Source organism: Cupressus sempervirens, chromosome 8 (assembly GCF_028749045.1).
Source record: "Cupressus sempervirens isolate cs-2001-9-10 chromosome 8, ASM2874904v1, whole genome shotgun sequence".
NCBI classification, from domain to species: domain Eukaryota; kingdom Viridiplantae; phylum Streptophyta; class Pinopsida; order Cupressales; family Cupressaceae; genus Cupressus; species Cupressus sempervirens.
In genome coordinates this window covers 274,910,023-275,198,380 of record NC_143125.1, presented here as the reverse complement: position 1 = coordinate 275,198,380, position 288,358 = coordinate 274,910,023, and the positions used below count along the sequence as shown (strand labels likewise).

Genomic DNA, 288,358 nt, shown 5'->3' with positions numbered 1-288,358 from the left:
AACTTTGAATAGCTTAGGCCATATGCAATCTTGCACGTTTCTTGATTGTGCTCTTGTTTCTCTTTTATTGATTGTGTTGTCAAAGGTATAGGTATAGTTACATGATTATTTTCCAAGTATAATATGATTGAATCTCTAATTCTAGCAATGTGCAACTTCACTTTTCCATGTAGGGAAGTTCTCCTTGTTCAACTTGGGTATCTCCTTCCTATACATCTTGATCTTTAGCATTAAATCCCTTCAAAAATTTCTTCTACAAGCACCAAATCTCTTATACCAATTGCTATAATAATTTAGAATAGATAAGAGGAGGTGAAACAATTATCCCTAGGTCTAGATATACCAATTAAACTTTTTAACTCATCAAACAACTTAGATCTAATATCTAATCCACTTAGTCTTTATAGAAATATATCAATAACATAAAACTTGCAATCCACTATCCCAATAATAGAAAATTTATAGAATGTAAAACATTAATAGTTAAAAATCTCAAATAACATCCACACGAGTAAGACACTAGAATTTAATGTAGAAAACCAATTTGGAAAAAACCACCAACAATATGTCACTAATTTTCACTCTTCTAAAGTGAGCTCTATTAGAAGCCAACCCTGTTAAAGGTTACAATACATACTATTAGGTGTGACCCTATTAAAAGACTTAATCACCCTTTTAGGAGTGACCTTGTTAGAAAACTTAAGAACATTCCATTAGAATGTCACCTTGATTAAAGAATTTACAAATGACTATTGGATTAACCTTGAAGAAAATGATTTCAAGCTGATACAATGGTTAGAAAATAAAAACCAGTTGATCTAAATAAATACAACTCACTTTGCAAATATAGATCATAATTTGATTCAATAGCTAATTCACTAACTAACCTATGTTAACATCTCCATCACTGATTCACTTCACATCCCTTCAAGCAATCACTCTTCACCTCAACTCCTCATTGTTCAACCTTTTTCTCAAGTTCACCAATCAATAGAATCAACAACTGCTCCAACCTTTTCAAGTCTTCCAACCTCTATAGGTTAATCCTTATGCCTCTTGTAACATCCTACTTAGAAACCCAAATGAAATAAACCTAATATGTTACAAAGTACATAACTTTTTTTTTCTAAATTTTATACAACGTCAAAGTAATAGTGTGGATGTAATATACACAAACATAACACTTACACATGCAATTATAATGTAGATTTCATTCCTCAAGGGATTTTCCTTCATGTTGAGTTACATTTAAGATTTTTTTATTAATTATTTACAATGTCCATATGTACAAAAATATAACATATTAATCTCATAAGAAAATGCATGAATACAACTGATACAATGAAATACATACAATGGATAGCATCTACTACACATGTCACAAGGTATGAGAATAGATACAAGTACATCAAAATACAAGATACATGATAACATATAAATACATCAACTAAATAGAAGTCTCCAAGATAGGGATAAGAATGATAAAGGTATAACTGCATCATCAACCTTCTGACATCTATAAATCTAAGGGGGACCCAAAGGGTAAGAAGTCACTACCACCCACCCTATGGTTACTTAGTCAAGCTTCCACTCCTATCATGCATGGAAGATAATGAATAATCCACATACAACTAATCAAACTATGAGAGAAATCATACACATATGACACCAGATATGATTACTCAAAAACCCTCCAATAAGAAGGTAAAACTAGGGTGGGGATGACACCCACAAATCTTCACTATTTTAGTAATAAAGTATATCTAATGAAGGTTACAATGTTTTGACCATGAAACATGATCTACCTTGTAATAGGTTTGTCCTGTTAAGGGCTTATAAAGACTGTTAGGTCTCACCTTGTTAGAGGATTTCAACACCTTGTTAGAAGTGTTCCTTGATAAAGGACTTTATCTTATAACTAAGTAAGCACCTTGTTAGAGGATTTCATATAGCCTATTAGGACTACTCTGTTAAGATATTTTGACTGAAATTAGTTGTTAGAATGTCTCAGCTTTGATCCTGCAGTTAGCACTTGTTGGCTTGATAACAGCTCACCTCTAAATTGATGTCTTCTTGATCCTTCTTGATCATATGTCTCTTTGTTGTATCCTTTTCCTTTCCTTTGTTCTTTTCTAACTAATTCTACAGTGTTGTTTCACTTCATAATTTCTAAGCCACCATGAATGTTTTGTTTGTTCATGCAAACTTCTCTCTTCGCTCCTTCAATTCCTTACACACTTTCTCATTCTCTCTTTATGAAGAGTTTAGGGTTTGTCCTTTTTAAGAAAACTTAGTGACTTAGCTTTAGGTATGAATCTATGACTGAGATTCATCCATTTTGTTGCTTAATCCTTCCCATTTTCTGATTGGCTTCATGTAATTCTATACGAAATCCAACTAGAGATTCATCCTTATCTCCAAAATATCAAAATTCAATATTAAGTCAACTCAAAAAAGGTTTACATAGTTGTTTGTGCCTGTACAAAAAAATATGTAAAAAACTATCTAATTCAGCATCTGAAGTCTTTGATGCTCAGCATACACTAATCTCTCTACTATGACTCGACACATGTATTGCTCGATATCCATTGTTTACTCAGCTCCTATGCCACTCAACATATACTATCTACTTAGCACTTGAGTGACATGGCACATGACTGGCTTGACACTCACTATGACTCAGCATGGTCTTATATATATATATATATATATATATATATATATATATATATATATATATATATATATATATATATATATATATATATATATATGATGTTCTCACCATGTACTACTAGTTTAGCATGAACTAAGTAAATAACTTGAGTGTGTTGACACTCACTTGTCAAAACTAATCTGAGATCAACAATCTCCCCTTTGACATGAGTGTCAAAAACACTTGAATATACATTAGTATCCTTGATCTTATGAGCATAACATATCTTAACTTGGCTTATATATAAAACTTCAAAATATCAAAATTTTGTAATCACTTAGATTATCAAAATTTGATAACTCCCCTTGAGTTGATATGTCTATTCTGTATCAAAAATTATATGCTCTTGCTAAGTAAATGTGTCTCTACTGATATACTTTGACTTCATGTTATTTTTTTGATGCTCTTTCATCTAATACTTCTAATATTTTTTGATGCTTGCTCTCCCTTAGCTAATTTTGGCACTAATTTGTTCCTCTAATTTCTTACTCTCTTTGTATCTCCCCAAAGTAATATCTCCCCAATTCTTTTATTTCATTCTCCCCTTTCTCTATTTCTCCCCTAAAAGATGTCTCTCCTTATTTCATTTTCCCCTTTCCTCTATTTCTCCCCCAAAAGATGTCTCTCCCTTTATCTTATTCTCCCTCTTTTTGACACTTATGTAAAATGGGCTATACACTTATTGTATTTTGTCCAAAAAAGATTTATGGACATCCAGTATAATCTTAAGAGTTGCATCCTAGTTCTCACATGTTACATCTAGTGACTTGATTTGGATTGCTAGCTCGGTAGCAAGGTGGATTAGACCATCTAAGGTAGCAATGTTTGGGTCTTTCTTCATTAAGGTTTTGGCATAGCCTAGCTCTTTGTACAAAATTTCCATATGGAGGGTGAGAGTTTCTTGGATGCTAGTCAATTTGGCCCTTATGTTGGCCTTATCTATTGTCAATACAACTCAGTAACTCTATGTTTGAAGCAATGTCCTAAAATGCTTCTCACTTAGAGCTAGATTCATTGATAGTTTTGTAGCTGATGCAATAGTTAGGCTCTCTAGACTCAAAATGTGACTTCTGGTCTCTGGGGTGAAGAGTGAGGGATTGCACAATTTAGTGTACAATGAGAATATGTTTTCAAGTTCCTTCTTCACATCCTCAACCTTAGTTGCCAATGCAACTTGTGTTAGTGCTATATCACCTAAAATTTTCTCATTCACTTTGTTTTGGAACTTCTTTTCTAACCATTCTAACAATTTAGCATTAGTATCTAGGTCTTCATTACTAACCTTTTCCACTATATCTTCTAGTTGTTCCATTAGTGACTTGGTCTCATCTAAAGTTGGCAAACTAAATGCATCTAAAAAGATGTCTGTAATATATTGTAGTGCCTACTTTTTCCTGTGCTCCCTTCTAAGCATTTCCTGATGTTTTTTCCTTGCTAGGGCTTGCTATAATATGCCCATTTGTTCTATATTCATGGGATCATAATCATACTTGGGAAAAATGATCTCTTCATCAAGGCTGACACCTCCATATTGAATTACTTCTTCATCCTTTAATGAACTCGGGCTTGACACTGAGACCTATAGTGGTGTAGCATCTATGCTTGTAATGCCCCGCCAAGGGATCCAAAGAATTTCACTAAGTTTTCCAAAACAATTTTTTTTTTTTAAACATGAAAGTAAAATCATTCATAACATTTATACATAGTAACAAAAGCAATAGTAACATCCAACTGAAAGTAAAACATAACATAACATAACAGATTACATTCTTTAAAGATCCCTTAACATTGAAACACATCTAAATTAACTATTCATCTAACATCACATCCTTATGAAATAACCATGATACATCCAATGTTTATAAATTACATTTTAGATTATTCAATCATCCTCTATACATGTCATAGGATATGAAAAGCTTGAAAGAATAAACATCCATATAAATAAAGTGCATCATCATCCAATACTAATCCATGATGCAATTAAAATAAATGAAACCACATATCATACATGATACATCATCACAAAAGATATAAACATAAATAACTAAGTGCACGGTTCCTCCCAATCGTAAATAGCATCATTAGACCATCGTGGATCCTAACCATCCCTCTATGTGTAACATTCCAAAGCACCGAAGAGATCATCGGTATTATCATAGTAGGAATGTCACTCGTAAAACATCCTACTAACATGTAAAGTAAAGCATAGGATACCATCATCTAACATATGAAAATCATCAATATAAGAAACATACCAGTAAATACATCCATCATAAGGTATATCATCTATCATAATGATCCAGGAACAAAATGAAGATAAATACCAACCAAGAATACTCCAACCACGGTGTCTCGGACGGATCTCAAATGATAAGAGTGGAAAAACACTACCACCCAACCGCGTGGAACCTAAGTGGTCCACTCCCACCATGTTGAAGAGATAATCTCAAGTCCCAAACAAGATATCAATTCACAAAGCACAAATCTCTAATAGTCTAGGAATCCTAAAAGTATACTATTTCAAAAGTTTTATCACACAAAATTGACATCTAATTTCCACAGGCACACAATGACATGTAGGAAACCTACTAAGCAAGCGGGAAAGTGTCATCGCATTTATCACATACAAGTTACCCTAGCAGTTAGCTAAACTCCACGGGTCCATATTGATCTCATGCGGCCACTAGTATCCTCTCATACTGATGAGGCATACTACGGAATGTACAGTCGCAACCATGCGTTCTCACTACTCCCATCCTAGCCTGTACAAGCACTCAAGGCATGGGCGAGAATATCAACAATTATCTTTTTAAGTTCATTTAATCCCCCTTTTAGTGTGTAAATGTTATCACTTATTAACAAAACTTACAATGAGTTACCCTGGCAACCACTTAGGGCCCCAGCCCCCATTGCAAGCCACTTCTCGACACTACAAGTAGATTACCTACCCTAAGCTCATGGAATCATAAATCTCAAAATCACAAAAGATAATCCATAATAAAATTATCAAATATGCATAAAAGCATCAAATATCCATAATAAGAATCATCAAATCTCCAAGATAAGAATCATCAAATCTCCATGAGCGTCTGAAAAAGTATCCATAGAAAATCATGACCACAACAGTTCTCTATTGGCAACTAAAGGCATCACTGATAATCATAATAATCATTGATTCTCAATAACCAAAATATATCTCAAAATAGATCACAATATCCATTGGTTCTCAACAAGCGACCAAGAATATCTCAAAATCATACTGATCGAAGATTCCAAAATGGTTGAGTCAAACATGTCACAACATGACATCATCAAGAAATAAATCAATATTTTAGTCCCATCATGGCGACTAGAAAACAAACCAAGGATAATTGATCGATGACTCAAAAATGATTAGCTCAAGTGTCTCATACACATACATCTCAGCTTCACACATGAAGACTGATGAACATAACAATCAGTAAATACAAACATTTCATAGAGCATACGATCACATTACCATGGTTGGGCTTATAAAGATCGAGACCAAATAAGATCAACATGCCATCATATCTCATAACCCCCGAGCCTCTGGTCACAACCTAGGACTGGTCAACACTAGTCAACCCAAAAACTCAAAACAAGAAGCATAGAGAATACACGATGCAAACACATGTTTTGGTTTACTAAATTTCCATAGTTGAATAATGTGTAGAGGTTTTTCAGTTTTTGTTTCAAGTATACTTCAAGTGTCTTAAGTTTCATCATTTGACCTACAAGTCAACCCAATTATTCCCCGATAGCATTATCCTTCCATTATTAAGAATTACATTCTATGAATAACTTAAGGATAAATATTTACTAAACTGATCATCATTGACCTTTAATTAAATTGTCATTTATATTTAACCATGATCCATATTCCAATTGATTAACCTTTCAACTTTTCTAGGATCATTATTCGTTATATTATAAGAGAGCCAATTATCAATCTTCTAATAAGAAGATTATAACTTTATTAAAATGATCAATTTAATCTACCAATTAACATAGGTGCACAATTCCATGATCCATTAACATTTGAATAGTTTAAAACTCAATTAAGTATCTCTAACACTTAAGCCTCTTAATTATAATCATTATTAAATTGTCACTAATAGTCATTAAAATATCTAAGTCATTATTCAAGTTATTAGAATAAGACTTATCAACTTCGATATAGATAATCTACAATCTCATTAAAAGAATTATATCAATTAAATATCTATTACATAACTTAATTATTAATTAAATTTAATTAACTCTAGTTAATTGATTTAATTAATAATTTCACAACCAAACCATCAACCCAATGAGTATTAGTTGACTAACAATAGTTTGTACATCAAAGTCAACTTCAATCCAATACACAAATATTAATATTTTAATAATAATAATATTAACAAGTTATTTTAGAAATCTTATCCATAATAACTACATTCATATTTCTTAATAATTTCGTATTAATGATAATCATTTCAAGTTAAAACTCTATCGCATAATATAATTATATTGACAACTCAATGAACATTAATTGATTAAAATCAATTATAATCGAAATCCAAAAATTATTATCTTCAATTAATGAATAATCTCCACTAGATTATCTCTAATCAAATTTGTTGATAACTATTTAAACCATTCTTTATTAATAGTTTGCTAGTCCTTACAAACATTAATAAATAATAAACTCCTCAAACTATAAATACTCAATCTATAGAATCCTTCCATAAACTCATTAGTTAATATTTGGCTAACTCGATTAAGGTATTCAAACGTATTAACCAATAACATAATAATTCAGTCTTAATCCAATATCATTCAAAGTTTCTAAATTTAAATCAACATAATATAAATTATCATCTTACAATTATTTAATTAAAATCAACCATTAGACTCCATTTTTTAATTGTTCTAATAATATTTTGTCTATATAAACGTTGTTTGAAAAAGATCCCTATCACAAACCAATAAGACTCATTGTAGATTTTAAGATGAATAATCTCCAAATTCTTAACATTATCATCTTCATTAAACAACTCTAAAATTGTTTAATATATATTAAATAGGATTTAATATACAATACAAAAAGTCCACTATATAAACTATATTAAAATCTCTTTTCTTTTAATTTTCTCTCATTTAAAAATTCATTTACTTAAATTGACTAATAATTAATTACACTTCTTCTAATCTTAATTAAATTTGATTTAATTAGATTAAATAATAAACCATATAAAACTAATGCACATTAATAAGATTCTAATAAGGGAAGATTGCAATAATATCTTGAATTCATTCCATGCTTTGATATATATTATTTTTGTAAAGTTTAAGCATAAAGAACTCTTAGTTATGGGAAATGGAAAAATATCTGTCTTTGAATAAAATAGTCTCAGTATGACGGTCATATCTCCCTAATGAACTGTTGGATCAGGCTAAAATTGAAATATGTTGGAGAGGGCCAAGTTGCACCAATTCTGACCGGAGCGATCGAATAAATTTGATCTCGATAGAAAATTATGAATGAATGAGTTCGGGTCTATCCAAGGGGCAGCGACAGGACAATTTGTGATGAATTAAGAATTTCTCCTAAAAAGGTAATTTTTCTCTAAATTTATCCAATAATTTCACTAATGGATTTGGCCATAAATCTTGAAACTATTTTCAAATCTATTTCAATTTGATTGTAATTTGAACCCAAACCCGATTAAGATCTAATTTCTTCCTCAATTGGATCTAGTATTTTCTATTGTTTTCTTCTCAACCAAATAGCATATCTACACTCAATTTCAAATTCTAGATTCAATCATAGAGAGTATTCAGACACATATAACAGACATGATGAAGACAGGAAGAGAAATAGTGCAAAGAGAGTATGTGAGTATCACGAGTGCACCTGGACACTGATGCTAATTTTGCCATGCTTCAGAAGTCTATAGAAAATCTCTTCCTTCTCCATCATTCGCAATTCCTCCAAGATCTAAGCCAATTGAAAACCTCCAAGTGACTAGAAGTGCTAGAAGGAGCATAGAAGCAAGTAAAAACATATGAGCATATGAGCTTCTCCAATGCATGTAAGCTTTAAAGCTTCTATTGTAGCTTGAAGCTTGTAGCTTGTAGCTTGTAGTTTCCACTAAGCTTGTCCAAACACACTAGAAGAGCCTCTATTTAAAGGCCTCTAAGATGCATCTAAAGTGTCTCTAGAAACAACAAAAAGATAAGCATGACAACCAAGCATGAGTCTTCTCCAACCTTCTAGATAAGTCTTAAGGTTGTAGACACCATATGCTTAAATAAAAATGCTAACTTCTAAGTGTAGATAACTAGTGCATTCTTAGAGTGCAAACTCCAGTGTTGTCTACATGACAACTCCCAAGAATTTGCCAACTCCTATGTGAGCAAATATTAAAATAATGCACATTAATTAATATAATATTTGTTTTACTCTTTCCAATTTAATTTATTTGTTTATTAAATCTCATGCACTAACTTTAATATCTCCACTTTTCACTCTTAATATATTTATATTTTAATCACATGAAATCTAGAATCTTTTAATAATTTAAAATATATTTTCCACTTTTAAATTTCATTTTCCAAAACTTAATTGCTAAAATATTTATTAGCTTTAATAATATTATTATTTAGTCATTTATTTAAAAATGAACTCCAATATATTATTAAAATAAATATTGTCACATTCCAAATTTAAACTTTTAACTTTTATTTTCAAATTTAATTATTTTATTTAATTAATTTTCTAATTAATTAAATAAAATAAATATTAAAAATATCCTATTAATTTTCCATTTAATAAAATCGTTAATTAAATATTTTAATTAGGCTTAATTAATAAAAAATACTCCAAAGACTCATAAGGTAAAAATATGAAAACCCATCACAACCAAAATACATACAAAATCAAACCAAGGGTTAATATCACGAATTACGTCATCTGATGCATTTGGAGGGTACTCAACTCGGATACTTGTCCTAATTTTCCAATTAGAACAAATGGCTTAAAGGGTTGGGATTTGGACTTGAGAATTTATCTCCCCTCTCTTATCATTGAGATGATGTGATAAGGTACGCTAATCCTGGCAATTCAGGGAAGTCGATACCCGGTACCTGCAACCTACATAAAAACCATGCATGTACAAGCACAAATATACTAAACTAAACAGGCAATCGCAAGAAGTGATGCATCGTGTAGATCTCGACTAGCAAGTGACTACGACTCCCTTTCTTAACCACATCAGACACGCCATACAAAAGCAAACACGCAAAGCAAACACGCACACCATACACATGCAAGTATGGGGTAAGTATCCATAATAAAATACACATGATAATAAATCATCTTACTAATCATTATTAATAACTGAAAACACTAAAAATAATCATCATAAATAAATGAAATGTAGAGTCTAAGTAATCTCATTGCATAATAAACTGAATCCATAGCATAATATCTGATAATCTCAAAACAATGCTGCTAACCAACAACATAAAATTAGCTCTAAAAGAGTTCAGCAATGATAACAAAATGCGAACTAGGGGCAAGCACTACAATGCTCAACTTTTGAAGAGTATGACTTGATGGAGTGCCAAATATTGGTAAGGTTACCAAGGCTTGGATGTCATTTTTCTCCTTTAGTTGTGGTGTCATCTCACTCTCTTTAGGCTTACCCTATTTTTCTACAATGACTTGACTTGCACCTTGTCCTTTTGTTGTAGGTGCAAAAAAGTCTATCTGACCTATTTCTATAGTAGCAACTTGTGTTCCCATTGTGCTCTTCTCTACAATATCAATCTTAAAAAATTTATCAAACTTGTTAGATGTATCTTTTGGAATTTGGACCACAAGTTGTACATTAGTGACTAGAGGGATGATAGAAGGTGGTTCTTATGGATTTGCCTTTTTTGTTGCAACATCAATCACTAACTTTTGTAGCTCATCCACACTGACCAAAACAAGATTATCACAAAGTTTTGCCTATAGTACAAACTGATCTAATATCTTCTTCAAATCATCTTTAGTAAGGGGATTGATTTTCTTAGCTGATAGATCATAAACATCCTTGATAGTTACTATTTTAGTAGTCTCACTTGTGACATGTGGAGGACTGACACTTAGCAATTTTGTGTCTTGCACACTATGTTCTTCTGGTTTTTCTAGCTTAATTGTTGCCTTTCATCTACTTTCATTTATGTTCCTCCTCCAATAGTGTCAGCTTTTTCACCATCTTCTTCATCATCCTTCACTTCAAGTAGAGCTTGTTCTCCTTCCTTAACCTAACTACATATTTTGGAGGCTTTTTATTTAGAGGTGAACCTAACTACATATTTCTTTATAGCCTTAGCAATATGTGCCTTAGTTACTTCAAGCATCACTTGGGCTAGAGATGTTTCTGTAATTTGTTTCTCCAAGTCTAGACAATAATGCCATTTCTGCTCAACTCTATCATATAGACTCTTTGGCATTGAGTTGGCAATCTCTAGTGGAGTTGTCTTGAATTTTTCCATCATGGCATATATGGCCTCCTCCACTTGATTTTTCTCTATTTTACCCAAATTATCAAAATCTACATGTGTAAATCTTGATAGGTTTGCACTATTCTTAACATTTTCAAATAAATTTTCAAGATCTAATGAAGAATTATGACTCACCACCTTAAATTGGATTTTGTCATCTAACTCTATTTTCTCCTCATCAGAAACTGCTTGTGCAACATACTTTCTTCTTGGCCTTTTCTGCTCATGGGCTCCTTGTTCTAGGTGTTTTGTCTTTTCCTTGGCCTTTTGGGTTGTTGCATGTCTACTAGCTCTCATAGTAGGTGCAGTAATCTTGGGGTAACTCAGCTTAGCTACCTTCTTAGCTTTAGTCACTGGTTGAGCTTTAGCCTTCCTCTTCTTTGGCTTAGCAGGAGTAGGTGCTTCATTGGCTTCTTCTTCCTTAGCACCTTCAATCTCCACCTCTTCTTGGTCTTCTCCCTTACCCTAAGTCAATTCAAGAGGTTCTTGTTCTTTAATTTCTTCTTCCTCTTCATCTTCTTCTTCTTCTTCTTCAGCACCCTCTCCAAACTTAGCTTTCAATTTCTTCTCTATCTTCTCCTTTTTCTTCATGGCAAATGCATTCTTCAATTCCATGGTAATTTTGGACTTCACCATCTCATAATTTCAAAATATCTTTGCAATTTTACCTATCTCTTCTGTCAGTAAAGTTTTTATAGCTGCAAAGGACTCATCCACATTTATTTCATAACCTAAGGGTCTCAACCATCTCACCCTTGGTGTAGCAGCTTGTACAAATGTATAATTAGCATCCACAAGAAAACATACATCATCATAGTGTTTTTCAACTAAGGATACTAGTATTCTCAATCTTTCCTTCATTGACTTCTTGAAGTCTTCAAAATAACTTGTCATCAAATATTCAAAATTCTCTCCTAATTGCTCAATGTACTCACCAACCTGTACTACTACTGATATGATGGTTTTCCATCCTAAAATGTCAAATGAGAGAAATGTGTTTTGTACATAAAAGAATATACAAAATCAATATGGAACCAAATTTACATTGTGCCTTTTTGTCATTTCTCCAAGGTTCTCTGTCAATTGTTACAATTTTAGCTCTGCTAGATCATATGTATGATTTTTCTTTACAATTTTGTATCCCACATCCACAACTATACAGGGCACATTATTCAATCTACTAGACTGGTAAAACCTATGTGAAATCACCCTTATAGAAAATTTTATCAAAATATTAGTAATTATATCAATTTTCATGCCTCTCTTGTTCTAGACAGCTCCAATATTTTTCTCAATCACTTCGAATCACTTCTCAGTGTCTTAGGCTGATCTAGGGCTAGGTAACCAGTAACCTTATAGATTATTCTCTTAGTAATTTTTATAGTCCCATTGTCTAGCCATAATGAACCATCATGAATTTGAATAAGCACTATCCTAATCCAATCTATCTTGAATACATTTGAAAAATCTAGGGCTCATGTTAATCCCTTCCTCTCAACAATTTTGAACTCTTCCTTCAAAACACCATTATCATAGAGTTTTTTGTATGTGTTGAGATATGATTGAAAAGATCGTTATTGAGAGAGATTATTGAAAGAGGGATATTGTTGAGGAAGACTATGTGTTTCAATCATTGTTTTGTCACTAATGTCAAACCTGCTATTTGCTGGAAAGACAACTACTTATAAGATTCAAGTATTATCACTTAGTTGATTGATGAATAGGATTTGATCAATACAATGTAACAAAAGAACCTAGAGGAAAGGTTGAGTTATGATTATGTAATGAAGTACAAGGATCAGATAAGACAATGATGATATGATCTATTGATAATCTATTTAAGGTTATTAATGTTGGCTACACTAAAAAAATTAGAAGAACAAGTTACACAAAGTTTGTTTGCCAAGCTTGACCAAGTGGATAGTAGGTGCCAAGAAAAGTTAGTGTAAACCAAGCAGAAAGTCAGTTTGAGTCGAGTGAAAGAAAATTCTAGCAGATTCCAAACAAGATAGTTGATGCTGAGTAAATTTTAGTTGATGTTGAGCATCAGTAAAATTTAGTTGATGTCGAGTGATTTTACAGTTGATGTTGAGTAATGTAGTATATATTGAGCATCAGAAGGTTGATAATGTCAAGCTGTTGCATTATGTTAAAGATCAAATATTTGCTGAATCTAAGCTAACAAGTTTTTTGTCTTGAAGCTTGTGAACCAAGAGGAAGATAAGGTTGATGAGCTAGTGGCACAAAAATTGATGTAAATCATTTTTTAGGCAAATTCAAATGGATTCTAGGAGAAGTTTCTAGAAGAGGTACAAAATATAGGGTAGATACATTGTATCCTACCTAATTCATCCAAACCCTAATTTTGATGATGGAAAATGAGTAAGAAAATATCTTAATTTCCTATTTATAGTCATGAAGCAAAATTTGTCATGTGCGAGAACCTAAGTAAGAGAAGGAGTTAAGGGTTTTGCTTCATCAAGTGACCTAAGAGGAGAATCTACAATGGCATGTTAAGCAAGAAGGCTTAAGGAGATGAATGTTTGAAGGGTGAACAAGTTGTAAGAGTTGGAAAGTATGAAGGCCAAGTAGAATTCAGGACTAAACAGAGATCTGTAATCTACAAGATGAGTGGTAAGTTGTATCAAATCAAAGCTCTACTGTTACTCTCTAACAATTGTATCAGTTTAGGGTAAATCCTTTGAATTAAGGTTGACCTAATAGTCATTTGTAAATCCTTTAAGCAGGTGGCATTCAAGTCAATGGCCTAATGTCCTCTAACAAGGCTCACTTCTAATAGGGTGATTGAAATTCCTTAACCAAGTCACATTTAACAGTGTGAATTGTAACCTTTAACAGGGTTGGCCTTTCACAGGGCATTACTTCAAAAGAGTGAAAAGGTGTAGCATGTTACTGGTAGTTTTTCCCAAATTGGATTTCCACATAAATCATTGTGTCAAGTGTGTTAATGAATTTATTGTGTTTCATGCTCTACATTTTTACAAGTTGATTTGACAGTAACATACAAGTTTTAGTGATTGCATAATGGATGCATACATGGGTATGAATGTTTTATGGGTTCATTAAGTTGTGAAAAGTTTTATTTAGACATTTGGACCTTGGATAACTAATTCACCCCACCCCCCTCAGTTATTCTAAAGTATTCCAATGGTATGCTTCCCTAATCTCCATATCACCAATGCTTCCTATCTTATAGTTGTAGCATTTTCTTACATCTTGTACCATTATCACATTCAGTGGAATCATCGAAAATGCACTAGAAGGGTCTTGCTTGTATGCAATATTAGGAATAGCTTTGAAAATGGATTATTTGACCTCATTACTCACTAACTAAACATTCAAAACTTATTTCCCTCTACTTCTTTGAACTAGATGCCATAATGTAACACTAGGGTTTACAAAATTTAAACTACATATCTAAGCTCTTGATAAATACCTTGTGAAATTTGACAAACTGGTGTAGAATCATTGCTCAAATCTTCTGCAACTTCTTGGAATGGATTTCCAGATTGCCTTCTACTATGCTCACTCTTTCTCAAATTTGAAATAATGACAAATGAGCTAAAACCAATCAAATACCCTTTGAAAACTTTGCAATTAATGTTGAGTGCTTACATAGCTATATGCTCAACATCAACTAATTTTAGGCTCACTCAGCATCCACTGGCATTTCAATCACTCTACAAACACTATGAGCTCGATAACAACTTGCCAATTTGTAAGCTTGGCATCTTCTACAATTTCACTGAGTACACATAGAAAATATTTCATGCTCGACAACAACTTGAAAAACTTAAAGATTCATCTTGGATTTATAACAACTTTTTTCATCTTTTTTTCATGCTGATGTAATCTTTTTAGTGCTAATTCATTTTGGAACTAATGTATAATATAATCTTTAAGTATCAGTCCCACATACCTCTTGATTGCCTAGTTTGATGAGGTGTGATCACCTAACCCCTTGGGTGAAGTGATCCATTCTCCATTTGATGTGCTTAAAATATCTTTCTTTTTCAAAGTCTTATTCATCTCATCTCTAATGTGTTTAACATCTACCTTGACTTTTCCTTTATCAAATTCACAACTTGGTGCCTTTAACCTAGTTAGACAATACCTACTGATGTGACCAGTCTTCAAATAGCTAAAACATGTGGTTTGGCTCAACCACCTTTGGTAGTTCCCTCTGAAGTGTGTCCTAATATAATTCTCAGGAATATGACCATACTCTTGACAATAATGCTAATTATATCTTGTATTATAATCCTAGTTATAAGAGTTGTCATTATTTCTTACCTTTGTTTGCACATTTGATGACCATATGGACTTGGATCTACATTCAAAGGCTCTAACTCCATACTTTTGCCAATTGTAGAAATATCCTTCAAATCTTTGTGTTTGCATGGTCTTGGTTCTGCATTCATATGCCTGATGACCTTACTTGTTGCACTTATGTCAGTGAACCGTGCTTCTAGGCTTGAAATTTTGATTTATAGTCTTGCTCTTACACACATTAGCATAATGTCCTTTCTTTGCACAATTATTAAAAGTAAATTTGGAGTTCTTACCTTTGTTTTTCTTTTCTTCTACACTTTTGGATGATTCTCCTCCTTTAGTGCTTGTGTATCCCAGTCCAGATGTATCATTATAGGATCTAGGGGATCTTAGTAGTTGCTAAAAGTATTTGATGGCTTCATCAGGCTTGTTGAAACTTTTAGAAAATTTCTTTTCTCTCTTTAGGCCACTCTACAATTATTCATTCTACAACTTCAATGCAGTTATCTCAATGTCCTTGACATTCAATTCATAATTGGCATTTATCATTTGACTTAGAGTATCCAATTACATGTTGGAAATCTTGGTTATTTCTGATGATTTCTATTCCAGTCTGTTACCCAAAATTCTTTTGTCTTCGTCAATCATGGCTTTGTCTTCTATGGCTTTCTTCTTTTGTCCAATCACCTCACATAGCAGTATAGTTTGTGATTCTTTCTCTAACTTGAGATTTATAATTTCCTCAACTTGGGATCTATTCTTTTCCATTAGATCTACAAGTACTGCATCAAATTCATTGGAGTCTCCATCTACAAATATGTTAATAGTGTCTATCTCTTTTTATTATGTTTCATTCTCTACAATAGCAATTTCCTTCCTTCTTTTTAAAGATTTCCTTAGTTCTTCTCTTGCTTCATCTAGTTGATGTAGAATGAGTTGAATTTCAATTCCCTGATTTTCAATAGTCTTTCCCAACTTGTAGACTTCTATTTCAAGATCTTTTCCTCAAAGATGCAAAGCTTCTCTTTCATAGAACAAGACTCTGATACCAATTTTTGGAATTACAATAGGAAAAGTAAACTTCTAAGAGGAGGGTTGAATCAGTATTTTAATCTTAAAATTCACCACACATCCATTTCATACATTCAATGAGTAAACTAAAATAATATGTAAAGCATAAACATCTAAATTATGTAAACACATAAGCAATCATACACATATGACACCAGATATGATTACCTAGAAACCTTCCAATGAGAAGGTAAAACTGGGGTGGGAATGACACCCGCAAACCTTCACTACTGCAATAACAAAGTGTATACAATGAAGGTTACAATGTTATGACCATGAAACGTGATCTACCCTGTGAAAGGTCTACACTATTAAAGGCTTACAAAGATTGTTAAGTCTCACCTTGTTAGAGGATTTCAACACACTATTAGAAGTGTGTCTTGCTAAAGGACTTTAACTTACAACTAAGTAAGCACCTTGTCAGAGGATTTCATACAACCTATTAGGACTACTATGTTAAGAGATTTTAATTGAAATTACCTATTAGAATGTCTCAGCTTTGATCCTATGGTTATCACTTACTTGCCTAATAAGAGATCACCTCTAAACTGATGCCTTCTTGATCCTTCTAGATTAGATGTCTCTTTGTTGTATCCTTTTCCTTTCCTTTGTTCTGCTCTAGCTAATCCTACAATGTTGCTTCACTTTATAACTTCTATGCTTTGTTTGCACATAAAAAATTCTCTCTTCACTCCTTTAATTCCTTATACACTTGCTCATTCTCTCTTTATGAAGATTTTAGGGTTTTTCCTCCTTAAGAAGACTTAGTGACTTAAGGTTAGGTATGAATCTATAGCAAAGATTCATCCATTTTATCGCTTAATCCTTCCCATTTTCTAATTGGCTGCATGTAATTGCATAGGGAATCCAACTAGAGATTTGTCTGTATCTCCAAAATATCAAAATTCAATCTTAAGTCGACTCAAAAATAGTTTACATAGTTGTTTGTGCCTTTACAAAAAAATATGTCAAAAACTATCTTACTCAGTATTGAAGTCTCTAATGCTCAGCATACACTAATCTCTATGTTGTGACTCAGCACCTGTATTGCTTAGCATCCACTATTTACTCAGCTCTTGTGTCACTCAGCATATACTATTTGATAAGCACGTGAGTGACTCAGCACATGAGTGGCTCTACACTCACTATGACTTGGCATGGTCTAATATATATATGTTGTGCTTGGCATGTACTACTAGTTCGGCATGAACTAAATAAATAACTTAAGTGTGTTGACACTCACTTGTCAAAACCAATCTGAGATCAACAAAAAGTTCACAAAAAAGCCATAAATATATATATATATATATATATATATATATATATATATATATATATATATATATATATCACAATAAAATTTCAAAAACCCATCAGAAAAAAAATACCACAAAACCTCAAATAAACACACATCAAATAATACAAGGTTCAATTGAATTATTTGGATTATATTGTTTTCAGAAGTTTTGTTTGATTATATAAAGGTTATAAACGTGTAGATAAATTTAGTATGTTAATTATCTAATAAGCTTAGAATTAATTATTATATTTTAAATCAAGAATATTTAAGAATAAAGATAAAACATTTTCAAAGTTCATAACAATGATTTTTTATGCATTTTCTCTATGTAATTCAGCTGGTAATTTAAATGTCATAATACATAATGGAATGATACTAATCAAAAACTTATATCTATGGAAAGATAATTTCATTTCACATATCTTTCATTATTACCAGTCCTAAAGAAAAATTCATTTGAATGGTGTAAAATATGAATCTTCTTAGTAGCACTATTCAAATTTGAAGATTACCAGTTTAGAAGCAAGAGCATAACTTTTGTTTGAACTATTGGATCTTCATGAAAATCAAGAAACATATTCATGATATACTTATTTACAATCATGTAGAAGATATTTCCATAACTCTATATTTTCCAAAATTTATAAGTGATTTTTTGTGTGTCTCTAATTGAAAAATCAAGCTCAAATAGGCCTAGTTTTATCATGACAGTCAATATTTGACCATGTCTGTACAAAACAATCATATATGATTTTTATATATGTAAATAAAATTGAAATGGGTGTCTAAAAGTATCTTTACATTTTTAATAAAATATATATTAAATAAGAGTTATAGAAAAATCACATGTTTCAAACCCTCAAACTAACACGCAAGTAATTGCAAACATATTTATTCATAATCAAAAAAATATAGAGAATACAATCTTTCCAACAGAAATTGCAAAGAGATTTGAAAGTCCCTACCTTCAAACACCAAGTTGAAAAAGAAGAAGAAGAAGAAAATCCAATTGTAGACTTTACTCCCAAGTTTTGAAAAAAAATATTTTACTTCCAAAATCTAAATGCATAACCTATAACTTACAAAAGAAGGTAACTCAACTAAAATAAAATAATAATTTTTCTTTGTTTTCTTATATTTTTAAATTAAATAAAATTATTTTACTTCTTTCATTAAGAAAATAAATCCATAATTCCATTTTTCCTTTCTTTTAATATTTAATTTTAAAATTTATTTATTTATTTACTCTCGTTTTACAAAATTTATTTATCTTTTTATAATAAAATAAATAAATATCCTTTCTTTCAAATTAAACAACTTATTCCCCACACAAAAATCTTATTTTAATTTATTAATTAATGTGCAATTAAATTGCATAAAATTAGTTTATAATAATTAAAATCCACTAATTATGTGCAACTCTAATTTTTTTATTATTAAATATTCATGATAAATCAATATATAGTCCTTAATATTTTAATTTATCCTTTTTTCAACTTTCGCATTTGAAGTCTTTTAAATAAAAAACAAATATTTAATTTATTTAATTTATCAATTAATTAAATATCTTGATATTACAATTCTTCTTTTTATTTAAGAAATATTTAATAATTCTAATATTATGTGATTGATCTAAATATCATAATTAAACATTTTGCCAAATAAATAACATGGTCAAATCCACACAAGCAAAACCATTCAAAACCAAACTCAAACACACACAAAGATAAACTCACGAGTTTAAAAAGGGGTAGAGAGTCAAGTAAAAGTCCTCCTTGTAGGACAAGTGTTTAGGCTATTGATGGGATTGAACCTGATCATTATCCTCTCATTCTTATCATTGGGTTATCATTATAGGGCATGTTCATCCTGAAAATTCAAGGAAGTCGATGCCTGGTACTTGCAACTTGCATAAAAGACAAGCACGTACATATGTATTTATATAACTAAACTAGACAGGCAATGGCAGAGAGTGGTACATTGTGTAGATCCTAACTATGAATGTAAAATAATCATCACTAAAGACATATCATCTGACATTATTATAAGAGAAATCACATTTACTAACTAAGAATCATTAAAGAAACTTTAACACATAAGTAATCATAATCATTAGACAACACATGAAATATAATCAACTATGTAATCATAAATGATATTTTGAAGTCATGAAATAACATCATACCATATATCTTTGAAATTAACACATGTATTAAATAGGCCTAAAAAGAGTTCAATGTATATAATATAAAGAAAATTGCAAGTGGGCATTACACCTCGTTAAATAGGTATCTTGATCTTTTGCCTCTTAAACACCATCGTTGATCTTAGTGTTCACTTAGATTCATCGAATCCTTCCATCTTTTTGTTTACTCCTTCCTCTTCTAGAAAAATTATCTTTGATTCTATGCATAGAAATGCTCAAAAATGGCTTCCCTTGCATTAAATATTCTAGCTCATCAATCCTTACCTTCAACACACTTTCCATATTCCAAGAATTCAACTATGTCAACCAAAAATCTCAATTCCTTCACAAATTGTAAAATGTCGACACTCGGCCAACACTGTGTTCCTCCACTTCAGTCACCACTGGATAACTTGATCATCACTATCTTTTCTGGATCAACTTATACTATCTTCACTCAATCATGTTTACCGGCACTCAATCCAGCTTCTCTATCACTTTGTCTTATACTAGCGCTCGATCAACACCGAATTTTCTCAGCTTCTATTGTTCACTTGGTCAACACTAGCATAGCCTAGCTTCTATTGGAAATGTATGGTGGGTTAGGTGACTGAGAGGGGAAGGGCTAAATTAGGAACCAATAAAACTTTAACTTTAATTCACCAATTAATCATCTTTAAGCTAATTTGATCTAATTGCATGCACGAAAGATTGAAAGCAAGAAAACATTCATAAGAGTTGACTCAATGTTTGGTAACCCAAAAATCTTCAAAATAGAAAGTAAAACTGGGGTGGGGATGATGCCCAAGATTTAGTACTCCAGTATAAAGTTGGTTGGTTAAGGATTACAAATGATCACTTATGGTGATCTGATTTGTTAGGAGTAATAAGGACTATTAGGTCCACCTTGTAAAAGGATTTATACAATACAATGAAGTATGCACTTGGTTAGGAGATTTAGCATAAGATTGTTAATTCAACCTTGTTAGAGGATTTGAATAATGCACTTTTTAGGATGAACCAATGGTTAATCTCTTCTCTACAACTTAGTTTGTTGATTGAGATTCCTTTGATGTAGAAATGATCACCTTGTTGTGATAGATGAGATTCTTTTTTTCCTTATACTACTTGTAGCCTTTACTCTTCAATTCACATTCATATTTGTTACTCACCCATAAAACTCTCATTTGGATAAGATAAGATATTTTATAAATATACCAATCCAAATAATTACCTTTTGGAGTCTACTACAATACCTAATTCAACAATCTTCACTAAGTTGGCTCAATGTTGTAATTCAGGTTCAGAAGACCACTTGGATGATATTCTGACACTTGACAACATTATCAACTCGACAAGCTCTAGTGCTTAGTTGATATTAGTGCTCAATCCACATTGATCACTTGAGAGTAGGCACAAACTTGGTTAGCACTAATGACTAGGTAAATAGTGGAGAACTCGGTTGACACTAAGAGCTCAGTTGACACTAAAGGTTGGTGAACACTATAGTTTCTCTACATGGCTAGTTTAGTTTATATTAACTTTTTGATCTTCTTAGTTATTACTTACTTTCTACTTGGTTGATACTCCAACAGCTCAATTTACACTGTGAGGCTCAGTTAACACTGCAATAGCTCAAATAACACTATGAAGCTCGGTTGCAGTATGACCAACCAAATGATTAAGTCTTTAGGTACTAATTGACAAATGATTTCACCATAAGTTCATTGGATTCAACCCTAAATTATGTAATCTTCTACTTTGAAGCTCGGTTAAGCCTATGTATTTGTTCCTTAATTGATCAACTCTTCTAGGCTTCAACACAACTATGTTCTCTACTTAGTGTTATACTTAAACAACACATTATCTTGCCAAAGTCCTTTTGATCAGGTGTCCATTGTAATTCCTCATAACTCTAACTTTATACTAGGTCCTCTTTTTATCTCTTCTTCTCAAATAACTTCATCAATCATCTTGATATAGCACTATACTTAGGTAGCTACAGTCTCACCAATAAGGTTTGACATCAATGACAACATAAAAATTATTCAAATTGTAGTTTCCAACAATATTAACATAAAATAATTATCTATAAATACATTACCACAAATATAAATATGTTGATAAAAAAATTAAATTACATAATTAATCATGTGGATTCTTATATTCAAACAAAATTGTTCAAAATTGATTTATCATAGAAATGGACGTTGTCAAATAAGGAATCATTTGCAATGTGTTTGATTAAGTGTTGACAAGAAAATAGTTATTTTATTTCTATGAAACATAAAGGAATAAGCATTCCCTACATAGAAAAAATATTACAAAAAATCTTCTCATATTAGGAGTTCTTTATTTGAAAGTGTGATATACTTAATGGAATATTAGATCACATCAATTCAGTAGATACATTGGCCAACACTATCATGCCCAAATTTAAGGCAGAATACTACTACAATTTTCTTTTAAATATGGCAATCCTTTCTAATTAGTATTTTCCAAAATTACAAATATGTCCTTGTAAACAATTTGTTCATTTTTTTACTAATGCAATGAACTTTTAAAAACATTTCTTATAAAAGTTTAAGCTAGATTTTTATTCCTTCACTATTACAAGATTTTATTTTTCTTAAATACGAATTCATATCTTTTCTAATCTAGATTTTTGAAGTGAACACAAATATACTTTTATCCATTTTCAAGAAATATTTAAATATAAGGAAAAACAATATTTTAAAGAATGCTTCTTTTCATAGAATACAACCTTTCACAATGAAATCAATACTTTGTTCTCATTGAAAATACATTCACAATCTTTATACAATAGCATTACATATCAAACGAAGTTAACGTCATTTATGTTGAAAACTACAATTACAACAATTGTTATGTTGTCATTGATGTCAAACCTATTGGTGAGAAAGATTGCTACCTAATCTAAGTGTCATATCTATTTGATTGATGAAGCGAATTTCAAAAGTTATTCATAACAAAAGCATCTAGAGGATAGGTTGATTTATGAAAAGGAAACTGCAAATAGACACTTCATTAGTTGGAATTTAACAAGAAAAACTAATTTTTTGAATCATGTTATAAGTGGAAAAGACAATAATGGTCAAGTCTTGAAAGTATGAACAAAGATAGATTGAATGCATAGACTTGACTAGGTATTAGAGTAGAAGATAACAAATTTAAAGTATATGCCGAGTGATGCTAGTGTCGACCAAGCGCCAAAATTAGCCAAGAAAAATTAATGTTGATCAAGCATTAGTATCAATTGAGTGATAGTGCATATCTTGATCAAGAAGTTCAATAGTGACCAAGTAACCTAGTGATGACTGAGTGTCAAAACTTAGTGTTGGTCAAAGAAAAACATTTTTAATTTTTATGAGAAATTGTAATTTCCAACCGACTAAATTGATTTCTTGGGATATGGAAAGTGTGTTTAAGGATAAGGATTGATGATTTGGATCATCTAATTCAAGGAGAGGATTTGGTAAGCAATCTAAGGAATGCATCCCAAAGAAATTTCTAGAAAAGAAGACAAAAAATGAAATGGTGATCAAATTCATTGTATGAGACAAATAAAATCATAAACCCTAAGATCTATGGTGGTGTTTAAGTGGAAAAATATAAGATATACCTATTTAAGGAGCTACATGGCCTAAACTATAGTGTGTGCATGTGTGTGTGTGTGTGTGTGTGTGTGTGTGGGGGGGGGGGGGGGGGGGGGGGGGGGGATTATTGTAAGGTTGGAGTAGTGACTAATATTATTGACTAGCAAATCTAAGAAGGAGGTTGAGAAGAGAAGAAGAGTGACTGCTTGAATGGTTGGTAAGTGAATCAGAGAGAGGGATAATAATGGAAGCCAGCTAATGATTCAGTGAAAAGAGTTGAACAGAGATATGTAGATGGAAAAGTGAGTTGTACTTGATAGATCAAAACCTATTATTACTTTCTAACCATTATAAATAGTATTTGAAATCCTTTAATCAAGGTTGACCTAACAATCATATATAAATCCTTTAACAGGGTGACATTCTAATAGAATGTTCTAAAGTCCTCTAACAAGGACACTCCTAACAAGGTGATTAAATCCTTTAACAAGGTCACATTTAACAATTTATTTTGTAACCTTTAATAGGGTTGGCTCCTAACATAGATCACTTTAGAAGAGTGAAAAATTGGTGACATATTGCTAGTGGGTTTTTTTTCGGAATTGGGTTTCCACCTTAAATCTTAGTGTTATATTTGTGTGGATGTTATCATGATGTTTTATTGATTAATGTTTACATTTTACAATGTTGTTATTTTAGGATAGTAGATAGCTAGTTGATGTTATTGAAAGTTAACTATAGAGACAAAGCTATGGAATGATAAGATATAAAGTTGTTTAATTGTTTTTTTAATCAATTTGTACATCTAGACCTTGGATAGTTGATTCACCCCCTCACCCTATTAGTTATTCTAAATATTTTAACAATTGGCATTAGAGCCAGGTTCTTATAGAGAGAAGTTAGAAGATACTCAAAGCTAAAGATCATGATGTAGAAAAAGGAGGTGCCAAAGTTGAATAAATAGAATTTTCCTACATGGAACATGTTAATGAGGCCACATATAGCTAGTATTGGTGATGTTTCATTGGAGCTCCTAGGCAATGCATATGTGAATATCACAATAGTCCCTTTGACTGCTCAACAACTAAAAGAAAAGAAAGAGTACAATCAGGCAAAATTGGAGATTACTTCAGCACTAAGTTATACTGAGTTTGATGACATAAAAGAATGCAAGAATGCAAAGGAAATGTAGGATAAACTAAAGAACGTATATGGAGGAGATTATAATATCTTCAGAGCCAAGTCAGAATGCATAAGAGGAAAATTTGATGAAATGAGATTTTTAAAAGGTGAGAACATAGTTTAGTTTTGTACAAGAATCAAAGATGTTTTCAATTCTATTAGAGGAGCTAATGGAAATATTAAGGATGAAAGAGTAATAAGAAAGGTATTGAGAACTCTACTACCTATTTATGCTATTAGGGTTTTGTCAATACAAGAACTGAGATGTACTCTAGGTAATACCTCTACTTTAGAAGGTGTGATTGGTAGGCTCGTTGCTTTTGAGATTTCTAACTTTGAGAATTACACTCCTACTACTATTGACTCTACTTTTAAATCATAACTAGTTCTTAGAAAGAAAGGAAAAGGTAAACATGTGAAAAGTGACAATGATACTTCTAATGATGAACTTGAGGCACTAATGGCTAGAAGACTTGGAAGAGGCAAAGGAAAATACAAAATTAAACTTCCTGTAATCTAATTTCCATGCAATAAAGTTGGTCAAATTGTTGTAAGGAGTCCTAAAAGAGAAGACAGGGATGAGAGTAAGGAAAGCAAGAAGAGATGACCAATACAACAAGGGAAATAAGGACTACAGGGATAAAGGTAGGAAATCATGCTATATTGTTGAAGAAGAAACTGATTTTGAATATGAAATTAATGATGAAGAATTATTCTATGTTTCTATGAAAGAGGATTCTTGTGAAGATTAGAAAACAACATTAATTTCTTATGCAAAAAAAAGTGATAGATGGATAATTTATAGTGGTTATTCAAATCACATGACTAGTGATAGAAATAAATTTGAAGATATTGGAACATACAAGGGTAGTTATTTTAAATTTGGAAATGGTGTTCAATATCTTTTGAAAGGTAAAGGATCAATACAACAGACTGATAAGATCAAATGTGACAATGTTTATTGGGTTGAAGAACTTAACTATAATATGTTGAGTCTTTCATACTTAAACAAATTAGGATACAAAGTTGAATTCCATCACAGAAAGGCCAAGATATTTTATACTCATGGTAAACTAATTGGAAGTGGTGATCAAACAAGAGGTAATTTGTTTTATCTAGATGTATCTAATAGGACATGTTTGTTTGCACAACATGAAGATATTTGATTATGGCACAAAAGGTTATGTTGTGTAAATTTTGACAATTTGATTTCCATTAGCAAAATAAAAAGAGTAAGAGGTTTTGCAAAACTAAATAAACCTAATAATGTTATGTGTAAACAATGTCAACTAGGAAAAATAACAAGTCTAGTTTCAAAAGCTAGAAATATTCATAAAATTATATTTTGGAATTGGTTCATACTGGTTTATGTTGGCCTATTGGTGTTCAAAGCTATTGTGGAGACAAATATTTCGTTATATTTGTTGATGACTATTCTAGAATGATGACTGTGATATTTATTAAAGAAAAATCTGATGCTTTTCAATTATTTAAGTTGTATTTTTCCAGAGTTTAAAAGGAGATAGGGAAGAATCTAAAATGCTTGAGATCTGATAGAGGTGGTGAATTCATTTTCAATGAGTTCAACATATTCTGCAATGATAGAGGAATCAAAATATAGATGTTTGCACCTAGGACCCCTCCTCATAATGGAATAACTGAAAGAAGAAATAGATCAATCGTGGACTATGCTAGAACATTGATGATGGAGAAAAATGTGTCATGGAAACACTGGAGAGAAAATGTAATTACAGTTGTTCATTCTCTGAATAGAGTGCAAGTCAAGAAATGTACAGCTACTACACCTATTGAATTGTGGTATGGCTATGCACCTAATATAAAGTATTTCAAAGTTTTTTGAAGAAAATGCTACATATTTAAAGATAATAGAAATGAAAAACTTGATGCTAAAAGTGATGAAGGTGTATTGCTAGGATATTCCACTAAGAGCAAAGCTTATTAGTGTTTGAACTCTAACACTAACAAAGTTGTGGAAAGTGAAAATGTGAAAGTTTATGAATCTATAGAGAGGAATGAAGTTGAATGCAAGAAATATTCTAAAGATTATAGTTCATTCATATATGTAAATGATAGTGCCCCAAGCACCCCACTTGATCATGAAAAAAAAGTGGCAGACTACAACAGGCTAGAAATGTTGAGTTACAACAAGTAGTTGTTGAGCAATAGACTGTAGGTGTTGAGAAATAGGTAAATGATGTCAAGTCATAAATAGAGGAAGCCAAATATCAGGGAAATAATGTAGAACATCCAAAGCATAAACCTGAACCTAAACAACAGAGAGATAATGAAATTGAAATTATTCTTCAAGATGAACTTGTTGAATAACAAAGAAGAACCTGTATTAGTGAAATATGTAAGAATACATCATGCACCTGAACGAATAATTGGAGAAAAAAAATCTAGTGTTATGACAAGGAAAAGAATCAGAAGTGATACATGCTTACTTTGTGAGTTTGAACCCAAATCTGTGAAAGATGACTTAAAAATGAGGATTGGTAACAAGCAATGGAGCATACAGAAAAGAATAAAACATTGACCCTAGTACCTAGACTAGGGAAGTACTATACATACTCCATAATTTTACCAAGATTTTGGGCTGACATGTGATTATTAATTATAATGCCAAAATGGTAAAAATACTTGTATAAAAGGGCTTAGGTTAGGGATTTTTTTTTTTGTTGTGATGTGAAAATTGGTTCTTGTGGTGTTATTGTGATGTAAGGGATTACAGAGTGTAATTAGGTTGTAATCACTAGATCGTAATAATATCGCACTTGTTGTTTAGTGGACGTAGCTCAAGGATTGGGTGAACTGCATTAAATCTTGGTGTCTTGTGTTCTTTTTTGTGTGATCTATTATTTTATAATTTTTTTTATATTTTCATGTAATTATTATTTCTATCCGTGGTTTAATCCTAACAAGTGGTATCAAAGCCAGGTTGTTCTTTTAGTTATCCTCTATAAGAAAGTATCACGGTTCAGTGGGAGCAATGGAAAATGAGGGTAAGCTGAGGGTTGACAAGTTTAATGGGTAGAAATTTCAGTTATGGAAGATGTAAATGGAAGACTATCTTTATTAGAAGGATTTATGGAAGTCATTGGAAGGCAAAACCAAGAATCGTGGATCTATGTCAAATGATGACTAAGATCTTTTGGATAGAAAGGAAATTGGAAGCATTCAATTATTCCTAACACCATTGGTGGCATTTAATATTACAAAAGTGAAGACCAAAAAAGAGTTGATGCAAACCCTAGTGAAATTGTATGAAAAGCCCTCCACTTCAAACAAGGTATTTCTCATGAAGCATTTATTTAATATGAAAATGAAAAAAGGTGGATCTATTGTGGACCATTTAAATGAGTTTGATACTATTACTAGTCAGTTATCTTCTTTGGGTATCAATTTTGATGAATAAATTAGGGCTCTCTTGATTTTTTGTTCTTTGCTTGAAAGCTAAAATGGCTTAGTAATGGTTGTGAGTAGTTATGTTCCTAGATCTAGTACCCTAAAATATGATGATGTGATCGATGTTATTTTGAGTGAGGAAACTCATAGGAAAACCTCTGGGGGATCTACATCAGGAAGTGCTTTAAACAAAAAAAGTTGAGGTAGAACAACTGAGAGAGGAAGTAATTCCAAAAATCATGAAAAATTGAGAGGAAAGTCAAAGGGGAGGAGGTCTCAATTGAGAGGACCGAACGACTACTGGTACTATCAAAAACCAAGGCATAAAAAGAAAGATTGTTATACTCAAAAGAAAAATGAAGAAGATAAACCAGATGGAGACAAGGAGGCAAATGTGGTAAATAAAAAATTTGAAGATGATGCTTTGCTTCTGTCTTTAGAAAGTGTTGACAATTCATGGGTTTTAGATTCTAGTGCTTCATTTCATGCTACACCTCATAGAGGTTATTTCATTGATTATGTCCAATGGGATTTTGGACTTGTTTATTTGGGGGATAATGAACCCTGTCATATTGTCGGAAAGGGAAAAGTTAAGATTAAGTTGTAGAATGGGAATCATTGGCTACTACATGAGGCAAGACATGTTCCAAGGCTGAGTAAGAATTTAATTTCAATAGGGCAACTTGGTGATGAGGGTTGTATAGTTAAATTTAATTATAAAAATTGGAAGGTTTCAAAAGGTTCCCTTGTAGTAGCAAAAGGTCTGAAAGTAGGCACCTTATATCTTTGTACAGATCATATTGTTCATTCTACTTTAATTGTTTCAAAGAAAAATGAATGTTTAGGAATAGTTGCTGCAATTGAGCAGGGAGAACAAATAGTTGGTGTAGATTCTGATGCAGCATTGTGGCACAATAAACTTGGGCATATGAGTGAGAAAGGTATGAAAGTACTTCATTCAAAGAAATTTTTACTAGGTCTAAAATGTGTTAATATGGATTTTTGTGAAAGTTGGGTATATAGAAAATAAAAGAGAGTGAATTTTGTGAAGATTGGGAAGGAAAATTAAAAGGAGAAATTAGAGCTTGTGCATACCGATGTATGGGGACTAGCTCAGATATCTTCCCTTGGTGGATCTCATTATTATGCTACATTCATTGATGATGCAACTACAAAAGTATGGGTTTATTTCCCTAGAAAGAAATCTGATGTATTTTAAACTTTTAAGAAATGGAAATGATTGGTTGAAAATGAGACTGGTAAAAAATTAAAATGTCTCAAATCTGATAATGGTGGTGAGTATTGTAGTCATGGATTTGAAGAATATTTCTCCACTAATGGTATTTGTAGACAGAAAACTGTTCCAAGGACTCCATAGGAAAATGGAGTGGCTAAACGCATGAAAAGGACTATAATGGAGCATGCAAGGAGCATGAGGTTGCATGTTGGGTTGCCCTTACACATGTGGGTAGAGGTTGTCAATACTACTATATATTTGATTAATAAAGTCCCTCTACTTCTTTGGGTCTTGGTATTCTAGAGGAAGCATGGATCGGTAAGAAGGTAAGTTATTCTTTTCTCAAAACCTTCAATTGTGAAGCATTTGCTCACATAGATTCTGAAAATAGAACCATGCTCAAAGCTAAGTCAAAGAAATGTGTATTTTTTGGATATGGCATTAGTAAATTTGGTTATAGGCTTTGGGAAAAATCATAAAATTGTAAGAGGTAGGGATGTCATATCCAATGAGAAAGTGTTGTACAAAGATCTGTCGCAGCAACATGAGAAGAAAGAAGATGATTATGTAGTGCTAGATGATACTCCAAAAGATGATGTTCTAGCCATTCCTCATGATGTGCAACAATCGCAACAACAAATACCACACACACCAGTGAATGTTAGAAGGTTAACAAGGCTAATTAGACCTCCAAAAAGATTTTCTCCCGCTTTGTATTCTATTTTACTAAAAAAATGTTGGAGAACTTGAATGTTATGATGAAGTTGTGCATGTGTATACTAAGAATCAGTGGGAGTCTATAGTGAAAGATGAAATGGACTCTTTGATGAAAAATAAGACATGAGATTTATGTAAGTTGCTTGCAAGTAAAAGGGCTTTACAAAATAAGTGGATTTTCAGGTTAAAAGAAGAGGATGGAGGTAAGAAAAGATTTAAAGTCAGGTTAGTTGTAAAAGTATTTTCAAAAAAAAAGGGCATTGATTTTGATGAGATATTTTTTCCTATTGTTAAGATGAATTTTATGCGTACTATTTTAAGTATTGTGGCTACTGAAGATTTGCATTTAGAGCAGCTTGATGTTAAAACAACCTTCCTTCATGGTGATTTGGATGAAGAGATATATATGGCTCGGCCATAGGGATTTGAGGTCAAAGGTAAGGAGAACTTAGTGTGCAAATTGAAGAAAAGTTTATATGGCTTGAAGCAAGCACCTCGGCAATGGTATAATAAATTTGACAGTTTTATGCATGAGCATAGATATAGTAGGTGTCATTCAGATCATTGTGTTTACTTTAAGAGGTTGGATGATGATAGCTACATTATTTTATGTTTATATGTTGATGATATGCTTGTAGCTGGGTCTAACATGAATCAGATTAGGCAGCTAAAATGCTACTTAGCACATGCATTTGCTATGAAGGATTTGGGGGTAGCAAAACAAATGCTTGTATGAAGATTTGCAGAGATATGAAAAATAAGAATTTGATGCTATCTCAGGCTGATTATGTTAAGGTGTTGTAATGTTTCTCTATGGAGAATGCTAAATCTGTCAAAACACCTTTGCCTAGTCATTTGAAGTTGACTAAGGAGATGTGTCCCAAGCCACAAAAAGTGAAGGAGAAGATGTCAAAGGTACCCTATGCTTCAATTGTAGGAAGCTTAATGTATGCTATGGTATGTACAAGGCTAGATATTGCACATGCAATGGGAGTCGTTAGTAGGTATTTGAGTCATCCAAGAATTGAGCATTGGAATGCAATCAAATGGATTCTCTGATATTTGAGAGTAACATCCAATAAGTGTTTAAACTTTTGGGCCTCTATTACTGATTTACAAGGCTATGTTGACTTAGATTTGGTAGGGGTTATTGATACCAGGAAAAGTACTACAAGTTATGTCTTTACTGTTGGTGGGGCAGTCGTGAGCTGGGTTTCTAGGTTACATAAGGTTAATGTTTTATCCACTACAGAGGAAGGGTATGTTGTTGCTATAGAGGCAGAAAAGGAGATGATATGGCTTCAATTCTTCTTGTAAGAATTGGGACACCCTCAAAAGGATAATTATTTGTTTATAGATATGAAGAGTGTCATTCATCTTGCAAAGAATTTAGCTCCACATACAAAGACCAAACACATACAGTTGTTGTACCGTTTCATTTGGTCAGTTTTGGATGATGACAATTAAAGTTGGACAAGATACATATAGATCACAATCCAGTAGATATGTTTACAAAAGTAGTAACTAGGGAGAAGTTGAACTTCTCTTCAACTTTGGTTGGTCTTCTAGACTGAACATGAATAAAAGAACAATAGAGTCCAAGGTGGTTTGATCTAGTGGGAGCCTCATGGAGTAGTGGCATAGCTATAGGATCAGTCTCTAAGTGGGAGATTTTTGTTTAGTGTGGACCCTGATTAGTCCCCAAGTGGGAGATTGTTAGATTGTGGTGACTGATCAGGGAAGTATTGTACATACTCTATAATTTTATTGAGATTTTGGGCTGACATGTAATTATTTATTATAACCCTAAAATGCTAAAAATACATGTATAAAAGGGCTTAGGGTTAGGGATTGTTTCATTGTTGTGATGTAAAAATTGGTTCTTGCGGCGGTATTGAGTTGTAAGGGATTATAGATTGTAATCAAGTTGTAATCATTGGATCCTAATAATATTGCACTTGTTGTTTGGTGGACATAGCCCAAGGATTGGGTGAACCATGTTAAATCTTGGTGTCTTATGTTCTTTTCTATGTAATCTAATTTTTTTTTTTTTTTTTTAATATTTTTATGTCATTGTTATTTATGTCTGTGGTTTAATCCTAACAGTATTCACTACTTCTAATTGGGTAGAAAATGTTGATGGTAGAAAGAGAACAAGTGGTGGTGCATTCTTTCTAGGATTGAGACTAATTTCATGGACAAGCAAGAAGTAGGATTGCATTTCCCAATCAACGATTGAGGCTGAGTATGTGGCAACAGCAGTGAATTGTTCAAATATCATATGAATCAAGCAATTATTGAAAAGAATGAAGGAAAAGATTATAGATCTAGTGCTTATTAATTGTGATAACAAAGATGTTATTACCATGTCAAAGAACCTTGAAATGCACAAAAAGAAAAAAGCATATTTCTATCAAGTATCATTACTTGAGAGAGCTAGTTCAAGAAAAAGAAGTGAAATTGGAGTATGTGAACACAAAAGAGCAAATAGTTGATATATTCAATAAAGCTTTACCTAAAGATGCTCATGAATATCTTAGAGGTAAATTGGGGATGATTCCCCTAGATAAAGATACTTAAGTTAAATTCAAGCATTACACCAAATGTGTTAATTTGAATATCTTACAAATTGATGCAGACAGATCTACTTTAGGAGTTGCCTAAGGTAGTTAGAAAGATAGAATGATGGATCAATCATACAAGATGACAGAAGATGAAATCAAAACTTACATGAAGGTAACTACATGAAAAAATGCAAGAGTTAGAGATGTCTTTAGCATTGTTGTCAAAGAGGCAGATGATGAAATTCAATTACCATGAAGAGGAGAATATTTAAGTAGTTACCTATGTTGTGATAAGAATGAGGGAAAGACTATCAAAGAGATTATCAAGTAGAGGAAGATCACAATGAAAGAGGGAGATAGCGAATGATGGTAGAGATATCTAAGTAAGAAGAAGAAATTACTAAGAGGTAGCCCATAAGAGTAAATTAGGTGTTGCTAGATTTGATACAAAGAGGGAGTTGCTCGTGATAGTAAACATTTTGGATTGTATGGTAACTAGAAGTATTCTAGAGGTTTCTAGAGGTGTTTTCATCAATGCCACATAGGGAGATTGTTGGAAACTCAAATTGGAATAATTGTTATGTTTTCATTAATGTCAAACCTATTGGTAAGACATTTTTCTACCTAATCTAAGTGTCATCTATTTGTTTGATGAAGAGGATTTTAGAATTTATTCATAACAAAAGCGTCTAGAGGAAACTACAAATGCACACTTGATTAGTTGGACTTTGACGAGATAAATTGATTGTTTGAATTGTGTTATAAGTGGAGAAGATAGCAAAGCTCAAGTCTTGAAAGTATGATCAAATATAGACCGAATGCATAGACTTGACTGAGTATCAGAGCAGAAGATTACAAATTTGAAGTATATGTCATCTAATAATAGTGTCAATCAAGCGCTAGAATAAGCTTAGCAGAATTAGTGTTAATCAAGCATCAGTGTCGATTGACTGACAGTGTATATGTTGAGCAAGAAGTTCAATAGCAACCGAGTAACCTAGTGATGTGCGAGTGTCATAGTGTTGTCTAAATAACAACATTTTAACTATTTATGAGAAATCATAATTTTCAGTCAACTAAGTTGATTTCATGGGATATGGAAAGCATGTTGAAGATAAGGATCGATGAGTTGAATCATTTAATTCTAGAAGAGGATTACGTAAACAACCTAAGGAATGGATACCAAGAGAAGTTTCTATAAAAGAAGAGGACAAATGAAATGGCAATCAAATTCATTGTATGGAATGAATTGAATTGTAAACCCTAATATCTATGGTATTGTTTACATAGCAAAATATTAGAATTACCTATTTAAGGAGGTACAAGGCTTATCCTACAATATAACTATGTGTGTGTGTGTATGCAAATGCTTCTAAACTTAGAGCAGTGACTAATATTATTGATTGGCAAATTTAAGCAGAAGGCTGAGAAGAGTTGAGAAGAAGGGTGATTTCTTGAAGGGATGGCAAGAGAATCAGAGATAGAGATGAGAATGGAGGCCAAACAGTGGTTCGATAGAAAGAGTTGAATAGAGCTTTGTGCATGCAAAAGTGAGTTGTACTAGACAAATCAAAACCTATTGTTACTTTCTAACAATTGTAAATAGTATTTGAAATCCTTTAATCAAGGTTGCCCTAACAATCATATTGACCTAATAGCCATATGTAAATCCTTTAATAAAGTGATATTCTAATGGAATGTTCTAAATTCCTCTAACATATTCTAATGGAATGTTCTAAATTCCTCTAACAAGGTCACTCCTAATAGGGTGATTAAATCTTTTAACAAGGTCGCATTTAATAATATGCTTTGTAACCTTTAATGGGGTTAGCTCCTAATAGAGCTCACTTCATAAGAGTGAAAAGTTGGTGACATATTGTTGGTGTTTCTTCCCAAATTGAAATTCCCACATTAAATCCTAGTGTCAAACTCGTGTGGATGTTATTATGATGTTTTACTGATTAATGTTTACATCATGCAAGTCTATTATTTTTGGACAGTAGACAGCTAGTTGATGTTACTGAAAGTTAATGATAGAGACTAAGCTATGGAATTATAAGATCTAAAGTTGTTTATTTATTTGTTGTTCAATTGGTACATCTAGACCTTGGATAATTGATTCGCCCCCCTCTTCGTTATTCTAAATATTCTAACAATTTCTTCCAAGACAATCTTTTCTATAATGAAATATAATAAGAATATACAAAATGGATCATCCATTATAATGAACATTACAACCCATCATTTTCTCTTACTTCTTAATAAGAAAAGCATAGTAAACAATTTCCAAGTTTTTCTAGAAGACTTTAATGCACATAAAAACCTATGAATAAACCAACAATACAACCAAGCTTGGAGAACCAAGACCAAGTGAGTAACGTATAAGCACAATCTCATAATGCAATATTTAAACAAAACAACATTGGACTCTCATTTCGAGCTTAACAACAAGTTACCAATGCAACCCATGAAGAAGGGTGAAGGTGGGCCAGCCAAAGAGGAGATGCCAACATGATAACACATACAATTACTTCCCTTTACAAGGCTCATAATAATCACATTTCTTCCATATATGTCTCTCTCCTTAGCACCCGAAATGATATCAAAATATCAATCAAAAGAAAGGGCTCATAGTCCATGTTTCTTTTCTCTCTTCTCCATCAGAAGAGACTCTACACTACAATAAAGGCGCCAACTGAACCTTTACCCAAGGCCACTTCTTTCCTTCCAAGGGTGAGTAATGTCTTTCACATCCAAGAACAAAACACAAAAAAACAAGAACCAAAATTACTATTCCCATCCCTTCACAAGCACAACAACAACAAATACATGATATGCATACAATACATTATCTAAGTTCATCAACATTCTACAACAAAAATGAAAAGTTCGCTTGGCAAGAGCCACCAACCTTGCTCAAAAGTGATGGAAATGGATAGTTGAAAAAAGTCCCTTTCTTTTTTGCTTGTGTGATTCTCCAAAATAAAAATAAAGTCTTTAAAACTAGAGAGTGGGTGAATAGCCACTCTATTATTAAATTCCCCTAAAATAGGCCTCGAAACTCTCACTTCTCACATCATTTATGAGAGAAGCATCTTTCCTCCACCTATGTCTCCTTTCTTAAATGAAACTTCAACTAAGTGTAGAGAAGATGGGAAGTTGGTTATGACTTCTTCAATTTTCGCAACACTTCATAAATGAGATTTTGAAAGGGTCATTAAAATGATTTAAACATTAGAAAGGTCAAAATTAAAGTCCTAACATGTAGTAATAACATATAGGTAAGTTAATCTCACTAAAAGACACTCTAGGACCCTTATTAAGACCTCTAAAGTCACCCTAAACTTAGAGTTCTAGTTTTCATCTAATTGGAACTTCTGCATGACAATAATATGTAATTGGATTAAACTCGGGCATTGTAATAGGTTTAGACTCAAGTTACGTAGCTCTTGCCAACACCTTAATTTGACATGTCACTATGCACATAAACATTACAAGTGCCAAATGACACCATAAAACATAATTCACATTACGACTGACATATCAATTTCACAAAATATATCTAATCTAAAATAGTCATTTACATTACGTTCAAGAAATTAAATACTTAACAACAAGGTTCAAATCTCTTCATTAGATCAAACCTTAGCATTCACAGTTTGCACATAGGTTTAGCCTTGGTTCTTCAAATTTCACCATGGTTGTTTTCTTGCACACTCAAACTGCATATTAGTAGTCCAAGAAAAAACCACATGCATAAATATATTAAATCAAATCTACATTCATAACTGAATCACAATATTAATTGTTTCTCAATCCAATTTTCAAATAACATTTTCTATTTCAAAATCAATGTGCATATATAATACTTGCAAAATTCAAATTATCATGATATATCCATGTACATCATTTCTTAACCTCATAATTACTACTCATCTAACATTTGCATAAAGTTGTGATTCTATACCCACCAATAGAATAAACAACCCAGTGCATGAATATAAATAATCATCAAGCATCGTAAATAAGTCCTAATCATCATAAAATAAATCACCATATGGTATCAAATAATCCAAGTCACTGTCCAAATAAGTTTATGGTGTAACAAAGTCTCAAAACATAAAGTATCCAAAATGACACTAAACAATTATTCTATGATGGGTCAGGGTGAGGCCTCACATCCTCCCCCTAGGCACGAACGTCCTCCTAAGTTCATCAAAAAGATTAGGGTATTGTGATCTCATGTCAACTACATCCTCCTACAAAGAAGTTGTCATGGTATTTTGAGTCAAACCATCTTGTTTCTCTTCCTTAGAGAGTGTTTGGGTTGGAATGACATGTTGGTTCATGCTTGATATTTTTGGTACTAGATCTAGCTTACCTTCCACAAGTAGATCAGTCTTGACCTAAGCTTTCGCCTGAGGAATCCACTTTAGTCTCTAACACTTATTCCTCTTGGGGGTAGTGGCTATAGTTTCATGGTCAAATAAGGGCTCAACTTGAGAATAGTATAAGTCTCGACTATGTGCATTTTCTCTCCTCATGTGACTTGGCTCATGTGTCCTCTTCCATTTGGTTTGAATAATGATGGGCATCCTTGAAAACCTCCAAAATACCTATGTTTATTTTCTAATAGTTTTTGGATGAGCCCAAGTTCATTCTTGAACCTGGTGATTTAAATTTATATGAGTTGAAATGTTGAAACATAATGGATTTAAAGCTACTACAACTATAATCATTTGTAACATAATACTCATATAATATTAAAGCATAATAATTCACCATTTCATTTACCGATTTAACGCCTATAAGCATCTTATTACATTTATGTGTCTGAAATTTCATATAACATCTTAGGAATACCAATCTCATCTCAAAATATAATTCACGTACAAGTCTCCATTTCACATTAATTCAATCTAAAATATCACAAGAATCTCACGAATAGATATTAACAACTCGTATACAATAACTCTGAGCATTATAAAATGATCACCTAAATGGATAATTATTAACACATGCAAAGGGGTCCAATCCCCAAGGTGCCTCGACCATATAGCATATAATTCATGTTTCCACCTAGTCAATCTAGGCTCAATACAATGCAACACTTAACATCTATCAACACATTTCCCTCCCACAATTACTTACACAATAGTCCATTTAATATCTAGCATTCCCCTATGTAAAGAATAGTCAAAGAAATTCACATTTAAATGAATACATGTGAGGAGGGGTCCTACATCCTCCCCCTCTTACATTTGACTCCCTCCTAGAAGTCACTCAAAATTAAGGCATATTCCTCATGCTAGACCTTGCCTAAACCTATCTCAAAATTTACTCTTATACAAGGAGACCTGATTTAGACTAAACATATATGCTCATAGATGGTAACATGTGTACCTATTATTTTTATGAAGAGAAAGACTCAACCCATTACTCATGGAAAGGGTATGCTTTCCAAGGTCGAACACTTCTATCACATGAAAATCATGTATCATATAGCTTAACATATTAATTTGATATAAGTATCTGTGTAAAGTTTCTCATCAAAACCATAATACCATAAGATGCTCACTATAATTATGCACAAGACAAGACCCATGGAACACAAATTACATATATTTTAGTGTATCCTTTCTTCAACTCTGGCTTTGGAAATCCCATTGTGTTCCATTTCTTGATCAAGACACTAAAACTATTATCGGTATACAAAAGTCCTTGAACTATAATGCATTAGGTTAACTCGTAACCTTGACTAATCTTAGGTGGTGAATCAACCTTGAATTGTAATTGTCAAAGGAGGTAAGTTATTACTACTTATAAAGATATAGGAGAGGGTGGGCATGGATACCTCTACTTAAACTCCATTACCCTAATGCTCTACTTCCCAACTAATTCGTCAAGAATCCATTTCTGGTTTGGTCATTTTCAAGTTACTTTGCCAACATAATCTACAGGAAAATGCCTCATAATTAAATTAAAATTGAAGATAAAATAATCAATTTCGAAGTATAAAATAAAATAAAATTAAGAGTGGCCAAACTAGTAAACATTCAATCAAGAAAATAAGGCATGTCTTGGAAGCAAGACAGGACTATCAACAAGAAATTTGGTTGAGTAGCCCAACATCATATTTTTACATTGTTGTAGAGAAAGAAGAACAAACAAAATACAAAATACAAAAAAAAAAAGTCAAGAAGAAAGAAAAAACAATAAATCACACTGCTGCATAATTTATATCATGATCACAATGTAGTCATACTAGGGTCACTAAGGGAAAGGAGGAATTCAATTGTCTCTCAACTACAATTGCACTTAATAGAGTGCAATATAGTTGATGGAATATTCTATCACACCACTTCAATAGATACATTGACCAACACATGTATTACATGTTACTAAGAGATAATCCCTTAATATGTTAAATAACTTTTTATTGTAAGAACGGGTCAACTAGAGGAAATTATTTTGCTAATGTTACATCTTTTTGTTTGTGCAAATCCTCTGTAGGGTCAACTTCTGTGTACACATATTTTCTAATTAAGAGAACCACTTAAAGAATTTGTTTTCAATACAATTCAATGACATTTTGAAATTACATGTTTATGTAATATGATTGGTAAGAAAGTTGCAGGATAAAGCTAACGTAGACAAGGGATTTCCTATCATTAGAGCTAATGTTGGCAAAAAGGATGCTGAAAAAGGTAAAGTTCTTATTTTGGTTGAATTTGAAAGTTCTATAGATCATGATTTACCCATATTGTAGCCCACTTATGAGGACATCCTATCTTACCCCAAGTAGTAGGGTACTCTTTAGTTATCTTTTGTGGAAAATCTACTCAAAGACTTTAAAATTCTACTCAAAGACTTAGGGTTAAAAATAAGAATTAATTCTAGAAGTTTCATAGAGTGGTAAAGTTGGTTCTTTACATGCATTCTAACTAATGAAGTAGGATTTTCATGAAATCAAAAATTTGAACCTAAAATATTGTGCCCTCTCTATTGCAATGAGGATGTACAAAAGAAACATGATATTCTTGTTACTAGCTCCATTCTAGATGCCCATTTTTGTGTTTTGTGGACCCCAAAGGAGAATACATTACTAACAGACTTTGCAAAACTGAATTAAAAGGCTAAGGAAATGTTATGCTAGAGGAGCCCAGTCAAAAGGGAAACAAAATTGATGTCATTCAAGAAAATCATGCAGGATTCTTACAAAGTCCTTAAGACATTTGTGGAAAACATGAATACTAAGGTGGATAGGTTGAAAAAATTTCATCCAACCAAAATAATAGTTAATGTGGAATCAAATATTTGAGGGTGTTGGAACTATGGAAGACTCAAGGAAGAAACCAAAGGCAATACAAAAAAGAAGACAAACCCAACTCCGATGGAGATTCTAGAACTTAAGGGTGGAGCTCAAAGAGTGAGTCAATTGGAAGCACATGTTTTTTAGACATTAAAATCATTGGGCTAGTTTTATTTAGTTCTTTGCTTTTCTTGTCTTTCATAGTGTTAGCCCCTAACTAGCTTTTTTTCTAGTTTCTTTGGGGGATAGGCTAGGTCTATCTATGTTTTGTCAATTGTTCTTCTAATTTGTTTTATCGTGGGGACTATCATGACTTTCTTTCCTTATCTTATTGTAAAAAATGTTTTCAATCCCTTCAGAAACTATTTTTCCTTAATTCAAAAACATATTAAAAAGAAGTAATTTTTAATTAATATATTCAATGAATTTCACTCATTAACAATTACTTCAAATTATTTAGTTAGTTAGTTTAAGAATATTGTGAAAAGGATAAAAAGGAATATAAGTTTTTACATTTATTGATAATTATCATCAAAGTTACATAATTTCATAAAATTGTTTTATTATGACATGAGTAAATAAGCTTGATTTAAAAATTGCATAGTTAAAGTTTGATAAAAATGTTATATTAGATAACAAGAATACAATTTAACTCACTTCAAAAAAATTCTCCTATTGGTTAATTATTGAAAAAAAATATCACAATTTTATATATCTAATATTCATAAGAACATGGAAAGTCAAAGGTATGTAAACAAATCACAAATGAAGAAAAATAGCAACATCGACGATGGGCAAGATAACTACTCAAGTTGGTATTCAATAGAGATGTTGTACTTTGAAATACATATGCACAAAGACAAACTCTTTGGCCATATAATCCAATTCAATTGTCATTGCCATAGTTAACATCAATGGATTGGTGACCCTTGGTGGAGTAAGAAAGTATTAATGGAAGAAGCCATCATACAACCTGTTTTTTCAGCACAACCTATTTATCAATTATCTTGTATTGATCTCTTCAAAAAAATTAGGGACGAAATTTATAGACTCCTTACGACTTTCCTTTGGCAGGGAAAAGGGGAAAAGAAAAACAAATTCCTTGTTAGCTAGGGACAAGGTATGCAGACCAAAAGATGAGGGAGGTGTAGGGATCAAGGACATCAAAATCCAAGGTAAAGCTATAGGAGCTAAACTAGTATGGAGAATGTACAAAAACTCACACCTCAAGTAGCAAAAGATCATAATAAAGAAATATCTTATCAATATTGATTTGATCAACATATTCAAGGAGAAATCCCTGCCTAAAGAATCAAGAATTTGAAACTACATGACGGACTATAGATCCACCATTTAGGATAGAATAACATGGAACCTGGGGATGGGGGAAGCTCTCTTCTAGCAAGACTCTCGGGGAGGATATGGAGCTTTCAAAAAAGATTGTAAACTTTAAGGTTGACACTTGAAGCAAGATGGAGAAAAAGAGTTAAAGATTATGTGACCTTTGGGGATGGAGGTAAAGGTAGGTAATGGAAGGATTTAAAGGACATGAACATTCCACCTAAGGAATCAAAAGATCTAAAAGAACCTTAGCAAATAGGAAAGTGACTTTCAATTTTGGCAAAGGACAAATTGATGTGGGATGGAAGCAAGAGTGGGGAGTATAACTCAAAGGAGGGGTATAAATTCCTTAGATCTCTCTAGACGAGCACAAAGGGCCCCCTCCCTACAACATTATATTGAAATAAAGCTTGTTTTCCAAAGACAAGATTTTTCACCTCGTTAGTTTTAAATAGGAAGGTACTTACCTTAGAAAGATTTAAGAAAATGAGATACCAAGGCCCAAGTAGATGTCCTTTATGGGAAAATCAGGAAGAATTCATTTACCATCTTTTTTCTGCATTTCCCTTATTTGAGTCAATGTTGGAAATGGCTCTGTGCACAATTGGGGTGGGTATCAACATTTCCAAGAACTATAACAAATATGCTACATGCTTGACCCCTCCTTAGAAAGGATAGTATTTATAACTTTATATGGATCTACACTTTTTATAGTCCTTTGGAAATTATGGAAGGAACGCAATACAAGATTTTTTTTGGATAAGAAAATGAATGTAGAAAAACTAATTAAAATTGAGACTTCTATCATTGAACTTACCAAGAGTCAAGCTTTGAAACAACAAAAGGAGGATGTTACAACGTCTCATTGGGATGAGAAAATGAGAAGAAAATGGATAGATCTAAAATTACTCTCCTTTATAAGAGTAGGGAGGAAACCTCAAAAAGAAATTGAGAGATATGCCAATGGAAATTACCTAAGGAGGAACGGTTTAAACTCAATTTTAACAGAGCTTCATGAAGGAATTCGGGAAAAACAACCATTGGTTGTAGTATACATAACTTAGTAGGGATGGAGACAACAATGTTAGCAAGATATATAGGAATAGAAACTAGTAATTGGGTAGAAATAATAGCTTTAGTTTAAGGATTGAAGTTGTGTAAAACTCTTGGTTTCAAGAATGTAGAGACTGAAGGATATTTTACAATTATAATAAATGCTTTAAGGAAAGTACTCCTCATTACTTGGAGAATGGACTCTATTTTATCTAGACCCCTCTCACTATGTTAGACCTTTAAAAATATCACAATCAATCATATATACCACAAGGGCAATCAAAGATGATTATCCAAATGTGTCTATGTACTTTATGATGTATCAAGGCTTAGGTCATTTATCTATCAAAAAGAAAAGATAAATGAAAAAAGAGAAGAGCACAATTTGTTCCAATTCATTGATAAGTCTATGTAGTTTTCAATTAACCTAATTGGTGCATAGCTGACAAGGGAGGAATTGAATTTGTAAGAAACTATATACAACCTTTACAATCAATCTAATCAAGTGAATACTATAGTGGTGGATAAGCACTCATTGTCAAGAGGCATCCTTCCCCATTGTTTATTGTTCCACATACTACATCAAGAAGAAGACATCACAAACAACAAGAATGTCTAGTAAATAATTGTCCTGGAACTATGGGTGGATGGATGTCAATTTCCCTATTTCAAAAGCCTTTTCATCAAATCTCATTTTGGCAACCCATTTACACCATATCATGCAATATCATTTCCTAACATCGTTTAATCTTTTCCCAACATAAGACCACCAAAAAAATCCAAACAATCCAATGGACATTTTAGGCATAATAACCTATTATCTTATAATAAAAATATAGCATTCGATTATAACCTTTACAAAAGGAAACCAAGTCCCACTAAAAGATGAGTATCAATCTTTTTTAAATCTAGAGTTTATTTGAAATGACATTAATGTCCAAATAATTGAGCTTAATTTATTAAAGCGCTTAATTTCTATTGTGAAAACCCCCTCTCAAATTTCAAAGCAATATTTAATATGTATTTCCAAATTGTGGCTCTTAGTCTTGTAATGTGTAAGGGGTTTTTATACGAGTGGATTTCAAAGTCTTGATCACATATGTAGTGTCTAATGTGGTCACTCAAAAGTTGAAATTAGTATTATAAATGTATGAAAAAAGTATTACTAAGTCTCTCATCTAGGAGGCTTGGCTTTTGAGCCTCGTGTTGATATCAACCCTAGCCCATTCCCAATACAAGACGAGAAAAAAAAATTATATCTATAAAACAAAAATATAAATTTAAAGTTTTACGAAAATTAAAATGATTTAAATTTAAAAGAATTAAAAATAACAATAGATTAAATATATTGATATTTGATAGTTCGAAAATATATTATAAACTATAATCATTTTAATGCTTTTTCAAATTCATATATATTATATTGATCTAGTACTACATTTGCAGCTTGAGAGAAAATTGCAAAACAGTTTGTAAGTCTTTCATAAAAAAAATAAAAAATTACAAATTTGTGAACATATTTTCTACATTCTCTTTGATGATGTTTTTTCTAGACTCAATTATATAGTTTTTTAATCAAATATGTTAACCTATTTTTCATTAGGTAATATTTTTAACAAGCCCATTTTTCATAAACATGAATGATTCATTTAGCACTCATTGTATCTATATAATGCTCACAATTTCTTTTTGGGAAACCACCCATTACTTGAAGTGCAAATTCCAAGTGGGTCATGTTGAGTAACCTCTTGAGAAGTATTCCGACTTTACCTTCTAAACATCTCTTCGATGAAGGCTAAGTGGACCATTTGATGGGTAATCTCCCAAAATGTATGTGTTTTACTTGCAAAAACATTGCCTAGATGCAATAAGTGCTAAATGGATCATTCATGTTCATGAGAAACAGCCATGTGAACCACTACTCGCAAAATAAGATAAACAAATTTGACTTATAAATTCTACATCTGAATCATGACAATATATAGTAAAAATGTATCTCCTACTTGTATTTTAATTATTGTTTTTTGCCAACTACACATCACTTAATGTAATTTATATATCTCATTAAGCCTCTATACGATTACCATTTTTTGTTGGATGATTTTAGGAACATCATAATTTATATATCTTTCTAAGGCTTATTTTAATTATTGTTTTTTGCCAACTACACATCACTTAATGTAATTTATATATCTCATTAAGCCTCTATAAGATTACCATTTTTTGTTGGATGATTTTAGGAACATCATAATTTATATATCTTTCTAAGGCTATATAGATTACCAATTTGTTGGCTAATTTTAGGAAAACTATAAATGTGTAGAGAAAATGGCATATTATGTTTGCAAAAGTTCTTATACCAGACTTCAAGACACATGCATTTCTGGTAAACAAAACAAGTACAAAACACCGAGGTACAAGTCTTCAAGGAACTAGTAATAAAAATATACTTTTTCATTAAATAAGATAATGGAAACCAATAGACTTTTGCAAAAAAGGAAAGACATTCATATAACAAGAAATTATAACTAAATTATAAACCATTTTGAGCATATTAAATGCTAGTACTGTCAGACATGCATTACATAAGAATGGGCTGTAACTGGTCTGAAATCAGTGCCATTTTACTATACGAATACCTTTACAGCTTTCATCAATTATGAATGCATTGGGTGTAATGAAAATGAATATATATGAACAGAAGAGTATAAGAGCCAAACCAGAGTTAAAAATTGGCAAGGTCATTTACATGCCACCATATTGCCCATAAATACAAACATGCATTGGCATCTTCTATTGTTTGTCAACGGATCCAGGATATATAATGTGCTTGGACCTAATTCACCACAAAATTTCCAATTGTGCTAGCAATGGAATGCTTATCTTCCACAGTACAAATCAAAAAGGAAAATCGCTGGAGATTTGGCAAGAAATTCAAGTTATCAGATTAAATGTAGCATATGTAAGAAAAAATTACTCTTGATTAAGAAAAAAAGAATGTCAGTGAACATATTTTGCAGTTGCATTACCATGTTGAAGTTGCCTTTAAACATCAAGGCTATCAAGGCTGAAATTGGATGCAGAGCTTACAATGAGATCTCTCCGAGGCTCTACCTGGAAAAATGAAAACAGATTACCATGACCAACATTTTTCTCTCAAGGTTCGTACAAATGAAGGGCCTTCTGAGTGTGCCAGCAAATATTTAATGTACAATATCTTGGCATACAAGTGCATACATGGTGCAATGCATACTCCCATTTCGAATTTCAATTGCCATTATGATAAAAATGGTCCTTCCTAATCAATTTCATAGTGGTGGGACACAAATTCATGATAAATTACCTGATTTCCCATCAACAGAGAAAAAATCATGCTTGCCTCTGCAGCATCTTCAACTGTTAATTGTTTTAGAATTCTTTTGGCAGGATCCATAGTTGTCTCCCATAGTTGTTGAGGCATCATCTCTCCTAAGCCTGTTCACATCAACGCGAAATAATTTCACAAATTGAACACTGTAAAAAACTGGCGCTACACCAAACCTACTGATTGTGGTATAAGAAAACAAATATATAGCTGATTACATTTGATATCTTACTAATTTACAGACATGTAGAACAAATGGAAATTCATGATTCCAAACATTTAGAATACCTTTAAAACGTTGCATTGTATATGATGCATTTGATGGAAAAGTCTGCCGTAACTTCTTTAAGTCTTCATCATCGAAACAATAATAAGCTCGGTTACCCCTCTCCACCTACAAGTTCCAAAACTACGTATCAGAATTTGTAGTGAGGTATTCCAGACCAAAACTACCAGATAATAAACACAGTCTGGAAGCATGTGGAGTAAAAACCTTGTACAGTGGAGGAACGCCCACATATATGCACCCTTCCTCGAAAAGAGATTTCTACAAGATCAGACTCAGAAAAAACCAAGAATTGTTATTTCTAGCTTTCAAAGTATACTATATAGGCTGAAAAATTAAAATATGAGTCTTATAAAGTTGGTTTATGTTGAACCCAACGTTATTTAGCCAACCTCATTTGGTCCTTCCTCGTAAAAGTTTATTCAATACATACAAAACCACACACACATGCATATTCATGTGAAGATATAAAAGCCCCTGTATATATAGTTACCTGATATCTGAAAAAGAATGTCAAGAGAAGAGTACGAATATGAGCACCATCCACATCTGCATCAGTAAGTATGATAATCTTGTGATAACGCAAAGTTTCCTTCTTGAAATCCTCACCCTAAGTACATGGGACATTAGAAGCATGAGACATGGAAAACAGTCGACAAAAGAAATGCAATTGTGCAAATAATTTCACAGATTCTGATGCATAATAGCTGATAAACCACACCTTTAACCCAAGCCCCAATCCAAGTATAAGATTTTGTATTTCTTGATTCTTATATATAGCTTGCTCATCCTTGCGCTCCACATTTAATATTTTACCACGCAAAGGTAAGATTGCCTGCGGAGAAAAATCCTCTTTTAATTCAAAAATAAAAAGTATTCACCACATGATTTATTTTTCAAAGAACTAAAAACCAAAGCTACATGTCAATCACAACTACTACTATTTACATAAAGAATTATTATAATGATGCCCTCTACCTTCTCCAGTTAGTTGAGGAAAATATATTATAGTATCCTCGCAGAGAAATGTGGGGCTTAAATCTTAGACTAATTTTTAGGTCCTATTGAATGATATAGGTCATTTAAGAACATTAACTTTGGGTATGCTAGTGATTCATATCCATCTACCAGAAAAACTAAGAGTCCTCGTATATCACCAACAAATAAAACAATTATGGCCAGCTATGACAAGTACCACCCTCTTTCTCAAAAGATACAAGACACATTCTTTCACACAATTCTTGAGTATACCAGATGAAGAGAAAGATGACTTGATGTTTTCAAGTCCATATCAGCAGCCAAGAAGGAAATAAATATCAAAAGATAGTAAAGAAGCCATTGTGAAAAGTGGAGAGTTCAATGTGCACCAAGGAAAGGAAGAAGAATCACTTGTTTGTAGCTAACAACGCACAAATGATCACAATGAATGTCATCTAGGAGTTCTAAAGAAGAAATAACTTTGGATCAAGTGGAGATTCATAGCACACTATTGAGTCATCATGTTGTTCATGAAATGGAAGAGATTACAATCATGGAACAGGCCGTTAGAGATGCTGAAAACATGACAGCAAGGTATGACGCCTATCATTATTTTTACAACAGCAGTTTTAATAATGAGTTAGCATCCATTTCACTTGAAGGTAATGATGTTGATGTCTTCCTATGATGGTATTCAAGTTGACAGTGATACATATTAAATATATATTGTGGATTCAAAACCACAGAAGGCCTGATTGTGTTCACCATACTATAGAAAATGTTAAAAGGACACAAGGTTGTGTGATGGGTAGTCACTATGAGTTAAGATGTCCAAATCGGTTGCTGCCCAAGCAAGACAGCACTTGCTAGAGGTCAAGGAAAGATGCAATCGGCTTGATAATGCAAGAAGATAAAGGGAGTCAAACATAAGATCCTTGTTTCATCCTAGGGAAAAATGTGTACATGTTGAGCATACAAGGGAAGAATGTATGCAAGTTAAACAAGCAAAGAGACAAAGGTTGAAATCAGTCTTTGTCTTTAACTTTCAGTTAGGGAACAGTACTAATACACTCCACCTTGCTCATAACATTGTCACTAATAGCTATGAAGAAAGCAATGGTAGTGTTCCTACTATTTGTGGACTACAAGAGGCAAATATGGTACATGACAAGTTTGATGATGTCTCTGGTCTTAGGACTGAGTGTATACATTTTAATACAGCTGATCTAGAAAATGACCAAGTTTTGAATCAAGAATTGTTGGGAAGACCTGAGCAAGTTAATATTGTGACTTAACACGCCAAGCTTCACCTTCAACACATCTATGACATTAACCATTCTTTTGATGATGAGATATATGAGTTACCTAACCCAGAGTTCCCAGATGAGGTAGCTGATCATTCTCATGATGGTGCTAGTGGTTCTGTCAATGTCTCCCTTAGTGGGGCAAGTCACCTTAGAGTCTTCTTTGTCGGGTAGCGATAACATACATACATCATTTTCTATTGTGTTACTCACTTCTCTTGATATGGCAGTAATATCTTTGTTGGTTGTAAACTTCATAGTCATTGATTCCTTACGGACTAGTGGCTGTCCTAGTTGGAATAATATGGCACCTCCTGATTTTACATTGAGTACATTAGTGACTCAGCCTGAGAATGTTGAGGGTTATTTCATTTGGATATTCTTATATTTGCATTGCTTTCACAGCATGTTTGTTATTATCCATGTTTCTGAAAAGGGGTATGACACAAAGACATGGCAGCCGATTTCATTAGTTTATTGGCAAGTGGAAGTTCATTTTCACATTGTCTTAATGTTCTACATGCATGTGTGGTTACTTTACTGTGATTGGTCAAGATACTACTTGTACATGTCATACAAGAAGTTCCATATTTTGATTTCGGATCATAGTATTGTCATGGATGATGTATTGTTTGTTATGGATCTTGATGAATTGCTTCACACCTTCGTGCATAATGTTGTTATTATTAGAATAGTGCAGCAGGTTGGTGGAACAGCATTCCAGAGGCTGATATCAGACCCGGGCATGTGTTTTAGAAACCAAGTGTGAATTGCTTGAGGGCAAGCAATCCTAGGGAGAACTATAATGTCCCTTCCTTAGACAATTCAGACTACAACAGAGGTTGGCTGTAATCAGGAGTTCTAGTAGGTCAGCAGAGTGGTCAAGGGACCCAACCAGGTTTTGGAGCTTAGCAGAGATCTTTACAGGCAATTTTGGACAGTTTGAGACAATCTCCTATTTTTTAGAAGGGATTTGTATATTTTAGGGATTGACTGGGAGCTGATCAGAACACAACATTAGGAGACCTCATAGATCATATTGAAGACTTTGCTTGCAATTCCTACTTTTTGAAGAGGATCAATAATTTTAGAGAGGGAACTATCAGCTTGCCTACTATATTTAGACATAACCAGGATGGCATGTGAATCGTCAGTTTTCAATTTGGGATGGACAGATGATTGGATTTTAATAAAATTTTAATATTAAAGACTTGACTTTAACATTTAATAAAATGAAATAAAGTGATTAATAGTGTCACTTTATAATAGATTAATAAAGTAATAAAATGACCGTGTCCTAGTGAGATAAGGTTGTTTTAAAAGAGGACTGTTGAGGGATGGTAACCCATGAATAGAAAATAAGTTATTGAATGCATTATGAGCCCAATTTCCTAAGTTGCTGGTTCAGATTCGGGTTCAGAGTTGGGTTTGAGATTCCAGTTCAATATTAGCTCAATTTTTTGGGGGAGTGGGATTCAGGTTTGATTTGGGTTTGTCTGTACAATTTTATTTTATTTTAAAGTGTGTACAACAACAAATATTATAAGAATATTGAATAAAAATTTAAAAAAGAAAATCTATAATCAATTTTTGATATAGTAGAGCAATTTAACAAACATTATAATATATAAATTTTTAATTTATAAATATACAAATAATAAATATGTTAAATATTGTATATTAAACATTAATAAATTTAGCATGTTAATGAGCTTGTGAGGGTTAAACCTCTTCAGTTTGGCAATGTGAAGGTAGTTTGATCCCCACTAGAGGAAGGATGGATCAAGATTAACTTTGATTGGCACATTAAAAGGTAATCTGAGACCGTCAAGGACTGGTTTTGTAAAAAAAGATAATAAAGGGAACATCCTAGCGATTGGAGCTAAAAGAATTTCAAATGGGACTAACAATGAAGCAGAATGCTCGTCAGCAATAGGTGCAATTTTGATGGCAAAAAAAAATTGGGAGAGCAAAGACTTAATCTTGAAGCAGATTTGCAACTAGCTGTGAATGGCATTGTAAAATGGGAAATGGACACACAGTACCTCAACAAACACATTTGGAGGATTCACAATCTATTGAAAGAATTTGTTGATTTTCAAGTTTTCCATGTCCTTCAAGAAGCAAATTCAGTGGCAGATAAGCTTTCAAATGTGGGGGTGGTGGGATCATTGGAAGAGAAATTTGAAGTGTACAAAGATTTTTGGGTTTTGTGCAATGAGGACAGGTTTTTGTTAGCCGACTGGATGGTTCCGGCGGTGTTCCTGTAGCCGACGGTCCGGCGGTGTTTCGGTATTCCGTAGCCGACGGTCCGGCGGTGTTTCGGTATTCCATAGCCGACGGTCCGGCGGTGTTTCGGTATTCCGTAGCCGACGGTCCAGCGGTAAATAGTTTGTAACGGATAGAATAATTGTGGCCGACAGACTCCTTCGGGAAGGTTCGGGAGTAGTATTTATATCCCGTTTGGGATCATTGTAAATCATCATTCATCTACTATTGCGAATATTATGCTACTGTTCTGCTGTTACTTCTGTATGTGTTACTTTACTTTACCTGTACGGTAAACATTTGGCGCCGTTGCCTTATGAATCTGGAAGGTGGGAGGCATGAAGATTAATGCCAAATCAGCTTAACAAGGATCGGACTAAGGTGAAGGGAAAAGATGGAATCCGTACTGCGCAAGAGAATTTAATTTTGGCACAGCAAGCCGAACGCCGACGGAGATTCCAAAAGATTACCGACGGAAACCGAAGTGCAGAGGAATTGTTGGAGGAGACTCGACAGCGGGTGGAATTGGTGGAAGAAGCACGGGAGGAGTTCTTGAATTTGTGTTCACCGAGGGAAGAAAATTCAGACGGGAGAGCATCAACTCGCACGGCTCGCGGTGCCGACGGAGCACGAGTGTGGAGTGACCTCTTCGTCCAGGATAGACTTCCGCGGGAAACAATTTCGGAGGATCCTCCGTCTTCACCAAGGGTTGCAGCTGTTGACACCTCCGGTGTGGGAGTGCAGACTGCTGGTGTGGGAGTACAGATTGCCGATGTGGGAGTGCCGACCACTGTAGGAGTGCAGACCTCCAAAGTTATGGCAGGACCCAAAGAAAAATTACCCAAATTTGAAGGCGATGGTACAGCTGACCCTCTCCGACATTGTAAGACATGTGAGACGATCTGGTGGGCAAATGGAATCACACATGCCGACGAATGGGCTAGGCAATTTCCGGCAACCCTACGGGGTGTTGCGATTGATTGGTTTTCGGATATGGATCCGCAGAAGCTGGATACATGGGATAACATTAAAAAGGAGTTTTTGGCGGAATTTAAACTCTTGCGGGATGATAATGAAATCGTAGCAGAAATTTTCAATACCAAGCAAGGGAAGCACGAAACGGTCCGTGTCTATGCCAGGAGATTAAAAGACTTAGTAAACAAAATGGAAAGCAAGCCAACGGACGGATTGCAGAAAAGGTGGTTTGTGGACGGCCTACGCTCGAAACTACGGAGGAAAATGAAAATTGTGCCACCGTCATCATATGCCGATGCTTACAACAGAGCCCTCGACCTTGAGAGTGCACAGAAGACAAAGAAGAAGAAAACCAGCTCCTCTGACTCTGATGATGATGAATCCACTCGGGATGATAGTAGCGACGACGAAGGCAGCAGCAAGAAGGTTCGTGCCCTACAGAAGGATATGGTTCGCATGATGAAGGAATTTAAAAACATGCAAAAGGAGCCAAAAGGCAGTGAACTGTGGTGCACGGAATGTAAGACCGACAGTCATACTAAGGGATCGTGCCCGAAGAACCAATTCTGCGACATCTGTCAGATCATGGGCCATTCGACAAAGGACTGTCCTTTTAACATGAAGACAAGAGGATCTCCGCAGGTGCTTCTTACGCAGCAGGCTTCCCCGTCGGGCAATAACGGAAATGCAAACATTGATGGTGCCACACCCGGAGGGTATAGGAATAATAGCAGAGGGCAAAATACCAACAATGCAAATAATAACAATAATAATGGAGGCCGAAGTCGAACCCAATATGATGCAAACGGACGGCCGATCGTTCAATGTCGAGCGTGTAATTTGTGGGGTCATTTTGCGCGGGATTGTACAGCGGCAAACACACCGAAATTATTATGCAGATGGTGCGGACCCGGCGATCACGAAGATTCCAAGTGTCCAAAGGCTGGAGTAAATTTGATCACTGTCGGCACGGATGTAGAGGAGGTTCTGGCAATTACACGGAGGCAAGCGGAGGACAAGAGAAAAGTGGGGGAAGTGCAGGCGGACATTGCAAAGGCATCGTCGCCGGAAACATCTCAGTTGAAGGACATCACCAGCACCTTGGCAAAGAACTTCGCAGAACAAAGCATTGTACGACAGATCTTACAAACGGAGATACCGGTCAAGATAAGTGACCTCCTTCTCACAATGCCCCAGTTACGGACCGCTATTCTGAATCATACACCGTTTTCAAACGCACCGGAGGAAACAAGAAGGAATAGTAGGGAAGTAATGGCAACAGACCCAATGCTGCTGGCACTCACCTCCGGACGGCATCCGGCGGTCGTCGAGATGGGGATTTTGGGAAATGTTTTGACAGAGACAATTGTTGACGGAGGGTCCGGCGTGAATGTGTTGCCGGAGGATACTTGGAAGAAGTTGGGAAAACCGACGTTGTGGCCACCTGCATTTCAGTTGCTCACGGCAGACCAACATGGAATCAAACCGTTGGGAATTCTGAAAGCGCAACCGGTAACAATTGGTACGCAACCATTTTTATTGGATTTTGTAGTCATTCCATTAAAAAGAAAAGGCTATGATGCTATTCTGGGACGGGATTGGTTGGTGCAAGCAAAAGTACAACATGATTGGAAACGCAATACCCTATCAATGGAGCGCGGAGGCAAAAGATTCATAATTGACCTGCATACGCAAATGGTCGGTGAGGAGGCAGCATTGTCAGATTCTGACAGTGAAGGCGAAAGTGATGACGAAGGACAGAGGAGAATGGAACCGGATGAAGGAGGAGTATTGAGACTTGACGGAGGATCGAATAACGACGACCTGGACTCAGTGAATGGCCTTTACCACTGGCAGATAGAAGACTACGAACTCTTTCCGAGTTGCAATATGCTAAGGGTTGACGAAGATGAGAAAAAGGAGGAAAATGAATGTCCGCAGGAATGCAAGGAAGTGGAAGAAGGAAAAGCTGCTATGGCTGAAGCTGAGGGGAAGAACATACAGTCTCAACACAAAAAAACGAAAGATTCCACTGTCTGGTACATGGTGAATAGACCGCGCGGAAAGAAAAGGTCACACTGCAGCATAAAATTAGTGGAAGGGCACCGACAGCAAGGAAATAATCCAGTTGTGCGACGATCGCAGGCACAGTGGGCCACAGAAGTAGCACAGAATAGACGCAAACTCTGGCATGACAAGCATCTGAGACATAATAGATTCCAGACAGGACAATTAGTACTGAAGTATGATGGCCGTAACGAAATCAAGCCGGGCAAACTCAAAGTGCGATGGATTGGACCATATCAAATCCGAGAAATTGGCGACACGGGGACAATGAAATTAGCAACCTTGGACGGACAAGAGATAACTCAGCCAGTTAACGGATCTAAGTTGAAACCATATCGTGTAAGGAAGTACTCCCCGGTGGTGAATCCTTCCGTGTCGTCAGTACAACATTCTCTGGCGATGACGTCACTCAGAGGTACTGTTGTTGAGTAATGTATTCTGGTTATAAAAAAAAAAAAAAAAAAAAATTTGAAAAAAAAATAAAATAAAATAAAATAAAATTTAAAAAAAAAAAGCCTGACAGCCCCGCGGACCCCGCGGACTTGAAGTCCCGCGGGCCCCGCGTACTAGAAGTCCCGCAGGAAGAAAGTCCCGCGGACTAAGAGTCCCGCGGGCCCCGCGGACTTAAAACCCCGCAGATCCGCAGACGGAAAACTTCCACGGCAGTAGCAAGGTAAAACAACCGCGATTTATCTTCTCTCAGACAGTTTGGGTGGGCATGTTGAAGAATTTAGTGAAGAATTTGACCAGCAGAAGGCCGCGGGTAGGAGAAGAATGGGTCGCGGGAAGAAAAAAAAGGCCGCGGGTAGGAGAAACGAAAGGCCGCAGGGAGAACAGGAAGGCCGCAGGTGATGCAGAAAAAAAAAAAAAAACGACGACAAAATCAAGTTGTTCAGAATGAGTGATGGATGATGCCAAAGGGAAGGGGACACATCCGTGGTTGCCAGAAAGAGTGCAGAATTGGCAGATAATAACAGAAATGGTGTGTTCCGTGCATTTTTGTGTAGGTTTCGAAGTGCCCCAGGACCCCGCGAGGGCGCTGCCCCTCGACCCCGCCGGGGGCGTTGCCCCCTGGACCCCCAGTCGTAGCGGATATCAGTCGTGGGAGTCTGACTAGTTGAGAAGAGTTGAAGTTGCTGCAGGCACGGACTTTCTATGTACCAGAGGTAGTGGGAGAAGGTGTTGGCTGTGAGGCTGTCTAGGTGGATGCGTAGAGAGCTCGGGAGGAGCTGATCATCCGGTTGGAGGCAGTGCAGCGACACTTGGCTTAGGGTACCGAGGAATTGAAAACAGAGAAAGCAGCACAGGTGGCTATCAAGGTCAGCTTGAGGAGACAGTATTGTGTTAACAGAGGCTACAGATGTAACGGGATGAATGTGGAAGTGATGTGATAGAAGCAGATTTCTCTTGTTGTAGTCACTTTGTTAATGTATTTTGTTTGTTAATTTGTCTCAGATATTTTGTCAGTCGTCAGGAGACGACTTTTCTTTTTGGGGGGGATGGTGTTAGCCGACTGGATGGTTCCGGCGGTGTTCCTGTAGCCGACGGTCCGGCGGTGTTTCGGTATTCCGTAGCCGACGGTCCGGCGGTGTTTCGGTATTCCATAGCCGACGGTCCGGCGGTGTTTCGGTATTCCGTAGCCGACGGTCCGGCGGTAAATAGTTTGTAACGGATAGAATAATTGTGGCCATGGTGTTAGCCGACTGGATGGTTCCGGCAGTGTTCCTATAGCCGACGGTCCGACGGTGTTTCGGTATTCCGTAGCCGACGGTCCGGCGGTGTTTCGGTATTCCATAGCCGACGGTCCGGCGGTGTTTCGGTATTCCGTAGCCGACGGTCCGGCGGTAAATAGTTTGTAACGGATAGAATAATTGTGGCCGACAGACTCCTTCGGGAAGGTTCGGGAGTAGTATTTATATCCCGTTTGGGATCATTGTAAATCATCATTCATCTACTATTGCGAATATTATGCTACTGTTCTGCTGTTACTTCTGTATGTGTTACTTTACTTTACCTGTACGGTAAACAGTTTTTGGCAGGAAATGACATTCTTCTCATTACTTGTCAATTAAAAGTTTAAATTGGTAGTGTCATGAAATTGGAGGCTGGAGTAGGACTGATTGGACATTTATGTTGGTTGGAGGTGCGGTCGAGGCTATCATGACAGCAAAAGCTCATTCTTGGGCTCTTTCTGCTCTAGCATGTATCTACTGTGGAGTTGATTTTGTCATCATGACAGATCATGGGTGCACGTTTCGATGCTATAATGGAACTTTAAATGGTAGTGGATACTAGTAGTGGAAGCAATCTTCATAGCATTTATCTTTGGTGGTGTATGGTAGGAGAGGGTGTTCCAATGGAAGCCCAATTTTCTTTGGAGTCCACTGGTCAGTTACCCAAATTCAAGGGTGCGATCTCAACACATTGTTTGAAGAATGTATTCCAACATTATCATGTGGAGATTTAGGAAGCGGTTTGCTTGTTGTTTGGGGAGGAATTTCTGAATGTTGATGTGAAGCCCAAGACAAACCTAGACATATCCTCATTGTTTCTAGGTTTGGCTCTATTCATGGGTTCCTTGAAGGATGAACTGCTAAGGGTTTGTAGAGCTCACCTAGAGCCCAAGTGGGCTAGTGGTTTGAAAAAAGTAGTGTCAACGGCGGAGCTGGGGGTGGATCTACATATGGGTCGTGACCAATATAGGCTCATTGGTGGAGGTGGTGGGAACTTACAGCTACTTGTGATCAAGACATTGTCTAGTCCAATGCACATTCATCTAGTTGATGCAAGAAAAGGGTTGCACAATTTGATGGCCTTTTTGCAAAAACTTGAGGTGGGGAGGAAGGAATTGGCGGAGGAATACAGAGGCAGGTGAAATCTACATCATTTAAATCTACTACTCCACGAGTAGATAGGATTCCAATTCTGCGGCGTTAGGTGCATCCTAAGCGAGTTGTAGGAGGGTGTAACAATCAAGCTAATGGCAATGGAGTTAAGGGTTTTGATGGTCAATTTCACCAAGGAGAAGGCGTCTGGGTGGTTCAATTGATGATTTGGTGTATCTGGTTGTCCTGTAAAATGCTCATATTTGGTATTATGGGTTAAAGGGTGTTGGGTGTGTTTCTATGTGTATATTGGGTTGGGTATGTCAATCATATGCTCTTTCGTAGTGGTGTTTTGGGTTTTGTGGTTGGGAATGAACGGTTCAAATCTGCCAATTTAGTGTTATTGTGATACTTTTTTAAGATTAATAATATTATAAATTATCAATCTCTTACCCAAGTTTCAGTCTATATCCTTTCTTTAGGGTTTTTGAGTCAAGTAAAGTGTCGAAGTAATGAGTCTGACTCTAGATTGCCTATAGGATGATCTTGCTTCTCATCATTCCTTTGAGTTAACTAATGCCGGAATCATATGAACAATGCATCAATCCAAAGCTAGGTGATTAGGTTTTTGGAGTCCAAAGCTAAATGATTAGGGTTTTGGAAGGTTTTTGTTATGCTTTATCTCGATGAGAAGGTCTGGATATTCTATTTATTCATATTTTCTTGTTCCTAATGATGTTGAAGACAAAGATTCATGCTCTGAAGTAGTTCTCCATGGAAGCATTCCTAGAATCTCTAAGAATCCCCAACTCTATGATCAAGTGCTCCATTAAAGACATAACACAAGTAGAATGAAGATATCACAGACATATTCAGAGCAAAAGACGACAGAGAATATGAAGGACTGAGGCTTAAAGACAAAATGCGGATCATGAGAATGAGATACAAGTGAAATCAATTGAATTCGATGCAAAGTAGGCACTCAAAAATGCAAAAATAGTGAAAGAATCACGTCAAAGCTAGCAAAGACCAAAGTTGGAATCAATTCGACAAATCAAACGCATCTAATTATCCAGATCACTAAGTTGAAAAATCAATTAAACGAAGGAACGCATGCTATTGGCTAGTTGAAAGTCAGATGCTTACTTGTCATATTGGGTCCTGTTCAAATATTAAATGCAAGTTAGATGCCTTCAACCATCTACAGAGGTTGTAATGTCACTACATAAAGATGCTCATTTGTTAATTTATGCGGCAAAGCGACATGTCTGGCGGGCCATCACATTTCACGAAGCGCAATCAGAATCTAATCACTAAGTGCCACAAAGGAAAGAAAGTCGACATTAGGTTCTCCAAGCAATGGAATACTGCCAACTGTTCACCATGGTGTGCCTAGTTGGAAAGAGGGACTCGCACCAAAAAACAAAGAGACCTAACATCATTTTGTTATCACCGTTAGATCAAAAAGAGATCCACAGATGTTGCTATCTCGCTATGTGAAGTTGCTAGATCATTATTCTGTGCGATATACCGACGATTCAACACATGGAACTATGGGGCCAAATTCAGTTTGTGAGCCACAAAAGGTAAATGGGTTCATGATTGGCATATTGCGATTGGATAGATTCTCTAACAGTGACAATGGAAGGTCAATTTTGCAAGCGTCGTCAGATCTTAAAAGACCAACACTTCTCGCTATGTCGCTATGGAGAGATGCATAGAAATTAGTCTTAGCAACAAAGCGACAAGAGGGACCCACAGAGGGAGTTATAAAGGAAGTCATAACGTTTTAATCTCGACCATCAATTTGAGACCAACAATGGGAATTTGAATATGTGGTGACCGTTAGAATATGAAATATATGTATTTGGCGCGAAACAACAGAAGATGAAGAATAAACGATTTTCATAGGATTTTCTGAGACCACAGGAAGTTGAAAAGCCATTGGGTGTTTTCAAGAATACCATGGATTCAGAATCGTCAGTAGAAGAGATATCACGTGCTCATATCACGATACAGATTGAATAATTTTATATTTTGTTCTCATTTTATTTTCTATTTGTGACTGTTGCTCTGCCAGAAATTAAGAATGGATAACAACAAACTATAAATGTAATCTCTTTTGACATAACAAACATCAGAAAACTTGATGGTGAATGAGTCTGTAATTCCATTTACTTTCTATTTACTAGTCATGTTTTGTTGCCCTTTCTTAGATTAGTTATGCATAAAGAGTTGAAGGACAATTGTATGTGAACTATGATAATTAGGTGGATTCCATTTCATTTTGATGCTTGCAGTGAAAGTGATTCCATTTACTTTCCTTATATATGATTTTGCTTCCTCTCTTGTTCATTTCATATTATGTTAGAAGCTTTCATTGGGATTTGAAAGACAGATGTGTATCAATCTATTAGTAGCTTCCTGAATTCCATTTCATTAAGTTTGGTAGTCAAAGCAATTCCATTTGCTCTCATGTACATCTCTTTTTCCATTTCTCCTTGCATTTAGATGATTAACACTACATTTAGATTAAAAGTAAGAGTTAGGAATCTTATGATAATCTATTTCAGTCATTCCATTGGGTGTGATAGGTTGTCCAAAACTACTTTGCCTAAATTGCTTGTGCCTACAAACAATTTGGTTATCTTTTACTACTCTCAGGTTAAGAGCTTATCAAGTTAAAACTTCTAATCTCATCAAACATATTCATTGCACATCATTGCAAATCATAGGGAGTTGTACCTAATCAATTCAAAGGCTAGTGGTAGAATACATACACTGACCCATTTGTTAGTGAGCATCCTTTTGTTCCTCACATTTTGGGCATCTAGAGTCAAGGTAAAGCCAAATTAAAAGGAGTGACAAACTGTTAACCAGCACAATCAAAAATTATACATTATTTTTAAGCTCACGCTAGAATTTGGGGAGTTTGGCATCCACCGTGGGTTAATAATATGTTATTATTTACTTAACATTTTTTCAAAATATAATATAATCCATAATTTAATCTTCACAGCTTATAAATTATAACATATAATGGCTTTAAGGTTCTGAAAACTCATCTTTGGAAGACTTTTTTCACAAAGATTTTCAACAAATTGTGGACTTCTCCATTCAGAAGTAGAATAAAAGGTGCTAGAAATGAAAGGTGTCAGAAATGAGACTTACTAAAAAACTACACGATAAATGAAATAATAAGAAGCAGTATAATGGACACTATGGTTGTCATTTCTTTCCACTATTTGGTTGCATAATGTTACCTAGCTTGCAAGTACACCAGGACTAGAAAATCTCGGTGGGAACGTTATAGTGGTATCAAAGTTAGTGATTCTACCAACCTGTGCAAGTGAATGCAAGTTTATACCCAAAGGAGAGGGCAAGATTAACTTGTTGGTACAATGGGGGATCCATAAGATCCTATCACAAAACTCATGAATATTTTAAGAGAGCTCAACAGAAACCAAATGCAAATCAATGAAACCCAAAGGCTTATGAAAAAAAATTACAAAAATTGCTCAAGGAAAAGGCAACGGGAGAACAAAATGGAAATGAGCATAGAGCCAACTCTATTACAAAAAAGACAAATCCTCAACCCTCTTGCTCTGAAGCTTCAGTACTAATATTCCTTGCAAGGACGAAAGCACCACGCAAAGAAAGAGAACCCACTTTTCAAGAAATGAAAGAACAACTTCAAGAAGATTGGAGGAATGCAAATATGGAAGGTGGTATATCCTATGAAGACTAAGTTGATCTAAGAAAAAGATATTCATGCGGGGGAATCGTGGTTATTTTAATGATGATCTTAGAAGAAAGATCGAAAAAGTAAACTTATCACCATTTGATGGATATAGAGCCATCACTACACAAGAATGGGTTATGAAGGAAGACAACTACTTTCAGCTCAACTCGATGCCAAAAGAGGAAGCAATCAAGTTCGCCACGCTCCATCTAGAAGGAGTGGCACAAAAATGGTGGCAACACGGATTGGTCACTCTTGGCCACAACCAAGTGACCTCTTACATTGAATTCACTGAGAGACTCATCAACTGTTTCGATGGGAAGGGTCTTGAACTAAACATCAAAGATCTAGCGCAACTAAGGTAAATGGATACGATAGACAATTACATCATAGAGTTCTAAATGCTATCAATATTGGTCAAAGACATCTCTAAGAGATGTCAAATTGTATTATTCATGGATAGTCTTAGGGAACACTTGAGAGCCTGGGTCAAAGGGTTCAACCCATGCACACTCAACAAAGCTATTAAGAAGATCTGTGACATGGCTACATCTTCCTCCAAAATCCACATAGCTACTCCAACACCTCCCCACAGGAAGACAAGGGCAAGGAGCCAATTTCGAAAAAGCTTTTGTTGGATGAAGACTCTCGACAAGACCTCCAGAGAAGAAAGCTTTGTTTTACTTGCAAGGAGTTGTGGGGACCAGTCACCATTGTCTTGTAAAGGGGAAGATTCATTACTTTGAGGTATTTCCTGATGATGAGGAAGGTCAAGTATCTAGGATAACTGGTGAAGAAACTAACCAGGTACAAAGAATAAATGCACTCATACTAAATGGGGGGTTTCATGGCTACCCTCACTACAACGATTGGAAGTAGTAACTTCAGGGTCTGTGGCACACTTCACAAAAGATGAGTCACAGTCATGATTGATATTGCTGCCACACTCTATTTCATTTATTCATCATTGGTTGCTTGCAAGGCCTTGCACAAAGTAGAGCATGTAGGATTTGAGGTTAAGGTTTCCCAAGGGACCTTGCTACCCTACACTCACGTGATTCCACAGTTCAGCATTTCCATGGGAAACTATCCTTGACAGATGATTTCTTTGTCATAGATCTAGCTGACAATGATATCATATTGGGCATCCAATGGATGGAGACGCTTGATCAGCATGCCGAAAGATTCAAGAGGATGGACTTTTCATTCGAGACGGATGGCAAGAAGATGTTGCTAAGAGGAATGTCAAATAAAGGACCAAGGAGGCCATTTTTTAACAAAATATGATCCCAGAAGCAGTGGCAAGTGAAAAACATCTTTGTCAACAATTTAACCCATTCCTTAGATGATAGGCGGGCCCATTTGTTGGTTGAGTACTCCAAGAACACTTTTGCGTGTCAGCTGATGGATGGCTATATATAAGATGAAAGATTCTATGTGATTGCTGATATCATTTATTGTTGCGCTGACATCAACTTGGTACCTAATTCCAAACTGAAGAAGCTGATTACAGAAGGTTTCCCAAAATCAGATTACAATTGCTTGACAGCATGAAAATTTTGGGACATGAGGGTTGTAATATCCCCATCATTAAATAAAATAAAATAACAACTTTATTTGGGGTCTCGATTAATTTATGTATATCTCAAGCCTATCTTTAATTTTTTGTAGGCGAAGGTGTTTGTTGTGTTAAGTGTCAACACGTTGTTTCTCCTTAGGGATTTTTCATCCAACGAGGTCTATATGTCCATCCGATTAGTTTTAGTAAGTAAGTGATTTAGATTTTTTCTTTGTATTGTGAATTCCTATTGGAGTTCAATATTGTTCACCATTTCAAAAGTGGAAGATCTTCCCTACTTGGCATTTTCCGGTTATGGTAGGATTCAACACTCAACCTACTTTGTTCTTTGTAATACTTTTCTCGGATCTGGCAAGTCGACGTACCATCTTAGTTTGCAAATATAATTATTGTTTGGTGATAAATTGCATGTATTGGTGATTGATCTCTCTTGTGTGGCAAAGCGTCTGTGCAATTGATGTTTGATTTATCATCTAGTGATTGGCATTCCCATACTCTTCACTTGGCATTTCAAAAACACCCTCATACTCTTCGCCATCAGCAACCCACCGTTTTCTTGAAACATACATAGTACATACTTTTTGGTTGTACAACCTAATTGCTAAACCATATGGTCAATCTGTTGCTGTCATGTCCCCATTTTGGAGGCAATTTGATTTGATTAATTTAATTAATTAGGTTGTCCAAAAATGGGGATGACTAATTAATTATTTTAATTAAATAAATAAGTGATATTAAGTTAATTATTTATAAAGTTATCAAATAAATAAATATTAAAAGGTAACTTTATATTTAATTACTTTAATAAAGTGACTTGAATTATAAAATATTTTTTATAAACTCACTAATAGATAAAATAAAATAATGTTCTAGAAGTTTCTAGAGAAAGTGGAGAAAAAGAATAAATAGGCACCCCGGGCTTCATTCTAATCATCCAGTTGTTTATTTCTCTCTTGACATCAAATTGTGATTCAGTCACATAGTCTATTGTGGAGCCAAGTGGTTTCAGATAATCAGTTGATCTTTGGGAACGAAAACTCCCTTGGATTAGCATAACTGAGGAAGTGAAATATCTTCTGAAGGGTTGCACGATTGGAGGTGATACTTCAGTCACTTCAACTAGGGCATCATTGGGCCTAAGGCCATTTTCAGCATTTCAGCATTTCAGGAGGCAATTTTAGCAGGGCCGAAATTATTGAAGGTCATTTCTAGCAGGTCCGCAGGCTAAAAAAGCAGTCCGAAAAAAGCAAGCTGAAAAAGCAAAACCAAAAAAAAAGCAGTCCGAAAAAAAGCAAGCCGAAAAAGCAAAACCGAAAAAAAAGGGCAGTCCGAAAAAGCAGTTCGAAAAAGCAAAACGAAAAAAGCAAACCCGGAAAAAGCAAGTGGAAAAAGCAGATCAGAAAAAGAAAGCAAGCAAAAGGGCAGCATTGAAGGAAAATATTACAACCATCCACAATCAAGTTCTTCACTTCTCATTTGGCATATTTTCTGAGAAATGTAAGTTTTCAGCTGAGTACAAAATATAGCTTCAGCACTTCATTATTTTACAGTGTACTTGTCTTTGTTTGCCATTTGGCATTATTGGTATCAAAGGAAGGCTAGGATTTTGCAATTGAAAGAGCGTTGTAATTTTTAGACTATCTATATTGCAACCCTAGAGTTGATGATCAGCTTACTAATTTGCATTCCAATTGTTTGACAAAAAAATCAATTGGCTGGAAGTTCTCTTTTTGGCATAAATAATGTTATAATTTTGCATACTAAGTGTTTATATTAATGCCACTTGGTTGTAAGTGCATTAATGCCATCTTAGGTTGCATCCAAAGTATTTGTCTTAATTACTAGTTGCTGTAGCTGCATATTGCAAGTAATTTAAGTCACATATTTGTATTGAATATTGTCAAAATTAGTTGCACATTCATGTTAGGTCATTGTTTAGAGAATTTGGAGTCTTTTTGTAAGCATTCTCTTTGATGCAAATCGAAACAAGAGTCATTGCAGCAATCTGAAAAGTTATATCAGTCATATGGCCCCTTGTATGCAAAGTGTTTGACAAAAATTTTCGAGCATTCAATCAGCATTTTAAAGTCGGAATTGAGCAGGACCATTACAGTGGTATCAGAGTTTTCTTGCAAAGTGTTTGACGAAATGTCAAACAACTGAAGTATAAAGATTTTTGGTATTTGAAGTTATAACCTATTGGGGTTATTACAGTGGTATCAGAGCTATTGACCTACCATCCTGTTGGGTAGATTGGACATTGAATCAGTTAGTTAATCGTGTTTACTTCAAGTACCCAGAAGCAGTGGGACAAGGATATGAAGAAGCTTAAACAAAATTTGAAAAGGTTGGATGAAAGTCAGAAAATGATGAATGAATTGATGGTTTCCATGTTCAAGAGGACTACATCACAGAACAAAGAAAAAGAGGAACAAGAGGTCTCTACAAGTGAGGTATCTAGAAACCTCTACAAGGAGTTTGCAGCAGTTGGTGACCAGCATATAGCCGAATCTAGGGAGGACAAAAATCAGACTAGCTTGGAGGAAGATGTTGGGCACACAATACTTCAGAAGGTAGTGGGAATGGATATTACGCAGATTGATAGTAACGGTCAACTTGATACTCAAGTTGAGACAATTGTATACAGGTCGTTAGAGGGAGATGTCATAGGTACTCGGGATAGTTTAGTTCCAACAGGCAGTGACTACAACGTAGTGGGTTCAGATGATGATTATGAGGATGTTGTTGTGCATGATGGTGAGATACTTGGTAGGGATGAGCAAACATTGAGCATTCATGACTTTCCTATGAGAGAGTACCAGGCTCAGTTAGATGCTTCGTCACATGAGGTTGAGGCTGGTAGTACTTCACGTGATTTGTCCAGCCAGCTGAAGGTGAGCGAGGACAGTATTGTGACTTCATTATCTCATCATGACAGGATGCGGGATATGATAGAGGATCACATTCGGATGATTCAATTACAGGGTAGACATAAGAGAGTTCAGGAAAAGTCTTCTTGTGTTGACTTACAAGCGATTAGGGAAGGAATGGGAACGATGAAGTTGAGCTATTTAAATCTTCTATCAGATTGTGACCATCTTCTGAGCCTTGTTGGAGACTATTCAGATGCCTTGAGGAGGAAGGAGGAGGAAGTTCACAGGCTTTCTCGCAAGTTTGAGGACACTCAAGCTTCTTTGGTGAATACTCCATTGGCATTACAGGACTGGGAGAGACATGGGGATAAGCATGGCATGGAGTTGAGTTTAGTTTCATCTTGCACTCCTGATACTCAGCTTTCTACGGCAGGTGAATCATATGTGGTCATTGATAATGTTGTGAGTTCATCTTGCATTCACATCCAGTATACAAGGACAATGTCAGATAGGTATGTGGAGTTAGTTGGTATTAGTCATATTACTCAGGTGAGGAGTTTGCTTGAGTTACCAGCTGATTCTAATTTACGGATATGGATTCGAGATTGTTATATTAGCGTTTGGGATTCAGTTGACTGGAGATCTTTAACACTTTTTGGTAGCAGTGATTGTTTGGGTGCTATCATGGATTTGATTAGCAGATTGCACGGTGTTGTTTTTTCTTGCGCCAGCAGCTTGTCTGATGTTGGTATTAGTTTTTATACACCGGTGTTGGGCTTTGTTCATATATCCAGTCAACCATTCTTGCTGGAATTTGTTGATGATCTTTCATTTTTGGCAGTGTGTACAAATGAGTCCCAGGATCATATAGGCATTGATGACATCCAGGAGGATGTAGTGGGCAGAGTTGAAGATTTAGTTTCCTTGGCAGTTTCTTTTGGTACAGAAGAGTTGGTCAGCGGTGCTACAGTTTTTAATACTTTGTATGTTGATATGAGCCTTGGAGTTGATTTGCAGGATATGGATGGTATACTCTAGACACCAGTAACTTTGAGGATACTCCTTTAGACAGTGCGTCAGAGGAGGTTTGTAGGAGACAGTCTAGCCAGTGCCATCATATGTCTAGTTAGTTGAGAGTTAGTGAGCGAGACATTGCTATCGCTTGCTAGCATTTCGATGCTGCTCTTCAGTTGTTAGCAGTTTATGGATGGGGTTCTCCTACTAGTGATGAGCAGGGAGGCAGTTATCTTTCCTTGACAGAGTTCCACTCTTTATGGGAGGCTATCCGGATTATGAGACAGAATTATATGTAGTTGGTAGCCGATAGAGATTATCTTATGGAGTGGGGGAGTACAGCATACGATGCATTATTGGCCAAGGAAGATAAGGTGAGTGAGCTTACTCAACAACTCGAGGTGACTTCTAAGATTCTTGAGAGTACACAGTTAGCTTTCGAGGAGTCATAGTTTCATTCGGCTAAGGAGACCATGGAGTTACAGCGACTGCAGTCTTTACCAGATTCTGTACAGTCACAAGCCGTGGTGTCTGGTGATCCAAGGATGTCCATGGTCGAGATTGTCAGAGACAGTGGTGATGGGGATGCATCCATCCTTGATACTAACATTGGTATATCGAGTTTGTTCCCACTAGAGTCAGGCTCAGTTGAGTTGGGTGCTGCAGCAGATTGTTGTGGTATGCCTGACATGGTGGTGGCCTCTAGCACTGATGGCACAGAGACTAGAGATGTTGTATCAAAGATCATGTGTGATGTTGGTGAGCCAGTAGTTGGCATGGTTCCTGCTAGTAATACTACTCCCTTGGCGATGTCTTCGGAGGTAGTAGTCAGTTCCAACTTGGTTAGTGATCGATTGCAGTTAGTTTCATCTGGATTGCAGTCTGAGCCACTGACTGAGATTGATGCATTCTATCGACATTACACTGTGAGGTATGCTCATCAATTTACCTTTGATGACCATGTTGATGAGATGATGATACAGAGATGTACTTTGATTCCTAGTGCTTGTCATCAGTTATGGGACGGTTTGATGCCTCGGGATGAGAGTTGTGATGAGCATGACATGGCGATAGGTTCTGCGGTTGACAGCTTGTTAATACACGACTTAGAGCAGGAGTTTGGGAGTGATGCTTCAGCGGTTGTTGTTATTGATTCTACTCCTTTGGCTATGACATCTCCTGACTTAGCTGGTGATCAGTCACAGTGGGTTGTATCACTTGTTCATGGTGAGCTGTTGACTGAGGTTGGTTCTTTTTATCAGCATTATGCTGCAGGGTATGTGCATCAATTAGCATTTGATCCTTGTGCTGAGGAGTTGATGGCAGGCAAATTTGGTTTGGGTTCCATTTCTTGCTGTTTATCTTGTGATGTCTTTTCACCATCAGCGGTGCATGGGAGTTATGGTTATGAGACAGTGGTCGGTGATCTGCCGAGTTGTGATTACTGCAGGAGTTGTACAGTGTGTGGATTCTCCATACTTGGTACAGTTTCATTCGGGAGCGTTCACCATTGTTGCAGAGTTGGATTGTACATTTCGTATAGGCCAGTGGGATGCGTTGATGGTATTTATTGTGTTGGCAGCTTGATTTGTGCACTTTACTTGGGTTCTGATGTTCCAAGAGTTTGTGTCTCGTGGGTTTTTGACTGTGGCAGTTGTGATTTTGGAGTTTGGTTGAGCTGTAATTGTCAATTTGATTATGGATTCCTCTTGGTTATATTGCAGAGGATATTGCAGAAGCCTATGTTGATTGATAGTAGTATAGTTCATGACTACATTTGGGATCCAGGCGGATTGATTGGTTTATTGTTCAGCCATTGCTTGGGAACAAGCAATTTCAAGAAGGGCGGACTGTCATGTCCCCATTTTGGAGGCAATTTGATTTAATTAATTTAATTAATTAGGTTGTCCAAAATAATGAATATTTTATGAGGATGACTCATTAATTATTTTAATTAAATAAATAAGTGATATTAAGTTAATTATTTATAAAGTTATCAAATAAATAAATATTAAAAGGTAACTTTATATTTAATTAATTTAATAAAGTGACTTGAATTATAAAATATTTTTTATAAAGTCACTAATAGATAAAATAAAATAATGTTCTAGAAGTTTTTGGAGAAAGTGGAGAAGAAGAATAAATAGGCACCCTAGGCTTCATTCTAATCATCCAGTTGTTTATTTCTCTCTTGACATCAAATTGTGATTCAGTCACATAGTCTATTGTGGAGCCAAGTGGTTTCAGATAGTCAGTTGATCTTTGGGAACGAAAACTCCCTTGGATTAGCATAACTGAGGAAGTGAAATATCTTCTGAAGGGTTGCACAATTGGAGGTGATACTTTAGTCACTTCAGCTAGGGCATCATTGGGCCTAAGGCCATTTTCAGCATTTCAACATTTCAAGAGGCAATTTTAGCATGGCCGAAATTATTGGAGGTCATTTCTAGCAGGTCCGCAAGCTGAAAAAGCTGTCCGAAAAAAGCAAGCCGAAAAAGCAAAACCGAAAAAAAAGCAGTCCGAAAAAAAGCAAAACCGAAAAAAAAAGGCTGTCCGAAAAAGCAGCTCCGAAAAAAAAAGCAATCTGAAAAAGCAGTTCGAAAAAGCAAAACGAAAAAAACAAATCCGGAAAAAGCAAGTGGAAAAAGCAGATCGGAAAAAAAAAGCAAGCAAAAGGGGCAGCATTGAAGGAAAATATTACAGCCATCCACAATCAGGTTCTTCACTTTTCATTTGGCATATTTTCTGAGAAATGTAGGTTTTCAGCTGAGTACAAAATATAGCTTCAGCACTTCATTATTTTACATTGTACTTGTCTTTGTTTGCCATTTGGCATTATTGGTATCAAAGGAAGGCTAGGATTTTGCAATTGAAAGAGCGTTGTAATTTTTAGACTATCTATATTGCAACCCTAGAGTTGATGATCAGCTTATTAGTTTGCATTCCAATTGTTTGACAAAAAATATCAATTGGCTGTAAGTTCTCTTTTTGGCATAAATAATGTTATAATTTTGCATACTAAGTATTTATATTAATGCCAGTTGGTTGTAAGTGCATTAATGCCATCTTAGGTTGCATGCAAAGTATTTGTCTTAATTACTAGTTGCTGTAGCTGCATATTGCAAGTAGTTTAAGTCACATATTTGTATTGAATATTCTCAAAATTAGTTGCACATTCATGTTAGGTCATTGTTTAGACAATTTGGAGCCTTTTTGTAAGCATTCTCTTTGATGCAAATCGAAACAAGAGTCATTGCAGCAATCTGAAAAGTTATATCAGTCATATGGCCCCTTTTATGCAAAGTGTTTGACAAAAATTTTCGAGCCTTCAATCAGCATTTTAAGGTCGGAATTGAGCAGGACCATTACAGTGATATCAGAGTTTGCTTGCAAAGTGTTTGACGAAATGTCAAACAACTGAAGTGTAAAGATTTTTGGTATTTGAAGAAGTTATAACCTATTGGGGTTATTACAGTTGCACTGTACGATAGCCTTCCTTCAACGTACACACTCCTTGCCTTGTCAAACTCACCATACAACATTCCAACGAAACATCATGCAAACTCCCTGTATTGCCTACCGTACGACCTTGTATACTCCACCATATGGCTATTTTACCTTTACTCATTGTTGTTTATTGTGTAAAACAAGATTGTCAATGCAATCTTATGGTGAAGTTATCGTCCCTTTCATTTCTACACTCTTTCTTTGTCTTTATTCAGAATATATGTGTTATTCTAGGTCATAACATGTCTTCAAAATCAGTTAAAGAAGAATATTAAAGTCATGTTAGTGTTTCAACTTCTTTCTAATGATGTCCTTAACATAATGAAACTAGCCATGAAATGTTTTTCAAAGCCATACAATATATTGAGTTGTCTATGCCATGGTTCTTGTTATACATTATATTGGGTATTAAAACAAGAAGTAGCAAAGGTGTTGAAACATCATTGGTGCATCACCCCCTAGTAGCTATCAGTTTTATTCAAAGCATTTCTCTTACTTTTTCCTAGCAGGTAGTAGTTTAGGTGAGTACCAAGGGACCCGGCCTTTTCAGGAGGTTTACCTCTATTGTCAATGCTCACACTTTGAGAGGTCTTCTTGTGCTTCACAAGCTAAGTCTATACTTAGCTAGGGTGCTGTAATTAGTGATAACTGTTAGTCAGCCATTAGATAATTGCTATAAATGCTAAAATCTGAATTTTGAAGACAACGTTATTAGCTTACCAAGGTTGTGTCCTCATACATTGGCAGGGGATATGACATGAGCAGTGTTGAAATTTAAGATTTCAAAACATGTGTTAAGGCTTAAGAAAAACTACAAATTGGCAACAACAGGAACAGCAAGAGGAAGCAAAGGAAAACAGCTAAAGAACTAAGCTGAGCCTGTATCAATTCAGTTTTGTAAATGGATGTGACATGCAAAATATAACATATCTAGAGAAAATACACTGATAGGGGGATACACTTGAAGTTTAGTTCTCATTATGTAACTGGAGGTTAATAGCCTCCTTTTCTGAGTGGGTGTTGGCAATTTCTCCTCATCATTTGGCAGGATTTATAAATCTCAAATAGATGAGGCTAGAATACATAAAAGCCTGTCTTTCTCCAGAAAATGGAAGTAATAACAATAGAAGATGCCATAAAAAAAATTTCAGAAGGCAAATCTAAAATAAAACATCACACATTCTGCTAGGCCCATTTTAGGATACAAAACAAATGAGCAAATTAACATGTACTTATTTATCTACTAAATATTGTCAGCAAAAGCTCTTGGATAAATAAAGGGCTCTAAAGTCTGCATAAATTGAAATTCAACGTGATAACTGTTGTGCTACACATAGTTAAAAAAATTGAAAACAACAAAAACGTATCCCATAGAGTATTTCTCCCAAAGAAAAATCCAAAACAAGAAATGATTTTCCGCAATCCTCCATTTAAGATCCTTACAGAATTTTTATTACATAAATCATGTCTTAAAAAGGAGGATTTACTGGTATATAAAAATAAATCAAGAAAAAGTTTCTTACTGACTTAAAGAAACAATAAATCTAGAAATATAATGACATTAGAAATTTCTGGATAGGATGGGAGTTAAATGATTGAGCATAAGAAATAATAAATTTACAAATACAATGGCATTAGTAATTCGTATGATAGGATAGGGTTGAATGATTGAAAGTGTACATAAGAAATGGAAAATATATCAAGATGATATTTAGGGCTCATGGGAGAATAAGGTAGTATGTCCAAACAGGGAACTTTACAGCATGAGCAATAGAAAGGATGTATTGACAGTGTGTACCGGTTACTGCTCTATTAAGAAATATATATTTTTGTTATGCCCTGCATTATTGATGGTATCTTGAAACTTTTTGTTATGCCCTGCATTATTGATGGTATCTTGAAGATATTTTTCTTGCCAATTTATGCCTTGCATTTTATACTACTGACATGCTGCTCTCTTCAAGTATAGCATGAGTTTGTATGCAATGCCATTATTTGTTTGATTTAAGAGGGGGTGGAGAATAGGGAGAAAAATTGAAATTGAGAAAGAGTTCATGCAAATAGAAAAACTGATTCTGAGAAAAAATTGTATTTTTTAATTTTTGGTGAGTAAATATGTATGAGCATTTGTTCTAAGTATATATGGATATTCTATTGAAATTTGAAAGGCCTTGGAAGATAAGACAAAAGTTGCCTACAAATTCAATGTATATTTTACCTAAGTTGCCGGTTCGGATTTTGGTACAGATGCGGGTTCGAGATTCAGATTCGAAATTCATCCAAATATTTTTTGGGTTGGGTTCAGATTCGTTTTGGGTTCATCCGTACCAAAACATATCTTTTTATTAAAGATATGTGTGTGTGTGAGTGTGCAACAACAAATAAGTCCATACACCACTTTGCTAATAGTAAAGCAACATAGTAAAATACACCACCATATCTATGTTTCAATATAATATGATATTAATTGCATTATTTAACCATACATATAACATCATACACTTGCTTGGTAGCATACATGGGACATATTTCCATATCAAGGGACAGTTTGAGAATGAAAGGAATCATCAAAAGATAAGTGCAGTTATCTGATTTTTTTATATTGATTAGAGGATTTCTAACCAAGCTAGATCAAAAGCTGAGATTCAGATTTGAAGCCCTGGATTCAAAGAATACATCATAGCTTTTTTAAAGAAATTCCTCTATAATCGTCAATTTGGACTTCACCAATTGTCAATTTGGATTTCCTCTATAGGCAAGTTTTCATTTTCCTCAATATTGGCCGATTCAAGATAGGATTAGGCTTTTCCGATTCCGATTCTTGTTACTTTGGTATGTATTATGCATTTAGTATTTGCATTTCTACAAGTTATTCATTATTGGGCATTGAAAATAAAACAGTTCGACAAAATATCGAATATCATTTTTTTATTTTCTGGATAGGTGATGGGCCAAAGCCTAGAGATTATTTTTATTGTTTATTTAGATAAATTATTTTTATGTGTTAAGCTTGAGTAGATCGGAACCCAAGACCTCCTAGATGAGAGGCTCACAATTTACCAGTGTGTTGTACGCTCTTGCCTATCAAATATCAAATATTGAAAGCAAAACACATCATAATTAGCAGGGGTTTTAAGAATGAACAAGATAATGTGGCACAGTTTTCTATGCAGTATGAATTGGATACATTCTCTTTTGGCCATATTTCAAATGACTAAGTCACCAATTATTTTTGGCTATCCTACAATACAAGGGTTTATGGTGAAGCAGATCTTTAATTCTCGGGTAATGTTTATAATTTGTAGCATCGAAGCAAAAGGCTCTTTTTTGGCATTTCCAATAGGCGTGTCCCAAGGACAGCTCCTCCTAAATGGATACATCTGCCTTATTTGCGAGTGCACAATCATTGAGGGATATCTTCACATCCCCAACAACCAAAAGAATTCTTAGTCAAATAAAAAATCTTACTATGGAAAAGCAGCAGAAACAACCAAACAGTGTTGTTCTATTCTTTAAGTTGGAAGAAAAGAACAGTGCATGCATTAATTCAGAAATCTTAAATCATTATTAAGTACTTGTATATACTGAAATGGCTATTTTAGCGAACAGGGGTAAAAAAACTTATGAACTATGGATACAATAATAGTAGTTATCTATTTAACAGGACTTTGACATTGTGACCCTACAAGTCTCCATCATTTTACAAGAAATGCACTTCTAAGAAAAAATAATAGTCATAGCACTCTTAATCCTAGATTGTCTGACTACTATTTTTTGCTTCAATTATTTGTAAAAGATATGACACAAAAAATCTTTCCCCACATAATAAACTCCCAAAATTTGTAGATCTTAGTACAATGCATATCAGCAGTTTACCTGATATCGTCTATCTCGACCTTGTTTTGCACTTCCTCCTGCTGAATCTCCTTCGACAATAAAGATCTCTAGAAATCCAAAAAGGCATACAGACATAATGTATAAGCAAAAAACAAAAGCTTGAACATTATAAATAAAGACTATTAGCAGATAATGTTAAACATAGAATATGTTATAGTTTGTTTTACAAATCCTAAACTTATCAGTTTCCCCCAAAAATATATATATAAGTTTGTAATTATTTCTAAAAGAAAACTTCCAACAGTACACAAGGTAACGAATATCACTTGTTAGATAGTTCAGAAACAAACTCTTGCTTTGTCTGAATGTCATTATTTTACATATGAATTTACTAAAATATATAGATCACAGGCATTAGCAATTTAATTGGTCCCTTTTATTGACAAACAAATCGGAACAACTGCTATAAAATCTTACAGAGAGTGTGCAAATCTGAAATATGTTTTCACAAAAAATACCCAAAATGTCGATAAACACTTTCAAGAAAAAGACTCTAAAAGAGAAAGATGACAAGTATGCATTATTATTCTTGTAGGCATTTTAATGATAAAACCTCAACACCCCAAGATCAGCTGTTAGACCAAAACATCTTACATGAGAGAAAATAGCAAGAATAGGTTGCTTCATCAATGCAAGATAAATTGATTGAATATGAAATCTACATTAAGATGTTTTGCCTATAAAGACAAAGATGAGACATGGGACTAGACAAGGTTATCAGATGTGCTGTAATCCCGTGTTATGAGACAGCTAACATCTTAGTTGTTAAATCACTGGATGAAGCATCAAGGACTGGATAGTAAATCCAAGGATTACATCCATCATGAAAATACAACCAATGAACTCTGACCCCCTCCCCACACCAATAAGAAAGAAAGAGAGAGACCATATAGCTCAATCAAAAATATCCTGCATGAATGACGAGTGCTTGGAGACATAATATGGTCCAATAACTAAAAACGACATCTTCCCCTTGGGAAGGAGATAAACTAAGTACAAATGCAGAAATGCTTACCATTCGAAATAGGAATTCGTAGGAAGGATATACCAAATCTAGGATGGCATCTCACATATTCACTCACGTGCTTACATGTCCTTGGTAGATGATGATGATACCACAAAACAATCAAGTACAAGCCCAATCACAACAAAGGGCAACATGCTAGTAACAAATCAAAACTAATATTAACTAGAGAGATCCCCACCCAAATCTGATCAATTAAATAGATCCTTATGATATTATTTAATATTTTATTACTTGGTCCCTTTTTATCTATTAATTAATTAAATAGATCCTTATGATATTATTTAAATTTTAGACCACCTAGTTAATTATTTCACTCCATTAATTTGCAAATATTACATCTAAAGGTAAAGGATGCTTATGACTCCCAATGAGGTTTGTAAACCCCTAAAATTCAACATACAGCACTGAAATTCTAATCTACTCTTCAACATAAACCCTAGTCACCATATCTCAAACTTAAATCCTCTAGAAATTTGCTTGCAAAGTGATCCAATGATGCCAAAATGGTAACCTCGTATAGATTTCCCTCAATGGTGAGTCGATTTTTGTCCAACTCACAATTCTCCAAGGGAGTTTTCATTTCCAAAATGCTGGTTTGTTGATTAAACCTTTCTTTAGAGCTTCAATTCAATTTACTACTACAAAAATGAATGTTGTAATGATCAAATGATTGCCTCCATTGTTTTTTTATTGCCTAAAACCCTAATTCAAGTTTATGGCAGCACTGTCTTATTTTAATAAAGTTTATTTACCCAAATATTAATAAAATAATGTCTTCTCAAGATGGCTGACGCAAAATAGGCTAAAAATGCATTTAATAGCTATTTTTTATTCATGTGTTAATACCTTTTAATGATCCCCTTCTAAAACAATGTTATTGTACTAGGACATGGGGTCCTCTTATTACTTGAATACTTTATTACACAATGACATTATTAATCACTTTATTATATTTTATTGAACATATTTTTTAGATCGATAAGAGGCCGAAGCCAAGATTAATTATTATTATGTGTTGTGATTATTTATTATTATTATTTATTAAGCTCGAGTAGACTAGAACTCAAGACCTCCCAAATAAGAGGCTCACAATTTCCCATTGTGTTGTAGGCTCTTACCTTTATTTTATTGAACATTAAAGTTAATAATTTAATACTTATTTTTTAGTCCAATCTCATTACTTGGCAATTCCAAACTGAAAACTTATGATGCAAATGTCACCCCAATAATGTCTAAATATAGCAACCGAATTGACAATCCCCCCCTAAAAATTAGACATCCCCCTTAGAAATAGGAACTGCAACCAGAGCCTCCAAAATGATCCTTGAGGTCTCTTGATGTGTTTTGGTCAATGCCTACAAAACAGGAATCCCTCCTAGAAAAATAGGAGAATGTCTCAAACTATCCAAAAATTGTTGGTAAATCCTCCTACTAAGCTCCATAACTTCTTGTTGGCTACCCCATTTTCTCTATTAACCTATGCAGCTGCAACAGTAGGACAAACCCTACTAACAATTGGATAAAGGAAGGGACAATACAATCCTCCTTCCCTACGATTCCTTGCCCTCAAGCAATTTGCACATTCACGCTAAAACCAAATGCTTGAATACCTTATCAAACCTATGAGTGTTGTTCCACCAATCTAATGCACTACTCTGATGTTGACAAAATTATGTCCAAATTAGTGAATTAACTGACGAAGTTCCCAAATGAAAATCAAGAAGTATCTCAACCAATCACACTAAAGTAACCATCCATATATGTAGAATATCAAGACAATGTCAAAATGAACTTCCACATGAAGCCGCCACAAATGGCCACCAAACCATGTTGTCATAACTTAGACTAGCAGCATCCACGATGTCATCTAACCATAGTAAATAAAATTATCAATCTCATACCTTATGTCGCTGTAAGAGACTTCAAGCCACACACTCCTAAGCAACTCAAAAGCTCATGTAGATCATGCTAAATCTGAAAGTGCAATGGAAACCCAAGTAAAATAACCACTTGCTGATGAAGCATCAAAAAAATGAAGTCACCTACGAAAAAATAGATTGCTTCTATATCATAAGATATCAGTGACGTAACCAAAGATGAACTATGGATGCCATCAAAACTCATCAAAGACAACTCTTGAGTAGCTAATCCACTATGAGCATCATCAAAAGAATCTTCATCATAAGCATGAAAACAATCAACAACTCAATTTTTTTAATTGGCCAACCTTTCTCCTTCACACAACTGAACATGCTCTTCTTGTGAATTTACCTCAAGAAGCTCTTTTGTGTGCTCACCATCTATGCATTCTTCATTTGTGAAAAATAAGGATCTAATGTATGACTCTCTTTTTCTTCTTCCATCATCAGGTTGATTGTATTTGTCCTTGACCTCTTGCAAGTGTTGTCTTGGTTAGACAACAAGCAATTCAGACTTCTTAGCTCTTAGTGACCAACCATCACACAACCCTTGTGCCCTTTTAACATTTTCCATAGTATGGTGAAAAATATCAATCCCTTTGAAATTTGAATCCAAAATATATATTTCATGTGTAACACTCTCAACTTGAATAACATTATAGAAAGAACCAATAACATCATTACCTTCATGTAGAATAGATGTTACCTTAAGCTTAGAATTGTGGTTGCAAAAGTCAAAATAGGTGTCATATTTTCAACATCTCTACTCTCTTGGTCCATGATAGTAATCTATTCTACTTTGTGTATCAACATGATGACTCATTGGTGTGCTATGAACCATCACTTGGTCCTAAGTAATTTCTTCTTTAGCACTCCCACATGATGACTGACTTAAGCATTCTTTGTGATCACTTATAAGCTGCAAATTATAGGCAAGTGATTCTTCTTTTGTTCCTTCTTCTTGCACACTAAACACTCACTTTTCCAAATCACTTCTTTACAATATTTTGATTTTCCTTTCATTTTTCACTACTGATATGGACTAGACAACATCAAGTCAGCTTCATCCTCCTCTTGTACGTGCAAGAATTGTGTGAAAGAAAGGATGTCTTACTTCTTTAAAGGAAGAGAGTGATACTTGTCATAGTTGGGCACAATTTCTTTACTTGTTGGTAAAACAGAAGGACTCTAACTTGTTCTAGTGGAGAGAGACGAACCACTAGCATGCCCAATATTGCTTGAGATTGTGTCATTAAGTCGCTACAGCTTACAGTTAAACATATGTTGTGTTTGTAAAACTTATTCCATTGTTGTTAACAACTGAAAAACCATTCCATGATGACCAATTCTATCATCCATAACCAAAATGAAATGCAAACAACAACTCTGTACCCTACAGGCTATCAAAATCATAGCTCTCACACCAATGAAAGATCCCCACCAAAATCTGATCTGATTTTCTGAATTGTTTGGTTTGTCAACCATTTTAATGTTTTCTTCCAAAGTTTTAGTTTGGTTTTAAATTCCAGCTGATAATGGGAGGTTTAATCATGAAACATTTGCAAGGAAATAATAATTTTGAACCCAAATGAAGAGAATATGAACGAGTGGTATAAAAAAATGAGTTCTCGTTTATTTAGAGCAGCCAACAAACAAATTCACTCTAGTCCTGGAAATAAAATATAATAAAAAATGCATACGTGGAAATCCAACACTCACCTTATAGAAGTTTTCTTAATGAAATCAAAAGAAAATACAGATGAAAGTGACATCAATCCTGAAGATACAGATCTGAAAGTAAAGAAAGCTCAATCGCTCCAAGTATTGATTTATTTAGAGAACCCAACAAACAAATTCAATTTATCTTGGAAACAAATTGTAATAAGAAATGTGTACCCAAAAATCAATGTATTGGAATTTTTTAGAGATCAAAAGAAAATACAAATGAAAGTAATGCCAACCTTGAACTACAAATCTGAACGTAAAGAATGCTCAATCACTGAGTTTTGTTTTATTTAGAGCACCCAACAAACAAATTTAATCTAAGTCTAGGAAATACCACATAATAAGAAATGCATGCCCATATATCCAATGCTCAACTTATTGGTGTTAATATTGATTAAATCAAAAGCAAATACAAATCAAAGTAATGTCAATCCTAAAGATACAAATCTGAATGTAAATCACTCCCAATAACTACAGGAAACCCCTCAAATCTACAACACTGAGATTTCAATCTTCTTTTCAACATAAACTGTAGCCGACATATCTCAAGAATAAACCCTTTATAAATCTGCTTACAAAGTGATCCAATGATGACAAAATGAAAACCCTACGTAGATTTCTCTCAATGTTCAACTGGGTTTTCATCCTATTCACAATTCTCCATAAGACTTTTTGTTCCTAGAAGGCTGATCTGCTGATGAAATTGTTCGTCAAAGCTCCAATTAAATTTCAATTTGTAAAAATGAATGTTGGAATAATCAAATGATTGTCTCAAATGATCTTTTAGTGCCTCAAACCCTCCTTTGGTTTTAGGGTTGGACTTTATTATTTTAATAAAATGTATTTATCCAAATTTTAAAAAAATAATGTCTTCTCAAGATGGCAGATAGAAAACAGCCATATAGTGCATTTAAGTTTTCATTTTTTACTCGAGTTAATATCCCTCAATAGCCCCCTTTTAAAACAATGAACTGTCTCTCTAGAACATGTGGCCCTTTTATTACTTTAATAATTTACTATAAAGCAACATTATTAATCTTTATTATATTTTATTAAATATTAAAGTCAATAATTTAATACTTGATTTTTATTCAAACCCCAGCATGTGGCCATCCCAAATTGAAAACTAATGATGTGTGTGCCACCTGAATGGCGTCTAACATTGTAGATGAACTGACCAATAATTTAATACAGCACTTTTATTCCAACCTTGTCACCTGGCCATGCTAAACTAAAAATCGATGATGCATGTGTTGCCCCAGTGATGTTTAAATATAGAAAGCAAACTAACAATTGCCTCCTAAAAATTGGGGATACTAGAAAATAGGAACTATAACCAAAGGTGCCTTGATGTGTTCTAGTCAACTTCCAATCAAATTAGAAAATAGGAGACTGTTTAAACTATCCAAAATAGTTGGTAAAGCTCCTTGTTTAGCTCCACAACCCTAATTTGGGCCCTTGGTTAATAAAAGGAAAGACAAAGATGACAAGAAAAGAGCTTAGTTAAGCCTATCATGAAAAATAGAGAGCCAATCCCTCAAATTTGTCCTCCAAATCTGAAATGTGACTCCACAAACAAAGATGCAATGTTTCATAAATAGGAAATTCTATTAGGAAGACAATGTGGTACTTGTTGCAATGACTCCCAAAATGTTCTCAATAAATCAACAACTGAGGATGAATGCATTATCTCGATTGAATAAGTAGAAGCTAGAAGAGAAGTCATCAAATCAAACCCCTCTAATGTAGCATCATCAAGTGGAATGGAGTATAATTTCATGAAGGATAATCTAGGAAGGAGGATTATGTGGATTTCCAAAAGTCTTCCAAATATGAGTCCAAGATACGTGAGTAACTAATTATGATCATCCTTATTACCAAAACATGAGTTCATCCGCGTTGCCTCAGGCTCATGGATGAGCCCATAAAGATACGGAAAAAGATTGTGCCAACTACAATGTGTTAAGTGTGCCAACTACAATGTGGTAAGATGCCTTATTGCTAAGACTCTTAATTGTCCTCACAATGGATGGGTAGAAAAGAATGAGTTGTATAACACATGATTACAACAATAATACACTTCGCAGGTCATAGAAAACAAATGAACTGAAATGTCACTTGAAATGAACTGATTAGATCAACACTTACCCCATGCTGGTTAAAATTTTGTTCTCACTTTTCTCAACAGAAATCTTAATTCTTTCTTGTGCAACGGTGTGAAGAACGGTCTACTATTGACAAATGGCAAGTTGCCTTGGTTCTACTCCTCCCTTCACTTCCCTCTAAATTTTGAAGGTACAACTCCCTTTTGGGTAGATATGCAATGAATTTTCTTTTGAATCCTACTCTAAAGGTGGGTATGTTCTTAACCAGAGGAGAAGAGGCTAATACCAAGTTTCCCATCACAATGAAAAACCCAGACTAGGTTCGGATTTTAGCTTGAATGCTTCCACAAGCGTGAGGGCAAAAGAGCTTTCTTTTCAACAATTTACCTTCTAGTTCTACTCGTACATGCATCCACTCAACTAACAAAATGATTATGCAGCCCTACCCTTATATGCAATTACAACAATGCAAATAGAACTTTGTTCAAAACTACGGTAACTCTCAGATTACCCAAAACCATTAAATTTCAACAACCAATTGAAACTTAATGTCTCACAGCTTCGCTACAATTCAATTCACCAAACACACAAAGAGAAAACAAGAATACAATTGAAACTATAGTAACTATCGGATTACTCAAAGAAAACCATTAGAGCTCAACAACATATTAAACTTAACGATTTAGAGTTTAACCATATCCCAAATACCAAACACAAAAAAAAATGCAATGCAATGAACAAATTAGATGGAAACTTTCAAGTCTCACTCGATCGTCTCAGCGACAGAGGGAAAATTCACACCAAAATTTGTCGATCCTTCATTAACTCTTGAATTATTACAACTATAAGCCCTTCCTCTTCTAGTTGTTACAAAGATTACCTAAGTTACCGATTTGGGTTCTAGTTCAGGTATGGATACGAGGTTCAGGTACGTGGGTACGACAATTTTTTCCCCCCTTGCAGATTTGGGTTTGCTCATAAATCCATATTGGTCAATAAAATTATAAATAAATAATTATATTACTAATATAGTTTCAGATTGCATGCATTACAAATTGACATCAATCCGAACATGATCAACAAACATAACTATTGGTTGGATTATACAAATCTATCAACAGTAATATACTCAGATCTTCAAATTACAAAAATAAATCCCTGATCATCAAATGAATCGAAGTAGGTTGCCGTTCACTACTGTCATGAACTAAGGGCATTACATACACCAATTTTAACTTGAATAATATTAGCAAGTTGTTGCAAGACCTATCTAAAGCTGATGCAAAGAACATGCTGATGAACAAATCAAAAATACATACATAAACTAACCTACTACCTTGGGGTACTTCCTTGGCGCTCACGTTTGTTGTGTGTTGTTCTACAAAGGACCCACAGAGAACCCATGAAGAACCTCGAAAGAACCAGTACCAAAACTGTACCAACACCAAGACCCAGGCCTAAACAGCAGTACCCAATAATTGAGAAGATTACATTTATGAGAAGATAGAAAGAGAGAAGCCAAAAACAAAAGAATGACACTTGTCATCCCAAAAAAAGAGCAATGATTATGCTCAAGGAAATAGAATGTTTCAACTTCCACCATTGATGGGCTTGGCCCTTTCTTGGCTCAACTTATATCCCTTCAATGCCCCAATGGTGGCTGCAAGATCATCCGCGTTGGGGATTGACACATTGTCTAATCAAACTATCCAAAAGTCATGATCCGGGTATGCAGTTTTTTTGACACTTTCATCAGCATTCCATCTATGGCAATTAAAGTGTGGAGATTGGAAGTCTAGAATTTATTAGAGTGCACCAATCCATCAATGAAGTCCTAGTAGGTAGTCTTCAACTGCCCAACATCAGCTACTTCACCACTTTTGCTCATATGAGACTTTGTATGCAGCTCCTGGAGATAGACAAAAATTGCATCCCCTTACTTCTTTATCGATTCATATAACTTTTTCTTGTGGTTCTCAGCTTTTACAATACTTTCCCTCTTGAATTTGAGAGACCTTATCCAATGGGATAGGGGCTCGTTCGCATTGTTCAAAATGCCCAAACTGGTCACATTCTCTACCTTCATGTTCATGACTTCATACAGTACGGCTATGGAATCCTTATAGTTCTCTATATCTGTCATGATAGAATCAAGATTGTTGTACATGATGTCTTTCAATTTTTCGATCCCTATACAAAGGGCAGCTAACTTTTCAATTAAGGGCAGACACCTTACCTTCATATATTCCAACCACCCATGACCAATCTAACCGACGTGCCTTTCATCCTACTACTTAGCAAGTAGGGCCTTGTTTTCTTCTACAGATGGGTCAAAAGGCCTTGTGTCTGATGATTCTCATGCCTAGCTGGAGAGTGGGGCAAACAATTGCCTCAAGCACTCGGATAATTCCTTGTTTGCGGCCTTGAGCTGAGCCTTTGATATCTTCAGCTCCTCCAGCTCTTCCTCTACTCTTGATTCAAGAATCTCCACATCGTGCGCTTAGTATCATGTCTCGACGGCCCCATGTCATACTGTTGAATATTGAAATCTATTGACCTGAGATCAACCAAGTTTCCATCTGTCTGGGCTCGAGCAACCTCTATGATGTACTTGCTTGTGTTAACATCCTTACCCAAGGCTGCTAGTGTGGGAGCTTTCTTTGCCTTCTTGGTAGCTAGTGTATGTTTCACAGTTTGGGTGGTCAAGTCTTTCGGAGGCGCCCCTTCTTTTGTTCTTTTTTGCTTCCTCTCAAGAGTGTTCTCCAACCAAGACTTCGAGGTGAGCACATCAAGTGAGGATTGGAGTGATGTGCCATCAAAAAGCTTCCCCGCCACAGGAGGAGCACTAGATTTCCTTGCAGAAAAAGGAAAAGCAATTGTTTTAGTAGAAGTGGTGGTGGGAATGTTACCTTGGGTATCTAGTGCTTGAGGTGTGTCCTATTGTGGTGGCCCTCCATCGTGTCCATTGTCCAGCTGGGCTCCATCTGAGTCGTATAAGTTAATCACCAGGACAGATGCATCCTTGCCCTTAGCACCTTCGGACTCTGTCCCTTTCTCCTCTTTATCCTTTTCAAGCTCCTTTGATAAGCCTATAATTGGAACTGACCCTCCCTCGCAAGTAGGGGTGATGGGGACATTTTTCTCCGGAGGTTGGTTTCCTCCACCTCGTACTCTGACAATTTGGAAAGGTCCCAAAGATGTGTTTCTGTAGTTGCAACTATGTTGGTAGAGGTCATGACAAACATCTGTGTTGGCTAAGATCCTAATGGCTAACCACTTGTCCATTCTCTCTAAGCCTTCGTCCACTCCACCCACTTGTCGGTTCTCTTGATCACCCCATTAGTTAGCTCTTCCAAAGTGTCAATGGTCAGAACTAGGGGAGGGGTTGAACCAATGCGTGTGTCTTAATTTCCATCAAGTATGTGGAGGATTGCATGTGTTGACCATCATCCTCAACTCCCACCACATCTATACCGACATTGTACAATTTTACTTGCTCCACTATCATTCTAGAGAAAAATCTTTCTCTTCTCTCAAGCTTGTCTACACAGTTAGCCCAATAGTCCTCCAATGCAAGAAAGTGCCTAAATCCTGGCCCTAATTGCAGATTATTCTTGATATAGTCTATAGGATCGAATTTCAATCTGATTACTTCGTATGACTCTAGCTTGTACTTGTCCTGAAAAGCCTTTAACATGTTTCTAGCATTAGAACGAGAGGCACAAGAATATGCTCCCACAGCAACCAGAAAAGAAATGCTTACCTTCTTAGCATTCGAGCACAGGCCATTCACTTCCAAAATAAGTTGGCACATCTCAACTAGAACAATCCAATCATCCATATACTTGAGAAGCTTCCATGGGAAGCCATCAAATCCTACAATCCTTATATATGAAAATGTCAAGAATTGAATGAAATAGCTTCCGAACTAGGTTACGGCAATTATTGCTTCAAGAGAGAGACATCATTCTGGATACCCTTGCAACATCTACCAAATTCTCATGGTGACGGCATCATTAACCTTCATAAACTCTGCATAGCTTTGGTGTAGCTACAGGCACAAATAAAAATCATAAACTTTAATGTCCTCATGAAACTCCTCAACATGCAACAACCTAGGCCACAACTCGATTGTAGAGAGGGCATAAATCAAACAAGAAGACATATAAAACTACTTTTGAACTTTGGCAGTTTGAAGTGAACTTGTGAGATTATAACTTATAACCGCGCCAAATCCACATGCTCTCCCTTTCCGCACACCGCTTGTACCAGGTATAAATAGTGCTCCACAAAATTAAGTGCATCTTCGTACCCCTTCAACCTATCCAACTGGACAAGAATATCAACAACTTCCCTTTTATGTTGGTGTCATAGAGGGTCTTACACACTTTAATTTTATGGCTTTGAGGGGTTTGAAACCATGTAGCCATCAACTCGCCTCTCCTTGTGGATTTCTTCCCATTATACATGGAGACCGAGTTCCAGGAGTTCATATCATTATACACTTCCCTTGCTGGTTGTCAAAAACAATTATGTAGCATATCTTGGTCGAGGGAAAGGAGCACTTCATTGTCCAGCATCTTGATTTGGTGAGCATCCGGGTCGTAATGCGAAATGCATTCAAGGATCAACTCTAGGGCCTGCACCGCCTCCGAGAAACCCGCCGCTTCAACTAAGTCACATTCCTTCAACTTCCTGGTGATTGGATGTATGGGATCCAGCCGCAATCTTCTATGTAGGTCACCTAGGTCATAGAATTGCAATTGGGTATCCCTTAGATTTTTCAGAGTGCAATCAATTCCGTGTAAATTGTCATACCCAATGAACTTAGCAGCCATGGTAGAGAACTTATAAACATTGCAGCACTTAGCTTAGTTGCGGAAATCAAAAATGGTTGTTGAGAGATATGATAGGAAAATATGCATGCAAAATCTTACGTTATAGATCTTACTTTATGGTCATTAGATGGACTTTCCCACGCCACACAAGTGATCTAATTTGCATTAATTTGGAGGAGCCTTTCAAGCTTAATGATCGGATTTTCAATAAATGCAAGGGAATAACGGGCAAAAATGACGTCAAACACCTCTTATCTGTACGACCTTTCGTTTCATAAATCAGACTTCATAATCGGCCACCTCAAGTGAAAGAAACAAAATCTTTAATTTCCCGACCTAAATTTGCAGCTAAGGCAAATGGTAGCTTCTATTACACTCAGTGATCTGACTTCCACATAGTAGGCTTTCAACTTGGAGCACTGGAGAAGCACTTTCATTGCTTTTCCACATGCCATTGCCTTTACTTGCTTGTCCTTCTTCGAGGGAATCCCTGAAAGGAAATTCTCTGAAAAAGTTCTTTTAAAAGAACCTCCGCTGGAATATTTCTCAAATTGCAAACTTTTACCTTACGCAAGGGCTACTTCATAGTATTCGGGATCTTATCGAAATCATTTCTCTTCCAGGTGGAAAAGAAACAAAGAGAAACTCCAAACTCAGCACATTTGAAGCACGAACAAAGGACTAAAAATATTTTTCTTCTCATCGAGGAGGGAAGCCTTAACATTCTTCCTAAGGGAAACGCATACTCAGTGTAACACGGGGACGCGTCCCCACACCAAAAAAGGGTAGCACCAGAGATGGGGATGCATCTGAGACAGGGGGATGCCATCTCAACGTCTCGAGCGGCGCCACTTCTGTTGGAGATGACGTGACGTCTTCGCGTCCCCTGTGGGTGTGGGGGGACGCAACCGCGTCCCCTTTAAGAGCAGGGGGACATCAGGACATCTCCCACGCCAACAAGATGTTGTTTAATTATAAATTTAAGATTATTTAGTTTGACACTTTCATTTGTTGATATTCAATGTTCATTGTTTGTCATTTGATCATGAATCCTGATGTTCCAGTTCAAAACTTCAATGCAATGTTTAATGTTTAAGTTTTTTACATCTTTATATCTAATATTGTATAATTGTATTAACACCCCTCCTCCCCCCGCCGCTGCCGCCACCGTCCCCAAATCAAGGCCCCTCTGTCTCCCCATCTCGAAAACTTGTTCCCTCGTCCCGCCATCCCCTCGTCTTGCAAGGTGATGCAACTATCGCATACTCCGAGCATGCACTTCCTGCCTGAACACGACTTAAATGTTTCCGCTTAAAGACAGAGGGGGAGAAGCTTGTGCACTAGAATCCTAGAAACCCGATGAAAGGGGGAAAGAAGCACCTGATGAGAAGGTACTTGGACCAAAACCCGACTATGGACTTAAAGAGTATTTTGGGACACGGGCTAGGTAATGAAACTTGCTTGGGCCACAAAGAGCGAAAGCTTAAAAAAGGGGGTGACCAAAAATAGGGCAACACCAACAACCAAAATTCATAAGAAATCCTCTTGGATTCCTACTAGGAAAGAACTTAAACAAAAATATAATTCGAATAGTTAGAAAAAGCACGATTGGCTAGATAGAGCTCCTCAGCATCTGCTCAACACCGTAAGAATTGTCAAAATTGGAGATTGTAGGCAAAAGTTATGAGCTTGAGAGGAAAAAAACACAAGGTCCAAATAAAATCGATAGTTAATGTCATCAAACAAAAAAGTTCAAGAAAATAACTCATAGGACCAACATTTCAGTGATATCTCATTTCCAAAGAATGAAGTCATAGGCAAAAAGTTACGCAAGTTCAAAATCAAGACCTTATGTTGGTAGTTAAGGGTCCATTAGTAGCACATGGGTGCTAGGATTTAATCACAAATATGACCATCATTAGTGCTATACAAAAAACAAAGGAATTATTAATGTTGATGATGGTGGCGAGGAGTCGACAATGGCACCCATGCATCACTTAACAAAGAAGCCCTTTGCTTAACAATGGACAACAATAAAACTAAGGGCAACGCAAAACCCAATCATTGTAACCAAACAGAAAACAATTATCAAACATTTTAAACATGTGAAGAAAAACATTTTATACCATCAAAACAACCATACAACAAGGATAGCATGGCAAAAACTACAAAGATGCGCACCAATTTGATTGATGTATACAAACACGCAATGAGGATGCCAAAAAGAATATTATAAAGTTCTGCCTTAAAGCGGGGCCGCATTTTCTACCAACAATACTATTTATTGTTACAAATGTAAATGGCGGAATACTTGAATGAATTAATCAGAGATCAAACTGATCTATATATACAAAGAGGGGAGTCGAATAGAATAGAAACATTCTATTCTAGACTACACCAAAATATTAGAAACATTCTAATATTTACAGAGATATAATAAGATATAATAGTGAGCATTAAAAAGAAACATGAAGGTTATTTTAATACCCCCCCTTAATGCTCAATCTATTTACTACACCAATAGATCCCCTGAATTTAACAAACTTGTCAGGACCAAGGGGTTTAGTGAAAATATCTGCTGATTGCTCTGAGGTAGGAACATAGCGTAACTGAATAGATCCATCTTCTACTAATTGTCGGATGTAATGGCAATGAAGCTCTATGTGCTTGGTTCGTTCATGAAACACTGGGTTCTTGGCAAGTTTGAGTATGCCCTGATTGTCTGAAAACAAAGAAGTCGAACCTGCTTGAGGAATATGCATATCTGCAAGCATCTGCCGGAGCCAAATTGCTTCACAAGCTGCCTTGACAGCTCCTCTATATTCTGCTTCTGTAGAGGAGAGTGCATGTGCTTGTTGCTTCTTACTGGTCCAAGTAACTGCTGCAGATCCGATACTAAACACATAGCCAGAAGTAGATTTCCTATCATCAACTGAGCCGGCCCAATCGGAATCAGTGAATCCACTGAGCTGAGGAGTAGTACTCCTTGTGTAAAGAAGACCATAATCTAAAGTACCATGTACATAGCGTAACACATGTTTTGCTGCAATCCAATGATCAGTCTTGGGGTTTGTCATGAACCGTGAGATGTAGCTGACTGCAAAACTGAGATCAGGTCTAGTAGTAGTAAGGTAGATGAGACTACCTACTAGCTGCCTGAAGAGTGTTTCATCTACAGGAGGAGAAACAGATTGTGCGGACAATTTCAGACCAGTCTCCATTGGAGTGGAGGCAGATTTGCAATCCTGCATTCGAAACCTATCAAGCAAACTTCTGGCATACTTCGATTGAGATAAAAAAATACTATTGTCAGTCTGCCAAACCTCAATACCTAAACAATAATGAAGCAATCCGAGATCTGTCATATCAAAAGTTCTACATAGATCCTGTTTGATTTCTGAAATCAAATGTTTTGAATTTCCAGCAATGATCAAATCATCCACATAGACAACAAGAAAAAGAATATCATTACCAGAGTGTTTAATATATAGATTACTGTCTGACGGACTACGCTGAAATCCTTGAGCAACCAAGTAATGATCAATCTTTATATACCAAGCCCTAGGGGCCTGTTTAAGACCATAGAGGGCCTTCTGGAGTCTACATACTTTGTGTTCTGAACCGGCAACCTTAAAACCTGGGGGCTGCATCATGTAGACTTCTTCCTGTAATTCACCATTGAGAAAGGCGCTCTTCACATCCATCTAATGAACTTTCCAACCATACTAAGCTGCAATTGCAAGAAGAATGCGAATAGTGCTCATCTTGGCTGTCGGTGCAAATGTCTCCTCATAATCAATGCCTTCGCGCTGGGTGAATCCTCGAGCAACAAGTCTAGCTTTGTATTTGTCCAAGGTACCATCTGCATGGTACTTGACCTTATAGACCCATTTACAACTAATGGGTTTCTTCCCAGGAGGGAGATCTGAAAGAACCCAAGTGTGGTTCTTTTGAAGACTCTGAAGCTCAGAATCCATTGCTTGTTCCCATTCTGGAATTCCTTTGGCCTCTCATATATCTGGGGCTCAGGGATACTGTGGATGTTGGCCATAAGAGCTATATTAACTGTGTTGTGCTGAAGGCTCTTATTTCTGGAGGTTCTACCCTCAATGAGTTCATCAGGACGAAGATCACTAATCGTTTGAGCCCACCATTTTGGCCGAAGAGTCGAGGAGCCAATATCAGATGCTGACGGAATAGCTGGATGAGAAGCAGGAGCAGGAGTTGTATTATCTGGAAGTGACTGAGGTGGTGTATCAGTAGCATCAGATGACTCATATAAAATAGAAGAACCCAAGTCAGAGATTGCTGAAGACTGAATCTCGGAATGTGGTGGGGAGTCAGAGAGCGGAAATGGTCCAAATTCCTCATCAAACACAACATCACGACTGAAGATTAAACGATCAGTATTTACATCAATCAGTCTGTAGGCCTTATGTGTGTGACTGTATCCTGTAAACATAAGTTTCTGGCTTTTGGAATCCAACTTAGTGCGTTTTGGCATCAGGAATCCATACATATGCTAGAGAGCCAAAAACTTTCAAATGGTTGATCCTAGGTTTGCGACCAAACCAGGCTTCCTCAGGAGTCTTATGATTAACTGCAAGGGTGGGTGACCGGTCAAGAAGGTAGACAGCTGTGGATACTGCTTCTGCCCAATATTTTCTGGGAACATTTCTATGTTCTAGCATAGTCCTAGCCATTTCTGTGATGGTACGGTTTCGACGCTCTACAACACCATTTTGCTGAGGGCTGTGAGGTGTGGTGAACTGACGTCTAATGCCATGAGTAGTACAGAAGGCAGAGAAAGCAGAAGAACAGAATTCCCCCCCATTATCGGTCCTAAGAGTACGGATGGAGGAACCAGACTCTTTTTCTACTAGAGCTTTAAACTGCTGAAATACAAGAAAGGCATCTAATTTTTGCTTAAGAAAATATACCCACATTTTGCGACTGAAATCATCCACAAAGAGTAAAAAATACCTGTTCCCAATAATAGAAGGAGTATTCATAGGACCACGTACATCAGCATGGACTAGTTGGAGTACTCTGTATGCCCGCCATGATTCACCATTCTTAAATGGTGTCCTATGTTGCTTCCCTGCTTGGCAAGCTCCGCAAACGCGATGGTTCTAGGTCTGAATATTAGGTAGGCCATGGACTAAATTATCTCGAGCAAGTTGTGCTAGATATTGAATGTTCAGATGACCGTATCGTTGATGCCAGAGACTGCTGAGAGCGGATGATTCGGCGATGAAGGCATGCTCAAGGGAATCGCCTGAATCTACAAGCCTATAAATACCATGATCCTCAAGACCGAAAGCAAGGGTAGTGCGGGAAACACGATCAATAATCGAACACTTATTTCCACTGAAAACGACATCCAACTGAGGAGAGTGCTTCATAATCTGACTAACAGACAGAAGATTATGTTTCATGCCAGGAACATAACATACATTGAGAAACATGAGTTTTCTTCCTCCAGACTGAATCTGAACATTGCCCTTGCCGACAATATTGTATTCTTCACCGCCTCCAAAGATTACTGAGTCAGAATAGGGAGTGAATTCAACAAACCAATCACGCCTATGAGTGAAATGTCGGGAGGCACCCGAATCGATGTACCAAGCAGAAGATTTCACATGATTTGCAGGTATGCTGGCCATAAAGGCATGGTAAATAGATTCTTTCTGCTCTGAGTGTTGGGCAGCATTGGCGTGCTGTTTAATTGAGTCCAACTTTTGATGCTGCTGATACAGATGCTTATAATATGTGAATATTTCAAATGGCACAAACTTCGAGGTGAGAAAATGAAAGACCTAGAAAAATTGGAGAAGTAACCAGAAAAGAGCTCGAAAAACCCAGAAATAAAATGTTGTCGAAATTCAGATCCGCTGGCTTGAAAATCGAGGCACAAAAAATGAGGCACCCACAAAAATCTGATGAAGACCCATTTGAGATTTCAAAAAACCCACCAAGAATATGTGCTCAGAAAATTTTTCCGAAGTCAAAAACTAGGGTTTCGAGCAGAATAACAATCAGCGGCCAAAAAGGTCAAAAAGGCAAAAAAAAAAAATGTTTGCAGGTGAAAACAACAAAACCCAGCAGCTGAAACGCGAGCAGAATATCCAACAGGGATAGACAGACCCGTTTTTGAAAAAAAAAAACCAAAAAATCCCACTTTTTGAGATCTGGATGTGAACAGATTTGAAAAAACGACCTCCAGATTTGAAAAAACGACCTTCAGATTTGTGACTTACAAACTAAGCTACGGGTTTCCAAGAACGCCAGTAGCTGAAGACACAATTTTTCAATCGATTTGCACAGAGGGTTTCAAACCCTAGCTCTGATACCATGTTACAAATGTAAATGGCGGAATACTTGAATGAATTAATCAGAGATCAAACTGATCTATATATACAAAGAGGGGAGTCGAATAGAATAGAAACATTCTATTCTAGACTACACCAAAATATTAGAAACATTCTAATATTTACAGAGATATAATAAGATATAATAGTGAGCATTAAAAAGAAACATGAAGGTTATTTTAATATTTATATGGTGTCACTAGATAAAGCTGCATACAACCATATGAATTTTGCAACAAATACAATGAGCCTCTGATGCCCTTACCGAACTCTCAAAAATTTGACGTTTTAACAATTCATTCCTAGGGTTTTAGGCATTCCAAACACAATAGTAAGTTCATATTTGGCCATAACTGCTCCAGAAATTAAGCTACATCCCAGATCTAGCAGCTTTAACATTACTTGAAAGCCTTCAAGATCTAACAAATATAATGAGATTTGACGAATGTAATGTCCCCTTTTCTAGCCCATTTATTCATGATGCATTGTTAGCCCCTTTTTTCTTGGTCCTGTCAACAAACCAGGACTTTATAGAGATCAAAGAGATATTTGGCTAAGGCAGTTCTAGTTTCAGGCCAACCAGAGTTGATTCAGCATGGTTTCCAGGTTTTACTATTTATAGTAAGCATGGCTCAGTATTCTTGGCATTTTAGTGTTGGAATGGGAGCGTATCAGTAAGACCTTTATGACAAACTATAACATATGATCATCCAAGTCCATTTTCATTAGTAATTTGAATGCCTAAAGATTAAATAATTTATTAATAGAGTGACAATTGAACTTAAGCACATATTATGATGTCACTTTATTATTATAAGTGCACTTTTATTTTTTTGATCAGTAACTGGCCAAAACCTAGATTATTTATTATTATTATTTTTTGTGGATATTAATTATTATTATGTTTTATGCTTGTGGGCTCGAACCTAAGACCTCTTAGATGACAGGCTCACAATTTACCATTGTGTTGTAGGGTCTTGCCTTGTTATACAGGCACTTTACTTACTTGAGTGGGAAACGATATTTTAAAGGGAAATAAAGAAACAAAGAAAACAATATTAAGGGTCAAGTTGAACAGAAATGAAGAGTCACATGGTTGTCTTTAAAAGAATCAAGTGAAGCTCATTTGGAATATGCTTGGATTATGCTTTGATTACTAATTTCTCTCTTGGAGAGTTTGGGAAGCTTAAACTTTCAACAGGTTTGAGCATGGAAACCCACAAGCTTGGAGACAGCAAACGGAAATCCATTCTCAGCTGGAGACATCTCGTAGGTGTTTCACATAGTGTTTCAGGTTCTTGTTTCTGATATCCAATCTTCTTATAATTTTATGTAACTACAGTTGGATTTTGTTATTGTTTTGTTGAAGATTTAAAGAATATTTTATTGCAATAATATATCAGAGATATATCAAAAACAAATTACAAAACAGTTTTATAAGAGTTGGTTCTCCTACCAACCTATGAGGTTCAGAATGGCAAAATGGTTAAGTCTCTATTGAAGATAAACATGTAGGGGTTTATTGTTTCAGTAATAAAGATATTGCAGATTTTGGATCAACTCTAAAGATTAAAAAGTTGAGATCATTTTGTATTGTGCAGAAGATTATATTTTAAATGTCCTGGCAATACTCTAATGTGTTGCTTTGATAAATATTTCAAAGAATCTCTAAAAGGTACTTTAATATTTGAGAGATGAGAAAATAATATGTTTCATCTATTGAAACTACATTTGGAGCCATCAATAAATTAGGGGTGTTTCCTGCTGTTGAGCATCTATACTATTCCATACGCTGGATATAAGTTGAAGAAATATCGTAAGTCTGATTAAAGCCTATTCTCAGCTAGATTAATAAGTTTTCTTTCATTTAAGCAATTCTATCGAGACCCCCCATCTTACTATGGTTTAGCAAACATAAAATTAGAATAACTGTGACGTTGGAGTTCTAAGCCTTGCCTATAATTTGCAACCAAAGATTATTAGGTGAAAATTAAATGAGTCGTAATTATTTGAGGAGCTCAATTAGTGTTGCAGCTTATAATTTCAAAGGGTATCTGCTTCGTCATTGTGAGTCCCCCTCATATCTATGAATTCTTAATACTCTAAAGTTCTTTCGAAGTTTAGAGGACCTACATCACAATTATATATGAAGCAATAATTTAAGTTGAAGCTCGAATAATTCGCCAAGAATTCTTCTAGTGACAATAATATTTGCCCATTAATACTATCAAACAAGAGTTGGAATCATTAGCTCTGCTGCCAAAGCCATCTCTTCAAAAAATTATCAACATCCAACAAATCTTATTTCAAGCTTTAAAATAAGCCTTCATACTCATTTTTGTCATGAAGGAATACTTATTTCTATGTCTGGAAATTAAGTATATGCTATCTAGAATAGATGGGTTGTATTGATTACTTGGTGGTGGTATCAAGTTCTACACGGTGTGTTCATTACCAAGTGCTGAATTCAGAAATAGTGAGATTTCAAGGACTCTATGAATCCCGAGGTGAGCCAGCCTTCATGAGGTTGGTGGCCTTTTGCATCAAACTCAGTCAAGACTTGGGTGAGTTTCCATGGACTCACCGAGTCTGGCAAATCCTGCTGGTCTGACTCTGTCATCAACCAGCAAAAAACACAATTTTTAATTCCTTTTTTATTTTTTAACTTTTTGGGTATGTATGCCATGTCTAAGACCTAAAAAGGTTATTCTATCACCTACAAACACAAACAAGAGAGACAAAAGTATTGGAGTCTCAGCAAATAAATTAGCAAATCAATTGACTCTCATATATGGATTGTTGAATGTTTGTGTCACTTTGTAGCTTGCATTTAAGCATTGAGAGGAGTTAAAGTAGCATTTGGAGGAGGTTTCTACACTCTTGAGTTGCAATTCCATTTTTAGAGCAAATTTGAAGAGGTAAGTTACATTTCTTTGTGTTGTTTTGTTAATTTTTTTACATTCATAAATCTTTTTTTGTTCCCATTTTGGCCGCACTTGTTTTTGTCTTTAGATTTGTTCATTTTTATGTTGATGAAAAACTTGAGAAGTAAGCAGCCCTAGTGTTTGTAAATTTGATTTTCTATATTGTAGATGCTTAGTTTATTTCTTTATTATATATTGCAATAGTAGAGACATTGTAGTCGGAATAAAGTAGCTATTGTGTTTAGTACTTGTTAAAGCTTAGGTTGGGCTAGGTAGTTAGGATGTAAGGAAATGTGTCAGTTGGTTTTCGCAATCAACGGACCCATATATAAGTACTTGGAATATTGTCAATGTATTCGTGATGTTTTTGGTATTAATAAAGAAACCATTTCCTCGCCTACTGGTATTATGGTATTAAAGGTACATTATATGTTTTACTTTATGTGTATCTCAGTTGCAATATTTTGCATCAATTGCTTATCTCTATGAACTTGAGCCATATTTCCACTCTACAATTTTGTCGTCATTGTGTAAGTTTGAACATGGAGGTCGGCAGGATGGAGTAATGGGAAGGCCCTATGTACTACTCATCCAAATAACAAATAGTGACAAAGAAGAGGAGGAAATAACCAGGGAAGATCAATTGACACGTGATCTGATGACAACCTGGTAAGCTATAGTCGATCAGTACGTACGAAGGAAAGCCCATGAGAGAACGATCCCTCAAGGTACAGTACACGACGAACTTTCGATTGTTAGATTTTTGGATCACTGCAAATGTAATAGCACTGTTGTTATATTCGGTATGTATGTTCCAAATGCAACATCCTCTTTACATATATATTAAGAATAGGTAAATGAATAGACGAAGGGACATGTCTATTTGTTTATCAAATAATTAACATAATAATATATTTAATCATATATATTATTATATTATTATATTAAATTCTTATGTCATTTATTTATAACTTAATTATATCTCATATAATTATACATATGTTTATCCAACAAAAGCTATCAAACATTAACACTCCCTCTTAGCTAGGGAGGATGAACAAAAGACAAATATTACACCATTGGGAGTATTACAAAATTTTAAGGATATCTCATTAGATACCTCAGAAGTTCTCCACCATATGATATTCCATTCAGCATCACGAGTATTGGCCTCATTCACCAAGTACTCAAAAGGCTTTGATATCTCATCTAATATCAAGAGTATTGGCCTCCCAGAATATCAACATCTAATATTCACCAAGTACTCAAATAAGGTGTGACATCATATTTCACATCACGAGTATTGGTCTCCCAGAATACCATAAGATATTCACCAATTACTCAAAAATAAGGTTTGATATAACATATGATATCAAGAGTATTGGCCTCCCAGAATATCAAAGATATTCACCAAATACTTCAAGTACTGGTCTCCTACAATGTCGAGATGCAAGGCATTCACCATTTACTCAATTTTTTTGATCTCATAATACAAGTTATTGTAAGATCATCACCTTACAACAACTTCTCCAAATACAAGTGATGATCATTTGGAAGTCGTCACTTCCTCGTGATGTCCACAAGGGGTAGGCCCATTAAAATCACATGGTCACAATGTATGAATCACAGTCCTCTTGATTGCAATAATTTATTGATCACTGAAGAATCCATCTCATCATGGTTTACTCCCTCTAAATCAATATGATCAAAATCACCAAAGGTTGACTAAATCATATCCTCTATCTTACTCCCTGTCTTTCAAAGCTTTCCATAATGAAATGTCAAACTGCCTCTAAATCTCAATCTCCCTCTGCCTACAATAAACATTCTCAAAGGAAAAGATCGAGGCAAATATAATACTCAAGAATAATAAGTAATTATACATAATAAAATCATTCCAATGTTTTGTACAAACATTCTCCTCACAATTCTTATTTCTTTTACATATGGAAAAAATGCATTTCTTATGAATTCCCAAATGTACTTACCATGCATATATATAAGAAATTTAAGTAAAATATTTAAAATGTGAAAGGAGAACCTTAAATAATATACTATCATAATTTATTTCCATAAGCATATTATATATCCATAGATATATTATAATCACGGATGCCTACATATAATCTATCTCAATTAATATCATAATAAATTATATTGCTATCTTGCAACATATCAATTAATTCATAAAATCTATAAATTTATTAAATCTCATATTATTGTGTACAATAATATTAGTAGAGACTCAATAGCTATCCCTACCAATATTAAATATCAATTCTATTTACTTAGTAAGTAATATCATTCCTTAAAATAATGTGTGAACCCGTACCTTTCTGTCATGTCCCCATTTTGGAGGCAATTTGATTTAATTAATTTAATTAATTAGGTTGTCCAAAATAATGAATATTTTATTAGGATGACTAATTAATTATTTTAATTAAATAAATAAGTGGTATTAAGTTAATTATTTATAAAGTTATCAAATAAATAAATATTAAAACGTAACTTTATATTTAATTAATTTAATAAAGTGACTTGAATTATAAAATATTTTTTATGAAGTCACTTAATAGATAAAATAAAATAATGTTCTAGAAGTTTTTGGAGAAAGTGGAGAAAAAGAATAAATAGGCACCCCGGGCTTCATTCTAATCATCCAGTTGTTTATTTCTCTCTTGACATCAAATTGTGATTCAATCACATAGTCTATTGTGGAGCCAATTGGTTTCAGATAGTCGGTTGATCTTTGGGAACAAAAACTCCCTTGGATTAGCATAACTGAGGAAGTGAAATATCTTCTGAAGGGTTGCACAATTGGAGGTGATACTTCAGTCACTTCAGCTAGGGCATCATTGGGCCTAAGGCCATTTTCAGCATTTCAGCATTTCAAGAAGCAATTTTAGCAGGGCCGAAATTATTGGAGGTCATTTCTAGCAGGTCCGCAGGCTGAAAAAGCAGGCCGAAAAAGCAAACCCGAAAAAAGAAAAAAGCAAGCCGAAAAAACAGACCCGAAAAAAGCAGGCGCAAAAAGCATTCCGAAAAGGCAATCCGAAAAAAGCAATCCGAAAAAGCAATCCGAAAAAGAAAATTCGGAAAAGCAAAGAAAATTATTACAGCCATCTACAATCAGGGGCAGCAGCTAGAGAGGCACAACTTGGGCACTTGAGGAGGTTATTTTCTGTTCAGTGGTATTGCAATACATCTATTCTCTAAGGTGACTTCATATGCCATGTTTGATGTGTATTATTAGTTGCCTTTCACTATAGAGTGCTGTTGTAACTGTCATTTCGTATCAGACCTATCATTCATTAATAGATATATCATTCATTTTTACATTTCTCACAATGGTATCAGCAATCCATGGCTTTAGTTGTATTTAATCATGCATGTGATTAGCATACTGCTGTAGGGGAGTATTGAAGTTAGATATTTAGTATTGCATTAGTTTTCATTGGCAGCTGTAGGTGCATATTACTTTACCAGCAATCATCATATTTTGATGTCTTTGTAAATGCCAAGAGTCTTGGCTAACTTAGTATGAATATTGTATTGGATACTCATTCTCAATCAAGGAGATACAATTGCTGGTCATTAATAGTTGTCTTTGACCGTTAATATATCATTTCTTATCAGCCAGTTAGCTTGAATACCAACTGTTTGTTAAAATACCAGTTGGTTGTAGGTGATCATTTTCATGATTAGAACTCATATATGCATTCACTATTGCCAAAATTAGTTGCATATTTATGTTAGGTCATTGTTTAGACAATTTGGAGTCTTTTGTAAGCATTCTCTTTGAGGCAAATCCAAACAAGAATCACTGCAGCAATCTAAAAAGTTATATCAGTCAGATGACCCTTGCTTGCAAAGTGTTTGACGAAATTTCAAACAACTGAAGTATAAAGATTTTTGGTGTTTGAAGAAGTTATAACCTGTTGGGGTTACTATACTTTCTTTCATTATATGTATATAAAATGACTTGTGCTGGTTTGCTGACTTACCACGTAAGGGTTTTCTTTGACTTTTGCAGTGTGTCTTAGCATTTTCCACTATCATAATTGCACATTTCGTCTGTAAGTGGAGACATCTGCCCCTAATGCTATGTTGGTCAATGCTTGATTGCTTCATTCATGAGACGCCACCATAGATGAATAGCAATATGTATTTGTGACTTGCAAATATATTATTTGACCTACCATTTTTATGGTCTTGTAGACTTGGCACTGAATTTGCTATTGGACTTCCCTATTGTTGAAGAGCACTAAAAGAAATGTGGTGTCATTTTCTGTTGATGTGGTTGCTTAGATCCAGTGTTGCGTTGCCTGCATGTTCTCCACGCAGGTAAGAGAAGACATCAATTGATTCTGAGTCCATGAATTAAATGGCCTCATTACTCCAAGATCCTTAGCGAAAAGAATAAGGGAAAATATAGTAAGATATATTGATTGTTTTTTTCTCAGAAGTAAATCCCTCTCAAACGCTAGTTGTTGTTCCTAAGCTTTGCCACTTTTCACGTAATCATGGGAGCAAATCGTGGTATTACCTATCTTTATTGTCTAGATAAGAGACTCTATTGTAGGTCTATCCTTTTTGTAGACCCATATACATATCCACAAGCATAGATGTATACCCTGACTTTATTCTTTTATTACTTCTTATTATGTTTCAATGTCAGATCTTCCTATCTACATCCCTTCATGTCGTTGCATTCAAAATTCTAACATGAACATTATATTAAATTCGTCTTTCATGTTATAGTATGACTTTGAAGTTTATGTCAATAATGAAAGTATTATTTTTCTTCAAAAACAACAGCCATTGCCAATTATCATTTGCAACCTGCTCTAATACCATGTTAGATTTCTGGATCGTTGCAAATGTAATAGCACTGCCGTTATATTCGATATGTATGTTCCAAATGCAACATCCTCTTTAGATATATATTGAGAATAGGTAAATGAATAGACGAACGGACATGTCTATTTGTTAATCAGATAATTAATATAATAATATATTTAATCATATATAATATATATATTATTATATTATTATATTAATTTCTTATCTCATATATTTATAACTCAATTATATCTCATATAATTATACATATGCTTATCCAACAAAAGCTATCAAACATTAACATTGGGGCCACTAGCAGTGTACGATCTCCTGCGAGAGATTCCTCACCTATTAGCTTGCCATTTGTTATGAGTAGAAGAGGAAAGAGCTGAGACACAAAGGGAATGGAGTAGACAACAAGTACTCCAGCCGGTTTGCTTAGAGGACGACCAGGGAATGCGAGGAACGTGAAAATTCCAAAAGGGAAACAAATAATAAACTAATTTGTGCCATTGATTCCAAACATATATCTGAGGCGGGTACAAGGAGAAGAAATTGAGGATGAAGTCGCCTTGGGGACACTATGTCTCCAGCAGCAAGAGGAGAGACGTCGTAACTTGAGGGGAGGACAAGGGGATTCCACCGAAATCCACGAAGGGTAGATCGAGCATACAATCGAAGGTAATGCAAATTTGGTCATCTCGGAGACACTAGCAAGGAAGTTAGGATACAAAAATCCAGAGACACCTACAAAAAAAGATCTATGACAGGAGCAAACTCCAAAAGAAGAAGATACTTTCAGTAATCAACAATTAGGATCCTCCTCGAGAGCGAACTTCCAATCAAGGGGAAGTGTTGCATCGAGAGGGAGTGTGCGAGGATGTGTTCCATCCGAAAGAAGTGTTCTAACAAGTGGGAGAAATCCCCACATAATGGCAATAGACAAACAAAAATTGTCAAGGTTCATAGGGGACGGCTCAAAGGACCCTGCTCGCCACTGTAAAACATGCATAACACTATGGCAAGCGAATGGAGAAAATGAGGCAGGAGAACGGCTAAAAGTTTTCCCGGCCACACTAAGGGGTATCGCCATTGATTGGTATACCAATTTGGAGGCAGCAAAGAAAAACAAATCGAATAATATCCGCAGAGCCTTTGAGGAAGAATTCAGACTCTTGAGGGATGATGATGAAATAGTAACGAAGATTTATAACACAAGACAAGGGAAGAGTGAATCCATCAAAGCCCACAGTAGAAGACTGAAAGAGTTGATAGGGAAACTAGGCAACAAGTCGGCAGACGGACTAAAAAAATGATGGTTTATCGAAGGATTAATACCGTCCCTTACGAAAAAGATGAAGATAGTCCCACCATCAACCTTTGGGGATGCGTGTTCTCACGCTATGGACATAGAAGCAAGAGTAAAACTTCCAAAGCAAAAAGGCATGGAAGCGCGAGTGAGAGTTCCGAAGAAAGCGAAGAAGACTCTAAACCATTCAAGCCCTGAGAAAAGACCTTGGGCGATTGATGAAGTGGCAATGAGTAAAGAAGAAAAGAAAGAAGGGAAACAACTTTGGTGCACTGACTGTGAAAAAGAAGGCCATACAAAAGGAGTATACCCGAAGAAAGCATTTTGTGAGATTTGTCCGGTACTCGAGCACACAATTAAAGATTGTAACTACAATTTAAAACCATGGATCGCTCAAGTATTCCTACCCCAAGGGGAGCAATCTACACCACCCTCCACTCTTTTGAAGAATACAAATACGGAAGCCTCACCAGGAGGATACAGAAATAACAAAAGAGGAAGTAATAATAATACCAACAACAGCAATAACAACACACCCCGGCGTCCAATCCAGTATGATTCCAAGGGGAGGCCTATGATCGAATGTAGGAGGTGCAATGAATGGGGACATTTTGCACGACATTGCCAAAGTGAGGGAGGACAAAATGGAGGGATGCTCTATAAATGGTTTGGGTCAGGTAATCATGAGGATGTGAATTGCCCAAGACAGAAGGGGGTAAAAGTGTTAGACATTGAAGATCTAGAAGGCGAAACTATTGTGGTCACTAGGATGCAAGCTAGAAAATTAACCTATCCACATGCTACTACGAAGACGGAAAGATTTCAAGAAGCAAAGGACATTTGAGATAGCATGGGAGAGGAAGGAAAGTCAAGGCCAAAAAAACCTACTTCTAATAGGGGTGTACCAAATATTGTGAGGCAAGTACTATAAACCACTATCCTAGTAAAAATCTTTGATTTATTATAAGCACTACCCCAATTACAGGTACCGCTAACTCAAGGTGCAAACCTGAAAGGGATAACCTCAAAGAAATGGAAGGAAGAAATAAGAACAAAAACTCATATTTGGTACGCAACAATTTTTCCTGGATTTTGTGGTTATCACTTTCAAAAAGAAAGGGTACGATGCTTTATTTGGAAGAGGATGGTTGGTTGCAGCAAAAGCTATCCATAACTGAAAACACAACACTATCTGTTAAGTCTGAAGGTAGAAAGTACATCATAGATCTCAAGAACCAGTCACTAAGCCAGGACTTGGCATCAGACTTCGAAGGGGAAGACTATGGAGGACGGAAACACATGAGAAAGGAGTGCTTAGATTAGGGGAATGCTCAGAAGATGACACAAGTTCCCTTCCTGGATTATTTCACTAGCAGATGGGAGACTATGAAGTTTCCCATGTAGAATGTAATATGCTGGAAGTACAAAAATCTAAATCGGAAGAACGATGCCCGAAAGGGTGCACAAAGCATAGGGAAGGTGTGGCAACTCTCAACAAGACACCTACACACATTTTGAGAAAGAGGTGGAATACAAGGAGGCCAAACTCCAGACTTTAAACCTAGGACAAGCGGATCAACCCAAAGAAATTTGGATAGAGGATGATTAGGACCCAATGTTGAAGGCGATAGCCCTTAGAATCTTTCAAGAGTATAAGGATGTCTTTGCTTGGACGTACAAGGACTTGAAGGGAGTACCCCCGGAACTGTGTCCATCAGATTCCATTGGTACCATTGGTACCTGGAGCAAGACCAGTGCGAAAAAGACCTTATAGAATCAATAAAAACTATGTAGAAAGGGTCGGGGAAGAAATCACAAAGATGTTAGAAGCAGGGATAATATTCAAAGTCCAAACAAGTAAATGGGTATCTCCTATAGTCATATCACTCAAGAAGGATGGCGCTCAAATTTGGATATGTGTAGATTTTAGATGTTTGAATGCAGTGACAATAAAAGACTCATTCCCCATTCTATTTACTGATAGCATTTTGGAGGTAGTTGGCCATGAGATGTATTCCTTCATGGACGGATTTTTAGCGTACAATCAAATTAGCATTGCCGAGGAAGATAAAATAAAAATTACATTCGTGGTTGAAGACCGAGTATATGCCAATAATAGGATGCCCTTTGGACTATGCAATGCACCAACCACGTTCTAGAGGATCATACTACATATCTTTCATAGCATGTCAGTGGAGAATTTCAAAGCCTTCTTGGATGACTGGTCAGCTTATAGTGGGAAGGAGCAACACCTCAAAATTTTTGGAGAATGAATGGAGAAATGTCGAAGAGCCAAACTTGCCCTCTATCCAAAAAAATCTAGGTTTATGGTTCCACGCGGCAACTCCTTGGACATATTGTGCGCAAGGATGGGTTAAAGACAGATCTTGGTAAGATCAAGGTGATTTTGGAAATGGAAGCTCTGTCGAATGTAACAAGTGTCAAATCATTCATGGGCCATGTAGGATACTATAGAAGGTTTATAAAAGGATTTGTGGAAGTGTTAATGCCACTGGAGAAATTAACTAGGAAAGGACAGCGTTTTGAGTGGAAGGAAGAGTTGGAGGACACCTTCTAAGAATTGAAGAAAAGATTAGTCGTGACCCCTATTCTCATATATCCCAACTGGGACAAAGAATTTCGGGCCCATGTGGACGCATCCAATTATGCAATAGGTGCCACCTTGGCACAAACAAGGAAGGAAGAGCTTGATCATCCTCTATATTTTGCAAGCAAGCTCTTATCTAAAGCAGAGCGTAACTACAGTACCATGGAGGGGGAAGCACTAGGTATGGTGTCTGCAGTACAAAAATTTAGACATTACTTATTAGCTACACCCTTTACATTTTTTGTTGACCACCAAGCACTAATGTACTTAACAAGTCGGTGATCCAAGGGAGAGTAAGCAGATGGCTAATTCTACTACAAGAGTTTACATTTCAAATCATAGTCCAACCAGGAAAAACTCATGTAATTGCTAATCAATTGTCAAGAATCAAGTTAGGAGAAGCCCCTGGTGGTGGGGTGTGTGAGGACTTTCCAGATGCACACCTATTGCAGATCGCAGTGTTACCTCAATGGTATGAAAAAATCGAACAGTATTTATCAATAGCAACCTTCCCAAGAGAAATGCTCGTTGCGGACAGGAGAAAAATTGACTTAAAGTAGCACATTTCAGCTAATTGAAGGGTTATTGTACAAAATGGGACCGGATGGAACACTAAGGAGGTGTGTGACAGAGGAAGAAATTCCAAGAGTTCTAAAAGAATCTCATGAAGGACTGGCAAGAGGTCACATGGGACCAGATACTACGGCAAGGAAGGTACTCTTGGTAGGACTCTGGTGGCTGACATTGAGGGAATGGGTATTGAGCTGCGACACTTATCAGAGAGCAGGCCAACTGCTACAAAGGGACTTCATGCCACTATTTCCATCTCAACCACAAGAATTATTTGAAAGGTGGGACTAGACTGTGGGTCCCTCACTGGCAAACAAAAGCCATCAATGTAAATACATAGTGGCGGCAACAAAGTACCTAACGAAATCGGCCGAAGTACGGGCCCTTTCGAACAACAAGGTTCTCAGCATGGCCAAATTTTTGTATAAGCAGATAGTCACAAGATTCGGAATTTCACTGTAGCTAACAAGTGACAAAGGAGTGCATTTTGTGAATCACACCATCAAGATGATAATGAGTATAAAAAATTTCATTCTTTCTTGAGTCCTTATCATCCAAGGGCAAATGGCCAAGCAGAGGCCACCAACAAAGTAATAACGGCAATCCTATAAAAAACTTGTGGAGTAGAAGGGCAAGACTGGGAAGAACGAATTCCAACAGTGTTCTGGGGTACAGTACTACTTATAAGGCCACTACTGGACACACTCTCCTTTCATCTTATGTACGGACAAGAGGCAGTGATGCCAATGGAACATATAGTACAAAGCCTACATATGGCAATTCAAAACAAATTGGGCGATGTGGAGAGTCTCAAGGAAAGACTATATACTTTACTCAAACCAGACGGAAGGAGGACACTTCCTCAATGGAGTATAGAGGTGGCCCACCAAAGGCGAAAATTTTGGCATGACAAACATTTGAAGAAAATGAATTTTAAACAAGGACAACTGGTACTAAGGTATAATGGAAAAAATGAAATAAAGCCAAGAAAATTTAAAGTTCGATGGTTAGGACCATTTAGAATATCAGAAATAAAGTAGAATGGGGCAATCAAGTTATCTACTCTAGATAATAAACCTATCAGAGACCTACTAAATCGATTTAAGTTAAAAGCATATGAAGAAAGAAATAAACGTGCAACTAGCTACTTTATAAGTATGGAGGGAGGAAAGGAACAAGTAAGAAAAGAAAAAAGTGACGAAGGAGAAAACGATAACCCTAGTCCATATAAAGAGATTGCTCCACAAACTATCACCGTACTTAACATAGCCGTAGAGGAAGCAGCAGTTGTACATCTTGCACCAGAAGAAGAGGGAACGACCGTATGGACATCCGTACAGCTTACACAAAAAGATGAAAGCTTGGTCGTACGAGGACATCCACAGATACAGAAGGGTATGAAGGTGATAATCGTACAAAAGAATAGAAAAGCAAGGATGAAGGGGGTATTCGTACAAAAGGCAGAGACATCTGCACGAGAGATAACCATATGAGAGAAATTCGTACGATAGGCATCCGTACAAAAAGAAAAAGACGAAATGTACATACAAGAGGAAGAAGCATCCATGCAGAATTCCGTAAGGCAAAGGTCACATGTACAAGAGAGTGTCCATACAGCAGAAGACATTGCAGAAATCAGCGAGAGGCATTAAGGATGAAAACAGTTGTACTTACCATTTCCAAGATAGTAGCTCAAGGTCATATGGTGGCAGTTCATATACATGCCTAGTCCGTATCACATTGCCATACGTGGAAGTCTATTACAAGCAAGCATATCACAAGAAAAGTTGGTACAAGTGGCATATACAAATACTCAAGGATATTTTGGAATTGATGAATCAACACAGAATAGCGAAATTAAGCATAGGAAACCTGAGCAAAGGGAACATTATTGACTCCAAAAAGAAGAAGCCTGCAACACTGAAAGTAAAGGAGATAAGGAAGATGACAAAAGGTAAAAGGAAAATGGCACAGAAAATCACAGTTGAGAATATCATGTTTGAAAGTGTGATGGGAAGCGAGTGCAAGCCCTAGTGGGAGAAAACAAAAGCAGATCATCCTCTGAAAAAGGCATTGTGCACAGCAAAGGTAGACAAAATAATTTTCATGCCAATTTTTGAATTAAAGGAGTTTGAACCTATACTATGGAATTTAATCACAGGTTATGACAGATCATGTCATAAATCTATAGTGCAGTATGTTCAGCAACAGGTGATAGTTTCTTATTCAACAAAGGAAATAAGTAGGGTTTTCGGAATTCCCAATAGAAGGGAGGAACTGGAAAAAACCCATATGACAATAGAATACAAGAAGAAGTGGTTGAAACTAATGTGCTGAAAAGATCTTACAAGTCTGAAAATTTTTGAAGAACAATAGAGGACTCAAGATAATTTTCATTGTAAATGATGAGTGGCGATATATTGTAGATTTGGTGGAGAGTAAGCTCACAGCCAGCAAGTGCACTTTAGACATTGCCCTTTGGATGTTGCCTATAACGGATGGACTGTATAAAGAACAGGTGTATAATTGGGCTCAATTTCTATCTGACAGACTTCAAAAATTCATAGAGTTGAAACACAAGGCCTTTTACATGCCCCATCATGCCATGGCCTTATTCTTAGAAGCAGTACGGACTAAGGTGAGCAACGAGCATCAAGGGACATTGATACCAGCCAATAGGGTGGAACCCTACAAGCGTGCTATGACATACTAGCTCCATATGGACACCCTGAGTGTGGGATCTTACAATAGTTGAGAGCAAAAGAAAAAGAAACCAAAACAAGCAGTTATGGCTTAGACACTTGAAGAGGATGACGAGGACGAGGAGAGTTCAGTAGAGGAGGCCAATGATACGGATTCATCTTCCTCCGACTCCCAATAGGCAGAAATCCGCCTGTCACCTACAAGGAACTCCACGAGAAGTTACTTTCTTACCAACCACAAAGGGACCACTTCCAACTGGAATATCAAAATCTCCAGAGATTTACCATAACCACAACAGTATGACTGGCAAACCCAAAAGAACTGCTACAGGAGAGATTTCCGAACCAAATTAGGACAGAGTTGAAGCAACAGGTGACAGGTAGAAAATTCCAACATGGGGGGCTTCCAAATTATCACTTCCAAGGGTGGCACAACTAATCTCCCCAAAACAGCACTCCTGTATTAAAGTAATAGATTTGAGATGTCACACAAAGTGTGCGCATAAAGTGAGGTTGCAAACACCTTTACACCCCGAAGTAGTACATGTAGTTGCTCTCGTGGTACAACCAATAAGAGCAGTGGGTAAACAATGGGGGGAATCCACACTCAAGAAAGTATGCGATCGTGGCTATGGCGAATATTGTCCCGAAGGAGGCTAATAGGTTACTTGAGGAAGAAGGCATGGTGTCTTCCCCTCTACCAGTAGTTGCTAAGGAACAAGTAGAGATACAAAGCGAGCGTAGGGAACCTCCGGAGACTGCCTCTTTCGTAGCCAAGGCAGAGTTGTCTCTCACCAAGTTGCATGCCATAGAGTATTCTACCAGGGAGCTCATGCAACAGGCTAGGTCTCAGAATCTGGCTGTCATAACAACAACAAAAGGATTGGCCGCGTTTATGTACACTGGCTGCCATACAGATTGGGGACTATTAGCACAGGGTGGATATTCAAAGGAGGACATGGCCGCTACATGGACAAGCAGTTCTATCATTTCCAGTGGACATGAACAATCGCCACCTCTCATGGAGGCCCTTGCAGCTATGGAAGTTGCCTTTCAGGGGACTTTCTTGGAACTTCAACAGACCAAAAGCTTGGCTAAGACATGGAGGTTGGAAAGGCAACATCTTCAACATCAATGAGAAACAAAAAGTGTTATCATGCAGGAAGCCTAGAAGATAGAGAAAGTTGAATTGGAAAGCAAGATTGCCACAACAGAAGCAAAGAAGATGGATGGCTTAAGGGTACTACAAGGAGTTCAGAAAAAACAAAAGATAGCTAAATGTGACTTGCAATGGCTAGAGGGAGCTCCGAGTATAGGGACGTCTTCCCATCCCTCTTCTTAAAATCAAAGTTCTTTTTCTTGTTTTCATATTAAGCGGTCGTCTGGAAGACTTCTTTTTGGGGAGTATAGATGTAGTCGGAATAAAGTAACTATTGTGTTAAGTACTTGTTAAAGCTTAGTTGGGTTGGGTAGTTAGGAGGTGAGGGAATGTGTCAGTTGGTCTTCCCAACCAACTGACCCTTCTATAAGTACTTAGAATATCGTCAATGTACTCATGATATTTTTGGTATTAATAAAGAAACCATTTCCTTGCCAACTAGTATTATGGTATTAAAGGTAAATTATATGTTTTAATTTGTGTATCTTAGTTGCAATATTCTATATCAATTGCTTATCTCTATGAACTTGAGCCTTATTTCCACTCTACAGACATCATGTCTCAACCTGAGGGTAGTGGATCTAGGCCTAAATATAACTTTGATGCTCACCTTGTTGCATTGTCAAGGGATAAGGCTTCAAAACAGGTCATCCTTGACCAAAAAAAGAAAAAGGAGTTGTTACATGTTGGCATTGTACAGTAAAATATAATGGGGGAGGCATTAGCAGATTGAAAAATCACCTTGCACATATACTGAGGCATAATGTTAAACCATACAAAGCAATACCCCTAGATGGCATACATGATATGCAAGTCCTCTTACAGGCATCTCAAGAGAAAAAAGAATTTGTGAAAGAACTAAAATGAAGAAACGACATACCTAGCCGGAGAGGGCTCTTCAAGTTATCACTCTCCAATTCCACCTACTAGTATTGTTGCTTCTGTGAGTGTGACATTGAGCCTCGAGTTCATAAGCAAAAATCCACACTAGATTCTATCTTTGCTCAATGCACAATTCCAAGAGCACAACCATTACTTGAGGGCATGGGTTGGAATAAGGAGAAGAATCAACAAGCAAAAATGGCACTTTGAGATTTCTTTTTCTACAACAACCTTCTATTAATGCAGCAAAGTACTTATTATTTTATTTTTTAATTAGCATGTCTTACTTTTCTTGCTTTCAAGACTTAAGGATTTGTATGTCTTATTTCCATTACTTATAAGGTAATTAGTATACTTATTCGTTTATTTAAATTGTTTTAGGTCTTCTTATTGGCAAATTGTGATAAATGTTGTTACTAATTGTGGTCTAGGATCCAAAGCCTCTAATGATAAGCAGCTAAAAGGTTTTATTTTGACCTAACAAGTGACTTGTGTAAAAGTTGAAATTGAGGAGCATTGTGAAGAATGGAGGACAAAGGGTTGCACCATCATGACTAATGGTTAGACTAATACAAGAAATAGAAGACTGCTAAATTTTATGGTCCCCTTATTAGGTTGTTGTACTTAGAAAGTTAGAAGTTAGTGGTAAATTGATCATTGTACTAAATTGCTTTATTTTTTCTTAGGTGCCACAATGTTTTTTAAATCAATTGATGCCTTGACAAAAGAAAAAAGTGCAGAGTATATTTGTCACATAATGGAGGAAGTGTTGAAGGAGGTGACTGAGGTGAATGTGGTGCAAATAATAACAGATAATGCAACAAATCATGTTGTTGTAGGTAAACTTCTTATGGAGAGGCACCACTACTTGTTTTGGACCCCTTGTGTTGCTCATTGCATTGACCTCATGTTGGAGGATCTTGGTAAACTTCCTTATTAAAACACGCATAGAGGAAAGAAGAAATATTTGTAGATTCATAAGTAATCATCATTGGATTCTCAAGCTTATGATTCAACACACAAACCAAAAAGAGTTGTCTCGTCCAGGGGTCCATAGATTTGAAACAAATTTTTTCACGTTACAATCCTCGCTTAAGCCAAAGGCATGTTTGTATGTGAGGAGTGAACAAGATCATCCTATGCAAAGAGCAATGCAGGTGTTGCATTCCCTATTTTGTTGTTTTAAAAAAAGAAATCATTTAATCGTCGATATTTCAAGCAATTAGTTAAATTAGCTACTCATTTTGAAGTTCATAAGAATTGGAAATACTTGTTGATCATTATGTTCAACTGAAAATGAAAAAGTTTGCTAAATTACATATTATTGCAGTTAAATTGTCATTTTCTATAATGATTAATTACAATTGATCCATGTGGAAGCATGCTTTCACCATACTAATTCTTCTTGCAGGTAGCACGGCAACAGGGGGGGGAGCATTGCCCAAGAGGGAATTGGGTATGAGAGCACCATCTTGCCACCAAAGTTAACTTTAATGAGTCTAAACTACCATGGTAAGGGCATGGAGGCTAGTACGAACTAGACACATGCCAAGTATCCACTATTAGCTAAGTAACTCAACAATCATAATAAGATATATAAACATTCATATATGCAGTGAAGCGATTTAAAAACAAATATTACCTTTCAGAAGTGAGTCGACCTCGAGTCCTTTCTTGTAATGTCAGACATGTTCCAGTATAATGGTACCATGGTACTTACATACATCTATACATGTTACACACATATGTATGTCTGTATGTGTATATTTAAGTATGACATATATATATATAATAAAATACAACGTATGCATAAAATTACGTATATTTGGGAATATCTCATGTAGGTATGTATATGTGTGTGCAACATATACAAATATGTGTAAATAAGATAGATACCACTATAGCGAGACGGGGGAACAATTTAATTCAGCTTGATATCAATGAATTATTTTAAAGCCATCTGCTGTTTTCTTCTATTCGCTATTCTTGCTCTTGCATTTAGAATCCAAGATTGTAACTCCTGTGCGCTGCCTTGTGCTTTCGCCCATGCATGTAACTCTTGTTTTGGCTCACATGTTCTAATGACCGAGCCTTGTTCTATAAAGAAGGGAGGATGGCAACCATTCTCAGTTTTGCAATCAAAGTGTCTACTCTTGCATCTGCCGCGCCATATTCTGCAATAATCACTTGCTAGTAGTGATTGTAATTTAGATATTAGGAAGCATCTATTGATATTACATTTTGGGTGACCCGTTGCAGCATATCGCAGTTGAAGCATCTGCTGCAATTATTTTCTTTCACATTTATAAAGTATTGTTCAATAGTATCAAGTAGGAAGTGACCTCTCTCTCTCTCTCTCTCTCTCATAATGTTTTGGTTAGTTATGATGACAGTTTATAAAAGCATTAGTTAGATAATGATTTCTCAATTCGAATTGCTAGCTAAGGCAATACCTGAAATCACTTAAACTGTTAAAACTGTTAATGCCATGCTTGTGAATATGTAAACTTGTTGATTTGGATATTAAATGAGAAGGTAGATATAGGGATAGAAAAATTGGTTGTTACAACAAGGGCTGAGACGGCTGATTGGGCTTTGATGAGAGTGGCTTTCACCAACCAACCAAGGAGATTGTGGAGATAATTTTCCTTTTTATCCTCATTTCCATTTCATTTCATCATTTTTGTTAAACACTTATTCATGTTCATCATTCATTTTTAAAAGAAAAATTTAAAACTTAAAGCTTAATGTTTCACCTTTCACAACAATTACAGTTCGTAGAGCCTTTTGTTGTTCTCCTACAGATTATTGATGGAGAGAAGCCCTCAATGGAATACATTTATGAGGGCAAGGATAGGGTGAACGAGGTCATTCGAGCTTTTTATGCAAGGAATCAATATAAATATGGTCCCACATGGGATGTCATTCATAGGCAATAGCACAATCTACTTCATATTCCAATACATGCAGCTACCCATTTACTTAATCGGGCATACCAATCAAGCCCAAGTTTCAAAGTAGATGACGAGATGTGGAGTGGCCTCTATGATGTTATAGAGAGAATGGCATCCAATGAAACAGTTGGAACAGTTATAGTCCATGAGATGGAAATGTATAAGAAAGTACAAGGAGACCCATTTGCTCAGTATTACTGGTATTTCGCTATTGGATTGGGAGCATCTCACTCAAACCTTTCTGACGAGCTATCACACATGATCATCTGAGTCTATTTGATCAGTAATTTTAATGTCATATGAATCAAAGAATTATTAATAAAGTGACTATTAAACTTGAGCATATATTATCATATCTCACTTGATTATTATAAGGGTGCTTTATTTGCTTGAGTGGGAAATGATATTATAAACAGAAATAAAGAAACAAAAGAATATGATGAGTCAGGCAGAAGGGAAATGAAGAGTCATAAGGTCATTTTTAAAAGAACAAAGTGAAGCTCCTTTGGAATATGCTTGGAATATGTCTTGATTACTAATTTCTCTCCTAGAGGGTAGCTTTCAAGAGGTTTCAGAATGGAAACCCTCTAGCTTTAAGACAAATAGTCGGTTGGAGACATCTCGCAGGTGTTTCAGATTCTTATTTTTGGGATATAATCTTGTTGTAATTTTCTATCACCACATTTGGATTTTCTTATTGTTACATTGAAGATTTAAGAATCATTTAAATGCAATAATATTTCAGAAATTATGTATTTCAGCTGGGTATTTTGTGTTCTGTTAGGTAATATGAAATGAACTACATGCAAATCTGTTGTTTAAATTTCTGTGTTGAAATTTGGGTGTATAATATCCCATTCGAGATATTACAACAAAAGGCAAATTGAACATTCTCTGACGTCATGGATTCATCTATGAGGTTCTTAAAACCTCAATCTGCACCCAACAACTTCATCAAGCCTAATGATGTCCCTCAGATCTACGAAGCAATCTGCAACACTGAAGCACTAATACAATGTAAAAGTTAATGGTGAACTCCCAACACCCTATTATCAGCTTCTGAACCAAAAGATCTTCCATAAAAGAGAAAATGGCATGAACAGCTTACTTCGACAATGCAAAATTGATCAATTGAATATGAAATATATAATGAGGCGCCTTGCTTATAAAGACAAGGTTGAGAAATAGCATTATAGAAGATTATGACGTGTGTAAATCCCATGTTACAACACAACTAAAGTGTCAATTATTAAATGACCTAGTTAACCGAAGGTAAATGGTAAGGCATAGATAAGATCTATGACAACTAACACCTTCTACAAAGGCACCCAGGAACTAATTAAAGTACAATGATGCAAGTAAACTTGAGTATGTGAATAAGATTGACAAATGACCAAGATGGATAAAATACCTCATTCGTAGCAACGATTTTTCAATGTGCATAAAATAAGATCAACACAAATGGTCCTTTAAACAATGATATGAAACAACCACCACATATCCAGAATAAATACGCAAGGAAAGAGGGAAAATAGTTTGACCATAAGAATGGACACCAAAGTGATGCTATCTTGCAAAAACGCCATTCAGCCAAGGAGTTGACAAGGGTGTACACACATGGGCTTAATCGACTATAACGAGATAGTAACTACAAAGGCTTCTTTAACTGATAACTCCAAACCGCTAACAACTTCTAGTTTAGCACTCTATTTTCATTTATTTTAACTCGTGTGGGCTACATGCATTATAACAAGATCTTTCACTTTTTTCTCTAGAAGGTAAGAATGTAAAAGTTCCTCAAATCATAGTATCATTTCATTTTTACGTCTGTATTAATTCCTTGAAACATTGAAATTCCCAATCAATTAAATACATATTTAAAAAAATCTTGCACATCATAAGAAAACAATCACTTTAATACCACCTTTAACCAATATTTCCAACATCATATAATTTAGCATTATAAAAATATGTAAAGGCCATCTTACATACATCACATAAACTATCATCAGGAGAGAGTACATTTAGTCCTTACAAGGGGAAAGGCACAATAGTATTTATATGCACGCATCTCAATGAAATAACATGAATGATCAACATGTTAAGGATTCCCCACAGCATTAAATGTAGATGAGTTAAAATATAGCCATTTAGTAATCATTACTTATTTCAATTTTAAATTAATGAAGAAAAAGGCTAATTCATGTCATTTCATTTGAAGAGTTAGAATCATTGCTAATAGGCATATGAAAAATGCATTTCTTATATTCTTAGATGTAAAAGGGCACCTAAACTATAACATTTGACAATTAATTAACCAGAAAGCGTTTTATTGAAGCAAAATGTCACTAAAGGAATAAATACCAGCTTCAAGGGGATCTGACGATGAACAATCAGCAAGTTTTCCAGGGAGTGCAGAGGAACCTGAACTTAAAACACTTTTTCTCCTTACCAATTCTCTTGCCTTTTTAGCTGCCATAGCTGCCTACAAAAAGTGATGAAACCAAATATGTATTGTCATAGCATGCATTTCAATGCATTTCAATAGAGCCACGTCTTAGTGCTCTACTTCTATGTCAAAATCATCAAAATTCAAGAAAGATGAAAGAAATAGTCTACATTGGTCGTAAACAATTTTCTAAAGCAACACACAAAAACCTGTATTATTCAAACAAATATTGTGCATAACACTTGCATAATATAATCAAATACAAAAATACATAAATAAATACTAATGATAAACTGAAGAAGGTAGTATAAGAAGAAAATATTCTTGAGAGAGTTTAGATTTACAAAGCTATAAGTTGTCCAAATGACCATTATGATTTAAAGAAAACAAAAAGACCTGGAATTGATTCCATACTTGGATGAAATGAAATTGCAAAGTGAAACTCAAAGCAAAAGCTCTTTGATGTTCCCTCCCTACCATAAGATTTGATAATAAATAATACAAAACTAAATAACCTAACGAATGAATAAAGAATACTAGAATAAAATATAATTTATTATTATTAACTATATTATAATTAGTATAATGTAAAAGACTATATCAAAAATATTGTTATAATATAATATTATTTCTTAATGAATGAATATAATTATATAATAATACATATACTATAATACATATAATATATTATATACAAGCCATCCATATAAAATAATACAAAAAGTTAAATTGATATTTATTACCATACAAACAGCAACCAAGGGAAAGGTAATGGCTCACTGCCTTTCCTATCCATGCAGGTATTTATGACCAACAAAGCAAGAAAAAGGAAAAAGGTCAATCAACTTTTGCTACTACAGCAGCATTCAATGTACAGTCAGCAATTGATATCTTGTACAGTTAGGAGGACTCGGCTAGAAATACAACCAATCAACATATTTCATATTCACTCAGTCATCAATTTTTAAAGCAGCAATAATCAGGAAATGTAATCTACTCAGCAATTAATATTCAGTAGTCAACAATCATAAAATTTAACAACATCTACAACGGACCATTACATGGCAAAAATAGGAGCACATTCCAATCATCGACAAAGGAAAAGGGATTTCCGTTATAAATAATTCTACATAATCATTGTTGTTGTCTGGTAATTAGTGTAATTAATGTTTGTTAGCATAGTCAAGGGCTAGGAGGTTGGGCAATAGGTGCTGACAATTACCACTCACACCCCCTCGACACATCTATATATGTTAATGTATTTGTCTCATAGTTGACTTGTTGTCATCAAGATGAAATAGAAATTGTTACATCCCCTGTTTTGCTTAATTATAAATAATTCTATATAGTCGTTAAGACTTCAAAGTGAAATTGACTTGCTTGGTTGAATTTGTTATTCATTTTGGGTTTCACTTGAAGATGAAGTGTTAGTTGTTCGTTATGGTTTCATGTGAGATTTAAATGTTCGTTATTCGTTATGATTCATGAGAATTAGAAATACTAGTTATTGTTATAATATTATATGAATGGAAAATGGCTTAGCTAAATAATTATTTGATTTTGATTAGATGATTTGGAGTATGTTATTACCATAGTAAATTTCTTTTTGCAGGAATGCGATGAAAGGGGGAAGCATGTCGGAGAGGAAATTCAGCATGAGGGCACCAACCTACCATTCAGCTAATAGGTATGAGTCCTAAACCACCATGGCCAAGGGAAACAAACTAGGCAAACAAGAGTATACCTAGTGATCAACATGACCTAACTAGGTCAACATAATAAGATAATAAAATCAACAAATTAAGAACAATTGTAACTTTTATGATTTTGAGTTGACAAGACATCCATGTTATGTCAAACATGTTCTAGTATAATGGTATCATGATACTTAAACGTACTTGTACACATACATACATACATATATACGTATATATCTGTATATTCAAATTCGAGCACATGAATGTATGTGTTTAATTATAATATGATGTATACACAAAAATGCATATATTCAGAATACTATGTATACGTATGTATATTTGTACATACATATACAAATTTATGTAAATACAAATGGTGTCATTATACTAGAGCACTAGAAGCAAATTATTATTTCCATCTTATGGTAATGTGAACCTTTAATATTCAAACCAAGAATGTAACTTATGTTTCGCCACCTTCTCAATTATCTTGCACATAACTCCTTACCAGAGATCATATCATGTAAATCGAGCATGCATGAGAAATGGCAAACCATTCTCTATACTCTACGATATGCTTGCTCCACCTATGATTTGCTTCCATCTCTATAATTTGTTCAATACTTGTGATTTCCTTCTACACCTACAATTTATTTCTTGAGGAACGACCAACCAATTCAACTCTCTATTATTGCTTCCATACATATGTTATGTTCTTCCAACAACAGCAGCTGGTTCCAAGCATCTTTAATCATGGCTATATCAGGAGGTTCTGATTTATACAATCAAGAGGTCATGGCAAGCATCTGTGAGCTCCTAACAGCAACTTGAGGGTGACATCCCTTTGCTTTATAAGTCAGGTCATGTGTCTATCTACAGTTCTTTCTCATTTTAATAAGATTGAAAAGTTTGTATTGTAGCATGTTATCTTAGTGAGGTCCTATTGTAATTAATTGGGAAAGCATCAAGGCCGAATCAATGAATTATTTTGAGGACTTGGTATAAAGGAAGGATTGTTCCTTGGTCGAAAAACATATGGAAGCAAAATGTATTAGATTCCCGAAGATTGATAAATGCGAGTAAGCAATAAAAGGAATCATTGTGATGTGAAGTTGGAGATCTAGTAATGAGATCTAAGAAGTGTTTTGGTGCGGTAGAGGTGCAATAAGACAACACAGAAAGAGTTTGAGTTGTTGAGATCAGTTGCATTTCTATTATTCTAAAAAGAATAATATAAAGGCCATTTGGACAATGAGTGTGGTGGTCTTGCCCCTGAAGCTATTTGGACAATGGGTCATTCTACCTTCTACAACTCATAACAAGGTTGGAATCTCCTAACAGGGATTCAAAGTCTCTTGATAGGGAGAGATATGTACTGAATGTATTTCATTGGCTCCTAACAGAGTCCATCCTCTTGCAAGGAACATTTTTATTAGTGCATCATTTTGTGGGTACTATCCCCATTGAGATTTTCCCTCTAATCTAGGGTTTCCCAAGTTTAAAAATCTAGTGTTATTGTGTGTGTATATTCTTATGGTTGCTATTTATATTGATCACATGTTTGAAGTTTAATAAGGTTGATAAAAGTTAAATTGATTAGATAATTGATTCACAAACCCTCCCGCCCCCTCTCAGTTATCTTTGTGGACTTTACTTTCTAAGAGGCTGGACATACCATACCTATAATAATGGACCAGCCAACCGTCATGCAGTCACTTTCTCAGATGGAGAAAGCATTTAGAGGAACATTCCTAGAACTTCAGCAAGAAAACGAGTTGACAAGAAGAATGAAGGAAGAATGGGAAGTAGAAAAAGCAGATCAAGAAGAAGCAATGCTCCTAAAGCTTATGTACCTGGTGAACAAGCCAACCATTCAAGGAAGGGTCAATAGGTGGCTACTTCTCTTCGAGTTCACCTTCATGACCATTGTGTGGCCACGAAAATGCCACGTGATTGCTGACCAACTATTAGGGATTATGTCAGAACCCCTGCTGGTTCTAACTTGAGAAACACTAAATTGTTTTACCTTTTTAGATGTTTGACATTATATCAAACACCTTGCATTAAACCTTTGTCTCCTTATCTTTTAGTTTCATATTGTATTTGCTTGCTTCAAATCATTTTAAATGAAGCTTAAATGCTTGTGAATGATTACTAGGAAGTCCCAAGTAAAGAATTGGAACACAAATAAAATCCTTTTTAACCATTTGAATGCACAAATAAGATTTTTACATGTTAAATGTGCATCTACAAATAATAGACATTTTCACAAACAATTGGCACGCAATCTAACTTTTTAAATAGAGAACTTGGCAAATGTGGATCCTCAATGACCTGAAACCCAATCTTGTCACGTCCAAATGTTGTTGTAATACAGGGAGTCGCAGCTTACACAAACATCATCCAACGATGTTGATATCCCAAGTCTTGGCAAGAGGGATCAGCCCCGATCAGATTGCTACAACAGTGATCACAAATGCTTCCCAATAGACATGATTGCAGCTTCAAATTAACCCTCCAGCGCCTATGAAAAATAATTATAAATTTCTAATGTTGGACACCCAGCAGTATGGCAAATATCTCCAACAATCTTCAGCTTCAGCAGTATAAAAGCATTCTCTTGAATGCTAATTTCTGATCATATGCATTCCAAATTGATATACAAGAAAATCAATTTGGTGACTAAAAGAATCAGAATTCAAACACAATTCAGCATATGTTGCAACAGCTCAAAGTGAAACCATATAGAGGAATCAGTGTTCTCCAAGCTTCCAACATTGAAACCCTGAAAACCTTCACCCAATTCAAAAAAGCAAAATAGCAAGAGATGGTTAAATTAAAGCTAGAGAACTGCTTTTATAACAATTAAAGCCAAATCTTCTTCAACACACCAATGGTTAATAGCTTCTTCCATACACCTTTCACTTAAATGAAAACTTTTCTTTTGGATGCATATTTGAATTTGTAAATATATAAAATGGTAATCATTTACTCCAAAAACTTAATTAATTCCTTGGCATAGGCTATCATTAATTAATTAAATAAATGGTCCCTTCCAATGATGACTCAACCCTCAACAAAAGTTAAATTATAACTTTATAATAAGCCATTAAATGATTTAATAATAATTTGGCCATTAAAATAATAATAAGTCCTAAAATAATTATCCTTTAAATATGTCGTTTGAAACAGCAGTCACATCAATTATCCCCCCATGTAACCAAATGCACTTTGCTAAAATAGAAGGGGTTTCTATCAACCATCACTAGACTTGTCATAAATAGCAGGTGCATGAAACTAAGCCCAAACAAAGTCCAATCTGATTCAAACAGCGACCAAATTGGAACATATTGAACTGTAAAGAAGACAAGACCATCCCATAATCAAGCCTCTAACTTAGAAGACCCTCTATCAACAATTATTAGCTGACAATGATCACAACAATAGGCTAATCCCTCAAAATTTGATGCTAGAAAAAATGGGGGCATTACAATCCGTGCTCACTAAGATTGTTTGTCCCTAAGCAATCTCATTAAAAAATAACACATCAGTCCACCCAGGTCCCAAGGGTAGAATCGTGTAATGTCCTTGTGATCACCAACTAGCTCATGTGGCATCATCAACAATCTAACTGATTAAACTTGCCAAACTGAAATGAATATGATTGTAGATGTCGCAAGAGTGAATATCTCATAGGGAAGCAACTAACAAAGTTTGCTTCCCCAAACTGTACAAAGTGAGCTTCCCATACAAACTATTTGGCACATATACAACTGAACTGTGCACCTAAAAAAGATCATGCACTTTAAAACCATATGTACTAAGCACCATGTACACATCCCAAAACTCCTCCACGAGCGTTGTCTAAAATCTGGATGCATTACAAGGATCCCAAACACAGAAGAAAAGTTTGCCAAGGACATCGTCCAACATTTACTGCTCAACTTTGAACTCAACTTCACTAAGCCCACAATGGTGAAGCCAATCAACGAGATTCCACAAAACATCAGTAATAATAATATTTGCACTAGGGACCCAAAGCACACTGAACTCACAACCATCCCTATTATGGAGATAAAAACATCTAGAGAGGTCTATAGCACAACAACTATATCCATCCTCTGTTGGGCTCCCAAGGATGTGTTGTGTCTGCATGGAACCGATCTTGTCACCACTATCTACTGCAGATGGCAAATACTCATCCCACAAAGAATGGTACAACCTCAAATTAGTCCACACTAATGCCTCACCAAGACCTCTATGTTTGGATTAGAGAAGTGGTGATGAATACTCATCCCTGTGCAGTCTCGATAAAAGGATCCCACCTTAGTCAAATGCTAATTGTCGCAATACTAAATATAATCTTTGTTATCTGACCCATCACCAACAACCCCTACAGAAGAAATGGCTACAATAAAGCCTGTTGCAACATGTGGTCCTTTGTTGCTCTCAACAGATGCACTCGTCCTAATTGTATCAACAAGACCTCTAACTGCAATGGATATAGCCACATCCTTATCATAATCTGTGGATATAGGAACATCACCAACTGCAACTATAGGAAACTGAATTGTGTTTGCAAATCGTGTAAACTATACCCAACTCCACTCAAGTGAGTAATCAACATCAACATCAAAAAGCGAATTGTCATAAGAAAGTGTTGCATCCATCTCAAACATAGGATTGTCCACAAAGTTAACCTCACCATTGTGTTGATCTGTACTATAACATGATGTTCTCTCTATATCAGTCACCTCATAATCAACAACATGTGTGCTATCATCAAGACACACTAAAACAACTAAGGTGCTTCTATTGGGTACCTCACCAGATGGCTCATTTGGCATGGAAGTAGTTGTTGATCTGGCGGTATCATTGCATGTTCTCACTCCCCCTCACTGCATCACCATCAAACACATGATCCCGGGAACTCATGCCAGCAACTACATCATCGAACTCAACCTGGCATGAATTACAATCACACCCCACATCCAATCTGTCCAATACCTAAGCACTAACATCTGTGAACTCAAAAGAATTGTCCTGCACATTTGTACCTACCATTGTATCATCACGATGACAAAACTCCTCACTGCTGTCATGCAAATCAGAACTAATATGACTATTAACATCCATATTATCTTCTTCAATAACATGCGCACTATCATCCATTACTCTACACACAACATTTTCGGACTTTGATATGTCACCAAGTGCAACTGTAATCTCATGTGGACCACTGCTGATGTAAAAATCAGACTTGAGCTTTCACTGAAAACATTTTCTTGCTCTCTAATAGTGTCCACTATAGTATCACATTTCTTCCTTTGAAAAAAGGGTATCATGCTCTACTAAAATTTTGGATTTGAAATCACTTTTGTCATCTATTTGTGGCTTTCATTCAACTCATTCACCAACACATTCAAATGTTTTGCAATATCATCCCATTGTTTTTAATTAATTGCCATAATTTTGATATATGCACAATAAACTATATTTCCCTATCCCACAGGATGGCAGAAAACTGCTCCAATACCGCTGGAAGAACCCCTATTGATTCTAACTTCAGAAACACCAAATTGCTTTACTTTTTTAAATGTTTGAGATTTTATCAAACACTTTGCATGAAACTTTTATATCCAAGCCTTTTATTTTCAGATTGTTTTTGCTTGCTTCAAATGATTTTAAATGAAGTTTAAATGCTTGCAAATGATAACTAGGAAATCTAGGTAAAGAATTGGAACACAAATGCTATCATTTTTAACCATTTAAATGCACAACTATGATTTTTACATGTTAGATGCACATCTACAACTAATAGACATGTTTACAAACAATTCACATGCAATCTAACTTATTATAATTAAATAAAGAACTTGGCAAATGCAGACGTTCAAAGTGGATCCTTGTTGACGCCAAATGCAACCTTGTCACATCCAATTGCTGCTCTCATACAGAAAGTCGCAGCTCACATAAATGTCTCCTAGTGAGGTTAATATTACAAGTGTTGGTTATAGGGATCACCCCAAATCAGATCGCTACGACAATGATCACAAATGCTGCCCAATTGAGATGATTGCAGCCGCAAACTAACCATCCAGCACCTATGAAAAGCAAATATAAATTTGTAATGTTGGACACCAAGCAGAATGGCAAATATCTCCAACAATCTTCAGCTCAGCAGTATAAAACCTTTCTCTTGAATGCTAATTTCAAATCATATGCATTCCAAATTGATATTTAACAACATCAATTCAGTGGCAAAAAGAATCAGAATTCAAACATAATTTACTGTATGTTGCAACACCTCAAAGTACAAATCATATGAAGGAATCAGTCCTCTCCCAGTTTCCAACGTTGAAACCCTCAAAACCTTCACCCAATTCATAAAGGCAAAACAACAAGAGATGATTAAATCAAACCTAGAGGCTTGCTTTTATAACAATTAAAGTCAAAATCTTCTTCAACACACCAACAACCAATAGCTTCATCCATACACTTTTCACTTAAATGCAAACTTTTCTTTTGGTTGGGCATTTGAATTTGCAATAATATAAATGATAACCATTTCCTCCAAAACTTGAATCAATTCCTTGGCATAGGCTTTCATTAATTGATTAAATAAATGGCCCCTTCTAATAATCACTCAACCCTCAATTTAAGTGAAATTATAAAGTTAAAATATAACATTATAATAAGTCATTTATGATTTAAATATGCTGTTTGAAACAATAGTCACATCTATTATTTCCCCATGTGACCAAATGCACTTTCCTAAATTAGAAATGGTCCCTTTCAACCATCGCAGACTTGCCATTAATAGAAGGTGCATGAAACTAAGCCGAAACAAAGTCCAATCTGAGTAAAACAAAGACCAAACTGGAACATACTAAATTGTGTAGAAGACAAGACCATCCCATAACCGAGCCTCTGCCTCCAAAGACCATCTATCCAAAATAATTAGCCTATGAGGATCACAATAATAGGCTAATCCCTCAAACTCTAATACTAGTAAAAATGGGGACATTACAGATTAAGTCCAAAGAACTGTCGGGGGGAGTAAATGATAAATTTTTGAATGCTCATTTGTTTCAAATCATGATATTACTAGCCTAGTGCATTGCCATCAGGGAATACCTCCCAAGTTCACAATTTTTGAGAGACATGTTGCCAGGGAAATGAAGAATGCTTGTCTTGAGAAGGAGATTTAAGTTGATAAACAAATTGTTGTATAATATGAGACCTGACCAAATACTGAGAAAATGCGTCATGGAGGAGGTTCCAAGTGCTTTACGAGAGACACGTGAAGGTCTAGCAAGAAGACACATGGGACCAAACGCAACTGCACAAAAAATGTTGTTCGCAAGCTTATGTCAGCCTATGTTATACAACAACGTCCAAGAATTGATCTTGGGGTGTGATATGTGCCAAAGTATTGCAAAACTATTAACAAGAGACTTTATGCCCCTTAATCGCTTGCATGCCCAAGAATTGTTCAAAGGTAGGGTTTGGATTTCATTGGTCCATTGAGGCCATTTGTGTGTGTAGATATAGCTACAAAGTATTAGACTAAGTGAGTGCAAGCACGAACCTTGTCTAATAACTCGATGTTGAGCACAGCCAATTTTATCTATGAACATATCATCACCTGTTACAACATTCCCATTTAACTGACAAGCGAGCAGGGAGAGCACTTCATAAATCATGTCATCAAATTGCTAGCAACGAAGTTCAAAAATTTTCACTCCTTATCCAGACCCTTTTATTCAAGAGCCATTAAGCAAGTAGAAGCACTCAATAAGGTATTTGTTTTCTGATCTATAAGTCATTCAGTATCGAGCAATGAGATTGGGAGAAGTTGTCGCCTATAATATGAGCCTACTATACGACATACAAGGTTGATGACTGACCAGACACCACTTCAATTGATGTACAACCTGGAAGCTATTGTATTAGTGGAGTTCACAATGCCACGTCTCCAAATAGCGACTGACAATACATTGGATGATATGGAGAGCTTGAGGAAGCAACTTTACGCCTTGAACAAGTTGGACGAATAGAGAATAATGGCCAAGGGGATGACTGAGAAAACCCAACAAGGCAAAGAAGTTGTAGCATGATTAGCACCTTAGGCGTATATGATCCACTCTAAGATAATTATTTTTCAAAAAGATAGTTGAAATGAGATAAAACTTGGAAAGTTTAAAGTATGATGGCTCAGACCGTATAGAGTTCAACAAGTTGGAGAGAACGAAACAATCAAGTTAAATGATCTAGATGGTTGTGACATTGGAGATGTTGTGAATGGGTCAAAGTTCAAGTTATATCACGAACAAGGATGGAGAAATGATCTTGTTCACCTTGGCAGGCACAATTGGAGGTAAATTTAATTAAGGGGAGAGAAAAGAAGCAAAAAAACTAAGAACTCACAACGTACGACCTCTAAATGGGTAGCTATCACACAGAGGACCAACATTGAGAAGGAAAGACATTGTATGGTGGCCAAAACACCACCATATGGCAGTTTGAAAATACTGTGTAAAAAAACAAAGAAATGGAGACATGTCGAAGGGAAGTAAAACACCATACAAGGCCCCACATAATTAAAAACAAGTTTCTCTCATATGATAGAAAATGTAATAACCCCAATTGGCTCTCTCCGATAAATCAAGAGAATATGTATTTTGAATTCTTAATGGAATTGTATTTCTGTTGTCTATGTCAAAGCAACTCAAAGTAATGGAAAATGATAAAAAAAAAAATATTCATAGCTCCAGTCTCTAAATATATGGTAATAGTAATTTTGCAATTTTAATCATCAACTCCAATCTCTAAACATAATATTCTTTTTAAGGGCAGTTCATTGTTTCACCATACAACTACAAATAAACATCAATTCCGTAACATAATCTTTCACCATTCAAATGCTTAAGTAAATGCAATTTCATATGAAAGGCCTAGTATGGTTTTACTTATAGAAGATGATTGAAAGGGAGATCTTTATCACTAAGTCCTACCTCCATATGGACTCCTTCAAGGCCTTTATACTGACCTTCCTACAGTTCTCTCAATGACCCTTCACAAGGGGAATTCCAACCTTAACTCCCCTTCCCACCTAGACCTCAATATCAAGTTGACACTTCACACAAAGAACACTTTCCCCTTGAACTCTAATCACTAAGTTCAATGCCTAACACTCCATGGCCATTATCACCACCAAGTAGGATGGATGGGCTCCTAAACCACACATTTCACCCAAATTTGGCACCAATTTATTTGCATCAATCATGAGTTCTTTAATGATTTCTTGAAACCCTTAGAAATAGGGCTACTAACCCTTCTAGACCTAATAAGGCCTCCAATTGCAGTTTTAAGTGAATAACTCTAAAATTCCAAAAACAAAGCCCCAAACCAATCTCCATTCCAAACACCCTTTTCAGAGTTCTACAAGATTTTTAGTGTCTCAAACTCCCAAGTTGTTTGTACAATCCTTTCCTAGAAATAGGCCTATAAACAAGGGTTTGAAACGTCTATAGACTGCAATGGTTTCTTCTTGTTGAAACACATGTCAAATGTATCAAAATACGAACTCCATTCTTTCACATGTTCTTTAGACACTCCTCTACACTCCCATGAACTTGGATTTCTTTTTCTAATCCCTTACATCACCCATCCATCTAGTGTTATCTCCAATGCTCCTAGCTAGGTAATGCAAAACTCACCTAGAGCTTGGTAGCAAAAATAGCAAACTTGCAAATCTTGACCCCAAATTGCATGTGCTCTTCCATATCCCAACTGGCCATAGAGGTCCCACCGTGGGATTTCATGTTAGAGCCATTTTTAGGCCTCCTACTTTGTATAGACCAATAAACCAATCATAGAGAGGAATTTAGTTTTACCAATCAAATCAACTGGACTACTCCTACCAAAGCACACAAAGAAAGTACAAAAGATGCCCTATCTAATCATGCAAAGAAAATTCTCGAGTCCATCCACAAGCATACAAATGATCAAATTGCAAATTGACTATAACCAAATATGCAAGAAAATTAATAGATTTACTTATGCAAATTGATATGTACAACTTTCAACCTTGACTTCAGACGCTAGATGGTCTTAAATACTCTCATTCTGCATGTTCCAATAGTTCGAACTAACCTATAACCGCTTCTTGCCTCACAAGTTTTTGTCAAATGTTGTCATTGACAACTTTAGCAACTTTTACATTTAACAATTTTGCAACTCATGAACTACCAAAATGAGTGTGGAGTGATTACATGAGCATGTCTAAACCTATCAAGAACAATTCTACATCATTCACACAATTTGAGGTCATTTTGACACTTTGACCCAATATTGCACTATTTGAAAACTTGTGACAACTCTTGACAACTTTTGGCACACATTGGCAAACTTTTTCCCGCACACTTTGTTGACCCCTAAAAGACACTAACACACCCTTGGGACCTTTTTTGAGTCCTTATTCAAAAAATGACTTGGCCAAGGTCACTTACAAGCCAAACTGGGTTAGGGTTTAGCCTAAAACCCTAGGTATTCCTGCACCAATTACCGACGCTCAATAAAAGGGCATTTTTCTAACCAAAATGCAAGCCCCAGTAGGATAAAATCACCCACAAATCTGCAATACTTTGTGGCACCAAATCTGGTCAAATCACAGACAAACACAAAGCTATCGCTGCCCAACAACAAAGAGTAAACGCCTTCAACTAACACTAGTAAACAAGCAGCCTTGATAGGAAATTTTCCCTCCCAATATGTAGGTCGAACATTTCCAACAGACACCAAGATTCACAACAACTTAAGCCCTCAATTGGAGCATTTTAACACCAAACTCCCACAGTACTAACCGCCTTAGAATTCATATTACAGACGCCCAAAAATTAATAGCCAAGCGCCCAAATAAGCAAATATAATTTGCTCAAAAAATACAAAGACAACACCCATGAATGTAGCATTCTTCCTCAGCAAATTGCAGATTCAAACCGCACCCAGCAGGAGAGACGATTGGGACGCATAAACAGATTTCTCAGTCACTAAATTCTCAACTGCAAAAACTACATCTTCCAACAACAAGGGATACAGTAGGAAGACTCCAAACTCCACAATGTCAAATCTCAGACTTTAATCCACAATACCTCGGCTATGGATTAAATGCACACAAGGAATCAAACACTTATACTTCAATTAGGGAATGAAATTCTCAAATCAGAAAAACCCTCACAAGACAATGAAGCAAAATAGAAAATTGGAAATTTTTCCATCAAAATGAGCTCATATTTATAACCCCCACCGGCACAAAATTTCCCACATGCATCTTCACTTAAGAAGCTTCCTAAACACAACATCATTTTATAAAGTGCCATATAATATAATTTATTAATATCTTTTGGCTCCCAAAAATGCACTTTTCAACCACATCATGAAATTCTTACATGTGGGGTGATTATTTCTTGTACTCAAGATTTAAAAACTTTTCAACCCAATTCCAACGAACTATGACACTCAGGTGGCCAATAAACAATACCAACAAAAATAGCAGCCTCAAAATATTTAGATGAATAATAATAATAATTCACCCATCTTGCAAAGATGATTGAAGAAGCGTTAGAATCGAAATCTCACAAAATCAGAGTGATCCTGATGAAGAAAGACAATGAATGAATCTGGAAGGGGTGACTTACAATAAATAGACGCTCCCTCCAATATTCTTAGAGCCCAAACCAGAAGCCCAAAATAAAAACTAACATCATCACTCAACTCCTCTAACTCAACTAAGCTAATTGAAACCAAACGTTAACTTACTATAAATAGTAAGTCTCTCAAAACATAGCCAAAACTCGTCATAGGCTACTGGAAAGCCTATAACCCCACAACTGAGACCATCAAATTTCATTGTCAACTCATGAGGGTCACGATAACGAATTGGTGAATCCAACAACAAGAACCTGCTAAAAATGGGGACATTATAGAAAAAGTTGTAAGGCGATATAAATACAACACTACATAAGAAGAGACTACATAGTACCTACACATAGCAAAGATCATACTATCGAAGCAGACATATAAGCAAGTAAAGGTTGAACAGCATCCCACACAGAGGTTGTCTAACAGTGTAAAAAGAAGAAAATTTGCAGTTAAAATACAAGTTGCAGAGAGGACAAACACCATATGGCCTAAAACAAAGGTCGGGTGGAGGACAAATTGTTGTAAGACACCATTGTACAGTCACTATAAAGGAAAGCGTCGAGAAGATGGAGAAAAAAAACACGATTGTGTGTAGTAGACAAAAAAAAATAATGTCATCCAAATATAAACAAGTGCCACTGTAACATCACGATTTCCCGAGTCTTATTTAACAACTAACATCTCCAAGAAATACAGTTATTACTTCAATTTCATAGGAAGACAATTATAATAGTCATGTTCATGTGAAAGAGATTTACGGTTAAAAAAAATTAAACAAAATTTCTTAACATAAAACATCATCAAAGAATTTACTATAGAAAATAAAATCCACATAACATGGAATATGAACCAAAAAATCATTCTAGGGATGCTTCTGCAACCACCCAAGTTAGTGCACATATACCACTATAACAACATCAAACAACAACTACCATCCAATACCGCTATATCGAAATTAAATGATGATTACCATTAAATAGCTCTATATAAAATTAGGGCATCACATAACATTGTATCAATTAGAACATCGATTACCATTGGATCATTTAGGGCTTCTGATACCACTGTATCAATTAGGGCTTCAGATACCACTGTATCATTTCGGGTTCCAGTTACCGCTGAACCAAATAGGGCTTCAGATACCACTGTATAATTCCTTTCCTTATGTTTACTTAACTATGGCAATAACTCAAGATTAGAAAATATGCTCATATTTATTATTCATATAAATGAAAGACAATCCATAAATCTATCTCTCGCATCTAAGTCTAAATTAACTATAACGATAAAATAACTCAATTAATTTTACTTTCTTGCATACACGTCATAAAAGTAAAATACCTATTACTGACAAACAATTGAATGTATAGCTTATCTTATCTTATTGTACATCCGATATCTTGGGGAGAGGTGAAACATTGTCAAGGGCTTAACCACCCAACCTTGGACCAAACTTTATTTCCCTACACAATCTCCAATGAGAAAGGCCCTCCCTACCCGGAATTGGACTTGGAACATCTATCATCTACTGAGCATCCTAGTATCTAACCATACCATTCGACTTGACAACAGGAGGATACAATTAACAGGATCATGCATGAGCTATTAAGTGTTTCATTACCTGGTTATTCATATCTAATTTCATTCTTGGTTCTTGCAAGTTAACTCCACCTCTTCACCCTTTTGCGCTTCTATACCCAGGTGAATCCTAGGTGTCTGAAAGATTATGTTCACCTTGTTATTATATACACCTCTTCACCATTCCATGGTTTCTTTGTCGGTGAATTCCTTGGTGTTCGTAACATTATGAGCATTCTGATTTTATTATTACACCTCTTCACCATTCTATGGCTTCTATGCCTAAATCAATCCTCGGTGTTCTAAATCCATGAGTATTATGTTCATTGTTCTGAAGATTATGACAGCATGTTTATTGATACTGATTTCAATACTCACTACGGCTACAATTCAATTTCATTAAGATGTTACAAATTTATAGAGGTAAAACTAAAAGATCTCAATGATTCCAAGAATTTGCATAAGACTATCAGCAAGGTATAAATATGTTGGATGCATTTGGTTTGCTACCTAATGAAGGTGGACTTATGATAATCAATTACATGAAATGTTTCGTTCACAGTCCTATTAATATATGAGTGGTTGCAATCAGACCTTTACTCCAGCAAGGAAAGCATAAATCAATTACACATGTTACAGTTCATATACCTAGCATTGTAAAAGCCGACTACAGTCAATCTTATATTCATGGAAGAAGGAATAAATTGGGAATGTAAAGGAAGTAAATCATTTTATACTAACTACCAACAGACATTATATTCAGTGGATATCAAACTATGAAATTACAAATGCTTTTACTATATCTCATTCAACCTTGGAATGAGTAGCCAACAACAGTCGGGCTTAAAACTTAGAAAAGAAAAGGTAAAAGCATGACATGCCATTGTTTAAAGTTTGTGACCTGTGATTAAGATGGGGCTCCTCTTGCCCTAGCCGGAACTCCTGCTGGCTACTAGCTCATCTACTAATTGATACTAGATCTCAAACTTCAGTCATTAGTAAAATAAAGAGGAAATAAGGAATTCGGGATTGAGAAAACAAAAACTGGGAAATGTTCAATTGAGAATGTCTAAGCTCGGCTTAATATGAAATGCATTAGATAATAAGAAAGTGAGGAAAGAATGATTTCCTTAGTCGGTTCATGGCTTCATTTAAAAGTTAGCCTTGACTCCTTGGCTTCCATTAGTTTCTCAAGATGTCCATTCGAATTCAAACATTAATTCGATTTGAAAAGAAGAGAAATAAAAAGGGAAAAGAATTAAGGAGTTGAAGAGTTATAAACTTTATTTCATTATTATAATAAGTTCTTATATACGTTCACATAAGTCTATTGATGAGGTGACATCATTAGATTATATTATTATAATTTATTGGCACCATTTCATTTTTATATTTATGTGTTCGTATGTAAGTGTTTATTATAATGATAAGATAAATATTAATAAGCAATCTTTAAAGGTATATATTATATTTTAACTTAATTATTTTATGTTCCTCAATTTATTTATTTAAATAGCTCATGCGGGTCCCACAAATGTATCCTGCTTCAAGTCGCTAGGTTCTCAACCCATTTGCCCAGTGATGGTGATGCTCTTGTGCCGAATTCTTTTCTGACAATGCTTCCACCCCTTCAACGTGTTTCCTGCAAAGAAGTTCTCCGCAGTTAAATTATATTATCATAATAAATTATTTAATCATAATTAATCATAATGGTTAACCATCTTCTCAATTCCATGAATTCGTGACAAATGATCAACTATCTTCATTTTGAAATTATAACGACTAGCCATCTTACTATTTCACAAGATTATAACTAAATTAACAGTCAAGTGACTTCATGTGAACCTCAATGGCTATATTTTAAATTAGGTCAAAATTTGGGATGTAACATACCATTCCCCTCGTGGTTCATCGTCCTCGATGAACTTGAAATTGAAAAGAACATTATAAAGGAATATTTAAAATTAGGATGTAACAGCCACACTAAACAAAAGGGAAGACCATACACCATATAGGACAATAAGGGAGAAGATAACTTTGTACAGTGCAGTGATTAAGAAGAAACATAAAGGCGACGCAGCAATTATCAGTTAAAGCAACTAAACAACACCACGTAGATACATAAGACCCCCATACCTTTGGCTACGTATTTATTATGGTAGAGTATATTTGGAAGAAAAATGCACCATAGGAAAAGAGCATTGCAGTACCAATTAGGCTGCATGGTGATCATAGAAGTGTTGAAAGAGAAGTTGCATGACAATCAAAAGGCATGGCAAGGTGGGCGAAGAAACTAAGCATTTTCGAAAGGAGATAGTGCAAATATCAAGAAGGGTTGTGCAAGTTAATTATATAAAACATACTTATTGTACAGAAGGCGAATTGTCAAGCTTCCTTAGGTTGCCCATAGCCATACACAAAGGAAAAGGTGGTGTGTGATTGGGATTCTGTATTGGTAGATAGAATGGAGAAGTTTATGATGTTGCAATACAAGTCATTTTACATGCCTTACCATGCGATAAGGTTGTTCCTTGAGGAAGTGCATACTTAGGTGTCTTTGCACTTACATTATTTGGTAAGGCAAGGTCATGTAAACCCCAACCAACCAGCAATATTTTATTGGCTTCATATAGGCATTTTGGAACCTAGCAGGGGCATTAAGTCAAGTAAGAAACGTAAGAGGCAATTGGTGGCTTTTGAGACCAAGTCTGACATAGATGGAGGAGATGGAGATGACAGTGGTCTCTAGGACTCTGACGACACATCATGGGCGAGCAGAGGTAGTTTCTAGATGGTAAACAGAGGAGACAATCATAAAGTCAAAGGAGAGGCCTTGAACTCATTGTTAGGAGTTGTTGCCACACTTTTGAGCACATTAGCACATCGAGAGTCTTTTCTACTCCACCACTTCTATTTGGAGTCACCCAATTAACTTCACCCACTTCATTTGGTGGGATAGTGGCAACAGTTCCAGTGCCAAGCTTTGGGTAGTCCCAATTACAATGATACCTCCGAGTGTGGGTATAGAACTAGTAGCCCCACCACCAATGAGACAACCAGAGCCCACAAGTCTATCGAAAAAGTGATCAAGCAGCCAATTGTCGAAATAATCGAGGCCATGGAAGAGTTGGTAGTGGAGGAGATGTCGAGAGAGATAATTAAGTCACAAGTGGCCATCGAGGTGACAGAGACAAAGGCCATGGAGATAGTAGAGGCAAAATTGGAGGGCATGGAGCAACCGACAGGTAAGGGGGTATAGATGTTGGTGAGTGGTACTGCATCAAAAGCCACCATGAGCACTTTGCTGAACTACTTCCAACTCACACTCATGGCACCTGTTGGACCCATAGTTCTCTCCTAGCAACAACAAATACCTTCTCAAGAGATTGTGGACCTCGACAAATAGATTTTCCCTATGAAGGGATTTGAGATGAGTCATCAGCATGATGTAGCCATATGAGAGGAAGAATGTGCAGGCACCATTGAGGCATCTCTCCAAAATGTACATGAGCCTCGTGGGGAGTCTAGTGACCTAGACCGGAACATGGCAGATATGATTGTAGGCACGACAGAAAATTTGGCTGACATGGAGGCAAGTGCCAGGAGGATAGAAGCCTCTACTAGGTTACAAAAACATGAGGTGGTTGATTAGCAGGGGGGCATTTGTTGGCATTTGCTAGTGAGGGTTAAACTCAGGTGGCAGAGGGTCAAGTCTATTCCTTACGAAGAAAGGTCAAGCAAGTATTTTGGGAGGGGTACTATGAGCTTAGTACTCAACACATTGCATCAAGAGTTGAGGTTGCACGACTGACACAAGTGACAACTCAGGAGGAGTTTGCAACTTGACTAAAGGAGGTAGAAGTGGCGTTGGCTCAACAAAGGGGAGCTAGTAGGGTTAGCGGAGCACTTGATTTTAGAGAGGGCTAGGTGGGCAATTGAGAAGGCAGCAATGATGGCACAGGTTGGAGGAGTGGGCTTAGTGGGCTTTGGTAGAGACTTGCCTTGCTAGTGTTATGGAGATGATAGACAAAAAGGATAGGGAGGTTTTGGAGGCATCCTTCATGGTGAAGTCTGCTATGGAATGACAGATGTTGGTGGAGCAAGACCTAAGGCTACGAACTAAGCAGGTGTACGAGTTGAGAACACGACTAAAATCATCTACTCCACCACCGATGCCTTCCTTCTCAATAACATTCTCTCAGCCCCCACCTCAGTCATGATTTTTTTTGCATGGTTGTATAGTTGTTTTCATCCTTCTCTTGTTATCTGTCATCTGGAGACAACTTTCTTTTTTGGAGGCTACATATATTCTTGTTTGTCTCCAAGTTATGTTCTCATAATCAAGATGAAAAAGAAATATTGTTGCTATTGCTCTAGTACATTGCCAAAGTATTGATGAGATTAATGCAAAGCAATTGTGAGTTCTCTATATTATATATCTTCTGTCACATTTACTTGCATTCTCATATGTGTCAAACTTTACAAGCTCGATTGTTTAAATCTGTCTTGTAATAAGGGTCTCAAGTGCAAGAAAAGGGTGAATAATGTCATGCAAGAAGGCTAAGAGATCGCTTACATAGGGCCAAGAAATCCCCTTCAACATCTATCTAAGCCCACACATTGACATCTACCTCTAGGAGGATGAGATATTAATAGGGAAAGTAGGTACAAGCAAACCATTAAGCAAGCAAACAAGACTCTAGCAAACATCCACTCTTGGGCTTAGTATAGAAATGGCTTCAGGTAGACCTATCATATTTCTTCCCCCAGCCTTCAATATGCTTGCATAATTTTATTAATAGTATATAATTATGATGTCATATTAGCTAACTCTAATCATTGAAAAGAAACATAGATATATATTTGTATGTCATGTTCTCCTTTTCAAACCCTAGTTCAGAAATCCCCAAACTTTTTCACATTAAGCTGACCCAATAACTCAATTTTGTGAAGTCTACAAAAGAGACAAAATTGGAGAAGAGTAGATGGTTTAAGTATGGTATTTGATATTCCTCGAATGACATATCTCTTTCATTTACACAATTCGTACAATCAATTGTTATATGGAGCATACTTGATCATAACCATATAAACAACAATCATAGTTTGAAGAGAAGGAGCTTTGTATTATAGGGGTAAATGTCAAATGCCATCTCATTGGTCAAACAATTTAACAAAATTCACGGAGTAGCTCATAGACCTGATTTTCATATCATTCTCATGAACATCAAAGAATATGAGCAATGGATAGATGGAACAACCATATGGTTATCAGACAAACAACAAGTTGTCCATATTGAACTTTGGTAATGTATATTACAAATTGGTCGACCAATGCTTAATTATCATCATCTACTAATGTGATACCAATGAGGAATAGATCACTTATCAAAACAAATCGGTATTTTATAAAAATAGCACAATAATCACTACCTAATCAAAGACAAGCCATCGACAATGATGGACATATACTGATTATGTCAAAAAGACTATCACTCGAGAGAGCATTGGCATTAGTTGAGTGCAATGTTGGGCTATTAAAAGATAATGATTACGGATGCAAACAGCAACTAATCAAAATTATATCTATTAAGTATTAACTAATCAATTATAGGATGTATTATATATATAAACCAATTATGCAAAGATAACTAATTAACACGAAGTGGTGTGTTTAAACACAAAGAAAAGAGGTTGATGTTAAGACATGCCTCTTTGGCACCAGGCCTTATCATTCCACAAACCAGATATCAGGAGGCATTTGAATTCATTCTAAAAGAAGAGGAGCAGGAATAGGAAATTGGCAAAGATAATAGAGACTCGGACATAAAGGAAAACAAGTATTCAAATATCATTATCATCAAACATTGAAGGAATAGAGAAGAGGTATCTCCGCAGAAGACAACAGATGGTTCTAAGTATTATTACTGCAATATTCTGAGTATTAGGAACGTCACTGTACAGCAATATCTAACGTTAGATATGAGAAGGGCTAACATTACATGTTATGCTATGTAAGTTTCTAAATTAGTCATAAGACATTAAGAGTGACACTATGCATGTTCTTGCTGATAACACTGTCAAGACTCAACATGCACTGCCATTATCAGATATAACTCCACATAATTATTCAATGTCATTCTTCCCTAGATTTAAATATATAGTTAGGGAAAAAAGATAATAAGATGGTCTCAAACATGATTTCATATAAACAAGCATAAACCATTCACATTTCTGCATCTTCAATATCATTTTGGTATCATTAATATATACATTATTTTAGTATCGCTATCTATCACAGCATTGTTACTGTGCTTTAGACATACACCAATGTTGAATCTTATCATTGAGGCCCCATTTGGTTGCAGGAATTCAGGTGGAATAAGAAATTCCCAATTCATGCATTCACCAATATCGCCTGTGTTTGCAATCCACCAAATTAGAATTAGAATTCAACTCTCCTCATTTGACCTCAAATTGGGAAGAGAGAGATTCCTAAAAAAACATGGAATAAGAATAAGCTATGTTTATTCCATATTTTTAAAAACTCAATTGCATGTCTTGTCAGGTCTGTGAAAAAGAAAGGCATTGCAGGATTTTTCCTTCTTTTGCCGCTCGATGCTTTTGGAGTTTTTGACATTCATCGCTGTCGAAGATTTGCACAGGGTTTCTTCTAGTAGAGGTATTCGCTTTTGTTGTCAACCAGAGTCCACGTGGTTTTTCCTGAGGAATAGAAGCAAAGCTGTTGGTTTGCTTGCAATGGATGATGGGTTTTTGCAAAGTTTGTATTTTTTCGATTTTTATTAACGACAGCTGATGAGGGTTTTTTTTCTAAGCAGGATTTGTTGATTTCTGGGAGATCTTCGCATAGAGAAAGTATTCATCTGCGGCTAGGGTTCCCTATACTCTCCAGGCTCCAAGTACTATGATATAGCTAAGCTAGGGTTTGTATTATGCAAGAAAATATCGTGCGTTGGGAGAAAGGACTAGGGATTGTATTAGTTTCTCAAAACATTTATTAGTTACAAATTTGTAAAGGGTGAATGGTCGTGGGAAGCATGACTGCCATTTCTTAGTACATAGACTAAAAAAAAGTTTAGTTGATGTTGTATGTTCCAGAAGTGGTGACTGTAATTGCTGCTACTTATCTCAGGTTGATAAGACCTCATGAGAATATATGTACTTTCTACAGTTGTGAACTCATTTGCTGGTGCAATAAATGAAATATTATGTGCTTCAATTTATATGACGAAGTTATTGTGTTTCAGTCAATGCATTTTTTTATTTCTATTTGATCATTTAAGCCATCAAACAAACTATTGACAAAAAATTATCTAGAGGGAATATTGCAAAGGATTGGTGTGATAAAGAGTCTAGGGCAATACATGGAATGCTACTGTGATATTTTTATAGTTCCACTGACACAATTTTAGTTGTATAAATTTCACTTCACAAATGTCAGGTTTCTGTAGACGTAAAATGCAATCCTTTTATAAGCCTTACCTAAAACTACTGCATAGAAATCCCTTGAGCAGCCTTTTCACAATTTGAAGCTACTGAATATTCTTTACAAAAACATATGAAAAGAAGTACATGGATGTTTACAAGTAAGGAAGTATACGTGTGTCTACTCAGTCAATGTAGAGCTATGTTCCCCTGAGTTTCCGGTACGAGGACGACGGGATAGGTTTTCGAGACAGCAAATTATTTTGGCGATTTTGGGGACGGGTGGGGGGGACGGCTATATATATAGGGAAATTTTAAAATATACATTTCATTCATATGAGCATGTCATTTAAACATTATAGAACCATAACATACAACATTTGAATGCCATCTAGGAAATAATATTCGATTTTAGTACCCAATTGTTAAAATGCATATCAATATTAGTGAACACTGAACAATGAACATTAACAATTGTCAATATCATAATGTCATAATGATAAACATTATAAATCTAAAAATCAAAATCAAAATATGCCCAAAGCTATAGGCCCAAAGGGTAGAGGGCTGCCATAAAGTAATAAGTATCAATGTATCATAATCATGTTCATGTTCAAGATTTAAAAAAAAACATAGAAAAATGAAGCAGCTTGCTGCTCCTATTCTGCCTCTACTGCTTTTTAGGGCATTTGGAGGGGTGGGGCCAACCTGGCCGACCAAGTTGGAGGCTTTAAAATATTTTTTTATGTTAAACTTTTTTAATTTTATGCAAACAAAAAAAGGGGACAGCCAGCCATACCCGATATGGAAAGGGGACGTCCAGAGGTCCCCTTTCCGTAACGGGTACGGCTGGCCGTCCCACTTTTTTCCCTCTAGCGTCCCCAAGTTTCATTGACGTCCCCTGCATTTTTTCACTTTTTGGGGACGGCTGGGGGACGTCCCATACCCATCCCCCCGTCCCCGAAATGCCTAGTTTAGGCCGGGTACATGTCCCCGAGGAACATAGGTGTAGAGCCATGATTTTTAAATAATAGGTGGAACCTCCTACATAGAATCAAAATAGTTCCATGTTTCTATCGCCAATGAGGATTTCAGTCGTGATAACCTAGGTTTTTAAGGTCAATGCAGTCCAGCATAAACTTCTTTTTCCATGTCTATTGTGTACAGATAAGTTCAATCGTGACTATGAAGAAAAAGGAGATTGATGTGATCCGATGGTCATGAGTCAGTGCCAAAGAGGTTCTTAGGTTCCATGGTCCAATTGTCATCATAAAGACTTAGACCCGTCCAGGGGTCAACGACATTAATTCATTTCTGAGATTAATTCATCCCAGAAAAACTCTCATTGGGCATTAACCTACCATTTGTAGGGTTTTCTTCTCCTTCTTGGCAACTGTTACAGGTGTAGTACTCTTTTTAAGCACCGATATAAGAGATCAATCTGTCACATAAGTTTTAGTTTCTAATGGTTGTGTTGATGACCACAGGATAGATTATGCATTTCTTTTGGTCTTATGCTTTGCTCAATTATTTATCTAAAATGTCACAATCTTTCATTTGCTCCTTCTGAATTGATTTTCTTTGCAATTTTGGAGAACTAATAAACACATTCTACAAAATTGATGATAAATATTATAAAATCAAAAATGAAAGTAGTTATTAATAACTGGTAAATCAGATTGGAACAACTGAGCAGAAATTCCAGAGGGGAGCGGACTTTAGGCCAGCATATTGACAAGCTTTCAGCAGTTATAGGGAATGCTGAAGAAGTGAAAAACCTCATGCATAAGGTCCCAGTGATTGAAGCTAAACAAAGGGTCATGGATAAGGACATTAGCAGCATTCAGGGGAAGGTGTCCAAACTGGATACGAGGATGGGTAACATGGAGAAATTGGTCAAACAACTGGTGGATAATGTGAGTATTCTCTTGAAAAGGAATGAGCTTGATAAGGGCCAGGATTCCCATCCTATGGCTGACTCTTAGGGACCAAGCAAATGTACCCGTGCTCACTCTAAGAAGAATGAGGAGACCAGTAAGAAGGACGAGGTGAAGGCTGCTGCTGATAATATGCAAACTCTGGTGGATCAGGCTATTGACCTGATTAATACTTCTTAGCTGGTCAGTTGCTGTTCCTTTGCTGTTCTTTTACTGTTATTTCCAGCTATGTCTTTTGTGACCTCCTAGTTGTTTTTGTTGGAGGTTTGTTTCATGTTGCTGTTGGATACTTTTCACTGTTGCTCTGTTATTTTGTTTATCTCTAGACTTCTGATGTTGTAAAGGTTTCAGGTCTTTTAAAACCTGTTTTTACTTAATCAAAACTGGTAAATCAGATTGTGAAGTATGCAATGTTGATCAAACTTTTTAGACAATGATAACATCAAACTTTATAGACAATGATAACTGAAATTAATAGAACAAAGATCAATTTTAAAAGCAGCATTACCTGATTATGGAACTTCAGTATTAAAGGTTTTCTCTTTAAAAGCCACCTCCAAAGATTTCGCTTCCAAAGATTTTTTTTCCTTGTTTCCCGAGAATTCCAAAGATCTCACCTTCAAAGATTTCTCTTCCTTGATTCCTGAGAATTCAGAGTCATTGCCATGAAGCCATTTGTCCTTCAACTTTTTGACATCAGCTTGTTGTTTGGATCTGAAGTACTCCCCATATAAATATGGCATTAAAAGCAAGCTGAGTGGCATTCAACAAGGAGTATGTGGAGAAAGGAAGGTAAGAGACTCCCCATGCATCCATGTAATCATCCATCCCTGTTATCACCCCAATCGCACAAGAAGCAAGGAATTGATGGAAAGTAACATGTTGAAGATGTGGGTGCCTTTTGTATTGTATGAGGAGAGGCAGAATGAGAATGGGAAACCCTGTTGTTTCTAGCCAAGAATACAACCATCTACTAGAACCACCATGGATGAAGTAAAACCTGAGTGACAATGGCCCTGCTGTAGTCCCAATGCACAAGGCCAAGCAGTTCAACAACATCACCGTTCACTCCATCAAGCTCTTATTTTTCTCTCCCTGGCTCTCCTTCAGATCCATTGTTTCCGTATTCAAGTATGGAGGGTGGTCCTAATACCCTCTATAGCCTACAGCACTGATGGATTCAATCAATATGATTCAGGGATTCCTATAAACAGAGGGTTTCCTTAGTTCTTCTCAACACTAAAGCCCAGTAGTCCCCTGGCTATATAGCATGCTCAACCCTAACAAAGATCTATGCTTTTCCTTCAGTTGATCTCTAAGATGCCTATATTTCCACACTTAAGTTATTATATCTGCCATAAAACATCCAGGCCCACAACATCTACACAATCATATCTGTCACTCTGAATTTTCTTCACTTAAATGAAAAACAGTGGAGACTCTAATTACAAACACCTAGGTTTAAAAAATGACAAAAATGAAGCAGCTAAAAAACTATCTCAGCTCACACTGTTGTGACAAAACATCTGCTATTTTTCTCAAAACAGTGATTTCAATAACCCCAAAACTAAATCAGAAAGAACACGTTATATTATACTCTCATTGCCATGACAGATCCGTCAGTTGCACAACTGATTGTGCTCCAACTGCAAGGGTCCATAGAATTTATGTCCCACTCTCTCAACACATTGTTTGTGTCTAATTGCATCTCTAATGTAAAATAGAGCTTAAACTTAGAAGGGATTAAATTAAAAACCCAGTTCATAGTTGACTCCCTTCTTAGACAGGGATGCCAAAGTCTCAGTCACCCCTAGCAGCAATAAATAATAAATACACCACAAGAATGAAAGAACATTTGTACCGGTCATCCATTGTAGATGCCCAAATGTTATGCAACCCTGCTTAAGAGACACAGAACATGCATTCAATGAGGTAGGAAACGCAAGCATTCCATTAAACAACTTTCATTATTCTCAATGTGGGTATGTTGTACAAGTTATACCACTCCATTAAGCAAAGCTAATCAAGCTTAGTTAATTCAATTAATCGGTCTCTGTATTGATGATATTTGGGCGTAGAGGGTACTCCCATGTTCGTCATTGTGTCACTCTCACTACCTATCCTCTCCTCTCCTCTCCTCTGCCTCATCTTATTCTGTTTTGATTCAATAATCTCGATGTCAGATTGAAAAATGAGGGGCTAAGTGTCACATTTCTCCTTTCCATGAAGAATTGTTACAAATGCCATATATTGGCAATGTACACGTGACTTTCAAATCTCCACTAAATCTTTTCAGCTGTTAGATGGACTTTATGCTGAGCATTTCTTGTAAATTGCCATTAATTCCATTCTATGCCCCAACCTCCCATCCCATCATTCACATCATTGTTGGCATGGCCTTAGGATCATGCTGGGCCACTTAAGTATTTTTCTATCAATTGTTTTTTAGACAATTCATCATGCAAGCTGAGGGAGATATCATTTTCTTTGGAATCTTGAGGCCTCATTCGTGAACTGAGAATGTGTGGCTGGTTTCACATTTGGATGGATGATAATGCCCTTACAATGATAATTGTTAGCATTGTTGCTTAAATGACAACCCAATACTTCAGCCATAAGAACTCAAATCCTTCCACTGTTGGACTAGACTTCACTTGCTACATGATTAGGTCTAGAGGTGAACTAACTGATAGTTATGCAAGGTAAATCTTAATGTAAAGTATACCGTTAGTTGTTTTATGGTGTTGTTTGAGTTCTATGTCACTATATTGTTGCACATTCACTGCTGACCTTTAGTTTCATTAATATAACAGAAAGTTGGGTGTATACAAAGCTGCCTTCTAAATATAATAATAACTTATATAACCTGTTAAAATGTACAGGGAAAGCTTATAATTTAAAGGTTAGTATTCATGTTAGCAAACTGATTTTTGTTTCAGATTTTGCTCTCCTCATCTTTGGTACTGATTTTTATCTAGTTCATTGTTGGATTTTGCTAATGATCCAAGGATTCATGGTCTCATTGGTAGGAGCACTAGAATCGTGCTTGCTCTTGTGGCTGCTCTTGTCGCCCTTGCAATATCCATTGCGACACCTACACAAGAAGCAAGAAGAGAGAGGCGTAAGCACGGAAGAAATGAAATCCCATTTTATAAGAGTATTATTCATTCAAATGAGACTGATAGCCATGACCAACTTCGTATGACTAGAACAACCTTCTTTCATCTATCCACTATTCTTGGGCAGAAAGCAATCATTGCAGATTCTTGCAACATCACTTTATAAGAATAACTAGTGATGTTCCTCCACACACTTGGGCACAATTTGAGGAATCGTAAGATTGCTCATAATTTTGGTCACTCGGGAGAGACAATTAGTAGATACTTCCACAAGACCTTGAGGGCTATCTTAGCGCTCCATGCTGACTATATGTTGCCCATTGAGCCAAACACTCCTCAAATTCTTGGGAAGGATCGTTTTGATCCCTACTTCAAGGTATATGTCCTATTGTCATATATTTGTTATGTCGATAATTACTCATAATAATATGTTTTTTTAGTGCAAATTCACAATTTGTAGGATTGTATTGGAGCAATAGATGGGACCCATATACTGATTACTATTGATGTCAACAACCAAGCTAAATATCGTGATAGAAAAGGAAAACTATCACAGAATGTTATTGGTGTGTGTTCCTTTGATTATAAGTTTCGATACATTCTTGCTAGTTGGGAAGGGTCTGCAAAAAATAGTCGTGTTCTTGCTTCTACTTTGTCCAGATCAGATCCACTAGTAGTTCCCCCCGATATGTGCAATCAACTTATTAATGTTTAGTTCCTTTGATTTTATGAGAGATGTGTCAAGGTTATATCAATATACTCTTGGTACATTTGTGTAGGTGAATTTTATTTGGTTGATGCGGGATATCCAAATGTACCTAGATTTTTGGCCCCTTATCGGTGTACACACTACCATCTAAAGAAGTTTTGCAGAGCAAATCTGATTAACTCTCCACGAGAGCTATTTAATCACCGACACTCCTCACTTCGGAATACAATAGAGCATACATTTGGCATTCCGAAGCAACGTTTTCTTATCTTGAGGCATGCAACATTATATAAAATCATGACACAGACTAAGATTGTCTTAACATGTTGCATCTTCCACAACTTTGTTATGATAGAGGATGTCATTCCTTGTCAAGTTGAAATCGAAGAGGATGAGTGCAATGGGATAAATGTACCCATACTTGAGACATATGGGATGACTCGGGGAGATAGAGATGATTGGGGAACTTCCGAGATGAAATAGCTCGAGAGATGTGGGAAGACTATAGAGCATGTGCTTAGTTGTAGTTGGAACATTACATTTTGTTGTAGAATATATACTGGCAAATATTTTTGATATATAAATTGACACTTGTGTGGTAATTCAAATGAATGAATTATATTTGACATTTTCATCATTATTATGGTTGTTAAAGATGAATGAACGAATGAGTTTGTTTTCTCAACATGTTTGGTTATTGTTATGAGAACCACTCTCATGTTTCTTCAGCATACAGGTCTAGTGTTTAATTAATTCCTTCCATCCTCTTAATTGAATCTGAAAAGATCTCTCTCGTATAGTCTTTTAAATCTGATGCATATATCTAATTTCTTATTATACTTTTAGCACACATCTTTTTCATATTTGATGTAGTCTTTGTTTGATTTATGGATGCATAATGTGGGTGTAAGTATATTGACTACTGTGAGTTTGTATGATATTTGTTTATTTGATCATCTTCAATGCAAATGTTGTTGTCTTGCGACGTTGTTGTCTTGACTACTATGAGGTTGTATGATATTTGTTTATTTGATCATCTTCAATGCATACCCCTTTTTGTTTGTTCATTAGCATGGCTCAAGAAATCCAAGTCAGCAATACACCTTCCTTTACGAATAGGGTGCTCTCGACTAGGGATATGGAGCACAAATTCCTTGAGTTGCTTCAAGAGCAAGTACAACCTGGTCGAAAAGGTGAACATGGTTTCAAAAAGGAAGCTTGGACTGCCATTGAAATGCAGTTCAATGATGTGCTGAAGCAAAATCTGACTAAAGATAATTTGAAAAATAAATTGAAAACATGGAAAGCGGGATTTAGAGTAATGAAAGATTTAAGAAATACAAGTTGCTTTGCTTGGAATGAAGGTACACAGTGCGTTGATGCTGAAGACAATGTTTGGAATGAGTTGTTGAAGGTAAAATGGTATTTAATATTCATTTTGTTCATGTATAACTTTATATTTGTACAGTTAGTATTGAAAGACAACTAACCATTTCAATTGTTTCCCAAATTGTAGAAGAAAGAATTCAAAAACGCAAAAGTGTATAAAAGGCAGCCATTACAATACTATAATGAGTTAGTCTTCATCGTGGGAAATGACATGGCAGAAGGTACTACAACTGCCACAGCTCAGGAGATGGAAGAAGGGAACATTATGGATGAGGCCATTGACCTTGATGATGATGGGGATTTCTATTTACCAGTTGATGTTGATAGTCATTTGGATGAAGACTTTGCTCAATCCAACTGTTACATGCCAAATTTTTGCCCTAAATTTTAAATTGAACAAAGCCATTGATTTAACGAATCAATATCATGTGAAAGTGAGTTAGTTAATTATAGCCGTTGTATCAATTTATTTCTTCTTGATCATGTGAAAGTGGGTTAGTTAATTCTAGCCATTGTATCAATTTATTTCTTCCTAATCATGTGAAAGTGAGCTAGTTAATTATAGTCGTTGTATCTTCTTGATCATGTGAAAGTGAGTTAGTTAATTATAGTCGTCGTATCAATTTATTTCTTCCTGATCATGTGAAAGAGAGTTATTTAATTATAGCCATTGTATATAAGATGAACATGTGAAAAGAGTTAGTTGTTCTGACATTGATGAAATCTCTAATGGTCACTAGATGATTTTCAATTAAAAATTTATAAAATATTGAATTGATGTCTTGGCAAGAATGTTGTTTTAAATAATTATAGGAAGAAGACTGAAGAGAGAGGAGAAGCATTGCTAAATGGGGTCATCAGAAGGGGATGGTCGAATAGTCCAGTCATCAAAATCGACAGGTTTGACCTAAAACTATCTTGGCAAGGTTACTAGGACTTGACAACATATTACATGGTGGAACCACATGAGCTATAAAACGAACATTATAATAAATAATGTAAAATAAACATAAATTCTTACCTTTAAAGAATTATCAATTATTATTATTATTTAACTATTATTTTACATTCTTAAATACGAACATATGTACATAAAAATAAGATGACACCAATACATTATTATTATAATCTAATGATGCCACCTTATTAATACGTACACATGAATGTAGATAAGAACATATAATACTAATAAAATAATAACTTTTTAACTTCCTATTTTTCTTTCTTTCTTTCCCTCCATCTTTCTTTATCTTTTTAAATCGTTTTGAATGGCTTTCGGAAGGATTCTTGTAACTAAAGGAAGCCGTAGAGTCAGGCTCTTCTCTATAATATAGTTTTTCATAATCGTATCACCTCATTCATTTTCCATTCTGCCTTCGAACTCATTGTTGTCGGTATCTATCAAACAACAAAGCTCCAAATTCCAATTACTTTACTGTCCGAACCATTCTTCTTCATATCTAGCCGCAAGTCTCAAAACAAGAACTGATGTCTTCTTTACAAGCGCAAGCTTTTTCCAGATTTCGTTAGAGGAGTCACGTAAGGCATTTGCTATAACCTAACTTTTCTTTATGTTCTTTTTCATGCTGAGTTCAATACATAGCAAACAGAATATATCCCTTACACCACCAGTTCCTATGTTTTTACATTCCTTAGTATTACATCAATAGTATGGCATTAGTGACACCGAATTCATAACATGATATCTGTTGTTTCATCCAAATTCATGGGATAATAAATAGATTTATTTTGCAACATGTAATATTGATGTAATCCATGCCATGGAAGTTTTTCAATTATGTAAAATTCAATCATCTCGGTTTAGACCCAATTACATCCAGTTATATCTCACAATGGAGAAAATGATATCTTGAAATAAGAACACCAAGCAGTTCACCAAGCAATGATGCCAGTATATGATGAAGAAGGTCTGAAGTAATATTGTAATTATAATATGATAGCACCGAGGAATCACCGGCTTGGTAGCTTGAAAATGGTGAGGAGGTGTAGAGAATCTGCAAAATAAGATTGGCATCAAAATTAATAAATAACATGTTTAATACTACATTAGCTCATGCATGTTCCACTCATGTAAGGTGTTGTCAAGTCGAGTTGATGGAGATCAGTTTTGTAGACCCAATTTTGAAATCCTTGACCAGGGTAGAATTAGGCAGATATGCTGAACAAGTGATATTTGTTGATTGTCAAGACGCTTCAGTTATTTTGGAGAATAACTGTTGGGACTTCAACCAACCCAATTACTCTGATGGCTAGACTTATGAACATCCCAAGCCCGATCCTAAGGTAGGGAGGGTCTTTCTATGAAATTAGAATATGTGGGGATAAGTAATGGTCCGCGGTTGGGAGGTTAAACCTATGTCAATGCTGCTCCTCTCACCAATGTTGAGGCTTGGACAACAAGTTAAAGAAATTTCTCCAATTATATTGCATGTTCTTTAACCTCTGAATGAATAGATACTTATTTCATTTCAAGATAAAGAAGTCATTTACTTATGAATAGCCGTTACTTTATTTTCAGTTGAACTTTTAGAAGTAGTTAAATGTTAGCATTACATAAATATCTCGTTTCGTATTTTCGGAAATTCAGTTGAATATGTAATATATATTGGAAAGAGTTTTACTTCAGTTATTGTCAATTAATAGAAATCAATGTCTTGTGAAATGAAATCAGTTAATTATTAAAATAGTTGATTTGAATTAGGTTAGAAAAGTCATATGTTACACGAACCAATCAAGTGCAAGTGGTAGTCAAAGAATATCACCATCTTCATCAAGGAAAGGAAAGAGAAAGAAGGCGAGCATGGCTGGTTTGATGGATACCATTTGTGAAGCCATGAATAGGATCCATGAGGGCATGTTAAAGCCTTACGTTGTCAAAGTGGATGAAGAGGATTCTGAATCTGTTGGAGAGAAAATAAATGATGCCCTCAAAGGCATTCCTGGAATTAGTGAAGATTCAATGATAAAGGCCTACGATAATTTTTTGGTTGAAACCAAAAGAGCAAAAGGCTTTTTGAGAATGACCGAGGGGGAGAGAGTGAAATACATACAACTTAAGTATGGAGGGCTCTAGAGTGTTTGTTAAAACTATTTCAATTTACAGTTACATTTATATTTGGCTGCTTCATAGCATGCCTTATGACAGTCTGCATGATTTTTATTAGCTTAAAACATATTTTTGTTGCTTAATCCATGATAGTTTACATTTTTAATCACCTTTAAATTTGATTGCTTTTAAATTTGATTGTACAAGTAGATATCATGTTGGCAAGGATTGTGGTTATTCACCTTACATATATCAGCTGCACATCAACAATTACTACAGCACATCCAACGAATCTATTATGTGCATTCCCTGCTATTACTTCCTTCTAATATGTTTGTGCATTCCCTGTTATGTGCATTCCCTGCTATTACAGACTTATTTATAAACCCAGCAATACTAAATAAAACTGAAGGGTCTTTCTCTCTGCGTTCTTAAGCCTTATTTAATTGATTTGCAGCAGGAGATGTTATCAAACATTTCAGTTGATTGTACTATTGATTTGAATAAGTGTGATGGCTAGTTCAGCTAGAACATCAGCCACACAATTGTCATATACTTATGAATTTGTATATTTGAATCAATATGGGTCACATGATTTGCATCATCCAGTTTCTATTCCATTTGTTTGTTTTGTTCATTATTTGTTGAGTTTTTAGTTTGGAGCCTCCTTCAATTATCAGCTTGGTTACTTTCATTTTGTAAGTGAGAAGAACTCCTTGAACTCTCAGATTGAAGCTTTGCCATGTTAACCTTGTTTGCTTATGTAGAGATCTTTCGTAAGCAATTGAGAATTTTTTGATGGTTTCTGATAACCTCACCTATACCAGTTGGACAAAGATTGGAAGCAAAAGCTTTGTCAAAATGACTTAAAACTAACCTCCAGGAGGTGGGTCCCAATGATTTCTACGGGTCACTGTGATTATAGAGTGTCTGAACTCACAAGGGTTGATCTGATGTTATGCTATTTTTGGTTCCAATATGTTTGCTGTTTTGAAATGGTTGGGTCTTAGCTGTAGGTTATGTTGTATAGTTAAATGTATGTGGGATTATAGTAGATTAAATTCAATAGGATTATTCCCCTTGAAAGTTAGGATTGTATATTTTAGTTTAATTTTAAACAAATCTTATTAGTCACATGTTAGTAAGCGGTAAGGTGCTTTGAATGTTAAAGAATCAAATCCATTAATAGTTGATAAGGTAATGCAGGTGGACTATAACCGTTCTGATTAGTGCATGTTTCATTTTTTGGCATTCTCTTTGTCTTTATCAAAATGGTCTTTTTGATATAACTTGGAGCCAGTTGAACACTCGTTATGCAAAACATAAAAAATACTTTTTCCTCCTGTTGCTGAGTCAAATACTTGCAAAGAACGCTTTATAAAAGATTGACTCGATAATGTTCAAATCAACAGAAATATGAAAGATATCCTTTACACAGGAAGCCCTTTGGACAGAGATATTGTTTTTCAATCTTCAGTGCATTCTGAACACATTCTAAAGCTAGCTTTGAGACAGAGAATCGATATTAGAGTGGAATACGGAAACAGAAAATCACATATATATAAGCTCCTAGACACATGGGAAAGATTGAAGGATTGCATGTTTTCTTCACAACCTTTCACAGTATTATTTTCAGCTTTGTCTCCAATATAAATATTTTTCAATGAATATTGAATGGAAGTCTTGTTAAGTCTTTTTAGCCCATAAATTAGATAAGATAAGATAAGATAATAATATTAATGTCCAACAAAAAATCAACAAAAGATAATGAAGAACAAGACTAGTGATGACTGAGGAATCAATCCTACTATAAAGATCAAGGTCACCAAAGAATCTATCGTAATATGTTTCCATTTGCTTGAATTGATATTGAGGAAAGAAGGAAACAAGATTCAATCTTGACCTGTTACAGTTCAAGATATCAAGACTTAGGATCTCTACTTAATGTTGGGGACCCCTGAGATAATTGCAGTGAATACTAGATGTATTGTAGGTCATGTATATCCTCTGAACATATTGATAACCCCATAATTTGATCTGTAAAAATGAACTATCAAAATCAAAAGAAGTATCTGAAATATAAAAAAAATCTGCTTCCTCCATCCCCATCCAATCTTTTTGCGAGCTTTCATTTTTCACCACAAGCACCCTTTCATCAGCTTCTATTTCATGAATCTTTGGAGTTGGTAGATATCGAGGCATCACAATTACAACACCCTGTAATTGATCTTAATTGGCACTGATTGCTTTCTGATTAATGCAAACATTTGGAAATTGGATAGGGGATTTTTGAAACATTAATGCACAATGGATTCCATTAAATTCAAAGAAGTTTGTTGTCTATTCTTAACACCTGATTGTGTAGAGGATAGCAGATGTTTCAAAGCAATACCATTGGGTTGCTCAATAGCTCTATTCACTGTAAATTCAATCTCTCGAGAGAATCCAGTCTTATATTAGAAGTTTGAAATTCATCCTAATAAGGGAAAAAAGGCTGACATGACTCTTGACATTCAATCTATTAGTCATTGCTGTAAAGCAGCAGAATTAGTAATTTTGTACATCTTTTATAATATTCGCAAGAGATAGACAAATAATTTAATCTCCATCTTTACTTACATGTAACATTAGAAACTAATGAGAAAGGATTTAGGACATCGATTTTATAACTTTATAGATTTAATTACATAAATCGATATTTAAATAGGCTTCTAATAATGATTATAAAGATTATGTATAGTGATTTATAAGGCTTTTATTAAAGTATGTGTATTTTCACATAACATGTATTTTTTATGTTTCGGGGTTGATGGCTTTAATCAATGTGCCAACATGTCGATGTAGTGTCGGCCCTTGTTTGTTAAAAATCTCTAACACAACAAAAAATCCTGGGCGTAAATTTTGGTCTTGCCCGAATAAGAAAAAGGTTGTTAATACATTAATTTTGTTAGAAATTAGTGTAATGAATAATTAAATATTATACTAGGAACTAATGAAGATTTGCTATTGTAGGGACATGATGGAAGTGCATGCTTTGATTGGGCTAGTGATGCACAAACAACAAGTACAATACGTGATGATGGAGTAGAGTGCAAGTGTTGCAATAGTCAGAAGGCTGAAATTTACTTTCTACGATGTCTTGTTTGCCTTTTAATTGCATTTATTTGTTGGGAACGTGCAAAACAATGCATAGCTATAATTGGTATAAGGATTTTTGTTGATAACAAAATGACTAATATCGGATTTGATATCTATTATAACCTTCTATTAAATTTATCTTTACAAATAAGTCTTATCTTTAGCCTTCTAAATAAGACTATTCAAATATCGTATTTTTTTAATATATTTAAAAATAAAATAATTATGTTCATAGAAAAGGAGAGACGATTGGCATCTCCCTTGATAAGGACAGAATAGTCTTCGGACTTTACTTCACTCACGGTTAAGGCTATCCGTCATTAACGGATCTTACCCAAAAATTAAATCACTTTATTGTTGATATTATATTCAAATTTATAGTTATATTTAACCTGAATTTTTTATATTCTTTATGCATACAATAGTATTTATAATCAAATTCTTGAAATATAATTAAAATTTTAAAAAAAGTTGTCAAATATTTATAATTTAAAATTTTTACTTTTGACTTTGTTAACAATAAACATATATATTTAAAAATCGTGCTTGCAATGGAAGCAACTATAGACAATATTGAATATAATTCTAAAATAACTAGATTTAAATCCAATGAATTTAAAAGGTTGCGATATACCTTTCTTACTGATAAAGTCAATTTATAATGAAGAGGATAGCAAATTAATTTGACTTTTAAAAAATTAACAATTTTTTTTATTTTTTATAAATTCATATTAAGAATTTTTTTTAAAAATTATTCTAATTCCTATTTTTATTAATGCAACCAAACACGGAATAGTCATCTACCAATTCCTCTTCCAAGACAACCAAACAACTCCAAATGATATTCTAGAATTTATTTTCAGAATGCACAAATTCCAAAAGAGAGCTTATTCCAGCATAATTGAATTCCGCATTGAGCAATTCTAGCAACCAAACTGGGCCTGATAGAAGTACTAAGATAATATCTTTAATATCTTTATTAAGATATTATCTCCTTAGTTTAATTCTTTCTATAATGGTCAACTACTTGTCTGTAGTCCATCTTTTAGTCTAGATAGGAATGTTTCCTATCCTATCTCTTTTGTCTTCAATCCAGATAGGAATGTTTCCTATCCTATCTTCAGTTTTGTTTCTAATTTCGTCTTCAGTCTACGTTGTTTCTTTTAGAAACGTCCTTGTAATTCTTTATAAGGAACACATTTGTTCCTTTGTTAATCAATCAATCATCCGAAAATCTGTTAATCTGCCAATTCTTGAATCGTGTAACATGGTATCAGAGCATGGTTAAATGAGATGGTCCTTATTTTAAATCACAAGGAAAAAATAACCAATACTGAATGATGGCATGCGATCACTAAGTATATGTAATGTCTTAAACAATATTCATCAAATGGGTGCAATGATAAACAAATTTAAGAAATCTGATTGTTACAATTTTCATTTGAATCCAAATACTAAGTCTACATTAATCATAATCTGGACTGTACAAAGAACAAATCATCTATGATTTTTTAATAATTATTGAAAATTAATTAGAACCTGAATTTCGAGCCACCCATAAAATATCGTTGGCAAATTCTCAGGCTGAGTCGGAATGAGTTTTCAAGTTCACCTCTGTTTGTTTCGAAGGGAAAGATCGCACTTGACTGATTCCAATCCGGGCCCGTGCCCTCCTGCGATTTTTTTAAAATCGTTCTTTTATTTTCCAGTCCCGCGCAGATGACCAAAAATAACTGTGAGTGCCGACTGTAGATCCTGCGAATTCGAATGATGGAGTTCGACTCCTGAATAAACCCCGACCTGATTATTGAATGATTTTTTATACTCCGAAAAGGGTCCCGATAATGTGCGGAGACTGTAGGGAGACTTCCGAAACAGAATGGGGAATTCACGACTTCCGCTTTTTATAACGGCTGATGGACGAAAGAACTGGTCTGAAATTTGCACAATCTGCCCGATCTGTTCCGTCACTCCTTGCTCACACTGCAATCCAACAGATTTATTCCTCCCGCTGAGATGGCTCTCCTGACGCGGGTTAAGCCGTCAGAGCACAAGTAAGACTGGGTAAATGATCCGCTTGCAAATTCGACCAAGTAGAGGTAATGAATGTGTCTCCAGTTCCCTTCAAAAAAAATCCTCCAATTCGGCACTAATTAATTCCTTCCTTTACTGTCAACAAACCACAAAGTTTGGCTTTAGGCCACAGATTCCCGCCCTGATGAGATGACTGTAATGCCACCTCCTATTTTGCAATAATTCAGGTGATATCTCACACCCTCAAAATTGCTTATCAATGGGAGTTTTTGTTCCCAAAGATAAATTGAGAATTTGTAGACCAAATGACTACAAATCGCTCCAGCTGAAGAAGAAGTAGAATCCACAAAACCCCTTGCTCAAATGGGTGCCTCTTGTCCTCTATTTATTCACTTTTTGAGAAGTCGCTGGAAGCTTCCAGAACAACTTATTATAATAACTTATTATAAGGTATTTTATTATTAATTAACTTTATAAAATTAAATAAATAACTTTATAAAGTTAAACTACAATCTCAATTCGACATTAAGACAAGTAGGCCCCACTAACTGGATAATAACTTTCTGAGAGCAAGAATGTAATCATCTGTCAACAGGATGACTCTCTCTTCCAAAATTATTTGCCTACGAGAGTCAATGATAGGCAAATCCCTGGTAGAAGTTATGTCGCTAGAAAGGGGACATGACATTAAATTTTTTTGAACATAAGAATTTCTTCATTGAAATTTTTGGATCCTTATTTTCGAAATTATTCCACATATATCTACTTCCTCATACCTAGTAATGTCTAAGGTTTCAGTTTGCCTTGCCCTTTGCTCAAGCTTCCAGGTCTGAAAATCGTGAATCTTGTTTCTCACATGAAAATCACGGCCATCTACAAATCGTGATTTTTTTGTTGGCGTTTTGTCTACAAATTGCAATTTGCTTAAGAAATATCACACATAAACAAGGTCTATCTATCCCTATTGGATATTCTGATTGTGTTTCAGCTGTTGAGGCTAGTTTTTTGGGTGACAAATTGTGACATACAGTGTCGTTTTCTGAGGACGTGCATTTGGCGTTTTCATGGTGCAAAATCAGGTTTCTTGGTCTCCAATCTTCCTTCTCTCTACCGTCTCAGACATAACGCCTATGTTCTGAAAAAAATCGGGCATTTTTTACCTACAAACACCGTTTTTCTGCTGTTTTTGAACTCCATGGCCGCCGACATCATTTTTTGCTTGAAACCCTAGTTTTTTGGGTTCGGAAAAAAAAAATTCATATTCTTGGTGGTTTTTTTCAGATCTCAAATGGGTCTTCATCAGATTTTTGCAGATACCTTGTTTTTTGTGCCTTGATTTTTGAGACTACGGATTTGAAATCTGACTTCAAATTCTTTGTGGGTTTTGTATCAGTTCCTCTAGGTAGCTATCAATTTTTTCTAGGTCAGCTACGAATTAGACTTAAAATCCGTGCCTATTGAATTTCAATATTGAAGTTTGTACCAAAATTCTTCGAAATGGCATCTTTGACTAATCTGATGTTGGAGGGCAGTCTATGATTCAATGGCCGCAATTATAACCACTCGAAGCAGTGCATGTTAACCATCTTCGAGTATCGTCGTTTGGATGAGCTCTTCCCAACCAACAGCACATGTTGTCGAGCTTCCTGATCAAGGCGAAGCTGCATTTTTCGCCTTCTGAATATGTTTTTGCTTTTTTTGGTTTGTTGATTTTCTCCTTAAAAATCATTTCATGTTGTCTATAATACACAAAGTTGCGTGAGATTTTGGGTTTTACCATTTTTTCCACAAAAACGAAGTCTTGTAATTGCAATCTATTTTGAGGCATAGCACCATTCTAGCAAAGCTTCTTGGTTTCAGCATTTTGTAGATCCAAGGAGGGTCTCAGTTATCCCAAAATGTTCCGACATCCGAACGTTGACCATTAAGGGAGGGTATTAAGATATTATCTCCTTAGTTAAATACTTTCTATAATGGTCAACTACTTGTTTGTAGTCTGTCTTTCAGTCTAGATAGGAATGTTTCCTATCCTGTCTCTTTTGTCTTCAGTCCAGATAGGAATGTTTCCTATCCTGTCTTAAGTTTTGTTTCTAATTTCGTCTTTACTCTACGTTGTTTCTTTTAGAAACAATTAGAAACAACGTCCTTGTAATTCTTTATAAGGAACACATTTGTTCCTCTGTTAATCAATCAATCATCCGAAAATCCGTTAATCTGCCAATTCTTGAATCTTGTAACTAGAAGAGGGGAATGTGGATAAGATTGTCTAAGGCTGCCATCTAATTAGGTCACCACTATGGATGTAAAAGTCCTTTTGGCAAGGCTAAGAGTATCAAAGATCCACTTCTGGGCTTAGAATGTACAAGTTGAGAATCCCACTATGGTCTCCATACCATTCCTACTAAAATGAGCCACTCAATTGTTAGGAATGAGGCATAGAAAGGAAGCAAGACAAACATCCTACCAAGTAGGTGTGGATGTCTAAGTCTTGCCACCAAGGTCAAGGGAGCCAAAGTTCTGCTTTTGGGCTCAGTATGGGATTGGCTTGGTAAAACATATCATGAATCGATATCTATAAACCAAATTTGTTTAAGAATGTTAATAGTATAGGAAATTGATTTTTTGAATTTATAATTTTATATATGCATTTAGCTAACTAATGTTATTAGTTTATATGTATACGTGTATCCACTTGTGTTCCCTTCGAGGTTGTAGGTTTTATAATCAAGAACATTATGTAGAAATAAAACTAAGTTTGTTTTCTGTCCAACTCTAATTATAGGGATTAATCTAGAATGGGACATTACATTGTACATGTTGTTATGTTATGATTGCAGGATTCAAATACAAGATCACAATATTTGAAGGAGTACTTACTTGGTAAGATGTAACCTTAACCCTAATATGTTGCAAGTGTAATTCTAGGATAATTTAGGAAGGGGGCAATATAGAGCATCATGGTAATCAACAACCTTTTGAGTGTATAGAGGCAGTTTAATATAGAAGATGCACAAGATTAAAGAATTAGGCCTTAGACAATGATTAAAAGCTAAGTTACCAATTCGGGTCTAGAGACGGATATGGATTCGAATTCAGGTTCATGGGTTTAGGATAAAATTTAATTCCCAATTGGGTCCATGGGTGGGTTCGTGGGTTCATTGTGGCTCCTACTGTGTTCACTACAAGTTCTCCTAGGTTTGCTAGGGTTCACTACGGGTTTGGGCAGGATCCTTATTTTGGATTGTGCCTCCGCCAAGGTTCGACGCGAACCCGGGCGGACCCACTGTCCAAAATAAGTACCCTACCCGGACCCACAGCAAACCTGAGAGCGAATTTGGACCAGCACAAACCCAGACCCAGATCTGGGCAGCAAGGCCCAAACCCATTAACTAAGATTAAAAGGGCTCCTATGCAAGATGTCTTTAGATACCCTAAAGTTAATCATTTGCATGATAAAGTTCGTTTATCATATCAGCTCTGTTTTAGCAAGATCTAGGAAACCATTCACGTCATGCTAATATAAGAGACATAAGAGCAACTAAGGAGAAAAAGGCATGGAGAATATTTTTTAAGCATGTACAAAAATTGAAATTGACCATTGGAACAAGATGAACACCCTGTTGCATCTCCTAGAATTTGCTTTCAAAAATAACTTTTATAGCATGAAAATATTTTCTTTTAGGAAGGTGCCACATTAGAAAGATTTTCAAATTAGTGAATGGTGCAAGATAGCATTCACTAGATACTCCCTTAATATAGCTGTAGAGTTCATACTTATGGATTCTTTTAGAAAGTTTTTAGCTTCAAGTGGTCATAGCCTTAAAGTTCTCTTTACAACAAGCACAATGATACCCACATGTGGAAGAACTTTCATTGCCATTAAAGCTCCATCACAACTATATATTTTAATTACTATTTCTCAATTTACTTTGGCAACTATAATTTTAAATGTACTGACTTCTTCCCAAATATCAATAAATTGCAAGATTCTTTCACTTGAGAAAAATTTAAGAACGTCACCATTCATCCCACTGAATTAGGTGCAACTAACTAGCACCCAAAAGACAAAGGAGTTGGTGTATGTCCTGTCCAATCAACATATACTCTCACTCAAGGAATGTAATATAATGATTTTGAGAGTGCTTAATTCATTATAGTGTTAAAAGTTCATTCTTTTCAAGTATAAAATGAATTGTATTGTGAACATCAATAACTTGTGTTTGAGTCTCATGTAGCTGGGAATTTCTAACATTCTGAAAACAATAAGGAATGAACTAAAGAACTGCTTTTGCATGAAATCAATATCAATAAGATAATCTATATTTAAAGAAAATTTCTGAAACATGATACTATATGCAGTAACTTAAATGCACACTAGTTTAGTTCCAGAATACCTTGAAAGCATTAAGAGCCTTCAAAAGGATTGAATTAAGAACTTCAGGATTGCATTCGAGGAACTCTGTGAAGTACTCCTGAACAGCTTGATCCACAACCTTCCTGACCTCTGGGTTCCCTAACCGAGTCTTTCAACATCAATTACAAAACTCATTAGGATTTCAATTACATTTCAAGTCAAATAAATCAAAAACTATATGTAAAAGTGAACATAAAAAAATTGAAAAAATTTACCACAAAGAAAATGTGTGTGCGCGCACTTGTGCATGTGCATATGTGTGCGTGTGTGTGTGGGTGTGTGTGTGTGTGAGGGTGGGTGTGTGCGCGCGTGTGCGTGCATGTGTGTGTGTGTGCAAGAGAGAATATTGAACCCAGATAATCAAGATTGGCAAGATATACTGCATAGGTTGGTAACACTAATCTGAAGAATACAATCTTATATTCAGCTGACTTACTTTTGTTTGCCCTTCAAACTCTGGATTGGAAATTTTAACAGAAACTATAGCAGTCAAACCTTCCCTCACATGTTCGCCACTGAGACCCTCATTCTCCTGCTTTCATAAAATGAATCACACCAATATTCACCAGCAACACACTTACAATCAAATTAGATTAGCAATTCTTCCTTTCTTATAATCACAGAAAGCACTTTCAATAAACTGAAATAGTAGTTCAAATTGTCAAATATCAATTTAACACCCAACAAACAGCATCAAGACTATAGTATTGCTTCCCAACTGAAAATAGCCCAAAATAACTACCAGATTTCACAGATCAGCCAGAGCATTTAATAGACAATATAGGGTAATGTAACACCTTAGAACAATAAAGAAACCTCTGTACAACAAAGAAAAGACATTCTGCATGTCTCCAATCAAATATTTATGTTAGAAATTTGCAACCTTTCTCTTCTTTCCAGAAAGGTGTAGAGTATTTCTCATGATGCTATCCGCTTGGACTAAGCAATTTACAGATTGGATTGTCAAAGATGCAGATATAAAATTTACTGAGGAATATCTTGCTGAAATCAAGAGAGCAGCAACAGCAACGTAGGTATTGGAGAAAGTCATATTAAGTAATAATACACTCTTCATTATAATTTTAAATTATCATCAAGGCCAGATAGTACTAATATCAGACAAAGGAAGTGGAAACAACAGATTCATCATTATAGTTGGCAGCTGTAGTTTCAAATTTTGAATTTTGACCATGTTTGAGCACTATGGCTTATATAATCTTTGAATTATACAAGTTGACTATCAAAATAGATTCAAAAATCATTGCGTGGGTTTCTCACATTATTTTAAGGTTTTTGGTTTCACAAACTCCTATTAAGTCGCATGTCCATTTTGAAATCTTGACCTGACATGTTTTTGATCTATGGTTCCCAATAACTAAGACATCATTACTTCTAAATATAGGTCGCATGCTTGAAACAAAAGCATGGAAGATTTACATGCTAGAGCAAAGATGAATATATAGGCATGTCAGTTCTGTTTGGAATTAATCTTGCCATCATGTTTGGATCAACCCACAATAGGGCATTAAGGTAATTCATATGCTCTGGTTGCCATATTGACCTGCATCTACCTCCATTCCTATCAAACACATAATATATCTCCAAATTGTATCAATATAAATTTCCCAGGTCAGTATACAGAAATAGATTTAAAAACATTGTTAACATGAAATAAATCACCTTGATAATTTTAGACTTCCTTCCAAGATTATTAAGAGTTCTTGTTAATGAGCTTTTCAGACCATCCATGTGAGTACCTCCATCAATTGTTCGGATGCTATTAGCATATCCAAGCAAGGTATCAGAGTATGCATCAGAGCACCTGATCCAAAAAAAAACACAAAAGCATGTGTGGGACAGAATTTTTCAAAAAAGCAAACACAAATGAAATTTAGTTTTAATTTGTAGAAGTTTAACAAGATATTGTATTGTTGATAAAACATCATTATTTAGAAAAAAAAATCAGATGGAATTAGTCCTACGTATCACTCCAAACAAAAAATCTTTGCATACCACTGAAGAGCTATATTGACATTGACTCCATCCTTCTCGCTTTTCAAAAAAATGGGTTCATGAATTGGTTTCTGCGAGAAGATCGTATGCATCAAAACCAAATATAATTATACAATATTTATGAAAACTATTGCATCAAGCAAATGCATTTTCTTTCAAATGCAAAATAGTTTCAACTGCTCTGTGAAAACACAGTTTCTGGATGCAAACGCAGCTATGCTTAAAAAACAGACAAAACAGAAATATCGTATTATGTAATTAAAAAAATTGAAGCTGTAAACTCACATATACATTTTAAAGCTAAAATAATGTGATATTTGACATTTTAATCATAGCAGCACCAGAACCAAAGTAGACAAACCTAAAAATGTTTACCAGTCCTAATAAAAGATTGAAAGAACCATAATTGACACTTTAAAATGTGCACTACAATCCTAACATAAACCAATTTTGAACAAAAGGATATCGACCACAAAATGGAAGATTGGTGTTCTAACTAAAATAATTTGCATCCAAACAAGTAACTTATTTATACAATTTCCACTTGCTATCGTCTTTGTGACTCATGTAAAGACTAAATACACTTCTCTCACCATAAATATTTATTCGAGGTTTCACACAAACCACTTAGAATCCAGATATGTAAAATGAATTTTAAAGAGTGAGAAATGCCGCTACAACTGTTAGCAGGGAACTCTGAAAAGGAATCCTTAAAAGGATGTGACCTATTAAAATAAGTAGCAAAATAACTTGCTTGACAGCTTCGGGATTTTAGCTGAATTTATCGTTTTGAATCAACGTTTAGGATTATATTCCATGATCCATCATCAGCATAGTGAGCTAGAGAAAAGAAAATGAGTAATAAGCTTTGAAAGGGCAAACTTAATACTGAAATGGGGTTGTGGCATTTAGAGGAATGACACGAGAAACAAGAAAACCCGAAAGAAAGAACAAAGGTAAAAGTGTAATGAAAACATCATATGCAAATATGTAAAACTGGAAAGCTCAAAATAATAACAAAAAGTTTGAACGAATTATGAATGCAAAAACTTGTAAAAAAATCAACCATCAATTATGAAAGGTCATATAGAATAGAGTGGATAACTAACGAAATACATAAAAGCAATCTAAATTAATGCCTTACACACTTAAGGAAGGAAAGTACCAAAATTAAAAGCATCCATTCAAATAATTAAATAAAAAGAAACAAAGGAATACAAAAAGGAACAGAAATAGATATAAAAGGACTCGTAAACACTAACATGTGTGTGCACACACCCAAACTCATATAACCAACACAGCAATAAGCACAGACAAAATCAAATCAAGGGCTTAGACCAAAGCAAATAAATACAACATAAATCACAAAAAAAAAAAAAACTAGAAAGAAAAAATATAAGTTTCAATTTCAATAGAACTATAACAAGTATAAAGAAGATATCAGTCATAAAAGCCATATTTCATGAGAGCATAGTCTACTTAATGTATTCATCACACTTTAAGGAGATGATTTTGGGAACATCCCAAGGCGCGTCGTCGGCTGCACATCCAGGTTTCTTTTACATATACAAGCAGATCTGGGAGAGGTTCCCACAAAAAGGACTTAAGAATCCAATCCAGAAATATGTTAGAGAATGCCCAATTTGCCAGCAGAATTAGAATGGGCTTACCTTTCCAGCTAGTTTACTTCAGCCCTTACCCAGTCCAGATAAAAGTGGGAAAGCATATTGATGGATTTTATTACAGCATTACCCAAGGTTTAGGGTAAGGACTACGTCTACACGGTGGTTGACAGGTTGACGAAATCAGTTAACGCATAGACGGCAGCAACTGACACAAATATATTAATGAACAGAGGGATTATCAGAATCAGTTGAAAACTGATAATAAGTATAGACAAGCTACGACCCATAATGATAAGAGTCATGTTGAGCACCGCAACTGGCACGTTAATGAGTAACAGAGAATTAATCAACAAGACCAGGAAATGAGCAGTGATTGTATTTATTTAAAGGATGTTTGCCAAGCCTATGTGGTCAAACACATTCATACAAACACTCCATGTCATTATATTTTATGTAAGGATCTGATTATATCAAATAGAGGAAATGATTAAAGGGAAAAATTAATTCATTAAATCCCATCAGTGGGGTTCCTGCAGTTAACGAGAAAACATGGGAATTCATTAAAGCAGATATCACCATCATTAAAATAAAGACCAATGTGGTTAAGAGCGGAGCGTTTCCATCAAGTATAGAAATCTTCCAATATGACGTGCAGCGGGACCAACTATGAGAACAGCAAGTAAGAGAACACACAAAGCATCATAAGCCAGGCCATGATTATCATAACATCTAATAATAAAGATGATATTAATCAACATCATATAAAGATCAGCTTAAATGTCACAATTTATCTACAGCCATATAGGTCAACGGTGATCAATGAGGAGTGTAAGACACAAGTTTATAATGATGATCGGTAATGCTGAAATTGATAACCAAAGTAATGAACATAAAATATGGGGTGGTGACAACAATTAAAAAAATGAGATTGGTAAATAACAATGATCAGGACAGAACCAATTGATGTTAGTCAAAACATATCAATATACTAAGTAAGAGGTGTGATGCTAATCAATTTTGCTAAGGCATGGAGTCAATGATCAAACCAACTGGTGGAGATAACCTAATCAGTATTCTTTGAAACCGATCGTTATCATGAAGAGATGCATCTTATCATTTGCCAAAAGATTCCATCCCTTTAATTTTAGAGATATAGGAGCAAGATGAATATCCCTTTCAAAGGCATGATAGGAGAATATTATGTTCTTTACTTATCCATTTTGGATCTGCTCGATAGAGCATCTGCCTATTCGGAAAAATAATCAGTTGTGAATATTCAAAGATAAATCAGAGAAGAAACTACAGTTGCAGGGATCAATAGTTCAGGTCTGAAACAACAGCTATATTATTGCAAGATCACAACTTCAAATCAGAAACAGCAACCATATAGGCAATATAACCAGTTCATCATCGTATATAATTAAGGAGTATATCAGACATAAAATCTAATTGGTATAAGAAACTATCAATCAGAATTATAGCATATATTTATTGTCAATACAGAAATAGCTATTGATATAAGACCAATCACATATTCATTGGAAAGATCATAATATTGCACCTAATGCAAATAGCTATATAATATCAGTTCACTGGGCCTAAAGTGAATTATACACTTTGAGAGTGCAGTTTTTTCAATTTAATATATTTTGTTCTTAGATAAAAAAATTTGGTCGGTAATAATTTTATTTTATTAATATATATTAAATTTACAGATTTTACAAAAATACCATAATCTTAACACAGACCCCATCTTTACAAATATGATATTACATATTTTTGTTTTGCAAAAACCGATTGGTAGACTCATTCGTTTATCTGCAACATTTTCAACTCCAAAAAACTAAGACCTTTGTTTGCTGAACACACACCCATACACCTACAGGCTCATTTTGCAGCTGCATATACGAAGCTACTAACATTACAAAATGCCACCTTCCACAAACAAGATATTTGTGTTTCAATGGCTTCCATCTTTAGAATTTCCAAAAAAAAAATCCTACACACCGTGTACCCCACCCGCACCATCACTCTTCCACGCCTATGCAATTACGAACGTTGTCACCTTGGCACACCCACGGGAAAAACCAGATGCACTCTTCCCCTTGCATTCTGAAAAGCCCTTATTTCATCCATCAATTTAAACAATTTCCCTGCAATATTCCTTCTGTAGGCTTCTCGGTTAACCCACTTTGGTCAAAAAGGGGACATTAAAATTTTAGAGTTTCATAATTACAAGGCAGCTAAGGGGAGGTTGTTTTCTTCCAAATTAGGTATGCAAAGAGGAGATTCAAACAACAAGTACGAAAAAGTGAATCCTTATCTTGCAAGTTTCGTATTATAAAATCTAACAAAATAGTGTTCATTTACAACAAATTGAATATCTTATTCATGGGTCCTTGGTAGAAAAATTAGGTGAACATACCCCCAAATTTGAAAAGGCCCTCTAAAAAAATTCTTGACCTCTTAGTTATTTTGGTTGTGAGGGAACTCAACTTTGTTTGATGTCATTCACATGTGAGGGAGCTCAAATTTGTTTTATAGCATTCACGTGTGAGGGAGTTCCAAGTTTTCTTTATGTCTTTAACATGAAGAAGAGTAACAAGTTGACTCAACAACTCCTCAATTATTTTGTTTTGGTGCAATATCACCTTAGGCTTTGCACAAGAAAAGTGCATGACCAACTAGGAAAACTTATCGATTTGGATGACATTGATGCCTACAATGACTTGACCATGGAAGATGATGATCATGAGACCTCCTTGGTTTTAGAGGATGAGATTGCTGATTTTGAAAGGAAAGTATGCAAGATTTGGCTACAGAAAAAGCAAGGGAGATTGGATTGGATGACATGAATGTAATGGACACCCCTAGATGTCCCAAAAAACTAAACCAAATTGCTGAAAGGAATTATGTCAAACAGTTTGCATTCAACTTCTTATTTCTCCGTTTAATGTTTAAACCCCTTATAACTCCGGAAATCAAACGTTTATTGTTTGTTGTGTTTCGTGCATGGAATTGGTATCATACAACATAAACAAGAAAGAAACTACAATGATATGCAAAGTGGAAATGAACTGCTGCTAATAAAATGTTATTTTCAGAATTCATAAAACCAAATACATGGCAGATTTATCAACTCACTAATTACTTCAGCAGTATTGACATAATACTCCAGCCCATGCTTACGAACTTGCTGCTACAATACTTTGTCCTTCAATCAGTCCACTACCTTCATAATACCATTCCCTCCAAGCGGCATAAGCATCGGACAAGTAGTGAAGAAGATATGAGCAAAATACAAAATCTGCCTGTAGCCGGAAATGCAACTAAACTGCCTGATAATGAAGCCGATAACAAAGAATTCCAAAGGCCAAACCCCAAGGGAATGACGTCTAGAATGTTACAAGAGAGGATAAACGTCCTCAAATGCCAAGAACAAAGCTGCAACTCACACACCAATTCCTTCTCATATTCAACTTGCCTAATGAAGCCACAAATGCTTCCTTTTATTCTATTTCCAAGGGTCCGCTCAACTCATATGGGCAATGTGGGATAAAAGATGTGTAATATATAAAACATATATTAAAATACCCCTTATGTCTCCCTTGGGTACACATCACCATAAAATAAATATTAAAGTAACACTTTAATATTTTACAATTAAATTAGACGTTACTTTAATAAAACTTCAAGCATTAAAATGTATTAGCAATCGGACTCCGAATAATGCGAGTGATAGCTCATCGGAAAGCTCTCACCGAGGAGTATCGAATCCAATCACCAAAATTGACCTGCACTGTGTCCCGCCGACTTACTAAAAATAGTAAGTATGCCTAAAACTGAGTAAATCAACTTCATTTTGGCCCAAACTGGAAATGACTAGGCCAAAACACTCCAGGATCCCATTAAACCCTTTGTTAGCCCTCAGGACCATGTAGAACAAGGCTAACGCACACACACTTGGTCAACTGCTAAAATGGGAACATTACAATGAATATGGTGAAGAAGCCACTACCATCTACCAAAATGGCAGAGCCACGAACACAATCTTCTATGTGAAGGAGGGAGTCAAAATCAAGTGCAAGGACCATGAAACTAGGGCAGGGAAGAGGAAGATGTAGGAACATGAAATGTCTAGGTTGCTTAGAAATAAAATTTGTGATAATGAGTTTGAAATGCAATCATCACAAATTTGTAACAATCATCAGTTAGTAGCTAGCTATCATATCCACTTAGACCAATTCCACTACCGACTTTGTATGATGATGCCACTTTGTAATCTATATGCCTCTAGTAATCAAATTTAATAGAAAATGCTTCCTCATAGTTTATAACCTCATTTACTACATTTTGTAATTGAATTTTGCAAAATAAAAATAAAAATGTTTTTATAAGAAATTTTAGTAATTTTAAGTTAGTTGACTTTTTCCGGGTTTTTATCAAGTTTTTGCCGAATCAAAACTTTGGGCTTGTTCAAAATTCCATAGTTTGAGTTTGCAATATATGCTTTGGCAATATCGAACAACCTACAAAGTTCCACAAAATAAACTCTGTTCGAATTGGTTTACAAAATAAATACCACATTACTCTTAAAATTTATTTTGTACCAGTCACTCTCAAGTTACAAAATGATGAATCTCTGAAACGCTGCATTGAAGATCTAGAGGAATTAGATGAAAACTAAAAACAGATTTTAAACCAGTTATCATCAGAATTCCAAACAAGCTAAATATAAAGCTCGCCATCATAGGAATTTGTGATTCAAATCGGTCAAAAAGGATAATTTAGTGTTACACTACAACAAAAAGTTCAAGAAAACTGATAAACTCAAAAGTCTGATGGTTTGGTTCACGTTACATCAATGACATACAGCAATCCGAAGCAGTACAACTCTACATGCTTGATAGGACAAACTTACAATACTATGTGAATGAAGCATGTCTAAAATATAACCATCAGCCTCTAATAAAACAGAGTTATTTTGAGGACAAGATAAAGTTTGAAGACAAATGATCTTAGCAAATTATACAAAAGTGACAGAAAAGAGGCGAATATCCTACTGCAAACCAGACATGACAATCCAGAGCTCCTAGTTGAACAAGCCCCCACTCTCTAAGTTGAAAATTACCATGGATACATCCCATTAAGCACATATATGAATCAGATAGAATAATATGTACTAAAGTATGTGGAACATATTAAAGAGGCAAGATATAAGGATATGTAATTAAAATATATATACAATAGAAAGAAGAATACAACAGAAATAATACATGTGATGAAAGGATGTCAATATCTATATGAATCTTTGGAAGTTTATTGCTATGTGTGTTTTAACATGAAGGTTGTTCAATTTCTGTTATATGTTATGGGTTATCCTATCTATAACACATTATATGTTAACCTCCTATATGTTTGTTACTGTTCTGTTTGGGATACAAATACCGCTAATAGAGAATACTTGGGGCCCACTTTATTTGTGTTATTCTCCTATATTTATATCTTTTATCAACGTATAGCTAGTCACTTGCATTGGCTTATTTCAATGTCACACAAAATGTCTTCATCGTTGTCTATCAGATCAGCCATCTATTGCACGACATTACTTTGAATTCAAACAAAGTTCTGATCATTCTTAGAACCTAAGTTAATGTATTCGCTCACAAAATCGTGAAATTCAACATTCACTTCAATCATATTCGTAGTTAGTACAAATTCGCTTGTTTCCATCGAAATTCCCACTGGATTTGTTGTTTTGGACCCTGGATGAATTTGTGGGGATTTGTAGTGAAATCGTTTGATGTCAGCAGAGCCCAGGAGGAATGTGAGCTGAATTTGGGAACCACGTCATTTTGTTGACTTTTCAACTTTGACATAAGGCACTTTCCGAGCATGTTGAAATCTAAAACATCACCATTTTGGCATATTACAACCTAAAACGAATCGGTCAGTCAACATTCCAACCAGCGTTTGCAACTTTTGGCAACAGTAATTTGGGATTTTGGCAGTGGCAGATTTGTATTAATCGGTAGATTTTTTCAGTGGAGGCAAGTTTGTTTGGCAAGCTTGTTACAAACAATCTTTCAAATCATTGGAACCACTGTCCCCATTCACTAGGTCGTGAGCCTCTACACTACTAAAAGTATTTACTATTTTAATGTTCTGTTAATTTTTTAATTGTTTTTAGATTTTTATATTTGATTATAATCAAGTTATAGTATAATCATTCTATATAGTAGTAGGCTTGCAAATTTATGATAACAGTGGACACTAATTAGCAAAGAATTCAATTCTCTGCTAATTAGTGTTTAATGTTATCTATTTGTAGTGCTTATCGTTATCTACAGGTATTAGACTATTATTGTTGTCTATAGGTATTACTGTATTAGTCTTTAGACTATTTGTGTTCACTATTATCTATTTGAAGTGCTTGTCGTTATCTTCTCATTGTTGTAACTTGCTTTGTTTGTTTGTAGATTCTATCATGGCTGCAAGTGTTGCGGTTGCCAATAACCCTCACTTCAAAATCGACAGATGTTCCCCACTTTAAAAACATGTGCAAATGATTCGACCAATGCCAGGTTGAGGAGGTTATGTGTGGATTTGTAGCCACTGCAAAGAGGAATTTAGTAACTCTTGCAGTAGAGTAAAAGCACATTTGTGCTTTATTCCTCTAAAAGGAATCATATTTTGTACCGGGAAGCCAAGAGTAAACAAAGTGTTGCCTAAAACCTATTTTCCAAATCAGATCGTAAACAAATACGTTAAGAGGAGAAGCAAACAGAGGAAGCTACTAGGAGGGCAAATTCTTCACATCAGTTGGAAAGTGGTAGGCATTTAAAGAAAGGAAAAACATCATCTATGTCTTCAACTACCACTCCTAGTGAACCACCTGCAGAAGGCCATCCATTCTTGCATCCTCCTCAACCAACAAATTGTAAGTAAGAGATCAGTGGAACCCTTGGAATCATCATTCCAAAATGAAGCTAGAGACATTGTTGATCAATCCATAGCCAGATGTGTTTATGCAAATGGATTGTCATTTAACGTTATTCACTCACCGTATTGGCAATACATGGTAAGGACAACTAGTGAGGCTCCAAACAGCTTCAAGGGCCCTAGTTATGAGAAGATACGCACCACATTATTGGATGGTGAGGTGGCCCGTGTAGAGAATGTCATGTTTTCCATCAAGGATTCATGGGTCAAAATAAGTGTGACAATAGTATCAAATGGATGGAAAGATGCAAGGAACCATCCTTTGGTGAATGTTATTACAGTGTCTATAAGAAGTGCAATGTTTTTTAAAGTTGTGGATTTTGAAGGAGAGGTAAAGGATGGTCCTTTCATTGCAAACATTCTCATCCAAGCTATTGAGCATGATCTGATACACTAACATGTATAGACCTTGCTTGGGTGAGGTATATGATAACATTGACTCCATGATTGAGGACATTAGAAATATCATAAATGAGAAAGAGCAAGATCCTGATGAAATGTTCTTCAAGGAGCTACAAATAATCATGGTAGAGAGATGGAACAAAATGACTAGCCCTTTGCATCTACTTGCCTTTGCATTAAGCCCTAAGTTCTATAGCCAATCGGTCCTCACGGGGAGGACAACTAGAGCTGCCCCATACAAAGATCCTTAAGTTGCTCAAGGGTACAAGGAAGCCCTTTGAAGACTCTTTCCTAAGCATCTACAAACTGCAGTGAGGTCTAAATTTATGAGTTTCGCGAGCACCGATGATTGTGGTCTTGATGTTCTTGAAGACAAGAAAAATGTTGATGCTCATAAATGGCGGTATTTGCATGGACAAAGATACCAACACTTGCAGCCCATTGCTATCATAATTTTATCACAAGTAAGTTCTTTAATCTCAAGAATTTAAATTTCTAGTCTTTTGTTGGTAAATATTCATAACTCTAATTTCTAGTTTCTTGTTGGTAAATATTCAACACTCTTTCTAGTTTCTTCTTGGTAAATATTCAAAACTCTAATTTCTAGTTTCTTCTTGGTAAATTTGCAGATCTTGATAGGTTGCTAGTTCATCATCATCTGAGAGGAACCGGACCACATACTCCTTCATCCACTCAATAAAACACAATCGACAAAACTCCAAGAAAGCAAATAACTTGGTATTTGTGCATTCAAACTTCAGGCTCACAAATCACAAAGAGAATACCTACAAAAAGGGGAAGGCAAAACAATGGGATGTCGAACCAGAGGCTGCGGAGTTGGAAGTCCACTTTGATGCACTTGTGATTGAAGATGGTGATCATGAGATACATAGTAATGATGAAGCTGATCCCAAGGCTACGGCTGGGACTGCTGATGCTAGTGGCACTAATTGTGCTTCTAATCAGTAACTGCCTCCTAATGATGAATTATTTGTTGATTTTTAATGATAAATTAATATTTGATCACATATGAGTCTATGACTGATTACTGATTAGTAATATTGACATTTCAGTTATAAAGTTTTTGAACCGAAACATTCACATGGTGGTGTATTTTGGCATTTTGTCATCACATTCGAACAAAATTGTCAATATATGTGGTGGTGTATTTTGCTAAATTGCTTTATATTAGCATACTGGTGTATGAACTTATTTGTTGCAGCATGTTTTTAATTATATATTAAAATAAAAAAATTAAAATCTTGTAAACACGAAGCTGAACCTAGCCCAAAAAAAAAAATTAGCGAATTCCGAACCTAAATGTCAACTTAGCCTAAAACTATGATAATATGATTTAATAAGTCTAGCTTTACACAGAGTAGAACATTAATTACAATAGTGAGAAGCCGAACATGATTAAAACAAGACAGCACATTAACTACTAAAAAATTTACCTTGTCCTGGTTCAGCCACTGGACATACTCAATCAAACCTCCAGAAAAGTAATATTCATCATAGATTGTATTCTCTGCATCGTCACTCTCCTGCTTCAAGGTAATCTTAACCTGCAACATATCATAACATAACAATGAATAGATTAAATGAACTGTCATAAATAGTGGTAAATTAAAAAACATGGCATGTATGACATAAAAAAGCAACCCTTTAAAAAGTTTCAGTCAACATTCTCCTACTCCCCTTCATGATGAGGTTGAAAAATTGTAACAAACAACAACAAATAGAAAATTTAAATCAATCTAGTCACAATAAAGAAAATATCACATAAATACTTTCACAATGAGTTTTACAAATTTACCAATCAAGCATATGCATCACTTTACTCAGTCAGCAAAACTAAATGAAAGGCAGTCAAGGAACCTGATTTGTATACATAAACTAAAATGTGTAGTAAAGGCTAATTTGTTGTGAAAATACAATCTGAAAACGGGGTCTGCTAATGCAAGCTTGGAGCGTAAATTTTTCTCTGGTCCATTCTCATTCAAGTGACCTTTGATATTTCAACAGAGATATGTCCTTATTATCCGTCTTTGAAAAATAATTGGAAGAAGCTCTAGATTGGCTGTTAAAAGTGCTATGGATTTCCAAGATGAATGCCTTCATCATCTTGATTACGAGTTGGTTGTATGTTATAAGTTCCTTCATGTATCCCTGCATCTTAAGACACTTCAAGCTTGCATTTACACATTAGTCCTCAAATTCTCTCCTCTAAAAATCTTGCTCGTACTTTACATAGTATAATAGATATTACCCTAAGAATTTAATTAAGTGATGTACATCTTATATTTAGATTAGTATAGGATTTGAGATTTTGAGTAATCAAATTTTAAGTTACATTTTGGCCTATTATAAAACTCTATAACGTTAATATATATTAAGACTATCAAACTAGAGAAAGGTCAAAGGATAAATCATATACCAAAGAAACTGAAAGCAAGGTCCAAAATAACTAAAGGTGTCCAAAACTCTCGTCTGAGGAAGCAGGGGGATAAAGAGCAATGCGCTTGAAATGACAACAATCACTGCTCAGAGGAAGGGTGGCAGAAAGATGACAGAGAGGGAAAAAGAAAGCTAGGGGACCACTTAAAAAGGAGACTTTGTTATTACCCCACTTCTCGCAAGATACTAACTTCCTGAGTTTAGTCTCAAAAACTGAACTTAGAGACTTGGTTTAAAAACATCTTGTGTCAACAGCCATCTTATAGAGATAGTGCCAAAATTAATGATACCTACTAACCTACCTAGGTCTGATGATAACTCTATGCTTTCCTAATCTCACATTTGTGGAGATGTAAAAATGTTTATTACTTTTTTAAAACCTATGGATTGGTCTGCTAATTACTTATAATCCAATTGATTAAAATTACCCAGTTGTGATCTACTGGAAGTTATGAGAGCTATAAGAATAAGAAAAAAGCATCATACACATGAGATTGAGCTCTAACCAAATCTAAAGAAGAATTCAACTATAGTTATATTAGATCAGTTATCTGACAAGAGTCATCAGGCAAAGATAAAACCTTATTATGAGTGTCTTAATCCGTTTCTGAGATGGGAGGTACCAACAAACTAGGAGCTGGCATAGGTTTCCTGTCCCATGCCTAAATTTCCTCTTTAATCGTATATTTGTAATCCATGCCAAAGAATACAGATCTCTTTGTTATATATTCTTAGTCTTTAAAATAAGAGAGTGAAGCGAAACTGATAATCAAAGAAAAGCATGAACATCATCTATTCATATTGAGACCAAAATTGTTAAGAATGGAAGGGAGTATGTTAATAGATACAATCATGGACGATTACAAAATGATAGACTAGTCCATTACAAAATAGACCTATCAGATGATTAGAAACCCAAACCAACTAGATATAAAGAAATGACAACAAGACCATACTAATAGGGATTTTACCCCTAACAACCAAGCATGGAAAAGAAGTCTACAAGTACCACGGACAGGAGAAAACAGAAACAGCAACCAAATGTCCAGAAGAACAGTGAAATAAGAACTTAGGAAAGATTGGGCGTCTTCCAATAGACCATGATGAGGTCTTCCAATTCTTCAATGTTAATGACTTGAGATCCTGGCCGCAACTCAAAAGCGGTTTTCTCCCAGCTTGACTTGCTGAAGTTTGGCAAAGCGAACTCTAATCTGTTGAGGTTAGAGAAATCTACTCCCGGTTCTATGTAAGAGTCAAAAATTATCAAATAGTCGAGAAACCAATCTTGGCTTTGAACTTCCACTATTCCTCTCCATCCCAAAAGAAATTTGATACTTGCAAACATAGTTTGCGAACTCAAACTCGGAGAGTACTCGGCAAGCCCAAAATTTTAAACTCAGAAAAAACTCGGCATATTCTTAACATAAACTCGAGGAAAACTCGGCAACTCAAAAAGTACTAAAATTTAAAACCTCTTAAAGAAACATATAATTTTTTTGTAGAATACAATTATAAAATGTATTAAATTAGTAATTGACATTTCAATAGAGAAAATGTATAGTTTTATAGCACTAAAATGATGCGAAAAATGCATCTAATCCAATGTTTTCCCTGCACAAACATGTTTACCTACGTTTTTTAACATCTATAAATACACGAGAGTTAAACTTGAGAGTACTCGCCCCAACAAAAAAGCTTGAGAGTACTCGGCAACTCTAAGAGTACTCGAAGAGTTTGCAAACTATGCTTGCCAACATTTTAGGCCATTCTTTGTTGAATAGGTTAATGTCCCTAATGTGCAGAATTGGACGTCTAGACACAATTGCATGAACACTACCCAAGGGATGTGCCATGTAAACCTTAGCATAGGGTATTTTCAAATTTTCATCAATGTTGAGAACTGCATTTTCCAAACCTTCCAACCAAGTTGGATCAAAAAGATTGAAGCATAAACGAATAATATCCCAATGGTCAATTTGGGCTCTTGCCAAACATGCTATGAACGACCCCATAATTGAACAATCGATATGCCAAGTGAATTCATAATCAAAAACCCTTTCCCCCAAGACTCTATAGACAGTAACTCTGGTCATATCATCAACCGGATTGAGAATTTGATTCCAGCATTCAGGCTTGCACAAAACCCTAAAAGCCATAGTTCTAGCCTCACTAGCATGAAACAAATAAATGGCAGCTTCCATACTAAAAAAGCACCAATCTTAGAACAGAAAAAACTATAGGGATATCTAAGACAAACTCGCAAGGGCGGAAGCAAGAAGAGGAGCGGCCAACCCTTAAAAACACAGCAGAGTAACCTAGAACAATCTACAAGGATCGAGATAATATGGGAAAAGAGTTAAAAACCAAGTGATTAGTTTTGGATTATTAATATTTGAGAATGCATCTAGGGAAAAACCAAGGTAGCATATATTAAATTTTACTTGATCTAAGGATCCTTTAATATTATATCTACGCTATCTGCCCCTTGATTTGCTAGTTGATCAACTGCTTTATTTCCTTCTCTATATATATGTCGGATTCTTATTTCTTCAAACCTATCTAATAGATTTAAAAGTGGTTATAGATTGGAATTGATCCTCCAATTTGGTGTCAAGTGTTTCCTGAGTGCATTCAGGATTATCTGAGAATCTCCTTCAATTACTAATTTCTTGATATTTAGTTCTAGACTTAATTTTAGCCCTTCCTTCAAAGCTTCTAATTCCGCTATGATATTGGTCGAGGTGCCTAATGGTTTTCCTCGTTTGACTAACCATTCTCCAGTGTCCCAAGTAATGATACATCATAATCCAGACTTTTCTGGGTTGCCCCTTGAAGCTCCATCAAAATTGAGTTTAATCCAGTTTTTAGGGGGACAGGTTGGGGGTGGCTACCATTTACATTCTTTTCTTGCTTGTAAGTTTTGTTTCCTATATGTTAGTGGTGGGTTTATGAGTTTGTTCCAATTTTGTTTCATCTATGCGTCCCAGTTCATGAAGGAACCTTCTTCTTTGGGTACTTTCCTAAGGCTACTGTTTATGAGTTCCATAATGCAAAGCCTCTACATTGTTGAGAAATGAGGGTAATTCTAAAGCTGAGTCTTTGAAGATTCTCCTATTCCTCTCCTTCCATATTCCCATAATAAAATAGAAGGCAATATGTTCCATAGTTTATTATAAACTCTTTTGTTTTCTCTTGTCGGCCAACTTGTTAGGTGATTAGATAGGTTATTAGGAAATGGGGATTGCCAATTTAATTTTTTGAATTAGCCATTCCTAACATTTTTTGGAGAACGAGCACTAGTAAAGAAGATGTTTTGTTGTTTTTGGGGCATTCTTACAGAGGATACATCTCGAAGGGCCTTCATATCCCAATTTAGTGAATCTATCTGCTGTTAAAATTCTCTTCTATATTGCTGCCCATAAGATAATATAAGATAAGATAATGATAATAATGTCCCACAAAAGACCAACAAAAGAGTCCAACGAAATAGAAGCTACAACAGACAGGAGAATCAACCTGATAGGAGCACCAAACGGTGTCCAGGAAACAATGAGCAACAAAACAAAGGGAGGAAACAAGAATGAACAGACGAGAGAAGGATTAGATATCCTTTCTCGATACAAAGAAATCCATCATTGAAGGATAAGACCCTGGAAGACCAGGGGCTCGAGCCTAAGCTCGAATTCAAGTAGCACGAGGATTAGAATGTCATTGCCTGATGAGTCCACGACGTGGTCTAATAGATATGATTTGCCTCGATGCGGGTGTGTCTAGCGACTGCTTCATGCCCCTAGAGGGTGACAAGGGCAGGAAGAAGGCAGCGATGAGCTGATCCGAAGCCTAGCTCTGAGGAAACATGAGCTATAAAGTGCGGTCACGAAGCTGTGAAGTGTCCCAGAGGTAAAGAGCTAAACATGGTTGGTCAAGGTAGCTGAAGAAAGCCGACAAAGATCTGCAATCTCTAAATAGGCCATGAAAACTACCTCCAACCTCATACTAGATAGGACATCTAAAGACGAAATGGATGTCCATCTCCGTCTCGGAAAAAGTGCAAAGGCAACAGATTCGATCGTATCTAGCCAAGTGGTGATTTGTCAAACAACGTAGTTTGTGTGAACCAACTCTAAAGGACCCCACGAAGATACAGAGGACATGGCTCCAGTGCCGACTCAAGTAGAAAGGGCGCACAATAGTCCCCTCATGGATCTCAAGAAAATGCTCCAAGTAAAAGGCCATCCATGGGCGCAGGCCGCCGTGCGGGTTAACCCAAGTCATGGTGGTTTATTGTCTGTATATGTCGAGTATGACATGCCCATTCAGCTCACCCTGTGAAGGGAGCAAATGAGTAGGAGCATCCAGTGAGAAATGATAAGGAGGGAGACGATCAATATCTATCCCAATCGAGCTAAGTAAGGCAGTTATCTGAGCATACCAACCACAAGCTCCAAGTCTAAGACCAGAGCTAGCAATATCAACGAAGGAGCAATAGGCAAGGTAGGAGTATCTGTGGCGGTCGTTCGTGGTGTCAGCAAAACCCCTGAGGTGGTGGAGAAACCAGATCAAGTCAAAGTTTCAGTTAAATATTTATGATAGAAAATTCCTACTTTAGGTAGGCATGTTGGGTTCCAACATAAGTTAAGGGGTATACTAGTTTCTTCCCAAATCTATGAGTTGATTAGTAGATCATATCCATTCCTTACACTATATTTCCCATTATTTCAAAGACCCCAAATTAGCTTATCTTCTCTATTCTTATAACTTAGATGTCTGTTGCATAAGAAATTTTTTAATTCCTCTTTCTCTTGAATGGTGAGATAAACGCTGTCCAAAGATTTCGATTCATAAATATCCTCACCATTCTCTTCTATCTTATATCTATAATTGATAACTTGTGTCCCCCATAATTGAGTTTAGGTGTTCTTGATGTTTCGAGATAAGTTACAACTATCAGGAGATGATAGACCGTCCCAAGAGTCTTCCCAGAAGAATGCTTTGTTGCCTTTCCCTACATCCCAAGTTAAATTGTTGCTCACAATGGGGCGGCATTTTATCATGAAATTTCATGTGTGATCCCTTAGGTGAGTTCCTTGTTCTAAATAATGATAATGGATCCGTTCTAGTTAAATATTTATGATAAGAGTATATTTGCCCATTTACTCTCTTTTTCCTAGTACATTCTCCAAATTAATTTTGCTTCTAAAGCTTTGTTTTGCCAACTTAGGTTTTTGATTCCTAAACCTCCTAGCCTTTTGGGTTTACAAATGGTTTCCCATTTAATTAGAGCTACTTTCTTTTATCATCAATACCTTCCCAAAAGATGTTTTTGAGCTTTCTTTCTAATTTTGTGTTAATACTTTTGGGTAATGGTAGACACGATAAAAAATAAGTTGGAATGGCTGAAAGGACAGCTTTAGTTTTTGTGTTTCTACCTGCCTTGGTTAGCCATTTTCCTTTCCAATTATTAATATGGTTATCAACTCTTTCTAGAATGGGTTCCCATGATTTAGAGTTACTTGTTTCCTTCTCTAAATGAATCACTAAATACTTGCATGGAAACGATCCTTTCCTATATCCCATAATATTGCAAATCTCATAATCCACTAGTGGTTTAGTGTTGATAAAGAAAATCTCATATTTATCAGTATTTACCTTTTACCCAGATGCTTCCATATACCTTTGTATAAGTGGTTTGAAGTTAAATGCCTCATTAGTTGAGCTTTACCCATGTAAGATAGTATCATCTGCAAATTCTTGATTGGTAATTTTTGCAATGTTATTGGATACCATTATTCCTTTTATTTTCCCTTCTATTGGTGGTTTTTTAATAGTTCTTCCAAAAACTTCTGCCATAATAATAAATAGGAAAGGCGAGATAGGGTCTCCCTATCTAATACCTCTTGACATATTGAACAGTCCTTCCAGTATTTCATTTATCAATATAGAAATATTTGGTGTAGCTATACAATTAACTATTAGGTTTACCCATTGACAAGAAAAACCAAAATGTTCCAGGGTTTTGCATAGAAACCTCCAATCAACCATGTCACATGCCTACAGTATGTCTAACTTTACAAGCATACATTCTTGTTTGTTATTTTGTGCTGAATGGATAGTTTTTTGAATAATGATAATACCATCTAGTATTGATCTTCCTGGGACGAAATCATTTTGTTCCTCTTATATGATTTTTAAGAGGATGTTTTACATTCTCATTGCTAGAATTAGATAATATTTTATAAAATGGTATTACATAGAGCAATTGGCATAAAATGCCTAGGTTCCTCATACTTAGATTTTTTTGGAATGAGTTAGGAAGGTATGATTGGTTTCAATTAACAACATCCCTGAATTTCTAGTTGCCTCAATGGCTTTCCATAGCTCTACCCCAATTATGTCCCAGCACTTTTGAAAAAAGAAGATATGGTAACCATTTGGGCTTGGTGACTTATCCAGATGCATCTTGAATAAGGTTGCTTTGACTTCTTCTAATGAGATTGGTTTGTTTAACATTTTATTGTTCGTTTCTGTGACCAATTTTGGGATGGAATTGAGCGTTTCCTTTTGAGCTTTCAAATTAGATGAATCAAAGTTATTTATGATTCTTGAAAAATATTCAACAAATACTTCTAATATTATGTTTGGATCCTCCTCAATAATTCCATTATTGTTTCTTATTTAGGTTATTCTATTGATATTTCTATTATTTGAAGTGTTGTTGTGAAAATATATTGTATTACGATTCCCTTCTTCCAACCATGTCTCCCTTTATTTTTGTTTCCAAAATACCTCTTCTTTGTCTAGTATAATGGCTTGTTTTCCTAGCAATTATTTTTCTTTTTAAGTATTTATCATTATCCATTCCATGTTTTATGATTTCTTCATTTAGGTATTTTAGTTCATCTTGATTATATAGATTTCCTTTGAATATGTTTTTAAAGTGTATTTTATTCCAATTAAGAATATTTTCCTTTGGTCATTTTAGTTTAGATACGAAACGAGAGTTTTCATCCTTCAAATAAGCATTCACTCCACCATTTCTTGATATTTTCCACAAATTCCTTATCTAAAAACCACAGTTTTACACATTTGAAATGGATTTCTTGTGACTTTCCATGATTCTGCAAATTCTAATCTGATTGGAAAGCGATCAGACCCAACATTTGGTAAAATGCTAGCTTGAAGAACTGCATTCAGTTTACTTAAATCTCCTTTGAGTAAGAATCTGTCTAATCTTTCTGCTATATTACAGAATACTGCCCTTTTGTCGTTCCATGTATAAACTCCATTATTAGTATGTGTATCCATTGGTTATTTTTCTCTACCCATTCCTTAAAATCTAATGATGCACGAGAGAGGGTTTGAATTCCACCAAATTTCTCTTCTAGATTTAGTATTGCATTAAGGTCACCTCCAATAAGAATACTATCACTTGGATGGCCATCAATGAATTTATGTATTTCCTTCTGTCGTTCTTTTTTATCTGCTGATTGGATAGGGCCATATATGTTTATAAGGATTAAGTGGGTATTGTTTCTGAAACTTTTGATTCTACCACCCATCCAATTTTTTGCTGTTGCAAGTTTGATTCAATAAGATCCATTTTCCAATTACCTAGTTTCTTTTTTAATGTAAGTCCTTCGTCTTTACTTAGCTTAGTTTCTTGAATTAGTATGACTTCAAATTCAAATAGGGTTAAGTTGTGCTTTAATACGCGTTTTTTGCTAGGGGCATTAAGGCCCCTAGCATTCCAAGTAGTTTTCTTCATTGATCTTCATTGTTATAGCACAACTTTCCATCACATTTTTTTCATGTATGTAGCTTTGAAGCAATCATTAACTTCATAGCAGCCTTCAACAAATTAAGTATTAAATAGTTAACTGCATTCAAATATATCAGCAAGGAAAGGACCCTCTCGCTGCTCCCCTAACACCAACTTACATCATTAATCTAATTTTGACAAAGATCAACTTTATGTATTTGAGATAATGAAGAGTATCTCTTGGTACAAACCACTGTGAGCTTTATAGGTGAGTTAATATATGGGAGGCAAAATGATAATGTCTTGGTGCCCAAGAGTGGTCGAAATTGCACATCACTTTGTAATTAAACCTATGGGCATTTTAACTTCAGATATGTCTTCTATTTCAATAATGAAATTTTGGTGGATGGCCTTACAAAACTTCAAAATTGACAAGGAGTTTATGGCACATGTCAAGCTAAGAAGAGGTACAGAGCTCCTTTTGAAAATGTAATAGCTTGGAGAGCTAAGGTGATCCTTCAATTGATCCTCAATGACATTTGTAGATATATAAAGAAAGTAGCAATCTCCAATGCGAACAATGTTTTGTAATTTGTAGATGACTTTTCAAACAATGAATGTGGGTATCTTTATAAAAAAAAACGATACCATTAAATTAGCTCAAAACATTCAAAGTTGTTATAGAGAACAATCACGAAAGAGTTTCAAAATCCTTATCTTGAACAATGGCGATGAATTTCATCATAGAGAAGTCGTTGATTTTTGTACTCGAGGGAATCCAAAGACAAGTTACAACACCCTAGACTCCACAACAAAAAGCAATTCTAGAGGAAGAATTATAATGTCCTCATTTGTGTTAAGAAATCCTACAATTGATTGAGTCAATTCATCAAAGCGACCCTCATCAGCTGATAGTGTGAGTGTCTTAGTGGTGGATTTACTATTTTTAGTAAGTATAATTCGGGCAAATGCCATATTTGGGAATGCAGTCGGTGGCACTAGCAGTTGGTCATCACTTGCATTGGATGGAGCTATTAATTGATTGGGTTCATATTTATTAATTAGATATTAAAGTTGCATTATTATAATGGCACTTTATTATATTTATTATTAGAAAATGATGTTGTGTTGAGGAAGCTTCTTAAGTGGAGTTATGTTTGGGAAACTTGTGCCAATTGGAGATTATAAATATGAGCCCATTTGATGAGAAAAGCATTTGATTGATTATTTTCTTTTGTTACTTGTAAAGAGTTTCCTAAGTTTTTGATTTTCCAATCCTGTTGAGGTATAAGGGTTTGAAGGCTGAGGTATTACTCCATTGCTAAAAAATAGTGGAGTTTGTATTTGTGAATCTCAAAAGTACATTTTAATTCACAACTGAGGTATTGTGAATTAATTGTGAGAGTTTATTCAATTAAATTGAAAGCTAAGTTATTGGTTCGGGCTTGGGGACGAATTCGAGTTCTAGTTCGAGTTCTTGGGTTCGGGCAAAAAAATCCTATTTGGATTCATGGGTGGGTTCCTAAGTGTGTGTATATATATACAAAAAAAAAAAGAAAAAAAGAAACCCACGAGTCCTTCAAGGTTCGCCATGAGTCCTTTCGGGTTCACCGTGGGTCTGCCTGGGTTCGCTGCCGATCTGGTCTGGGTCCTTATATTAAACTATGGGTCCGCACACGTCTACGTTGGGAATAAGGGATGATTGTATATCCAATAAAGAATTTGTAGCCTACTGTGTCAATGAATACTAGATCCATGGCATTGTTAGCATATTGACAATTAAGCGAGGGAATTAAAGCAATATTGTAATATTCAGTTTCTAGTAGTCAATTAAGTCTTTACATAGACTTTAGAAATATATTTTTATTCTTTTAGATAAGTTCTTATCCTTTTCTTTCTTAGTTGTCGATCTTATCCTTTGTGCATAAATTGTTTGTATCTCTTATTTAAGGAGAATGTCACTCCTTTGTTAATATGGAAAATCTAGGTGATCATTTTGAGCCTTATATTTGTTTGATCTATGGAAGAAAATGTTACTTGTCAGGTTTGCTGCCTCGAGGTTTGGAATAAAAAAGGTGGTGGGCACAGCAATAGAGTTGGTGAGACAAAAGTATTTATTGATGTTTGAACATTACCCATTTCCTTCTCCACTTTGCATGATACCATATTCCTTTTCCAAATTTAAAATGTGATCGCCATATTTTGTATATATTATATATGAAGATTAACTGAATACAAAATCAAACAAAATTTACAGCTATAATTTATGAAGAATATTTAGAAATCAGTAATTTTTATGACAATCTTAATAATATCATATTTTATTTTTATGATGAATATTTATAAATTTTTGTTTAACAAAAATTTATTGAAATATAGCAGAACTACATTCTTTCTAACAAACTAAAATTCATTTCGCCCTAGACATGCCAAAGAAAACATCAATTTGAAGATAATTAATGATGTAATTTTGCATCAACAAGCATCTAGAAATAAGGACCAAAATTATGCTTGATATTTCTTGAAACAATTTGTCTGCTACAAATGTCTCTACACCAACAGTAGAACGATCTAGGTATCATTGAGCTGCAGACTTCACCTTTTATTGCTGTTCTTATGTGTATTTTACACCTAAGATATTTACCACACAAGCAAATCCAATATTGCATGTTGCTTACTTATTTGAAGAAAAGTATTATTTCTATCAATTTCTGCAAAGCACAATGCAGCATGGAGAGCAATGAATTATGACTAGTCTAGCATAACAAACTTCTCAAAGTATGCACCATCCCATCATACAATTCTCCAATCACATCAAACAATATCAGTTCTGCAATTCATCAAACATCGTCTGTCTTCAAAACAATATTCATTTAGGTTTCTGTCATATGAATTAACCATTAAGGTCAGCTACATATCCTTGCATGGAAATACATGCATGCATAAATATCATGAAAAATAGACATAAATAAAATCTTGTAAAACTGAGAAGTTGTTATATAGAGTATTTCCCTTCATATAACAAAGCATAAGAAGGTTCTAGACAACCCTCACCTCAGGATTCAAAAATGCAAGTTCCCTGGCACGTCCAGCTATTGTCTTATAGTCAAATTGTGTAGTGCTTGTGAAGACTACAGATGAAAACAAATGGTCATAAACTCTAATGAAACAAAACTATCAAATTACCCATTAATCAAACTTTGCAACAAAATTTTATCTCCTTAAAACTCCTCGAGAATGATATGTGCATGCAACATATTGCCTTTCTCAAAACATAGTAAAATAGAAAAATAACGATTGACAAAACTTATAAAAACCTAAAAGCAATATCATATACGTACTTTCTTTGTCAGGCCAAAACCTTATATACGTTCCTTGTAAAGATGTGGATCCATTAGTAACCTCATTAGAAAGTAGTTCAGTCACGGGCTTTCCACGCATAAAGGTTTGATGATATTCCATCCCACCCCGCCAGACTGTAACTTCCAATTTCTGGTTTAAAGAACAATTTATTATTTTAAAAAAATTCCCTTGTGTCTAGAAGTAAATTTAACTAAAAATGAGTGGCATAACCCCTAAATTCCAAGAAGGTTAATTTAGATATTAAATTCCAGCATTGGAATGAACTTCATCAACAAGTCTTGAAATAATGCCACTTTCATTAAAAAAAAATTAGATGTAGGAATAAATATGCAAAAACAGGGCAAATGAGCAGCATGTAAACATCTGGAATCAATATGAATTATAATTTAAGATATGAAGCACCAAAGTTCATACTATAATATCTAATAGCTGCATACAAGCTATCAGCAAACGGCCGCAATATGGTTAAGAACGCCAATAAAATATTTGCTCTCTATAATTAATTCTTAAGATTCAACACTCTTGGTCCAACTGCGTCCATAAATTGGTAACAATGCCTCCTTTTCCTGCCTCCATTTCATTTCCTAGCTAAATTCCACACTGCATTAGAGACACACATTCAAAACCAATTCATATGCATAAGTGATTTATCCCACCATTCTCTTCAGAATTAACATGGTGTCTCTGTCATAACTGACTTGGACAAGCCAACATTGTTCTGAGGGTCTTCCTACATATTTTAGTAAGCATTTATTATTGTAAGTCAATGACTGATGATTACTGTTCTGGGACCAAGCTATAATCTGCTGCAGTGGGCCAATGGTGCTATTCATGATCTTGGTTAAATTAAACTTTTGTTTATATATATATATATATATATAGAAAATCTAGTTATGATCTAATAAAACTCAATATACATTAAACTAACATTTTATTCAACAAAAAATTGAATAAATGCAAATTAAGTAAAAAGAAAACTAAAAAAATTAAAACTTCAAAGTTTTACCTACAAGTATAACTAAGTTGGCTGGACTTGGATAGGAAATGACTGCAAAATCTATGTTGAATAAATGAAATTCCCAATTTTTGAAATAGGTTTTAATAAGAAATTAAAGTATAAAATAATTAAAATAAAGTAAATATTAAATAATTGAAATTAATTAAGATGGTCAAAAGACATAATAATGAAAAGTTTTTATCCCATCAAAAATGGGATATAAACGGGAGAAGAGAACTTCATTTTAAGGGGGAAGGAAGAGAAAGGGTAAGTTGTGCATCAAGTAAGAATTAATGGAAGAGAAAAAATAAATGAGGTAAAAAAGGAAGCGTCTCCTTCAAAGGGAGAAATCAGTGTAGGATTATGACTCTTTCAAATGGCAACCATTGTGAAGGCTTGTGACCTTTCCAAATGGTGGTAATTGCAAAAGGTTGTGACCAATGCAAAGGGCAGCCATGATGAAGAGGTGTATCTCTCCCCCACATTGGAAGATATAAAGGAGTGAAGGTGTCGTTTAAGGAGGGCACCAGAGGGAGATTAAATTGGGGAATTATTGATTATTCTCAAAGGCAACAATAAAAGGTTATGACTCAAATTTTATGAAAGTTGCTGACCCTTTCACCAATAAAGTATTAAGGAAGTTTATTTGAAGCATTGCAGCACTAACCAATCATCATCCTTCATCCACCAATCATTAATCCCTCAAAAAATAAAGCAAACAATCATCATATCCAGATCAAACATAAAATTCAGCAGTCACGAATAACACTATCAAATCAACATTCTTTAAATCATCATCCCCCAATATACCAAACTAGCATTCATTATATCGTCACTTTTCAATCATCTAATCAACAATTGCTTAACCATAACTCATCAATACCTCAAAGCCAAATCAATAGAATCAGTCAACAACAATCAAATGATCAATCAGACAAGACAACAAAAAGCATCAGTGATCTCATATCGATGAACCAATCACATTGGACTTACAGTGATCTTATCAAGTATATAGAATCTAAAAACCATATCTATAAATTGGTAAGAATTATAAGTTCTTATAATAAGCAGCATATTGGATCCTACTTATGATTTCCTGCATATAAATAATGGCCCTGTCTATGATTTTTATTTATAAATGTGAAAAATATTTATGAATATAATATTACTATGTGATATTTTATTTCAAGAATACATAACATGTAACTCCTTATGTATTTGTTGTAAGCAATCAGGGTAGGGATAAGGTCCTCTTCTAAGCACACCACTTCATGGTGGTGACAAATACCCCATGAGACCAACGGGTGCAAGGAGTGCCCCGCCCTTGCCGTTAGAAGGAAAGGATGTTCCAAACACCCTATTTATAATTTTAGTTTCTTCAAAACCGTAACTTGGTTGACCATTATGTTAGGAACACTAAACATGAGGATAATAAAAATGGCAACGGAAGAGTGGAATTGCTATGGGGTTCCTCACTATTGTACACCCACTCATATGGATGGCAAAGGGCGACATGATGGACAAGATGGATGACATCCGCTGTTGGGCCTAGGGCAGAGGATTGTTTAAGGCACCCTAATATGCCCCTTATCCTAGCTCTCCTATGGTTGGATTCCATCAATAAATTACAATAATTAAATCGATGTTCCAAGTAGGGTTTATGTATGCTTTCGATGTCTCTAACAAGGAAGATATATTTATGGGTTATGTTTCAGTGATTTCCTAACATGTTGCAGGATCTCAACCAGGTACATGGATATTTCTAATTTCTAATTCCATTCTATTTCTTGTTCTATTTGGAATTTATGATTTAGGGCAAAAGCTGGGGGCATTTACAAAAGAAGGCATTACAATTAACCATGTCTGGCAGTTCAGATTCATACAAGGGGCCATGCTTGGATGTCATTTTGGAGTAATATTATTAATGATATTAGTTTTCATTAAATGTGAATTTTGTGGAGGGATGCTCAGCTATAATGATTTCTTGTAGAGTTTTCCTCAGTGGGACTCTAAATATTTTTAATAGTGAAATCATGCTGCTTTAACTCTTAAAGAGTCCCTCCATGCATTCAAAAGGATACATCTTGCATGTCAATCACAGTTAGATAACTGAACTGGAAATACGCATTTTCCTCTCTGGAGAATTAAACACTAAATAAGTTGTTATCACCATATTTTTTTAAACGGAATACAATATCTTACTCAAAAAGAGAAAAGGATTACCAGCACAAATGACTGTAAGACGCACACATTCATGAAATTCAGGAAAACATCTGTTCAGGTAAGTATTACATGTGATCAAAGAATCACATAACTGTGGTTTTGATTATATGAAATTCCTGGCATACATCATAAACAGTTTTCCTGGAAGAGGATTGTGCAGTCATTATGTTAACCATAAATTAGACAGGGTTGTCTAACAGTGTTTAATGAGGGAAGATGGGAAAAACTTATCTGTCTATTTATCAACCAGAAAACAGAACTTAGCTTTTGTCTAACAGTGTTTAATGAGGGAAGATGGGAAAAACTTATCTGTCTATTTATCAACCAGAAAACAGAACTTAGCTTTCTTTATATTTCACTGAGGCATTTGTCAGTCAGTTAGTATGCCCTGTGCATACTTTTGTACAGATGAGCTTATATATTGTTGATTGCATAAGGTGTGCTTTTAGAATATATGTTTTCATTATGAGATATAGAGCTGAAAGGAAATAAGAACAGGACGGCGAATTCATTTTCACCTAAGGAGTGCAAAACCATAGTATCATGACTGAGCTGTCCCTGTCACAGAACTAACTGTTCCCAAGTAGTTGTAAATTTGTGCATGACGTCTTTTTAGTTATGGCTGATTCCCACGGATTTTACAACATGAAATATCTCTTAATAAAATTGATTTGTAATGTTTTGAGGAACCATAATTAGTATTTTGCTTTGAGTCTGAAGTCATCCCAGTTAGTATATGACTACACTAGTAATGTGCTGGAATACTTCAGGTATTTTCTCCTTGTTTTGTTATGACTGATGTCTTTAAAAAATTTAAAATATCATTTATACTTATAGACTCCCTCTAACCTGAGATATCTACAGGATCACCTGCATTTTGTTGCATGTAAATGATCATGAACAGATGTTACACAGTAATTTCGCCCCTGGCTAACCTGTTGTTCTAAATATTTGAGGAACGCATATTGTTCTAATGCATGTCAGTGGTACTGAGATTTGCATAACTATAATAAGGTGGAAGAAGCTTTTATGTTGCCTGTCTATTACTATAGCTATTGTTTTCATTAAGGGATATTTTATCTCTTTTCTTAAGTGAGGAATTCGTTGCATGCCTGATATCACAGAACTTTGGTTTGTGATTTATGGATATTATTATCATACATTAAGGATTGTCTTCATTTCTTATTAATGAGGGAATATATCAATTCCTTTAATGTGGAATGGAAGATTGTTATTCTCTCTCTGTCATTGAGATTAAAGCATATGATTACACAAAAAATGAAATCAAAATGATTATTTTGGCAGTTTACTCAAGATTGGATTATCATTTCATTCTGTTTAGATCTTACTACTGGCTGTGATTTGCTTTTGGTAACAGTATCTTGACTGCCAGTGTTATAAAAAAATTATTTAGTCGATATAAAACTATAGAATGTTGTATTATCAGAAGTTACCTGAATTAATGGATATACCAGGAAAAAGACAGCATTGATTTGATTATGATATTATTATCGTTTAATCATATCAGAGTATGATGTCATTCTAGGCATTTTATTTCAAGCCTTAATAAGTCACTAAACCATATAGAAATTTTGATAAAGTCTTTGTAGGAGGACTGACATATCTGTTATGTTAAATTAAATAAGCTGAAAGACAATTGTGAATTTACAAACTTTAGGTAATACATACGGTCATGACATCAGTGTGGAAAAGTGTATTTGTGTCAATGATAAACTATAATGACTACACTATTAGTTGAATATTATGAAAAGGATTGTAGCAGATGTAATCTTTATGGTCTATGGACCGACAGAGAAGAAAAAGGATTTTAATTAATTGATATTTCATCATAAAATTTGCCTTCATAATTTCAAGGGATATACTAAATTTAACGTAATGTTCTGTGGGCCATTTGTAGGTGAGAAGAAGTGAATTTCCCTGGGTTAATTTATATTAAATCATAGAAATAAATGTTAGTGATTATAGAATAATGTCTAATGAGATTTTTTATCTGGAAGCCACTTCCCAATGTATATATATGCATAACATGTTTAAGTTTGTGCATCATGTAATTCCCAGTTTTTATACCTTTCAGTAATATGTTTAAAATGTAACCTCAAATAATGGATCTAATAAGCTCAAGTGAGGACCATTATTTGGCATTGCATTTCTAAATGCATATTGTGCTTTTTTAAATCTATGGCATGGCAACTGGGTGGAAAAGGTTTGGTGACATTGAAGAGTGTTAACTAAGTTTTGTACAGTTACCTTTTGGGTGTATTTGGTGTATTTTTAGCATTATGCATCCTTGTGCTTCAAGATTCGATATCATAGGATATGCAGCATAGAGTCTGGGAATCCCATATAATACGATGTGGAATATATGTTTTATATTTATAATTGTCATGAGAAATGTCAAAGAATTATCAGAATTGAGTGGTGGTTGTTATTAAACCATACAAAGCCTCTGATGTCTCTTATGGGATACATAGCCAGGGTCACATCTGCGAGTACTCTAAGAAATAGGTCCAATCTAGGTGAAGATGTCTTTCTGTTATAAAGGGAGTCAAATTATACCCTGGCTAACAACTACAGTTCTTCTATTCAATACAAAGAGTGATTTCTACAATACCTTGAGGTAATAGGAGTAGTCATAGTTGAAAAATGCAAACTTGGCAAAACCTTGCCAAGCCCAAACAACAGGACTTGACAAAAACTTGGCAGCATAAAAACTTGCTTCAATTTAATTAGAAACGCTGTTTTTTGCTTTTGCAAAATTAAAAGAGGGCACAAATAAGTACATAGAAGAAACAAGTTGATTCTAATTATATTTGATTGATTTTTTTGCATATCGGATACAAAAGGCATCCTTATGTATCATCTGATCATTATAGTCTGAAACAAATTGATAATAGAAAATTGCTTTTTACAATTAAAGCACATACTACATCAAAACAAATTACATCTTTCTCTTTCTTGCTCTCATGAAAACTAGGGAAGAGCTAGAGCTAGAGGGCCTGGCCTGAGGAATCTATTGCAGATCCTTGCCATAGTTGGCATTACAAGCTATTTCTCGACATCCATCCTAGATGTAGATGTTGGTGGCAAAAACTTCTCATCCTCCTCAATATCATCCAATAGCAACCCAATTGCACCCCTCCTCCAATCCTAGCTTTCCAAATCATAGATGTTATCCTCAATAAACAATGGACACTATTTGTCCCACATTGTACAATCACTATAGGATCTATCTCATCCAAATCAATTGGAAAATTGATATTTCATGCGCCTTTGTTGTGTACGACCAAAAGTTTTATTGCACAAAGACAGGGTCATTGAGGTGTTTTTGGGAATATTTGTTCCACTTCATTGTGCGGATGGCCTCAAACACACTCTAATTGTGCTCATAGTTTGATGCACTACAGAGTTGTAATAAGATGCGAAAGCGAATCTTTGAAGATTTGGAATATTTTCACCCCAACTTGACCACTACGACTCTACAATATAATATATTGAAGAGTTAGCCAGCAAAGCCAAAACATATTTTATCAAATTCTGATTAGCTTTAATCCCTAAAACATGCAATGCTTTTTTATCTTTGTTTTCACACTGTCTAGACTAATAGTTCCTTTTCTAACAATACTCGCAGTAGCATTTTCTCCAAAACTCAATTGCTCCTCCATCTATGTTCTACACTATAAGAAATTTAATTTTCTCATCAATCATGTGACACAAACAACTATTGTCTATATACCATTCTTCTCTATCATTTTGAGCATATAGGGCAATTTGTATTAACATGGATTTTTCTTTCCTTTCCTCTTCCTTCTAATTAATTTGAATGGAATCTCCTTTTGTTCAAGAGGATACCTTACTTGTCATCTTACTTTTGGGGATCTAAAAAATTATACTATGTGCCCATAATTATTGTATTTAGAGCAAGGGAGCAATTAAATTGCAATTCACTTTGTCAACTTCAGAGGTATTTGTAACCTTGTTCCAACCAGACTTTTTCAAATGAGTCCTACGGTTCATTGCCTTTTGACCAAAATAATTGCTTAGACATATGTGCTTTCCAATGCGAGTAGAATTTTCCAAATGTGTTCTTCCTATCATGTTGATATGTGCTTGGTTTTGATGCAATGTGACTTTCTTTTCTTTTGCTACATTCTCCTTTAAAACGACTTTTAAGTGAATCGGTGTAACTCTTTAAATTTCCTTCATTAGTCTTTCTCGATGACCCCTTTGATCACTCTTCATTTGTCTTCTAGCTTTCTTTATAGCTAAATTGTATGTTGTTTGATGGTGATCGTTATCCAATAACGATATCCTCTAGAATTTCATTGCTCTTTTCAAATTTTACTCGTGTTCAACTTGGTGATTGCTTTCTCTAATTTCTTCCCTGGAGAAAGAATCTCAAATTCTAGTCTTTACACATTTCTTCCTTTATCTTTAATTGAGATTTGATTTCTTCTTCAATTTTCTTGGCTTGGTCAACTTATACTTTCAAATCAATAATTACTTTTTTCCAATTTTTCAAGAGTTTGGCCCTTTTACATGTTTATGAATAATCCCTTTGTACTTTAATTTCTTCTTCCTAAGTTTCTCAATTTTAGCTACGGCCCAATAGGGCACTTCCTCAAAGCTTTGTTGATCTTCATCATCAGATTTGAACTTCTAATCCTCAAGTGAGTATTGTTTTCTTTATCGGTAGCATTGTTGGGGTTAAGCAATGTACCGATGAGCTTGAGGAGTCCTTTATTTGGGATTTACATTGATGAGCTTGAGGAGTCCTTTATTAAGCACCTTCCTGTAGAAGATGATTGCCATATTCACCATGTGTTACTTCATATCTTGCTTTTCACAGATGATGTGGTTCTTTTGGCCTCTTCCTTAGAGGGCTTACAGAGATAGTTGGACTACAAGGCTTCTTTTTGTGGTTTGAGACGGTTCAATGTCAATCTCCGTGGGACTAAAGTAATGGCCTTCAATTGCCTTATACCTCACATCTTCACTTCACCTTTGGTGACTTTGAGATTGAGAATGTCTCATCTTATACCTACTTGGGGGTCAAGTTTTAGGGTCCCTGTTTTAGTTTGAGGCTCATCATTCAATTGTGCATAAGTAAGGGTTTTGGGTCCTGTTGATGTGAGTTTTGTTACACTGCAAAATATAGAATCAAAAAATATTTCAAGGAGAAACATCAAATACTCAATCCTCTCTTGATATAAGGTCATTTCTCATGCTAAGCTATGAATGACTTCAAGGTTCCTTCTTAATCGTGGACTTCACTCAATTTTATGATGTGATATGTTGGTTATCACTGTTAATGTTTGGTAGCTTCTGTTGGATAACTCTATGGATATACATGTAATTATATATGAGATATAATTCTATGTGAAACATAAACTTATTATATGTAAGAAATATATATTTATATATATTTAACAATAATTAAGTTTATATAAATTAATTATTTGATTATTGAATAGACATGTCTATTCAATAACCTATGCTCAATATAAATGAGAGGATGTTGCATATGGAAAACATATACCTCAATAGGCAATGTCATTACATTTGCAACAGATCCAGAAAACTCAACATGGTATCAGAGCTAGGTTGCAAGTGTAAGAAATGATTATTGGCATTTGTCATTGAAATAATTTATCACACATGAAAGGAAAGTAAATGACAAAACAATGAACTACTGGAGAATAATGTGCGCATCGACAAGTGTCATATTTGGATGATTCAGATTAGAGAAGTTGATATGGAAGATTTAATAGTGATGTACAACAATCTGCTCAAAATTTAGACCAGCGATACAAAGAAAATGGGTGAAAGCGAAGATAATTTCATATTACAATGAAGACGCGAACATGGCTATTTTAATACGCATAGTCAATCAAGTTATATTAATTCAAAATGTGGATGTGAGGGAGGAATGACTTCCCATTTCAGATGTTAAACTTTGTGAACTTATACGAGTCCGAATGTGATTTGGTCCTAAAATATTCAATGTATCCCTCAGAAGCATGAGTTTTAATATTTTGCTAGAAGCATGAGTTTTAATATTTTGCCAAGAGCATGAGTTTTAATATTTTACTCTGGTTATGCATGAATTTGATTATAAAAGAATGCTTCCATTGGTCTTACAATTCACCACAATAGGTCGACAAAAAGGCACTCCAAGATCTCCAAAGAAAATCTAGAGATTTGATGTATGTGAATTTATACAGCTTAAAAAACAGGATCTTCGTTCGGCTTGCAAGATCTACACTAGACGGAAAAATCTTTTGGAAGAATTCCACATCAAACATTCTTGTTTCCTAAGAGGTTGAAGATTATGAAGATACTTTTTACATGAGAGAATATCATATACATATGAAAAAGTTTTCGTTCAAGAGACAAATACAGAAGCTGATGGAACCACCAGCCAGGCGACCGACGAGTTCTTTGATATCTTACAAAGAAAAGCGAAGAAGGGGACCGTTCTTGGAAGAAATTTTAGGCATGCAACACCTCACTGTGTTCATGCAACTTCAGATGAACTAAAATGGGAATAATATATTTTAAATCAATTCTCTAAGTAATACGGTTGAATGGAAAGAGGAAAAGTACCAAATAAATTCTTGGTGAAGGTATGATATATTTTATGTTTTATTCTAATGTTAAAATTCAATCAATTCATACTATATATATCCGATATGCTATATGTTATATGTTATGAATTAATTCATAATATATATTCGATATGTGATATCAAATTAATTGATTATTATTAGGTATTATATTATGAATAAAATTAAGTATTATGTTATCTTAATTTTTGAAAATATAAAATAAAGAGTTATGTTATAATCATTTATGTTGTTAGTAATATGCATGAGTTAAATTACTCAACATCAAATTAATGTTATCATTCTTATTTTATATCTCTATATGAGCTATTTGCCTTGATCTTTTCGTCCGAGAATGCTGTTGCAGGAAAAGGAGGGAGATTAAGATTCAGAGGGAGAAGACTGAGGATGCTATTTGGTTAACCTTCTGTGAACCCGATTTTATTAATTAAGAGGGAGTAAACCATGCTGAGATGGTTTCTATAATGATCTATAAGTTGTCACAGTCAAGAGGACTGTGACCATGTGACTTTTATATGGGCCTATCCCCTGTGTACATCATGAGAAAGTGACGACTTCCAAATGATCGTCACTTGTATTTGGAGAAGTTATTGTAAGGTGACGATCTTACAATAAACTTGTATTATGAGATAAAATAATTTGAGTAAATGGTGAATGTCTTGTATCTCAACATTCTGGGAGGCCATTACTCTTAGAGTACTTGGTGAGTATCATTGATATTCTGGGAGGCCAATACTCTTGATATCAAATGTGACATCTAAACATTTTGAGTAAGTGGTCAATATCATTGATATTCTGGGAGGCCAATACTCTTGATATCAAATGTGATATATAAACGTTTTGAGAAAGTGGTGAATATCATTAATATTCTAGGAAACCAATACTCTTGATATCAAACGTGATATCAAACCTTGTTTTTGAGTACCTGATGAATATCAGATGTCGATATTCTGGGAGATCAAGACTCTTGATATTAAATGTGATATCATAACCTAGTTTGAGAACTTAATGAATATCATATGTTGATATTTTGGAGATCAATGCTCTTGATATCGTATGCTATATTAAATAGTGGAAAACTTCTGAGATATCCTTAATATTACCAATGGTGTAATATTTGTCTTCTGTTTATCCTCCCTTGCTAAGAGGGAGTGTTAATGTTTGGTAGCTTCTGTCGAATAACTCTATTGATATACATGTAATTATATATGAGATATAATTCTATGTGAGATATAAACTTATTATATGTGAGAAATATATATATATATATATATTTATTTATTTATTTATTTTTATTTTTATTTTTATTTTTATTTTTATTTTTATTTATATATAACAATAATTAAATTTATATAAATTAATTATTTGATTATTGAATAGACATGTCTATTCAATATCCTATGCTCAATATAAATGAGAGGATGTTGCATATGGAAAACATATACCCCAACAGGCAATGCCATTACATTTGCAACAGATCTAGAAAACTCAACAATCATAAAGGGACTTATGCTATTCATTCAATGGATATCAACTCTTCCACCTCTAAAGATTTGGCTCTACAATGTGCAATGAAAATGTAATTTGATTTTCCAACTTTTCCTCTTCAAATTAAACTTAATTTCTACTACTACTTCTACATCTAACTAGGAATGGAAGGAATCATGGAGGGACTTAGACTCTACTAGGTGTAATCTCACCAGCGGCTCCACCCACCTAGTGCAAGCTTCTAAGGAATACATAAATGATTTTCACATCAATATGCTCTCTCCAATCTCATCATTTGGATCAAAACCAAAGATTGAACATCAATTGAAGTTAAGTATTCATCAACTTACCACACAAGGCACCCTTACCGTCAACAAGAGGCTAGTGGCCTAGATTTGTTCAAGTCAAATAAGTAGACATCGACAATAACTTCCACTCAACGAAACTACCTCAACATGAAAAGAAATCTGCTCCAAGTGAAAGATTGAGGAAACCATGCAATACTACAAAGCAATATTAAGGAATCGACCATGAAAAACCAACAATGAATTATCCATTACTTTGAAAAGAATTATAGCAAATTGGTTTGGGACATGGAGGCAACATCATGATCAAGAATGGGATAGGGAATTGCCAAGGAACATTAGAATGAAGAAGCCTTGAGAACACCAAGTCTTGGTGGAAATTTCGAATTGTCCATATCTCCCCCTTAGTGGAAATTTCAGATCTTCCAAGATATCCCCTTGATGGAAATCTCGCATCTTCCAAAATCTCCCTTTTGGCAGAAATCTCGCATCTTCTGAAATCTTCGCCTTGGTCAAAATTTTGAATCTTCTCAAATCTCCACCTTGGTGGAAATTTCGGATCTTCTAGAATCTCTAGAAATTTCACGTCTTCCAAAATCTCCCCCTTGGTTGAAATTTTGGGTTTTCCAAAATCTCAACTTGGTGGAAATTTTGCATCTTTTGAAATCTCCCCCTTGGTGGAAATTTCAAATCATCTGAAATCTCCCCTTTGGTGGAAATTTCCCATCTTCTAAAATCTCCACCTTGGTGGAAATTTTGGATCTTCCGAAATCTCCCCCTTGGTGGTTCTTCTGAAATCTCCTCCTTGGTGGAAATTTTGCATCTTCTGAAATCTCCCTCATCCCTTCCCATCTACTACCAAGCACTAAAATTGTTCAAGAAATATTTTGCCTCCTAAGAGTGACAATTTGAGATTGATGATGTTAAGGTGAACCTAGCTGCAAAGGCGGTGATAGTTTTTTTTGGCAATTAAATTTAAAAAAGTTAGATGCTATCACTACTAAGATGCCTAACTTTGGATGACCTAAAAGAGAAATCTAAATTACTTCAAGACCAATCGAAAGGGTAGAGTTGCGAGAGAATTAGATTTTAATGCAAAATGGGATGAATCTTGTTTATTGATGTGAATTTACTTTTCAGATTTTTTTTCACAAACTTAATGCCTTCTCCTTTGTTTTGCTAGGTGGATTCAATAGGGAGAACGGTGGATGGAAATTCATTCTTGGAAAAACTTGGAAAATCATAGTGTTATTGGTGCACATATCCTCCATCGCCACACCTATAGGAAAGAGGGGCTAGAGGGTAAGGTGATGATCAAGGCCTTAAAACTTCAAGTGGATACTGCAAGGAGATGGCTCAAGCCCGAGGACTCAAGTGAGAAGGAAGGATTCATCATCAAGCTATCAACCCACAAACTCAAGGCAAAATCATGAAAAATCAAGCTCATGGGTTCACAAAGATGCAAATGGTTCAAGTTGATTCCATGAGGAAATTTTGAAGGACAAAGAAAATCACAAATGTTGGGGATACTCTACAAGCCAAAACTCCAAGCACAGAATAATGATATTGAGGTGTCAATTGTTTGCCTTCTATTAAAAAAATTTAGTTTCAAGCACAATCAATCAAATTGCATCAAGTGTCCTATTTTCTCATTGGCTATCAAAATCATTGTAATTTTCTTATTGGGCCATAAATTGGTGCCTTCATGTAATTGGTTGTGAATTTGGTAACCCTAATTAGGGTTTGTGGGAAGAAATTTTGGGCCTTGATCTTGATTCAATCTTGGCCCTTCGTTGTAATAAAATTACTATAAAAGGCCAAGGCCTTCTCATTTGTAGGGGGTTAGATTGGAGGAGCTTAGGAGATTAGCTAGAGATTAGAAGTCTAGGGTAGAATAGGCTAGCTAAGGGAGAGACTTGATGAAGTTGCTATAATACTTTTCAAAGTTATGGATAATTCATTGTTAGTTTTTCATGGTGGATTACTTAATATTGCTTTATAGTATTGCATGGTTTCCTCAATCTTTCACTTGGAGTAGATTTCTTTCATGTTGAGGTAGTTTAGTTGCGTGGAAGTTATTGTGGATGTTTACGTATTTGACTTGAAAAAATCTGGGCCACTAGCTTCTTATTGATGGTAAGGGTGCCTTATGTGGTGAGCCGATGAACACTTAACTTCAATTGATGTTCAATCTTTGGTTTGCATCCAAATGATGGGATTGGAGAGAGGATATTGATGTGAAAATCAGTTGTGTATTCCTTAGAAGCTTGCACTAGGTGGGTGGAGCCGCTAGTGAGATTACACATAGTAGAGTCTAAGTTCATCCATGATTCCTTCCATTTCTCGTTAGATGTAGAAGTAGTAGTAGAAGTTAAGTTTAATTTGAAGTGAAAAAGCTGCAAAATCAAATTACATTTTCTTTGCACATTATAGAGCCAAATCTTTAGAGGTAGGAGAGTCCATTGAATGAATAGCATAAATCCCTTTCTGATAACCAACATATCACCTCATAAAACTAAGTGAAGTCCACAATTGAGAAGAAAACTTGAAGTCATTTCATGATCCTACTTTGCAAGCTTAGCATGAGAAATAACCTTATATCAAGAGAGGATTGTGTGTTTGGCGTTTGTCCTTGAAACATTAAGTATCTGATTCTATATGTTGTAGTGGAACAAAATTCACATCAAGATGTCCCTTGGTCTTCTTGAGAGATTGTGCTTCGGGGATCAATTCCGACGTATCTCATCCAAGATAACGCTACTTGACACTCTTGTTCGACCTACAATTCTCTATGGTTTGGCAATGTTTGGGCCTTCTCATTTGGAGTCTGACTCGATAGCTATTGAGCAGGTTCAAATTCTACTTCTTTGATAGTTTATCAGATGTAAACAATCTACACTTCATAGAACTGTACTTGCAAATTTCAAGGTCTGCATTTTCAAGCTCAAGGCCATTTTGAGCTTGTTTGATTCTTGCACCATCCTCGTGATTTTGTTGACTCGTGCAAGGGTCGTCTTAGGTATCCCTACCTTCCTTACTACTCTTCTGAGTCCCTTGTTCTCTCTACTACTCCCCCCAATCGATAACGCGGGTGGTTGGTTGGGTGGAGTCTCAAGAGCACATCATTTTTCGTTGTCCTATCTACTACGAGATTAAAGGTAGATTATACTACCTTTTCAGAGTGTCTTGTTCCCCCTCATCTTTCTTTTGGTACATCAATCAAAGATGTGTTGTTATTTATCTTCACGAGGCTATTCGCTTGAGGGGGCAATCTTTTCAACACCTCTTGCACCCTTTCTTTGATCAACTCATCACTTTTTTCTTCCCTAGGACACTATGTGGCACCAAAAGATACTTTGCCTCGCCTTCTTAGCGCAGAACTATGATACTCTGCATATCCCACTCTCAAAGACCCACTCCTATTCCAGCGAGTCACCTCTAGAGGCCACATTGTTGGCACGGCCCCTCTACCACTTCTAGAGATTGTCCTTTTTTTCTTGAGTTTTTCTTTGTCTATTCGAATTCGTAGTTTCGTTTCGTGGGGGATTATCATCTCGCCCTTCCCACCCTCCACATGTCTCTCGAGGTTTGGTTGCGTTCTCTTTCTTTCTTTTGTTTGCTGCTCTTCGGTCACCGTTTGTTGTTCCTACTATCGGTTATATTTAGGTTGGCTCCTCAACCCCTTTGACTCGGTTGTGGTCTCTTGTTGGATATTAATATACTTCATCTTTATATTCTCTTATCATTGTTTTTAATGATATTTCCTTCTAATTCAAATGCCATAAAAAGCATTTATTCTCTATACTTGTCCCAAACAACTTCTTTGAGTGAACATCTCTATAGGCATTGAGACTATTCTTGTAATTAGAGGATTTCTTCTTCTTGACTTTATTTTTTTTCCATACTTGTGACAATATTTGTTTCCATATTTTGGATAAGGCTCTTATCCTTCATCACTATCACTTTCAAATATGTGGATCTCTTAATAATGTGTCTTACTTTCCACGCTTAGAACTTCTAAATGGCAATTTTCCCTTCTTCCTTTATTTTCAGCTTTCTACAAAAAGAACTTCCTCCTCTATTCCTTCATCGAAATTCTCACTTACCATTTGTTCTTTGTTCTTTGATATTTTTGTGGCTTTGAAAGTTGCTTCCCTATTAGATGTGTCTTTTTTTTGGTCCTCATATGTTGAGTGGATTCCTTGTGTAATGTTAACAAATTAATAAAGTGAAATGATGAAGTAGGTGGTTCCCAAATTTAAGTATTTTCAAAAGGATCTATTTAATTCATTAATATATAAAAGGGGCCCAAGTAATCAAATAAATATAAGGTATGTCATCCCATTTGTAACGCTTAGGGAAACATTTCGAGGAGTCCTTTATAAGGTCGTGTTTGGCAATGTATAAAGCCATCATGGAGTTTGTTCACTAATGTATTTGCAATTCCAATTGAAATTGAGTCTTTGTTACAGTTTTGGAGGTGCAAGACCCGCCCTCTTCTATTTTCACAAGTTTGGTGGGAGTCATTCCTCACCCCAATCTATCATTGGAAATATGGCTTCAAATATTTCACTTTGTACTTCAATGTCAGATCTATCTCTACCATGTGCAACTATAAATGTTCTATGTTGGAATTCCATCATTGCTTTGTGTCGATTCAATCATCACAGCTAAACAATATTTGCATTATGAGGTTAACCATTGACTTCACAACATATGTCCCTAACTAATAACCAATTGAGCCAAAGATGAATCAGGAACTACCCACTTGCATGTGCGTATGGTGCAACTGGACCGTACAAGTAGGGAGATCTTACCCTACAAAGTGGACTTTGTCCTGGTCCTATGACTTGATTGTACGATGAATTGACTGTACGAGTGAAGACGTTCGTATAAGTGGAGGTAGAGTGACCATTTTTTTTTGTACGAGAAAATATATTGAAGTTGCACAGGGTGGAAAAGTTTTGTTGTTCGGTGAACTAGGAATGTGGAGATATAAGTAATATGGCTACATGGGGAAGAGTATGGTATCATATGGGGATTGTTGGCATTATTACCATACAGGTTACAATGGTATCAAAGTTGGTAGTCTTGCCAACATGTCAAGAAATTTAGATCAAATCATGACACCCAGTGATAAATTGTTGGAAGATGCATTTGTGGATATGGCAGTCTTGTTAAGGGAGCTAAAAAGAAGTCAACAATAGCTTTTCCAAAACCTAGCATGTAATGTCCCCATTTTTGGCGAACTCCTATAGTTGATTGAGTCAGTTCAGCAAACCAACCCTCATGAGCTAATAGTGAGATTTGAGGGTCTCAATTGCAGATTTACTATTTTTAGTAAGTCTAATTCAGGCAGTTGCCATATTTGGTAGTGCAGGTGGTAGGGCTTGCAGTTGGTCATCACCTGCATTGAATGGGGCTATTTATTGTGTGGGCTCATATTTATTAACTAATAATTAAAAGTTAGCATTATTATATGGCGCTTTATTATATTTAATGTTATAAAATGATATTGTGTTGATAAAGCTTCTTAAGTGGAGTTATGTTTGGGAAACTAAGTGTCGTTTGGGGATTATAAATATGAGCTCATTGTGAACGAAAAGGATCCAATTGTCTATTTGCTTTTGTTGTCTTGTGAGGGCGTTTGAGTTTCTGATTTTTTATCCCCTTGGTGTGGTATAAGGGTTGGATCTAGAGAATTGAGATTAAGCTGGTGCTTTGAAATCACTGCTGGGGTATAGTGTTTTTCATTTATACTCTAAATATTTGTGTATTCTCCTTATTGTGCTTGTAGCTAGTAAAATTAATTGAGCTGGAGAATTCTGGAAGTACTTTTGAACTGGTGTATCAATCTATTGCTAGAGCACAATCAATTAAACAACCTTTCCTTATTGTTTGTCTTGTATCTGGAAAAGAGGATTTCTTGCATATATGTGAATTGTTTGAGCAGCATTGGATGCTAGCATATATGTGCAAATTTGAGAGAGATTTAATATTGTGCTGAAGGCTGCAATTTCCTAATAATTGGCAGCGATCTGCATATGAAGGCACATTTTTTACTGCTGTAGCCACATAGCACACTGGAAGGGCAGCGTGACTCCATTTTGGAAGCCTGCAATCACATTCGAGAGGCTAGTGTCAACGTATACTAGCCTTTATTTTGCCTAGGAAGCCTGCGATTGGAAACTAGGAGCTAGCATACAGCTTTTTGGGTGCGTATGTTTGATGTGCAAAATACATAATATGGCTGCATCTGCTAAATCTGGGATTGCCACACTGACAGCTGCAAATTTTCCTCACAGGCCTGCTCTCATGTCGATGTTTAATCTACCCATCCAAACGTTACACTTTGGGTTTGTTGGTTTAAGGAAAGTGTGTAATTTGAAGTCTGTTGCAATCCTTCCACGAACCATGCACAGTGATGAAACCTTGATTTTAGTCTCCATTTTTTTTGTGAAGAATGAGCAAAGATAAATAATGAATATGAATATTAAGAAATTCCAAACAACAATTACGTGCCCAAGTTCTATAATCGACCTTCTTCTCTGGTCGTTCTCTCCCTGTCCATAGCACATGAATTAAAGCTACATTTATGAATCGGATTTTAAAGTTTCTACACTCATGGAGATATAATAGGGTCCTGTAAAACAATATAAAAATGTCACTAGTATACATGAATCATGAGTACTTTAGAGCATGTAACTTAATATAAATAGAAGATTGACAATGTTATCAGAAAATGTGTAAATAATGAGGAGTTGTTCAAATCATGGAGTTCAAGGATAAGGTAAACAAGCAAAATCATTGTTACAAAGTCAAACAGATAACACTGAATTAACAATTTCAAAACCACAGCAAGTCAAATTATGATATAGCTGTAAGGATTTGACTCACTCCACAGTTAAATCCCAAGAGCTATATCATAATTTGACTTGCTGTGGAAAATATCTCCTACTTATCAATTTCAGAACCTTTAAGGGCAGTCGCAATATTTTCAAGTTAATATCAGGGATGATGCATAGGAGACTGATTGACACCAAAATTATACCAACATTGTTCATGTGTAAAGCACTATTATTTTGATTCAGAAGCCATACAGGAAATCAAAGAGAAAGGGGATATCACAGAGACAAGGTAGAAATAGTATTGTTTCAAATAAGATCCTATGAACAGATCCATCAGTGTATTATTGACTCTATTCATATTTATATACTTCATATATGTATTCAGATTTTGAAGTCAACAGTATCAACAGGGCCTTTCATTGCCAATATGATATTATCAAACTTATAGTTACTGAAATATCTCGATGGTTTTTGAGTTCTTAGCATGATGGACAACCTTCACTAGAAGTTGCAACTCAAGAGTATGTTGAAGCCAATAATATAGCCTTTCAGGCTGCATGTGAACAACTGTTACCACCTCATCATGATGAAGAGGCCTGATCAGATATACCAAAATATTACCATTTCCTGTCAGAGACCAAGACACTTTGTGCAGTTAATGATGAAAGTGGACTGCAGGCTTCTATATACAAGGGAGATGAGTTTCATATATTAACAGAATGAATATATATTTCACTGGCCTTCGAAGAAAGCAGGGACTATTTTCACAATTATTCCACTCGAGGGTCAGATATATAATTTGATGAGCAGAGCGCAAGATTCATATTTCTTTATACGAAAGGCAACCTTTGGTGCTGGTCTGCTGAGACTCAACTAAGGATATGCCAACTGAGCCATGTATTTATAAGGACTTCTTAAAAATTGTCTTGGAAATCATCAACACTACTGTCACTCATGCTTTGGCTTGGAATTCAGAGGTTGTGTATACGAGATTGCATAGACGAGCTTTTCAAACCATTCAAGGACCGTCCATGCTTTTATGAACCAGTGGACAACATTTATACAGTATGAGACTTTTTCAACAGCCACATGGATGCTCAGCGTATAGATGAAGAAACGGTCAATAAATGTCATTAGTCAGGAAATTCACCCATAAAATTTCAACCTGATGCCTTTATTGGCAACACTGATGCATCAAGGTTTTAATCCAAACCAAAGAAATTAACGGGAAGAAGTGAGGTGCAATACCATCCTGAAAGATCCTTGATAGATGCCCTTGCTGATCTGTTGTAGTTTTTAAATTAATAAACTATATTTTCCGGTGATTTCTTTGATGGTCTTTGAGAATAGACAGAAGTTGCAGAAGGTTTTGTTTTTGTTTTGTGTTTTTTGATAGTTTTCACAATAGTAATGAATAATGAACAATAAACATGAGAGGAGACTGAAAATAAATAAGAACATAGAGCCAAATCAGAAATGCTATAAATCGTACCAGGCAGATTTCTGATTTATAAAGCCAAATAATAAATCCAATGCAGTTCCAACGAGCTTACATCCAACAATGATGCCAAACTACTGCAAATGGCAGCCGTAAGACTGCAATGAATCACGTCCTAGCTGAAAGAATCAATCTGTAACACTGAAACCATAAATCTGCAACTTGAATCCACAATAAAGAATGGCGTACTCTATCCCTAATAGCAATGCACACTGTTTGAAGAACCAAATGCCAATAATTGCTGAGGGCTACGTCCCAGCCAATCCAAAACCTGGGGTTTGCGTCCCAGATGAAGAATTGCTCTCTCAGAGCCAATTCACAAAAACAAGTTTTTCAATATGCAAAAGATAATAAGAAATTAGGTCTCCATCTCCTTATATCCCCTTCCAATTGTAAATTGAACCCTAAAGAGAAATTACACTTTGCCCTTTAAATAAAATATAATAAAATAACATTTTCCCAATTAAAGTCATCCATGCTATAGGAAAAACATTACTTTATTAAAATTTCATAGCTGAAGGCACCAAAAAGTCTACAGATAGTAAAAATCATGTAAAATAATTCGAGACCTTTCCAACGAGCTATAACACATAGGTGTACCTGATCAACTGAAGCCAAAATCCCCTTATTACTCCAAAATGGTTATATTATTAACCTTATTTTATTTTATTTAATCACCAACTTAGGAAATATTTAAATATATTAAAATATTTCCCAAATGGTCCCAAAAGGCCCAAAATGACCAATCAAATATGAATCTGACCTTGTCACCTGTCTGTGACTGATGCCGAACAAGATGGGTCAACTGGCAGTCCATCCCTAAAATCTAGGGATGCTCCTAAAAAGTAGGAGACAGCCCCAATCAACCAAAATTGAGTCCCAATGACTCCCCTACTGTGTGCACCTCTGAGAGAACTATCATTGAACTGGGAGTTCCTCCTAAAAAATAGGAGATGCACTCTAAGTCTCCAAAATGTTCGCCGAGGTCTCCAAATGCCTCCTAGACCACTCCTAGTCAATCCCTACAAATTAGGAATCCCTCCTAAATCGTAGGAAACTGTTGTCTACTGCTCCAAACTACTTCAGAAGCTCATGAATGACTCTCAAAGCCCCTGGGTTGGTTCCTTCTATGCTCTGCTGGCCTATGAGAACCAGATAATAGACCAACCTTGCTAAAAATGTTGTCACTAAGGAAGGGCAAAAATTGGGGACATGACAGTCCTCCCTTCCCAAAGATTGTTTGTCCTCAAGCAATGTCAATCCAACTCCACAAACATTAGACAAGTACATACCATAACCAAGAATGATCCTAGGGTCCCAAGCCATCCTGGAAGGTTTGTAGTTCCATCTTCTAGAAACACTGTCCTGCACTGCACCCAAACAAGTAGCGTCATGAAAACCCCCTGAAGGAAGAGCAATCAAATACTGTACCAACTCTGTCAACTCCTCAATGAATTGCTCTCCGAAAGAACCAAACTAGAAAACTAAAGGCAGAAACTCTAGTAAGCCTACATTAGCTACCACATCCTCAACTATTGAACTGCAAATCCAAGTGATTCCAAGATTTCAAATCCGCCTCAAAAGGGAACCACCATGCTGACGCTTCGTCACTCTGATATAAATATTAGTGAACCACAAGTTGTAAAGCAATTCATTAGGACCTTGAAGCATCAATGTATCAATGAGACCAGGGCCCGGATCCCAAACCAAAATACCAAATGTACTAAATGAGATGAAGTATCTCAACCGCACTCCATGAAACATACATAAAATGAAGCAGACCGGCAAGGTGTGAAAGCGAACTCCCATAAACCAGTATTCCAACCCACATGACCACCTAACAATGCTGCTATAATTCTGACCAACAACTCGAATGATATCATAGACGTCATCATACCAATTCCAAACAACAAATGTCCCAAAGAAACACTCGTCAATGCCCTCATACTGAATCATGGATGTAGTCAATGCCAAGTCAAGTAGTAAATGACTCCGGCTTGGACAACCATTAGTCCATAAAGAATTGAAGACTATGGAATCACCAATCAACAAGGATACCACTGCCATATCAATGGATGTAGATGACAAACTCGAAGATGAAATATGTATGCCATCATGAGAAATACCAAAGCATGTGTCATTTGTACCCAACATTGTAGGATTATCAATTCCTGAATCCCATATCAATCTGAGAAATGTTGCTCCACCCAACCACTACGCTACTCTGATGTAAACATCTATATACCAAAAGTGAAGCAACTCAATATGAATCCATTGAAGAAATGCCCGACACATGTTGATACCAAGATCCCAAATCTTTGCACTGACACATCCCTTCAGCATGTTGATACTCATTATGTTGTTGTTGTGAAACTTTACCTCATTCAACCAACTAAGAACTTCACTCCAAATGAAGCCACAATTACTACCAACAACCAATGTTGTTAGGAATTCACAAATGAGCCAATCATCGGCAAGGAAAGTTTGTTGAATACTTTTCCAACTCTTCCAAATAGTTGCTGCAACTTTACCTATATTTTCACAAATTAGTGTGCCTTCATTAAAGGTTGTTAAGTAAATGTTTTGTTTAACCATGTAACCAACGAAGTCCTTTATATTCTGATCTTGAAAGCCCAATGTAATATTTAAAAAGTCTGAATCTTCAATCAAAAGGTACATCGCTGCCCTATCATATGGAAGAGGTGATAAACCCATTGATGATTGAGAGATGTTTCTAATTCTCAACAAAGACAGGCTCTTTGTGGCTGGTCCACTAGGTATGCAACTTAATATGTCATCAACTCTTGGTAGGGAAGGATCAACTTCACACTTGAACACCCCAACTTGAATGTAACCAACCCAACGTTCAAAGTTTGACTCGTGAGATGAAAGAGAATTGCTATTCAAAGTCAGAAAATCAGAAGTATGTTCATACCTTTCCACAATGTTTTTGCAGTCTTCTCTTGCCTCTCTTTCCAAGGTAGGTGACTCCTCTAAAGGTGCTGGTCCATGGGGTGTGTTCAAACGAATATAACATGTCCCATTAACTGCCTTAGCTGCCCAAAATCTGATCCATACCTCTATCTCCATAACTGATATGTTTTCTATTACTAACAAACTCCAAGGTGTAGTATGCCAAACAAACCAAACATTATCAAAATGTAATATCTTCTTAGTAAGCAGCCTCTTAGTCTCCCTAATCATCTCTTTAAGACAAGATGCTTCATATGATCTTAACAATTGTCCTTCCATTGTAGATGATGCATGACTAACCAAATCAGAATCAATAATGTTCCATTCCACACAAATGAAAATAACACACGTGGCTGGTCCATCAAGTGTGAAACTAATATCATCATTGTTTGGAGCCTTTAAGGGGCTCTTTAAAAGAGGAACGTCATAAACTTCATGATGCAAACTAGACCAAACTGAGTTTTCTAAATCATAACTCTTTTCCTCTTCACACATCTCAACCTGCTCTTCTTGTGGACTTACCTCAAGAAGCTCTTCCCTTGTATGCTCAACATCCTCACTTTCTTCCCTTGGAAGAAATAAGGATCTAATGTATGACTCTCTTTGTCTTCTTGCATTATCAAGCTGATTCCATCTTTCCTTGACCTCTTGTAAGTGTTGTCTTGCTTGGGCAGCAAGCATCTTGGCCTTCTTAGCTCTATGTGACCATCCATTGCATGTCTCTTGAGTCTTTTTCACATCTTCTAAGGTGGGGTAAACCCAATCAAAACCTTTGTGGTTTGAATCCACAATATAAATCTCATGTGCAACACACTTAACCTGAGTACCATCATAGGAAGACTTAACAACCTCATTACCTTCATCTGAAATGGATGATACCACATGACTAAAGCTACTATTGCAAAAATTAGAATAGGGATCAGACCTTGGAGACATGCTTTCAGCAGCCCTAATGGACTGATCCATGATTGTAATCTCTTCCATTTTGTGATCAACTTGATAAATCAATGGTGTGCTATGTGTCTCCTCCTGATCTAGAGTTATTTCTTCTTTAAAAATCCCACATGATGACTGATTTTTGTTTTTCATAGGCTGCAACTCAAATGATAACCATCTTCATGCCTTTCTTCTACATACCCTGCAAGTGACTGATCCATTATGGCGTTTTTATCATGAATATGGATAGGTTGACACAAATCTTCTTTCTCACATGAAAACATATCATCAACTATGGCATGGTATTCTTTTTTTGCAAGCTTAACCTTATGACAAATTTTTGGATGCATGTCAATGTAATCTTTGAAATGAAAGTTCTCCCTAACATATTGAGGAAGAGTATTATACTCCTCAAGTATGCTAATTACTTCCGTTTTCTTGTCCAGTGGCAATGGATCCTTTCTAAAAGAAGATGATGATCCACTAGCATGTCCAAATTTCCTTGACATAGAATCATTGAACTTCTGCAATTCAAGCTTGAATTTTTGTTGTGACTGTTCCCATTCCTTCCACAAAGTTATATCTCTTAACAATTTTGTCATAATGAACTACCACGCTGACCAACGGAAACTAACATGCCAGAGCAAAAATCGACCCTGTATTGCTGATATGAATTATCAAAACTTTTGATCCAGTACCCAAATGCCAAAATGAATTATCAAAATTTTTTAGCCAGTACCCAGATGCTGAAATGAATTATCAAAACCTTTTATCCAATACCCAGATGCCAAAATGAATTATCAAAACTTTTAAACGAGTACCTAGATGCTGAAATGAATTATCAAAACTTTTTATCCAATACCCAGATGCCAAAATCTCTTGTGACAATTTCTCACAAACCCTACAGGCTGGCAGGATGTAGGCTCTGATACCACTGAAAGATCCCTGATAGATGCCCTTGCTGATCTGTTGTAGTTTTTAAATTAATAAACTATATTTTCCTGTGATTTCTTTGATGGTCTTTGAGAATAGACAGAAGTTGCAGAAGGTTTTGTTTTTGTTTTGTGTTTTTTAATAGTTTTCACAATAGTAATGAATAATGAACAATAAACATGAGAGGAGACTGAAAATAAATAAGAACATAGAGCCAAATCAGAATTGCTATAAATCATACCAGGCAGATTTCTGATTTATAAAGCCAAATAATAAATCCAATGCAGTTCCAAGGAGCTTACATCCAACAATGATGCCAAACTGCTGCAAATGGCAGCCGTAAGACTGCAATGAATCACGTCCCAACTGGAAGAATCAATCTGTTACGCTGAAACCATAAATCTGCAACCTGAATCCACAATAAAGAATGGCGTACTCTATCCTTGATAGCAATGCACACTGTCTGAAGAACCAAATGCCAATAACTGTTGAGGGCTACGTCCCAGCCAATCCAGAACCTGGGGTTTGCGTCCCAGATGAAGAATTGCTCTCTCAGAGCCAATTCACAAAAACAAGTTTTTCAATATGCAAAAGATAATAAGAAATTAGGTCTCCATCTCCTTATATCCCCTTCCAATTGTAAATTGAACCCTAAAGAGAAATTACACTTTGCCCTTTAAATAAAATATAATAAAATAACATTTTCCCAATTAAAGTCATCCATGCTATAGGAAAAACATTACTTTATTAAAATTCCATAGCTGAAGGCACCAAAAAGTCTACAGATAGTAAAAATCATGTATAATAATTCGAGACCTTTCCAACGAGCTATAACACATAGGTGTACCTGATCAACTGAAGCCAAAATCCCCTTATTACTCCAAAATGGTTATATTATTAATCTTATTTTAATTTATTTAATTACCAACTTAGGAAATATTTAAATATATTAAAAAAATTTCCAAATGGTCCCAAAAGGCCCAAAATGACCAATCAAATATGAATCTGGCCTTGTCACCTGTCTGTGATTGATGCCGAACAAGATGGGTCAACTGGCAGTCCATCCCTAAAATCTAGGGATGCTCCTACAAAGTAGGAGACATCCCCAATCAACCAAAATTGAGTCCCAATGACTCCCCTACTGTGTGCACCTCTGAGAGAACTGTCACTGAACTGGGAGTTCCTCCTAAAAAATAGGAGATGCACTCTAAGTCTCCAAAACGTTCGCCATCGTCTCCAAATGCCTCCTAGATCACTCCTAGTCAATCCCTACAAATTAGGAATCCCTCCTAAATTGTAGGAAACTGTTGTCTACTGCTCCAAACTACATGGGAAGCTCACGCATGACTCTCAAAGCCCCTGGGTTGGTTCCTTCTATGCTCTGCTGGCCTATGAGAACCAGATAATAGACCAACCTTGCTAAAAATGTTGTCACTAAGGAAGGGCAGAAATTGGGGACATGACACCTGCTAATCATTGCGCAAGAGACCCAGTTCAATATTCAGTGGTATATAATTGCCTATTTTTAGTCCACAAAATGAAGATCTGAGAGGCGGCATATCAAAGAAGAACTGAATCGCAGACATCCATACAATGGCTCTATGCGCCGCTCTCAACCAAGCAACTGGACGGTGGAAGTATAGAAAACATTATATGCAGATGGCATTGTGAACTTTTCCAAACATACTGGGCATGCAGAAATCACTTTGTGAAGCAATTGATTTATCAGACAATTCAACGATATGAATGTCAGGATAGTAACTATATATGCAAAGACCAAGGTTTTGGTATTTAATAAAAGGATGAAAAAGGGCAAATTTCAAAAACGATTATAGAAAACTAATTATGTGACACAAATTAATTAAAAGAGAATGTACGATTTGTTAAAGTATAGCTTCAGTAGAAGTGAAGTACACTTTACATTTGGTACATGAATTCATGGTTATCTCACACACACACACACACACACACATATATATAAAATTACATAGTTACTGAATATACATTTCAGTATTAGTTCATATATTGATTATCTCTCTCTCTCTCTCTCTCTCTCTCTCTCTCTCTCACACACACACACACACAATATATATATATATATATATATATATATATAAAGTAGGGCAATCGAGACCTCCATTTGTTTGAGAGTTAAACAAAATATATTAATCAACGACATGTCCCCGTAGGAACATGACTCTACGTGGCCAATGGCCATATAGCGGCATGTCCCTACAGGACATGACCTCCCCTTCTAATATAAGTGTTATTGCCAATTGCTGGGATAGACATCAATCACAAGGCAATGTACAATCCTCATCAGCGATTGGTGATAAAAATCAGAGTTATAATTTATATAGCTTCAGAATATAATATACTTGACATTATATTACATACATACAACAGTATAAATTTTATATCAGAATTCTATATAGAAGAGATACTCAGAGTTTTATATCAGAACTTTAACATTGCTGATCAGTATAGTTATAAAGAAGAAATCAGTATAATCTATCTCTATCAGAGATCCCCTTTTACATTTACATGGTATCAAAGCCACACTGATAGAGAAATTCAGTCAGCCCTACATCAGATTTAAATCTATTAAAATATCTTCAATCCAAAACAATGGCGAATCACATAAGACTAGAGGACAGACTGGAAGGGGCCTCCAACTTTGCATCATGGAAAATACGAGTAATGATTATTCTACGAGAAATGGAATTAGAAAGATATATAGAGGAAAATAAATCTATGCCAGAGAATGATCCAAACAAAACAACCTAGAAAAGACACAACAATAAACCTATGAAGATCATTATAGATTCTGTTAAAGATTACATCCTCCCAATTTATATCAAGCCTTAGGACAGCTTATGAGATGTTTTCCACTATTAGAACAGTTTTGAAATTAATAACACTAGTAGATCGCTAACATTAAAGCAAGATCTACTATACATCATAATGAACAATGGAGAATCGATTACATCTTATTTTTTAAGAAGCTTAGAGTTGAAAGGTCAACTTGCAACTATTGGAAATCGAGTAGATAACAGAGAACTTGGCATTATAGCACTAAAAGGACTACCTCTATCTTGGGAAATGTTTATTCGTGGACTAAGCTCTCGACCTGACCTTCTGAAATTTGAACAACTTAAAAATGAATGTACTCAAGAAGAGTCAAGATTGATATCTAGAGGAATCAATTTAAACCAAGAGCGACACTTTCAAGCTCTCCAAGTCAATGCCAACAATAAAGGAAAGAAAGGTAAATTCAAACAAAAAAGATACGAATTCAACAAGACATACAAGAAACGAGATTGGTCAAAAGTGCAATGCTTCAAATGTGACAAATTTGGCCATACTCATAACTTCTGTCCAGAACAAAAGAAAATTCAAGCAACTCTAGAAGAAGTCAAAGATGAAAAAGATGAAAACTTTGCATTCTACTCAGCACTCTCAAGTAAACTAAAATCCAACAAAAACACATGTTTTATAGACTATGGAGCATTACGTCATATCACAGGCTTTAGAGACAAATTCGAAAGCTTTGAAGGATACTCCTCTGAAGAAGTAACTATTGGGGATAACTCTACACACCCAGTAAAAGGTATTGGATCACGTTCAATACAACTAAATTCAGGTATCACTCTTCAACTAAAGAATGTTTTGTTTGTACCTGGTATAAAAAGAAATTTGGTCTCCATCTCTAGCCTTGCAAATCGAGGGTACTGAATCACATTCCAAGAAGATAAAGTACTATTTTGGCTAAAGAACTCCAACGTTAAGAATGTTATATCCACTGGATTTAGAGATGGGAGTTTGTACAAACTTTGTAACCATCAAAATCTAGCCCTAAATCATGAAATCTCAAACACGAATGAAATATGGCATTGAAGACTAGGTCATCTTCATTTTCGTGCTTTATCATCCATAGAAAAAATAGTAACAAGGTTACCTAGTTTAAAACTTGATCATTCTGGTATTTGCAAAGGATGTGCCCTAGTTAAAAACACAAAAGGGTCCTTCCCCAAAAGTGAACACAAATCGAAATTTGTACTTGAACTCATTCGTATCAATTTATGTGGTCCAACGTATGTACCTTCCCTAAGTAGATGTATGTACCCCGGTTGTCTAATGCAAGAGCATCCTGGGTTGCCTTGTTATCCTGCTCATTTTTGTTCATTCTGCATGTGGACGCTGAGTTACCCAATGTACACCAAGTGACTCTTCATTTGCCGAGTTACCCTGTGTACGCCAGGTGACTCTTCATTCGCCAAGTTACCCAAGGTACGCCAAGTGACTCTTCATTCGCCGAGTTACCCAATGTACGCCAAGTGACTCTTCATTCGCCGAGTTACCCAATGTATGCCGAGTGTCAGCATTTGGACGTGATTTCTGCAAGCTGACTTGCGGGATTTATTTTGTTCACAACATTTATGTTAAAATATTTTCTTGGGATGCGTCCAGACCGTTGTTCGGTCGGCCTTCCTCTTATGTAATGTTCTAGAATAATCTGTAAGCCATTTTGGCAAGTATATATAGTGTGTTTAGGCTTAGAGTTAGGTAAGTTTTTGGGAAGAAGATTAGAGAGCAGAACTGAAAGTGCGAATTTGCAGTTGGATCTTTGAATGTGAATGTATTTGTAATTGGTCATAACCCAGAAGGCCTTACAATTGGGCATGTATGAAGATATTTTGATGAATCAATAAAAGTATTTCACTCTTCTTCCTCCTTTGGTTTTTGTTCTTTGTGTTTGCTTCCGTTGTGTTAACTCTTGCAAGGTGGTTTGGATAGCTAGGTGAGCCTTTGGCCCTAGTTATTCATCATTTTGCCTACGTCAGTTTATATCCAAAATTGATGTCCTCACTTAATATTGGAAAATACAACTCCTAAAGAAGTATTTACGGTCAACAAACCAGATTTAAGCCACCTAAGAATATTTGGGTGTCCTATTTATATTCACATTCCTAAAGAAAAGAGAGCCAAACTAGACCCATCTGGAAAGAAGGGCATATTCATCGGATATAGTTAATCATCCAAAAGTTACAAGATCTATGTCCCTGGACAAAGAACTATTGAAATCGGTAGATGTAAAATTTGAAGAAGACGTTGCTTTTAATCTCTCCAAGAACATTGATGAATCATACTCAGAACCTACTACTGAACTAGACGAGAAACTTTCAGTAGAGAATGAGAGGGAGATTGAAATTGAGAATCTTGCACCTCCTAATCCAAATTCAGAGAATACTGAAAATCCTAACAATAAAAAGAGACCACTTTGGGCAAGAAAAATGATAGAAGAAAATCATATAGAACCTAATGAAGTAGTCAGAGAAAACAAGAGAACAAGGAACCATTCATTCTATGTAGCATTACTCTCTGAATTCATCAAAACAGAGCCTATAAATGTTGAAGGAGTATTACCATGCCAACCTTGGAAATATGCAATGATTGAAGAATATCATCCCATATTAAAAAATGATGTGTGGGATATTGTACCCAAACCCAAAGACAAATCAGTTGTCTCTTCTAAATGGCTATTCAAAATCAAGCATGTACTAGATGGCAGCATTAAAAAATACAAAGCCAGATTTGTAGCTCACAGATTCTCACAAAAGGAAAGAATAAATTATGAAAAAACTTTTGCTCCAGTTGACTGGTACACCTCTATCAGACCCAGTATAGCTGTTGCAACATCCAAAAGGTGTAAGATACACCAAATGGATGTCAAAGTTGTATTCCTAAATGGTGAAATTAAAGAAGAATACGTCAAAGAACTTGAAGGATTTATCACTCATGACAAAAATTCTCATGTATGTAAAGTAAAGCAAGCATTGTATGGCCTTAAACAAGCTCGCAAGGCATGGTACGAAAGAATAGACAACTACCTCACAAAATTAGGGTATTCCAAAAATGACGCTTATCCTAACATATATTTGAAAATAGTTGAAGGTGAAATGGTTATTCTTGTCCCATATGTTGATGATTTACTAATGTGATATCCCCATTTTGACATATAACTTAATAATAAATAAGTATTATACATAAAGTTTATAAAATCAAAATAATCGATAATGTATATAAAATATTATAATTATACTATATCATAATAATATTTTTATAAATATTATTATATAACTATGCATATATATTATTATATATCTATATAATTAGATATTTAAATATTATACTATAAATAATTAATATATATCAACTATTTTAAGTGCTATAGTATATGACAATTACATCCTTGTTATCTATTAATAATACTGTTATAAATAGTTAAAATGATTCATATAATTCAATATTATATATAATCATATATAATTAATATAATATATATTTTTTAATTACCTTATTAATAGAATTAATATTTATGAAAGGACACGACTCTATAGATACACTCATATATATATATATATATATATATATATATATATATATATCAGCGCATTAAAAAGGATATCAGATAGAAATATAAAAAAACTCATACAAATAAAATGCAAATAAATAAATGTTCCGAAACGGGACATTACAAGTAATATCAGAGCATGATTCTGCCAGCCTGTAAGATAAGAGGATGAGAATCATTGGCAATGGTATTGCACCACTAATTAAAGAACAGTGAAATCGCAGTGAGAATGAAAAAGCAATGCAGATGAAAGACAATACACTATATACAACAAAGGACGGAGTCAATATAACATCAAGCAAAGGATAGCAATAAGACATCCACCTGTGACACAGTGGGAAAGAGATCATAGTGAAACACATAGCCATCAATAATGATTATCTCATGAGGCAGATGACAATTAACAAGACACAAGGGGCAATCTGCAGATATGTGAAGGGATAATCGATCAAGTAAGAGATTATCGATCTAAATTGTTTCCAGAGGATGTGACTCATGGTTCAGTACTGAATATGAAGAGTTAAAGTATTGATTTTTTATTTCAAAAGGAGATTGAAAATGTAGGAATTAGTCAAAATTGGGAATCCGAGAGACACTAATCAAAGTTGACTAGTCATGAATATAACAACGGCAATGATAATATCAAACTAGTATTGACCTCACCTTCCATATTCTGCAATGCGTATAATATAGATTTGAAGATCATCGTGCGAAAATTGTACTCACAATCAGATTTTAAATTACATGATGCAAGACTCCATGCAAATCTTAATTCTGATTTTTAAAAAAATGGACTCACTAGAACATAATTAAATGTCATTTATCAAGCAAGAGATATAATAGAATGGATCACCATTCGCTATGCATAGCACCCAACAGTTAGCAAAAGGTCTAACTTGTGGATATAATATATGATATTTTGGAGGGATTGTGAATGTTATAAGGCATCACGCAACATAGTACAAGAGAAATTCTTAGGTGAATAATCAAATGAATACCTATGTATCTACTGTCCAATGGAAGAAACAAACAATAAAAATAATTAGTAACTGCAGCAGAGTCTCAACTAGTAGCCCATGATCACATGAAGGGAAATATAAAATGCATAACGGTGAGTAATGTGTAAGAAAAAAGAAGATCCATTAGTGATGGGGTAATTTGAACCGCGCTCATCATCAGAACAATCAACATTCATATCCAATCAATAAGGAACAATGAAATTCTCAGCAATTAACAATGGAGTGATTAAAACACTGATTATATTGGAAGATATAAATAATCGAAATCCCTATGCACTATCATACAAGAATGGAAATTATTAAATCTATAAATGATGATAATGACAAACCAATTATTGGGAGGCTACCATCCAAACCACGTGATAGTGTCTAATTATAATTCAATAGGAATTGTAGTCTTCCTAATTGAATCATCTCAGACAAGTATCTATTCAAGTTTTGAATCTACAGGGATGTGGGGCGGTTTAGAAATATAATGCTCAGCAAAAATACTCCCCATCATGATGTGAGCAAAAAGCATGGACAGTCAGATGAACCATAAAAATGACGTGAAATATATAAAATTGGAAGGATCGCGAAATAACCTAAATACAAGGAAGGAAGAAGGAATAAGCTAGTTCATAGGCCACGTGCCTGAGTGGAAAATAGAGAGAAGTATTATTAAAACATTTGAATGAATGTATAAGGAAAAGATAATCGGACTTAAATCCATATCATGGTCAACCAATACTTTCAGCATTTACCATTATAAATTTTATAACCTATGTTATATACTTGCCACAGATCCGCAAGCCCAAGCAGCGAACAAAGTCATCTTAGCGATGGTGTAATATATCAAGGTCAAATACTAAAGCTTACGAGTATACTCATAAAATTGTATCTTTGTTGGCAATAAGAGTTATTTCACACTCCAAGGCATGGATGCGGGCTAGAGGCCTAAATTAAGAAGTGGTCATTACCAAGTGATGAATAGAACTATATCGATGAAATTTGTAGCGACAATTAAGTGAGCTTTTGGTGGACCCAAGATGGCAAAGGCATCAATCGTTATAAAGGTAATGTATATAAAAAATGAAGGTAATGAGTTTATTTGTTAATGAGGCATGTATTTTAGTTAAAGAGATATGTTCATTGAAAAGAAGATAGGTTTAATAAATTATAATGTTGTCAAGTAAAACTAATTAAATTACCTAAGATCATCATCTTCCGAGATAAGATAAGGCTGGCGATGGAATGGGCTAGGTGACGCCATTTGGAGGTACTAGGTAAGGCCTGTAGTGAGATGGGCATTGGGCTTCATCATCCAAGGGTACTAGGTAAGGCCTACAGTGGACTAAATACCCCAGGGTACATCATACAAAGGCGCTATCTTGGAGATGATAATGGGATAGAACAATAATGAGAGAGAACAGTAAGGCCCATGACTGGGTAACAAGGCACCTTATTATAGTTTCTCCTCCCATACTCAAGAAATGATGAGTTAATATTATAATGAACTATACTTTTGATTGACAAGTCACTAAATTGAGATTATAAATACCTTGTCAAGGGATTAATATAAGGAAATCATAAAAGGGAAATTTATATTAATGTGTACTAACGATTTTATTGGTTGCAGATTCACAATCAAGGAATTGCATAACGTGTGTATTGTGTGTCTACATCATGTATGCTTCGTGTCTTCATCTGTCTACATTGTGTTTGCATTGTGTTTTCATCTGTCTGCATCGTGTTTTTCATCTGTCTACATTCATGTGACTACTTTGGTCTGCTTCGTGTTTTCATTCATTAAGATGTATATCTCATAAATTTTTTAGGCCTTTTGTATGCAAATGTGTTTTGTATCTATGAAAGAGCTTGTGTATGAATGATTTTTCTTGAGGACAAGCAAATTCGAGAGGGCAAGACTATGATATCCCCATTTTGACATATAATTTAATAATAAATAAGTATTATACATAAAGTTTATAATATTAAAATAATCGATAATGTATATAAAAATATTATAATTATACTATATCATAATAATATTATTATAAATATTATTATATAACTATACATATATATTATTCAGATATTTAAATACTATACTATAAATAATTAATGTATATCAACTATTTTAAGTACAATAGTATATGACAATTACATCCTTGTTATATATTAATAATATTGTTATAAATAGTTAAAATGATTCATATAATTAAATATTATATATAATCATATATAATTAATATAATATATATGTTTAATTACCTTATTAATAGAATTAATATTTATGAAATGACACGACTCTATAAATACACTCACATATATATATATATATATATATATATATATATATATATATATATAATCAATGCATTGAAAAGGATATTAGATAGAAATATAAAAAAATTCATACAAATAAATAAATGTTCTAAAATGGGACATTACAACTAATAATAGGTGAAGAACATCTTATAGCTAAATGGAAACAAGAACTAACAACAAAATTCGATATGAAAGATCTAGGACTTCTTCATTACTTCCTAGGTCTAGAAGTCTCGCAAAAGAAGAATTAAATCTTCCTAAATCAAGGAAAATACATTGTTGACATTCTAACTTTGGAATGATGGATTATAAACCCTTAACCACTCCTATGGAAGCAAATCTACATATCTGAAAAATGACGGATTTGAATCTGAATCTACTGATCCTACTTACTACAAGCAAATTATCGAGTCACAGATGTACTTGGTAAACACTCGCCTTGATATCTGTTATGCAACTAATGCCTTAAGTCAATTCATGTGCGAACCGGAGAAGATACATCTTATGGCAGCCAAACGCATTGTACGATACTTATGAGGTACAATTGGTATGGGTCTCAAATATGATCATGTTGAAATTAATCTTCATGGATATTCAAATTCTGATTGGGCACGCAGCTCTACCAATCGAAAGGGTACTACATGATGTTTCAGTCTCGGGTCAGGATGATCTCTTGGTTTAGCAGAAAACAATTATTAGTCGCCTTAAGCTCTACTGAAGCAGAATACATAGCTTCTTTCGTGGGAGCCAGAAAAGCAATATGGTTAAGAGAATTGCTAGTCGGATTATTCAGAAAACCCTTGAAGCCTACAGTCATCCACTGTGATAATCAAAGTTGTATCAAACTTTCAATGAATCCAATTTTTCACAATCAATCTAAGCATACTGAAATACCTTATCATTATATTAGAGATATGGTAGATCGAGATGCTCTCAAGCTAGAATACATAAGTACAAATGAACAAACAACAGATGTATTTACCAAACCTCTTGCCAAGCCCAAATTGGAATATTTCAAAGGCAAACTTGGTATGATTAAATTGTAATTGTAAATACTAAAATCAAGTTTTAGTTCTCTTTCTTTTATTTATGTGTTTACGCTACTATCTGATAGTTGCATCAAATATGTAATGAAAGGTGACAATCTTTCACTGACATATATATTCAAAAGGTAACCATTGTAAGCTGACGATCTTACAAGTGGTAGACCTATTATCTTGACAAAATTGTGTAATTATTCCAAACAACTAAAAGTCTTGATAACAAACGTATTATGATCAGACTTCATTAAGTTGTTGTCTCGGAGTGTGGGAGATCATAATACTTGTCATCATAGACTTCATGACATTGTGATTTTGGTTATAAGAATACTCCTGATCACTGTATCTGAGTATTGTGAATCTGATAACCTATTCTCCTGATAGATATCATTAAAGATGATACTTGTGCACATGTCAAGAGAATATGAGAAAACTTGATGTTTCACTTCTCCCTTGCTAAGAGGGAGTGTTGAAATATAGCTTCAGTAGAAGTGAAGTACACTTTACATTTGGTATATGAATTCATGGTTATCACATACATACATACATACATACATACATACATACATACATATATATATATATATATATATATATATATATATACACACACATAATTATTGAATATACATTTCAGTATTAGTTCATATACTTAATTGATTATCTCAAAATATATATATATATATCAAAGTAAGGCAATCATCACTTCCATCTGTTTTAGAGTTAAACAAATTATATTAATCAAAGACATGACCTCTCCTTCTAGTATAAGTGTTATTGCTGATCACTAAGATAGACATCAATCACAAGGCAATGTACTATCTTCATCAGCGATTGGTGATATAAATCAGAGTTATAATTTAAAGAACTTCAGAATATACTTGACATTATATTACATACATACAATACGGGACATGACCTCTCCTTCTAATATAAGTGTTATTGCTGATCACTAAGATAGACATCAATCACAAGGCAATGTACTATCTTCATCAGCGATTGGTGATATAAATCAGAGTTATAATTTAAAGAACTTCAGAATATACCTGACATTATATTACATACATACAATAGTATAAATTATATATCAGAATTCTATATATAAGAGATACTCAGAGTTCTACATCAGAACTTTAGCATTTCTGATCAGTATAGTTATAAAGAAGAAATCAGTATAATCTATCGCTATCAGAGATCCCCTTTTACATTTATAATGATTTGCCCATAAAATGGTGTGATTTATTTTGAAAAGAAATGCCTTCTGAAATTGATAGATTACATTCCCCTAATACAAATAAGGAGAAGCATCTTCAGCCAAAAACAATAAAAAATAATAACAAGTTATTCGAAAGCAAAAAATGGATATATTTGAGAGAAAAGCTATAAGGAGATATATTTACTTGTAAGGAAGAATGTAAAATAACAAAGCATGACTTTCATATTAGTTTATATATTATATTTCAATAATAAATTAAAAAGTCCTTATGTTCATTTTATCTTAAGTGCAAAGAGATTAAAATACCAATTTGGATTCATCCTTCATGATCAATAAGAAGAATATTGCTTTATTCTACCAAAGCTTTTGCATTGGGCAATTTCCCCATTCTGCGTTCAACAAACAAGGATGGTGTGAACTATACATACATTTCCTCGTCTCTAGCTAATCGTACTTCCCACCAAAGAAGTTAAATTCCTTTTGGCTAACATAGAATTGCATATTGAATTTATATCTTGTAGAGCACAGCAGGAGTAATTGATGATATTTAACAAATATTGTTTCATTAAGTTGTACACATAATCTTTGTTGTAGTTTACTCTGTTGCCTAGAAAAGCAAAGGCACTAGTCTTTTAATACATTTATTGGATTTATAATTTAAGTCATAAATCAATATACTTCCTTCTTGCTAGCATCTAATCTATTGTTGATAACATTACACAAACATTCAAAAATTTCAAGCAAGCACATAAATTCATAATGATCGAGTTTGAGGACCTTGCCAACCAGAAAATTTGTAAAGCTTATATTCACTATATAAAGGCTTTGAACCAGGTGATTGGGTTCAAAGTGAAGGTTTACCCGCCTAAGTGTAGTGAAGCCTGAAGTGCAGGGGAATTTGGATTATTGTCGTTTGTTGGCCAAAATTAATTGAGAAATTCTATCGAAGAAGTCACAAGCTCCTGGATTTTCGATCTGTAGCTTTGGGAACCAACACAAGAGACAGGTTCATTTCTTGTAATAAATTTATATCATTATAATCATTGAGGATATTAAATAAAACTTCGAAATAATTCCTTTGTAGAGATTGTTCTTTATGCTTGTGTTGAGACAATTATTTTCATTTCAAAATTGGCATGCGAGTAAAGTGTTGCTTCAGTACCATTATCTCTTACCTACACATATCTGTAAAACTAAAACAAGAAAATTATATTTCCATTAGTAATCAAAGAGAGCTGGCAAAGAATTTGAATATTAGTTTTCAAGGGTTGCTTGAAAAGTGTTTGACAAAATATCGAGCCACTAAACAATAAGGAATTGGTGCTTAGGAAAACTATCACAAGTTCGGGGTGATTACAGTGGTATCAGAGCGGTTTCTTGCCAACCTATAGGAATTGAGCTCGGATTTTTTGTGTTGAGTGTATTATTCAAAGTTTGTTAGCATTTGGTTTGTCGATTGGTATTCAGCATTCATGGATGGTGGCAAAAGGTTTATTCTAAGTAGATATTATACCCGTAGAGGTTGCAACTCTCAACCTTGGGATGGAGAGCTAGATATTCAAATTGGTTCTATTGGTGACAAGGGTGTTGAGAGTTCGGGTGGTACTATCAGTACGGAATACAAAGATGTTGGCACATGTTCCAAGATTGACAGAGAGGCTAGAGAGACTCCCAGGGACTTGGCAGCGTAAGAGCACCAAGTGGTACCTACAATAGCTTCCTGACACTCTGTAGTAGCTTTCTGACACTCTGTAGCGAATAGCACTCCCTCATGGACGGAGTGGGGAGAGGGCTTGAGAAGATTCTATTGGTTCTCATAGATCTCGAGTTGATGATAAGTCCAAGGCTGGTGACAGATACAATGTTCAAGTACGAGTTAGGTTAGATGATATGGTTCACAAGACTAGAGATACTCGCACATATGATAGGTTGCAAAGGCACATGTTTTTGGGACTCGAGAAAGATGCGATCACTATTGAGTCTAAGGCTACTCCTTTTGCTAATAACATGGTGGCACACTTTGTGGAGTGGAATACTTTACTAGAGGCAATAAAGGAACATTTAAATTTGGATAGATTTCTAACTCAAAAGCAGGAGCATTCCAGAGCAAGGACAACACTTGAGAGACAAAGGCTTCGAGAGATTGACTTGAAAAAGGTTGCTAGTAAGATGAGACTGGAGCACTTCAATGCCAGTGGGAGAGTTATAGCTCAAGCTTAGCTCCATAAGATCGACACATATTTGGCATTACATCAAATGACTGAGGGGGACGCTATCAAATTTGGTGTATTGCATTTTGAGTTGCCTGTGATTGGTGATATCATGGTTTAGTTTCGCTTTATCATGATCAAATCACTTCCCATTAGGAGTTTGTGGATCGTCTAATCCAGAGGTTTGATAGGAAGGATCTTGAGGTGTGGTTCAGAAAGTTGGCTCAACTAAGACAGTTTGGCCGCTTAGAAGGTTATATCAATGAATTCAAGAGGCTCTCAATTATGGTCTATGATATATCTAAGCGCAAACGTGTGATGTTGTTTATGGAGGGATTGATTAAGCCACTCTGTGGATGCGTTGAATCATTGGACTCATCTTCCTTATAGGAGGCGATGAGGAAAGTGTGATATTTAAAGTCATCTTCTTGAGGCAAGGTTGCTTCGAAATCTTTTGTTCCTCGGCCTGTGACGAGGATTCCCCACCAGTTGTTGAGGACAAAGGCAAGTCTACGGAGAAGATCAATGAATACTTCTAGAGAGGATATGAGGAGGAGACATCTTTGTTATTGGTGCAAGAAGCCTTTATTTAAAGATCACACTTGCACATAGAGGTCGAAGGGGGTCACGAACTATGGCATGTGGGTTTATACTACTATCGTTGAGGGGGAGTCATCATGAAATGAGGATGTCAATGGGGATGGTCATAGTGACAGTAGAGTTTATACTCTGATGAATGTTTACAGCCTTGTATATGACTGGCATGTTTGGGATTGGCATCAGCTAAAGAGTAGGCCTGTGACTAAGCTAAATTGTTTGTAGGATGGTTAGATGGGTGTAGTAGAGGAAATTATGCTAAGATCTACAAAACTGACTTTTGGTGATGTCTTGACCTCTACATCATCAGCGCAGGTACTGGATGCTATGTTGAAGGTTATGGTATTGGTTCTTATGATGGTAATGGCATACACTTGGTTCAGTGATGATAGAGATGTCACGTGTTTCTTATGGGATCTTGGTCAAGGTTTTACTGTGTTGCCAAATTGCTTGAGGACAAGCAATCTTGGCAAGGGAGGACTATAAAGTCCCCATTTTTTGTGAGCGCTTGTGATTGATTGAGTCAGTTCATCATAGCAAACCTCATGACTTGACAATGAGATTTGAGGGTCTTAGTTCTAGATTTACTATTTTTAGTAAGTCTAATTCGAGCAGTTGCCTTATTTGGCAATACAGATGGTGGCGTTGGAAGTTAGTCATCACCTACACTGGATGGGGCTATTTATTGCATAGGCTCGTATTTATTAATTAATTATTAAAAGTTTACATTATTATATGGTGTTTTATTATATTTAATGTTATAAAATGATGTTGTGTTGATGAAGCTTATTGAGTGGAGTTACATTAGGGAAACTAAGTACCATTTGGGGATTATAAATATGAGCTCATTGTGAAGGAAAAGGATCCGATTGTCTTCTTTCTTTTTTTTGTCTTGTGAGGGTTTCTAAGTTTCTAATTTTCAATCCACTTGTTGTGGTATAAGCGTTGGATTTGGAGAATTGTGATTAAGTTGGTGCTTTGAAATCACTGCTAAGGTATAGTGATTTTTGTTTACACATTGAATATTCGTGTATTATCCTTATTGCATTTTCTATAGCTGGGAGAATTAATTGAGTTGGAGAATTCTAGAAGTACTTCTGAATTGGTTTATCAATCCATTGCTGGAGTATAATAAATTAAATAGTAATTCCTTACTGTTTGTCCTGTATCTGGGAAAGAGGATTTCTTGCATATATGTGAATTCTTTGAGCAGCATTGGAAGCTAGCATATTTAAGAGAAATTTGATATTGTGTTGGAGGCTACCATTTCCTGATCATTGGCAGCGATTTGCATATGAGGGTGCATTGTTTATTGCTGAAGCCACATAGCAAACTAGGAGGGCAATATCAGTCCATTTTAAAAGCCTGCGATCACATTTGAGAGGCTAGCGTCAACATATACTGGCCTGCGTTTTGCCTAGGGAGCCTGCAATTGGAAACTGGGAGCTAGCGTACAGCTTTTTGGGTGGCTGTGTTTGATGTACAAAAGACATAATAGGGTTATGTCTGCTAAATCTGTGATTGCCACACAAACTTATTATCTACCTGAGACATTCACAGCAGCAAAATTTTCCTCACGGACCTGCTCTTATGTTGGTGTTTAATCTACACATCCGAACATTACAATTTGGGTCTGCTGGTATAAGGAGAGTGTAATTTGATGTCCACTGCAATCGTTTTAAAATCTGCAGCAATCATTCCAAGAACCATACATAGTACAGGTTAATTTTTTTGTAATAAATATATAACATTACAGTCATTGAGGATATTAAATAAAACTTCCGAATAATTTCTCCACCGAGATTAATGTTTATACTTGTGCTGAAAGAATTATTTTCATTTCAAATTTGGTATGCTAGTAAAGCGTTGCTTAATACTTCAGTACTATTGTCTCTTACCTACACATCTTTAATACTGTTATCTCTTACCTACACTTGTTGAAGATGACAAGGAAACTTCAAGGGATCATGACAACCTTCTTGGCAACTGCGGGCAAGACATTGTTTATATCAGAGTGGAGCAAATGCAAGCTTGTTGGGGTTTTGCAGGTGATTCTCACAATCATGATGGGGCATCTTTTAGCGGATAGAGTCATCACCATGTGCACTTGTTTTGGGATCATGAAAGAAGAAGCTCAAGGAGGCTATTGAAATCAGCTACCATCCAATCAACCTAAACCGAGATGATCAGTGATCTATAAGCATGTTGTGGCAACATCTCTTATGTTCTATCGACGATCATCACCCTTGATACCCCCTTGGTTCCTCCCCGCCTCCTAGGCTGTCCTTTCACCTTTGTTGTATTCCCAGCAAGCTCCTTGCCATCTCCTCTCCGCCCAACCACAGCCAACCCCCCCTCCCCCCTTTCCTTTTGGCTTCTCCTTATTTTCTTTTGGGTCTTTTTGTCTTTCACTCTGTCTTTTTTTTGGGGGCTTTTTAGAGGTATTTCCTTTTTATTTTGTATTTCTTAGTATTTGTTAGACTTCTCTTTTTCTGCATTTGCATTTGATCCTATATTGTAAAATTTTCCTTCATTGTTTATATTTTTTGTATTTCTCCCATTTCTTTTACTTATTGGTTATTAGTTATTATTATCCTTTGAGATATTAGTTATAGTTCTTCACTTTTGTTTGTTGGCTCACATTTTTTATGCGCGCACACACACACACATATACATATATGCACACGTACATGCATATATATATATACATATATATATATATATATGTGTGTGTGTGTGTATATATATATATATATGTATATATATATGTATATATATATATATATATGTATATATATATATACACATCTACATGTGCTTGTATATACACATGTACATGTGTTTGTATATATATGTGTGCATAAAAAATGTGAGCCAACAAACAAAAGTGAAGAACTATAACTAATATCTCAAAGGATAATAATAAGTAATAAGTAAAAGAAATGAGAGAAATACAAAAAAATATAAACAATGAGGGAAAATTTTACAATATAGGATCAAATGTAAATGCAGAAAAAGAGAAGTCTAACAAAAATAATAACTAATAAGTAAAAGAAATGAGAGAAATACAAAAAAATATAAACAACGAGGGAAAATTTTACAATATAGGATCAAATGTAAATGCAGAAAAAGAGAAGTCTAACAAAAAGTTTGCTAGACTTCTCTTTTTCTGCATTTACATTTGATCCTATATTGTAAAATTTTCCCTCGTTGTTTATATTTTTTTGTATTTCTCTCATTTCTTTTACTTGTTAGTTATTATTATGCTTTAAGATATTAGTTATAGTTCTTCACTTTTGTTTGTTGGCTGACATTTTTTATGCGCATATATATACATGTACATGTACATGCACACGTATATGTACATGCACACGTACATGCATATACCTATATGTGTGTGTGTGTTATTAGCTTATATAGAAGTTATTATATATTTATATATGATAATTCTATTAATTGTTTTAGATATTAGTTTATATATATATGTGTGTGTTAAATCTATTAATAATTAATATATAAATTATATAATATTATTAACTTATATACAAGTTGTAAGATTTATATATACTTATATATTTCTTTTGTGTGGTTTTTAAGTCTCCTATAGATTCTCTTTCTTATATTTATTTTTTGGGTTTTTTGGTTTTGTTGACTTTTCTTTCTATGGTCTGACTTAGTTCTATTCTTTTTTCCTTTTCTATCTCATTGTGTGTGCCTCTTCCCCCATCTTTTATTCCTTCTTATTGAGGCTTGGTTTGCACATTTCACTATTACATTCTTACATTTTCTCATCCTGATGATAGATCACAAAGTATGATCCGAAATGTTGATGCTAAAAAACACACACACAATCGAATCTAGAAGCAAAATTTCCTACTACATTGTTTTTTCACTTCTACCATATGATCATCTTGAAACCAACTTATCCCATTATACATGGACAAGGATGTTTGAGTCTTCTGAATCCCAATCTCTATACCATTTCCACAGATACAAGGTTATTTGTACTTCTACCATCATCACTTTGTAACATCTACCATCACACTTGCAAACAATTCCGAACAACTGCCTCCTCTGCATAGGCTCCGATTCCTTCTTACTTAACTCTTCTGAAAATCAGAGATTCTCCCATCTCAAGTCCACCTTCTCTTCAACTAGTTCATCCTTCTGAGCTTGTTCCTATGTGTCAAAAGGCTTTGTTTACCCATGTTAGAACTAACCAAACATTGGAAAGCTCTATGACCAACATTCCCACATATGAAACAAGTACCTTTGAATTATATATTGCTTCTACTGCATCCCTAAGTCTTCTAGTCAGGTTCTTCAGTTTCCAGTTTATCTGTGTCTTTGTCAACAACTAGTTTATCCCTAACCCTAGGGGTACCTTGTCTTCTTTTTAACTTCTCTTTTTCCTTTCAAGCATACTAATAGGCATCCTCAATTGTACTAATCCTTAGCATACTTAACTCATCTTGAATGTTAAGTCTCAAACCGTTAACATTTCTAGCCCCCTCCTTGGATGACTCTCGATGTCCGAACCTAATTATCATCTTGTAGAACTCCTTTGTGTACTCTCTAACAGTCAGATCTTTCTGCTTTAGATTATATAACCTCTTAAACAACTCATAATCGTCTGATATGAACTTAGTCGTAAGTATAGAAACCATAACTTGTATCTAGTTATCTTCAGTCAACCATTATCTACCCTATCTTTCTTCAATTCTTTCTGCCCTAAGGCAGCATGACTTGAACTTAGTTTGTGCTAACCTAACTCTCTATGGATCCGTAACATCTTCAAGTTCAAAGTAATCTTCTAGTTGATTAATCCATTTTATCAATGAAATAACCCCAATAGGTTATAACTTCTTCCAACACCAAAAATCTTTATCCTTCAGTTGTTTGACATTTCGTCAAACACTTTGCAAGCAAGGGTCCTCTGACTGATATAACTTTTCGAAGTGCTACAGTGATTCTTGTTTGGATTTGCCTCAAAGAGAATGCTTACAAAAGACTCCAAATTGTCTAAACAATGACCTAACATAAATATGCAACTAATTTTTGGCAATAGTGAATGCATATATGAGTTCTAATCATGAAAATGATCACCTACAGCCAACTGGTATTTTAACAAACAGTCGGTATGCAAACTAACTGGCTGATAAAAAATGATATATTAATGCTCAAAGACAACTATTAATGACCAGCAATTGTATCTCCTTAATTGAGAATGAGTATCCAATACAATATTCATACTAAGTTAGCCAAGACTCTTGGCATTTACAAAGATATCAAAATATGATGATTGTTGGTAAAGTAATATGCACCTACAGCTGCCAATGAAAACTAATGCAACACTAAATATCTAACTTCAATACTCCCCTACAGCAGTACACTAATCACATGCATGATTAAATACAACTAAAGCCATGGATTGCTGATACCATTGTGAGGAATGTAAAAATGAATGATATATCTATTAATGAATGATAGGTCTGATACGAAATGACAATTACAACAGCACTCTATAGTGAAAGGCAACTATGAAAATACACATCAGACCTAGCATATGAAGTCGCCTTAGAGAATAGATGTATTGCAATACCACTGAACAGAAAATAACCTCCTCAAGTGCCCAAGTTGTGCCTCTCTAGCTGCCGCCCCTGATTGTAGATGGCTGTAATAATTTTCTTTGCTTTTTCGAGATTGCTTTTTCGGATTGCTTTTTTTTTTTATTATTGGGTTGCTTTTCCGGACTTGCTTTTTCGGCCTGCTTTTTCGGTTCTGCCTTTTCGGCCTGCTTTTTTCGAACTGCTTTTTCGGCCTGCTTTTTTCGAATTGCTTTTTCGGCCTGCTTTTTTGAACTGCTTTTTCGGCTTGCTTTTTTCGAATTGCTTTTTCGGCCTGCTTTTTGTACTCAAATATTTTTTCTCAATGTAGCACAAATAGAAGACTGAAGTATCTTCCTCCCAGCTACAATAATTCAAGTGATATTTCACACCCTCAAAATCGCATACCAATTGAGAGTTTTCGTTCTCAATGGCCACAAATATTTTTTCTCAATGTAGCACAAATAGAAGACTGAAGTTTCTTCCTCCCAGCTGCAATAATTCAAGTGATATTTCACACCCTCAAAATTGCGTACCAATTGAGAGTTTTCGTTCTCAATGGCCAGTTGTGACTATTGCAGAAACCCTAGGCTCCACAATGCACATCAACAAACATTAACATCAACAACGACAAATCTGGATGGTTAGAATGAAGCACGAGGTGCCTATTTATTCTTTTTCCTCCACTTTCTCCAGAAGCTTCTAGAACATTATTTTGTTTTATCTATTAAGTGACTTTATAAAATATTTTATAATTCAAGTCACTTTATTAAATTAATTAAATATAAAGTTACTTTTCAATATTTATTTATTTGATAACTTTATAAATAATTAACTTAATACCACTTATTTATTTAATTAAAATAATTAATTAGTCATCCTCATAAAATATTCATTATTTTGGACAACCTAATTAATTTAATTAAATCAAATTGCCTCCAAAATGGGGACATGACAATCAAGTCCTCTCGATGTAAATAACTAGACAACCATGCAATATCAAGTCTATGACTCTTGCCCATTTGTGTCATAACTCTCAACAATCTTTCCTCCTCAACGGGAATATCAACTTTTGTTGTCTCAAGAGCTTCGACGACTTCCTCAAATTCATCTTCATTCTCAAGGTTTCTCCTAGCCCCAACTAAAGCATCATGGATCTCAATTCTTATATCATTTCTGAAATCCTCTATCATTTGCTCTAGTCTTCTAGGATTAGAGCTTCTAAGAAGCAAATCTACCAAGATGCCAATCTTCAATTTCTTAGGTTCGGTGATTTGATCACGAGTATTGATTGCCCTAATCCAATTTGACAATCTGCCAACAACAACAATTGCCTCAAGCAACTAGATCTACTTGATAACCAGAAAACTTATCCAAATTGCCAACTAAACAATCCTCCTTGTGCAACCTCCACAATTGCAGGTCAGCTTCGATCTTCTACCACCCCACAACAAGGCTCACAAGTGTGATATCCAATTTTCCAACATAAAACCCTTCTTGCCACCTTGCATTAGCCTTCGACTTATGCAGATCAGAAACTCGGCTTCAATCACTCCATAACAACAAGAGATGCAAGTTAAGACAGGGGATTCCAAGTGCTTGGTCAACGCTAATGTACAAACAGTAAGTTTCTCCAATACCACTTGACACAATCAAGGATAGAGAATCTCTAACGGAGATACCCAACTCTGCAGCCAGAATATGCAACAGCGGAAATGCGAAACAAACTAACAAGCATTGAACACAATATGGAAGAAATATCAATAAATTATCATCAAATTGGACTGCAAATGTAGTCATAACATAACCAGAGCTATCCCAATTGCTTCTCCAAACCTATTCTACTATCTAATAAACTATCTCTTCTACCACACTTTGCACTACCTTCCACTGCCTAAAACTAGAAGCACTGCCCTACACATATACAAGATCGCTAGCCACAAGTCTGTTTTTTCGATCATTAATTTCCAAGACAAAGGAAACGTATTACAAACATATAGGTCTGGAACCAAATCATAAGAACAAATCTAAATGGATATATTGTGTCATGCGAACATACAAGAGGGTCGATGAAACATGTTACAGCGTATAGAACAACGCATCATTACTCATCGCACATCGTCAATCTTCATTGCAAGTTGCAACTCGCCACCATAACCGTTAGAACAAGAAAGCCACTATAGACCTGGACCAATCTTAACATAACTCCATCTCGAAACATCAAATGATGCAAAGCTAAGCATAGGATCTACATGTTGCCTATAACAAGTTGTAAGGATCGCATAAAAATCAAGCCAATTGGATCGATCGCAAGCTAAAACAACAGGAAAATTCTCCAACTAACAGTAAACAAACAAATTGAAAGGGTATTGTTGGGTGATGCGAGAATGTCAAGGACCCAAGGACGCTCCTGCAACAATTTTGCTTTACCTAAAACAGTAAAGGCAGTCACTAAATTTGTGTGAGCTGTAACCAGAGTGGATTCTTCTTCTACAATATTTTGGTGTAATAAGATTAATTCCTTTCTAATTTGGTGATGGTATTCTAACATTTCCATTGCTTTCTAATGACAACTATCCAGTATGGTTCTAAAATATTTTTTTACTTGTTATTAGCAATAATATTTGGCAAAACGTCCTTGAAGAAAATGAAGTGGCCGATGAAAAATTTGGGCAGAGTATCTAAAACTCAATAAGTTTCTTCAGCAATAATCAAGTTATCCTAAATGTAATCTACATGAACTTGATTCTCATATATTCTTCTTTGACATGTTCTGGTATTCAAACAAACCACAAATCCAGGAAATCTCTTGTTTGTCATATCTTTGTTTCTCAATCTCAATTAGCTCTTGAATTGGCTGTCCGTTAGTTCTTTCATATGCTTGCAACTCTGTGATGTGTCATCAATGGTTATTTTTAAGGAACTTCTGCTTCCACTCGACTTCAGCCTTTTTTGTCTTTGTAAAAGCAATGGAAACACAAATCTTTAGAACAAAATGCTGCATTCTGCAACTGCATGCAAGAATAGTATGACATACCATGAATGTAAAACTGAAGAAAATAAAAGAATGATAACTTTACTACACAATGTGGTATCAATCCAAAGCTTGGTAAAAACATGTAACATCATCACCCTTTTCCCTGAAATTCCGCTTACTATTTATCAAAAAGACAATTTCAAATTAAGACAGAATCGTCCACAATATGACAATTAGAAACTCAACTAGGCCAACAAATGCATTTATGTTGATACTTTAAAATGATAACTACAGTAGTTTTACATCAATCTATTATGTTCTAGAATTCAAATAGTAAACTCTTAAAGATAGAAAAGGTGATGTATGTGTAGCTATTTTTTAAATTTTCATTCTGAAGTCTTCCAATGAAACATGGGCAAGTCACACATCCCTGGGGTTGTCCAATCAGGTAGTTTACAACCATCCACACGAATAATAAATGGCATTTGAAGCACTCAGTGAAGTCATTTGGCCTTCCTCTGGGGCTTCCTGGCCATCATAATGCCTTATTTTGATCTGGCAAAGCTAGGCTGCGCTCTCATAAATGATTTTTAATATGCTGCCTAAAATAGTTACAATTCTTGTTAGAAGAACGACAAATTCATATCCTTTGAAAGCACTTAAATTGTACTTTGCTCTGAGCAAAATAGCTAAGAATCAGACATAATCACATGAATTCAGCATCAATCTGGAAACTGTCTACCAATTTCTCGAATGACTGAGAAGCACAATTACGGTGAAGATACACGTCTTTTACAAAACAAAGACACAGGTCTTACCTCTGTATGTAATAAGACTACAAGCAAAATCTGATAAAATTTAAATTTAATGATTTTTTTGTTACTATTTAGAATATAGGCAACTACCTAGATGAGCTTTAAATTATGGAAACACGTAAGTGATATTTCGAGTATGAATCAATGATTGTGTACTTTCAGGGTTTCATGGATAGAAGTATGGGGCATGTTTGAATTTCATGTTACTAATATTCAATCACATTTTTTCATGTCCCAATTCATCTGGTTTAAACCTCTGAAAGATTTAGCTCGCTTTGAAACAAATTATTTTTTATGTATCCATTATATAAATGCACTAAAAAACAGAATAGCAACTACTCACAGTAAGAGGGAAGAAAAGCAAGCACCTCAGACAAAGCATTCACAACAGAAACGCCAACGCCATGCAATCCTCCAGAAACACTATAACCACTGCTGTCACCGCCAAACTTCCCACCAGCATGTAACACCTAATATTGTAGGAACAAGAAGTAAGTTGCATCATTTAAAGCAAAGCATATACAGTTGGTTGGTTGGTTAGTTAATAGTTACATCTTATTGTGGGACAAAACCTTGACAGAAAAAACAAATATTGCTAATGAAATGTCATTTATGTTCCTGCAGAAAAATATGAAAGACAGAAAGCATTTATGCTTTAGAGAGATATCAAGTAAACAAATAAAAGAAACATATTGACTGAAATATTTGTGTCCTTTTTAGCACCCAAAAAAATAGAGGAACGTATATATTTATATATTAAAATCTGCTCAGAAGATACATCTGGGGTAAAATCTGTTAATAGTAGTATGGATATCACAAAAATGGCAGGACAGGACCGAAACACTCCATTACCATGCCTTCTTCTGTCACCTACAAAGGGGATCATCCCTGATATGGTTTTGCATGCACAGAGGGGACCTTTAAGAACATTCCCCTCTGTGGGTGCACCCAACGTTGATTGTGGAGCATGCAGACATCTCCCAATCAGAGGATAGCAGAACATCATTCACCATTCATTGAAAAAAACATGTTCTAAATATATTTAAGCTCCATAAAAAAAATCACATATGTTAGCAAGTTTCTGAACCGCTATTTCCTGGGAAGCCTGAAAAACAGAGAAGACAGTATTGGTTTAGATTAAGGAGTTAACTGGGGTATTGGATTAATAAAAACACCACATCAGTGTGCAATGCCTTTGTCAGGTAAGAAATTTATAATACAGCACTTGGAAGCAAGGGTTTACACCAGTTGATAAAAATCAAGTGCGTCATTTTTTTTTTCCCTAAATTTCTGTTTATTCGTTACCAAATAAAACATACAGATATGTTTTTCAATTCTTGTTTTGTTCCTAAAATAGTTCAGAAAGTTCTTTTAAATATAACTATTGTTTATAATCTCATCTTACACAACCTATTTTTGTTAGAAAGTTGTGAGAATGAAAATGTTAAAAAAAAGTATTTCTTATATGCAACCTTTAAAAATTGAATTTCTTTTTTCTCATTGCAGTGTGCTCCGATTCAAATTTGGTAACATTATTCTTAAGTCGACAAAACAACCAAAAACTTTAGAAGACCACCTGTGACAAGTCTCCTCAATAGCCCAAACTGTAAAAATCAAGGTTAATAATCAGTTAGCCCTCCTGAAGCTAACCTACTCGAAGGTCTGCTATTAATCATTTCCAAGTACCCAAACAATTGCATGTCCAACACCATGGCAAAGAGTTTTGTAAATGCGTGCTCAACCATATTGAACCTATAGTTGCAAAGGATCAAAAGTTGTCCAAGCTTATCAACAGGAGAAAACCAATGAAGAAATGCTCTTAAAGAGAGCTACAAACCTGTAATCTCCACCATCTCCTTAAAATTTTTACAAGACAGATGCTCAATTTGAAATTTCAAATGCATAGCAAAACCTTATATTCGACTTCTACAATGCTCAAATGTCATCGTGAGCTTTCTTCAATATATCTACAATGTTCTACGAGCCTGACTTTTCTCAGGATTATTTGCTTAATCACCATACTTTGTTGCTGCTATCTGAATACAGCCACCTGAATCTGACATTGCTTGAGACAAGCAACATTTTGGGTGCAAGGACGGTTATGTCGCCTACGCTAGTACCATGAACTCATTAACTATAATAATATTAATGTTTTAAACACTATTATAAAATATAATAATATTAGGGATCTCCATTTGGTGTACTGGTGTTGTGGTTGCACTGTTAATGGTGCAACCAAGCTTCAAATCCCCGCTTACCCCAAAACAGTGTTAATGTTGGTTGAGCCACCTTGATTGTCGCGTGGTGGTGGATAGGTGCACGTGTATGGTGAACTAATGGAGTTTTTGATGTTCTAGCAAATAGTCAATGTAGATGGAGATAACGATGGTCAACTCTCAAGATTATCGTTGGGCTAGGAGTGCTCGTAGACCCTCTATTGAACCCACGGCAGATGTGTTGGTTGTGCCCCTCGAGCTTGGCATCCCTGCTGGGCTCCTGCGCTTGCAAGTCTTGGGTGTTGGGTTCGGGTATGAGGTCCCCCAAATATGTGGCCTCACTAGTTCGTAGCTCTAGTCAAAAGTGAAATGTTACCGATCAAAAATATATATACTAATATCAGTTAATTCAATAGTAAAAATAGCTTTTGTGAATAACAATAGGTTTTTTCATGTAGCCTTCATTTTGAAATTTTTGGGCGCCAATTTCCTTTCATGACTAGCCTGATCTTCTGTGGGCATGATACAGTATAAATAAAGGCTTCTGCATTCAAAAGAAGGTTTTTTTTCATGTAGCCTTCATTTGAAATTTTTGGGCGCCAATTTCCTTTCATGACTAGCCTGATCTTCTATGTGCATGATACAGTATAAATAAAGGCTCTGCATTCAAAAGAAGGTAACGCTTTTTTATGAAAGAATTCAAGTTGCTACTTCTGACTGCTGTTTAAGTTGGAACTGGGACGAAAGCTCCATATTCAGTTAACACAAGTAGGACAAAAGCCCTGATTACTAATTGTGCATTGAGCTTGTTAATCCCAAGATATCAACCTTGAATCTAATCAAGTTGCTATCAGCTCTGTCGGGCGCCACCACAACAAGAGGATTTTGACAAGATTTTCAATTACTAGCACCTACAGGACTTTTGTCCTACATTTTGTCACCACAAACTGTTGGTAACAGCACGAAACTTTTTCAAGCTAGTTTCGCGTATCTCTAAGCTTGAATCTGATATTCACTTGTTTAATGCTGATCGATCAATCGACTTCAATTCATATATCAAATTGTTTTATTGAAAGCTTTCATCAAATCTTTTTTCGTTTTTCTTTTTGTCGAGCCTTTGCTTGATTTTTGAGAACTTCATTGTCCTTTTCTTTGCTTTTGAGTTTGTGTTTGTTGGATTTTAGTCCTTTGGTTTCACTCATGTCATGGCTTTCGGTTTCACTTTCGATTTGGTCTAACCTAGAACGTAATCCGAGATGTCAGTCAAGAGATATGGTCATTTCAGTGCCTCAAAAGTGGACCTTTTGATGCAAAAGCACAAATTAAAAATATCATGTTTATTTTTAATTTGACATTCACTTTTTGAAAAGTATAACATAAATTCACTATATGTTATGTTTTAAAGTTACTTTATCATTTAAATTTTCACTTAAATTCACTATAGTGCACTTTATGTTATAATTTTAAGTTGAATTACTTTTTGATTTTTCACTTAAAGCCACTATATAAGCTATATAGTTTCAGTTTAATTTTTTATTTTTAAATCAAATGCTCATTGAAATGTTACATTTTATATGATATTTATGTGTTATATTTTTAATATGATATATAAATATTGTTTATGTCTCATTAAACTAACATTTTAATGAAATTAAATGGATATATGTTTGTTAAATGACTTTAAGTCATCAAAAGTGGACATTTTATATGCAATTACATGTAAAATCCATCAAAAGTGGACATTTAACATGTCACTGCATATAAAATTCAACTTAAAAGCACAAGACTATCAAAAGTCGACCTTTTTGGTATTATTAAATCAAAAGGTGAGTTTATATGTCATTGTATCAAAAACATGAGGTGTCACTTAAAATATGCAGTCCTCGCCAAAAGGTATGATTTTGACCAAATGCATGTTTTAAAATGTGTCATGCACTCCAAAAGGTCCGATTTTCTTTGATAAGAGTTTTAAAATATGCATGTTGCCCCAAAACGTTCGATTTTAACTAAAAGCATATTTTAAAACATATGCCCCCAAAAAGGTCCAATTTTGGAAGAACACATGCATTTGCTCTCCACGAACCCGATTTTGCTCATTATGAGAGATTTTCTTCATGGTTTCACATGAGATCATTCTCAATAGGGTCGTTTTTGCTTGGCAATGGATTTTCTAGCACCAAAAATGGATTCGTCTTGCTGAAAATCATTTTCTTGAGCTCTATCCTAGAGCACATTTTTGAGAAAAACTTCAAAAAACAACATTTTTTATCAACGCTTTTGCTCCAAGATGAATCGATTTGGTCTTATTTGGTGATTACATGGCATATTGGTGCATGATTTGATGTTTAAACACCAAATCAATTTGATCATGCTCCTTGGGGAAACACGTTTTTCACCAAAAACGTCCCATGAGCTTGTGCATGCAAAACGTTGGATTTTGGAGCATTATTAGGGCACATTTTGGCATCTTCCACCAAATACTCCTTTTTTGTTGCCTTCTTCCATTAGAATTTGCAAGAGTTTGAAAGATTCAAAACATTTTTGAAGACATTTTCACCATTGGAGCATCATTTTCCTTCATTTTTGGCACTTAATCTTCATGTAAGTGGACTTATTCTTTCTTGCTATTTAATTTGTGCTTATGTTGCTGATTTTGTGCACATTATTGCTTGATGATTGCCACTTGTTGAAATCAATGCCATAGAAAGTGCATTTTTCTTTTAAAAATGAAGAAATTGTTCATTTTCTTGTTTTTGGTTTTTTCCCAATTTCCAAATTCAAATTTGTGTGTTGAAGTGTTTTGCATCTTGACATCTTTGAGTCACTCTCCAAAGGTACGTTTTTCTTTTGAGTTTTTGTGCTTTGTGTTTGCTTGCCGGTTTTCTCCACTTTGGAGAAATCACAAGTTCTTTCCCAAGAACTACTTGTTTCACTTCATGAACTACTTGTTTCACTTCATGCGAAAGCATCATCACGTTTCACTTCCATCTTCCATGTCACAACACTTTGCATTTCATCCGACAAATGCAGTTACATGTTTTCCATCTCATTCACCATCTACACATGCATGTAATCCCATTTTTCGCTTCCATTTTCACTCATTTCACTTTCTACATCCATTCACATGACACGATTACACGAAAAGCCTTACGTGTAATTGCATCTCAAAGGTTCAATTTTGACTAAAAGTGACTTTTTTAAAAGTCAAAAAGATGTCATTTTCATCTTTCATGTACTTTGACTTCACCTTTTCACCAAAGATGACTATAAAGCTCATTATCCCTCTTATTTTCCATTTCCATTTCTCCATATGCATTTGCGCTTTCGTAAGCAAATATACATGTTTCTGCATCCTTCCATGCTTTGCACCTCATCCTCCATTCGCACTTGCATGTAAAGTACATCCTCCATCCGCATTTGCATCTCATCTCACCTTTCATCTTCCATTATGTAATGTCCCTTGGAGTATCTGCCTTAATTTTGTGTTCGAATGACAAATTCCATTGACTAAGGATTGTAAGATGGATCAAATTATAATTGAATACATTGATTTTTTCCTTTTAACAAGATAAATCTTTCTAATATGAATCACTAGTACTCTTTGTTCTTTTTATCCGTTTTTGTAACCCCTTGTTCCCATTCTAGTCAATTGTTTGAATGGAATGAGATGACTGTGTTTTCTATCAATTTCTCCTGTACGTCTTTAGCCCTACTTGTTCTCCACCTTGATGCTGATCAGTTTGGATTATGTCACTTCTAAAATGTCTATGTGATGATATTTGCATACTGGAAAATAAAAAAATTATTTGTGTAATTTGGTGATATAAGACTATTCTTCCTTTGATGTTTATTCCCATTACATGTAATTATTTACTATATCTTATAATTACTCCTCTTTCTTTGCGTATTATTCTCTGACTTCTCCATAGTTAACTTGATCACTAACCTTTTGGTTGTATAAGTTCTATGTCTCTCTTGTGAATGGTAACTAACTAAGTGTTTTGTGTACTTGACCAGCTTGGAATTCTCCTTATCATCCTCTTACTTTTTTTTTTACAACTCCTCTTATCTCTGATTGAATCTTCCATGATGAACGTGTCCTCTATCCTCTCTAATTGTACTACTTTTGCTTTTGATTTCCTTGTAGTTTGAGGATTCCCCAATTCCATCCCTTTGCGCTAAAAATAATGTTCTTTGCTTTCTCATGTACTCTGTTTTATATAATTTCTGAGTATGGTCATGTGATACAATCTATCGTTTTCTCCGAGATGTGGTAATTGGCCGCTGCTGTCTCCCAAACTTGGTGGAAATCTGTATAATTCAAACCCACGTGACTAAGTACTGGGTCGAGGGATTAAATGGACTCCCGTAATTGTCCTTCACAGCTAGCCTTGGTCTATGGCGAGGATGAATTGATCGATTCCTGGCATGTGTGGTTCACAGTGATGGTTTCTAATTTCTTCCTCTAATTAATTCGTGCATATCCTCCTTGCTCAATATTTGCTCCAATTATTACTGACTCAGATGTTTCGAATTGGTTTTGGATAATCCAAGGGTAGTTTCCAGTGTTACATTTTTATGAAACTTAAATCCCTTATTGTTGTCGATTATATACCATATATTTCTTTGTCTTGTCCTTCTGAGATAAGATTCTCTTGCTAATAATGATATTGTCCACCTTCTATGTGAAGCTTCAGGCTCTATGTTATTCTCTCGTGATTCTACCAGTCTTCCTTACTGTTGAATGACTTCTACATCTGTTATTTCGTACCTCACGAGCAACCTCCACACAAATAATTGGTTGAATCATTCCCAATTAATAATCTAATTCTCCTATTATATCTTTGGTATTTGATTCTCTTCTCGCCAATAGCTCTCCTCCAAATCGCTACTGCCTGGAAATACATAATCCTTTCTTCATTTCCCTTTTCCCCCTCGGTATGCACAAAGTTTTATTGATTTATATCAATCCAATCCTCTAAGAGACACGTCCCTTAACCATTCATCTGAATATTTGATAACTAAAATCATTCATCTCATGATATTAATGGACCCTAATCAATTTAATGGATCCTAATATTCTTATTTATTCTCTATAAAATATATTTTTAATATTATCAATCAATCATATTATATTGTATTATTTCCATACAATTATTATATATAGTATTATTTTCATACAATTATTATATCAATTTGATATATTATAACTATATATGGTATATTTAACAATTATTATGTTTATCAATTTTCTTTCTTTCTCTATTATTATTATTATTTCAATCTTATTGTTTATTAAATTTTGATATTTATATGTAGTATTACTATCTTCTCGCATTATTATAATGACTTCAATAGTTATTAAATAATTTATCCTATTTAATCAACATAATTATAATAATTATAATTATATTTTATTTTATTTTTTGATTCTATATTGAAACTTCATTAAATTGATCTTGGGAATGGGGACATTACACGTTACATGTTGCACTTACATGTACTCATTTTTCATGCAATAATGCCTTGAAAACCCTAATTCATATTTGAAATCAGCAATCTTCATTCACACACATTCCCATGCATTCCACCTTCACACATTTTCATTTGATTCCATTTCATTCCATCTTCCATTTTCCACCTTCATAACACTTATTTCCGCATTCTGTTCATTTCATCTTCATTCAGCGCATATGCATGATGATTTCTTTTTAAGATCATTTCATCGGATCTACAAAGTCTCCAATCCTTTTCTAAACCTTTGTTGCTAATTGAAAATCAACTTGTATGGCGATTCCTTCTGAGGATGAGTTTAAGTTTTCGGATTTTTGTGTTGCAACGCAAGCGCAAGAGATGCCCTCATCAACAAAATTCAAAGGAAATATGAAATATGAATACGATAAAGAGTTGGCTTATGCAACTCCATCATCAATTGCATCTGTTCTTGATAATGTAATGGACACAATGATTGGTCATGTGGACATGGCTGACTTTCTGCAAAGAATTGAAAATCTTGTTGGTCATTAAATGAAGCGCATCAAAAGAAGCAACATTCGCTTGGTGTCTGCATTTCCTATGGCAGCCATGGAACCTGATTTTGTTCTTGGATGTGCACGACATTTTACTCCAAAATCAAAGACTATCAAGGACACTGACAGAAAGGTTGTCATTAGCCTTGATCAAGTCATTGAACAGATCTTCAAGGTACCACATAAAGCAAAGTGTGCAGATCTAACAAAGGAATCATCTTTGGCATGCTGGAATGGGCAAATAGGTGATTATCAAAAGTATGTCAACTAATACTGGTTAGACAATAAAAGGAACAACTTCTCAAGATGGCCAAAGACTGTTCATCGGTCTAACTTTAAACAAGAATACAAAGATCTCATCATCCTTCTCAACAAAGCTTATGGTTCCAAAGATTCTATTGATTTCGAGCCATGGATGTACAAGTTCATCTTTCAAATCATGTAAACCAAAGAACACATCTTTTGGCGAGAGCTGATCAGCACTGCACTTTGCCAGTAGATAGGCAAAGTGGGAACTTTAGCGCCCTTCTACATAAACTCTTACCTTGTTTATATCGTTGCTGCCATGGGATCTTTCTCTGGTCCCTCAACCAAGGGAGATTGTCTCCAAGTTCCTGTTTGGAATTACTATGACCAAATCACTTTGGCAAATAGTAAAATTCATTACAGAAGAGTCCAAGATGCCTTCTTTGGGCATTTTCGGTGCTTATTTGATAGACAGTTATCTGTCAAGAGAGTCTCTGATGTAGCATGGAAAAAGGTGAATCAATACAATTGTATTTTCATTCAATTTCCAACTTTTACATACTTAAGAGTTGAGTATTTCAAAGGCGAACCATATACCTTACCTAGGTATGCTACAGATCAAATCATCTTGATGGAGCTAGCTAGACAGCTTATGGATGTGCAGAGTGATCAACAAGCAATGCATAGGCCTAGTTTCAGCATTACCTCAGCTAAACCCTTGGCGATTGGCAACTATTCAATCAATTTTGTACCCAAAGCAAAGAACATTGAAGCAAAGTTGCAGTTGATTGCCAAGAAGAAGTTCAAGGCCAGATTTGACTTTGATTATCGAGAGATGAATTCTCAAATGAAAAGAACTTTCACACATGCTCATCACATCGAGGATATTTGGATTGATATGAGAACAAAGCTTGACATCATGAAGATGGACTACTGCAGATTAACCCTGCAACAGATAATCAATCTCAACATGTTGGAGATCCCTCCAAATTTCCAAGATGAAGATGACGACAACATTCTTGATCTGGAGTTTCATAAAGTTAGCTTTGATAAGAAGTGTCATTTTCCTATTCAGTGGCAATAGAAGGAAGTTACATCTATCATGGATAGATTTCAATCCATCTTGGTAAGCATTAACAAATGGCTGAAAAATAAAGGCCTTAAAAGAGTTATTCCTAAGATGGGATTAGATTGTGGAAGCTTTGGCCCTCCTGGCAGGAAGTCACGGCTAGAGATTACAGAGAAAGATGGTGCCTCATCTTCTGATGCTAAGGGTTCCTTCAAATTCAAATTGAAGGGTGAAAAAGGTTCTAAGTCTTTTAAGATCTCTAAACCAGTTCAAAAGTCAAAGGAAGAATCAAAAAAGGAACTGGAGACAGAATCGAATAAATAATATACAGACGAAGAAGGGGAAGTCATGATCATATCTCCCCCAAAGCCTGCACAAACTTGTGCACCTTCTAAACATGAAGCACCTTTTCTGGATGAGGTAGATGACAATGTGGATTCATTCTCCATGGTTATCACTCCTATTCTAGTCTCGGAAGTCAATACAATGACCCTTCCTATTTCTTTTTTGCTCCTCTCATTCTTGCAAATGAACAATATGAGCATTTGGCAAATGTTTTTGAGGATTTTCCAACTCTCACAAGTGGCCAAATTTCTCAACTTGATACATCTTTGACGGGTTTTGAGCTTTTCACAACAGAGTCTTCTCAGCATGTTCCTATGCCTTCATCTCTGCAGAGTAAATCTTACTCTATTACAACAAAAATACAATTTGGATCAATGCCAACAGTCTCCATTGTATCTGCTTCTACGGATGAAGGTTTCAACATGCCTGCATGGTTTGAGCAAAATAACAACAAAGAGAAGAAAAGTGGTTGTACCTCTGGAAAATCTCCCTGTCAAGAAGACCAAATCCAAATCTTTGAAAGATAAGATTGTTTCAAGGATTTTGGTTGATTCAAATAAGATCAAGTTTGTTGAAGTTGTTGAGTCCTTGGTGGAGAAACCTACGAAAGAACTTACTCGTTCTAATTACAACTTCACTAAGGTTGAAATCGGAAAACAGTCGCGTTTGACTTGTTTACAAGATGCTCAAGATGCATTGGTTAATGTATCAAAGAACAATCATGAGCTATGGGAAAAGAAAAATCAACTGAAAGAGGAAGTTTCTCGCCTAAACGAGGTCATTCAACAACAATCTTCTCAGAGTGTTGTTGCTATGTCTCAGACATCGAAGGAGAGAAAGATGATTGAAGCCGCCAAGTCTTGGATAGGAGAAATCAACTCTGAAGGGGTTCGAGCCATCACGAAGACATTTGAAGTTTTTAGGCGTGTCAAAGACATGAATGGAATGGAACGAAACTTGAGCTCTTCTTTAACTTGAGAAGCGGATAATTTGAAGGAAATCCGCAATGATTGGGATGAAATGGCAAGTTTTGATCTAGATGCCTTGGTCTTATGTGACATTCTTCTGTCATGTGAAATGTTCTTTAGATTTCAAGGACTTATTGGTTACAAGGAGGAAACATTGAGGAAGTTGATCACAAAGTTGTAGGTAGCACTTGGAGATTATCAAGCAATTGAAATAGGCGTTACTTGTCATTTGGAACAGATGGGATGCCATGTTATTGATGAATCTAGTAATCTCATTACAGTTGAAAGGGTAAGCTGGAATATACAATCAAGATCAATGCTGATGTAGATTCTGAAGACTTTGGTTCGCACATAATGAACAAGTTTGTATTGTAAAAATACTCGACAAAACACTTGTTGAATTCTATGGCAGTAAATTCCAAAGTTGTGTAATCAGTGTATGTTGATGCAGTGAGGATCGAAGCCATATCATAGACCATGGAAATTGTTGGTCTTCCCACAATGCGTGATATCATCATCAAATTCAATACACTGAGAAACAATCTTTAAGATTGTTGTTTTTGTTTTTATTTCATGTTTGTAGGTTTAAGAGGATGCATTACATGAAAAGGTGTAATTACATGTAATGTGAGTTACATGTATGTAAAAGGATGTAATGTGAGTTGCATGTGCAGTTGTATGTAACCCTATATTTTCTCTTTCAGTGAGATTAGATCAAAGTTGGTTGAGTTGCGTCCACTTTTTCCCCCACCTTTTTCTCAACTTGTGTGCCTATATAAAGGAGTGCCCCCTCATAGTAAAATGATCATTATCTTTATGCAAGAGAGCTCTTGGAGAAATTGTGCCAACAAAACTTTGTTTATGTAGAACTATTTTGAGAGAAAAGTGAATACAAAGGAGCGTTTGAGACTTAACTTTGATTAAGTGAGATTGTTATTTGTGTGAGTTATAAGCTTAGTCTACAATTCATCTAAGTTATCTTTGATTCATGTTATCTTGTGTTCTTGGCAATTATATCTTGTGAATTGAATATAAAAAGAGTTAAGAAGCAACAGGAGCCGAAGGTTTGACCAAGAACAATTGTGGAAATATATAGCTAGAAGCTTTGTCTGTAGCTTATACTTCTTTCTTAATTCACAAAATAGTTAAGTTATTCTTACTTTTAGGAGTCTTTTTGCCATAAGCTTTTTCATATAGAAGTACGGCCGGATTTAGAGCCAAACCGGTACATTTTCAGCTAGCCTTTGAGTTAGTAAAGGTTTATCAGTATCACTGTTTCAGCTCTTGATAGAAGTGTAGTTAGAGATTCACCCTACCCATTACTCCGTCCACAAGTAAGTGGATTCTTTCTTGAAAGATAAGAAGAAAGGATATTGGTAACACCCACTTTATAAAATCTCTAGACTTCTTTCTTACCTTGAGTTGATCCAAGAAATGGTGAAAAGGGGGAGCCTTCCCTTTAAGGTAGGAGAGACTCTATCTCACATGCTGTGGCTGGTCGTCCTATTTTGCGAATGAATTTTTACCCAAAACTATCGGTTGCAATATTTCCACCCAACAAGGATGACATTCCAGGCAGATGTAAGGAGATATAGTCAATCATAATCATTATTACCTGCTCCTAGCTCACTCAGAAGAAGTCACTTGGGTCCAGTATGCCACACAATTTCCTTCTTTCCACATAGCTGCCAATCCTGTTCAGGGTGAAGGATGACTTCAGAGCCCACGTTGAATCAGATCTGATCCTTAGTGCTTGGTTGAATTGACCATAGAAGAGTTTGGCATTAGCCGAGGTGTTTTGGAGGTTCCTACCACAAATTTTCAGATCCTGCAGAGCTAAAAATTGAGGAAGACCTAGACATTGCAGCCCTGATCTGAACTAAGACAATCAACAGGCTTCATCCAACTCTCAAGCTAATCCACAAGGCTTTCACCAACAATTAGATCTGCATCTGCAGCATCTGACCTGCAGCTATGCAGTGTTTTTGGAAGACTTTACTGAGACTCGCAAAGATTCAGCAATTCACAAGGCAGGTGACCATCAGCAAGTCTGGGGGGCCCAGACTCAGACTCAGCCAAGTCTAGGCAAGACTTGCCAAGCTTGTTGAGTTAGAGTGAGTTTGGATGCTCAAACTCCACCAAACTCATTTTTTTCTATTTAACTCTCAAAGTTTTAATGTATTTTGGGTTTATGATTCCAAAATGTACATGAAATGTAACGATTAACTCCCTGTCTCTGTCTTCAACTCAATCTCATTATCTTCAAACAACGTGTACATGAAATATAACATATAAGTATAAGTCACATATCAATATGTAATATTCCTTTCTTATACTAAATGTTATATTATACAAATTCTCTGAAGAGAATGAGACTGACTTGAAGACAAAGATGAGAAATTAAATGTTACATTTCTATATAGTCCAGAAATATAAACGCAAAAAACATTAGAGTTTGAGACAAATAGAAAAAAATCAGTATGACCGAGTTTATACTATTAAGTTATATTTAATGTGTATATTATGAGGATAACTGAGAGTGGTTTCAAATCTCTAGGAATTATAATGCAAATTCTAGGTTTTAGAAGATTTATTACTTTCTAGAGTTATAAAATTTCAATTATTAGCAGTCTCCTTTCAGCTTTTCTCACTCTCTATCTGACTCTTTTTCTGCCCTGAACTCTACATCATCTATCCCCTCTCTTTACCTCTCTTTACCACACTCTCTCCTCTCTCCCCCAAGATCTAGACCTATCCCTCTACTTCTCTTTATCAACTTGAAAACCCCACAAGGGGTACTATTCTCAACCTCATTTTTGTGTTTCCCCCAAACGCCCATCAAACTATAAGTCTATGCAAATAAAAGGTTAATGATGGAATCATGATCATAAAAATCTACATAATACATATCTCTTATTGCACATCTTTGCCGAGTTATACTAAAAAAAATCATGGCCACTATATCATCTAGGACATACATTAGATGCCATCATGGAAAGGATTGCTGCTCCTCTGCACAGTTGAGCCATATAATTGTAGTTATTCTATTTATATTTGTTTTGAATATTTGATGTCATGGATTTCATATTTCATAAGCTTTTTAAACATTTGAGAATATTTATATATCTAAGTGTGTGATTTCCTAAAGCCACAATTTGTGTTTATACTTATGTGATTGATGTTAACTTGTGTATGTGATCAAATTAGCTTCTATTTGATGATGTTATAGTGTCTTTAAGATTTATTTTATAAAGGTTGCATGAACCAAGTTTTAAATCCTTAAAAATCTCTAAATTTCTTGGGTTTTTCACTTTGCCGTTCTTGCCAAGTTTTTTGGTCGAGTCCCAAGTCCCACATCAGGTCATCCTTGATGAGTCCGAGACTCATTTCTATGTGGTCAACAGCAGAATTGAGTAAGGACTAGGATCAATCTTACCCTAGCAAACCAAGTATAAAGGCTACCTAGAACTGATCAGAACCTTTTCCATTCAGAAAGAGGTGCAACAAGAAGTTACAACAAGGCTTGATCAAGCTTCAAGTTTGTATACCGATCTGCTAACTTAATGTAACAAATCAGATTGAATTTTCAATTGAAATGTGACTGTTATTATTCTAAATAAGTTGTTCAGTTATCTAAACCGTTGACTGGGTTAAAAGTTTGAGTTTGTTGATTGATTTGAAAGACTCTTCATTTGTGGAAGGTAGAAGTCAATTTTCTGGATATACTTATGACATAGAGTGTAGGAATTTTTTTTATTCTGTCATTTTATTAGTTGCAAGTCTTATCCCTATTATTTAAACTCTTATCCAATATGGATAAAGTGTTTTGTAATCTTATTTAAGGAGACTTTCACTCCTTGTTTGAATCCAAATATCTTGTTAAACATTTGTGTTTTATTTTTTGGAATAATGCTTATGCTATAGGATAAGAAAATCAGCCACATGAGAAATTCCAAATGCCTATCACATAATGAACTTCTATTTTGTCTCATTTGGAGCAAGCTGGATAGTAGATGAACCCATCAAACCCTTCTCAACAATATTGTACAATGTTGTAAAGTTTGTGTAGGACTGACCCATCATTTGGGTTTGTCTTGAACCAAACCCATCAATGTTGTCATTTCTTCAAGTAGAGTCCAGGCTCTCTTGATGTGAATTTTATTCCACTACAACATGTAGAGTGAAATGCTCAATGTTTTAGGATGAAACACTAAAAACCAAATCATCTCTTAAATAAGGTCATCTCTCATACTAAGCTTGCAAAGTAAGATCATGAAATGACTGCAAGGTTCCTTCCATTTGTGGATACTCACTGAGTGAAATAATGTGATCTATTGGTATTCACTTAGCGGACTTCCGCTATTCATTCGCTGGATATCAACTTGATTTGATAAATTTGGCTTCACAACATGCAATGAAAATATATTTGATCTTCCACTAAACTCGCTAACTATAACTACTTCTACTCTTGGCTATGAATACAAGAAAGCATGGATGAACATGGACTCTACTAGATGCAATCTTCTCAACGACTCCACCCTATTAGTGCAAGCTTCTAAGGTATAGTCAAATAGTTTTCAAATCAATATCTCCTTTTCAATTCCATCAATGGATGCAAACTAAAGATTGGATATCAATTGAAGTTAAGTACAATCACTAGCTCACCGCACAAGACACACTTACAATCAGTAAGAGGCCAATGATCTAGTTTATGTCGAATCAAGCAACAAAACATTGACAGTTGCTTTCATTCAACTAAACTACTTGAAGCAAATTTTATTCTAGCTCTACAACTTTAAATTGTAAATATATTCTAAGCAAGGGATTGGAGAAACTATTCAAATATTCAAAGCAACAATGAATAATTTATCATGAAGACCAACAATGACTCGTCAAACACTAGCAACAATTTGATCAAGTTTCTCCCTTAGCTAGCTTACATCTTCTTCTAGCTCTCTAATCTGATCTCCTCAAATCTAATGAATTGCAAATGAGAAGGCATTGGCCTTTTATAGTTGTTCAATTACAATGAAGGTCCAAGACCGATTCAAGATCAAGGGCCAAAATTAATCCTTATAAACCCTAATTAGGGTTATTCAATGAACCAGTTACATCAAGGCACCTCCTTTTGTGTCAATAAGATAATTACAATACTTTTGGAAGCCAATGAGAAAATTGTACAGTTGGCATGATATGACTGAAAATGTTTATAACTAGAGTTTTTTTATTGGTAGAAGACAACTAGGTGTCACCTCATCATCCTCATCTTATAGACTTAAGCAATCTTTTGGTGAAGAGAAAATATCTCATGATACTCAACATTATCAAGCCCTCGAATCTAATGGCATATTCCCAAATTGCTTCATCTTTTGGATCTTTCTCTATCTTCATTTTGACATCTTATTGCGATAACTTGAATCACTTGCATAGTTGAAATTGCAAACTTAGCTTGAATTTGTTCTTTGACAATCTTGACTTGAAAATTCTTCTTAGTTGAAACCTTCAAGCTTGAGCTTGCATTTGGATGGTTTGATTTGAATCCTTCTCTTTACTTGAGGTTGAGTTCATAGAATCTATTTGCGACTTTAAAATCTCAAGCATCTCCAAGCTCCTTAACGAGTTACTTTGCAAAACAAGGGAAGAGGGATGCATTAAACCCCTTTAGAGATATAAGGATTCTGAAATATTTAAGATGGCATTCAAACAAAGCGAAAAAATGGATTCAATCATGGATTCACTTGGGTTTAGAAACAATTTTCCTCATCCTCTTGCAAATTTCTCCAAGTTCTTAATCTTTATTGGTAGATGATGTAGAGGGATTTGTGGTCTTAACTAAACCAATCACAATTTGTTAACAAGGTTTTAATGACCATCTAGGGTCTGCTTACAAGTGGCCTTCCCAACGATCTACCAAGGACTTGCCCTTACCTTCCCAAGGTTTCTATCAGGACAACCCAACTATTCTAGGTTGAGTTACAAATTTTCCAACCTAATTAACCTTGAACTCTACTCCTTCGCAAGGACTTCTTACCACAGACCCTCTACCAACTTGGATCTAATCAACTTCTCACTTCTCATAACTTTGAACTAGGTTAAAAATACATTCAACATAGCACCGTAGATGCTTTGGTTCTAATCCAAGAATCTGACAATGCGATATGTTGCAGGAAGGCCTAAAAGAGACCTACTAGAATTAGCCCTCCTAATCGAGTATTTGGAATTTATCTCCCACAACTCCTGAATGACCCCTACAATGAAATATAGTTTCAAAACACCCTTTTGGGACTTCTAAACAATATCCAAAATATTCACCTAGGTTTTGCTTCCAACACCCTCAACCTGAACAAAGCAAACATAGGCCTAATTGGCAATTTAGGACCAACTTTGCAAACAACTATTAAAAAGCTTCACTAGACAACTCACCTTGAGTCTGAGCATTCATATGGGGTCTATACATGTCCAAGGAACCTTAATCCACAACTAGGTTCCACCCTTCAATCTTCCATCTACTGTAAATGGGCTTCTTTCACGACTTCCCGGCTCACCACATTCCAATGATTAGCCTAGGGCATCATTGCAAAAATACCATAACAATCTTGGTAACACCAAAACTGAAAGGAAAACATTCTATACAGCCTATCCTAGCATTCAATGAAAGCATGTGGTTTTCCAGTTGTGGAATGCTAGGATATGCCCACGTAATCTCCAAACCCTAACACTGTCTAAGCTTCAAAAAAAAATGACTCTTTCTACTCAATCAACTTCAGCACTTCAAACCAACTTCTTAAGTGACCCAAGACACTAGACTTAAAGACCAAATTGAATCCTAAGCCAAACAATCAATGCAAACTACCTAGAATAAAAGAATTGAAGGAAACCAAAAAGACAGAGCGAATTTTGAACTGTACTTGCACAAAACTTAATTGTATTACCTTGATCGATGAACCACTGAAATTATTGCCAAGGCCTTTTATCTGGCATAACTGATTTTTGGGCTCAAACTTGCAATCTTGCAACATTGTTGCCAAAGTTGCAAAGTAACTTTGCAACTTTTTGAGCAACTTTGCAATTTTCAACATTGTGGTCAATTTCACTCCTAGGTGATTCAACTCACCTCTAAGGCTCTCCTAACTTCTAATTATCCTTAAAACACCTTGCCTAAACACTAATTACATCATTATCACCCATAATAGCTCAAAGTCCCAAAATGGACTAAGATCACTAATCAGGGTTCACAAGCAAAAAGGGTCTAATTAGGCTCAACTCAACATGATTTGTTGCCCTTAGACCTTATTACAACACTTAACAAGACGTCACAACAAAATTTGGAGGTATTCCTGCACCAGTAAAATAATTTTACAATCAGATATGAATTCCATTAAAATCTGAGAGACAAAACTAGTTTTCAGCATGCTATAAGCCCAGATTTCACCTAAAACTGTTGTTCTCCAAAAGATCTTGATCTTTTCACTTAGGTTGATCTGCTACCATTCAATCACTCCACCACCTTTAAGAGATAGTTTGCTGCCTTGTAAGGAATCTTACCCCCCAAACGATTAAGACAATCACACTCAATCAGGGCTGCAATTTGCCACTCATATGTAGTGGTAAGCTTTGTGAAAATGATCTTGGTTTAGCTCCTCTTATATAGGCAGTGGAAGAGGTAAAGTCACACTTTTCCCCATACAGGCCAACTTGATTTAGATTGGCCAATGAAATTTAATTAAATTAATCAAACCCTGAATTGGTAAAAGGATCACTGTTTAACATATTTAAAATCAAAATCGCAGTCATGTTAGCCTCAAGCTGAGCATCCAATAAGGGGTGGAGATTTAGCTTTGGGGAGGATAAAATCCTCATGGAAGAGCAGAATCTACCCTCTACTGAGGATTCCCTCTTGTCAAATTTTTGAAGCTTATCACCTTTCATTTACTCAAACTGATATTGTCATAGCATTTCATTGATTTCCTTTTCAAATTTGAAGCTTAAACATACTCCAAACTTAGTCTTCATGCCAAGTGGACTTTGAGGGAGCTCAAGGATTTTGTGAGCTGGACGGAATTTCACCTAGGGAGAGGATTTGTGTCCTCAGGGGATAGCAGATTCCACAATCCCTCAAGGAATTACTTTGTTTTCATACAAACTTCCCTCTTAAACTTGCCTCTCCTTTTTCTTGGAGTACTAAACTTGCAACTCTGACCCTCTTCCAATTCATTACAAGCTTCAAAGTTCAGTCCCCCATTAGTACAAAGCAGAAATCTAGCCCCTTAGAGGATTTTTCCTTTCTCTGCCCAGCTCACCGCCAGCAGACATGTTTTGCTCAATCAATTTCTACTTTGCAATGACTTGGACTGATCCTTATATTCCTCCATTCTGATCCAGTTTGTATCTCATCCAGATTAATGGTCTCCTTTTGTGTAACCTCTCCAAACTCAATCTGCATTTCCATTGTCACTAAAACACCGCAGAATTGAAGCCTACAAGAGGATTTTCCATCAACCTTGCAATTTCTCTAATCTCAAATTTACATCATTTATAACTTCAGCGGGAACTTAGTTTTTTCATCACTTCATGTGATGTTAGCTGCCATGAGCCCAAAATAATAAATAACAGATAATGACTATATCGTCATAGACACCCATTAGTGATATACATATTACAAACATATTAAATCTAATAATATATATAATTATTTCTCTACTTCTCTCATAATGAAATATATTATTTAATTATTATAAACAACTCTACTTACAATAACCATTTGATTAAGTAAATGATCAAAATTGTATATTGGAATGACTGATTATTTATTGAAGGAATAATACATAATAAATTATAACTAAATAAGTAAATGACTATAATAAATTAATAATAACCAACATGTAACAATTAAGAGCATTTGCATAAGGAAGTGGTGATAATTATTAGTTGTAAGGGGAACGATGCCCCCACATAAGCCGACACTTTAAAAATCATGCATGTATAAACCGCCACATGAGCAGCTTGTCCCATCGGTATATAATGGTGGAAAATATGGGCAGATAAGGGACTGGGGGAGATATATGGAAAAAGGAACATAAATAAGGGGATGATGAGGAGCGATTGGGGGGAGATAATTAAGAGAGCATTACCCAAAATAGCAGGATTAAAAAACTATAAATGAAGGAGCCACTAGCATTAATACACGAGCCATGTTAGATTAATGGAGTGACATCAGCCACTAGCTATGTAAGCGGATAAGGAGGTACAAAGGTATTAAAGATATTTATAAAAAGGTTTTCGTTCCTGGTTGATAAGGATGTTACCACCATGGAAAATTTTGAGAGAGGACCTCCGAACAAAAAGAAGATGGGATTTAAGAAATCAACAACTAATATGCCACATAGGTAAGGGACCGGCCACAAGCCAAGCAGAGTGTAAAATGTAGAAGGAGATAACATGAATGGATCTTATAACCATGAAAAACAAGTAACATTTAAATGTAACTATTATCATTTTAAGTAAAGGAGTATCAATTTGAATATTATGTTTATAAGTCATGATAATATTATTATGGAATGAATTCTTCATTTATCATTAGGAATATAACAAAATTCATAATATAATGACCAATATTGAATATAAATAGCAATGTCATTTGTTTAAATAATAAAAATAGAACTAATATTATGTTGAGAATAGAGACCCTATTACTTATTAATACTATTATCATTATTAGGAGAAACTAAATATTATTATTTTCTGATATTTAAGAGAGAAATCTAATATAACAATTAATACTAATAGTAAAATGTGGATAAGTCTATAAGACCTCTTGTATTAATACATAGTGGATAGGGAGTCTGCACAGAGGGAGGAGTGCTTATGTTTGGGCAAGGGATCCCAAGATGTGTCCCCAAGTAGATCGTGTCCAAACTCGAGCAGCTGTAAATCTACCTTCGATTATAGAATTTGATACGTGGGGATTATGGACATTATCCAAAATTACTAATAGTATTTAGTGATGATATTTACAAGTTAAGTTCAAATACGATTAATTCTACCAAGAATTGAATTCTAAAGGATCACATTTGCTTTCAAGGATCAATTTAAGTTGACCTAGTAGAAGGGGTCATCACATTAGCAACCAAAGACAAGCTTTGAATTCCATTTTGCTAAGGCTAAGTCTAGGTTTTGTTTACCGTACTGGTAAGGAAATCAACGCATACAGAGAATAGCAAAATTATATTCGCATATGCCAGACATACATTATGCTTGATAAGATCAATGATAGTAGATGCTTTACAATGATCCCAGACGAGATATAAATACTATCCGTTGAACCTTCCCAAAGGAGTCCGTCGGCCACAAACATTATATCTGCTACAAACTATTTACCTGTCGGCTACAAAATACAAAACACTGACAACAATCATTTCGTCGGCTATAGAAACACCGTCGGGACCATCCAGTCAGTTGACACCATCCCTCCCAAAAAGAAAAGTCGTCTCCTGACGACTAACAAAATATCTGAGACAAATTAACAAACAAAATACATTAACGGACTAATTACAACAAGATAAATCTGCTTCTGACACATCACTGTCACTTTGTCCTGTGCCTGTAGCCTCTGCTAACACAACACTCTGCCTCCTCAATGAAGCTGACCTTGATAGCCACCTGTGTTGCTTTCTCTATTTTCAATTCCTCGGTACCCTGAGCCAAGTGTCGCTGCACTGCCTCCAACTAGATGATTAGCTCCTCCCGAGCTCTCTACGCATCCACCAAGACAGCCTCCCGGCCAACACCTACTCCCAGTGCCTCTGGTACACAGAAAGTCCATGCCTGCAACAACTTCAACTCTTCTCAATTGGTCAGACTCCCACGACTGATATACGCAATGATTGGGGGTCGAGGGGGCAATGCCCCCGCAAGGTCCTGGGGCAGCACCCCAACAACACCATCTTTGTCATTTTCTGCCAATTCTACACTCATTCTGGCAACCACGGATGCGTCCCCTTTCCTTTGGCATCATCTATAACTCATTCTGAACAATTTGAATCTGTCGTCACTTTTTTATTTTTTATTTTTTTTGGTTACTATTGATTGCTTCCATTGTCTTCTCATGCAGCTTCCAGCCTAACACACACCTCTTTCCCCCTCCTGTATTCCAATCCTCCGATGCCTCCAATTAAAATTTTCCAGTCCTCCACACACCTTATTCACACCCATCTTCTACCTCCTCCCCAAATGAGAAACAGAACTCTGACAATCATTCACTGAAACGTCTCCTCCGACAATGAGAAACAATACACAAACAAATGAGCTTTGCCTTCGAAATTTCTCCTTTGCGTGTTTTGCAGACAATCTTCTGCAAATAAGACCCTCAAAATTTCATGAATTTAAACCACGGCTGACGAGCACAGCGTGAATTTGGAGTATCGTTTTCAGAACAAGCGTCGAATCTGCTCAAGCATACGATGCATGTACTTTGAACATCGGAAATCCGTGAAAGGAGACTTGCCTTCATCAACGCACTTTGATAAGAACATTAAAATCCCGAATTGAAACAAAGCAATGTAAAACTCTATTGATTTGGATGATCCCAAGATCGATCAGACACTTATCTTCCAGTGCGGATTCGGGGTGCTATTTGTCTTGTCTTTGCTCGTAGCCGTCACTTCCTCAAAGATCTCATGGCAAGTTCTATAACTTCCTCAAAATTTCGCCTGAATATGAAATCCGCGGAGCGTTCTGTTTTATACGCGGAGGAGCACCAATAACACAGCCCGTGGAGAGAAGTACTCCTGTCGTCGTCCTCGGGAAGAAGGTGCTGCTGGATGACTGACTCAATTCATTGGCAGAATAGACTCCGCGGGAATAAGTCTAGCGATAGCTGACGGTCTACCAAAACGTTTCCGCGGGGAAAAAATTTCGAAGGCTCCGCAGGTACAACACCACGGGAAAAGGACCCCACGGGCTGCCCTCCACAGACAGTCTGCCAAAACTTATTCTTTCTTCCCATGCAGTCTCATTGTATGTGATATGATCAAAGCCCGCGAAAGCTGCCGCGGACTAGATAGGCCGGAGGAGGAAATTGACCGCGGGACACTTTCCAGGGGAGAAGTTAGAGAATTTAAAGCCCGCAGACAGGCTGCCCACGGGGCTTTTCATTTACCCGCGGACAGAATGTCCACAGGGCCTTTGCCTTTCACACCCGCAAATAGACTCTACCCGTGGGACTTTTCATTTACCCGCAAACAGACTGTCCGCGAGGCCTTTGCTTTTTTACACCCGCAGACCTTTTTCTTTCTTTTTTTTCACCCGCGGACAGACTGCCCGTGGGCCCCCCTTCTTTCTTTTTTTTTCTTTTTTTTTTCTTTTTCTTTTTTTTGAATTTTTTTTTTTTCAATATATATGAAGCATCTCAATTTGTCTTTGAAGTCTCGCCACTTTCGAATGACAAAGACGACAAGGGCATCCTTTGGGCATTCGACGACGACAATGACGACGGCATCTTTCTAAGATGGTAGAGCTTTAATTTGGATCCGTTGACTGCCTGAGGGACCTCTTCCCCGTTCAAGGTTAACAATTTGACTGCTCCATTATCGCCAACCTCTCGAATCTGCTATGGTCCAACCCATCTTGCCTTAAACCGTTGTTTGATTTCATTCCGACCGTCGCACTTGAGTACCAACTGCCTTGGCTGAAACCTGTTGAGTTTGTCATGCCACGCCTTATGCCTATTTTGTGTCACCTCCGTCACCCACTCTGTTTGCGGTCGTTGCGCATCTAGATTATTTCCTTGCCATCGGCACTGTTCAACTAATTTTATGCTGTGGTGTAACCTTTTCTTTCTGCGCGGTCCGTTCGCCGTGTACTCGACAATAGGATCTTGCTTTTTTCTGGGCTTTGACTGGATGTTCGTCCCCTCAACTTCAGCTGTAACGGCCTTTCCTTCTTCCACTTCTCTATATTCTTTCGGACATTCATTTTCCTCTGTTTTCTCCCCTTCATCGACCCTTAACATATTGCAACTCGAAAACAGTTCGTAGTCCTCTAGCTGCCAGTGGAAGAGACCATTCACTGAGTCCAGGTCGTCATCATTCGATCCTCCGTCAAGTCTCAATACTCCTCCTTTGTCTGGTTTCATTCTCCTCTTTCCTTCGTCGTCACTTTCTGAATCTGACGATGCTGCCTCCTCACCGACCATTTGCATGTGCAGGTCAATTATGAATCTTTTGCCTCCGCCCTCCATTGATAGGGTATTTCGTTTCCAATCATGTTTTGCTTGCACCAACCAATCCCGTCCCAAAATAGCATCATATTCTTTTCTTTTCAATGGAATAACGACAAAATCCAATAAAAATGGTTGCGTTCCAATAGATACCGGTTGCGCCTTCAAGATTCCCAACGGTTTGATTCCGTGTTGGTCTACCGTGACCAATTGGAATGCTGGTGGCCACATTGTCGATTTTCCCAACTTCTTCCAGGTCTCCTCCGATAACACATTCACGCCGGACCCTCCGTCAACAATTGTGTCTATCAGAACATTTTCCAAAATCCCCATCTCGACGACCGTCAGATGCCGTCCGGAGATGAGTGCCAACAGCATTGGGTCTGTTGTCATCACTTCCCTATTGTCCCTTCCTGTGTCCTCCATTGCTTCCAAAAACGGTGTATTATTCAGAATGACCGTCCGTAACTAGGGCATTGTGAGAAGGAGGTCACTTATCTTGACCGGTATCTGCGTTTGCAAGATCTGTCGTGCAATGTTTTGTTCTGCGAAGTTCCTTGCCAAGGTGCCAATGATGTCCTTCAACTGAGATGTCTCCACCGATGATGCCTTTGCAATTTCCGCCTGCGCTTCCCCCAATTTTCTCTTTTCCTCCGCTTGCCTCCGTGTAATTGCCAAAACCTCCTCTACATCTGTGCCGACAGTGATCAAGTTCACTCCAGACTTTGGACACTTGGAATCTTCGTGATCGCTGGGTTCGCATCATCTACATAATAATTTCGATGTGTTTGCCGTTGCACAATCCAGCGCAAAATGACCCCACAAATTACATGCTTGGCATTGAATGATCGGCCGTCCGTTTGCATCATACTGGGTTCGACTTCGGCTCTGATTATTATTGTTATTGTTCGCATTGTTGTTATTTTGCCCTCTTATTATTCCTGTATCCTTCGGATGTGGCACTTGCGCTATTCGTATTTCCGCTACTGCCTAACGGGGAAGCCTCCTGTGTAAGAAGCACCTACGGAGATCATCTTGTCTTCATGTTAAAAGGGCACTCTTTTGTCAAATGGCCCATGATCTGACAAATGTCACAAAATTGGTTCTTTGAACACGATCCTTTAGTATGATCGTCGATCTTACACTCCGTGCACCACAGTTTACTGCCTTTTGGCTCCTTGTGCATGTTTTTAAACTCCTTCATCATGCGAACCATATCCTTCTGTAGGACACGAACCTTCTTGCTGCTGCCTTCGTCGTCCTGCTATCATCTCTGGGGGGCTCGTCGTCATCAGAATCAGAGGAGCTAGTTTTCTTCTTCTTTGTCTTCTACTCACTTTCAAGGTCCAGTGCTCTGTTATACGTGTCCGCATATGACGACGATGGCACAATTTTCATTTTCCTCCGCAACTTCGAGCGTAGGCCGTCCACGAACCATCTTTTCTGCAATCCATCTGCCGGCTTGCTTTCCATTTTGTTTATTAAGTCTTTTAATCTCCTGGCGTAGACGCGGACCATTTCGTGCTTCCCTTGTTTGGTATTGAAAATCTCCACTACGATTTCTTTATCATCCCGCAAGAGTTTAAATTCCGCCAGGAACTCCTTTTTAATGTTATCCCAGCTATTTAGCCTTTGTGGATCCGTATCCGAAAACCAATCAATCGCCACACCCCGTAGGGTTTCCGGAAATTGCCTGACCCATTCGTTGGCATCTGTGATTCCATTTGCTCGCCAGATCGTCTCACATGTCTTACAAGGTCGGATGGGGTCGGCTGTACCATCGCCCTCAAACTTCGGCAGCTTTTCTTTGGGTCCCGCCATCACAACTGAATTTGGTAGAGAGGCGTTACTGGGTCCTGCAACACTGGCGTTGTTTACTCCAACACCGGAGGTTTGCACTCCCACACCGGCAGTCTGCATTCCCGCACCGACAGTCTGAACTCCCACACCGACAATCTACACTCCCACACCGGAGGTGTCGACAACTGCGAACCTTGGTGAAGAAGAAGGATCTTTTGAAGTTGTTTCCCGCGGAAGTCTATCCCGGACGAAGAGGTCACTCCATGCTCATGCTCCCTCGGCACTGCGAGCCGTGCGAGTTGATGCTCTTCCATCTGAATTTTCTTCCCTCGGCGAACACAAATTCAAGAACTCCTCCCGTGCTTCTTCCACCAATTCCACCCGCTGCCGAGTCTCCTCCAACAATTCTTCAGTGCTCCGGTTTCAGTCGGCAATCTTCTGAAATCTCTGTCGACGTTCGGCTTTCTGTGCTAGAATTAAATTCTCTTGCACAGTACGGATTCCATCTTTTGCCTTGACCTTATTCCGATCCTTGTTAAGCTGATTTGGCATTAATCTTCATTCCTCCCACCTTCCAAATTCATAAGGCAACGGCGCCAAATGTTTACCGTACTGGTAAGGAAATCAACGCATACAGAGAATATCAAAATTATATTCGCATATGCCAGACATACATTATGCTTGATAAGATCAATGATAGTAGATGCTTTACAATGATCCCAGACGGGATATAAATACTATCTGCCGAACCTTCCCGAAGGAGTCCGTCGGCCACAAACATTATATCCGCTACAAACTATTTACCCGTCGGCTACAGAATACAAAACACTGACAACAATCATTCCGTCGGCTACAGAGACACCGTCGGGACCATCCAATCGGCTGACAAGTTTGTTTGAGGATTTTGTTCTCAGGGCGGAAGTCATCGTGTCGAGAGGATTAAAATCCTAGGTAGAGAGTGGTTTCTACCACTACCCAAGGATTGACCATTTTCATATAATCCGATTTGTTCAACTTCCCCCCCTCATGAACTTACCCCCCAGCACAAGACTTCATTTCATTCCACATCATGCCTCCTTAATGGTTGAATTCTCTTACCCAAATGATCACAATTTTCAGTTGGATGAGGACAAAATCTTGGGTAAGGGGCAGATTTCGCTCCTACCCAAAAACCCAAAACTCCATTCTCCTTCAATTCATCACCTGACTTCAAGACTTGGCCCACCCATTTGTTTTGCACTATGTTGTCAATCATGTTGAATTCTTTATGCCTTCTAGAGGGTGGAAATCTTATGCTGCAAGGATAAAATCCTAGGCAAAGGGGCAGATTCCGCTCCTACCTAAGATTCCAACATTGTTCCAAAGTTCAACTTCCAAACTTAGTTTTGCCAATTCAACATGCCAGCAAGCCTTCCATGCTCCTCCATAAGGCAAATTGGCATTAACTTAAACCTGACTTAGTCAGCACTAAAGGTCTGATTCATGTTTGTTTTTGCTCTTCCCAAACAGATTTCAAAATTCCTCAAGAGTTCATGTCAGTATCATACCCACTTACACCTCTAAGGCCCTTTAGTACTTGGATCTCTAAGTGGGAATTGAAGCTAATGCAAGATGGGGAGGGCGGAATTTTGGATGTGAAGAAGATTTTATCCTCAAGGGCCCTCAAGATTCCCTTATGAAACCCACTGCTCCTATACTTAGCCACTTCTTGCCTTGTTCATGCCTAAGCTCAAGTTCAATGTCTTGGCTAATTACTCACCCTTTTTTCATCAAATTCCCTCTTAGGTTTGGATACTTGATATTGTGCCAACGAAGACTCCTAAGACCACCTTCTCCTACTGCTAAAGCAGAAAGAGGGGGTCCCCATTTGCAATGGGCGATGGTCTCAAAACCTCACAACAGGCCCCAAAATGATTAGATCACCCCCAAGCCCTCCAACACTTTTTCTTTCTCTTTGTTCTGCTTTTGTGCTATGTACAGCTTCCTATTGTTAATGGAAAAATATTTCAAAGCATTTTTTTTAGAAAAACAAACTATGAGTTGAATAGGAGGAGCTCAATCAAGTAAATTATAGCGCTGTCTAGGATGAATTACCTACAATAGTAGTATGGATGAGACATGAATTTCATCAAAAGATTTGCTTACAAACTAATGTACATTAACGCTTGTTGCCAATGGTTCAAATGATGTTCATCTCCAAAGATAGACTATCATATATATGAATTTGTGCACACTTATCTACTATGATGCACAATATGGTTTGTAAAGTTTGCTTGCCAATAAAACAAATACCATTGTGTTTTGAATATTATAATATGAAATTGTTGTAGTCAAATGAGCAAGGGAGTTAAGAAAATGGTTACAAGCCAAGATAGACTCAAACCTTGTCATTATAATCATTGTGAATGCCCCTGACAATTTGTTTATATTCTCATGGTACAAAATTAACCAAATGATTGGTTAATTATTATTGTAGATAAGATAAGGGAGACAAGGCAATGTTAAAACCAATGGCTCCATGATATGAATATGTTCTCCATCAAGATTTATATTGTAAATGCATATTTTAATAAGTAATATGAGACGAAGGGACAGAACAATGTTAGCCATTGACTCCAAATGGACGAAAGAGATAACTAAAATGTTTTAAAACAGACAAAAACTTTAAAATTCAGAACTGAACTAACAGTAAAACACAACTATTAATAAGCTTATTTACTTGCTAACAAAGGCACTTCACTTCTTAACAATACATACCGTTAATACGGTCTCCAAAGCAGATTTCTGTGTGATGGGATGTAAATCGGTAGGAATCTGCACCAAATACCATGACATTGATTTCATGAGTAAATATTGTCTGTCCCAAGAACAATATGTCAATTTCTTTGTAAAGGTATAAATGTTGAGAAGATTTAATGATACTGTTATCACTAATGAATGACCTCATAAGTGCATTGTGTGCCAACATTCAACAAATATATAAGATTAAATGTGACATTACAATTTAAATTTCAGTCACAACCAGAAAACAAATATGGGAAATATGATAGCTCGCATAGCTATTTCACTTTGATTCTGAAAGACAATCATAACTACTCCAATTTACATTGCACTGTATGCTATACATAATCATACATTTTGAGAATGACAGATTAACAAGAACAAGGAACCATAAGAAATTCATGGGGACAACACAGTCTATGCAAAAAAATCAATAGGTCAACAATGATATCGCTTCATCTATGTCACTAGAGCTACATGATGCTTACATTTAGCATTTTACCAGTGCATTAAGATCACCTTTCAACCTATGAAATTATAATAAAATTGTAATAACAATCACAATTTAACATGATTTATTGGTGTCTCTGCCAGAATCCTTACACTGCAATTTAAATAACATCTGAAAATATATCAAGATATTCAAATTGTGAAAGTAGTGGATATAGGCCGGAAGGCAAGTATACAGATACCAGCCCTAGTAATACAGTCCTGTGGTCCCCTGCTTTCAACAGGTTTTGAGGATATCCTTTCATTCATTAACTGCAAAAAAAAATCGGAAGCTTCAAGGAGAACATGAGGCTTGATTGTGATACATATACATAGAAGCTTGTAACTTTTGCAGCTGAAGACACCATAACCAAGCTATTTAAAAAGAATTTCAGTCCACTGATATTTGCTGCACATACTCCAGGAAAATTATTAATAATACTGACAAGGCTTGAATAGAGTGAAACAAACTGTTAAATTTTGTTGACCTGCTAATAGAAGATGATGCAAATGAATCTACACATGATCAATGTGGATCATAGTAAAATTCCAAACACTGCAAACTACAAGTGTAATGAAATTCAATCACTTGAGTTTAAAAGAAGAAAAATGCTGAAATATTACTAAAACTTCAAAATCCGAAACAAGTTAAAATAATAAATAAACAACAGTATTTTTATTTTTATCCAAAGTGTCTGTAGAGAGAAGGAAACATAAGACATAACAAAAGAGTAAATTGTTGTAAATTGAAGAAGTTGTAAATTAAAGAGTCTGTTTCATTTGAAGAAGTTGTAAATTGTTATTTGTAATCTTTATCATTTGAAGCCAATTCATGTTATTGTTTTATGTCCATTCATTTGAAGGCATCTAATTCAGTTGTGGACAAATTTCATGTTCATGTGAAAAAAGAAAAAGTTACTTCTCTGTTAAACTGCTAGGTAGTTAGTTCTATTTAATTTAAAATTTTCAGACAATGTTTAGAATTGTTATGGTTTAGCATGTCACACATAATAGGACAGCCATTTCCAATTTTCAATCCTCCAAACACTATTCATATGGAGTTGCAAAGTTGGCTATAAGGAAAGAAATGCATTATCAAAGAATAAATTATAAATCCATACCCCGCGGCCATTATCTCTGATGCTAACAGAGTCATCAGGGAAGAGAATAACATCAATGGTTGTAGCAAACCCAGCCTGAGCCTCATCAATGGAATTATCCAAAACTTCAAAAACCTTATTTCATGCACAAAATACACGAATGAAACATAGTAAGGTCAAAAAGTATTTTAAAATGGATGCTTTATATTCATAAAGGTAAAAAATTTAATAAAAGTATTCAGATTAAAACCAAATGATGTAGACCACGAGGTCCTGTGCTTCCAATGTACATCCCGGGTCGCTTTCGTACTGGATCTAACCCTTCCAAAACCTACAATTTAATGAAAACAAGTCATACATCTTCCATATGGTTCCATCTTAATCAAAAATGAGTCAACATGATAGAAAATGTAAACCACTCGCAAATATAGCAAATAAAATATCAAGAATCCCCAAGTATTGGTAACTTGAGACAGTATTATGAAGTAATTTTACCTTGGAAACAAACCAGATTGTTGTCAGTATGCTAAAGTTATCCAGAGAAGCTATATTAACCACAAAATCTTCAAACAGGAAACAGTCTGTAATCATATGGGTATCCACTATATTACCAATCTCAAATTTCTCAACCTAACAGTAAATGCTTTTCAAGGTTGTTTTCTGATGCAGCTGACTGTGCATAAAAATTTCTGTAAAGAGCCCACACTGGCTCAAAATGACACCACTGAATGATATGGACAAGTTTCTGGAATTTTGCATTTTATTGCTTTTGTTTCTTGAAATATATATACTTTTTTTTTTCAAAAAAGCCAATACAAATAAGTAATCCACAACTATAATGCCAAGTACTGAAATGAAATTAACAGATTGACTACATGGCCGCCCTTAAAGGTGTTAGCTGTCAGGCCCGATAGGATATTCTGTTCCCTCACAATGCCACCCATTTGTCACAGCCAATGCGCACCCACCCCGCCCACCCCCCCCCCCCCAAGCTTGGGATTATAGCAGAAACCCGATGCTATGCTCCCAAATATCAGGCGTCCTTAAATGCAGGTGTAACCACACCTAACAGCAAGACTCGGCTTTGGAAATAATAGATTACTGGTCGCTCCCAACATGCAGGGATTCATAGATGTTTCAATGCAGAATTACAGTCACCAAATTATGTCAACATCATGACAGACCCCAGCCGCTTCATTTATAGCAATTAACATGCACATCAGGTGCTTATTTTGCAGACAATAATAACACCAGAAAGAGGTTGCATAGCATCTAGGATACAGAGATATCAATGCCTTATTGAAAATAAACCAGAGATTAATCAATGATATCAAGCACCTTGAAGATAGTCAGGAAGATGCCCACCAGCAAGGTAATTGGATGCCCAGACAGTGATAACTACTAACAATTTCTTCAAGCCACAAATCGCCTTCCCCAGCAGCATATATGAAAGGGCATACGACAACTCCAAATTCATCACTAACAGTTGATCCTCAGCCACAGTGAAAAACAGTAAAAGAAGCTTCCAATATCCAGATTGTAATCAAATCAATGCCATTATACTTCAGCAGTGGATTGAAGCTCAAACTCAATCTCAAAGACCTCAGGAAAATATCAAGAAAATAAAAATTAATTGGATGCTCTATTTGCTTCATGAAGCCATCTTTTTAAAATCCACTTGGCCTTACCAATACACCATTAATTGGAAGCTTCCATCTAATTCTTTTAAATAAATAACTTCTCTAAAATAAATTTTTCACTTCAGAGGCTTCAACTTCAAAACACCAATAACATGAAATAACATAAAGTGCTTTTATAATAATGAACCCTCATTGATAGTTTAATAAATATGCACTCCATCAATAAAAAGATCAATCATATGCAGATGACGACCAACTGCCAATGCCACCACAACCCTGCCAAATATAGTAACTACCCAAAATAGACTTACTAAAAATTTCAAGTCTTCCTCAGAGACCCTCAAAACATATTGCTAGCTCACAAAGGTCGCCATGATGAACTGGCCTAGCCAACTGCAAGAACCTCCTAAAAACAGGACATTACAATCCTCCCTCCCCAAGATTGTCAGTCCTTCGGCAATCCAGTAACATACCAAACTTCAACCTCCACCAAAATCCCATAAGAAAATGCACATGACATCCTTGTCATCGCTGAACCATCTCCATAACAGCAATATCATCAGGATAAACGGCATAATATATAAACGACACTCCATACATGTGTTGATGATGTAGAAACCAAAGTAGCACCAGAAGGCAACTCCTAGGAAGTTTCAGTATACTCTCGTTCACTGCAACAACCCAGCCATCCTAGCATACATCACACTTAGGTACAGATAAACTCTATAACCGATATATATCTCTTGCACATGTGGATCAAATATGAAGTTGTATGTACTCATCACCTTATATACCCTACTAGCACTCCGATCATGAGTTGTGATGACTCAAACTCAATCTCATCATAGTAAACCCACATGGTATAGTTCACTGCTCCCTTACGCCTCAATGGGCAAGTGTGACCCTTGGAAAAAGGTCCCTTGCACCAAAAACAAAGTCGTTTCCTCCTCATATCCTCCCATGAAACATCATCATTCTTCCCAACTGATTTCCCCCTGTCCTCAGTATCTGGCAATGCTCCTCATCAATAGGCGAAGGGGCAGAAGACTTCAAAGCAAACTTGCCTCATGAAGATGACTCAAGATCTCTTGCTTTCCTCATAGCCTCCTGTAAAGTAGATGGGTCTAATTATTGAACCCACCCTCAGAGGGGTTCAACCAATTCCTTCATAAACAGCATCACTCGCCTTTGCTCAAATATCATATACCATCATTGAAAGCCTTTGGAACTTACTGATGTAAGCCTCTAAGCCACCAATCTACCTCAGCTGAGCTAACTCTCTGAAATATACCTCAGGATCCTTCCTATCAAATCTCTCTATCAGTCAACCCACAAACTCCTGAGAGGAAACAATCTAATCATGATGTAAGGAGACCAACCCATGGTACCACCAATCATGGGCAACTCTATCAAGGTAAAACACACCAAATCTAATAGCATCCCCCTCAATCATTGGACACATTGCCAACTATGTGTCGAGCTTATGGACCCAAGCTCAAGCTGTCACTCTACCACTGTCATCAAAGTGCTCAAAAGTCATCTTACAGGCCACTTCTCATAAATCAGTCCTCGTAGGCCTGTGTCTATCAGTAGCAGGCCCACCTCTAGAATGCTCTTGCTTATGCAACAACATTCTATCAAAATTAAGGTTCTGCTTGATTGCTTGCGAAAGAGCATCTCACTCAACAAAGCGTACTACCACATGATCTACAAAAGGTGCAGCCTCAATCTCTGTAATGACTGCATTTGCCTCAGGTCTCAAAAACGTAGGCCTTTGTGGCCTATCATAAGTACCAATCCTATCAATTTTATTAACTATCCTGACTTGATCATATGCTCTAATCCTACCACCATCTCTAAACCTGTCATCTACTCAAGACCTGTGTAAACTGACAGATGCATCATGGGCACCTCTCTCCCTACTCCGACCTCAAGGGAGTATAATATGCAGCAGTGTGTCATGAAGTTGTTGGAGTACCTCAACAACATGGTGTTGACCCTACACAAGATCCCTCAATGTCTCTCGGGCCCCTCTATCAACCTCGGAACCAATGTGAACATCTCTATACCCTATATCAGCTGAACCTCCCGGACTACCAACACCCTTGATGCCCATAGTACCAAATTGTATCTCAAGTCCACCATCACCATGTGGGGATGTGCAATCTCTAAGAGCACAATGTCTACCCGGAATGGATCTCTGATCCATAATGCACTTAATACCAAATCTAAGAATAATGCACTAACAATAAATCTTTGAGTATTGAGCTGATCAATAAGCCTCTGAACCCAATTCCTTGCAAGCAGGCAGGAAATCGCTCTGATACCACTGTAAAGAGCCCATGCTGGCTCAAGATGACAACAATGAATGATATGAACAAGTTTCTGGAATTTTGAGTTTTATTGCTTTTGTGTCTTGAAATATATATATATAATTTTATTTTTTATTTTTTATTTTAAATTTGAGAAAAGTCAATGCAAAAGAGCCCACGCTGGTTCAAAATGACGACACTGAATGTATATTATTTTGAGAAAAAAAATGCATATAAGTAATCCACAATTATAATGCCAAGTATTGAAATGAAGTTAACAAATTAACTACGAAGCAACTAATCTGCAATTCATTACTCTGTATTCCAAATTTTCATAACTAAGAGAACCTGGTGTAGCAATTGTAACATAGCCCGATGGAGAGGCAAAGGGAAAACATGGTCGTCCTTACAGGTGCTAGCTGTCAGGCCTGATAGGGTATTTCGTTCCCTCGCAATACCACCTGTTTGTCACAGCCAATGCCGCCCAGCTTGGGATTATAGCAGAAACTCGATGTTATGCTGCCAAATATCAGGCAATAGCAAAAACTCGATGTTATGCTGCCAAATATTAGGCAATAGCAAAAACCCGACACTATGCTGTCAGATATCAGGCGTTCTTAAATGCAGGTATAACCACGCCTAACAGCAAGACTTGGTTTTGGAAATAATAAATTACTGGTCACTCCCAAAATTCAGGGATTCAAAGATATTTCAATGCAGAATTATAGTCACCAAATTATGTCAACGTCATGATAGACCCCACTCGCTTCATTTACAGAGATTAACATGCATATCAAGCGCTTATTTTGCAGACAATAACAACACCAGACAGAGGTTGCTTAGCATCTATGATAAAGAAATATCAACGCCTTATTGAAATCAAAACACAGATTAATCAATGATATCGAACACCTTGAAGATAATCAGGAAGATGCCCACCAGCAAGGTAATTGGATGCCCAAACAGTGATAACTACTACCAATTCTTTCAAGCCACAAATTGCCTTTATGCAGATTAACTCCACAGCCCAGCAGCAGATATGAAAAGGCATTCAACAACTCCAAATTCACCACTAATGGTGAAAAACAATAAGAGCAGCCTCCCAATATCCAGATTGCAATCAAATCAATGCCACTATACTTCAGCAGTGGATTGAAGCTCAAAATCAATCTCGAAACCCTCAGGAAAATATCAAGCAAATAACAATAAATTGGATGATCTATTTGCTTCATGAAGCCATCTTTTTATAATCCACTTGGCTTTGCCAATACACCATTAGTTAGAAGCTTCCATCTAATTCTTTAAAATAAATAACTTTTCAAGCACATGGCTTCGTGAAGACGTTTTTCACTTAAGAGGCTTCAACTTCACAACACCAAATTATAACATGAAATAACGTAAAGTGTTTTTTTAATAATGAAGCCCCATTAATAATTTAATGTAAATGCACTCCATCAATAAAAAGCTCAATCATATGCAGATGAGGACCAACTGCCACTGCTACCACTACACTGTCAAATACTAACTACCCAGAATAGACTTACTAAAAATAGCAAGTTTGCCTCAAAGACCCTCAAAACACATTGCCAACTCACAAGAGTCACTATGATGAACTGGCCTAGCCAACTGCAGAAACCTGCTAAAAATGGGGACATTACAACTTCTAGGAAAGAACTCTCCTCATCCAAACATTCCTTCCAACTTTTATGGGAAAAACGTGTTTGTAAAGCAAACCTTCAACCAGTTTAGGGAGATAAGGGAGACCTATATTCTAAGCACCAAGCACTAGAAAATTACAAATCCTTTGGCACGTATGGATGTTTTTTCAAAAAAATGGTATAAATTATATTAAAATTAAAAATAGTAACAAAAAATCATTTGAGTGATAGAATAGCTATCAGAACTAAATTTCAAAAGCTCAAGGCCTCTAATTATCCCCCACTACAATTATTCTAAGTAAATTCACAAGAAAAGTAGCGAACAAATAGAAATGAAATTGGAATGGGCGAGTACAATGATAGGCTAGCATTTATCAAAAAGATAACTAATAATTTATAATATAGTGTTATAGCACTATGATGAGTATGGAGGACAGTGACATGACTAATGCCATTAGATAAGTACATCATACTGACGCCATGATAACACTACAAGAAGACAATCCAATGGTGATTTTCCTTGTACTTGTGATATGAATATCCATATGAGGTGACGACCTCACAATGATGAGACACTTGTACACAAATACCTTCATTGTGAGGTGACAATCTACCCAAAATGAATTCATTAGAACAAGGAGCATTAATGGTCTTAGCTTGCCATTTAGCCCAGAGAGTACATGTTGTAGGGCATAATAAAGGAACAACGTGATTCAAGAGAGTTAGTAGTGGGTTTGGGTAGTTAGGAAGCAAGGGGGTGTGTCTATTGGTCTCTCTAACCAACCGAACACTATTCAAGAACCTTGACACATGAATGATGTACTGGTTGTTTTGGTAATCAATAAAGAATACCATTTCCCTCACAAATATTTTACATGCTTGTCATCGATAATAGTTTCTAATGTTGTTACTAGTAACATTGAATTCATGCTTTAGAATATTGTGCTGTAACCATTCTAAATTTTGGCATTGTTGCCTAAGTTCACACTTGGAGGTCATATGATAAACAGGATGGACTAATGGGTAGACCATTCCTACAATAAGTACAAATCCCAAACTATGACAGGGAAGAAGAAGAAATAACAAGGGAAAATCAAGTGACATGAGACCTAGTAGTAATCTGGGAAGTTTCTATTGACCAATATGTGCCAAAGGAAGCCCAACAGAGAGCGGTTCCAGAGAGCATAGTACAAGACAACTTTTGGTAACACCAACAGTGTATGAACTTCTTGGACAAATACCTATATTACTAGCAAGAAACTTGGTATGAGTGGCGGAAGAAAGAGGCAAAGTACAAAGGAAGCGTAGAAGGCAACAACTACTCCAACAGTTTGTCAAAAGAAGCACATGTGAACTCTAGGAGTGGGAAAATCCAAGGAGGACAACAAGGCGATAAAACAATTCATGCCCATAATCCGAAATAAGGACCCGAGGCAAGTACCAAAAAAAAAAAATTGGAGGGGAAAGCGCCCTACGGCAGATCCTATGTACTAGGGAGCAAGAAGAAAGGTGTCGCTTTCTGAGAGGGATTCTAAATCAAACTCAAGTGTCAAACCAAATAGAAGAAAAATTGATCGAAAAGGCTACAAGGGGAATATTCAATTTGGCAATTTCAAAAGGATCAAGAAGGAAGGGTGGGCAGACCTAGAAACCCCAACACGAAGAGAGCATTGTCTTACCCAAGAACAAAGCTCTGGTCAAGAGGAAGAACTATAGGGAGAAGGGGAAGTAACTGAACCAAGTAATCAAGGAATACTCATGTCAGGAGTGAACACTATCCCGGGAAGAACCAGTACTCAAGTTGTAGTCTCATCAAAAGGGAACATTATCCCCGCAAGGACCAGTACTCGAGTAGTCCTGTCACGAGGGAACACTATCCCAGTAGGAACCAATACTCAAGGAGTAGTCTCGTCAGGAGGGAACACTATCCCAACAAGAACCAATTGTAACATGCTAAAATTTCGTACTAATTTAATCAATTGGAAATATTTAAAAATAACATTTCTTTTCAAGGTAACATGAAAGAAAATTATAACTACCTACGCTTGGATTTTCGTTTCCTTTCCATTTATACATAATAAAGTAAAGAAATAATTGATTCAACTACTTTTAATCCAAATAAAGAAAAACTAACCATATTATCTTACTATAATACTTAACTAAAAAACATAGATATAAAGTAAAGTTCCCAAATTTCAAATGTTTTGCAAATAGACCTTGACCTTGAGAGTTGTGCAAGTCTTGGTTACCGAAGGAGAGGAGAAGCATTGCCATGAGCTTAACCTCCCAACCATGGGCCCTTAAGTATCCCCACACAATCTCTACTGAGAAAGGCCCTCCCTACCCTGAGAATTAGGCTTGGTGCACCATTGTCAGCCACAAGCATCATGGTGTTAGAGCGTCAACTAAACAGGTAGCTAGGCTTAGGATAGCTTCCATACACGTATATGCCAAATATTAGCAACTCTAACCTCGAGTGATCACAGCAGCCAATATGTCACTAACCTACCTTGGCCAAGGATTTGTGAGAGCACTATTGGGTGGATATTTTGCAACCAATAGTTTTGGGTAAAATTTAGTTGCAAAATAGGAAGACCAGCCACAACGTGTCAGACAAAGTCTCTCCTACCTTAAAGGGAAGGCTTCCCCTTCTCACCGCTCCTTAGATCAACTCAAGTTAAGCAAGAAGTTGAGAGATTTTGCAAGGGGTGTTACCAATATTCTTTCCTCTTAACTTTCAGGAAAGAATCCACTTACCCACAGAGCGAGTAATGGGCAAGATGAAATCTCTAACTACACTTCTATCTAGTAGCTGGAAATGGTGATATCGATAAACTAATACCAACTCAAAGGCTAGTTGAAAGCGTACCAGTTTGGCTCTAGTTCCTATTTCAACCTATTCTATAAGAATAACTTCTACCATTGGGGCACAAAGATTTCCAGAAATATGGAATTCTAACTATTTTTCATGAATTTGAGATGGTAATACAAGCTACAATCAAAACTCCTAGTCTATGTATTTTCACAACCACTCCCAGTCAAAGCTTCGGCTCTAATTGCTTCTTAAGTCACTATGCTCTATTATTCAACACAAAATAATAACATGAATCAAAGACAATAGGCACAGATTACAGTGAAAGCTTCTAATTTGCTCTATCACAATTGCTTCTAGTCAAAGCTTCGAATTCAATTGCTTTTGTTATTCACTTTTCTCCCAAATGTGTACTACACAATCAAAGTTATGCTTACACAAGTCTAGCAAAGCTTTTTTGCATACAACAAAAGATGATTTTTACAATGAGGGCCACTCCTTTATATAGACAAAGGAGTTGAGAAAAAAGTGAAGGGAAAAGTGGGAGCAACTCAACCAACTTTGACCTAGTCTAACTAATGAGAGAAATTATTGGGTTACATGTAACTCACATTACATGTAATTACATATTTTCATGCAATGCATCTTCTTCAATTACAAACATGAAAGAAGAAGAAAGGCGGAAGAGAATTGAAACAATCCTAGGGATTGTTTTGAAGGACCTTATACATGGCAATGCATTCTCGGATGATAACAGGATCAAGAGTTCCTGTATTTTTGTCACTGTATTCATTTTGAGAACAATGATGTTACGTCTTTTGATAGCCTCTAACTCTCTTTGATGAATTGTCCGTTGTCATTTAAAAACTTGATGTGATCAAGCTTTTCTTGCTCAAGTTCTTGTGAATTCTCCTTTGTAGATTGGCACATTCTGGAATCTCTGACACTTTGAAAACCTTCTTGACGATGTCTAAATGTAAGCTCAAAATAAATTTTTATCAGCACCTTTAATTTTTATTTTTCTTTTTTGAATTCAATGTGCCTAGCACATTCCATCACAAACTCAAGTTCTCAGACAACCATTGGAAAAATGGAGACCAAAAGAATTCTCGCTTCTTTGATTTGAAGCACACCTTTATTGGATGTCTTCATTCTTTATAAAAATTCTGGCATATCTTGACTTGCTGCAACATGAAAGTTTCTATGGGATTGAATCCATGAGGGGTGTGTATTTGAAGTATGGATTAGATACTTATGAAACAAAATGAGATGATCTCAAAAGAGATATCATACATATGTAGTGAATGGAAATGGAAGGTGGAATGAAATATAATAAAAGTGAAGAATGGAAGGAGATGGATATGTGTGACAACAGAACGCATGGGAATGTGTGCGAATGAAGATTGTTGATTTTTAACAACGTGGCTTAGGTCTTCAAGACGTTATTGCATGGAAAAAGGATTACATGTAAGTGCAACATGTAATGAAGGATGGAAAGTGAGATGAGATGTGAATACGGATGGAGGATGAGCTTACATGTAAGTGCAAATTACGAATGAGATGCAGAATGTGTAATGACACAGGAAGTGGAAAAACATGTATTTGCTCATGGAGGCATGAGTGCATATGGAAAGATGAAAATGAAATGTAGCTTGAGGTTAAATGAACTTTATAGTTGTCTTGGTGGAAAGGTGAAGTACATGGGAAAACATGCATATGACATTTTTGACTTTTCAAAAAGTGACTTTAAGTCAAAAACGGGGTTTTGGAGATGCAATTACACGTAAGGTTTTTCATGTAATCGTGTCGTGCGAGTGGATGCGGAAAGTGAGATGAGTGAAAATGGAAATGGAAAATGGGATTACATGCACGTGCAAATGACGAATGAGATGAAAAACATGTAATCGCATTTGACGAATGAGATGTGAAGTGTTGTGACATGAAAGATGGAAATGAAATGTGATGATGCTCTCGCTTGAAATGGAAGGTGAAGTGAAGTGAAACATGACCAAGTTCTTGGGAAAGAACTTGCAACTTCTCCAAAATGGAGAAAAATCAGAAAGCAAGCACACAAAACACAAAACAAACTTAAAAAGGACAACATACCTTTGGCAAATGACTCCAACGTGTCAACAAGCAAAGCACTTCAATATGCAATTTCGAATTTGGAGTTTGGGGAGAAAACCAAAAACATGAAAATGAACCATTTCATCATTTTTTTTTTTTAAATACACTTTCCATGGCAACAAAATCAACAAGTGGCAATCATCAAGCTAAAATGTGCATAAAATCAGCAAGATAAGCACAAATTTATTAACAAGAAGGAAAATGTCCACTTACATGATGATAAAGTGTCAAAAATGGAGGGAAAAGCTCCAATATTGAAAAATTCTTAAACTAACTTAGACCTTTTCAAACTTTGCAAGAAGAATCCGTAGTGGGCAGCAAAAGAGGCATTTTTTATGGACAATGCAAAACACGTGCCCTAAGAATGCTCAAATTTCCAACATGCCCTTAGGCCGTTCTTGGAAAAAACGTGAATCTCTAAGGGCATGAATTAAGTTGTTTTCGACTTCCAAGTGCAAAAACGTGACCCTTGGTGTATTGCAAATGATCAAACATGCCAAAACATCTCTTTTCCTTGCAAAGATGTGATTTAAATCACTCTAAAATGGACATTTTTGGAGAAAACATGACTGAAAATCATCATAAAGAACTCATTTCTAGCATGAAATCTCAACATTCAATGTTTGGAAACACAAATTTGCAAAAACGACCCCAATGGAGAAGATTTCAAGAAATTTCATGGAGGAAATCAAGCAAAAATTTCAAAAATGTGTTCTTGAGAGCTCATTGCATGAAGTTTCTCCAAAAACGGGTTTTGGAAGGGCAAGAGCATGTGTTTTAATGCAAAACACGCCTTTTGGAGGTGTATGCATATATTAAAACATGTCTTTTAGTTTTAAAACTCACCTTTTGGATGTGTGCATATTTTAAAAACTCACCTTTTGGATGTGTATGCATATTTTAAAAACATGCATATGCAACTAAAGGCAAAAGCTCACCATTTTTATGTCATTGCACATTTTAAGTTAGTTTACATGGAATGGCATCAAAAAGGTCCACCATTAAGTGACTTTACACTCTAAGTTGAATTTTACATGCAATAGCATGAAAAAATCCACTTTTGATAGGATTTTACATGTAATGACATAAAAAAATGTCCACTTATGATGACTTTAAGCAATTTAATAAGCACATGTCAATTTAATTTCAATAAAATATTACTTAAGTGGGACATAAATTATATTTACATACCATATTAACAATATAACACATAAATATCATTAATAGAGAACTTGATTTAAATGTCAAAAATTAAATTGAACTTTATAGTTAATATAATCACTTGAGTGAAAAATCAAAAAAGTAAACTCAACTTAAAAATATAACATAAAGTGCACTATAGTTACTTTAAGTGAAAATTTAATTGATAAAGTAACTTAAATACATAACATGAAGTGAATGTAAGTTATATTTTTCAAAAAGTGAATGTCAAACTAAAAATATAACATGATATTGTTTAGTAGGACGTTGCATCAAAAAAGTCCACTTTTTGGGCACTAAAATAACTATATCTTTTGACTGACAACTTCGATTAAGCTCTAGGTTAGATCAAATCGAAGGGGAAACCGAAAGTCATAACTTGAGCAAAATAAACAGACTAAAAACCGAAAAACACACACTTAAAAAAACAAAGAAAATGAAGATGAAGGCCTCAAAAATCAAGCATAGGCTTAACAAACAAATAAACAAAAAAGACTTGACAAAAGCCTTCAATAAAAGAATTGATTATATTAATTGGAGTTGATTGGTTGATCAATACTAACCAATTAAATAACGAACTAAACTCAGAGAAATGCAAAACTAAGTTGAAAAAGTTTCATACAGTTACCTGCATTTTGTGGTGACAAAATGTAAGACAACAATCATTATGTACACAATCACCCACAACTCGGCTTGACAACAAGACTATCATAAGCTGACACAAATTTTAAACATTTCATGTTACTTGCTTAAATTAGTATGGTTCTTTTCTTTATCAAGCAAGAATAATCTTACTTAATCTCGACCATGTTGTTCTTCCTAGATGAATCACCAAGTGAATGTATAAGCATTTGAAATCACATCCATTGTAGTTGTTGATCTAGCCTTGGCATTATAAAAGATAATCTGAGTATTTAAGCATTTATATTCACAGCCAATATATCTGTCGACCTAGCCTTGGCGTTATAAAAGATATTCTGAATGTTCAAGCATTTATATTCACAACCAATACGTCTATCGATCCGGCATTGGCATTACAAAGATATTTTGAAAATCCTATTCTTGATTTACAAGGAGTAGTTTCTTATCTCGAGGTATATATTTCAGATATCAATGTATGACACAATCCAAATTTTCATGATTCTGAAAAGAGAATTTTATATGAACAAAAGCCACAGTTTTGAAGCATTCTTACATTATAAACATATGGAAAGAGAATGGGTCATTTCTTGATTGGTTTTAACAATATGACTTAAACTCTACAAGTAGATTTCGGCTATGCCACACTATATCGTGTGAAAACAAAACATAAGTCAAGCAGAGGTGACTCCATGACTTGACTTGATGCATTCTTACATTATAAACATAAGGAAAGAGAATGGATCATTTCTTGATTGGTTCTAGCAATATGACTTAAACTCTACAAGTAGATTTCGGCTATGCCACACTATATCATGTGAAAATAAAACATAAGTCAAGCTGAGGTGAATTTCATGACCTGACTCGAGGTTGACCTTGCACGGACTCAAATACTTCTTGAATCAATGAAGGAATGCCTAATCACTAGATGCTTATGAAAGTAGGAAGGTATTAATCGGCTACAACCGTTCTCGTGCAGGAACTTGGCACCGAAAATACTAATTGTGATCAACTCAACACCTAAAGAAGGCAGAAGCAATAATCAATGCAGAAATTGTGATAGTGGATGGTGCGTCTGGTGGAAGAAATGAAAGGAACTCCCAATGATAAATGTGATGCAAGAATGAGAGCAAATCTGATCGCAAGTGGTAACTTTTTGTCGATTAGTAAGAACGTCATATATAAATGAGCTTATGTACCAAAATCTCTACCTTCTCGGCTGCATGCTCAGTTACGAGCAAAATTGAGAAAGGTGGCAAGGAGTTGCAAGATACAAGGCCATCAACTCAATGTGGCAATAATATTAATGTGGCCGCAAAAAATAATATAAGTTCGATGAAATGAAATATTAAAAAAATATGGTCGCTCAAGATGAATGATAAAACTATTGCCAAAGAATAATATTAACCCATACTAATTACCTTAATATAATAATATCATACACCACCTACCTATACTTGTGTGCATATTTAAAGCATATGTCTTATATTATATGGGCATATACATAGGTCTTATTCCAGTTCATGCATACATACATACATACATGTGTGTGTGTGTGCACGCAAGCATACGTAGATAATGTGGTATTATTGTATTAAGGCATGCCAATATCACATGAAGCTCTGAGATCATCAAGTTCATAAGGTAACATATTATTTATTTTATGTTCATTGGTCTTCTTTTTTATAATACATAATTATTGACCGAGTAGCTCATGGTAGTCCCTAATATACTCTTGCTTGCCTAGTCGTTTACCCCTTAGCCTTTGTGGTTAGAATTCATACCTATCATCTCATAGGTAAATCGGTGTCTCTTTCCCAATTCCTTTATTGGCAATGCTCCCCCCTTCTACATGCTCCAACAAGAAGAAATTCTCCACAATAATATCATATTCCTCAAATAATCATACTAACTATAACAAGTTATTGATCATAAAACATCATAACAGCTAACTACCATTTCACTTCTCATGAATGAATAACAAACTTTCCAATATTTCAAGATAACATTATAATAACATCATAACGACTAACCAACATGTCATCTTCACATGAAATTATAACTATTTAACCATCTTCCCCTTTCACATGATCATAACTAATTTTACCTGTCAACTGACTTCACATGAAAACCTCAACGACTATATGAGCAATTTTAAATTAGGCAAAAAATTGGGATGTAACACCACTACTCAAGGAGTAGTCTCATCAAGAGGGAACATTATCCCGACTAGAACCAATACTCAAGGAGTAGTCCCATCAAGAGGGAACACTATTCCGTCAGGAGGGAACGCAATCCCGATAGGAACAAGTATTCAAGGAGTAGTCTTGTTAGGAAGGAACACTATCCCATCGAAAGGGAACACCCAAGGGAAGAGTGGGAGAACCAAGATAGCCACAGACAAGCAAAAACTTCCTAAATTCACAGGAGAAGGATCAGAGGATCCAGCATGACATTGTAAAACATACATAACCATATGGCAGGCCAATGGAGAGAACAATGCAAATAAGTGATTAAGGCATTTTCGGCCACCCTAAGGGGCATCGCCATTTATTGGTACACAGATTTGAAGGTTGGGAAGAAAGCTACATGGAAGGATCTTCGTATAGCCTTTGAGGAAGAATTTAGACTCTTATAGGATGATGACGAGATAGTAACAAACTTATACAATAAAAAACAAGGGAAGAATGAGTCCGTACAAGCCTATAGTAGGAGGATGAAAGAATTGATTGGGAAACTAGAAAATAAACTAGCAAACATGTTAAAGAAAAGATGGTTTATTGAGGGGCTAACTCTGTCCCTACGTAGAAAAATGAAAGTAGTACCATAAACATCCTTCGGGGATGCCTCTACTCGTGCTATGGATATAGAAAGCAAAAGCAAAACTTCAAAAGAGAGGAGACATGGAATTGAAAGCGAGAGTTCCAAAGAGAGTGGGGATGAGTCTAAAACAATCCAAGCATTAAGGAAAGATATGATGAGGATGATGAAAGAAATGGCAACCAACAAGGAAGGACAGCAATGGGGGAAGCACTTATGGTGTACAAACTGTGAGAAAGGACACACCACAACCAGCTGCGCAAGAAAAGCATTTTGTGATATATGTCAGGTGTTAGGACACTCCATTAAGGAATCTCTTTATAACCTGAAAGAACAAAGCACTCAAGTATTTTTTACCCAAGGAGAACCATCCACTCCACCTTCCACACCCCCATAGAACACAAACATGGACGTGTCACCAAGTGGATACTTGAATATTAGAAGAGGGAGCAATAACACTACACCTCAAAACCAAATCCAATATGACAACAGGGGACATCCCATTATACAATGCAGAAGGTGCAATGAATGGGGACATTTAGGTCAGGATTGTCAAGGCGGAGGACAAAATGAAGGAATGCTCTGTAAGTGGTGTGGACCTAGTAACCACAAAGATCCCAACTGTCCTAGACAGAAAAACATGAACATGGTGGAAGTTTCAGAACCACCCAATGAAGTCCTAGCCATCATAAGGATGCAAACCTAAAAACTCACATACCCTAATGCACGCATGGAGAAGGAGAGGTTTGAGGAAGCTAGGAGAGACATCTAGGGCGGCATGGCAAAGAAAGGACAAGTGAGTACCATAGACCCTCTGCCCTTAGGTCAGAAACATTACCTCAGCTAAGGATGGCTATAACACAAGGCGGAAGTCCCAAAGAAGAAAACCCCAAGGAGGAAGGGAAGGAGGAAGCAAAGGTAGGGAAGGATACCAATACTTTATTCACTATAGGGATAGGAAAAACACCTATTGTGGTGGAAATGGAGATAATGGGATGTAAGTTGACAAACACTATTGTGTATGGAGGCTCAGGTGTTAATGTCCTCCTTAAAGGAACTTGGAAGGCTCTGGGAAAGCCGACTTTTTGGCCACCCACATTCCAGTTGGTAGGAGTGGCTCAACATGTAATCAAGCCCATTGGGACACTGATGGAACAAAAAGAAGTTATCAGCACATTACAGCTCTTCCTAGACTTTGTGGTGACCAACTTGGAAAAGAAAGGGTATGACGCATTGTTGGGGAGAGGACGGTTGGTTACAGCCAAGGCAAAGCACAATTGGTAAAAGGCAAATCACAGTTGGTAAAAGAATAACCTTTCCATTGAAGTGGACAAACAGAAGTATCTAACTGATCTCCAAAACCAAATGGTGAGCTAAACAGCTAGCCTCGGACTCAAAAGCAAAAGGAGAACAACAGGACAAGGGTGAAGGGGTAGAGTCGGTCGAAGAAGGCATATTATACTAGGAAAATGTTCATAATATGAAACAAATTCCTTTAATGGATTATTTCACTAGCAAATGGAGGATTATTAAGTTTTTTAACCGGAACGTAATATGCTACAAATTCAAGAACAGAATCAGAGGAAAAGAACCCAGCAAACAAGTACAAACTGAAGATCTCCCAATTTAATACGCTTGAAGTGGAAATGCAACCCAAGGACTAGTCAACACAAGAAGAAAAACAAAAGGGCATGAAGAGTAAAGGAAACAAAAATCAACAAGGAGGAAAGAAGGCATTTTCCCACGAAGGAAAGAAAAACGTTTACATGAGTAATAGGCTTCTGTATGCGGATGAAAAGATAGAATCAAGTATGTACAAAGGTTTTTGTACGGAAGAAGTTGTACAAGGCACTAACAAGAAAGACGACGAGGAGAAAGAAAGGAAGGACAGATCCATGCGACCTATGAACGACAAAGGAGGAACCAAACTTACGTATGGCAAAAACATACTTTCGTATGCCACAAGGAGATATCAGTCTTTCATACGACATGTGGGTGGAGGAGAAAATTTGTCGTATGAAAAGATTAGTCATGTAGAGGCCGAATGACATATGGGTGGAGTCAAATTGTCAAATGCAAGAAGAAGGGTAACTGTACGGTGTACGAACTGTGGAGAAGGGAAGCAGAATACCTATTCCATACAGCATATAGACTACCAAGTAGGAGGAAAGGAACAAATAAGCAATTATAAAAAGAGGTGGAGCATGAGTAAAAATCCATCAAACACAGAAGAGGAAGACCTAAGTATAGCTCAAGGAAACTTAAACATACGAGAAAAGGGCAAGTTTGTATAGGAGGGGTCGTACAAAGGCACAAAGGACAATGATCAATCTATATGAAGACAAAGGTTCCATACACAGGCGCAAAGGGCAAATCAGAACTACAGAAGGAGGCCATAGGAGAACTAGAACTTCTATATGACAAAAAGACAATGGAAAAGGGAAAACTGACCATACGGCATACGGACTACAAGACCTACCCATACGAAGACCGTACGTGGATCAAGGAAGACAGTCCAAGTACCAACTAGAAGCAACTAATACATATGGCATATGGAGACTAGGAAGTCGAAGGGCCATGCATACCATGAAGTTGGAATTACCACATTCCTGCCAATTGGATGTGTAACTTTGCAAGTTATTGTGTTTAGTCGTTTGGAAGACTTCTTCTTCTTTTGGGGGGATAATGTAGGGCATAATAAAGAAACAATGTGATTAAAGAGAGTTAGTAGTAGATTTGGATAGTTAAAAAAACAAGGAGGTGTGTCTGTTGGCCTCTCTAACCAACTGAACACTACTTAAGAACATTGGAACATGAATGATGTACTGGTTGTTTTGGTAATCAATAAAGAATACCATTTCCCTTGCAAATATTTCGTATGCTTGTCATTGATAATAGTTTCTTAACTTCTTATTGGTAACATTGAATTCATGCTTTAGAATATTGTACTGCAACCATTCTATAGATGAGCCAACATCTAATGGAGGAGTAATAACTAGAGCTAGAGAAGGAAAACAGATCTGCAAGTGGAAGACTAGCATCATCTAAATGGAAGTCAAGTGGTGCATCATCAAATACAGAATCTACATCATCCCTCCCACCATGTGAACCCAGTGAAAGATGGACACCCAAATCAAAATCCGTCAAAGGTTGATCCTTAGAATATTGCTCAAACAAGGAAATTCGATATGGTCATCATTCTTCGTCAACTACAATATCGCAACTAAAGATACCACGATCGATGTCTACATCAATTAGTCAATAAGCCTTATGGTTGTCACTATATCCTATACACAAAGGCTTCTGACTCTTAGAATCCAACTTGGAGAGTTGAGCATCTAAAATCCATACATACGTTGCTAAAGGAAGGACTCCTAAGGAAGTCTGTACTGGTTGCAAACCCATGATCAGACACCTAATTCTTGTAATGGATTACTGAGAACATTGCTACTTTAAACCGACAAACCCTCCAAACTTTGCAAATGAGCATGTTGTCCCAAAATAGATAACGAAAAGCCATTATTTTTAAGAGAAAAAATCCAAAAAAACATGATTTTTGAGGTGAAAAATCAATCAAAACCAGACAACAAAATCTGAGACATGGATCAACATACAAAACATCATTTTTGAGGAAAACAACAAAAAAACCAAACAAATAAATTTTGAGGAAAAAATTATAAACCCACTATTAAAACCTACAAAGGAATCCCACAAAACTTTGTGGATTACAGAATCAGAAATTTTCAAGGGAAAATATGAAAAACCACCATAATTTTTTTAAGGGAAAAAATTATGAAAACCCATCAAAGAAACCCTCATGCAACAAAACACGAGCCTTCACAGGGTAATTTAGCACATGCACCCCTTGAAAAACAAGATTTTCGCTCAAACCAAGAAATCCCGCAAACAAATCTCTCAACCAAGTTTGTGATTTTCAGCAAAAATCTTCAAAGACAAACCACAAGTTTTATAAAATACGTCTAACATTTTTTATTTCAAAAAATTGAAAAACAACTTTTTGGAGAAATTTCCAAATTAGAAGAGGCTTGAATTTTCTTTTAAAAACTCACCAAATTTTATGAAATCTCATCCACTCGCTATGATACAATGTTATGGTAAATCGATGTTGTTATTTAACAAAGGAGATGAAGGCTCCTTATGTAGGATTTACAAAGATGATATTTCTAAGAAACAATGGTGAACTTAAGACGGAAACAGAAACTACCTAATAAACTAAAGACTACTTAAGATGACCATTAAAGAAACATCTTTTTTGCTGCTATGACCCTCGTTGGATCTGCAAAATGCTAATAACCAAGAAGCCATCCAAAAAAAAGGGTGCCCCTTCCTTCAAAATGCTTTGCAACAACAAACAAAAGCCTGCCACTGAGAAGAGTTTACCACTAACCCTCCCAAAATCAACAAAGCTTTTGACCAGAAACCATCACAAAATTCCAACCTGATGTTGGGTAAGAGAGCTGCCCTTCCTTGTAGCCAAGAACAACTTCAAAAGGTAGAAAAAGGAGCACGTCACAAGTTAGAGAAGACAAAAAGACAGCCAAAAAGATCAGTAAAGGGTTGTTGAAGCTCATACCAAAACCCAATAAAGTCTTTGAAAAACCCTCGTTGTGGCACAAGTGTCTATAAAATAAACAAAAATGCACCACATGATTTGCAGAGACAGGCTTTGCAGAGATTCGATGGCAACAGAAAAATCCTTGATTGGTTTTTAAAGGAATTCTACAACAAAACTCCAAACAAATCCAGGAAAATAATTTCGAAAAAAATTAATCAAATTATTTCAAGAGAGAAATTGTAATTTTTTTTTTAAAATCGAGATTGCTTTGATAGAATATTACTGAGAAGTAATTTGCAAATTATTTGATGTATTAACAAATGATCAAGACGATCATTATAAAGAACTTACAAATGTAGAAAATAGCGAGTTTCTAATAAGAAACAGAAGAAGATCGTAGAAATGATCTTATGTACCTAATTTACATAATCCACAAAAGATGACCATTAAAGTAATCTAATAATATTCTAATATCTTATCATATATGCAGCAATTAGGATTTAAGTTTGGAATAATATATTATTTACTGGGTGAATATGATAGACTATAATATATTTTATACATAACAAATTCCAGAAAACAATATATATATATATATATATATATATATATATATATATATATATATATATATATATATATATATATATATATATATATATATATATATATATATATATATATATACACTTAACACTATGATATTTAGAAATCTCTATTTCATGCCTTTTGACCCTTAATATTTTAATTATGTTCTATTTTAATCTTATTCTTTTAGTCTAAAATTTTATTTTATTGTTTTATTGATTTATATTTTAATTTTATTACAATTTATTATTATTATATCCCAGTTCAAAAGGAGGACATTACATTCATGATTGGTCCAAGCACACGGACGTTAGTTACCACTTCATCAAAGCAAAGGTTTTAAAGAGAGCAGTGAAGCTCCAATACATCTCCACAGATAAACAGCTAGCTGATATTCTGACCAAGCCCTTAGCAAAACGGATGTTTGAGGCTTTTACAGACAAACTTGGAATGCTGTGAGATTCCTTCCTTGCTGGGAGGTAGTGTTGAGATTTCATCTTATATAGGAACTTCTGCACAAGTTCTGTGATACCCCCACATAGGGAGAAGGCTCTAATCACTGACAGAGGAGAGAGCAAATAATAAACATCACATAAGAAAAGCAGTGAGATGCTACTCAAGCAAAAATGGCAATCAAGACTCCAGAGATAAAAATAATCAAACCACAGCAAACAGCAATTAAAGATTACTAGCAATCAAGGCAATAACAAATAATAATTAAGTTGATTAGTAAATCTGAAGGGGTGCAATCGAGAAGGGAGTAATAAACAATTAGTTTGCATTTAATAAAGGGGTATGTCTCCTCTGAAGAGTCATCATTCCTCAAGAAGTGAATGAGATATAAAAGGAGGTTTAGTAGGAGACATCATTCAAGCAACTGGATACATTCAGCACACCATATCATGAGTAATTGAACATATTCAGCAATCCTTTACATCTGCCAGCCAATTATCAAGAAGTATAAGAGCAATTCAGCACCTGTGTCCAAAAGGACCAAGGGCAAGTCATAATGCTCAGCAATTAGACCTAAGAATTTATCTGCAGATTGGCAGACTGATATTATATCAGATATGCCATTTACAGCAAGCAATTGTTAAATATCCATATACAGAGGCTTCTGAATGATAGATAATATTGAGATGACCGATCATAATGGAATATATGATGTTCTCAATCGTTTGCAAGCCACCTTGTAGGACGAGTTTGACATGTAAGAGGAGAGTAAAGAGGATCATGTAAGGAGGCCAAGAGAACACTTGCATCATGTAAGGAGGCCAGGAGTGCACCTACAAAGGACCAAGAACCCCCCTCAGAGCCTCCAGCCAATTCCACAAGCTGTTATGTGTCTTTGGGAGGATCAGAGATTAATAGGGAAAGGAGGTACAAGAAAACCACTAAGAAAGCACGGAGGACTTTGGGATACATCCACTCTTGGGCCTAGCGTACCAATGGCTTCAAGCAGACCTATCATGTTTCTTCCTCCAATCTTCAATATGTTTGCACAATGATATTAATAGGATATGATTATGATGTATTTCTAATGCTAATCATTGAAAATATATATATATATATATATATATATATATATATATATATATTATTGTTTATGTTTGATTGCGAGATTTACATCTAGGATCACAATATGTATGGAATATCTACTTTGTAAGATGTAGCCCTCACCCTAATTTGTTGCAGCCATGATTCTAAGGCAAATTATGAACGGGACAGCACAAGTTCAATGTGAATATGCGGGCAAAGTTCAAGTGGTTTTAGTCCGTCTTTTTTGCATTTCACTTTTTGATATTAAAATGGAGTTCATTTATTTAGCTAAATAGGTCCAATAAAGTGTAGATACTCACTAATGGTTGGACTTATCTTCCATCTTGTCCATATGGGTGATAATGATGTTTTTTGTAAATAAAGCTAAATTTTGGCAAATTAGATTTTTAGCTCAGTTAGTATAAAGATTGGAGCAAGATAGAAGTTTAATATACAGATTACCTTGCAAAGGAATTAAAGTTTTTCATAAGACTGAATGAAACACTCTATTTGACAGCACAGTTCAAGTAGTTTTTCATGCAGCTGTGAATTGTATTAATTGTCGAGGTTTCCTTGTAAGTTTCTCAAGGGAATGAAATAGAGATGTCGAGGTGCAATTGTCTATGTATGTTTCTGTATCTTTTAAGTTTTGATTTTTGTGGGACTTGTGCAATGTTATTTAGCATTAGGACACAATCACCAGTTATTTTGAAAATTATTCCCTGAATCTCACTTTTTATTGCAGAATCCAAACAAGTCTGATTCTGGTTGCTAAGCTGGTCAATTCAATTGCTACTTTTCATTCTAATTTTTGACTCACATGTTATTGAAATAGAAATAAGTTATGTACTTTCACGGTGACAGAAATGAAATATATGTGCAGTATAACAGACACACCTGAATCTGTCCAGCATCATATGATTTTGCTGCATTCGGGTCTGATGAAGGTTCTGTCGACACAGATGAAGGCATGAAAGCCCGTATACTAGTAGAACACCTTGTAGGCATAACATTTCTAGTCTTTCTGAATCCATGTATGCTCCTGAATAACGTGGGGAGCAAAATTAATAGCAAAACATAGATGCTAAATACTAAAGAAAATGAGATTCATCTGTTTTTCATTTTAGCTTAAGTAATTTCATTGAGGTAGGGATTTGTATTATGAATATTGCTGGGCACCCAGTGTCCAAAGATAAAAATGCAAGATGCACATACACAACAAGAAACCAGAAAGAATAGACACTTTCTATAATAGGTTACAAAATGCAACGGATTTAGCATCATTTCTCAGCCACCAACCATTTCCATCAAATATAAGAGGTTTTTTACAGAGATTCGCCCAGGAATTGGTTTAACTCACAGACATCATTTATGTTATAGGTCATTTCTCCTGAGTTAAAAAAGGCTTACATTGCTAGGAGATGGCTGGTGGCTCAAAACTCCAAAACATGAAGGTTCAAATATTTGAGATATTTCAAGTTTCAACTTTGCAATTAGATAGAGGTTTCTAAAAGGTACTGGAATAGCCCCTGTTAATCCATTTCATAATTAGCAATTACAAAACGAAAAATTAAAAAAAGCAAAATGTGTAATCTTCTGATTTAAACTAGACTATATACTATTTTGGGGGGAAAACTACAAGCGTCTGCTAGACAGGGGCATTGATGGTATGCAACAGAAGCTTAGGCGTTCGAGTTACAAGTAGCATCACCGCAACACTCTACTGATTACTTATGTGGACTAACAATTTAAAGAGTGGATCGTAGTTCAGCTAATGTTTCTAAAACAGTACGCCCTGGCTGGAATTGTACAATATGAGCGCGATTGATGACATACAATAGAAGATTATAAGTTCAATGGCTACATGGCATCATTGGAAAACTTTTCTAATCAGTTTTGCAGATTAAATACTTGAGGAATAATGACCATAATTCAGCTAATAGTTCTGAAAGTGTGTAGCCAAGCTGAAAATACATGACACGATGGCACATTTCATTCCAAATGACCCCTGCACTTGCTCGGGAGCCTGCAATGATCACGTGAAGGCTGGGACTTTATTTTTGCGGACTCTAGAAATACATACAGAAACTATTTTAAAAATACTGTCCGCTGATAAAAAATACTAGTTGGCAAAGCTCAAACGTTGAGAGGTGCTACGGATTTCTGCCCTCCCCCTACTTCGGCTCGGAGTAAAATTTTCAGCGTTGGTGCTGCAAAATTTCAGGTGCTGATTTGATGTTTTCCTGTTTGTTTAATTTGCGTACTACCTGGGACAACCTGGGACAACCTGGAACATAAGAGCATGAAAAAGAAAGCCCAGGCCAGGGAAGAAACTTTCCGATAAGAGTAGAAGCGATATCCTCCCTCCTTGGGACCGCGTCCTAGAGAAATTTAAGAACACCACCTACATGTAGCTACTGTGACGGTCTTTAAAACTACACTAGCATCAGAAAAAGGTTTAAAACGGAGCTTCCGTGGACCTTCCATTTAGTGATTGTGCATTGGATTACATAGTGAGCTGAAGATAACTCTAAAAATACCTGGATGAGAAAGAAAGGGGCGAAAGTTTGGGAGCAACGGAAATAGGACGTAGAGGAAGAGTCCTGAGCCTGCGGAGATGAGAAACAAGGAGGTGTAGAGATGCAGGAGGTGCCTTGATATGAAGCATTGTAGCTGAAGCGGGGCAATGCATTCGACGGAACCGCGTTCTCTCTACAACTTGGGTATGTCACTCTGGCAACACAAAGGCCAGAATATGCGCTAGATTGATCCCGCCGTTAAAAATTGAAATACAAAAATTCCCTCGTATTTATGCCCTTTCACCAATCGGAATGATGATTTGAGTGAAGGACTGTGCCCTAATGCTTTTACTCGAGTCCATAAGAGTTGCCTCGGGTTCGTCTATACGAAAAAAATAAGCATCGTTTATTGTGAGTATTTTTCTTTTCGAAAAAAAGTTTTCTAATGAAAATGGGATAATTTTAATTATTGATCTTCCCTTTTGGTTCTTCGGTAAGAGGAGCTATCCTAAGGTGTTGAACTAGATATAGGGTGAGATTATCACACAAATCATATCTATGATAGTGATAGTGCACCCCTGCTTTGATGATCACTTTAAATGTATGTTGGAGGATTTTAAGTTTTGATACATTATTGACTAATTAAGTAGATTGCATTAGTATAATGTATTTGGGTAGAATTTTTTATGTTAGTTTATATATTTGATAGTCGCAATGGTAAGGATAAATCTTAATATAAATTAATTTTTTAATATATTTGAGTGTGGAGATGGTAAGGACTAATCACAATATAATGGAAATAGTGTTTATTTATGATTAATTATTTTGGCGTATTATGGGAGGATTAGAAGGAAAATTAATAAAACATTATGCATGTATTCAATTAGGTAGCAACCTCTAAGCTTATTTGGAAGCAATGACATAGATTTATAAAGAAGTCTTATTGAAGATGTCATAAAACTATGTTTCTTGAAACATACAAGTAAACTAAGCTCCAACCATGTATTCATAAAGGTATGAATATTTCGGATAAGTCTACTTAATAATCCTAGAACATAATTATGCGTATCTTGTATTACTTTGAAGATATACTCCACAAAGGCTTCGTGGAGATTTTACAGTCTTTTAATTGCTAACTGATTAGTCACACATCCAAAAGTTCTTACCATGTGAAAGGAGACATTTATTATAAGGTTGATTCTATCTTGAACCACTCACTTCTCTTTGATTATAAGTAGTCACTGCAATCTTTGGAGATGAGCATATAAGTCATTACATTAGGCTTAGATAGTTGAATCAAATGCTAAACCCTTGAGATTATTAACACTTTTTGCTCATTTTTCTCTTTTCATGGTGTTGCAACAAATCATCATCTATTGTCTCTCTCGTTTTTCAAAAAGAAGACTTGAAGATGCTTAACACCTTTTAAAGAAAGGTGTGTTTATTTGCATTAACTGAAGTGTGTTGCACTAGGTGCTCATACTTCTCAATGATCATTTTCCCATTTATTCACTCCTAAAATTATCAGAAAATTAATGTAGCAAAACAACTTCCTACACTAAGCTTGATAGGACAGTCATGAACAACTTTCTAAGATCTTTACAGTAGTTACATAAACTTAACAAAATCAATGTACATACCACAACACAATGATTTATGTGGGAAAACCCCTTTCAATAATAACACCTTGCACTCCAAAAGCCATAGAATATATTATTTAGAAACTAGTAACAAATTATAATATATTTTGCAAAGCAAGCTTCTCACATGAATATCACCAACTAGATACTTGGAGGTAACTAAAAAACTATAAGACTCATGTGTTGATTTGTGAGCTTTGTTGCCTCTTAGTGTCCAACACTTAGTCAATCTTGGGGCATCATTGGTCGGTCATTAATGTGATTGATTCATCTAAAGAAGGCTAAGCTACATGGACTTGTTTCTATATCACTACATGTTGAACAAGTCAAAGGTTGTCGAGTACCCTAGCAAAGACTGTGTAGCACCTCTCCCATTTGATTTATGTAGGTCATTCTGATGGATGCAACCTTGATGATCTTTTTTTGTGAGTGATCATGATTGGGTCCATGAGTGGTCTACACCCTTGGGGTGATTTGATTCATATTGTTGCATTAGCTGGTTGATTATGCCTTTAGTTGGTTTATGAGATTATGATGTATTTGATAGTTTTACTAAGGTTTGTGCTAGTGGTCACCTAGAATGATACAATATCATGATGGTGTACCATGATTACCCTAAGATGTGTGTAGAGATTGCACTGTGTATTATCCTGCTACACTTGACTAGGTTCCAATAACAGTGTTTACTCATGTGTTTGACCATGTTGACATATGTGTTTTAGTGCCTTTTTATGTTGTTTAATAATTGTTATTAATTCCATTGTTAAATGCTTAAATAATTAGAAATAATTTATCCATGTTGGATCCATTAGATTATCATGCTTTAGATTATCATGCTATGGATAAGTACCTTGTCTTTTCAGTAATTTATGCAAAATAGGCTATTTAAATGATTAATTATGCAATTTAATGCATTCATTGCTTCAGCTATATTATTATATACAATTGCATTGATTGTGTTGTTTAATGTGCAGGATTTATATCCCCAACAGTGGCACATGGATTTAGTGATTCAGTTGTTCGTACTTAGCAATGTCATCCCTATATGGGTGACGTATCTTATTTAATTATTTAATTAAACCCTTTAGTGATTTAATAAATTTGGATTCATTTGCATTTGTGTCTAGACCTGTGAGCATGTAAGTACATTTAGGAATCCATAGTGGTTGTGAAAGTTATTTAATTAAATGCTTTTAATGGTTTAGAGGGATTTTATTTAATTGATTTAATTTACCAATAGCTTTGTCATAGTTGAATTCCATTTAATTGGAATTGCCCAATTTTGTCTGGGTCAAAAAAGGATTTAATTAAGCGAGCCAATTATTTTTTCTATTTTAATATTTCACTTTTAAAGTGAATATATATCCCAAAAAAGCGTGTTCTTTCTCACTTCTCACTTTTAAATTTGAATTGGAGAGCCAAAATCCCAAAACCCTCTTAAGGAGGTATTGTTGTTTTACTCGTTGCAGGAGTTACAGGCATGGGATCGGTGTGGAATTGATATCATTGGATTCGGCTCAAGGAGACCTTGGTTTGTTGAGACTTTTGATAGTTTTAGCGGAGCGATTATTTTACCATGAGCATTCTTGTTTTTGCACTTTTGGCTATCAGATAGGGCTCTTCCATTTTTACGTGTACCGCCCCAGCAGGGAACCCAAAATAAATTAACCTAAAGTTTCACTAAGTTTGTCAAACATATTTTTTTTTGAAAGATAATAACTTAACAACAACAGAAATCATATAGCAGAAGTAATAACAACAAGAGATAGAATAGCAGAAGCAATAACTTACATACATAACAACCATCATAAACAAATCACATCTCCTAAGGGTCCCATGACTTTGAATCACATTTAATTTAATTAATACTAAAACCAATATATAACACATCCATATTAAAGAATAACTACAAGTACAAATTCCATTTAAGTAATATACAATTATCTCGAATGTCACTTGGTAATAATCAGAATGCACAATCATCCATTGTACAGGTCACAGGGTATGAAAAGCTGAAAGAATATACATCATAAAAATAGATTACATCATCTCGTAAGATCTATGAAATCAAATACAATACAATACATCACAACCATCCATCATAGTACATAAGAAACAAAATGAAAGAGAGTATAGAACAGAGAACTCCAACCACGACATCGAATAGTTGGATCTCAATGGTGAAAGTAAAAAACACTACCACCTAACTTTGTGAAACCCAAAAAGGTCCACTCCCACCATGTTGAGGAGATAGTCTCAAGTCCCAAATAGGATAACAAACTCACAATTCAAATCCAAAATCTAGGTCAAGGAAATTCTTGAAGTAATCTACCTCGAAGGTACCAAAACACAAAAGAACATCTAAACCCAGAGGAAAACAAAGACATGTAGGAAATCTACTACATAAGTGGGAAAGTGTCATCGCATGAGCACACTCTAAGGTTACCCTGGAAGTCTTTTAATCCTTTGGCCCCCTAGTGTCTCTATG

The 288,358-nt window shown here is 35.6% G+C and overlaps 1 protein-coding gene and 1 non-coding gene across 2 annotated transcripts; one reads left to right on the top strand and one right to left on the bottom strand.

Annotated features, from left to right (window-relative positions):
- Positions 1-45,085: 45,085 nt before the first annotated feature.
- On the bottom strand, positions 45,086-284,725 carry LOC149542498 (DNA gyrase subunit B, chloroplastic/mitochondrial-like). Its single transcript, XM_089797436.1, has 22 exons — positions 284,252-284,725; positions 282,609-282,753; positions 260,051-260,131; positions 259,822-259,935; positions 258,188-258,244; positions 229,910-230,011; positions 180,470-180,620; positions 180,183-180,259; positions 168,367-168,477; positions 157,884-157,954; positions 157,551-157,692; positions 156,307-156,402; positions 155,851-155,979; positions 113,552-113,672; positions 73,232-73,299; positions 46,945-47,058; positions 46,717-46,833; positions 46,431-46,484; positions 46,226-46,331; positions 45,917-46,047; positions 45,603-45,687; positions 45,086-45,487 (listed from the first exon to the last, which is right to left on the bottom strand). Exons 1-21 carry the CDS (start codon positions 284,401-284,403, stop codon positions 45,619-45,621), a joined length of 2,208 nt encoding a protein of 735 aa, XP_089653562.1. The 5' UTR covers positions 284,404-284,725; the 3' UTR covers positions 45,086-45,487; positions 45,603-45,618.
- Positions 149,648-149,767, top strand: LOC149542499 (U6atac minor spliceosomal RNA). Its single transcript, XR_016355824.1, has one exon. It is a non-coding gene; the product is annotated as a U6atac minor spliceosomal RNA (small nuclear RNA).
- Positions 284,726-288,358: the final 3,633 nt, after the last annotated feature.

What these genes read in the sequence shown, in the direction of transcription:
- LOC149542498 (XM_089797436.1), bottom strand. Translation starts at nt 284,403, where the DNA reads ATGCATTGCCCCGCTTCAGCTACAATGCTTCATATCAAGGCACCTCCT. An exon ending in CATTCTTTTTCAGATATCAG is followed by an intron (nt 46,485 to 46,716) that starts GTAACTATATAT and finishes CTGATCTTGTAG; the next exon opens with AAATCTCTTTTCGAGGAAGG. An exon ending in CTCTGTTGATGGGAAATCAG is followed by an intron (nt 45,688 to 45,916) that starts GTAATTTATCAT and finishes TCATTTTTCCAG; the next exon opens with GTAGAGCCTCGGAGAGATCT.